The 261,441-nt window shown below is 47.5% G+C and overlaps 67 protein-coding genes across 67 annotated transcripts; 30 read left to right on the top strand and 37 right to left on the bottom strand.

Annotated features, from left to right (window-relative positions):
- Positions 1 to 863: 863 nt before the first annotated feature.
- Positions 864 to 1,566, top strand: LHYA1_G002368 (uncharacterized protein; the record flags this gene model as incomplete). The annotated part of the gene is made up of 3 exons (XM_031147345.1): positions 864 to 911; positions 942 to 1,391; positions 1,477 to 1,566. 3 exons carry the CDS (start codon positions 864 to 866, stop codon positions 1,564 to 1,566), a joined length of 588 nt encoding a protein of 195 aa, XP_031007437.1.
- Positions 1,567 to 2,482: 916 nt separating this feature from the next.
- On the top strand, positions 2,483 to 3,038 carry LHYA1_G002367 (uncharacterized protein; the record flags this gene model as incomplete). Its single annotated transcript, XM_031147344.1, has 2 exons — positions 2,483 to 2,674; positions 2,727 to 3,038. The coding sequence occupies 2 exons, from the start codon at positions 2,483 to 2,485 to the stop codon at positions 3,036 to 3,038; spliced, it is 504 nt and encodes a 167-aa protein (XP_031007442.1).
- Positions 3,039 to 4,405: 1,367 nt separating this feature from the next.
- LHYA1_G002366 (uncharacterized protein) lies at positions 4,406 to 4,919 on the bottom strand (the record flags this gene model as incomplete). The annotated part of the gene is made up of 2 exons (XM_031147343.1): positions 4,406 to 4,746; positions 4,856 to 4,919. The coding sequence occupies 2 exons, from the start codon at positions 4,917 to 4,919 to the stop codon at positions 4,406 to 4,408; spliced, it is 405 nt and encodes a 134-aa protein (XP_031007443.1).
- Positions 4,920 to 44,447: 39,528 nt separating this feature from the next.
- Positions 44,448 to 45,484, bottom strand: LHYA1_G002365 (uncharacterized protein; the record flags this gene model as incomplete). Its single annotated transcript, XM_031147342.1, has 5 exons — positions 44,448 to 44,713; positions 44,772 to 44,863; positions 44,914 to 45,034; positions 45,083 to 45,354; positions 45,408 to 45,484. 5 exons carry the CDS (start codon positions 45,482 to 45,484, stop codon positions 44,448 to 44,450), a joined length of 828 nt encoding a protein of 275 aa, XP_031007444.1.
- Positions 45,485 to 45,489: 5 nt separating this feature from the next.
- On the bottom strand, positions 45,490 to 47,956 carry Nuggc_1 (Nuclear GTPase SLIP-GC; the record flags this gene model as incomplete). Its single annotated transcript, XM_031147341.1, has 7 exons — positions 45,490 to 45,597; positions 45,647 to 45,979; positions 46,161 to 46,367; positions 46,429 to 46,610; positions 46,663 to 47,218; positions 47,273 to 47,325; positions 47,380 to 47,956. The coding sequence occupies 7 exons, from the start codon at positions 47,954 to 47,956 to the stop codon at positions 45,490 to 45,492; spliced, it is 2,016 nt and encodes a 671-aa protein (XP_031007445.1).
- A 1,217-nt stretch (positions 47,957 to 49,173) lies between these two features.
- On the top strand, positions 49,174 to 50,310 carry GET4 (Golgi to ER traffic protein; the record flags this gene model as incomplete). The annotated part of the gene is made up of 3 exons (XM_031147340.1): positions 49,174 to 49,217; positions 49,275 to 49,568; positions 49,653 to 50,310. 3 exons carry the CDS (start codon positions 49,174 to 49,176, stop codon positions 50,308 to 50,310), a joined length of 996 nt encoding a protein of 331 aa, XP_031007438.1.
- Positions 50,311 to 50,414: 104 nt separating this feature from the next.
- On the bottom strand, positions 50,415 to 51,008 carry LHYA1_G002362 (uncharacterized protein; the record flags this gene model as incomplete). The annotated part of the gene is made up of 3 exons (XM_031147339.1): positions 50,415 to 50,515; positions 50,564 to 50,638; positions 50,738 to 51,008. 3 exons carry the CDS (start codon positions 51,006 to 51,008, stop codon positions 50,415 to 50,417), a joined length of 447 nt encoding a protein of 148 aa, XP_031007439.1.
- A 311-nt stretch (positions 51,009 to 51,319) lies between these two features.
- RAI1 (Decapping nuclease) lies at positions 51,320 to 53,169 on the top strand (the record flags this gene model as incomplete). The annotated part of the gene is made up of 7 exons (XM_031147338.1): positions 51,320 to 51,391; positions 51,665 to 51,907; positions 51,957 to 51,988; positions 52,069 to 52,283; positions 52,333 to 52,467; positions 52,676 to 52,948; positions 52,997 to 53,169. 7 exons carry the CDS (start codon positions 51,320 to 51,322, stop codon positions 53,167 to 53,169), a joined length of 1,143 nt encoding a protein of 380 aa, XP_031007440.1.
- Positions 53,170 to 53,732: 563 nt separating this feature from the next.
- malA_1 (NADP-dependent malic enzyme) lies at positions 53,733 to 55,994 on the top strand (the record flags this gene model as incomplete). The annotated part of the gene is made up of 9 exons (XM_031147337.1): positions 53,733 to 53,776; positions 53,839 to 53,939; positions 54,021 to 54,133; positions 54,187 to 54,265; positions 54,370 to 54,718; positions 54,766 to 55,054; positions 55,108 to 55,463; positions 55,536 to 55,608; positions 55,680 to 55,994. The coding sequence occupies 9 exons, from the start codon at positions 53,733 to 53,735 to the stop codon at positions 55,992 to 55,994; spliced, it is 1,719 nt and encodes a 572-aa protein (XP_031007441.1).
- A 1,408-nt stretch (positions 55,995 to 57,402) lies between these two features.
- On the bottom strand, positions 57,403 to 59,521 carry mek1 (Meiosis-specific serine/threonine-protein kinase; the record flags this gene model as incomplete). Its single annotated transcript, XM_031147336.1, has 5 exons — positions 57,403 to 58,420; positions 58,467 to 58,760; positions 58,808 to 58,854; positions 58,900 to 59,169; positions 59,219 to 59,521. 5 exons carry the CDS (start codon positions 59,519 to 59,521, stop codon positions 57,403 to 57,405), a joined length of 1,932 nt encoding a protein of 643 aa, XP_031007406.1.
- Positions 59,522 to 61,265: 1,744 nt separating this feature from the next.
- Positions 61,266 to 62,718, top strand: rpa49 (DNA-directed RNA polymerase I subunit; the record flags this gene model as incomplete). The annotated part of the gene is made up of 3 exons (XM_031147335.1): positions 61,266 to 61,407; positions 61,461 to 61,774; positions 61,825 to 62,718. The coding sequence occupies 3 exons, from the start codon at positions 61,266 to 61,268 to the stop codon at positions 62,716 to 62,718; spliced, it is 1,350 nt and encodes a 449-aa protein (XP_031007405.1).
- Positions 62,719 to 62,929: 211 nt separating this feature from the next.
- pet127 (mRNA degradation protein, mitochondrial) lies at positions 62,930 to 68,903 on the top strand (the record flags this gene model as incomplete). Its single annotated transcript, XM_031147334.1, has 3 exons — positions 62,930 to 63,052; positions 63,111 to 64,955; positions 65,511 to 68,903. 3 exons carry the CDS (start codon positions 62,930 to 62,932, stop codon positions 68,901 to 68,903), a joined length of 5,361 nt encoding a protein of 1,786 aa, XP_031007408.1.
- An 800-nt stretch (positions 68,904 to 69,703) lies between these two features.
- Positions 69,704 to 71,026, top strand: LHYA1_G002356 (uncharacterized protein; the record flags this gene model as incomplete). Its single annotated transcript, XM_031147333.1, has 3 exons — positions 69,704 to 69,885; positions 70,276 to 70,333; positions 70,445 to 71,026. The coding sequence occupies 3 exons, from the start codon at positions 69,704 to 69,706 to the stop codon at positions 71,024 to 71,026; spliced, it is 822 nt and encodes a 273-aa protein (XP_031007407.1).
- A 1,780-nt stretch (positions 71,027 to 72,806) lies between these two features.
- On the bottom strand, positions 72,807 to 78,740 carry gdh-1 (NAD-specific glutamate dehydrogenase; the record flags this gene model as incomplete). The annotated part of the gene is made up of 7 exons (XM_031147332.1): positions 72,807 to 73,578; positions 73,641 to 73,668; positions 73,788 to 74,080; positions 75,236 to 77,207; positions 77,256 to 77,525; positions 77,584 to 78,261; positions 78,311 to 78,740. 7 exons carry the CDS (start codon positions 78,738 to 78,740, stop codon positions 72,807 to 72,809), a joined length of 4,443 nt encoding a protein of 1,480 aa, XP_031007410.1.
- Positions 78,741 to 80,435: 1,695 nt separating this feature from the next.
- Positions 80,436 to 82,055, top strand: kyn-2 (Kynureninase; the record flags this gene model as incomplete). Its single annotated transcript, XM_031147331.1, has 3 exons — positions 80,436 to 80,670; positions 80,722 to 81,071; positions 81,120 to 82,055. Coding segments are annotated over 3 exons (1,521 nt in total), but the record flags the coding sequence as incomplete, so codon positions are not given.
- A 469-nt stretch (positions 82,056 to 82,524) lies between these two features.
- pi071 (Uncharacterized protein) lies at positions 82,525 to 86,321 on the top strand (the record flags this gene model as incomplete). Its single annotated transcript, XM_031147330.1, has 3 exons — positions 82,525 to 84,826; positions 84,951 to 85,996; positions 86,058 to 86,321. The coding sequence occupies 3 exons, from the start codon at positions 82,525 to 82,527 to the stop codon at positions 86,319 to 86,321; spliced, it is 3,612 nt and encodes a 1,203-aa protein (XP_031007412.1).
- Positions 86,322 to 93,715: 7,394 nt separating this feature from the next.
- On the bottom strand, positions 93,716 to 96,527 carry LHYA1_G002352 (uncharacterized protein; the record flags this gene model as incomplete). Its single annotated transcript, XM_031147329.1, has 5 exons — positions 93,716 to 94,968; positions 95,053 to 95,674; positions 95,727 to 96,101; positions 96,148 to 96,369; positions 96,426 to 96,527. The coding sequence occupies 5 exons, from the start codon at positions 96,525 to 96,527 to the stop codon at positions 93,716 to 93,718; spliced, it is 2,574 nt and encodes an 857-aa protein (XP_031007411.1).
- Positions 96,528 to 97,050: 523 nt separating this feature from the next.
- On the top strand, positions 97,051 to 98,226 carry mrpl7 (putative 54S ribosomal protein L7, mitochondrial; the record flags this gene model as incomplete). The annotated part of the gene is made up of 3 exons (XM_031147328.1): positions 97,051 to 97,307; positions 97,362 to 98,049; positions 98,101 to 98,226. 3 exons carry the CDS (start codon positions 97,051 to 97,053, stop codon positions 98,224 to 98,226), a joined length of 1,071 nt encoding a protein of 356 aa, XP_031007414.1.
- Positions 98,227 to 98,709: 483 nt separating this feature from the next.
- Positions 98,710 to 99,479, bottom strand: SPAC323.08 (Ribonuclease MRP protein subunit rmp1; the record flags this gene model as incomplete). Its single annotated transcript, XM_031147327.1, has 2 exons — positions 98,710 to 99,151; positions 99,211 to 99,479. The coding sequence occupies 2 exons, from the start codon at positions 99,477 to 99,479 to the stop codon at positions 98,710 to 98,712; spliced, it is 711 nt and encodes a 236-aa protein (XP_031007413.1).
- A 467-nt stretch (positions 99,480 to 99,946) lies between these two features.
- LHYA1_G002349 (putative ABC transporter ATP-binding protein) lies at positions 99,947 to 100,795 on the top strand (the record flags this gene model as incomplete). Its single annotated transcript, XM_031147326.1, has 1 exon — positions 99,947 to 100,795. One exon carries the CDS (start codon positions 99,947 to 99,949, stop codon positions 100,793 to 100,795), a length of 849 nt encoding a protein of 282 aa, XP_031007435.1.
- A 288-nt stretch (positions 100,796 to 101,083) lies between these two features.
- On the bottom strand, positions 101,084 to 103,527 carry ELP2 (Elongator complex protein; the record flags this gene model as incomplete). Its single annotated transcript, XM_031147325.1, has 2 exons — positions 101,084 to 103,300; positions 103,402 to 103,527. 2 exons carry the CDS (start codon positions 103,525 to 103,527, stop codon positions 101,084 to 101,086), a joined length of 2,343 nt encoding a protein of 780 aa, XP_031007436.1.
- Positions 103,528 to 103,858: 331 nt separating this feature from the next.
- On the top strand, positions 103,859 to 104,635 carry urm1 (Ubiquitin-related modifier; the record flags this gene model as incomplete). Its single annotated transcript, XM_031147324.1, has 4 exons — positions 103,859 to 103,929; positions 103,974 to 104,091; positions 104,138 to 104,307; positions 104,518 to 104,635. 4 exons carry the CDS (start codon positions 103,859 to 103,861, stop codon positions 104,633 to 104,635), a joined length of 477 nt encoding a protein of 158 aa, XP_031007430.1.
- A 2,022-nt stretch (positions 104,636 to 106,657) lies between these two features.
- On the bottom strand, positions 106,658 to 108,652 carry AZF1 (Asparagine-rich zinc finger protein; the record flags this gene model as incomplete). Its single annotated transcript, XM_031147323.1, has 4 exons — positions 106,658 to 107,158; positions 107,356 to 107,529; positions 107,587 to 107,640; positions 107,693 to 108,652. Coding segments are annotated over 4 exons (1,689 nt in total), but the record flags the coding sequence as incomplete, so codon positions are not given.
- Positions 108,653 to 116,444: 7,792 nt separating this feature from the next.
- Positions 116,445 to 119,416, bottom strand: las21 (GPI ethanolamine phosphate transferase; the record flags this gene model as incomplete). Its single annotated transcript, XM_031147322.1, has 9 exons — positions 116,445 to 117,028; positions 117,084 to 117,544; positions 117,592 to 117,866; positions 117,914 to 118,134; positions 118,184 to 118,557; positions 118,600 to 118,727; positions 118,783 to 119,074; positions 119,128 to 119,172; positions 119,217 to 119,416. The coding sequence occupies 9 exons, from the start codon at positions 119,414 to 119,416 to the stop codon at positions 116,445 to 116,447; spliced, it is 2,580 nt and encodes an 859-aa protein (XP_031007428.1).
- A 506-nt stretch (positions 119,417 to 119,922) lies between these two features.
- On the bottom strand, positions 119,923 to 120,409 carry LHYA1_G002344 (uncharacterized protein; the record flags this gene model as incomplete). The annotated part of the gene is made up of 2 exons (XM_031147321.1): positions 119,923 to 120,068; positions 120,130 to 120,409. 2 exons carry the CDS (start codon positions 120,407 to 120,409, stop codon positions 119,923 to 119,925), a joined length of 426 nt encoding a protein of 141 aa, XP_031007429.1.
- A 444-nt stretch (positions 120,410 to 120,853) lies between these two features.
- Positions 120,854 to 122,818, top strand: pli1 (E3 SUMO-protein ligase; the record flags this gene model as incomplete). Its single annotated transcript, XM_031147320.1, has 6 exons — positions 120,854 to 121,004; positions 121,141 to 121,485; positions 121,534 to 121,862; positions 121,958 to 122,063; positions 122,111 to 122,336; positions 122,389 to 122,818. 6 exons carry the CDS (start codon positions 120,854 to 120,856, stop codon positions 122,816 to 122,818), a joined length of 1,587 nt encoding a protein of 528 aa, XP_031007434.1.
- Positions 122,819 to 125,363: 2,545 nt separating this feature from the next.
- vps18 (Vacuolar protein sorting-associated protein 18-like protein) lies at positions 125,364 to 128,374 on the bottom strand (the record flags this gene model as incomplete). Its single annotated transcript, XM_031147319.1, has 4 exons — positions 125,364 to 125,448; positions 125,506 to 125,672; positions 125,724 to 128,107; positions 128,158 to 128,374. The coding sequence occupies 4 exons, from the start codon at positions 128,372 to 128,374 to the stop codon at positions 125,364 to 125,366; spliced, it is 2,853 nt and encodes a 950-aa protein (XP_031007425.1).
- Positions 128,375 to 130,970: 2,596 nt separating this feature from the next.
- On the top strand, positions 130,971 to 133,853 carry STE11_0 (Serine/threonine-protein kinase; the record flags this gene model as incomplete). Its single annotated transcript, XM_031147318.1, has 2 exons — positions 130,971 to 131,381; positions 131,430 to 133,853. The coding sequence occupies 2 exons, from the start codon at positions 130,971 to 130,973 to the stop codon at positions 133,851 to 133,853; spliced, it is 2,835 nt and encodes a 944-aa protein (XP_031007432.1).
- Positions 133,854 to 134,499: 646 nt separating this feature from the next.
- On the bottom strand, positions 134,500 to 135,185 carry LHYA1_G002340 (uncharacterized protein; the record flags this gene model as incomplete). Its single annotated transcript, XM_031147317.1, has 2 exons — positions 134,500 to 134,546; positions 134,624 to 135,185. The coding sequence occupies 2 exons, from the start codon at positions 135,183 to 135,185 to the stop codon at positions 134,500 to 134,502; spliced, it is 609 nt and encodes a 202-aa protein (XP_031007433.1).
- Positions 135,186 to 136,251: 1,066 nt separating this feature from the next.
- On the bottom strand, positions 136,252 to 140,201 carry CARMIL1 (F-actin-uncapping protein; the record flags this gene model as incomplete). Its single annotated transcript, XM_031147316.1, has 6 exons — positions 136,252 to 137,634; positions 137,679 to 137,989; positions 138,044 to 138,334; positions 138,380 to 138,617; positions 138,669 to 138,894; positions 138,982 to 140,201. The coding sequence occupies 6 exons, from the start codon at positions 140,199 to 140,201 to the stop codon at positions 136,252 to 136,254; spliced, it is 3,669 nt and encodes a 1,222-aa protein (XP_031007427.1).
- A 1,152-nt stretch (positions 140,202 to 141,353) lies between these two features.
- On the bottom strand, positions 141,354 to 143,918 carry pheA (P-protein; the record flags this gene model as incomplete). Its single annotated transcript, XM_031147315.1, has 5 exons — positions 141,354 to 141,748; positions 141,800 to 142,359; positions 142,792 to 143,644; positions 143,697 to 143,757; positions 143,820 to 143,918. The coding sequence occupies 5 exons, from the start codon at positions 143,916 to 143,918 to the stop codon at positions 141,354 to 141,356; spliced, it is 1,968 nt and encodes a 655-aa protein (XP_031007426.1).
- Positions 143,919 to 144,476: 558 nt separating this feature from the next.
- On the bottom strand, positions 144,477 to 149,748 carry GCN2 (eIF-2-alpha kinase; the record flags this gene model as incomplete). Its single annotated transcript, XM_031147314.1, has 5 exons — positions 144,477 to 145,199; positions 145,254 to 145,672; positions 145,723 to 147,447; positions 147,735 to 149,479; positions 149,546 to 149,748. 5 exons carry the CDS (start codon positions 149,746 to 149,748, stop codon positions 144,477 to 144,479), a joined length of 4,815 nt encoding a protein of 1,604 aa, XP_031007399.1.
- Positions 149,749 to 150,220: 472 nt separating this feature from the next.
- Positions 150,221 to 151,757, top strand: LHYA1_G002336 (Arginine biosynthesis bifunctional protein, mitochondrial; the record flags this gene model as incomplete). The annotated part of the gene is made up of 3 exons (XM_031147313.1): positions 150,221 to 150,732; positions 150,793 to 151,668; positions 151,718 to 151,757. 3 exons carry the CDS (start codon positions 150,221 to 150,223, stop codon positions 151,755 to 151,757), a joined length of 1,428 nt encoding a protein of 475 aa, XP_031007398.1.
- A 245-nt stretch (positions 151,758 to 152,002) lies between these two features.
- On the bottom strand, positions 152,003 to 153,392 carry phzS (5-methylphenazine-1-carboxylate 1-monooxygenase; the record flags this gene model as incomplete). The annotated part of the gene is made up of 2 exons (XM_031147312.1): positions 152,003 to 152,364; positions 152,411 to 153,392. 2 exons carry the CDS (start codon positions 153,390 to 153,392, stop codon positions 152,003 to 152,005), a joined length of 1,344 nt encoding a protein of 447 aa, XP_031007397.1.
- A 1,093-nt stretch (positions 153,393 to 154,485) lies between these two features.
- Positions 154,486 to 155,233, bottom strand: N7BM (NADH dehydrogenase [ubiquinone] alpha subcomplex subunit; the record flags this gene model as incomplete). The annotated part of the gene is made up of 7 exons (XM_031147311.1): positions 154,486 to 154,537; positions 154,592 to 154,750; positions 154,807 to 154,849; positions 154,902 to 154,982; positions 155,036 to 155,042; positions 155,108 to 155,128; positions 155,183 to 155,233. The coding sequence occupies 7 exons, from the start codon at positions 155,231 to 155,233 to the stop codon at positions 154,486 to 154,488; spliced, it is 414 nt and encodes a 137-aa protein (XP_031007396.1).
- A 186-nt stretch (positions 155,234 to 155,419) lies between these two features.
- Positions 155,420 to 157,152, top strand: PGS1 (CDP-diacylglycerol--glycerol-3-phosphate 3-phosphatidyltransferase; the record flags this gene model as incomplete). Its single annotated transcript, XM_031147310.1, has 5 exons — positions 155,420 to 155,668; positions 155,723 to 155,794; positions 155,844 to 156,124; positions 156,173 to 156,272; positions 156,334 to 157,152. 5 exons carry the CDS (start codon positions 155,420 to 155,422, stop codon positions 157,150 to 157,152), a joined length of 1,521 nt encoding a protein of 506 aa, XP_031007395.1.
- A 402-nt stretch (positions 157,153 to 157,554) lies between these two features.
- Dnajb13 (DnaJ subfamily B member 13-like protein) lies at positions 157,555 to 158,819 on the bottom strand (the record flags this gene model as incomplete). Its single annotated transcript, XM_031147309.1, has 3 exons — positions 157,555 to 157,848; positions 157,914 to 158,676; positions 158,740 to 158,819. The coding sequence occupies 3 exons, from the start codon at positions 158,817 to 158,819 to the stop codon at positions 157,555 to 157,557; spliced, it is 1,137 nt and encodes a 378-aa protein (XP_031007394.1).
- A 1,186-nt stretch (positions 158,820 to 160,005) lies between these two features.
- Positions 160,006 to 162,996, bottom strand: LHYA1_G002331 (uncharacterized protein; the record flags this gene model as incomplete). The annotated part of the gene is made up of 9 exons (XM_031147308.1): positions 160,006 to 160,440; positions 160,492 to 160,611; positions 160,687 to 160,961; positions 161,010 to 161,607; positions 161,744 to 162,396; positions 162,450 to 162,596; positions 162,651 to 162,729; positions 162,783 to 162,845; positions 162,904 to 162,996. 9 exons carry the CDS (start codon positions 162,994 to 162,996, stop codon positions 160,006 to 160,008), a joined length of 2,463 nt encoding a protein of 820 aa, XP_031007393.1.
- Positions 162,997 to 163,840: 844 nt separating this feature from the next.
- On the bottom strand, positions 163,841 to 164,651 carry CDC34 (Ubiquitin-conjugating enzyme E2; the record flags this gene model as incomplete). Its single annotated transcript, XM_031147307.1, has 3 exons — positions 163,841 to 164,380; positions 164,433 to 164,519; positions 164,577 to 164,651. 3 exons carry the CDS (start codon positions 164,649 to 164,651, stop codon positions 163,841 to 163,843), a joined length of 702 nt encoding a protein of 233 aa, XP_031007392.1.
- Positions 164,652 to 165,856: 1,205 nt separating this feature from the next.
- LHYA1_G002329 (uncharacterized protein) lies at positions 165,857 to 168,165 on the bottom strand (the record flags this gene model as incomplete). The annotated part of the gene is made up of 2 exons (XM_031147306.1): positions 165,857 to 168,063; positions 168,117 to 168,165. The coding sequence occupies 2 exons, from the start codon at positions 168,163 to 168,165 to the stop codon at positions 165,857 to 165,859; spliced, it is 2,256 nt and encodes a 751-aa protein (XP_031007454.1).
- A 414-nt stretch (positions 168,166 to 168,579) lies between these two features.
- orc2 (Origin recognition complex subunit) lies at positions 168,580 to 170,439 on the top strand (the record flags this gene model as incomplete). The annotated part of the gene is made up of 2 exons (XM_031147305.1): positions 168,580 to 170,276; positions 170,325 to 170,439. The coding sequence occupies 2 exons, from the start codon at positions 168,580 to 168,582 to the stop codon at positions 170,437 to 170,439; spliced, it is 1,812 nt and encodes a 603-aa protein (XP_031007455.1).
- A 254-nt stretch (positions 170,440 to 170,693) lies between these two features.
- On the top strand, positions 170,694 to 172,169 carry tit1 (tRNA dimethylallyltransferase; the record flags this gene model as incomplete). The annotated part of the gene is made up of 2 exons (XM_031147304.1): positions 170,694 to 170,804; positions 170,856 to 172,169. The coding sequence occupies 2 exons, from the start codon at positions 170,694 to 170,696 to the stop codon at positions 172,167 to 172,169; spliced, it is 1,425 nt and encodes a 474-aa protein (XP_031007456.1).
- A 1,022-nt stretch (positions 172,170 to 173,191) lies between these two features.
- On the top strand, positions 173,192 to 174,778 carry sec-61 (Protein transport protein subunit alpha; the record flags this gene model as incomplete). Its single annotated transcript, XM_031147303.1, has 3 exons — positions 173,192 to 173,201; positions 173,307 to 174,651; positions 174,703 to 174,778. The coding sequence occupies 3 exons, from the start codon at positions 173,192 to 173,194 to the stop codon at positions 174,776 to 174,778; spliced, it is 1,431 nt and encodes a 476-aa protein (XP_031007400.1).
- Positions 174,779 to 176,516: 1,738 nt separating this feature from the next.
- YBT1_2 (ATP-dependent bile acid permease) lies at positions 176,517 to 181,866 on the top strand (the record flags this gene model as incomplete). The annotated part of the gene is made up of 3 exons (XM_031147302.1): positions 176,517 to 178,226; positions 178,338 to 179,737; positions 179,883 to 181,866. 3 exons carry the CDS (start codon positions 176,517 to 176,519, stop codon positions 181,864 to 181,866), a joined length of 5,094 nt encoding a protein of 1,697 aa, XP_031007401.1.
- A 616-nt stretch (positions 181,867 to 182,482) lies between these two features.
- Positions 182,483 to 183,515, bottom strand: LHYA1_G002324 (uncharacterized protein; the record flags this gene model as incomplete). Its single annotated transcript, XM_031147301.1, has 3 exons — positions 182,483 to 182,527; positions 182,726 to 183,034; positions 183,099 to 183,515. The coding sequence occupies 3 exons, from the start codon at positions 183,513 to 183,515 to the stop codon at positions 182,483 to 182,485; spliced, it is 771 nt and encodes a 256-aa protein (XP_031007402.1).
- A 3,417-nt stretch (positions 183,516 to 186,932) lies between these two features.
- On the bottom strand, positions 186,933 to 188,742 carry MEL (Alpha-galactosidase; the record flags this gene model as incomplete). The annotated part of the gene is made up of 5 exons (XM_031147300.1): positions 186,933 to 187,585; positions 187,648 to 187,829; positions 187,900 to 188,064; positions 188,175 to 188,577; positions 188,643 to 188,742. The coding sequence occupies 5 exons, from the start codon at positions 188,740 to 188,742 to the stop codon at positions 186,933 to 186,935; spliced, it is 1,503 nt and encodes a 500-aa protein (XP_031007403.1).
- Positions 188,743 to 189,665: 923 nt separating this feature from the next.
- LHYA1_G002322 (uncharacterized protein) lies at positions 189,666 to 191,646 on the bottom strand (the record flags this gene model as incomplete). The annotated part of the gene is made up of 2 exons (XM_031147299.1): positions 189,666 to 191,441; positions 191,509 to 191,646. The coding sequence occupies 2 exons, from the start codon at positions 191,644 to 191,646 to the stop codon at positions 189,666 to 189,668; spliced, it is 1,914 nt and encodes a 637-aa protein (XP_031007404.1).
- Positions 191,647 to 192,460: 814 nt separating this feature from the next.
- On the bottom strand, positions 192,461 to 195,413 carry CLA4 (Serine/threonine-protein kinase; the record flags this gene model as incomplete). Its single annotated transcript, XM_031147298.1, has 4 exons — positions 192,461 to 192,870; positions 192,921 to 193,020; positions 193,068 to 195,195; positions 195,397 to 195,413. 4 exons carry the CDS (start codon positions 195,411 to 195,413, stop codon positions 192,461 to 192,463), a joined length of 2,655 nt encoding a protein of 884 aa, XP_031007390.1.
- Positions 195,414 to 196,791: 1,378 nt separating this feature from the next.
- Positions 196,792 to 199,047, bottom strand: GRS1 (Glycine--tRNA ligase, mitochondrial; the record flags this gene model as incomplete). The annotated part of the gene is made up of 4 exons (XM_031147297.1): positions 196,792 to 197,187; positions 197,236 to 198,333; positions 198,383 to 198,748; positions 198,919 to 199,047. 4 exons carry the CDS (start codon positions 199,045 to 199,047, stop codon positions 196,792 to 196,794), a joined length of 1,989 nt encoding a protein of 662 aa, XP_031007391.1.
- A 423-nt stretch (positions 199,048 to 199,470) lies between these two features.
- RPF1 (Ribosome production factor) lies at positions 199,471 to 200,721 on the top strand (the record flags this gene model as incomplete). The annotated part of the gene is made up of 1 exon (XM_031147296.1): positions 199,471 to 200,721. The coding sequence occupies one exon, from the start codon at positions 199,471 to 199,473 to the stop codon at positions 200,719 to 200,721; it is 1,251 nt and encodes a 416-aa protein (XP_031007424.1).
- A 204-nt stretch (positions 200,722 to 200,925) lies between these two features.
- LHYA1_G002318 (uncharacterized protein) lies at positions 200,926 to 202,441 on the bottom strand (the record flags this gene model as incomplete). The annotated part of the gene is made up of 3 exons (XM_031147295.1): positions 200,926 to 201,462; positions 201,607 to 202,158; positions 202,382 to 202,441. The coding sequence occupies 3 exons, from the start codon at positions 202,439 to 202,441 to the stop codon at positions 200,926 to 200,928; spliced, it is 1,149 nt and encodes a 382-aa protein (XP_031007423.1).
- A 907-nt stretch (positions 202,442 to 203,348) lies between these two features.
- Positions 203,349 to 205,198, bottom strand: ARG1 (Argininosuccinate synthase; the record flags this gene model as incomplete). The annotated part of the gene is made up of 9 exons (XM_031147294.1): positions 203,349 to 203,411; positions 203,512 to 203,726; positions 203,783 to 203,932; positions 203,988 to 204,174; positions 204,321 to 204,370; positions 204,424 to 204,876; positions 204,942 to 204,974; positions 205,030 to 205,102; positions 205,184 to 205,198. 9 exons carry the CDS (start codon positions 205,196 to 205,198, stop codon positions 203,349 to 203,351), a joined length of 1,239 nt encoding a protein of 412 aa, XP_031007420.1.
- Positions 205,199 to 207,757: 2,559 nt separating this feature from the next.
- LAE1_0 (Secondary metabolism regulator LAE1) lies at positions 207,758 to 208,979 on the top strand (the record flags this gene model as incomplete). Its single annotated transcript, XM_031147293.1, has 2 exons — positions 207,758 to 207,948; positions 208,004 to 208,979. 2 exons carry the CDS (start codon positions 207,758 to 207,760, stop codon positions 208,977 to 208,979), a joined length of 1,167 nt encoding a protein of 388 aa, XP_031007419.1.
- A 980-nt stretch (positions 208,980 to 209,959) lies between these two features.
- Positions 209,960 to 213,072, top strand: chfr (E3 ubiquitin-protein ligase; the record flags this gene model as incomplete). The annotated part of the gene is made up of 2 exons (XM_031147292.1): positions 209,960 to 210,010; positions 210,184 to 213,072. 2 exons carry the CDS (start codon positions 209,960 to 209,962, stop codon positions 213,070 to 213,072), a joined length of 2,940 nt encoding a protein of 979 aa, XP_031007422.1.
- A 450-nt stretch (positions 213,073 to 213,522) lies between these two features.
- Positions 213,523 to 215,418, bottom strand: prlG_0 (MFS transporter; the record flags this gene model as incomplete). Its single annotated transcript, XM_031147291.1, has 5 exons — positions 213,523 to 213,771; positions 213,843 to 213,899; positions 213,957 to 214,475; positions 214,526 to 215,001; positions 215,052 to 215,418. 5 exons carry the CDS (start codon positions 215,416 to 215,418, stop codon positions 213,523 to 213,525), a joined length of 1,668 nt encoding a protein of 555 aa, XP_031007421.1.
- A 4,929-nt stretch (positions 215,419 to 220,347) lies between these two features.
- RHM2 (Rhamnose biosynthetic enzyme 1) lies at positions 220,348 to 221,844 on the bottom strand (the record flags this gene model as incomplete). Its single annotated transcript, XM_031147290.1, has 4 exons — positions 220,348 to 220,934; positions 220,988 to 221,523; positions 221,588 to 221,732; positions 221,808 to 221,844. 4 exons carry the CDS (start codon positions 221,842 to 221,844, stop codon positions 220,348 to 220,350), a joined length of 1,305 nt encoding a protein of 434 aa, XP_031007416.1.
- A 1,575-nt stretch (positions 221,845 to 223,419) lies between these two features.
- slc35e3_2 (Solute carrier family 35 member E3) lies at positions 223,420 to 224,955 on the top strand (the record flags this gene model as incomplete). The annotated part of the gene is made up of 4 exons (XM_031147289.1): positions 223,420 to 223,794; positions 223,858 to 224,487; positions 224,552 to 224,742; positions 224,907 to 224,955. Coding segments are annotated over 4 exons (1,245 nt in total), but the record flags the coding sequence as incomplete, so codon positions are not given.
- A 3,013-nt stretch (positions 224,956 to 227,968) lies between these two features.
- On the top strand, positions 227,969 to 229,039 carry LHYA1_G002311 (uncharacterized protein; the record flags this gene model as incomplete). The annotated part of the gene is made up of 1 exon (XM_031147288.1): positions 227,969 to 229,039. One exon carries the CDS (start codon positions 227,969 to 227,971, stop codon positions 229,037 to 229,039), a length of 1,071 nt encoding a protein of 356 aa, XP_031007418.1.
- Positions 229,040 to 229,824: 785 nt separating this feature from the next.
- Positions 229,825 to 231,004, top strand: LHYA1_G002310 (uncharacterized protein; the record flags this gene model as incomplete). Its single annotated transcript, XM_031147287.1, has 4 exons — positions 229,825 to 229,931; positions 229,995 to 230,516; positions 230,581 to 230,951; positions 231,000 to 231,004. The coding sequence occupies 4 exons, from the start codon at positions 229,825 to 229,827 to the stop codon at positions 231,002 to 231,004; spliced, it is 1,005 nt and encodes a 334-aa protein (XP_031007417.1).
- A 2,433-nt stretch (positions 231,005 to 233,437) lies between these two features.
- LHYA1_G002309 (uncharacterized protein) lies at positions 233,438 to 234,559 on the top strand (the record flags this gene model as incomplete). Its single annotated transcript, XM_031147286.1, has 2 exons — positions 233,438 to 234,479; positions 234,531 to 234,559. 2 exons carry the CDS (start codon positions 233,438 to 233,440, stop codon positions 234,557 to 234,559), a joined length of 1,071 nt encoding a protein of 356 aa, XP_031007452.1.
- A 575-nt stretch (positions 234,560 to 235,134) lies between these two features.
- Positions 235,135 to 236,134, bottom strand: tae1 (Alpha N-terminal protein methyltransferase; the record flags this gene model as incomplete). Its single annotated transcript, XM_031147285.1, has 3 exons — positions 235,135 to 235,267; positions 235,329 to 235,655; positions 235,935 to 236,134. 3 exons carry the CDS (start codon positions 236,132 to 236,134, stop codon positions 235,135 to 235,137), a joined length of 660 nt encoding a protein of 219 aa, XP_031007453.1.
- Positions 236,135 to 236,435: 301 nt separating this feature from the next.
- TOF1 (Topoisomerase 1-associated factor) lies at positions 236,436 to 240,093 on the bottom strand (the record flags this gene model as incomplete). Its single annotated transcript, XM_031147284.1, has 3 exons — positions 236,436 to 237,517; positions 237,569 to 239,957; positions 240,019 to 240,093. 3 exons carry the CDS (start codon positions 240,091 to 240,093, stop codon positions 236,436 to 236,438), a joined length of 3,546 nt encoding a protein of 1,181 aa, XP_031007450.1.
- Positions 240,094 to 240,407: 314 nt separating this feature from the next.
- Positions 240,408 to 241,538, top strand: mmgB (putative 3-hydroxybutyryl-CoA dehydrogenase; the record flags this gene model as incomplete). The annotated part of the gene is made up of 4 exons (XM_031147283.1): positions 240,408 to 240,533; positions 240,597 to 240,696; positions 240,755 to 241,469; positions 241,523 to 241,538. The coding sequence occupies 4 exons, from the start codon at positions 240,408 to 240,410 to the stop codon at positions 241,536 to 241,538; spliced, it is 957 nt and encodes a 318-aa protein (XP_031007451.1).
- Positions 241,539 to 242,187: 649 nt separating this feature from the next.
- HD-10 (Homeobox protein) lies at positions 242,188 to 244,460 on the bottom strand (the record flags this gene model as incomplete). The annotated part of the gene is made up of 4 exons (XM_031147282.1): positions 242,188 to 242,789; positions 242,861 to 243,549; positions 243,612 to 243,749; positions 243,826 to 244,460. The coding sequence occupies 4 exons, from the start codon at positions 244,458 to 244,460 to the stop codon at positions 242,188 to 242,190; spliced, it is 2,064 nt and encodes a 687-aa protein (XP_031007448.1).
- An 8,557-nt stretch (positions 244,461 to 253,017) lies between these two features.
- Positions 253,018 to 257,567, bottom strand: AQR (Intron-binding protein aquarius; the record flags this gene model as incomplete). The annotated part of the gene is made up of 7 exons (XM_031147281.1): positions 253,018 to 253,478; positions 253,533 to 255,802; positions 255,858 to 256,036; positions 256,097 to 256,677; positions 256,729 to 257,112; positions 257,162 to 257,262; positions 257,314 to 257,567. 7 exons carry the CDS (start codon positions 257,565 to 257,567, stop codon positions 253,018 to 253,020), a joined length of 4,230 nt encoding a protein of 1,409 aa, XP_031007449.1.
- A 274-nt stretch (positions 257,568 to 257,841) lies between these two features.
- LHYA1_G002303 (Uncharacterized protein) lies at positions 257,842 to 259,969 on the top strand (the record flags this gene model as incomplete). Its single annotated transcript, XM_031147280.1, has 4 exons — positions 257,842 to 258,096; positions 258,153 to 258,986; positions 259,039 to 259,206; positions 259,256 to 259,969. 4 exons carry the CDS (start codon positions 257,842 to 257,844, stop codon positions 259,967 to 259,969), a joined length of 1,971 nt encoding a protein of 656 aa, XP_031007446.1.
- Positions 259,970 to 260,114: 145 nt separating this feature from the next.
- On the bottom strand, positions 260,115 to 261,441 carry OPR4 (putative 12-oxophytodienoate reductase; the record flags this gene model as incomplete). The annotated part of the gene is made up of 3 exons (XM_031147279.1): positions 260,115 to 260,241; positions 260,296 to 260,479; positions 260,545 to 261,441. Coding segments are annotated over 3 exons (1,208 nt in total), but the record flags the coding sequence as incomplete, so codon positions are not given.

Genomic DNA, 261,441 nt, shown 5'->3' with positions numbered 1-261,441 from the left:
GGCGTCTTCTTACGCTAAAATCACGGAAGATCTGCAAACCCCCTACTGAGGTGGCGTCTTATTGCGCTTAAAATTGCGGAGAATTTGCAAACCCCTATAGAGGAGCGCCGTGTCGCTAGGAGAGCAACTAGGAATAAACAGTTCACGGGTGCGGGATCCGACAGTTCTCAATTTCTCTAGCCATTCAACTCACTCTATATACAATAATTGCTCCTTATATTTCTTCTCTTTCACTACAGAGCTGCATTATTTGCCATCTTGGCCATTTCGAGTTGAGGAGTATTTGAGATGTCTGCATTGGACACCGAATCACTAAACTCAGGACTCGAAGCAGCTAACCCTAGCTACGATGGAATCTTAGTTACGTTTGAGATCGTGATAAGGCTCTCTATGGTATCTCTGAAACCCATGACTTACTATTACTTGATACTACCTTGGAGTGTATTCGATTTGATATCGATGAGCTTAATCGAATACCTATAATCAACCAGTGGTGGCAGTCTTGTTTCGTGCCGAAGGACGCCATCGAGCGACACAATTCCGACTGGGTCCAAATTTCTTCAGTTCCCGGAGTATTCATCGTTCGGAAGTGCTGTAACGGGCAATTCTATGAAATCGCTGTTTGTAGATCCTACATCCCCTGGCTTCGCGATCACAAATTTGAGTTCCAACCCGAACTTGATTTCGACCGGACGAAGATAGCAGACGCGGAAGTACAGGTGTATGGCAAGTTGAGAGCGACAGAGAGATCAGAAGCTTCCTTTCTTAAAAATGCCACCGAGGCAATATCGTCTACGCGTGGCCAGGAACTTGGGGTTATACTATCGCCACATCGCCCCATCAAAGCTGGAGATACCGCTTGAATGGGCTATCTTGAACCACGACGTACTGGTAAGCTCACTGCTCCTTTAGTGACGTATAGTAATGCTCATCTTGATTAGGATTCTGATCCTCAGGTCCGAAAGCGATTTGCCAAATCGCTTCAGTTCATCAGCCTCAATTTGGTTAGTGACTACAGCACCCCCCCTATCCTCGAACTTCTTGGAAAGGACGAGTATGAATCACTCCAAGAATTTCGGAGAGACTATACAGATCTCCTCAGATCTGTCCAGGCATATCCTCAACAGATCGCAGAACTCCACGTTATTTCAGTTTTCCGATGCTTGCTCGTATTTTCCGGCGGGAGGGATGATTTACGGCAACGGAAACTTGACCCTACGATCTCAGCTAATACTAATGCCAACCTATATTCTTCTCTTGTTGGCATTTCCGGGTCGGATAGTTTTGGATCTGTCAACATGCAAGCAATGCTAGACGTTCTGTCACAATCCAAGGTCTTCGCCGATGACGATATTTGCTCGTTGAACATTACGCGCTTGACTAGTCAAATGGTAGCCTCCCTTCCTATCGGCTCCACATAAGGATACTCGGTATAGAATCTAAGTACCAGATCTAGCCAATGCTAACTCATCCCAGGATCTTCCAACTGACGTACTCTGCGACTTTGGCAAAGCGCTGGTTGATAAAATCCACGGAGATGCGTCTATACCTTTGAACTACCTTTGAACTACACAGAGTTGGAACTACTACCCTATGGTAATACTTATGGGCTGCTTTCTCAGGAGTTGTAATTTCCTTGAGGTACGATCAGACTCGTCTAGTTATTCTCTCGTAGCTGAAACTGTTGCTAGTGCTCTTCGAGCTCTTGAGCCGTCCTTGGCTTTGAAGGCACTCCTTCTTTCGACCTGTGGGGAGTTCTGCGCCCTATCCAACGAATATATGCGTCTACGTCGCTCTACCCAGTTGTTAAACCTATGGGCGCTCTTGGCTCATGCTCTGTGTTTTCTGAAGTTCAGTATCATCTGTATCGTCCTTATGGGTTGGTCGATCGAGATTAGTGATTTTCCGGACTCATCCGCCTTGGTTAGTCAGAAGGTCTATTCTCTTGCTAGATTGGGCTAAAATTGAATACAGCTCTCCATACCAAGTCTTTGTGCCACTCAGGCTATCTCTCAGACTCTTGCTCTAATGGGGTGCAGGACTTGGAAAAGGCAATTGACCTCGACATAGGCCGTTGGCTTTGACTCTTGGGATGGGGATTCGCCTATGGAGGCCTGATATCCAGGGCAGCTTTTCTTCGCTTTCCGGCATTGCATACAGTCCGGTTTCCCTTCATCGCAGCCAAGGAAGTACCTTGCCTTGGAAACGGAAAAATTAGTTAATTCTCACGTGATATCAAAACTTTATTTCCACGATCCCCCTATTGCGTGAAATCTGGTGAGAGCGAGAAGAACGACGGCAGAGCGCGAAGAACACATGACTGCAGCTAGCACGGCTTTCATACTTTGCCTCAGGGACCGGCCAAGCTTGCGCTGACTCGTTCGCTGTACGACAGCCTGGAGACGTCCATTGGTACTCACCAAGGAATAAGAAGGAAAGGTGAAAAGAAAGCCAAGACGGGTCTGAAACAACCACTAGCGCAATGTCTGTTGTCAAGGATGGATGCGTAGTGAGAGCGCGGCCCACGGCAGAGCTCTCACGCTTGGTTGAGCTAGCTGCAAGTGATATTCGGAACGAGATGTCCAATTCACAAGGGGAGCTTATATCCAAGCTGCGGTATACGCAAAGCTGCAGAGATGTCCAAAGGGAATTCACGGATTCTTACCAGAACACGGTATGCGTCCTAAGCTCTGTGGGCGAAGAGAAACTGATTTCACGTCCTATAGATCCGACCCGAGTCTGTCACAGCAACGATCTTCCACCCACATAATATACAGACTCGGTGGATCCCTGAAGTCTTCCTCCTAAAAGACGGCGCGTTCGAAATTCCTAGACATTCTGTCGCTGTTGCCATACCTCTAATCAACGATGGACATCCGACCATAGAGTACCACGACTACAAAGATGGGAGTATATCTCAAATCGAGTGGACGGTAGGGTCTGTGATATTCCTAGTTGGAGATGCATCAGTGGCGTTGGATGGACCTGGAGCAACAGGATTCATTCTTTTATTATTCGGTCTACGCCAAAATGCATGATAGCTCGTGACCCTGGATTCACTATTAATTTGTTTGCCCATCGCGGAATCCGCATGAGGGACACTCACCCAGCTAGGAGCCCGTTTCTCAATTTGCATTATATTTAGCAATGGAACTCTGACGAGTCTTTTGTGGGAGAAAGCCATTCTCATCCCGATTGTGCATCTTCGCAGGAAGCGATGGATAGAAATCCCTTGTTTAAGAAGACGCTTTGGTAATAGGCAGTAGTCGGGTCTAAATCTAGGCCATTTGCAAGCATCGAGCATTTCCAGGATGAGTTGGCGGGCGAGATGTCGAGATTGTGGTATGAAGCTCTTCGATTGTAAATGCTCGATGAGCAAGTCTGTGTCTTTGGATGATAATTTCGCTCTGCTCTGTCATTTAGTTACTGAGGGTGCGCTGGAGTGGTAGGGAGGGTAGCTTACATCAAATCGATATTGCAAAGGTATAGAATGGCTTCAGGTAATGCCTCGTATACTTGCCATAATCTCGACCTCTTAATGGTATCAGCACCTTGTTCGCTAGCCGAAAGCCCAGAAGCTCGTGCGATAGTGCTGCGGGCTTCATCCAAACGACTTCTCCCGCGAGAGAGCTTCTCATGCGGGCCGTTTAGCGTGATGTCTTTTTCGATCCATGAGACTGTTAAATGCACGGCGATCTCGTCATGCTTTCGTGGGCCGTTGCGCAAGACTGAGTATAGCCTTTCAACTGATTGGGTTGTTATTTCCTTCGCGGTTGTAGTCGCGAGGCTCAAATGATAGAGCAGTGGGTTGAAATCGTGTGATCGCACCTCTGAGAATCCTTTGCGGGCTGCATCCAGACTTCTTTGTCGATAGGCAGCTTTTCTTATTCGAGCGGCAGCTTTGGGCCCATCAACGTTGAACTGAGTCTGGGCACAGGGAGAAGGGAGCTTCATCGGCACGAGGGACATGTTGCTTGTTGGAGGGGGACTCTCATGCCTGGCTGGAGTCATAACTGATGTGCCTAAGTGTAAACGAGATGCGGACATGGAAGGCGGAGGAGATCTGCGTCGCTCGCCATTCTATCCATGGCAAGTATAAATGAGATGCAATATTTGAAATCCTGCTGCATGAAACCAGGGATCTGGATATTGACGGAGGTAAGCCACTTCCCCGACAGGACGCTACTCGATTTAATCCCTGATTTCAGTAAGAACAGTACATTATTGGTTGCGTGAGGCTCTAGTGGCGTCTGCCAAAACCCTTGTGCAACCAATGTGACTATCCAGGAGGACCACACAATCCTTGCTGACGTGTCATGCCGCTTCCCTAGGGTTATCTCGAGCGCATTTATGCAGCACAACAGTCTCGGCTGAGGTCGACTCAGCCTGCGGCATAAGTACGGTTCTAATATTCATTCTCTCCTTGTTGGTCGCTTCGGATGGGCGATCCTGTAGGAGCCTCACTTGGAGTACGCCCAAGAGGAAGGCAACTCATTTTGCGAACTACTTTGACATTGTAATAAGTGTATAAAGTCCCCATCTTGTCCTGGCCAAAGAAACTTTGAAAATTCCGCACACTTCCGTTGAACCACCTCCCAGTACTGCAATCGTAGCCTGTGCCGGCTTTCTCCTCGCGCCACATCTCTTCCTGGTCTAGCCCAACTCCCTTTACCCCTTTACCGAAGCTTCTTATACCATTCCGGGACAATGGTGGGTGCGCGACAATATCCGCATTGCTCGTCCAATCTAAATCACATCAGATAGTATAAAATGTAGACACAAATTTACGTTTACTTGAACTCAATGGCCACAACTGAGGGGGGGCATCGTATGTGGGTATTCTCGTAATTCGTACACCATGCTCTGACAGTGTAACGGACGTGTCCACACCGATACTCGACTCGTGTGTAGTTGCACATTTTCTGGGAAGTGAGAGCGTTCGTCTTGGTTAAGGAAGTACTGTGTTACCCTGTGCGGGTCTAGGGAGAATCCTACGAGATCTTATGTTGCTTTCGGGCATGCTGCTGTTGCAACTGAAATTCGGCAGTAATCAGCTGAGGGGTGCTCAGCATTCCCTACCGGTATGAACGTTCTTGATAGCGTGTCTCCCGCAATGCAACCCAGACACATGGGCACAGTGCTGGGACATAGTGAATAGTTAAAGAACATCGAATCGGATCTTTCCCATGTGAGAGCCTATGACAAAGTCGAGGTGCGACCCCCGGCGGCCAACTGCTTCAGCGCTAAGGCCTTTCCCCTTCTTGCACCCTTTCTCCCTCTTACCTGCCCCTTCTCTTCCACCTCACCTTTCTTTCCTCAAACTACTCGACACAAACTAAAACGACGATGGGTATTAAACGCCAGGCACATATCACTGCCCGTGATATATCGCTCACCATGGACTCCCTGAAGCAGAGTCGTTCGATTCCCCAGAAATACCATTTAAAGCTTCAAATGCGCATGCGCCTATCTTTTAAAGGCCCCGAATCCAATGCCAAATCGTATGTATGTGGACATAACGCGTATACGACTGTTCGAGAAGCATCATCTTTCCTTTTCCTTGCGTTTGCGATCCGAATGTCACCCCGAGGTTGTTACGATTCTCCAGCGAAGGCACCCGAGTTTGCCCGCGACAATCTTAAAAAGAAAACATTTGTTCTCAACGAAGATAGTATCAACATACTAGAACAATGGGCTTCTGTTGATCAGTATAAGTCGGAGAGAGAGTTTATCGAATTCATCACAGACATCCGCGGTTATAAGCCAAACATCTGGAGTCTGGAGATGCCTTTCACTGCAGATTGTAAGTTATATCACTTTCGATCATGCCAAGCGAATCTTAACAGTCTCAACTTTCAGTGGAAAAACTAGTACAAAAATACGTATTCACAGATTCCAAAGCTAGCGACCTCGCAGGGCTCATGCATTCAGTTCCTGACCTGTTGATTCCAGCCGTCGAGGGCAGCATACTGTGGCAAGAAGAAAGGAAACTCAAACGCGAAACGACTGGCTGTATAGGTATAACTATGACCGAAGGCCCGCGCGATGGCAGCCTAACATTTTGGGTGGCGAAGGAAAAACTACATGGCCTTCGACAGCACTTCAACCTCAAGCAGCCTCAAACATGACATGTGCAGCCCCAATCACTTCAACTTTGTGGCCCGCAGGCACAATATGAGAGAAGTTCTCTTCTTTGCGCCATTCTTGATACTCCTGCGGCCCATACACTCGAATATATTGGACGGCGGAAGCAGTGATCTTTCGAGCGGAAATAGTCGCCGGGAAAATATTGCTGATAATGTCCTCAGGGGTCCCGCTGATTGCATCGTCTCCCTGGTTTTCAAAAGTTACATCTTGTGCGGGTTGGGAAACGGGGATGCTTACTTCCGCCATGATTCGGGGGATATTGGTGATCTGTTTTGATGCGTATCGGCGCTTGGGGCTATACGCTATGTCAAAATTAATCTCTCATCAATATAAAGTGACAGACATTTCGTACTGGGAATAAATGCTTTTGTGATGCAGATAGTTGCGCTCTTTTGACGCAGCAGAAAAGAATCACCCAAGAGTGGGGCGAAGATGCGGGGCAATTACCATGTGACAATACCATCGCTGGCCTTGAGTTTTCGTGGGCGGCAACGGGTTTTTATACACCCTATCGGTTTGTCAATATTGTGAGGCTCATTTGGAAATGAAAACTTTTGCCTTGTAGGTGTCGTGGATCCAATAGTCAAAGGTTATTCAATGAAGGGGGGCGAGGCTAGGCGAAACAACCGGGGTGCCAAGTAGTACGGCTTCAAGCATATCACCACAGTAGCATTAAGATTCTAATCAAAGACAGGTATAGTAAAATCACCGATCAATATGTAGAGAAATAAATTCCAGCATCTCGCCAACGTTGTTGCGTTATGTCCCCCCACACAATAGCCTCTGCTTTGACAACTTCCGGCTCCTTACCATAGAAGAATCCTACTACCATGACGAAAAGCTTCGAAAAACTGAAAGCCCACATTTCAATCTAAGGGCTAACGTCAACTATATGTCACAGATCAGATAAGGGCAAGAAGACTTACTTCATTGATATCGAGGACATAATGCACCCGATGCTTTACACTTATAGCAATCATCGCCGCAACTCCACCTGCTATGGGTGGGATGGTTGCTTTTGCAACCGAATAATGTGATTTATGTGGATTCCAGAAGCGGATGCGAACATATGGTGCGGCAAGCGCAAACCAAAATAGACCGAGAGTTCTCTGACCATAAAACCCCCAATTGAAGGAGCCGGGTTTGTCATGAAGGACACTAAAAAGATGTTAGCATCCAATAGATGCAGCGAATCCCAAAGCAAGTTACCCTGAGATTTGAAGTATGAAGAAAATAACAGAGAGAGTAAGCCAGGAAATGATCAATGGGACAACATGGAGTGTGGATATAAGTTTTTTTCTATCATCCAAGCGAACTCTGAAAGTCTAGAAGCCATCAGTAAGTCAAAAGCACATATGAAGTGGCTGTCACCTCTCGGAGCATCACTAAAAGCTGAGGAAGCCACTGAGATGCCAACAAAGCACAGGTCATGCTTCTGTCTACCATGAATTAGTATATTGACCTGACCAGAATATATGAGACATACCTGGGTATTGGACTTTCAAAAAGAAAAATATAGGAAGAAGAAAAGTCGCAAGCACAGGAAGCGCAAGAAGTATTCGAACTGTTTGAGTGTCTTCCCAAAGTTGTGAAGGATAAATTCGAGATGGTGTTACTGTCAAGAGGGATTCCACTACAACCAAAAGGCCAAATATAAACTGAAGTGCTGTGTCGCCGACCCTCGAGCCAAATTCGATAGGTGCCATAATGCGATTAGTATGATTATTGAAAAGGCATAAGGAGTAAATCAGTGTTGAAAGGAATGGTACTTGGTCTTTCATATACACAACTCTCAAATGAGCGTCCGATAGGTCCCGATCCATAGGCTGCTGGGTTCCCTCCAAAATAGTGACCCTATGCCCCCAGAAGTGACCCTGCTAGCGCCACTGGGTTCTTTCCAAAAGAGTGACCCTATGCCCCCAGAAGTGACCCTGCTAGCGCCACTGGGTACCCTCAAACATGCATCAGAGCTAGGCGGGTCTCTTCAACACGCTAGAGACGCTGGAAAGGTAATCCTTAAAAATGATAAGGATTGGGAAAGCTGTTAATCACATCTCAAGTATCATCCGTTTCATTAATTTTCCTGCGACAATCGCCAAGGATCAAAGTCAAATCGAACTTCCCGATTTGGTATCCTTCTATTATTGGCCTATAGCTCGGTTTCTTTTTCAGTTCGTGGCCTTCTTTTAACTCAAACTCCATAAACAAACATGCATACACATATAATAAAAATATGTCACGTCTCTTTCTTTACATGTCCCATCTCCCGTGGACTGTCTTGCTACAAGAAAAGTCGCAACGAGGCCATTTTTTTTGGTCTGCTTTCTCTCTGCAGGTTGGAATTCGAGCCTTCTACAGAGTGACGATGTCCCTCATGGTTACTCCTAATATATACGCTCCGAGTCAGGAGAGTCGATGGGCACTTACTAGTCAAGAGCTGACAACCTTCCCGGAGCCCAATTCCATGTATGTTTGACATCCCTTTGAACCTTATGCTGGAAGTCCCATAAGCCCACTCTCCTGCCTCCTTTTGGCTCATAGAGTAGCCCTATAGGACTGTTGCCAAACTGAAGGAAAGATCACATGAGCTTCACACTAACCCGAAAGCTAGATCTAACGGACTTCATCACTGCCGCAATTGGAATGCCGATGCCCACGTAAAGGCGCTGCATGAAGATCTGATCTTCCATCCAAGGGGAATGACAACGACGAGCGAAAGCCCACCTGGTTCCTCATTGGTAGGATACCCGTACCAGTCCCAGCAACCCAAGGAATATTGGATGCCATTCCAGCTAGGGCCCGAAGTTGGCGTTCTATCACAGAATTCTGAACTGGAAGTTAATAACGAACCTTATAATAACGTTCCAGGTCCTCTTAATACTCAGACATGGTTTTCAACTATAACCCCACCAAATCATTGGGATGCTCGCCCTGTGCCTTTTTCCACTCCCACTCCTTATCAAAACATCCAACCGGAACTGCATCTCAATATTATAGAGGCTGAGATACCACCTGCCACACAGGTGCAATCCACCTTGGCACCCATCAATATCGTCTCGACGGCATCAAGCTGTGTTCCTATAAGCTATTCATCTCCTCAGGCAGCTGCTACTTACATGCCAAACAACAATAATGCCTGCTACTCGAACGAATTAGAGAGTCAAGTATATAGTGCAGCCGGTGTAACAATGGATAGAGACTCTGAAAACATCCCGAGAAACAGTGTTCCTTTCATGGGGCGATGTGAAGATCTAATGCTCAGCGGCGGGCTGATGAGTAGTGAGTGTCAAACCTGGAGTGACTGGAACCAACCCTGCTCAAACCTTGCATCTTTTACTCCGCATGGAGAGCACAACGTTAACAAATACAGGAAAGCTTCCTTGGGTGAAATCGGATCAGAGAGTTTCGCGCAAAGCGAAAAATACTCAAACCCAGAAAGTAGTAAGTGGGCCATTTATAAGTCGGGAATCCACTCTCAGGAGTTCAAACTGCCCCGGTCTTTTTCCTATCGGACAAATGAGGCATACAATGGGAAGAGGGGGAAAGATGGAAATTTTAATTGCCCCTGGATGATAACCGGATACTGCCACCACACACCAAGTCCCAATCGTGGTGAATTACAGTAAGGAGCCCACTTTTCACCCCAACCCTGCTAAACTTCTATGCAGCAAAGCGGTTGACGATCACCTGTCTCCTTACTTCTGTTGTTCGCAGAGATGGCAACGGTACGATAAACTGTGGGATCACTACCAAGTTAGTCATAGGCTATACGAGTCGTGGGAGTGTGTTCATCGAGGCTGCTCTCAACATCCACAGACGAAAGATCATACGCATGGCACCGATTTCATTGAGTTTGATAGGGGGGTCTCCACCCAGTTTTCAAATCGGCCAAGTTATTATAGGACAGACGAGATATACCAAAACCCAACGCCAGGGGAAAATGGGTTGTACTACTGCCCATTCAAGTGGAAAACATTTTGCAACCATTCTCCGGCCCAGTTGGATGTATATCTGTAAGACACACCAGTGGAGTTTAGTGCGTATTCTAACATAAAATAGCGCACAACTTGACTATCACATGAAACCATATTTTTGTTGCGGAGAAGAAGAATTCGGATCAATAAGGCGTTTAATTTGGCACGAAAGACGTCAACATCCTAAAAACAGTCTAATGAAGTGCCAGTACGTCGACTGCGACAGACATCCCCAGATCCGGCACACGCATGAAAACTATGAGTTTCAATGTCCTAAATGTCCCCATAAGTCAAAAGGCAAACGCTCACATGCAACACACATTTCAGCCCGTAAGCCCATCGAATAATCTATATCCTCTCTCAACTAATGCTTAGCTCGTCATAGATGAAGGGGCAGACCGGAATCCTGTCAAGAAAGCATCCTTGACTACTTGCCGGGAAATAATGCGCAAAAAAAGGAAATTGGATGCGGCATCATCCTAAAGGATGTTAGGCGTGCAAGAGTGGTGTCGGGACTAGGGGGAGTGGTTGGGGTCATGTGACTTAGCGCAGCTGTAGTCCAAATCAACATCGAGCAGAGCCGCCAAGCACGTCACATAATATCTGATGCTGAAAAGATGGCCATTGATAGTGAAAAAACGTTTGCAGAACTACTTTTGCCTTTTGCAGTTCATGCTTCCTCTCTCCTCCAACTGAAACCTGAAAAATCAAACTACTGACTGCCGCTCCAAGTACATATAGGAAGTAGAAGACGTGGCAAACCGGACTATATCGAGCATTCCGAAGACCAGGAGAGGAACTCTGAAGCGAGAAGAATGAACTTCAAGTGCTGTTTGTGTTGTTGGCCATTGGTGAAGATGGAACCTCAGGGCGTAGCAACCTATCCGAGATGTCTTCTGGCTCCCTCTTCACTGTGGCTGCCTGAGTAGATGAATAGCTCATAGGATTATGGTTCGAGGCTATCGAGATCCCACTATTGATAGGTGTAAGGGTAGAGTGTCTGGCGCGTGATATCTCAGACTCTCTAATATTGAGATACTGTTCCGGTCGGCTGTTTTGATGATCAGGATTTGGAGAACGAAGAAAGAAATCATCCCAATTCACAAATGGACTCCATGTCTGTGGGACAACAGGACCCTGAACGTTGTGATAAGGTTGGTTCTCAGCTTTCTGCTGGAATTGCGTCAAATAATCTTTTCGTTTGAGTTGAGACTGGGAAATGTAAGTAATGAATGGAACTGCGAAGTCACTAGTGCTTACTTGTGTTCTCAAAAATGAACACGATTGTCCCTTGTGATTACAATTTGAACAGGGACCATCTTTTATGGCACCACTACAGCGAGCCTTGCCCTTTCGGCATCGGAGGCACTTCTTAGCATTAGCTCAAAGCCTTAAAAGTGTCGAGGGAAATACAGCAACTGGAACTCTAGCTTTGGCGTGTCTACGATCTCCATTAGATAATAGGGTATGAGAGAAGTGAGTGTTCTTGTCGACCCAAGGGGACATCTTGGTGAGCAGTGCCTGGGAGATAAATTAATAGGCTGGATATAAAACAAGTGCTCCGAAAAGAATATGAGTGAATTGCGGGGACCAGGTCAGCATTTTGAGTAAGGAATTGAAGTGAAATATAGAGGACGGTGGAAATTTCGCTGCAGATGCACAAGCTGTTGATTGGAACGCTCGAAATATAATTGTAATCTTATCAGGTTGGTACAAGCCCCCACGCGGCTGGGAAGGCTCAGCGTGAATGCAGACCCCGGCGAGGCTATGGAGGCCTTTAAGACTAGGGATGTAGGAGAGCTCGCAAGACTGCGTGGTCAGCCAGCAGAACGAAGAGGACGGGGGCAGAGGACGGGTGGCAGAGGACGGTCTAAGAGAGCTCGCAAACTTGCGCATACAATGCAGGGGGGCTGGTGAGGTCCAACAAACCCTGGGTGTGTGACCTGACCAAAGCACGGATTATGGAACCGGGTAGCGGGAGGGGGAGTTGTGCAGAAGACTGGGGTGCATCGAGGCAAATGCAAGCCACAGAAAAACAAACTTCCGCTCTTGATACTCTGTGCGTCCGGATAGCCAGGTTCGCATCGCCTATGCCGCGATTACATTCTGATACCTTTCCGGTTAGAAGCGGGGAAGCGTCAAAGTTATTTTATTTGAAAATGCCCCAAAGGTAGTATAATGTGTTTCATTATAATGGCAGAGATCATTAGCCGCTTGCTTGTATTTTTCCAAGGACACCATGATTCCCGTCTTTTATTTATGGCCATAGACACCCATTCCAAACGATACGACTTTTAAACTTGTCAAAATGGCTCCTTTGCAATCTTCACTCATTTTGGGGGTCAGCGGAACCATTGCAGTCTTTTGCCTGTTTAGTTGCATGTAAGAATATCATGTTCAGTTGTCAAAGGGGGTTTCTCTAACACACTGCTCTTAAAAGAGCGATCAGACCAAGACCTCTAAAAGAGTGGGCTCGAGAGAAAAGGCTTCTTGTAATTCTCGCATGTCTTGCAGGAGTACGTCTAGATCTGCTTCCTCTTTCGGCGTATATCAACTGAGGAAACTAGTTAGTTTCTCATGTAGTTGATGGGATGATATGCTGGGCACTTTACATGCACTCTCCATCTTCACGCGAATGGCGAATGGTAAATTTTGAACCTACCCAGATGAAATTTCGGAGCTGAATTTGATTATAGATTGCGCAAGTTGCTGTTGCTACGTCAAATATCAGTATTGCACTTAGCTGCGGCAGTCTCGTGGCCTTCTGGTACTTGACTTTTTCTGATATGGATATGACTTGGACACCCAAGGTCTTCGGAAAGAAAGTCGGCATATCTTTTAACTGGATATGCACAATCCTAGCGGTCCTGGTTGCCACGTATGGAGCTCTTTGGTTTATCGTAGGTCTCCCTTAGAATATCTTGACCATGGACTTACTCGCATCTTAGGTGACATTGCCAAACAAGGCATTAACGGCAAGACAGCCTCTTCTCCATCAAATTGGCGGATCAATCCGGATAGCCTTCTATATACTCATTTGGGGGTTTCCCTTGATTGCAGGTTTCAAGATTCCCAAAGAAAACCGCGCTAGACTCTGGATTCCTCTTAAGTTCAGCTTAGGACTTCTGCCAATCATCACTGCGGGATTTCGGATTCGGCGTGCTGGAAAAATTCTATATCCTACTACTATGTTTATCACAAGTTTGGAGGCAGACTTTCTCCTCGGGTTTGTGTGGATTGTAATTCTTATGAGACCACTCAAGGGACCACTCAAATCACTCAAGAATTGGGTTGAGAAACGCCTCCCTTGGTTTCGGCGCGATGCGAATCGTATTTTCGGTGGCGAGATTCCTCCGGGTTGGGGAAACGAGACCAGTGGACAAACAAGTTCCCAAGCTCAGGGGCTTGTACTTGAGGAACGTTCATCACTTACTAGTTCTGTGACTTCCCCAGGCTTACTGGACAAGTGAACTACACGCCTTACGCGTCCAAAATCAGCCATAGCATGGCATTAACAAAAGGATCAGGGTGATTGGAAGGCTCATTGCAGAAGATTGATTGCGAAAGCTGTCAGCCTCAAATGAAGAGAGTGTTGCGGGTCCGGCTTTGAAGTACTTGGAATGATCTGGTTTGGGATCGAAGATGCTTGGGGATGAGAACTATCAGGATGAGGGCTGCATTCATTTCACGGTGATGGGCGTTTGTTCTTGTTTGGCTTGCTGTTAGTCTTGAATATTACATGTCTTTTTTCCAGCTTAGACATCACACCGTTCCACATATTTGACGATCAAGCTGTTAGAGCCTGAGTTTTATATGTGGCTAGATCGTTCTAGAAGCTACTTGGCTGTGCAGAGTACATGTACAAATGCCATTAAGATAATTGTTAAAAGGGCATTGCCGAAAAAGGATGTACTAATGGTTTCGAGACTCAAGATGCCCAAACTTTGAGCTGCGTGAAGAGACAAGCCCCTGTGTGAAGCTGCCCGAAGAGCTTACGACACTGTGTTAAACTGACCAGTCGTAAGCTCTATACTCTCGGGGAAACGTTGCGAAACTTGAGGCGTATAAACTGTACTGGTATTGCAGCTCGGTTGGTCCAAGGGTGGATGGCAGCCCGCCTAAGGATGAATTGCATGGGTGGCGTCTTGACAAATTGAAAGTGGACAACCCTCGCAAACATGGAGCTTAAAACAGCAACCTCCTCGCAATATCGTGGCATGCAGCCTTCAATAACAGGGCCGTCCGGCTGATCAAGCCGTGTCCTGACTGGAGCCCTAGTAGCTAGCAAATTATGCAAGATTCAAGCCGACTCACATTCCGGGCTACACTTCCCATGAAAAGAATGGATCGAGATCGATCGCATAGCACAAGCTGACCCACTGGCGACAAGTGGCTGGGGGATCGCTGGTCAGTCAGTGAATCGGATGGACGCAATCCGAGACGGGGAGTAACCACGCTCGACATTAGCGGTTCATGAGAACTAGGGCGCTAGACTGATTCCAGCGGCAACTTTGGTCTCCAAACAGAGTCGAGAGAAAGCGGTTAAGCGTGGTAGAAATCCTGGCTTTGCAGGAGGCTCTCAACCGCCGGCCTCCATATTCTTCAACAAGAGCATTTCGCTACCCACGATGGGGGCTACCTTCAGTCGCGATTTCTTTATCGGATTGAACGAGTCCGATAGGAACGCTCTCATAAATAGAACAACATGGGTAGAAGAGATCAGGAAGCTGGTAAGTTGGTTGCAGAGAGGGGGAGTTCGTGCTGTCCAGCAGATTCACTGTGAAATTAGGCCGGACCATTCTGGAGTAAGCATCAAGTGCAAAGATCCCTCGCAAAACTCATCGATTACTTCGAGTCGGAAGACGACCTTATTCTTTCCGACACAGACCCTTTTGCACAATGGGCTAAGGATCCATCCATACTCTTTGGTATCCGCAACATTGATCTCCCCTAAGGTGGTCTCCAGAAGTTCTGGACTCTTGCGAGCGACCCGAACAAAACTGCTCGTAGCAAAGCCTGCAGAACCTTTTTCGTTGAGTGGTGGAAGGAGTGCAAGTACAATCGAGATTTCGTCGCACGTCTTTCTAAATTCGTGTTGGTGCCGCCTGACGAAATGTCCAGGGAATTGAGATCTTGGAAGCCGAGAGTACGAGAATGCACTTCCTAGTAAGTTCATTGTCTATATTAGCTGCGAAACAGAATCCTAATATGACAAGGTTGGAAAAATGCCGAAGACAGAGAGCGGCTAGACACACAACTAGGGCAGGTGCGGATATTGGGCGAGAAGAAGCATTATGCATCATCTGGGATTATATGACAACTGCTAAGCCATCACCAATGGACTTTCAGTTGGTGGACATCTTCACACCGAGGGCCGAACTTGACTCTGTGATTTTCTTAGGTTCTCCAGGGTTGGGGCGTCAAGGTGCTGAGAGCATTTTGAAAGACGGAGCCCCTTCGCACTATTCACAACATAGTTTCGCACTTCACAATTCACTCGGTATGTGGCACGAGCAGCAGGGAGACCTATGACTAATTAGAACAGGCACTGAGCTAGCCACATAAGTCGCCAGACGATTTATAATATGGACACCGCTGCCTGCTTTTCTCTTGGAGGTATCTTAAACCTCGACTCAGCAGAAGCATTCACAGTGCATACGCCTCTGTCCTCAGGACCGAAGAAAAAGGAGGTCCAGCACCGCGCCGTCCCTGATTTCAGATCAACCCAACTCGAGATATGTATAAGCGAGCCGGGGGAGAGCGGCAGCCCGTGGATAGACGGAGCGTCTCCCTAGACTTTGATCGGTTCAAGGTCGGCTGATCGCGATATGAGAGGGACAATGGCAGGTCCGCGGATTCTCAACACATTATAGTGGCGTCGCTACTCTACCTGGTTAGCACAGAAACCTGGGATAGCGGATAGCTTGCCTCTCTAAGGAACCACGGAGCAGTCAGTAAGGGCAGAGCTGCATCACGAAGTGCGTCATCGATACATTGTTCCATGCCTAGATCGGTCTTGCCAAAGCTCGCTCGCTGCAAAAAGATGCTCAGATCCTCGAGGATAGCACTGATCCTTCGATCTCCGCCAGCAGAAGCCGCCGCGAGAGGTGCGGCTCCTGCGTCGATGCTGTCGATGCCATTGTACTGCCTGCAGAAGTTTCCGTTCGTCTGAGATGCTGTTGGTGGCTTCGGCTCGTGAGCTCAGCGTTGCGGCTCACGTCGTAGCATACTATACCTAAGTATTGCTGCATCATGTGACGCCCCGAGGACTTGAGAAGTACAGAGCCGCCCTGCTCTAGGATTTTTATATTTTTATGTTCGCAACCGTATGGCCACGAGCATCCATATGTTTTCTTTGCGATTGCAACTCGCAATTCCCAAAATACATGGGGCCCTTCGCGCTGGCAATGGCGCATTGCCAGCCTTGTAAGCGCACGGCCGTCATGCCAATGACAAGGTTTGCCGAGCCCCGCCTTTTACGACGACGTCGATGTCCTGGCAAGGCTGCCTTTATGCTTCGTGCGAGTAGCACAGACTTCTGCGGGTCGCCCTGATTTTTCTACACAGAAATGGGTGGGGTTGGATTGGGTTGGGTAGGGGGAACAGGGCCACGTTTAACGTGGATCATACGATGGGAATTGGGTAAGCAGCAAGAGCTACAGGAGAGAGGTGTAATGAAGTGCTTCTGGTGGCCGTCTCAAACTGTTTCTAACATCCCAAGACTTTTTATCAAGCCCAACTCTTCTGCTGACTTCTTCCAAGTGAGAGCCTCTATGCAACCATCTACCCAGCTTCCTATGGTGGTTGACGGGCTCGTAACTCTCACGCATCTGTTTCCGTGTCCCTGCTCCGTTTCATACGGCCACAACCTGGGAGATAGCTTTGCCTACATTATGGAAGTTATACGGGTTCGCGCTTGGAGGCATGTCATTCTTTTTTAACACGGATCCATTCTCTGAAGGTTCGCCTTCCTTTTGCTTGCCTCGACTCTGGTGCGTCTGGAGTGCCGCTCTGCGAGAGAAGTTTCCCCCGCAAACGCCACAGGGAAAGGGTTTTGATTGCAAATGCGCTTCTTTATCGTGTCTCTGTTGATGACAGTTGGTTTTGAATACCCTGTTGCAGCCTAGCTCACTCCGCACACCGTGATACCTTCTTCAAGGACCCAAGTTCCTGCCCGGGACTGCTGTCAATCCCGTTCGGAACTCTTGAGGAGCAGGAGTTTCCAATGCGATTTCGGGCGCTAAAAACAAATATCAAAATTGATATGGATACACTTGACTTGGTGCCTTGGGAGCAAGCCCTTGACGAGGAATACGAAGTTGCTGGAATAGGTGAGCCTGGTCACATTAACAAGACGCTCTCCCAGACAAACCATCAATCCGATTCGCAATGTAATCAAGAGAATCCCTCGGATAGCTACCATTGTTAACTTCACTGAGGAGTTTATACGGTCGCCAAGTATGCTGTTCCTCCCTTGCAGTTCCCCTACTAATGCACTCGATAGAAGCTGTTATCCCTAGTCCACCACCACCCACTCCCCCCCCTAAGTCACCGAACCTCGGGAGCGAAAGAAAGGTTCCTAAAGTGATAGGTATGCTTAACATATTTGGCTGCGGCTAATTTTGAACACAAAAGTGCACCCAATTTCAGCTCGTCCCAGCTTATGCAAGAGTGGAACGATCGTTCCCGAGCATCATTACGATCTCCCAATAAAGCTGCTCTCGCAGTACAGCGTCAAGTATCGCCCAACACAACAACTGTCCTGTTACCGACATCACCACAACCTTCGATGGCACCACAGGCAAGCAACACGAACCGATACGTGGAACTCCGCCGATGAATTTTGGAACTAGTACAAGGTCGGCCTCAGTTGCGAATAAGGGGTTAGGAAGGGTTAGGATTTGTATATTCAGAGGAAGAGTTTACATAGCGTCGGCCTCCGTCGTGAAGGGAGGTTCAGGACAAGAGCGGGAGCATGTCTAAAGAAGCCCTTCTTTGAAAAAGGCAGCGACGGTTATTCTCGATTGACGATAACTACTACCGTATAAATCTGCATCTATATTGTACCCTCATTCTCCACTAAGTGCCCTTCTTCCCATTTCTTCACATCCTCTCCGCCAGTCAATATATCTTCAATCAGAAAAACGAGGCATTTCGCAGTCGTCAAAGTCACATCTCTTGCGCTTCCTTCAGTTTATCAATAAGTCGTAGGATCCTAGTTCTGGAGTAAGACTCTGTTAGGCAAGGAGGACGAGTAAAGAAGATATAAACAATGGGTTGAGTACCGTGCTCTATTCACATCTATAGAGGGGGAGGCTGATACTATCAGTATATAGGCCGCGAAGTCTTTCCTTGTCCTCGTCAACCTGGCAAACAGGTGTGCGCATGAACGTCGCGGCCCAGTCGATGCCTCGGTGATAAGGGAAGGTAGAGATACATTCAAAGAAGAGTAGTAAGTCCTCTCCAAAAACAAGTCGTGAATGATCCCTGAAGGATACTCAACGCTTAAACAAGAATACACTGCAGGAGTGAAAATGTGCATATAGAGGGGCCGGCTGTGCTCTTTCTACCTTAACAAGTAAAAGCCCTGTCTTGTATAGTTTTCTATTTGATTAATTCTTTCCTCCAATCCTATATTCTTGCTATATCTCACGATCTATGTCTGCTACCCAGCTCTCATCAAGGCTACAATGTTCCGAACGTACAATTCTATCTGTTTTCAGGACAGGAGCGCCCATTAAATTCAGCATAACGGCAGTCCTCTGTGCCCCTTTGAAAACATTTACAAAGTGCTTGGAAGGTCCATCGTTAAAAAGCCTGGCTTCAACAGTCTCGTGAGGCAGAATGCTTGGTACGTTTGGCGTTGAAAATGACACCGCGGCAAGCATGGAAGGATACCAGCGCATTGCCCTATCTCGTTTAAGGTCACAGACATTACTCATACGCTCCAAGAACACGTCCTCCTCCAGTATGTTTTCAAGCGGCCCCTCTTGTACGATTTCAATGAAACTATAAGATGTTAGCTTATTGCAACCTCGAGATCAAACTAGCGCACAATACGCGATGTTTGCATAGGCCACCAATCCCCCTATAAGCATGTAATTAGCAAAGTATGCTTATAGTAGACAGAAATGAATTACCTGAAAATATACTTTTGGCCTTCATACTTCTCCTGCCCATTCGCAGTAAACCAGTCCCACCAACCCATGTAATCGAGTTTACTGATGATAGGATCTGTGCCGTACGGGGTGCTTGGAGGCCTAGGGTTGTCTCCGGACTCTTTTTTACTGTATATCAGGTAGTGGAAACGCAACGTGTCGTTGGATAAGATCTTCTTCGCAGATGCATTGGGCTGCTCTTGAAATAAGCAAACAACCGATAAGGCTAACTGATGTGACATGATTGATCGTATATTGATGGCGATGGGGAAAGAGAGAGAGAGATATATGTAAATCTGTGCCCCTGTTTATGCGTAGTCATCCTCGACCCCCTTTTGATGGTGGCAGAGACGTGGAGGGCCAATTCTTCGGACGGCACTCGAAGGAACTCTAACCCTGGCTCCAGCTCATGCAGTCAGCAAGCCAGTTCTTGGTGCGGGGAAGATTAAGATACCAGCCGTCCCTCTTATGCATGGATTGGGTGGTTGGAATAACACAAGAGATGCAGTCCATCTGAACGGGATTTCCGGCCCGTTGTGGCTCCCTGGATAAGGAAGGTCGTTATTTGTTGTAATTATTAAATGTGTTAATTGAAAACAAAGGTGCACTTTATAAAAGCTACAGACATTTTCAAAAGGGTTTATTTTGCGCTCATCTCAATATGGGAGTAGAAGCAGAAAGAACTAATGATTATTCTAGGTACACAGGGATGCAGTGCAAGCAATTAAAGTTACCCATATATATCATACCTCCTGTATTGCATATACGACCGGCATAACCACTAAGGAAACGGAAGAGTCTTGTCGAGTGATTTGACTGCTCATAGTGCCGCTTGGTGGCTTATGCGGCCCCTCAATCCTCCAGCGTAAGATATTGCTGCCTGCCAATTCAAGTAAGTGAGGCTTGCAAAAAAAGATATTCTGACGCTCATACGGGTCTCAAGTGGTAAGCCCGCAAAATTTGGACCCACTTTCAAGCTTGCAAGCCCCCCTATTAATCTCAACGCAATACCATTAGCCTTCGCGGTGCTGTTCGGTCCAAGGTAAACTCTATCCATGGACTTTTGAAGCGGTATCTAACCACCTTGCAGCTCTAAATCCAGACCCCATCCAGACTACCAGTCTTATTTCCCTCAATCAATATCTAAGTTGAACTCAAAATCCTCCTGATCTAGAGGGTACTTTGCTGCCATCTTTGCATTTTCCAGATTTTCATGGTTATACCGTTGACTATTCGGAGTCTGGAACTCAATCGCCTCAAGAACACACTTGTCGGCTCACGTCGATATCTTCGATCTCTCTTCCAATTCTAAAGCGACACATCACACCACGAAAATCAGACTAGGAGCAAAACTTCTAGATTATGGCTAATAACATGTAATTTACTATTGACTTTGCTTTCCCTTGCTCGGCTCCTTTCTAATCAAGGCTATCATAGGTTATCTGCCTGGGCAAACGAAGCTGTGAACGAGGCAGACATGGACTGGGGTGACAACGAAGACGACGAGGACGGTAATTACGACGAGGCGAATTACGACGAGGACGACGAAGATTACGATGAAGCCGAATTGGTGGACGAGGCCGACGAGGATGGGGATCATGATGTAGTGAACATTCGCGACTGGGCAAACGGACATGTCAAGAATCCAGATATCTACAAACTTTCAGCGAGTTACATGTGGACAGTGTCTATGGTGCGACAGCTACTCGAGCAGAAGGAGTCTGGCATACCCATAACGAAAGTTGCTGTTCGAGGTGCCACAGCCGACACAATACGGAAAGTATGGAAAAGATTTGTTTCCCTACGACGAAAGTGGACAACACAACAGATAGCTCAATTAAGAAGGATGAGATCCCTGGTCGCCCTGAGCGAGTTGGCCATTCATGGTCAAGACAATATCCAATGTCGGATAAAGCTTCTTGAGCCTTTACGTGATTCTTGGACTGACTTGGAAGAAGATGCTCTATTAACTGAAGTCGAACGGAGTGGAGAAGTTAGCGCACTTCCTTCGCGCACGTTGAAAACATGTAGCGGTCATTTCCAACATCTATGTACTGTCAATAAAAGGCTGTGGAGGAACATCAATGTGGATGAAATCAAAAAGATTATCGAAATTACATCTGCTACGGAAATCAAACAGCGGTTCCCAACTCAGAGTTCCAAGGATTGTCGCCTACTGCGTCTTCGACTACTTTCAAACAAAAGACTATGGTCAAATGACCATAACATCGTGATCTTGCAGAATATCGCGCTGAAAATCCCGGACACATTTACCGGAAATCTGCTTGACAGACACAACACGGCTGTGAGAAAACAAAGGGCGAATCTCAGAATCAATCCGCATCTTGTCAGCAGTATCAGTCCAGCTACTATTGCAAACTATCTAGTATCTGCAGGACTCTGGGAAGACGCGAAGAACGAGAAGTTCGCGAATCTCATGTCCAGCCCGATCATTAACTGGAAAGAAATTGGACAGAAATTACAGCTGGGCTCAGAAGCGTGTATAGATCATTGGTGGGAAGCACTTTTGGCCGCAGTTTATGCTACAACTCTAGCGAAAGAAAGGCCATGGTCGAAGGAAGACAGCTGTACACTCTTCAATTTGAGAGTATTAAATGAGCCTTGGAAAGAGGTGTCAATTAAACTTGGAAGATATTTAGGGTCCTGTTGGAGTCAAGCCGACCAACTTGCTCAAGCTCTGAGAGGGGGCATTTCCACTATTCCAAAGCAACAAGGGCGCGTAGCAGGAATACTGGATTTAGTCAATGACTTGTCCAAAACTGCGCAGGAGATAAGAAACCTGGGAGGAGAGGAATGTGATGATCTACTTTCAAAGACGGTTCAAGCGGATTCAACAGCTCAAGCTAATTTGGTCCTGAAACTCTCATCTGATGACCCGCGCCGTCAACTTCGTGAGTCCATATCGATCGAGGAGTATTTCTGTGTGTATATCAACTGTCACAAAAGGTTCAATGATTTGGATCGCTTGATAGATCACTATCGTGGCCACGGACTTGATTTTCCGGAATCCTTCGACAAAGCTCAAGTTGCATCTATTCTTTTCTCAAACCTCGATCTTCATAATGGGTATGGCCTGCACCTGACAGCGAGATCACCAGTTGGGATGGAAGCGTGTACAGAAATCCGCCATTTATGGAGAGATTTCGGTATTTCGCCAACGGCATTTGAAGGCGCAAAGAAGAGAGAGTTGCTCGACCGTTATGGTCGCGCTTTCCAGCAGCTTTTCGATACCCGGCCAGTCCGTTTTCATGCGCACACTAGCGATATAACTCCAGAGTCTCTTCACTCCCTTCTTCATACAATATGCAAACAAGCTCCACCTACTCGGTTTATCAAACACCAGAAAGCCCCTTGTTTTGCGTATACTCCAGGGATATACGGTGCATCCTACGGTCCTGGTGCCTACGTATCTCCAATATCCAGATATCACGACACAGCTGCCGGTAGACCGCTTGTTTCTATTGATACGGCGCAATTATCCAGGCCCCAAATCAGAGAACAACTCCTCGCCTCTAATTGTTTTGCCCTGATAACAGAGGTGGTCCGTTGGCAAGATGGACGAGTTATGCCTCTTAAAGAATGGGCTAGTATCTGCAGGGTGTGTGAAGAACTTGGTATAGTGTTAATTGTTGACGAAACGTTATCGCTACTTCGGTGCGGGAAACCGTTTGCCTATCAGCAAGACAAATACATCCGAAATGGCTCGCCAGATGTGGTTCTCTTTGGTAAGGCGCTTCATGTGTCCGGCGTTGCTCTAGATGAGAGAGGTTCTTGGATTTCTTCCCTCGGACTTTCAAAAGAAGCTATGGAGGTTGCATGCGAGGATCTGCGATTCGTCTCAAGTGTTGCAGAGCCTAGCACACTTATTCTTTCATACGGTATTATTGACTTTGCTCTGAAAGAGAATTGGGCTTCGCGGTCACTTCGAATCGGAAATCAAATTCGCGCTATGGGTATAAAAATTTTCCCTGGCGCATTCAACACCACAGGCACAGGGGCTTTGTTATACTTGAGCACAGACGCAGCTTCCAAATGCGGTGTTCAGGGTGCTGGAGCGGGGTCTGGAATGGTCAGATGGCTGCCACGGTTAGACCAAGAGATGGAGAACCCCACTTGGCTCAGGAAAAACATCTTTGGACCTTTATCTATCCCATACAGGGCAAAGCTTGCTAAGCAGATGATAAATCATGGTCAAAAACCTGACATTTGCACGGTATGTGGTGATGGTTCTACTGATGACGACGCTTTCTGTGTTGGGTGCTGTACCGTTACCTGTGGGCCATGTAAGGAAAGAGCGTCTCACTATTGTGTAGCGCAGAGGGGCCAGCCAAGCAAAGCAAACAAGGCCATTGGAGAACAGCTTAAACTGCACTCAGTTGCCGACAGCCACGACCGGACAACGATACAAGATGAAGTTTCGAAGAGCAAGACTCTACAGTCTGGCAGCATAGTTTCGGTAATCGTAACGGACGACGAAAACAAAAGAGTCAAGGATCTTGGTCGGGTCATGATGGTGGATCGAGTCTCTAACACTGTCGACCTCGCTTGGCTGTACTCTGAGAAATCGATTCAAAAGAACCCTAAGCTCAAAATTGGATATGGAAAATGGGGTTGGGTACAGAGCAATGATTTCCGTTTTGGTTTAGATACACACTGGGTGGAAAGTATTATGCCAGAAGAGAAGATGGGGGACTCAGTTCATCCAACCATTCTTTACTGCCCTGCTACGTCCGAGCTTATTACTACAAAAGAGACACTTCACCAGCATCTTGGTGCCCTTTACAAATCGACGAAAGAGCAAAGCTCGAGACCGAACCGAGCTTCGAAACGCAAAGCTGCTATTGTTGACTTTGTCCCTAAGAAGCATAAATACTCTACACGAAGCAAACCCATACTGCCCAACACGGAAAAGCAGACGAAGAGCTCAAACTAGAATTTCAGAAAGCTTGCGACCTAGATCTGGAACGACTTCACGAGGATCAAGATTCCGACTTTTTCATTGGCAAAGGTGTTAATGGGGGCATTGCCCGACGATTTGTACGTCACATCGATCGATGGGTCAAGAAACACAAACGCTCTGGGGTCGAGGGAATCTGTATATACATTGTTTGAACTTGTGGCTTCATTTAATCTTGCGTTAGATCACTCTAATTTATTGTCCAAAACTTCACTGAAACTCATGATGATACTGAAACTACTAGAGGCCATTTATAGCTCTTCGACAGCACTCCTGCATGCCTAAAGTGACCCTTCGCACCTTTCTCCCTCGCTCTAACAATGTTAACATACCACTCGAGGAAGACCTCGAAGCCTTGCTCTGGGTCTTGCTCAAAGTTCTGCCAGTTCCGGATGAAAGCTTTCAGCTCGGCGAAAAATTCCTCGATGGGATTGAGCTTTGGTGAATATGGCAGCAGAATCAGTTTCACCCCCGCTTCATCACACATCAGCTCAATCCGCTCACTGTGATGGAAAGACGCATTGTCCAGAACCAGAATCGACTTTGGTTCCGGCCACTTCCCACACAGAGGAAGAAGCTCCTCCATGGAATCCTCAAAGACGAGACTGTCTGTTGAGCCCTGAAACACACGAGCGAGGATGATACCATCCTGTGAGTATGTTGGCAATATCTGATATCGCTTCCCGCGCTGGAACTGGGCGATCTGGACCGGTGCCACACTGACAGGTGACCAGCCCGTCTGGTCGAAACCTGCTGCGTTTTGTCACATCCAGATTCGTCCATACATGAGATGGCAGGATCGGAACGCCGACAGGTTGTGGAGATACGAGTCTTGCAGATCAGCATTCCGCTGCCTCCCCACTCTGTGAATGGACTTCCTGGACCAGCCCATCGAAGTCAGTGCCCGGCTGATGCTGACTGTTGTGACCTGGACATCAAAGTCATCCTGGAGAAGGGCCGCCAACTCGTCGAGGTACGATCAGGCTTGTCTAGGAGGTATTCACAGAGCTTGTCGCATAGGAAGAGCCAGGGATCAAGGCCGTCCGACTCCATTCGAGGGGGCTTTCGTGGTGCCAAAGCAACGAAGTTTGGAGCGAATGGCTCTGGATCGAGCGCGTGCCACAGCCCGCAACATATAAAAGCGATCCAAATGTCTGCTGCCGACTCGCCATCCCTATAGTCATCCCCAAAATGCTTGTCAAAAGCACGCGTCAAAGTTTCGACGATGCGATCACTGCCTGACACCAAGGCCGTGGGCTCTCGATTCCATTTGTTGGCATGATTTCGGAACTCTTCAATAAGGGCTATGTCGGATAATTGATCGCCTTTCGGCCCCTTCGCGGAGACGAACTGCCCAGCACTGCTCTTGGAGTATGCTCGAGTATAGATGGTGCGATTAGCCATGGCTCGGCTATCAGGCGCAGCACAACAAGCATCCAAGCTCTTGTGCTCCAGGTTCTTGCGGGCGTTCGACACAACCTGCTCTCCATACATGCGGCCAAATATTTCGCATATACAGGCAGGATCTACTGCCGATGCTGCTTTCGCTAAGGATGCCACTGAGAACCATAAGTGATCCCACCCATCTTGAGTATCCGACCTAGTCTTTTCTCGTGTTAAAAGGGCGCGTTTTCTCTCTGCCCGCAATGTTGCTAGCTCGAATGTAACAATAGGGTTCCCAGCCGCTGCAAAAATTTCCTAAACAAAACCATTATCAGCACTAGAAAGACCTGCAGCGCAAAATCGTACCTTCAAACACTCCAGATACATGTCTCAGCATCTGCCTTATATCACCCTTCTGAATGTGGATCGTTCTCGGAGTTTATAGGGCTTTTTAATACCGGCTGGCCCACCTCGTTGTTTCCGTGGCTTCCTGTTGCTTTGCTGACTTGACTCGTTTTGCGTGGATCGTTCTCGGAGGTTATAGACCTTCGTGATATCGGTTGATGCATCTCGTCGTTTCCGGGGTTTCCTTTTGGTTTGCTGACTTGAGTTTTGTTGCGAGGATACACAACTCTCTATCTTTGATAACTCCGCTAGCAAGCAAGCATGCTCGGCCTCCCAGTACAATGTTGAGGCGATATTGAGACGAGGTTTTAAGCAGCCAGACTCTTTGCAAAATTGCTCCCAATATTTCGCGCGGTGATATTGATATGTAATATCAAACACCAACTTGTGAATCTCGGTTATTGTTCTTATAGAGTCAAGTTTTGTAAACGTTGATAGCCAGTCGAAATTCGCCGCAGATCCAAAGAAATGAGCATCGTACGCTCTTCGATAAGCCTCAACGGCACCTTGTTCCACCGCACATGATTCCCAATAGGAAGCCTCGATCTCCCAATATCGCGGATTCATGATGTTGTCTTGTCGCCAGTCCTCACGGATAAATGTAGAGCATAAAGCCTTGATCGATTTGAATACAACTTCGATGTCATTGACATAATCAAGTGCCTCGCGCACCACGATTGGTGTGGACTCGCGCGATGTATAAGTAGTAGGCGTATTTTGTGAAAGAATTAAGGAAGATAGCGCCTGGGGGTCAGGCATGGCAGTAGAAATCGTCCAGCTCTCAACGCTGCGTGGCGATAGGGGGCACGATTGATCTTCATGGCGTGAATGCATATTTGTTGTTGCAGGTGGCTGCTCTGCTGTCACTGTCTTTTGGTTCCGGTATAAATCGCGGGCCGAAGTTTATTCCGGTATGCCAGCCAACACTAATTGTCAGCACTCTCTAAGCGAGTCAGATTCCGCTTTACTTTATACTTAACCGCTGTACCTGTTGTACCACTACTGCGTAATTTCCTGTATAGGTCAGAAGTTGTCTTACCAGGGTTTATTGTAGGGATGTATTTGGGGAGTGCGTTTAGGGTTGACGAGACTGCAACCAACCAAGCCCTTACAAGTCCCTAACTGCTGACACAACTTTTGGCATGTACTCCTCATATAAGATCCTCGAGGGTCTTTACCTTTTTTGCGCGCAACTTTACATTTTACCGATGATAACTCAACTCCCAAACCTCTCAATCACGGTGCTCTCACTTGTACCACGCAATGCACCTGCCTTCGATAGCCTTAAGATTCCCTATAATAAAGCCTGCCTTATTCGGGAGCCCAATGACAGCCCACAACCGAAGCCCAAGCGCACTAGACGCGATGGCACTCCTGTTGTCGAACAAGTCAAAGTCAAAATTTCCGTGCAAATCGACAAAATTCCCCGGGCCAACACAGATCAGTGGTCATTTGGCTGCAACCCTAAGCTATGTGACTATGTTCTGGATACTGACAAGGAGCGTGGAGTCGGTGGACAGCACTTCCTTGTGTATCATAACTGGGAAAGCCGGGTTCTAATTATCAAAAACCTCTCGAACCCTCTTAGTCTCTATGACCAGGATAACAACAAAACTTCTATTCGCAAAGGAGAGACACAAGCCCTACCTTTCCCTGTGTGCCATCTTGAGGTGGGACTCTTGACCTTTTCAATGGAGATCCCGCATCGAGGCGCAGAACAAGGATCATACGACCAGAAGCTCGAAGAATTTCGTAAAAGGACTAAAGATGCGATACCAGCCCTACAAAATCTCAATTTCAACACAGGGGGCAAGACTACGCCGGCCGTCGGGAAATATCTCTCAGGCCAGATAGCTACTTCTCGGAAATATCTCCGGCAGAACCCGCGACTGGGTCGTGGCAATACTGGTTCTGTGTTCAAGGGAATACACCTCGAGTCAGGCGATAAGGTTGCTTTGAAAGACTTCCACGACCGCACAACGGCTGAGAGAATCTCCAACGAGATCAGAGTATTAAAAAGCATTAAACATGTAAGAAACGTTCTTGTTTGTCTTAACACTAGTGAATTCTTACTTACCTCACCCTTTAGGTATTCATTGCCAGTTATATCGAAGTAATCACCGAGTCGCCTAGTGGGCCGCCTATTCTTGTCATGGAGTTCGTTGCTGGAGGAAGCCTAGATGAGTTGCATGAACTCCTACGGCCGGAGACTTTAGCAATGGCTATACAGATGTGCAGTGCTCTTACATACCTCCACGACCAAAAAATTATCCACCGAGATGTAAAGCCTGGAAATATTCTTATTGCTAGCCGACCCCGGCCCTTTTCAAAAGTTGGCTTTATATGCAAGCTATGTGATTTTGGAGAAGCGACCACAAATACGCAACCAAGAACCAACCATGGCACAGACCGCTACCAGGCCCCAGAGGTCAGAAGTTCATTGCCGTATTCGAGTAATGTTGACATTTTTTCACTTGGCGTTGTTATTGCAGAATATTGGTTTGATTGGCACGAAACCTCAGCCGACTTGGCCACCAATATCTCCGGTTCGTCGCTCCCAGACACTCTAAGGATGGGCTCAATCACGTCAAATAGGCCCTCGACATTAGGAACGCGGGAGAGATTAGTATTTGAAGCTATCACGACAAGCCAGAGGAGGTTTAAGGATAGTGACTGGACACTTGATAGAATCAGCAAATGGCTCCAGGCACTTAGTGGGCTTCAATGTGCTTTGTGCTCAATAGCGCCAATATTGCTTTCAATGATAGAGGTCGATCCAGCTCAGCGTTGGACGGCGACAGAGTGCAGGTATCACTTCGTTGGGTTAGGGTCAGAGTATCCGTACGTGATGTCACTATTTATTCGACTTTTGCTTACTTTAAAACAGCGATCTGGTAGCCGATAAGGAGCACGGTGTTGGCCAGAAACGCGGTGCTGATGAGGCAGGAATCTCTTTTACGTCTTCAGAGCATTCCACTTCAACTCGAATTGACGAAGGACAACCTAAAGAGGTATTTTCTGAAGATGATTCTATCCCAAAGCCGAGCCAGTCAACTGTGATTCGAGAGCCCGCCCATGAGAACGCTTCGGAGCCCAATGTCTATGTCAAGGGTAATACTTTACGTGTCAGCCTCGACCCCAAGAAGCACGAGATCGATGCAACCGCAATACACAAATTTGCTACCGGAAACCGCCGATTGCCACGTGCATTCAAAGACAAGTACAAGACACGCGGTGTTCGGATGGTGGGAACATTTATATCTAATAGAGACGCGAAAGATTTCATCCGCGATTTGAAAATTCCAAGCCCTCCTGCTGATATGTTGCTTGACGCGATGGCCAGCAGTGCAAAGTTTGTGCTGCTGCCAAAAGTTCAATGGCCTGAATCCTCTAAAAGAGAAATTAAAGATGGCATCCAGAACAACAAACCTTGCGTATATATAAAGACCGTCGATTCAGAGCAGCAGCAGGATCTGCAAATATCAGAAGAGAATAGTAATAATGTTCAACTACCGATATTGGAGGAGAAATTGGAATCGGCTGCGGACAGAGGCGCTAGATTACACCAGGTAAGGATGCCATTACTTTTTTGATTGAGTAGGTAGCTGACTTTCTTAACAAAGGAGCTAGACATGTCGCAATTCGATCTTAAGCAGCTTGATCCAAATTGGGCGCGAAGTCCTCCCTCTTTTGCGCCCTTTGATTTGCCTGAAGACTGTTTTAATGATCTGATTAGGTAACAGGGACTATTGCGAATGGGATAAATTTAGCATTGCTTAATAATACTTATATCTTCCGGTTTCATTTTTGTATTGTTACACTTCTAATTGCAAAGTGTTCTAGGTGATCGCTATTCTTGATGGATGTCTACGCATCAGCTGCCGCTGCCTTATTGACCACTCTCATATAATGCCACGTCCAGACCAAGGGTAGCTCAGTAGAACTATGTTTGGGTGTGCTTCTTCGAGAGATAACTGGTCTTTACTGAGGGATAACGCACCACCAGCACTGTCTTGATAAGAGCATGTCACTTCTAGAGCGCTGGCACTGCGTATACCAGCGGAGAACAAGTTCATAGACTTTGATCTTAGATACAATAGATTGCTTTCGGTAATGACAGGTAAACCGAACGATAAGATCATAGAAAGAGTGCAATTGATGAAATCCAAAACAGTGAAATTCGACCTAAACAATACAACTAGGCGGTTGAAGTGGCACCCGCTTCCAGCAGCTCCTACTCCGCCGCCCTAAACTTCATTGCGGTACGTTTCAACTTCCTCTCTTGTCCAATAGTGTCGACGAGCTTTTGCACCAGCTCCAGCGATTCCCCATCCTCATCAAACTGCTGGGAGAGACGTTTATCGAATTCTTTCGGATCTGAAGTGAGTTCTCCAGACGGGTTGCGGCCTGTCATTTGAGAATGTAGAACTGAAAGCGCTTTCAATGATTCCTCATACCGACGTTCCTGCACGGCGATAAACAAAGCGGGAGAAAGAGCAGTGCGGCGCCGAATTACTCGCATATCGGTATCAGCCTCTTGATCGTCGTCGTCAGATCCAGTAAGGTCGATCACTCGCTTGGCAGCTAATTAAAAGTGAGATGCTATAGAGAAATGACCGTGGGGCGTCGCAATTTACCTGAATTTCCACTTATTGCGACATTGCCTTTAAATGAGCTATCTTGTTCCGCGGCAGAGGCCTTATGGTTGTGTGAGACGAACTCTTCCTTATCAGACTTCGGCATTTCTTGCGCGGCAGCGAACTCCTTGACCGGTGCTACACCAAGACCATCATCGTTTGCCTGCAGTCGTTGCGAGGAAGCGGCTCCTGTATAAAGGGTGACAGGTGACAAGGCAGGATTCGCAGGCACTAATAGAGCAGGATCAGCTGAGAGGGAATGTCGACCCGGATCAGGCGCGGGGCTTTCAATTGGATCTGCAGCCATGGCTTTGAGGAGCAGCTCGCCAGTTATACATAGCGATTCCGCTGGCGCATGGGTGATGGCCTGTCCCTCAACATCGGAATTGGCCTCCTGTGACTCCACGATTGGAGATTTGAGACCAGTTCCCAAAGCAGGGGTCTCAGGGGCTCCATGCGAATGGTCACCAGATACCGGGTTATGGCTCGAAGCAACTGCAGCTGATGTTCCATCGACTACATTGATCGTAGCTGTTGGTGCAGACATGAGATCGCCGATTGGGCCGGGAGAAGACGCCTGGTCCACGTCCGTTGCAGGTGGATTTCCCATGTGCGTTCCACTTGCACTCATCGCTTCTGCCATGGGCGTGCTGTCGAGCGGAAGTGAAGATGGAGCTGAGTTCATCTGACTATCGTGATGTGGCTCGATGGTTCCATCCACTGGCCCATTTCTGTCAACAGAGGACCGCGCGACAGATTGAACACATCTGCGAGAAGCCACTTTCGATCTCTTCTTGTACGATCCCGGCCGACCCATATTGGTTGATTGACGAGTCTTCATGGAGTCACTTTGGAAAGTCCCAGTAGTGTGAGAGGTGAGGTTAAAAGTAAGAAAGGAAAATGAACAGTTGAGGACTTTATGGGGGGGGGGGGGGGTCTGTGGGTTAAATAGCCCTCGGTGTTCGGATCAGACAAGAGCCTGTCTCACATTGTTAGTCGATCCTGTAGGTCTCATAGGTCGAGACTCCTACTACTAGAGCAGAACAAATAAACGGACTGGTCGCGGATAGAAGGAGCCTATCTGGCTCATACCGCCGCCTGCGCATGTCTATTGGTAAAGACCTGTGATAAGACCTCTAAAGCACGTGGCTGTTATTGCCAGCTAGCTTCCCACCAACAAACAACTTAATGTGCTCGAATAGCAAAATAACAGAGGTATCCAATACAGCAAGCTACTATTCTAACTTTAGTACCCTCTTATGCGTTCAAATAGTGATTGGGATCCGCCGTTGGACTGAATACTGGTATGAGCCTGTGTCGATTCTCTACGACGGCGACTCATCGATGAAAAGTGGCACAAGGAAAACACTGGGATTACCTGACATCTATACAAAGACATTTATAAAGCGATCGTCTACCTGTCTGTGATGAAACAATGCTAAGTGATGAGTTAATAATCTATTCAGGGTGTTGTTCACAGTTAAAGCAGGACGTTGCACTTCACCACGTGAGGTCAGGTGCGGCGCGGCTTAATACGATATCGTCGCCGAATATCGCAAAGAATCTTCCCGATGTAGAAGACACTAGGAAATCACTTTGCATTATACGTCACTCTCAATATAGACTATACTTCAACCAAGTTATTCGAACAATATAGAGATTCGCTAGCTCAATTGACACACAAATCTAGCCGCAACATTAAAGAATTTGTCCCTGCACTGACTTCTCCTGCCCACGCCCACCTTTGAAATGTCAAGTATCCCTGTGCCCTTCTTTGAGAATATTTATTACATGTGATATGGGGGCGGTGCTTCAACAGCTGTCAAGTCTTTAGATCTCAAGCAGCTATCACAGAAAGCTACCCTGTCAGCAAATGTAACTTTAATTGGTGGCTTATGTTTGACTGAATCAAATGGCAAGGCGTAGAATTGACTTCCTGGTTCATAGGAGTATCGCGGAGACTCTCTAAGAGTGAAATGTGGATCCTGGTAGAGGAATCGGCAGTTGCGCCGTACTTCTAGCCCGTTTTCGAGAATCATAACGTTGGCCGCAGGAATTGCTATATCAAAAATTTCCGTCTGATCTCGAATTCTTGATAGTTGTTTTACTCTCAGCGACGTAATTGAAAAGTGTCTAGCTTCGGAAATCTTTGGGCTACAAGCTAATATTTGAACTAAGGAATCGATAATGTCCAAGTAGCGTTTAGAGTCGATATACTTTGGTATAAGTGCTGCTAGAGGATGGTGTACACCCTGGATTGTTACACATACTGCGCAAGTTATAAAAAGAATATCCAAAAGCTCCAGCTGTGGTTGAGGAGGTTTGAAAGCTAAGCAGCGCTGTGGTAGCCTCACAAGTGCTGTCCTGCGGCACTTGTAGCATATCATAGCCGTATTGATATAAGGAACGGAAGAAATGAGAGTATTCATTGTGATTGCAGAATATTTTTTTTTACAGATTTCTCCTAGTAATATATGAAAGGTATGTCTAATGAATAGTATTCCCTAAAAATGCTTTCGTAGTTCTTGGAACTGCGAATTTAGAACTAAGAACCTTACATCTATTCGTAGAACCCCGCCCTTAATATTGACTCCAACCTTAGGTGGGTTTTAGGAGGTGTGGTATAGTGATGGGTTTGGCTTGATGCGATATTGTGGTGGTAAAAGTAGTAGTGGACGTAATCTTAGGAAAGTTCTTCTGTATTATTATAGTTGCTGCAGCAATATACCACATGTGATTATACGCATAATACTGTCTGTGACTAAGCTATAAAAAAATACATGTTAATAACAGCTGCTGCAACAAGCTATTTATTCACTCTACTTGTAAATTTCCGCGCGTGCGCAATCAACCTAACTTAGAGGCGATTCTAAGAGACGTTATAACGTCTATCCCTGCGTGCCGGAAAACGCCTTCAGCCTTATTGCGGCTGTGGCGTGCAAATTCATATAAGATCGCCACGCTGACAGACACTTCGCGCGGCGGGACTAACGATATTTGGGCTAGAATTAAATGACATCGCACGGCCCATAATTTACGCTGTAGTATTATTTATAAGCCTTAGGCATCAAGGCCAAAAAGAGCTGGTGGTGCCTGGCCTGGTGCGCCACTTCTTATAACCTCAGCAACTTCAACCTTTGTCCATCGTTGAACAATATTGTGTAGCAATGGATTCTACTGAGAGTAGCACTGCATCAACAATCTCGAGCGTGAACGACGATTTCAACTCCTCTAGGAGTACACACGATGATCCTATCCTTCCCACGACCGAGCAAGTTGAGCACGTCCTTGCGAGAAGCAGACACGTCTGGCAAGGCCATCTCGAAAGGGCAAAATTAATCAAACGTATACCTCAAGAGAGCTTGAGACTCTCAAACTGGCTACATCGACTTCCAGCACTACCAGATGATCTGAAGGGAGTGTCTTTTCTACAAGGGCAATCGACATGGAGGCGGACCAGTCCTGTCACTTGTTCGTTGCTTCTGAGGACCGGGGCACCGCAGCGATGGAATCCTATCCTTTCAAGAAGCCGTCCAACAAAATGCGAATTCTCTCCATTGGCACCCTTTTCCAATTGGCAGGACGAGACGGATAGGACAAAACAACCAAATGAGCATAACAACGGCATCTTCATCATGCTTGCTGGCTGGGCATATATCCTGTCCAAAAAGCTCCTAGAGAAGCAGGATCTCCCGATGCAATTTTCAACAAACCTGGCACCGGTCACAGATTACGACGAGCAAAGTGATACAGATAAGCATTGCATTACTATTGATATAGGCGATGCCACATCAAATGAACTCTTGTGGTGGAGGGCGCTTCTGGCACCAGGTCAGGGGTGGCAGGCGCCTAGAGCTCAACAACCGCCATGGGCAATCACATACGAGGGAGACTTGATTTTTAAAGTAGCTACTACTGCTCGAAGTCTCAAAAATTCCCAGTCTGAGCCACCTCCTTCGAGCAGCCAAGCTGTGCAATTTCTCTCCAGATTTTCAGCCAGGTACTGTTTAGGAACCCAGTCGTCCGCTGCCCTCGCCATGGCATTAACACTCCCACTTTTCAACCTGGCTGCGTCAAGTGTCCAATTACCGGAACCAAGACTTGGCAAGCCGCGTTTCTTATCGTCAATCGCTCCCGCAATTCCTTGCCAGCTTCTGGAAGACTTTTGCAGTATTTCCAAGTATATGACTTTAAGTTCAAATCCACAATTTCTATCATCTGCACTTTGGAGTACATTCTGGGAACCAGATGTGGATTGCAACCTGGTCAGTCCCTGGTGCGATGGGATAATCGAGATTCTCGCGCCTCTCATTACGAATGATCTTGAGCTACTAGCTCATACCTTGGCAGTTCGCCGACCTAATCTTGCCCCATTCTGGTACGGTGCTTTATTATTTGGCCGGACAAAGCTTACTGAACATCTCATTCCTTTCTTAAAGACCCAGCAAGCCCCTACACCGGCAAGACCGATTCCTGAAGTTGCTCTGTGGACAGGATTTCCACAATCATATATGGACATCTGTGGTTCTGGGCCCTACTTACGAGAAGACAACACTATATCCCGGGCAGATGTATGGCGTCTTCGTCATGACTGTTGTGAAGTTGCGTCTGGAGGTTATCTGTTTAGAAACACACCACTTTCAGGATGGCCTCCCTTTGGAGTCATGTGCCCTGACGAGCTGGAGCTTGAGGTTCATCGACATGTTAGTTGCGGAAGACACAGGTGGCAGTATGATCATTGGACGTGGCAGTTCGAAAATGGACGATACATCCATGACGAAGGGTGCAAGGCACAGAATAAGGATTTTGAATGCGGATCATCGTATTCTGAATGCGGATCATCGTGTACAAATTTTCATACTCATCATAACATCAGTTATGTGCCTGATAATGTTGCTACAGAAATTGCGGTCGGAGCTGCATTTCAGTGGGCTGCTACAGAAATGGATGTTTCTAGTCACAGCATCTTTACCCATCCATGGGTAGGAGTGGAAGCGTTTCCAGAGCAGGGCGAGTCACTTGTAGACGTTCCTCCACCCTTCTCCAAAGAGTCAATTGAGCGTGTGAACATATGGCGACAGGAGTGTGCGGGTGGGACAAATATACTCGGTAATATTGGTGAAGTTCTTTAAAAGGCTTGTCGATTTTGGATCTATGATTCAAGCAGAATGTAATAGTTATATCCCTGAACATACTCCTTGCGGAAGTGAATATTATCCGTTCGATTCCATCGACAAACCCGAAATTTTACCCAGCAATACCCCCTCCCCCCCCAACCTCTTCAACTTGCCCATTGAGATTTTCCCCCAGAATCAATGTAATAGTATCGGTTTGACGAGGGATCCAGTAACCACTCAATTTGCTGCTGTTTACCTGACCCACCAGAACCACCGGCCCCGCCCGAACCTCCCGAGGGCGTAAAGTACTCCCCGTCTGGACCTGTCCCGTCAGGGCCGCCACCAGGATGAGCCGAGCAACTGTGACACACCATATAGGCGTTTGAACGGTCACCTGCAAAGTCGTGGCTACCTTGCTGACAGATATACCACCAGGTGGTACACTTCTCGTACTTGTATTTTCCTTTGCTGACTCTCTTTTTCTCACTGCCTGCGCATCTAAATCGATTGTGTTCGTTGTAGTAGTGTGCGTAAACACTGCATTGACCTGTCAGGCCAGAGCTTGCCGACATAGTTGGTTTGGGTTATCACTTTGTGATAAATAGCTTCTGATGTTTATGACGGACGCTTGATACTGTATATCAATGTCGCAGGTCTGATGATAGCAGAAGGAGGTTGATGATAAGGGTATTGCGGAGCACGATCGTAGTGCCATGGCGATGACAGCAAACACGCATGTGATCGGCATTTAGGCAGAATGCGATGTCCTGAATGTGTCAGCCTCACCACTACCACGAAAGCTGAATAGATTGCGATTTAAACATTATATTGTATCATTAATTGTCCTCACCGGACAGCCGCTGGCGTGACAACTTCGCACTGCTAAACAAGATGATCATTCTCGACTGAGAGTGCCTTGAATCAGCATGAAAAGCAAGCTCATAGCCGTGAATACTATTGCATAGTGAACGGCTGCCCATTTCGAATGAAGCATCTCTTATTTGCCACCTTGAGCAGATTTATAGCTTATCTTCTGATTTATTCATCGATCTAGCGCTTCTAATAACGGCAGACCAGTTAAAGAAGCGCAAAGCCATAGAGAGCAACGCTCCGTCTAAGCACTAACGCCTGGAGCAGGGAGACAGTTTAGAATATACTAACGTGGAGGCATGATAGATATAATAGATAAGGTGGAAAGGATTTTCAGACTTTAGCTTATAAGCAATATATATCAAATTGATCATCTGGAAAAACAACTGTGCTACATAAATCACAAACTTATGCCTATTATGCCCCGCCAAGGTGACGCCTAGAATACACTTAGAATAACCCAATATTCCGATTAATAGAATGTAACCCTTTAGCTAGCAAGATCCTCTTACGCCCATGTGAATCGATCAAAAGCAAGAAAGGCCGGATCATCTCTGTGCCTATCGCCCCATACCACGTTAAGAAAACATTCATCACATATGTAGACTATCATGCCGCGGTGCTCACAGCCTAATAGCTTAGGTTCAGTTGAACTATCCGATACTCGAAATAACATATTTGGAGAAGTACCATTTCCCAGTCTCTTCCAGACCCTTGCTATACTGTCGATACGATCTTCGAGGTGCTCTTTCGGAGATGATCCCCAGTGACGTATATCCAGTTCCGTGAAAAGTTCGCCAACACAAGTAATAGTTTTGAGTTCTTTCAAGTCTCGAAGCATTCGGTACACTCCATGAAGATTTACCCCTCCATAAGGATTGTGACTCCAATAGCGGCTGACAACCGGTAGAAACAATTCGACATATTGCAAACGTGCAAATTCGGGCAATTGAAATGAGAACCGATTAAAATCAAGAACCAAATCATCTGGGATAAGGTCGAGATGCTTTCGATCTTGGTACCCAAGACTGGGAAATACATCAGGTGGTATAAAGACGGTATCAAGTTCAAAGTAGAAGTAACCACTGAACCTTCCACCAAGAATGAGTGTCTCGTACTTGCGAAGAGCAAATTGACGGGAATTTTGACAAATGCTAAGAGCTATTGGTATTGACGTTTTTTTCGCAATAATAAATGGCAAAGGTTGATAGCGTTGGAGCTCAAGTTTTAGGGTACGAGGTTCAAATGTAAGTTCCCATATCTGGAACTGGATTTCCAAAGCGAGGTTTGAGAATGACATCTTTGATGCTTGCTATGCTTTTGTTTGTATTAAGCATAACACCTAGAAGTAGATAATATGGTTACGCCTCTTCGCTTACTAAGCTACACTAAGTCACGTAGTGCACGTGATATATATATCGCAACAATCTCTGTTCCCTCCTTTTTAATCGCGACTATTAAAATCTGTCGGAAGTAGGCGGTGTCAAGGGACAGAAGCCGTACGTAGTCAAATAAATGAAACGAAGTGGTGGCTAGAAGCTCTATTGTTGTGTTGTTCTTATAAAAGCTATTATATAAAGTGGTCTTTACTAAGTGACCGATACTAATTCACACGTTTTGTGATGACTAAGCAGTCCCTCACGTGACTCACGTGACGAGTCCTACCAAGATGCCATATTGCGACAAAATCTTTCCAAAATTCCGAGCACTTAGAGGAAAGGTCTATCACCAAATAATATAGCTCCAAATTTTAAAGGCACTTAGAGAGGAAAAGAATACAGTCCGCCAATCTTACTTTCACAGGTATACATACATTAAAGCTTCCACGAATCCATTAGTCCTCGATAATACAAATATCTTCATCGCGCAGTTTCAAGTTGCTTGCTGATCCCAGCGCCCATGACAGAACTGTCTCCTTGCTCCAGGGTAATTTGCTTCATTGATAAATATAAATCTAAAACTAAACTTGGTTTGCAGAGATCAGGGATATACTAATCTATACTATAGTGCAGTGTAAAAGCACACGCAACCTGAAAACATCCACAGCTAAAGCTCACCCCTGCGCCGCCTAGGATAGAGAAAAGCCATATAAGAAAGTCAAAATCAAAGTTATAAGCAAAAGCTAAATTTCAAAAACGAGAAAAGGAAAATGGGTTTAGTTTATACTTATTCTCAATTAGCTGGAAATTTCTGCCTTCTTGCCAATTCGATTGCTCCTTCGTAGTGCCTTTGGGCTAGATGGCTCATATTCCATGCCCATAGGACTCCCAACATCTTCGGACACTGCGCTTTGGGTTCCAGCGCTAGGTTGCTCTACTATTGGTGGGATTTCAACAACAATTGTTGTTTCCTTGAAGTCTGTACAAGGAGATGCTGTATCATTTGTATTGCTATCCGAAATTTCTCTGTGAAGAAGAGACTTTGGCTGCCGAGATTGACTCCGAGTTCTCTCCCGTTTAAACCAGTGATTAGTCTCATCAATAGTAAAATCAAGATCATTCGCCAGCTGTTTTTCTGTGTTTGGAGCTTGGTCCTCGCTATAGTGTTCCGTAAGTGCCATGTTCTGGGCATTTGAGAGTTTGTGCCAAATGCGGTTTTTGGGATTAATGTTCAGGATGGGACGAGGAGTGTGCTGTGAACTTTGAGAGTATTTACGGGGTCCATGGTGGTAGATTCGGGGGCTGGTAGTCCGCAGGGTATGTTGTAGAGCAGGGCTTAAGATACGCGGCTCGGTAGCTCGCGGAGCATGTAGAATCCGCTGATCTGCTAGTTCAGATTTACGCCTTTCGACATTCCATGTATGTTGCTTGTTGTCATATCGTGGTACCTGTGGTGTCGGCTGTCGTGAACCTAGTATGGAGTCCCGGCGTTTAGAGATTATCACTTGCTTGTATTCGGCAGACTTTGGGGCTTCCTCTCTATGATAAGGAGAAACTTGAGGACTCTGAGGATAATGAATGGAGGAAGACTCCGAAGCTTGTCGCTGGTGATTATCTTGGTACAGAATCGGGGGTGGAGTTGGCGTTGGTGAAGTAATTGATCTGGGGTCTTGCTGGGGTACTTGGTGCTGGTGGTGTGAAAGATATTGCTGGCTAAGCTCCTCTTGGGGCCTAAAGTGAACGCTGTAGCAGCGGGCATCAACGATGAGAGTAACGTGAGATTGCATCCCCCGATGTAGGACAAAGTTTGCGTCAATGATATTATAGCTTGGTTTAACATGCTTGTAATACTGCGACGTAATGAAACAAATTTGCCATGCGGTCTCCTGCTCGCCACCTTTTGCAGAAAGATACTGCAATAGAGAGCCGGCAGCTGCCTTACAGCTCTCCCAATCATGTATATAGCCGTTTTCATCGGTTTGTCCTTGAAAGACGCCATTCCAGTTATCGTCGGAAAGCGGCACCGCTCGAAGATATGCTGGCATTCCCACGACTGGTTTATTTGTTTGCTGATCAATTGCCTTGCAGCTAATAATAGATGTTTGGGACATTTTGAGTCGTGGTTGAGTTGAAGCGGCGATGCTAGTTTGAAGATGGGTAGAAAGAGGGATCTCGAGATGTTATAATGTTGGCCTGCAAAAGAGATTGAAGTTATTGCTGGGATGGAAAGAGCTCTTCAGAGATGTTAGAATGATTAAATCTCGAAAAGAGATAATAGGAGCCTTTGAGTATACTTATAACAAATAGTGCAAACTTCTGACCATTTTCTCACAACCCCTCGCCGCTATTTTCTACTACAGACTAGTGTTCCGATCATAAGCTGTAAGGGCATAAAGTGAACAGCGTAACTGTGAGTATCAACGATCACAGTAACATGAAATTGTGTGATCATAATTGGCACTCCAAGTTTCAAGCGTCACGCCCTTCCATCTTGTCGAGGGTGAGGTGAGATGTAGACTAGGATCTACGTTCTCAGAACAGGTCGTTATCGCCAACAATTCTGTGAGTAGGGGGGTGATGTCCTTGAAAGGCCAAGGTGATCAATAACTGGCCCTTGGCAGGGTGGCAATTGCTACCAAAGACTGATCTCTTAATCGGCAGACTGGGTATCACTACACACTCAGTTCTACTTCGTATTTATCAACATCGGATCGGCTAGTCAGCGGTCAATCAGGGTCTAGCGATACAGCCACCAACACTTTAGTACCATGCGGTTTTGAAGAACCCGGTGTTGCGGAATGTTGCCCACCCCTTGCTCACACCAGTTCATGTTATTTTTGAGCAGGGTTGTCACGAACATGTTCTTTCGGCGACAGTGCCACCGAGACGCATGATAGTGATCACGGTAGCTGTAGACTGGCACTACGCCCTTAGTTCTAATTGCTCTTTGTACTATTATGTGTCGCTATATCAGGTTCACCACAGCACGGCTACTATGCCGTCACAGCACATTACATTGTTTGCGCGCTTACGCTTGCAGCAGTCACACGCGGGGCCGCCACCCTTGGCTAACTGAGTTCTCAAGTCTGGGAAATCAACGGGATCAGGCTACGGGGGCTTCGAGGAAGTGTTTCGGACTAAATTGGCAGGGCGTTCTTCTATAGGCGGAGCATCGAAGGGCTCGACATTGGCGCAGCAGTAGGTACGTAGCCCAGGGCTCTCGAGCTGCCTTTTTTCGCTAGGTGCACAGCGCCAATGAATTCATGATTCGTGCGCTGGATATTAAAATCGAGGTAAGAAGGTACGATCTTCGTCGACGAAGAAATAGCTGTCGGGATGAAATCACGTGTCATCAGAGAAAGAGGTACGACTGAAATGGCGACTGTTGCTTTTAAACGGATTCACGCATCACTTATCAGAATTCCCTTAATCCCCCATATAGCCGTTACATACTCCGTCTCCTATAAGTCATGATATAAGGTGGACCAATCATGGCTGTACTCCGTCTCCTAAAAGTCCTGCCAGGTGGTGATTGGAAAGCTTCCTAGATACTTGAGGTTAATTTCTTATATTGTATACTATGAAGTTTTGTTAAACATACCTTCAACTTCTGTCCAGCCCATGCAGTCTCTTGACTTCGCTTTACAACTGCACAGTCTATGTCTGGGTTCCAACCTGGGATATTCTTCTTACCCCGACTGATAAAACCCATAAAACTTCCCCATACTTCTTCCTTCTCTGCACGTTGTAGACTGGTTTCTAGTGCAGCTAGTTGCTCGTCTCCGGTATGCTGATCGTTTCCCATTGTACAAAGGATGATAGTAATTGTCTCAACCGTAGACAACTCAGCTAAAGTGCGTAAAAAGCCAATATCATTATCCTCCATTGCATCTTCAAGCCCATAGCTATCAATTTCTAGGTAACGAAGGTTCAATCCAACAAAGTCCTTGATATCATACGACTCTTTATTCCACGGAATAAACAAAGTATCAATTGTCGGGTTTATGAGAATGGCCTGGTTTTTGTTTGCAATTGTTGCATACTGTTTGAAGACTTCCTTGCGTGAATGTGTGCAGGCTTCAAGAACAGAAGGCGGAGGACAGCAAGAATAATAGTCGCGATTGTTGTAGGTCTTGATTTGGACTACCCGCGGCAAGAGTGGAGCATAACGCCAGATTTTGAGTTGTAATTCGATCGGCAGTTTAGGGAATAAGGTGAACACTTGGTCTGCCATCTTTGAGATGATCGAGATGACTGAGATGACTAAAGGTTCGTGTTTTGAAGAGCCGTAGGTAGTGTTGGTGAGACTCGAAGAAGCGTTAGAGCAAAGCTAGGAGCTGAAGGTAAGCTAAATTCTCTTATAATAAGGACGAGATATCATAAATCTGGGGTATATGTAGTAAGTAACCGTTACCTTTGAAAGTAAAAGCGGATCTTTGATAATGCATTATGGATTATTGATTGAAGCACAGAGCGTAACTCGTGGGCAAATTTTGGAATTCGGTTGTGAGAAGTGCTGACTAAACCAATGCAGACACGTGCTAAATAGCCTGCTACTTATATTATTTCACAAAGATTTATTCTCGCTCCTAATGCTTTACCTAAAACCTTTAGGTTGAAGGGTTTTGGAATGCAATAGAGAGTGATCGAAATTCTTGAAATTTCACTAAGTCGATGGAAACGTAACATTTTGCCTCGAGATATAACCTCTCGCACTTGTAACACCACAATGAATGCTAAGCATTATCAACCAGAATACCAGATTAGAAGAGCAACTGGAATACCGCCAGGATCACCCCTCTCCCCTATAATGTACCTGTCTCGCTCCTAACTTATAGCCGTCGATCAAGATGCGTGCGCGTCTATTCTCGGTGACCGTCTTTTTATCGATTCTGCGCTTGCGTAGGTTGCCTCTCGTGCGATACGTTAGCGAACGCTCCTAACACGTCGAGTAGCAGGAGGATAAGCCTTACGACCTGCTCGTCTGCTCTGTTCCACGTCTTGTAAATCCTCTCGATCAGGAGGGGGATCTCGCGTTCTATTGGTCTGGCCTTGCGTCCTCTACAGTAATATGCTTCGGTGGAAGCAGCTGGTGGGTCTCTACTACATAGCTGAGTCGTCTTGCTATAACAGCGTCTATAATCGCAAACGTAAGATATATTACAGATAGCTGAAAACCGATTTCTTTTTGGGCGCTTCGTATTATGCGAGGGGCATTTTCGGTCCAGGATCTACATCTCAGGACTGCGATTCACGTGCGAGAGCCCAGATTTAGGCAGCAGCTTAACCTGGACCCACGTGCTGGAGTCCGCGTTCCTAGTTGGTGGATCTTTACGAAAAGCGGCAACGAGAAATTCAAGTTCCGCGAGCCCGAAAACCAATCACCGGGCCCCGATCAAATGCTGCAGTGCCCACAGACGGAGGAGAATTGGGCATCCCGTCCGCTCTGCCATACACAAGCCTCAGATCGGCAGATTAGTAGTTGGGTGGGTGACCACCAGCGAATACCTGCTGTTGTATGTATTTTTTCCCTCTTTCTTTTTTGGTGATATGTGAGGTGGGCATAGTTGCCACTTTTTGGCGCTGAGGGCAGGGATATTTCGATTGAAGGTATTAGGTCAGGAAATACGCTTCGTTTGATATCAAGAATGAAAGCTGAGTGGACCATTGCTCGTCTGGTAGACGAAAAATAAGAGGCTACTACCTATATTCGTCCGCCTTGACATCAAAGTATTTAGCGAGTTATTATCAGAGGCTTTGTTTTAGCCGACTCTACTCACCGCCAACGAGTACCTGCCTAGTTCAGGCAGAGGCGCTATTGGAATTTATACAGGGGATATCATCCACGCTCTTTCAATCTCTCATCACCCTCCTCCTCTTTGCCTTGAAAGAAAGGCGTTTGTTTTTCTTGACTCCCGATTCCCCCTTTCAGCAAGCGAGAAGTAACCACACGTGACCCCTCCCCGCTTTATTTTTGGATTCGTCCATTCGACATTTGAAAGGTATGAAAACTATCAAAAAACTGAAATAACTATGATCATTACATTGGTCTCGTATGCTCTTCTCGAAAAAATGCTGCCGCGTCAGTTGGATTAAAAACTTCCTTGATTTTGATTCGTTTCCTTCAGGAAAAGTATAAAGTCCAAAATTGAAAATGAAAGTGATGAGAAATAGAAGAACATGGTGAAATTAGGGTCTTGGAAAAAGAATCGTACTCCATTCAATTCTCTCCGAAGTATAGCTCTAGATACCAAAGCTATACCACTGGAACAATATCAACTTTCCTTTCCTCAACCATATAAAACAAATTCACCAAACACTCAACAACTCCTACCCATTCCACACTCCTTCCCAACACCTCAGAGGCTAATCGCTTCCTGAATCCTCCTAATTTCCCCCCTAACCACCTCCTACCATCCTCTCCACCCTTGCCCTAAACTCAGGCTCTTTCTCACTCTCCAAAGCAATATTATCATTCCGGACAATATCTAGTGTATTTTTAATGACGGCGAGATGTCCTGCAACAGTAGTCTGGATATCATCTTGAAAGCTGTCTACAATAGCCTTGAAGCTAGTTCTCAGCCTCGTTTGTAGCGATTCGAAGGTCGCCTCGTCGTTTAGTTTTCTATTTATAATGGCTTTGCGTCGGGCGTCGCTTCCACGGCCTATGAGTTGTTGTTAATTGGGTTAACTCATTGATTGAGAGATAGATGCCATGCGTACCTCCTTCATTGATGCATGCTAGGTAGCTGGCCTCCATGAGTTTGCCGATTAGGGAGGTACGGAGACCGGAGAATGCGAGGGTCCTTAGCATGCTAGACTGGGTTAGCGTTTGCCGCTTTGGGTAGGCTATATTGACAGTTACCTGAGATCTGTATTGAATTTCTCAAAAGTTTGTTCCACATCTGCGAGAAGGAGACGTTGACGAGATGCCATGGCTCGTTTCAGTGTACTTGCCGATTCAGAGGATTCTGGAAGCTCGGTGTCTAGGAGGACGGTTAGTTAATGGATGCGAGTGTATTAGGTCGACTGACCGAGATATTCGATGACCCAATCCATGAGCTGTTGTATCTGATCTCCTCTTCCCTCGAGATCCCTACAAAATGTAGACTTCAGGGTCTCCCAAGGTATACCTAAGTCCCTAGCCATCTGATCTATTGCTTCTTCGTTCCAATTGTGGCTACCCACCTTATCGGTAAAAGCGTCTCCATAACCCCTACAGAAAGCGGAGTATGTTGCTACGAGACTATTAGACTTACAGTAAACGATGGGAAATCCCAATTGGGAAAGATATACCGTGATGCCACTAAACACATATAAGCATTATCCGTCAATGATGGAAATATGTTAAACTCACACCTGTCCATATCCCACTTGCATCCCTTGCTGCTCGAGTCCATTCCGCTACCCTCTGTGCTAAAATCTATGGTCAACATACTATCTAATTTTTAGAACGATTCAGACACGTGCCTTCGAGAATCCGCGCTCTGAAAGCCTGGTTGAAAGATCTAGCAATGGTGCTAATATGGGAAGAATTTCCCATTAGTTCCTAAAAGTATCAGAATATGCTTGCTTGACATTCCTGAGCGATTTCCTACACGATTCAGTCGAGCCTCCAACATATTAAGTGTTTCGCGGATCGCTGCCTTTTGTTCTGCATCTACACTTCCTGCGCCGGACTGGACCCACAACTCGACGTCTTCCAGAAGCGCCGGGATATCATCCTGAATGTATTTCGTCGCAACACGAAGCTGGCGGTCTGCTACCATGGATATACAGTGCTTGCGAATAGTAAGGATGCCGCTTAGACTAAGGTGAGGAAACGCTGCGTCTTTTGGTGAGTATCGATGCTTCCAATACTCTGTATTGCTAGCGCAGAAAACCTGGAAGAGATTTCCAAGGACCCTGTTGCGGTAGAGACTGTCCAGGGTCTGTCGAATGGTAGCATTGCGAGTATCTATAAGGTACCTTTTAAGTCTGCCAGGATTGTCAGCTCAGCAACTTATTTCGTCTACTCGGAATGAGACACATACTCAAATTGATGGAGCCCCAAGCGTTTTCTAGCAAGAAAATTTAAAATCAGTGGACGAATTCAGGTGGATTTCAAGGTACTTGCTTTGCTTGTTCAGATCGTCGGTTGAGTGCGAATAGTTCCCTGGCTTCTTCCTCGGATATATCGTCGTCAGCAGCATAATCCGCTAGATCTTCCTGAATGCTTTCCACGTCTCGCTGATCTGTCGCTATGGTATCCATGAAATGTTTAATTCTTCTTGCTTTCTCTCCTCGCCAATCTCTTATAGCTTCCTCCGCTTGGATATCCTGAATAGCAAGGAATTAGTTCCAAAAGTTTGCCTTCGGTGTAGTAGTTGTCACAACTCACATCGGACTTCGTGCAGATTATTCCAACGTTAGACAATCTAGCTTGTCTCGCCAAATCGAAGATACTCACGACGCTTGCATCTGTCATTGCTCTTCCAATGTTGCATATCGCGAAGATCTCGTCACATTGAAGCATGTATCGTTCAGTGATGTTTCGTCTGGCCGAATTCAAATCACGAAGTCCTGTTAAGCAATGATATCAGAAGCCAGCCGTACCTATAAAACCTTAACCTACCTGGCAGATCTACAAGGACAAGCCCCTTGCTGAGAATATGAGCTTTCAAAAAAACCCTGCTCATGTTAACAAAATCAAAGGGCAACCACACTAGGATGACCAACTTGATTTTCTGTATGAAAGGCCATTTCGCGGGCTGTTGATTCGAACTTTCATCAGAAGTAAGTCGCATTAGATGCGTAGAGCATTCGTTAATGGAGTGCTGTTCTTCTCTATCGCTGGCCGAAGAGAACCTAGACTCTGCTACCCACGATTTCAAAGTTTCCATCACCGCTGATTCTGAAGAGAGCGTGAGGAATTGCTCATCTCCAAGTCGACCTCGGAACATTGCTCGGAAGGTATCTCTGGCAAGGTTCGCTCGATCTTCTAAGTCTTCTCGTTCTTGTCGATCCAGATCTGGTCCATGAAGATGGAAATGCCGATAGGATTGGAGAAGCTCAGATAATTGTGCAGCTATATCATCCTCACTAAACCATTCCACATCAATCGCAAAGTTATCACTGTTGTGGTAGTGGTATTCAGTGGCAACGCAAGTACAAGCCTCCCCGCTATTGCTCTGTAGAGATGGAATTTAGTAAAGCGAAGTCAAATATTGAAGGTGAGGACTCACGGTTCGGGCGAGACCTTTGAAATCTAGAAGAGAATTCAGGAGACTACTTTTACCTACGGACTGTGAGCTCGAAAACGCATATCATAATCGACACTGAGACTACTTACCCACACCCGAGTCGCCAACGAACCCAATTGTTCGCGTAGATTGGCATCGGAATTGAGCCAACCTTTTCGCTTCAACATACAGCGATCTCATAGTCGAGTCAGGAGCGTTGCTCAAAGAGCTGCTGGAAAGCACATCAGCCAACTCAGACACGACTCGATGTGCATCAGAAAACGCCGATTGGAAATTCGGCTCATGAAAGCGGTCATGCGGAAGCTCTTCATCAGCCACATCGTGGGGAACTAGATTGATGCGCGAACTAGATCGCCTTCGTCTTTGGGGGGTATCATCGCGAGCATGAGGTCGTTCCGGGAGAAGCAAAACACTAGGATTCTCGGAGCCTGTGGCAATGTCCTCGATGCTATCGGCTACTTGTGACATGCCTAGACGGCCGTCAATGCTAGCAGGATATCCAGTGTCAGAATCTCCAAGCGGTGGCGAGAGTGACACAGAAGGTGTCCGGGAATTTCTTCTCCCTCCTGATAAATTGACCCCTCCAGCGGTGTCAGGGGAGCCTCCTTCGATGGAAGGTAGCGGTATATCTTCACTGAGGCGCATGTTAGCCACCTTCTCGGTCATGCCCTGGGATTCAGTTTCGGAGAATAGTATCGAGTCGTCATCGTTCTGGGAAATGAGTACACCACTGGATATGGATCCGGAAGAAGTTCCAGTGGTGAAGGAGGCTGTTGGAGACTGTAATTTGTCAGCTTTTGTCGATTCATGAACCAGAATTCTTCAGATTTGAAATTACCATCACGAGTTCTTGCCTGATTTATCGTATCAGAGGTTTTTAATAATAAAAATCTAGATACGAATGTGTTTGGACGGCGCAAATCCTTAAGTATGTGAATTTGGGATGAACACACTTGACAAGGCGCCCCTGAGAGATGCATTGGTCCGTTGTCGCTATGAATGTGTATCATGTATTGAAACCCAAAACCAACAAAATATCTCCGTGTGCCAATCACATCATGTCGCGCTGTGCGTCCACTTGCAGGAGAGCATGTTACAGAGGGGCCAGCTTCCGGATTGAACAATATCTGACGGCTCAACCCGATTGTTGGGTCGGTTCATTGCCTTATTACGTCCTAACAGGCATTCGAAGGATTCGAGCTGGAAAGAAGTGAAGATCATGAATGAATCCGAAGCAAGTGCTTCACAATCATGACACCCTAGCTTTCATCAGCTCCATAGAGGTGCTGGGACTAGGATGGTCGAACGCATCGTGTCATCAAGTTCCTCGCACCCATCTAAAGGGGGCGCACTGCCACTGTAGGAGGTTGCAGCCAAATGCTCGTCTCTCTACTTCGCGGATGAAAGGAAATAGCGATTGACTATATGCAAGGCAATTTTTGTCGACTGGTATATACTCCATATTTGCAAAATAACTCGTATTATTATAATCCTCTAACATCAGGAAAAATATCTTCTATCGAGGATTTCCTTAGGAGTGTGGCATCATTCTGTAGGCCATTTGACCATCGTACGGAACGGTCACTTTCAAATCACGTGGCCCTCGCCATATAGCCACGCTTTTGGTATATAGTACTGTACGATCCTCTAGATTTAGGGATCAACGCAATAACCACAATCTAGAGTATACAAATCTCGAATGCGGCCTTGTCTCACATGACATACGCGTATCACGTACTTACGGAAGTATACTATTCACAAACCCCCCTTTACCGGGCCGAGCTTGACCCACTTTAACCCGACTTTACTTCTGCCAGCCAGCCTTGTTTAACACCACCTTGTCGAAACATCTGGGCCTCGCAAATCACCATCCAACCAACAAAATGAGTGCCAAAATAGAAAAGATCATAGTCCGCCTACAAGGAAAGTAAGTCTAGCACCTCTCACCCCTTCTTCCTCCATTCGCTAACCCCCATTACCCCAGAATCACCGAAGGCCAATTCTACGAAGCGCAACAACAGACCCGTGTCGTCGCCGCCCGTTACATCAAAGCCAAGGACTGGCCCGCAGCCACAGATATCCTCTTCAACGTCTGCTCGTCGCTGCTTAAAGCCGGCCAGGGCGGCAGCGGTGGCGACCTAGCGCTCTTCCTCATCGATGTGTATAAACAGGCGGAGCTGAAGCCTGATGCGGGGAACAAGGGGAAGCTGTTGACGCTGCTGCGAACGTTTGATAGCGAAGAGCCTACGAGGAAGAGGTTTGTTACTGAGATGATTGGGTATGTGCTTTCCTTTCAGCTGTCGCCCTTTTTTTTGTTTTCGGTGCAAGAACAATTAGAAGAGGGGATTAAATGCTAATTCAGGCTGGCGATTGGTAGATGGTCTGCGAAATGCGGCGAGTACCCAGCGGGCGAACCGGAATTACACCATGTAGCGGGATCGCTGTATGCGGACGAACACGATGTGTATGAGGCGGAACGACACCTTGCGCTGGGAACGAAGGATTCGCCGGATGTGTTTGCCAGTTTGGAGTACGAGTGGTACACACAGGACGACTCACATACGGCTGCGCTCTATGCTGCGCGGGCGGTTTTCCCGTATCTGCTTACGGGCAATGTGCGCGATGCGAACAAGTCACTACGGTTGTTTACAAGCAGGCTGACAGAGGCAAATAAGAATCTGGGGGTGCAGGATGTGAGCAGCAGTAGTGCGGAGCTGCGAATATATCCCAGTTTGCCGCTGCTGAATTTCTTGGGCTTGCTGTTACTGGCTGTGCAGAAGGGGAGTGCAGATCTGTTCAGGCAGCTGAAGACGAAGTACGCGGCGCATATCAAGGAAGTGGGGATTTGGGATGAGGCTTTGACTTCAGTGGGGGAAATGTATTTTGGAATTCAGAGACCACGGCAGGGTAATCCGCTGTTCGATATGATGGGAAGCATGTTTGGAGGTGGAGGTGCACCAGCGAAACCACAGCCAAAACGTGTGGGATCGTCAGCACCGGTAGCAGAAGGTTTAGACTGAATATAACGCCGTGCGCATTGATGAAGCAGATTGATTGTTTTCCAAAACGCCAGGGTATCGTAACGCCATTGAGAAACTCGCAACCAACACTCGCGCAGTGTCTGCTATCTCATCACAGTGTCTTCCTCTGCCTCGTACATCCAATTATCTTCTGCTAACGCCGCGACTTTCGCGCGTAGGCTGGTCTTTACAGCTTCGAGGAGTTCTGCCAGCCGTTAGCAAACAAGATATATCAATACAAAGACCTACTTACCCGCCGGCTCACTGGGAGGACGGTTTCTATCCCTTGTATGATGCTTCACAGCATCCGCCAACCTCCGTCGTTCCCCTACTCAAATTAAATCAGCATCATATCATATCATATCAAATCATATCCCAACTATCCTCTCCCTTCCCTTCCCCATCCTAAGCAATAAGTAATACATACTCTCATCCTCAAGCGCATCACCATTTCCATCCTCCTGCTCATCAATAGAGCCCATGGGCGGATCCCCGACCTCAAACTCCCCGTTCTTATCCCTAATAACGATATCCGAGGTGTCCGACTCGGGCTCGATGTCTAGTCTGAGGGTCTCGGCGGAGGTCGACGTCGAGGAGGTGGTGGGACGGCGGGAGAGGTGCTGGTGGAAGAGGTTACGGCGTACGTTTGTGGCACGGGGATTTGTGCTGCTCGAGGCTGCGGTCCGGCGCTCGGGCATGGCGTGGTGTAGGTTAGGTAAGGAGATGAGTATAGGTAGTTATGTATCTAAGGAGTGGAAGGGCCTTGCAGGAATGGAGGGAATGGAATAGATATTATATTGTATTGTGGTTGTAGGATAGGCTTTGTTTGTTGGGGTCAGGGTTATGTTTGTGGATGCGACGAGGCTTTAAGACAAGGCTCGCTTGATTGTGGGGAAACTTCTTGCTGGCTTCCCCTCCGCTCCCCTCCCTTCATCATCCTCCTGCTCGGATCACTTTTTGAGAGATATATCATCATGATTTTGACTGAGCTGGACATAACTAATAAACGATGAGTAGCAGTTTCGATATCCAGCCTGTCGGGCGATTCCACGGCCAGAGCGCTGTAATCAAACGTCCAAAGGTTAGACATGCCCTGTTCTCTAAGCTCCCTCAAGACCCTGTTGCTTCAAAGGTCTAGTACACCTTAGAGTTCTACTACGCACTCAAAGTTGAACTCATTTAGTTTATTTTACTCTCAATATAACGCTCCTCTCAATTCTACAGCATGCGACCCCCATTCTGATAGCACCTTTCTCTTTGTTCAATTGACCATGTTTTACAAGCCCGTTTGCCACGTGAAATATACAATACTGTGGCGGACACATTTTAGAACATTTACTCACCATTTACATAGGAAATTGCATGCTTCTCATACGATGATGAACATAAATTTCGTCTTGATGATTCATCCATCAGATACTATTATCCACCTACCCTGGGCGCCGATCTATCCAAGGGTTTCGATACCTTTGAGAAGCTCGATGACACCGCGGATGATCATCTCGACAGTCTACTCAAGACGATTATGGCTCTTGAGCAGAAGGATGGGAAACGGGTAGAGGCAGATGTAATTACATGGCGAGGCATGATGACCAAAGTAGGTTTGATCATTGATCTCTATCTGCTGAAATTATAACATTCTCTAGTTTCTGGCAGCCATTTTCACGGACAGAGATGGGTACGCATGTCTATTCTATATATACACAATCTTCAGCCGCTGATCTCTACAGCTTCGAAATGAACGCCACGCTTTTCCAGGTGGGCATACCTGGCCAGAAATACTTTACAGGCTGGAACTGACAAAACTTGTCCAGGGGACTATGTAGGAATTCGATCAATATCTTCAAACGACATTACTAAGGGATATAGATTTATCGAAGAGAATCATGGCTACAAATTGGACTCGCAAAGACGGCAAAGCCAGCAGAGACCGCAACCTGGCAGACCGTCACAAGACATGATGAGCTTTTGGGGTGACTTCATACTATACAACAGAAGCGGACAAGTGCTGACATCGTCAAGGTTATAAATTCGAGACTCTTTGCTTATTGCCTAATACCTGGGATGAGACACCAAGAGATTTCATTGAGAATCGGGAAAATGAGATTGTGAATAATCATGCGCAGTATTGTTCTGTGGTCAAGACTGGAATTGGCAGTACCGTGATGATTCTTGGTGGTGAGGTAGATGCAGGTACGGACTCCCCATGGTGGGCATGAAAGCGGCACTAAGGTTGTGTCTTCTCGATATCCTGCTTGGCTTGGAACATTGAGATTAGTGCCGCTCTTCCTGTCGAAAAGAAAAGATTCCTTCTTATACCAACAACAGCTAACTTTATGAAAAGTCTGGGACAGAAAGGTAGAAGGAGGGGTGAATGATTGGGTTGAACTGAAAACAAGCGCTGAGATTCGAGGCGAGAGAGATATGGTAAATTTCGAGAGAAAACTGATGAAGTTCTGGATACAATCTTTTCTACTTGGAGTTCCCAAGATCATTGTTGGGTTTCGGAGCCCTGACGGCATTCTCAAACGTCTCGAAAATATCAGCACCGCATCAATACCCAGCACCGTGCAGCGAAAGGGAAATGGAACTTGGGATGGGAACATGTGTATAAATTTTGCGGCACAATTGTTGGATTGTAAGCATATGCACGTGGTGGTTGAGGAGACCGGCTGACGTTGGATAGTCTTAAAAGCTACGATAACAGAGGATGGTGTATGGAGGATTCGGAGGAAGGAACGTTCTTCTGCCATTGAAGTATTTAGGGTTGAAGAGGCAGGCCATGGGGATATTATACCAGACGACTTCCTCAATTGGAGGATCAAACTCGCGGTACAGAGCCAGACATCGTCGGAGTAAGACTTACTGGGCAGGAGACAGGAGACGGACTACTTCGTACGTGCCTTTGGGATTCTGGGTCAATCTGGAAAAGTGTATAATTATTTCGAGGCCTCCAAGGTCCACGCTGTGTTACGCGTCTGGAGATGCGAGATTGCTGGTTAATCTGACTACCTGCCTCGAGTAGAGTAAAGTAAGTGGGGGTAGTACGAACCACGTGATCAATAAGCTCAACATATCGTATGCGATGTCAGAAAGTCTCAACAAGTCGAGAAGTGATATAAACGTCGTCCTCATCTTCAATCAATGGAGTAGATGCTTGCAATAATCCCAATTAATCGAATTGCGCAGCTACGAAAACGCAGCGATTCCACTCATCCATCCATCCCGTACCGTCCCGTCCATACATACCTCAGGCCTCGGCCCCAACAGCCACAGCTTCTTTCTATACATAGACTTCCTCTTCTGCAAATCCAGTCCATTCAATGCTGTCCCTGAAAGCCCAACGCATTTTGAACAATGCGATAAGAGTACTGCAAATTCTCTCCTTCTCACGACCAGTTCTCCATCAAACTTCCGTCAAGATGTCTTCCTCGCCGCGATTGTTCCATTCCCAGACCAAAGTCTCGTGAGTCACATGTATAACCCCAGACTTTATACCTGCCCCTGTGACTGACCCATAGCAACCAGACATCCAGATACATCGCACTCGATCGAGGCTCGCAAAGCACTACGAAATTATGGCCTCGCGCCTCCTAATGTCGAGAGCCATTCTCTGCAGGCTCAACGATGTGTGTTCCGATATCGCTGCCCTTTTTTTTTTTCTTTTTTTTTTTTGGAACTTTCCTCGACCAAATGCTGACTGACTGCAGGCATGAGACAGCTGGAATCCAAGACGACGCCTATTGAGCGGTATATCTACCTAAGTAATCTGCGCAATTCCAATGTCCATCTCTTCTACCGCCTTGTCCTGGACAATTTCACGGTACGGTCACCAGTTTCACGTGCGCACGCGACAGTTTTGCTGATGTCATGCAGACGATTGCGCCTCTGATTTATACTCCTGTGGTTGGAGAGGCATGCCAGAAATGGTCTGAGATATATAGACAGCCAGAAGGTATGTTGGAGATATCAATTCCGCAGAGTTACATGCTTCATACTCCATGTACCCTCCAGAACAATGTCTTGAAAGACTCACAACACTTTAACTAACGTAACTAGGGCTATATCTTTCTTACAAAGACCGGGGCAACCTGATTGACATGCTCCGTAACTGGCCTCAACCTAATGTTGAAATGACTGTTGTCACAGACGGGTCTCGTATCTTGGGACTCGGAGACCTAGGAATCAACGGCATGGGTATTCCCGTTGGAAAGCTGGCGCTGTATACAGGCTGTGCGGGAATCCGACCAGATCTTACGTTACCTCTCACCTTAGATCTCGGCACGAATAATGAGGCTTTGTTGGCGGACCCATTGTATATGGGAAGCCGGATGAAGAGGGTTTCTGAGCAGGAGGAGGCAGAGTTCTTGGACGAGCTGATGGTTGCGTTGAATGAGGTCTGGCCTGGGTGAGTTCTCCGGATGCTTTTAGTGGATTCAGACTGATGAGTGATAGGATTGTGGTACAGTTTGAGGACTTCAAGAACCCCTTCCCGGCATTAGAGAGATATCAGAACAAGTACTCTTGCTTCAACGACGATATCCAAGGGACCGGAGCAGTCATCTTGGCTGGTATTATTAGTGCCATGCGAAAGACCGGCGCCGCTGTGAAGGACCAACGGGCAGTATTCATGGGTGCAGGAAGTGCCGGCGTTGGTGTAGCCAAGCAGATTGTAGAATACTTCATCAAGGAAGGCCTCACAGAAGAGGAAGCCAGAAAATGCTTCTGGTTCGTAGATACCAAGGTCTGTCCTCATTCACCCATGTCCGCCTAGAGTTAATCTACTAACAGTCCCAGGGTCTCATCACAAACGACAGAGGTGACAAGCTCGCCGCCCACAAAATCTACTTCTCCCGCGATGATAATGAAGGCAAGCAATTCAAAACCCTGCCCGAAGTCGTCGATTTCGTCAAGCCTACTATCCTAATGGGTCTCTCCACCATCCGCGGCATATTCGACGAGTGCATCCTCAATAAAATGGCTGTCTGGAACGAGAACCCCATTATCTTCCCGCTGTCAAATCCTTCGGATAACGCCGAGTGCACGTATGAAGAGGCGATGAAGGGTACGAACGGAAAGGCTATATTTGCAAGTGGGAGCCCGTTCCCGGATTACGTGCATAATGGGAAGACCATGCATCCGAGTCAGGGAAAGTAAGTCTCACATAATCCCCTCCCCTCCCTAATATATCTATACCTTAAACTCTATTCTAACCCATTCATCAGCAACATGTATGTGTTCCCCGGCATCGGCCTCGGTTCCATCCTCTGCAAAGCAAAACACATATCCCAAGAAATGGTACTTCCCCCTTCCCCTCTTTTCCCATCCTCACCCCTCACTCCACACTCCTCTAACCCACCACTCTACAGATCTACACCTCAGCCGTAGCTCTCTCCTCGACCCTCCAAACGACCGAATTCGACTCCGGCATGCTCTACCCCTCCCTCCCGCGCATCCGCTCCGTCTCTGTCGTCGTAGCCCGCCAAGTGATCCGCCAAGCCCAGTCCGAGGACCTGGATACCGTGCCCTCGCTACGAGCCATGGATGACGAGGCGCTGGATCGCTGGATCGAGAGCCGTATGTATGATCCGCGCGCCGAGAACGGGTTCGTGGAGTTGGAGCGCGAGAAGGCGGCGGGTGGTAGCGGGGGCGTGTTGGAGGTGCTGGGGGCGGCTAAGTTGTGATGTGATGTGATATACGATATAATATGATGCGGTGGGTGGTGTAGATGGCGTGAATGAAGCGATAAATTCTAGAATGGGGTGGGGGAGACGATTCGAAGGAAGAGGACAAAACTCGTACTTGGTTTAGACTGGATGGCCAAAAGCACACGCACACGCACATGCATTAATTTATTTTCTTTGCCTGCCTGTCTGCCTGCCTCCCTGCCTACTCTTAGTTCAATCAAGAAACTAGAGCAGGGAGGTTATAAACTTGTAAGATATTGAAATACAGACAGGGCGAGCGGGCGGGCGTTCAATTCATTCATTTCGTTCAGCGTATACATATCAACCCTACCTACCTACCTACACTTACCATCCAAACAAAAAACGTATGTGTATAAAATCCTCACTCTTTTATCTGTATGTATATAATCAGCAACGCTCTACCCCAATACAATCCCGCACTGCACTTCCCACTCCCCACTCCTTACCCCCCCAATGCTCCAGCACACGCCCTCCCCATCACAGCATCTCGATCCATCCAACCGAATCCAATACAATCCAATCCTTGTTCATAAACACTAAAGATACACCATACTATACACTCTATCCTATGCAATCCTTATAAGCCATAAAGATACACCCCCATAACCAAAGCATCAAGCATACAGCACTTTTCCTTCCTTCCTTTCTTACTTACTCTATTTATTGCTCTCCATACTCCATAGATTTTTCATTTCTTTTCTTTTTCCTAGTTGGTAGGATATGATGGATGGGGTGAGGCAAAAGAACGTTATATGAAATGAAAGTAGATTTATAGTTAATTATAGCATGTGAGATTCCTGGGACTCTTAAGGTACTTAGTTGTTCTAGTGTGTAAGGGGGGAGGTTGATTTCCTGGTTTCTCGTTTCTTTGTTATGGATAGATGGATAGATGGGTAGACGGATGGATGGCCGGATAGATGACCGGATGGATGGGTAGATGGGTGGGTGCATGCATGCATGCCCGGGTGAACGAGGAAGGATGTCAGACTCGTGATTCGGACTGGTGGTGAGAATGCATGTTGGATCAAGATCTTTTGTTCTTAGATCGGTGGTATTGATTCTAAAGAGTGTGTTAATGCTGTGAGAAAAGTATCCTTAGACATGGCCTAGGTATATTTAAAATTGAGGGGATCGGACATCATGGTTCTAAACATTTCACATTGTCGAAAGAGAAAGCGAACATCTGAAAATCTTATAATTATCTTTGAATCTGGACAAATGCATTACCCCTCAAGCCCAGCCAGCTCCAAGCCAGTTCCTCAGGCAGTTTCTAACAAGGTTTAGCAACACATAGCAACATAACAACCTGCTGTCTAGCAAAATCTTGCAAATGGGTATCTCAAGATGCAAATCGTAACTCCATCGCTCAAACAAACACTCACGTTCACATCGCATACAGCGATGGCCTCATATTCTCCAGTCGTTCGGCTTCCTTTCTCTGTTGAATTGTATCCCTGAACACCCTCGCCGAAGCATATCTTGGGATCACAAGCGAAGCATCTTCGTGAATCCTGCGGTCCTCTGGATCCCAAGACTCCTTTCTTGCTCGCTTGATCATTCGGCCTTGGTCTTCTTCATCATCCACGGTCTCCTGTGAATCAGGAACTTCTGTAGACTTCGCTTGGCTCTGGAGATTCAGATTCTCGAGGGGTGGCATAGATTCTGTCGGGACCAATACCATTTCGTTATAATCGTCGATTGGATTCAAAGCTTCCGTCTCGCGTGACGTTCCGAACATATCTTTTCCATCAACCACGATAACATCCATATCTCGGTGTTTGCGAGTCGCCAACTGTGCAGCAGGCTTGTGTCGAAATTCTTTGGTGGGTACGAATGATGATCCCGATTCAAGCAAGCTCACCAAGACATCTCCTCTCGTGGCAGGTCTCTTCTGCGTGAGGTGCCTGTCTAGGTTGAAATATGGTGATAACGTGGCATCAGGGAACTTTCTGCGAAACCTGGGTCCCTTCTCCTGCTCAGCTTCAGGCGTTTGGTTCCAACTTGGTAGATACTCAATAACCTGGTCATCGCTATCGCGTTTCTTCCAGAATCTGATGATTTTATGATAACGTTCTTCCAACAATGTAGCTTCGGAATGTGGCTTCTTGAACCATGAATGGTTGAGCGCGTCTTTCACGGTCATTCGATTCGCCGGGTCCGCTGTCAAAAGTCTTCGAAGAAATCGCTGAGCTCTAGGGCCCATACTGAGCCATTGATCTCTTATGTAGTCGTCGGAGATTTCGAGAAAACGATTTGCAATCTCCGTTTGACTTAGTTGAGAAAGCTCCTTATAAGGAATCAAGGAGTTCCCTGTCAGTACGCATGCAGTCAAGACACCCAGTGACCATAAATCTGCAGCTAGTGTGTATCCGCCCTTTCGGTGCTCATTCGCTTCCACCTCCCTAATCACGTCAGGACAAGTCAATGTGAAGAAGCGGGAATTCCTACGGCGCAGCAAAACCCGGAGTTCCTACAACGGATTGTAGCCTGCCAGTCCTAGCATCCGCGACATTTGCAAATCCAAAGTCTGTCAAGATAACTCGTCCTCCAAAGTCCGTGTGAGAGACAAGGACATTTTCTGGCTTTATATCTCGGTGAGCGATTCCTTGGGAATGGAGATAGTCGATCGCGAGAGCCAGTTGGCGAGCAACAACACGGCCATGCCAATCATCAAGGTGGCCATGGTAGGCTTCGAGGTAAGAGAACAAATCTCCGCCTGGGGCAAGCTCTGTGATCATGTACCTAAGATTGTCAGTGGTGCCTTCTAGGTTAGTTTTCTGGGTACTTACAAAGACGTGGTAGTGCAAAAGGCCTTTTTAAGGTTGATGATATGCGGCTATAGTTTGTGAGAATGAGATCAAAGGGGAGAAAGTCTTCTTACGTGACTGAGTTTAGACAGTATTTTGATTTCGCGCAGTGCAATATTCCTCCCCTCATTGGCACGACGAAGTTGATTATGCCACATGTCGCCAGCTTTGAGATCGGGTCGCTGTTCCATGTGTTTCTCTCCGGAAGCTGTCAGGTTGATAATTTTGCAAGCTACCTGTTTCTTGCTAGCTAAATCTTGAGACAGATCCAGGGCTAAATACACCGCTCCATAAGAACCTTGGCCAAGAATTCGATCTGACACGGAAAATCTGTCTTGGAAGCACTAAAGGAGAATAAGTGGAGTCCCTTAAAGAAACGACATTCTGCAGTACCTGAAGATCACTGAGCTCTGTATAGTCACGAGTAACGATACCATGCACAGATTGATGGAACTGAAAGTTCCAACCAGGACGAATTTGGATAATGTCGCCATCATTCAAGAGAAACCCTTTCCTCTCTTGGCCAATGATACCGATGAGACTGTCATTGACATAGGTTCCATTTGAAGATTCGAGGTCCTCGCAATACACCAATGGGGGTAGATCTGTCCGTCCTGCTTCGTAGATAATTGAGTATATGCGGAAATGTCGCTTGGAAATGCGGTTATCTGGTATCAGATGATTGCTGCGCTTCATTATTACCCACCCTTGAGGATGAAAAGAGAACCCACCATGCGCTGTCTCTGCCAACTTGGACTTCTCGTCCAGGATATATGGATATCTCTGGAAAAAGAGTTCAGGCTAATGAAAAGAGGAAGGGGTGGATATGTTGTCACTCACGGTGATTGTCGCGGCCTTCCTTGTCTTTACATTGAAGGTATGCGATGCAGTTGTCAAGATCACTGTCTTCATCAAAAGTGTCAGATTGGGGGAAGCCTTGGAAAGACGAAGAATACTCCTCCGCCATGTTTGAGAATGTTGTGTATCTTCAATAGAATGTTAGTGGAAGAGTGTTAGTGAAGTTGCAAAATGTTGTAGCATTGAGTTATGAGATACGATATACGATATATCCCTTGTGTCCTGGGGAAGGAAGGTGCAGTGAAGCTTGAACATAAAGTCTCACAAGTGATCACAAGTGAGTGGGTGAATTCCGGAAGGAGGGATGATGGACATCAACTGCTTTACGTAAGCCAAGGTAAAGTAGGTCAGGTCATGTGATAGGTCGCTCGTTAGCGGCTCGTCAATTTCACACAAACAAAACCGAAGCTTCAATCGCAAAAAGCTCTCGTCTTTAACTTTTCATCAACTCAATTTTCGACAGTAAGTTGCTCCCACACCCATCTCAATTGATGCTCATTGCTGCTCTCGACATGGCAATGCCTTCGAGACCACTCTGAGCAGCTTTCCCTACCATATTCTCCACTCCCTGTAACTCGCGCTGACCTTCTACAGCTCACAAGTCTCGAAAATGAGAGCGAAATGGAGAAAGAAGCGGGTTCGCCGCCTCAAGCGTAAGCGCCGCAAGACTCGTGCCAGATCGTAAGTATTCTCCTCTTGATCCCCTCATCTTCGACCTTGTCGCGATCATCCTGGTGATCTTCGTCAATGCGGGGCAATCACTGACCTCCTCATAGCAAATAGACACCTCGCCCACAACCCGATCTCGGTCTCTCTTGCCTTGCGAAACACCACCATGACAACATAACCTCCGAGTCTACGCCATCTCCCGCATCAACGTCTACGCCTTTTTCAGCATTTCAGAGCACAAGCACTGTATGGGACTACCATGCAGTACAATGGCCGCTGGGTGTTCAAGGATAGAGCAGTCTGATGATGCGTAGTCTTTGGCTTTTGGAGGATGAATTGGAAGGAAGCAGAACCGGTCAAAGCTTTGTCGGATTGTTCAGTCAGGGTTTATGAACAGAAGTTAGATGGAGGAATGCTGCCGTAGATGCAAAACACCATGGGAACTTCAATTACCTGAATATGAAAAAGAAGCTTGCTTCATCAACCAAATCATTATCGTTTCCGTGAATGTGAATAAATTAAATTAAATGATGAATTGTGTGCCCTCATGTGATGTGATACGCCAAGCTTTTCTCCAAGGGAAGGAACGTGTTGACGGAGCCTCATGCCATGTCATACGTACATGGTCACGCCGTCGCAACCCCTTTCTCGAATAGCAAAGTTATTCTTATACTTACATAAGGCAAGTCTCCTTGTGTAGCTAATCAACTCAACTCAATACTTCAATAATCCTCCAGTTTTGCTCTTCTTGGAGGTTTCGGCTCGCAAATTCTACTCCTCTTGGCGTGTGGTGGTTCCCCGCCCCGCACCCGTTTTTGGTGAGCAGGGATCTGCAAAAAAAAGTTTAGGTGACAGCATTTCCTGACAAGAAATATTCAACCACACCTCAAAGCTCCTCGCCAGCCCCTCCAAGATGTCGGAAAAAGTAGATAAGGTAAAGAAGCGGAAAAGAAACACAGATGGCTCTTCGAAGCCCAGCAAAAGAGTCGCAATTGAAGGGGATAAAGAGATCCGAATCTCGCTCCCAGAAGCAGATCAATGGGCTCCTGTCATAGGTATGTTGCTGGAACTGTACTTTCTATCTGTCTAGTAGGCTGATGATTTATAGCTTCAACTCCTGGGCTTGCTATGCCTACCTCTATTCCTCTCCAACCCTATACCAAGCCCCGCAAAAACCCCCCAACAGGCCCAGGCCGTACAGCGATATCCAAGAGCGAACTTCTACTACACTCCTCCGCACACCAAAAGCTCGACTACACAGCGCGAGAAGAAGAGGCAGGAGGTGCGGATACGCTTCTGAAGCACTATGTGGGAGTCTACGATCCTGAGACAGGCAAGATGGAGGTTATGGAGGCGCGAAGAATGGTTGTACGAGGGGTGGTGAGGGCACACAAAGCTACAGCCGACGATGAACATTCTACAGTAAAACCTGCTAAAACTTACTCCCCGTTTTCAATACTAATGATGTCTAGGATATGAGAGAGCTCCGAAACACCCTTGGCCAAACATTCGGTACCAAGAAGGCCAGGAAAGCAATTGCCTCCTTCACCGAAAACGCCATCTCCCCCGAAAAATCGGCAAGAGAAGCCAATGGCAAACCCCGTAAACTCGACTCAGCAGCCCAAGCCATGATCTCGAACATCGCCGACGCTACATCAGGCATGGCATCCCGAGACGAGCTTGCAGCCGCTGCAGATGCAGCGAAACCGCGACCCAAGCCTAATGTTTCAGCCGAGGATATTAAGGACGTCTATACTACCGATAGTCTCATCGGAGATAGCATCATGGCTCATATTCCTGTTCGCGAATGGGCTACTACGCTAAAGGCAAAGAAGGAGGTGGTCACGAATTCCAGATTTGTGTCGCATCGCGTTGCAAAGGTTGCTACGAATGTTGAGAAGCTAAAGATTCTCCGATACATGCTCTTGGCCTTGGAAATCCTTCGAGTCTCGAAACCAGGAAAGGGAAGGGACAATAGAAGCTTCCTCCTTCCGCGTCGAGACGAACTGAAGACACTTATCGGCGATATGCCCGAAGCAGTGCTTCAGAGCTTCACGCGGAAGTTCTCAGACTCAGGAGCCATTGGCAAGTTCAAGTTCGATCTGCTGGTTACCCATTTGTGTGCCATGGCATGTTTGGTGGATAACTACGAAGTCGATGTCTGGGATTTGAAGGAGGATTTGAGGTTGGAGATTAAGCCGATGGCACAGTATTTCAACGAGATCGGTTGTAAGATCGCAAATTTCCCCGAGGCGGAGAGGAAAAAGTTGGGGATGGACAAAGCGGCTGCTGCTCAGAGACGGATTGCCAAGCTGAAGCTTCCTCTCAGTTTTCCCAAAGCGGCGTTTGCAAGAGCTAGGAAGTAGAGTCTGTCGATGTCAAGAACAGAATGAATTCTCTTTGTCCCACATATGCATCATTCTTTTGTCCCCCGTTTTCGGTTTAGTGGGGTTGAATGAATCGTTTCCTTTGTCTTGTACTTATTCATTTTCTTTACCTTTACAGAATCCCTCTCTCCCCTCTCAAACAAAACAATCCTAACTCGGATAAATTATACTCACAATCGAAGTTTACAAAATGTCGACAGAGGGGCTAACAAGCGATGAAATGCAGGCCATCGAGAGACAACAATTTGACCCTCTACCCCCGGAACAGCAGCAATGGATCGATCAGCTCATGATAGATATAGGGTGTCCCAAGGTAAGTGTTCATTATCGATCCTACATATATCTGTCGTCTGGCTGTAACTGTTAAATAGGAGACTAGCAAGACTCAGAAGGGAGCCGGCGCCAAGGCGAAATCTGGACCAGCGCCAAAGAAAGAGTCTCCAAAGAAGAAGACAAAGAAGAAGAATAATAATCATAGAACACGTTCTTCGGACTCGTCCTCGTCACTATCTTCAACACTATCTTCAACACTATCTTCACCACCACTTTCAGAGGAAGACGAAGAGGAAGAAAAAGAGGAGGAGAAGGAGGAAGACAGTGACGAAGATCGTGAAGAAACGCGCCGTGACGAAGAACCCCTTTTCAAAATCCGCACCGCCCGTGACGGTGAACCCTACCGCCTAGGCGAACACGTCCAACTGACCCTCGGAGACTTCAGTTCCTTCTTCTGGCGGACATCCGAAAAGTACATAAGCATTGAGGAAAACATCGTCGACGCATATTTCGAATGCGTAATCCGCTACAAGAACGAGGTTTATGCGAATAGTATCCAACTAAAGTACGACGCGGATCTGAAGCTATATAACGAGGCCAAGAGCCTACGACTACGCCCGCAAAGGACGCAACTGAAATCTCGAGCTCGCAGCGCAAGTCCAAGGACGTTGTCTTCCCGGCAGAGTAGAATCCGAGACAAGCCAACGTCCGATGACTCTGAGCCCGAACCCCCAATATTGCCCACCGGCCCGTACCTCAAAGTCGCATATATACGGAACCAAGTCTTCAAGCAAACCTTCCTCCCCGACGACGAAGACATCCCCACATTCAACACAGCAATCCACACCCTCCTCTCCGACGCGCATCTCACCGTCGCTCAAATTCTAACCCTAGACTACATATTCTTCCCGCAATTCGACTCAACGCACCACGTGCTGCTCGGGCTTGCCCCGCAACAGGGCTTCGTATTCATCATCGATTCCATACAAGACACGCACGAGCGCGACCAATTCCCCGCCGACGCCCTTCTCGCACTAGCCCTTTACATCTGTCCACCCAGTTCCTCCTGGCCGCTGTATGGGAAATGGACAGCGAAGCCGGAAAGGGAGATAGGGAAGTTGGATAACAGTCCGCCGGCCGTGAAGCAGGGGGATTTCTATAATTGTGGCGTGTTTACGTGTACGAATATGATGTGTTTGGTGTTTGGGTACCGCTTGATGTGTTATAGACAGAGGGATTTGAATGGGGGGAAGAGGCCGCGCATGGCGGCTGAGTTGATGGCGCAAGGGTTTGGGGAGGAGCCGTTTAAGTATCGACTGTTCGATGTGCCGCGGGGGATTGAGGATTATAAGACGGGATATGCGTATGCGCCGCCTGGAGATGATGAGGATGGTGTGGTTGGGACGGGAGATGAAGCTGAAGCTGAGCATGTGGATGATGATGATGGGGATGTGGAGATGGAGATGGCTGATGTTGCAGGTATCCCACCACCCTCTCGCCGTCGCTATCGCTCTCGACGCATCCCCTTGCACCTCTCACCAGCAGCAGAGCCTCCATCTGTACCTTCACCTTCTTCTCCACCAGCACCATCCCCTTCCCCTCATACCAAAGAGCCCAAACCCGAACCCAAATTCAAACAAGAACAAGCACAAGAAACCTGGCCCCCTCAATTCAACTCCCTCCACTACTCCAAAGCCGGTTTCATCTATGCCGACCCCACCAACCTTGTCGCTCCTTACCACACGCTCTCCCACACCTCTATCGTGCGTGCTTGCCTCCTCTACGGCATCCAGCAGAAGGACTATGAGGTCTGGTATCGCGAGCCGTTGTGGTTTTTCCGGAGATGGTTTTTGAATGAGGTGGCAGCAAGGTTGAGTGCGTTGAGTGGAGGGTTGAAGATTATGGGACATGTGGAGGTCGGGGTTGAGAAGGAAGAGGGGAGGGTGAGAGAGGAGGGGAAGAAGAAAGTGGGGAAGGGAAAAGCGAGAGGGAGAGGAAGAGGGAGAGGAAGGGTTGGGACACATGGCATGGTTAGGAGGAGTTTTTCTGGGGGGAAAGGATTAGGTGGTGGGCAGCAGAAGAAGAATGTTTAGAAGGGTATAGTTTGGAGTTTGGATTTTGGATTCACGAAAGCGCATTGTTGATTTACTTCTATAATTCTAGTATAGAAATCAAGTAAAATTCGAACTTCTCAGGGACGCGTCGTCCTTCTATCTTTCGCATTCCTTGTTTGCTAGATAGAAGAAAGGGCTTTATCAAGGATGCGGCGGGCCGTACGCTATGCTCTCTATCTTACTGCGTAAATAAGAACGAGTCGGCGTTGGGTTGGTTGAGTTAAAAAGAAAGTATGGTTGGTTAGGGTGGTTTACCACCTTTTATATCGAGACTGAACTGTACTTTACGTGTAAGTGGGAAGCATGTGTCAAAACGGTTGTTGAAAGGAATACGAAGTTGTACCATCACTACCTATACCTCTATCTGAAATATGCGGACGCTAGCGGAAAGCCCCTGTCCGCAGAGATGAGCCAAAACGCGAAGCCCCAAAAAAGTTTAAGAGCTTCAACACGACAAGCCGAATTTGTTCCTCGACTTCGTCCATCACTCTCTCCATGTTCGCATCACTGTCTCGCGGGAGCACACGAATTGGCAAGCCATACATATGTTCCTCTTGCCTATCAAACCTCCTCGCCCCCTCAGATCCCCAATTCGCACACCTCACTGCGACCTGTGTCATTCAAACCGCATCATTCTCTTCGACAAGGCACCATGGCAAGTCGAAAAAGAAAGAACAGTTGGGTGAGGCATCCAAGGAGCCTGCGGTGGTGAAAAGGGACAAAAAGTTAGAGTTGGCTGCGCAGAACCTTTCTAAGAAGCAGTCCAAGTTGATGAGCTCGGAATCCACTCCGAAAGATGAGGCTCCTGATACTACGGAAGGATCGAAAACGGAGGGTACCAGTAAAGCTTCTGCAAAGAAGGCTACCAAGCCTCCCAAATCCTTGGGCGAGAGATTGAAGAAGAAGAGATCAAAGCAAGCAGAGGATATCGAATTAGCCAAAGCTATCATGGCTGCGAAAGTGCTCGAACCGACGAAATCAACAAAATCAACGGAACCAGCGAAACCAGCGAAACCAACGAAACCAGCGAAACCAACGAAACCAGCGAAACCAACAAAACCAGCGAAACCAACAAAACCAGAAAAACCAACAAACCCAAAACCAACAAAACCAGAAAACCCAGTTGCAAACCGGAAGAAAGGGTCAGTCGGGAAGGTCCAAAAACCGAAAGTAAAGGCAGCACCAGCGAAAACAACGACAGTTGATACCGCTGCACAGATCAAAACTCATATCGGCGCACATGGAGGAGGCGCGGCCAGAAACGCACTGGTCCAAGCTATCCAGGGTAAAGTGCAGACGGTACGTAAAAGCGACCAAGCCGAGCTCTTGAAAATTCGAAAGTTGGTGACATCTGGACTGCCTCAAAATCGTCAAGCACTATCCATTGGTCAAGCTATGGCGAAAATATCGGGGCGGAAAAATAGTAGACGACCACTAGGACAACCAACAATAAGAAAGGTCGGCAGTGTGAACAAAGTTACTCAAATTGGAAAATTGTTGACAGACCCTGAAATCGAGACTATAAACGCTTCAAGTCTGGAGCTTGTACCTATTCAGCAAGAGCAATTGCAAGTTCCCAGTCTTTCCTACGGATTGGAAAGAGTGTTGTTCAACCCAGGCGTATACCAACTACAAGACCCTCGGTCCCGTGTCTTCAATTTTGATCCTTACTTGGAGACGATTATGCCAGTCACTGAATTCGATTTCACTTTGCTAAAAAAGTTTATCACATCTTCACGGGATAAAACTCTATTATCAACGGCGGCGGCGGAAAAGAAAAAGTACACTGGTTCGACATCCAGTATGACCTCCACGCTTTCACATTTCCATTACCTGCTGTCGCAGTGGCGGCCAATTCATACCGGGGTTCTTTCCAAGAGCTTTCCGGTTCCATATGACACGTTCACAGGGTTGCATCGTGCACCGACCTCTATGTTTCTGCGATACAGGGACGGTGTCTACGCCATCGACGCTGACAAACAGTACGACACCGCAAATGTTCTCAGTATGCTCGGACAGTCGATGGAGAAGCTTCTTACTTTGTCGACCGAAGAGTTCGAGCAATACAGGAAGCACAGCATTGATCCTCCATCCGAAGAGGAGCGCAGCAAATCCGAAGCTTATCATTATACCACATTGGGTGACTTCCTGATGAGATCCCAGCTGGACGCCCATGATCCCAGGGTTCCCGGTACTGGCATGTTTGATCTCAAAACCAGAGCAGTAGTCTCAATTCGGATGGACGTCCAACAATATGAGCATGGCAGTGGGTACGAGATTCGCGGCCGTCACGGCGAATATGAGTCCTACGAGCGAGAATACTACGACATGATCAGATCTGCTTTCTTGAAATATTCATTGCAGGTTAGAATGGGTCGCATGGACGGCATTTTCGTTGCTTTCCATAACATACAGCGAATCTTTGGATTCCAATACATCAGTCTTCCCGAAATGGATTACGCATTACATGGCGCCGATGACGTGACAACCGGAGATGCAGAATTTAAGCTCAGCTTGTCGTTGCTGAACCGCGTTCTTGATCGTGCCACGGCTCGCTTCCCTGAAAAATCAATACGGCTTTTCTTTGAAACGAGGCCTAAGACGCTTGCGGAAGAATCGGTCCCTTACATGTACATCTTTGCAGAACCTATAGAAGAGGAGAAGATTGAGAAAATCCAATCTACAAACAAGGAAAAGATTGAAGAATTCGAGAAGACGGTTCTGGGGTTGCATCGGGAAGAGAGCGAAGAGGAGAAGAAGGAACAATGGGAAAGTCTTCAAGCTAAGGTGCAAGCGAGTATAGAGAATGACGAGATCAACCCAGGAGAAGTGAATGGTGAGAGTAATGGGAGTGAACAAGATGGTGTAGATCCATTGGCGTCCGATCTCGAATCTAATGATGTTGATGAAGTTGAAGAGCTTGACGAGGAGACCCAGCACGATGACTTGGAAGAAAGGGAATCCGAGCTTGAAGGAGTTGAGTCGGACGAGATCATTGACGAGGACGTAACAAGTCAAGAGCAGGGGAGTGATGTGGAAGAAGAGTTCAGTGTCATCAAAGGCCAAGAAGAAGAAACGTTGCTGGATGAGGAGAGCGGCAAGGAAGATAATATTATTGACGAGGACGTAACAAGTCAAGACCAGGAGAGTAAGGTGGAAGAAGAGTTCAGTGTCATTAAAGGCCAAAAAGAAGAAACGTCAAAGGATGAGAGCGGCAAGGAAGATGATATCATCGACGAGGACGCCTCTAGTGAATCAGAAGAATTAGTCTCCACCGAGACTCTCGAGCCGGAACTCGTCGAAAATGAAGATCTCATTATGCCTGAGCCCACACAGGAGGACATCACCACAGCTACCAAATCCCCATCCCCAAATACCGAAGAAGATGCCTTAGTCGAAGACATGATGGCTGTCACCAACGGCGGTGACGGCAAGCCACTTCTAGCCATGTACCTTACGATTCGCAACAAAGTAAACGGCGAATTCGTTACACGCCCCAACAACCTCAAGCCAGAAGATGAATGGAAAGTCGAATACGCGCTTGCCGAAATATCCGATTCAGAAAAGGCGCGCAAATTGCTAGAAGCATCGCAGAGGAGACAAGCGGTAGCGTTGACGAAGCAGAAGGATGATGGTAGTGAGAAGGCATGGAACAATGCGTATATTGACAATATCAGAAAGTTGAGTGACCAGGGGAGGCTGTATCGGAAAGCGGTTGATAAGAAGGAGAAGATGATGCCGAAGAAGGTGTTGGACGAGCGTGATGATGTTGAATAAGGGTAATGCGGAGCTTTGGGGGGAAGATGAGAAGAAGCAAAAGTGTTAGAAAGCGTTTATTTGTTTGTGGATGATATGTAAGAATATTTGTATTATATAACGGGTATTTGGATTGGGTGTACAAAGCATGTAGATAGGATAGGGAAATGTGTCTAACACGCCACTTCAGACGAAGTCCTTGGGATGCTGATAAAGCAACGGCATCGCCCAAGATATTGTGATATTTAACTCCCCAAAATTCATATGCGTTACTTCCGGTGCTGGATGTTGAATTTACCCTAGTGGGAACCTATCATGCAGTTTATAGCTTTCAACTGGCGTTCTCGAGGCATCTTTCAAACCTTGCAGGTATTATGAATGTAGCGCAAATTTGGTGTAAGGCTCTACTTGAAAACATTTCAGTCTGCTCATTTTGGAGCTGCGAACCTCGTCTGGGGTGTCACATAATGATGAACTCCTATCAAAGGCACTGATTGCAGTGTTCCGGTGAGAACAAGCGGAGTATTTACACTTGATACAATAACCCTTTTCCTATCGTACTATATGCCTTTCTCAAGTTCTCAAGAAACTCCTCTAAACACCGCAGATCTAAGGACATTTTCTTCGCAGTTTCCCTGGTCCCAATAAGGAAGGCGCGATGGTGCTGAATTAGCAGCAACGCCTCATCGGTTGTGGGATATAGGCACCATATGGAAGGCGCGACAGACTCCCCTTATTCAAGCGTGCTTGTTGTTCGCTCCAGGACAGAATGTTTCTCATCCGTCCATCACCCCAAGAATATTTATCTCCACATCGCCAACATGGAACCAATCCCTTTGCGAACGCTGACTCTTCTTCTCAACTACGAGAGAGCCGTCTCAGACCCGCGCTTCGTAGGCATGAGATTGCTCGAGAGCACAGAAGCAGATCCCAGCCTGCCGCGACGTCTCGTCAAGAGTGACGGAATCCATGAGCATTTTAAAGGTGGCCCCGATACTATTGAGTACGTGGAAAGCTTCCTGATATTCTTGTCAATCTATGAAGTTGCAATTGGCTTTCCTGTGCTAACTTGGTGGGTATCTAGGGAGCTACACTGTAATATCTTTGAACGCCATGATGAGATTTCAACCTCCAGCTCACCGTCTCCGATATGTCTGATTCACCCAAACGCAAGTCAAGAAGTCCAAGCACTCACCTTGGCCAAGTGTGAGCTCAGTAACTAGCCCTTTTTTTTGTTTGCCCTGCTTGGTTTTGCGGTGTTAGGATTTCGGAGGAGAGTTTCATCTTTTACGCTCTTGATTTATGGAACAATCGAAACAGAGTACTAATACGCTGTAGTCTTCTATCAGACACGTGCGCATGATCAGTGGTTCAAAGCTATTGGACTTTATAGGGTCTTTTTTGAATTGTGTCCCCCGGATCAGAGACTCAGCGTCCAAATGACAAGTGAGGTAGGTCATTTCCTTCTTAGAACGGCTCTTCGATAACAGTCTTGCATCCTGCTCGCCTCCCCTTCTCAGCCTTCCGAATGAGTAGTATAATACTGACGCCTCGAATATCAGAGACCGATTTTGATTGACATGTCGCCACGTAGCGTCATCAAATTCTCAATTAATGGTCCTTTCCTCCATGTCGTAACCTCAACCCCGAAGGTTACAGGTGGCGCAGGAGATTCCCACATAATGACAACCGGCTCCAAAGACAGCGAAGACCATGGTGTGCTCGCGTTTCCATGCCCAGGAAGAAAAGACAAACAGCAATTTGTCGTTGACATGACTCGGATGGAGTATGGGGAAGTCGGACGCGGCACGTACGGCGAAAACTACTTTCTGGGAACACTGGAAGGTTACATGAATTCGATGAGGGGGGTATGTGTGGATCCCGAACGGGTAAACACCTGGGATGCATGCTGCACAGCATTGGGGGGTGAGACTGAAACGAGGATGAAGACATGCGCTAAGAGGGTTTGGGAGAGGTGGCAGAATAGGGATTCCGAGGGTTGGTGTGAGCATTGTGGAAAGGGAGGGAAGGAGTTGAAGAGATGCAGGGGTTGCAGGATGGCTAAGATTTGGTGGTGCTGCAGAGAACATCAACTTGCGGGATGGAGTTTACACAAACACACGTGTGAGAGGAGAACTGACTAATGCATAAAAGTATGGGCAGGCGGTATAACATAGGTGTGACACTGCAGAATATAGCATGGTCTGCTCTACCTTTGAGCTTGGAAAGTAATTATTTTATAAAGAGCCTCTGTAATTGAAAATCAAAGTAAAATTCCAAAAGTTGCCTACTCATCATGATGTCAAACGAGCATGTATGATTGAAGTACCTTTCTTTTCCCTAGACTGCCATTCCTACGGATTTCCACAAAACAGTTGTTGCAGACCTAGTATTGAGAAAGCATCCAATACCACCTGTATATTTGCTTATCATATTATTCTTTCCAGTAGAATAGAACTAGATGACTCGATGACTTGGGACATTGTTACTTGTAGGTCTTTTATCCGCTATTGACCACCGAGTAAAGAATCTCGCTTAGAGAAAAGAAAGGGGCGAATGTTTGTTTACTTTGAGAATAAAATCTTTCGAGACTCGGTCTGCTTATGATTGAGTTAAGCCACGTCTAAGTGTTTCGAGATCAGCAGCGTGCTTAATAAATGGCACATTGCACAAAGTCGAGAAGGTAACACGTCTGTCCGGACTCCGGGATGGTCCCATGTTACAGTGCTTTGCACTTATCTACCTTAGGTAGCCTCTGTTTTTTCCACATAATACGATAGTCGGAGTCCTTTGAGTAATAATTTTTTGATGCACACACCTACCTAGTCTTAAACCCATTCCTCGACTCATTCGACGCAGTTATTGAGTATGCCTTGTTATACTAGGACCAGAACGGATTTTGTATTCGGTTGATTATCCGTTTGTGACGATTCAGCAGGGAGCTGAGTGGGTGGATTCTCTGCCTTGGTCTGCGGAAGAGAAGTTAGGGCTTGTGAGGGGGAATGCGATTCGGTTGCTTGGTTTGGATAGATGAGATGAGATGAGGGCTGGGGAGGTTGTATGGCCTTCACCTTCAAGCAGATAAACTATATATTGACAGGTGACTAAACATATAGCATTCATCACCACCGAAGTAGCGTACCAGGAGAATAAGTACCAAGACGGGTGCTCGGAAGTGGCTAGAATGTCAACATTAGAAACGCGGCGCGATCAACTTACATGCTATCCCTGGAGGAGGTCTAGCAGAATGAAAATACACGCTCATTATCACACCGTGCTGTCAATCCTTTCACTGCAGTCAACAACCCCACTGCTGTCAAATTATAATTCACCAAACCTACTTTTATAAAAATGAAAGCGAAGCGTAACCCAGAAGTTGCAGTGAAGTACTTATCAACATAATATTCATCATCTTCTCAAGCCTTGACGACCATAATAGAACTCCATCTGCAAACATATATCCTGTTATAGTATGTGGATTTGTATACCATACCTTGATAGATCAAGTGTAAACCCTTTTAAATACCCAACTTCATCAATCACCTATTCATTTCCCAACATCTAATTCCCCATATCTCAAAAACAAAAACAAAATAAGCATACTGCTAGCAGTACAACTCTCTTTTGCTTACCGCCCCCAAAAAAACCATTTGTCTAGAAACAAAAGAGGCAAAAATGTAAAAATGTAGAAAAGAAAATATCAAAACCCCAGAACCGCCCAACAACCCACAATTTCTCACGGGTCTCGAAACGGGCCCTCTCCGTTCTCGGGAAGGGATGTCTTATCCGAAGCTGGGAAGTATAGAGGAGATGTGCTTGTGGAACTACTAGCAAGCATTTCGTCGCTGTTGATCACGTTCGCTGGGGTTTCTTGTATCTGAGAGGCGTTGTTCTCTGTGATAGGGTATCATTGAGAACCAACAATCATAACTCATCCTTCGTCCTTCCATCCCCGTTCCCATTCCCATCTTTCAACTCTCTATACCCCCTAGTCAGCGCCTGCAACCTCTCCCACCTCGGCCCATCCTCGCCCAGTCCCCACGCAAAAACACCACCCAAGTTCTTCTCCCTCAGCACCCCCGGAACTTTCTTCCCAATCACACCCTCCGTATCCCACGTCCACCACAACCGCTCCCCCGCATCCCAATAATACCAGCCTCCTCCCTCTTCATCCCACCGTCCCTCCTTCAATGCCCTGGTAAAAGAATCCTCCACGTCCCCCGGAACTTCATCATCCCAGCTAAACGCCCCTGCACCCCCCAGATCCGCACCCGTCTCCGGATCCTCAAGCAGCACCGTCTCGCACCCCACCTCCTCTGTCCCACAATCACGCGTCCGGAACCACTTGACGTAAAACGCAAACCCCAAGTTCGCTTTTGGGGCCGGCACGCCCCGAGCTAGATACGCATCTATGCCCACCAGCGAAGCGGCGATGCCCGTATGGTGTTTCGTGACGTTGTCGCGCCGGTTCATGAGGTCGTAGGTCATGATGTTCCAGAAATCAAGCGAGGCGTCGATGAGCGGGACGGTGGTGGAAGTAAAGGCTAGCATGTCGCGAGGGAGGCCCGGCACGGCTGCTGAGATGAGGATGTGGGGACCGAGGGATGCTCTGAGTGCTGAGAGGAGGAGAGGGTAGGCGTCGATTTCCCAGGCGCGCGAGGAGTTGGGGATGTGTTTGTAGTCTTCGCCGTTGCCGCTGCGTGGGATGGGATGTTAGTTTGATGGGGGTGGATAAGGTAAAAAGGGGGGGGAACATACCCTGGGTATTCCCAGTCTATGTCTACGCCTATTTCTTCATCGTCAGCTATCTACATACCTAACGTAGTTATCCAAGTCTTTCTTTCCCCAAGGATGACTTCCGAACAAACAGAGGAATGGACAAGCGCAAAACACAACATGACATACCATCCGCACCACTCTCCTCAACCATCACCCTCACATTCTCCGCCCACCTCACCCTCCCCTCCTCGCTCGTCGCCGCCTCCTCGAACCCCACCGTATCCCCCCACCCGCCAATCGCAACCATAACCTTCGTGCCCTCCCTAAACTTCCTCCTCACCTCATCCACACTAGTCCAGAGGGGGAATCCCGTATCCTTCTGGTCTGGCCCTCGGTTGAAAAACGACGACGGCATAAACGCAATAGCCACATGTGTGATTTCCTCGACCAAGTCTGGTGATGGGATTGTTTGATGTTGTCTGTAATCAACCAATTAATAAATCAACCAATCAACCAATCAATCAAAACATAAGCAAAATAAGCAATTAATCAAATCAGTAAACTCTTTAACATAACATTCAAAAGAGGGGGATAAATACCCAGTTAAATACATAACATAACGTGCATCGACCACCAGAGAGAAGCATAAAGATAGAAACGAAAAGATGAGGTTTGCGAGATGCATTTTCAGGATCCTGTCCGTATGTCTGTCTGTACCAAAGGAAAGAGAAGTCAGGTCAACAGATACAACGTGACCACCAATATCCGTACCTAGGTAATTATAGAAAGAAGCCCCTGCTCGCTCGAGGTGAGGTGAAGTTAGAGCGGGGAAACGTCGGGTCGGTCCCCCACACCCTGCCAAGATCCGGGTCCGGGGCATCTACAGTACGATACGAGTATTTGCGTCTCGTCTCGCTAAACTTTTATCCCTATCCCATCCTACTATACCTCACCTCCTTTATCCTATCCTATCCTATCCTATCCTATCCTATCCTGTCCTGCTAGCTCTTGTGATTTCACGGAATTTAACTAGAATGTCCTATTTGTCAAAAAGATGATTGATTGTTTTACAAGATAAGGAACTAACACATGCTATTAAAGCTATGGAACGCCACGCCTCCAAATTCAACAGTATAGCGCTCTATTATTAGTAAGTTTTAATGAAGACTAAAGAACCTGCAGGATGGCTTCTCGTGATGAATCAATCCAGGTGCAACCCGAGGGTTCCCGTACCCGACACCCGAGACCAAGATCCTATTACATAAATGTCTCACGTACAATCATACCAATGTCTCACTTCCAACGACATTATCCAGATATGCAGAGATTCCCATCATTTATTGTGAAATAAAGTCTCTATGAACCAGCGATCCATGCAAACCAAGCCACATCTCCAAGACGTGTACTGTGGATGACTTTTATCTATCGTTCCGTTTCAAAATCAATAAGCCATTCTTGATATCAACGCCAACTATGCACTAAAAAGCGCTTGTTTCCCAAAAAAGCCACCCCAAAGTAAAGCAAAATGTACTCCATCCATCCAATACCATCTATTGCATCTTTTCCATTCGTTTCGACATGCTAGATGAATTATTAGCGAAAGGTCACTTGGAAAGGAAGAGAGGAAAACTTACAAGTCAAAGAACGCAAACTGGCTTGGCGAAGGTCCGAATTCATATACGAAACGACTGGCGAGATAACTACCAAAGATAGCACGGAGGTAGTTTTCTGGTACCCTCTCAATAATCAAATCCAGACCAATCTTCTCCAACAACAATTGAGGAAGCGCATCTTTCAAAACCGATCGGCGGAGTTTCTCGTCGTGCCAAAGAGCTGTATTTTGCAACTCTTCGTCAAGCTTGGTGATGGCGATACTGAGTGTGTCACTAAGGGTGCTGCGGGCAATCTTAGTCGCCTTGTGCTCTCTCCAGATAGCCTCGAATTCCAGACGAGCGTTCAGCTTGATGACCTCTTGGACGGACTTGACGTATGCTTTGTAGAACTCGGGGGTTTGGCCATTGCTGCCAACACACATGTTCTCAATAAATCCGTTGTCGTCAAAGCTCAAACTAGCCAGGACCTCAAGCGATGAGGATGTAACTCCACCCTTATTCGCACTGGCATCCTTGTAAAGAATACATCCGGCAGCTTCAAGGCGAAGTTTGGCATCTTGGGTGATAAAGAGGTTGGCTCCTTCGACGATATACGGAATGATCGATTTGCCATTCTTAATGAGTTTGCCAACAGTGGATAAATCGATAGATTCTGGTCGTCCACCACATGGAATGAACGTGTCTGTGAATCCGTTGTTGCGGAGATGGAAGGTGTTGCGGAAGGTTGTGCCATTAGGAATGACTTCTCCGGTAGAAAGTTTGACATTGACATCTTCGCACAAGACACGGTACCCATCTTTTGAGAGAAGCTTGATGTCGAACTCCGAAATCATGGCGCGCTTTTTCGCAAGACGGATCAATTCCGCATGGTTAAGACCATTTGGATCGGCCAGTACACCAGAACCGTCAACGAGGGAGGTATAAGTTTCGTTGCTGAGCAAGATTTCATTGCTTCCCAAATCTCCATCGGGACCACCCGTTTGCATTTTGCGAATCTTGCGGGGATCCAGCTCCTTCTTGCGATAGATGCCCTCGATATATTCTCGGACTGATAGAGTAGTCATACCATATGCATCGTGAGGAATACCACCTAATTTAGGGGATTTGCCAGTGAAGAACGATTTCCACCATGGAGCAGACCGCTTCCGAGCGTGCTCAGTAGCCCAGTCAACAAGGTCGGCAGTGTTCTCGTCCGGTCCCATGAACAGAATTTCTTGCTTGCCATAAAGATCCACGATTGGGTTTTTGATACCGGGTGAAGCGGGCGGTAGGAGGAGATCCATGATACTGTCAATGTACTTCTCAAACGCCACGCTACCCTTGTCTTGATGCTGTGCATCAAGAAGGACGACGCCCTTGGAACCTCCCTCCGGAATATCTTTGTTCTTGCGCTGTTGCGTATTGGCAAGTCCATAATTTTCATCAAACATTGATCGTGCATTAATGGAATAAGCCTCCCGATTTCGTGATTTGACAATTCGAATACCGCCTCTGGCAATATCACGGAAACGAAGATGGAAACCTCGCGACTCTGAGCTGATTACCATAAACATACCATATAACGTCTGAGGATATTCAAGTGCCGGAAGGAATGAGGGGTCAAGACGGAAACTGAGAGCAATCTTTGTTGGTGTGTAGAAGTTGGTTTTGAGGACAGAGTTGTTGAAAATGCGAAAAGATTGCATAACCAAACGCTCATTTTCGTCGATGATCGATTTTGTGATCAGGTCTTGTAACTGGACGTCGGATAAGACCTCCTTTGAAGGAGTTGGTGCGACAAGCTCTTCATCAGAGTCCAGTCCTATCGCAAGATGAGTGCTGGCAAATGATGCATAAAGTGATCGAATGAGATCGGGACGAGAGTTGATGATCTCAGCGATATAGCTGGCTGTAAACGTCTCAGCTCTCAATCGGCGCTTGATCCTCGAAAGAATTTCTGCGTGTCCGCTGTTGTTTGAGTCTAATGCAGAGACGAGCGAAGAGTATTCAGAGCCTATGGGATGTTAGAGAGAGCTTCGGATCAATGCAGAAGTTTACAAACCTAAGCGATTGAGGAAATGCTGAACGAAAACACAAACGGAATGTCCATAAATTGTCTCCTGCAAGCTCAAGCGTCCACTAGCAAACAAAGCCTGGAACTTGTTCTGGGGAATGCAGTACAACAAAGATATTTCCTTGGTGAGTTGATGCTTGGACTGGGCTAGGGGAGGGAATTTGCTAGTGTCTAAGTTCGCGGCCTGCTTAAGATAAAGACAGATGACAGTGATGCCATTGGAGAATTGTTCAACATATTTTCTTGAGCTCGTCACTCCTGAATTGCTGTTAGTCTTGGCATTTCAAAAGTACAGCAGGCCGCAGAGATATCTTACCGTAGTAATGGTATAGGTCAGACAACGCACTAAACATGCCCAATGCAGTTCGTCGGCGGAAGGCCACCACGAGTCGGATCTCTTTTGAACCTTCGACATTAAAAGTCTCAATCACGGGGCCGGTTCTCTGGACCGCAAGTTCAATGATCTCTTGGTACAGCTGTTTGGTGTTCTTGGTCGCCTTGGCGAGAAACATGCGGTCGCCAATCACTTCAAGGCGCGTCTCCTGCGGGGAAGGATTTGGGTCCACAAATTGGCATTGGTACACAAAGTAACAACGCATTGTTGACTTTGACGGGGAAGCTCCGGCCAAGTTGCTTGGAGACCGGAAAGTCTCCACTCGGTAAATGGACTTTCCACCAGACGCATCGAGGTACTTTGACTCGAGTCTGTGTTCGTAACGCGGCCCATCAATTTTGCTGACACCAGGCTCACTCGTGTCAATGTAGATGGCGTGATCCGATGCTTCCATATCCAATCTGATTTCTTGTCTCTTATCAGCTCGTGCAAATGCCGCAATCTTGGCAGCATAGAGTGATGTGATATGCGACGCGATAGCATCAACATTCTCGAGTTGAAAGTAGACATCATCGATACCAAGTTCATGGTAGAACCAAGCTATTTGCTGGTCAACGACAGTGGTTGGTATCCACCCCTCTTGCTCAATTTTTGTCTTGACTGCATTTAAATTAGATTTACACCATAACCTCCATAATAGAAGACAAACCCTGTAGCATTTGGTCCTTCTTGCCCTTGAATTCAGGAGCAATATACCCCACGGTACCAGAGCGTAAGATCCTATGAGGATTGCCATTGCCGTTGCCATTGCCGTTCCTATAGGGTATACTGAAATGTGTTGGCTGCGGGGATGGTTGCCGACCAGGTGTCCTCACGACCTGCTCGATCAATTTGTTGGTAGGATTCGTGGTAGGATCCGTGGGAGTGGCAGGTGAGACGTCGTCTTCGAGATTCGCCATGATGTCGAGGGGTTCTGGCTCGCAGTATTGGGGGGACTGGAAAGTTGATGCTACAAACTCAGGAGGTTCGCAGTATTCAGGGAATTGGGTGGGCGATGGGGGTACAAAGATTCCGGGTTCGTGGTATTCGGGAAACTGTTTGGGAGAGCCCAGGAGGTCAGCGGTGTTTAGGGTTAACATTTTGGCTGTAACCATGGATAATGGAATGCTTGTGACAAAGACTGGTATGTAAGAAGGTAGGTAGAAAGAAAGAAGGTAGAGAGAAAGGTGAATGGTTTCTGGCAGGAGCAAAGAAGTAAAGAAGCAGGAACAAAGACTGGGGAAATCAGGGAATCCGTGCTTGCTTAAGAGGTCCGGCCTCATGCCAGGAGCATGACCATGACTCCCACAATGCTATCTATCACACTACAGGATCCAAGATAAAAGTACAGTACTCACCGGTAAGTCTAGCCTATGTTGCTTTTGCTACTATCTCGGCAACCATGAGCGATGGGCGTCGGTGGGCGTATCGGATTCGGGCAACAGACAACGTCAATTGAACACAAGGCGGTATTCAATGCTACCCTATACTATCTCGCGGATAACGGACTGACACGAGGTCTCTGCCCAGCCAGGATCGTTGGTCCTGGAGACGGTGAGCGTTGGTCCTTGCTCTAGATATCTGATAGGAGCGATAAGCAATCTTGGTGGAATGACGGGAGATGCACCAGGGAAACTTACGGAGGACTGTGCTACACCGGAAGATTGTTCCTGCTCTGTAAGCGTGACCGTATGTGCTGCCAGATGCTGCCGGTTCCTGTCAAACAATCGTCTTTACAAGTCAATTGGGAAAAAGTTGGTGTTGTGCAGCAGTTATAGACGATCCGGGTACCTGCCTGCGGGCTGGTGATACTACTACGTACAGATCTTGCGGCACAAGATCAGCAACTAGGTATAAGTAGGGTAGGCTTGGGGGACAGGGCCGTTGGGACTTGAGACTCGTCTCCCAACTGACAGGAGCGGCGCGGTCAGGCTGGTGCACAGGGGTACGGAGTACGAGAGTACGAGTACGGTAAGGTACGTATTGTAGTGTCGAGAGATAAGGAAAGGGGGAAGAAATGCAATTGAGACTCGTATACTTGTATCAAACAAACAAGAATGGACGGGACTCTTTAATATAGAATCAATGGGAAATCTCTTCAATTAAGTTGGCCGGCGTGCCCGCCATAGTTTGTTGGGTTGACGCAACTATAATCCTCGCGTTATTTTATTTTATACCTTAGCTGGTGATGCTTCGTGTCAGGGCCCTATGAGGGCATAATTCAACGGTGGCACCGGCTATTCCAGGCTCATCCCCTCGATTAGATGAAAGCCGGTGGGAAGCTATTCCAGAAAAGTACTAGCTGTGTCAGAGTATTCTTCTTCCCTGGATAGGATCATACCCTTTTGGGACTAAACCTCTGTTCTATTTTAAGGTGTAACAGTAAACCCTGCTGCGCTGGTACTGTGGCACTGCAGATAAGCGTCATGTGATGGTGGCATTTGATTGCCCTGGAAGGCTATGACTAAGGTACCCCTCATGCTATGCCAGATGAGGTTTTGAAGGGGTAATCAAAACCATCACCGACTCCCGCACACCTTCAGATGAAAGCTCATCATCACGGCCCAGAAGCTGAAATTCGAAATTTCCTCACCATTTGCACCATCGCATGACACAGCACTGCATTTCTCATTACACATCGTTCCATGCACTATAACCCCTCATCCGCTTCCGAAAGTCTGGAGAACGGGAAGATGGGCATCTAGCTACCCCGGATTTGAGCAGGCGACCCAGAGATTCGTCCCAAACACGTATTACGCCTTCTACTTTGGCTAGAAACGCAATTCCCGTCCAGAATTAATCACTTCTTCACCGCTACGACAAGGGCATCTTACCAAAGAGAAACCAAACAGCTGCCTCTTTTGACACATTGTCATTTACGGAGTAGGGCCATGGACGATGAAAGTCAACACGTGGGTAGCAGAGAACGTGCCGTTACACTAGACACTCAGGACCCCCTTTCCAGGATCCGGCAAGAGTTCCTCATTCCGTCCAAAGCTCAGCTCAAAGCGAAAAGCTTGACGGAAGCAGGTATAACTATCTCTTGCTTACATGTCCTCATGACGTATTAAATAATCTCAGAATCTCATGACCCATCTTATGATGCCTCCGTCTACCTTTGCGGGAATTCCCTAGGCTTGCCACCGCGATTGGTATCGACACGTCTCCAACAGCATTTTGCAACGTGGTCTTCTCAGGGCGTGTTTGGACACTTCAAACCTCTCACCGGGTCCCCATTGCCGACATGGTTAGATGCGGACTCCAAGGCATCAGAAATGATGGCTCCTATTGTGGGTGCTCAGCCTGCAGAGGTGGCAGTCATGGAGACCTTGACTGCCAACTTGCATCTCCTCATGGGTGCCTTTTACAAACCGGATATAACTGGTCGTCATAAGATCATCTTAGAAAGCAAAGCATTTCCTTCTGATCATGTGAGACCCCTTTCCATCTTGTTCCATTCTGAGCTAATAATGTAACAGTTTGTTGTAGAGACTCAAATAAAACATCACAATCTAGATCCGAGTGTATCAATGATAGAAATATCCCCGCCATCTCAAACCTCATCACTTTTGACCACAGACCACATCCTCTCAGTTATAGACAAGCACGCTAGCGACACAGCACTCCTCCTCCTCCCAGGAATCCAATTCTACACCGGCCAACTCTTCGATATCCCCACCATCACAGCTCACGCCCGCTCCTTAGGGATCTTCGTCATCTGGGATCTCGCCCACGCAGTCGGAAACGTCCTGCTTCAACTCCACGACTGGGATGTCGACGCAGCAGCCTGGTGTTCCTACAAATACATCAACGCAGGCCCAGGTGCCATCGGTGGGCTCTTCGTCCACGAACGGCATGCCCAGGCAGAATTCCCTGGGCGATTAGCAGGATGGTGGGGTAGTAGCAAAGAGACACGTTTTGCAATGGATAACCATTTCAGCCCAATACCTGGCGCGAAAGGGTTCCAGCTTTCAAATCCATCGATTTTGGATATCACGGCGCTGAATGCTTCGCTTGAGGTGTTTGCTCTGGCTGGTGGCATGAAGTCGATCCGTGAGAAGAGTGTGAAAATCACTGCCTATCTTGAGAAACTTCTTCGCGGATCCGAGAGTTTTAATAGGAATCTGTTTGAGATCATCACGCCTGTTCAATCCTCGGAACGCGGTGCGCAATTGAGTTTGAAATTGCGAGACGGCTTACTGGATGTGGTCATGAAGGAGCTAGAAGAGAGGAGTGTCGTTGTGGATGAGAGGAAGCCAAATGTGATACGTGTAGCGCCAGCTCCTTTATATAACACGTATGAGGATTGTTGGGCTTTTGTGAGAGCGTTGGGAGAGGCGCTAGATGTTGCGGTAAAGGCGAAGAAGGGGGAAGTGAAAGCGGAGGGAACTAAGGAATTGGAGGCAACGACATAATAAATAAACTGATATCACGAAGTACCATGGCTGAAAGATGAATCATGATTACATGTTTTGTTAGTGGATAGTCTCCCAACATTCCCAAAAAGTGCTCTACCACTTCGTAGTAACAATAGACTTGGACTAAATTTCGAAAAATATTCCACTTTGGCGTATTTGACTATTATGGGTCAAAATTCATCCTTTATCGCCACACATACCCGAGTATCAGTGATTGATTTACTTCAGACAATGGGTCTAAAACAAATACAAAAGTAAAATTCATCAGCCTCGCCAGCAAGGCTCGCACGGGCCCCAAATTTATCAGTCTTTAAACCACATCTCACCATCCTCTCGTCCCTCCAATTACCACCCCCGCTCTCCAAAAAAGCATGCCTTCATAACACATCCCAATTGCAGCGCCTCCTCTCTTCTAATTCGGTAACTGATACCACCAAACCTCATATCCCCACACCCACCACACAACATGGCATCTACCATCCTCTCCCCAACGCACACGCTCACCCCCTCGGAAGCATTCACGCACCCCCTGCCCCAAGTCCGCACCTTCCACCGCAGCCTAACAACCTCCCTCGACGAAAAGTCCTCGCATCTACGAACCCTAGTCGGCGGATCCTACCGCGAGCTCCTCGGGACCGCCGAGACGATCTTGCGCATGCGTGAAGACATCGAGGTGGTCGAGGAGAAACTGGGGCGCGTGGGGAAGGGATGCGGGCGGAATGTTGTGGGGCATATGGTTGGCGGCCTGGGGAAGTTACAGGATGAGGGCGGTGCGGGGAGGGATATGCAGTTGGGGAGGGCGGCGAGGGGGAAGTGTTTGGGCATGTGTGGTGTGCTTGCCAGTCGATTGTTGAAGAGGAATACGCCGGCTGAAAACAAAGCGCTGAATCTGGTGTTAGCGGCTAAAGTCTTGGTTCTCGGCAGACTGCTTTTGAAAAGCGTTGGGGGAGAGGGGGAGGTGGAGGAGATGAAGAGGAAACTTGGGGGGTTGAGAAGGCGGTTGTTGAGGGGCGTGGAGAAGATTGTGCAGAAGAGTGGAGGCGGCGATAGGGAGGATTTGTTGGGTGCGTTGAAGGCGTATGCGATTGCTACGAGCTCGGGGGCTAAGGATGTGCTGAGGCATTTCTTGCAGATCAGAGCTGAAGCTCTTACTCTTGCGTTTGAGGATGATGAGGACGAGGTGCCTGGGGTTGTGAGGGCGTTGGAGTTGTATACAAGGACGCTGCTTGATGTACAGGCGCTTGTACCGAGACGTCTTTCGGGAGCGTTGGCTGGGCTGAAGGCAAAACCGTTATTAAACGATGAGGCGATTAGGGAGTTGGAGGGCTTGAGATTGGATATTTGTGAGAGGTGGTTTGGAGACGAGATCTTGTTTTTTACTCCATATATTCGGCATGATGATCTTGAGGGCGCATTGGCTGTTGACACATTGAAAGGTTGGGCGAAGAAGGCTTCTGAAGTTTTGCTGGAAGGACTCTCTAAATCGCTGCAGACGATGAATGAGTTTAAAGCTGTTGTTGCGCTGAGAACGAGGATTCTTGAGATTTGGATCAAGGATGGAGGGAAGGCTAGAGGTTTTGATCCGTCGATTCTTCTTGATGGTTTACGGAAAGTGATCAACGACCGCCTAGTTCAGCTTCTCGAGACCAGAGTAAAAAAGCTGCATCTTGTCGCTACGGATGTCGAGGGTACATTGGCATCTTGGAGAGGGGGCATCACAGACAAGCAAGAGAGTCTCTGGGATGCCACTATGCTAGATATGGAGCTCACTCACGGCGCCACACTTTTCAAGCAAGAAGTTCTCGCTCGGACACACGGCCGGAACGATGCTATTTCCAGACCTCTCAAAGGATACCAGGCATGGCGGCAGCTTGTGGATGAGATTATGACGTTTATTGAGCAGCTGAAGAAGCAGAGATGGGATGATGATCTGGAAGATATCGAAGACGATATTACTCTGGAATCTAGGAATACCTTGTTGAGCAAAGATGATCCGAATATGCTGCAAGACCATCTAGATACCAGCTTGGAGAAAGCGTACAAGGATCTCCATGAGAAAATTGCTTCGATGCTGGCTTCCTACGAAGGTGAAGAAATAGGCTCTGTATCTATCTACATCCTTCGAATTATTCGCGACTTCCGCACAGAACTGCCGAAGAACAAGTCTTTACAACCCTTCGGTCTTGCACTGGTACCTCAACTATACGACAGACTAGCATCTACGACTTCGGAAGAGTTGATTAAATCATATTCAAAGAGCTTCGCTAGAAAGAAGGTTGTAGGGAGATCTCTGTGGGAAGGCAACCCCCAAATACCGGTCCAACCATCACCTGCGACTTTCAAGCTGCTTAACGGCTTAACCTTAGCTATGGCAAAGGCAGGTAATGACCTATGGAGGCCAACTGCTGTTGCTGTTCTGAAAAAGCACCTGCGAACAGAGCTTGGTAGATCATGGTTTAGGGCATTGAAAGATCAAGAAGAAAAGGCTGCAAGCCAGACCAATGGAGCCACAACTGATGGCGAAGCGGATTCCCATGAGGCCAAGGAGGAAAGCAATGGTGTTGAGGTCGTTGACCCAGTCCACCGGAAAGAAGTCTTGATACAGTCTCTATTCGATGTTCTACTTCTTCAGAGCTCTTTTGAGCTGCCAGTGGCTGTGGATGATGAGCTACAAAAGCTGGGAGGAAAGCTAGAGGAGCAAGTGGATCTTGAATCTGCATCTCGTAAGAGAATTCAGCAGGCTGCAAAGGATTATTGGAAGAGGACGGGTCTGTTATTTGGGCTTTTAGCATAGACTAGATATCAAGAATTTAATGAACCAAAATAATCCCCGATCTATTTAGTCTACGTAGTAGCTCACCTATACTTCCCAAATAGGCTAGCTGATAAAAGGAGGGGCCGTACCTAGGTACCGATTCGAAAGCGGGACTTCCCAGCTTTTTTTCAGCTGTAGCTTCAACAACATCAGCGCAATGTCAACAACACGACTTACTTTTCTATATCCTCATCTATTCCGCTCAATTCGAGTTGGCGACCCTGCGACAAAATCTATACGTACCAGACAACAAACGCCAACGCCACCCCGACAATGCTCGAATTCACGCAGAGGATTTGCAACGCCGAGCAGGAGGGCTCAGAGATTCATACCACGACATGGCAAAGCCGTGGAGCCTTTTCTACACGAGGATGAAACTGAAGAAGATACCAAAGTCTTCACCCCAGAAGAAAACTCAAAAGAAGGCGAGAAAACGAAGGATGTGAAGCAAGAAGCGTCCGAGAAGGAAGCCAAGCCCCCGAAAACCGAAAACCCCTCATCCACAGCGCCGTTATCAGAAGAAACACAAGCAGCTTTGAGGCTACCAGGTGACGAGGATGTACAGGCTACCGGAAGTGAAAAAGAAGGAGGGTCAACCCCACTTCAACAAGCAGCAGCGAATACAGAAGACAAGACAGCGCCTCCTCTGGAAACAGTGCTGCATATGCCACCTCCTGAGACGGCAGAGCAACGGAATGCCGCGAAGCCGCCACACCTACAAACCCCGCCTTACGTGCACCATTTTGATACCTACACACTAGTGCAGCGGGTAGAAAGCGGAGGGTTTACAAACAACCAGAGTATCACGGCCATGAAAGCCGTTCGCGGTCTGCTCACTACAAATCTCGATGTGGCGAAAGAAGGACTGGTCAGCAAGAGCGATGTAGAGAACGAGTCGTATCTGTTCAGGGCCGCTTGCTCGGAGCTGAAGACGGAGATTCAGAATACGCGGAAGGCGAATGAGGAGACGATGCGCAGGGAGCGCAGCCTGTTGCAGCATGAGGTTGATATTTTAAATCAGAAGCTTACGCAGGAGGTGTTAAGGCTTAAGGATGAGTTAAAGGGCATGTTTGATGATCGGAAGATGGCGGTTAGGACGGAGCAGAGGGCTATGGAGAGTGCTGTATGTTTTCACATCCCCATCCTTAATTACCACCAAGACCTGATGCTGACTAAAGCTTTAGATACAAGAGCTAAATTACAAAATCACCGTTGGCCTCAACAGCGACAGTAAATCCGAGGTCGAGGGTCTCCGCTGGGTCCTGACCAGACGATCGGTCACGGGAATCCTCTTCATGGCATTCATGGTGCTGAGTTCGCTGCGGTATGCCAGTTATAAGTCACACGAAGAGGAGGTTAGGAAGAAGAAAGAGGCAGGCTTAAAACTCGACGAGAGTACTGAGGATTTGCCTCCTCGAGGCGCGGCTGAGATATTGACCGCTAATTAGACTTCACGATGCCAGACTGGCGTCTAGATAGAAAGTGCAATGGCACAAATATACATATCAAGAATAACCTGCTTCATGCGCAGAGTCATTCTCCAGTTTGAGTTTTCAATGGCACTGATTTTCAAGTCGTTCAAGTCAAGTCCAGAAGCGTTTTTGTTTGCCTCCTGTCTAGTCAGGCGTAGCACATGTTTCCTTCCTATTCTTCTCTTTTCCATCCTATGTCTTTCCACCATTCCTTACTCGCCTCCCATTCTACCTCCCAAGAGCATTAAGCAATCCATCGTATTATCCGACTCAGCTTAAAGTGACAATCAAGCTTGCATCCAGCCCATCAATCCATTGACCAAAGTATCAAAACAAACCAGTTTATAGCTTATCCTTGCACCAACCACATTTGCGTTGCGATGATTTTGGAATAGGGAGGGCTTGTTTCATAGAGGTAGGTAGGGAAATGGATCGTTAATTCAATTATTCTTTTGTTTTCTTTGCGTATATAAGTATATATTTTAAGCTCGCGCATCTATCCTTTTCGCTACTATAGGCTCTAGCTTTTGATTAAGTTCCATTTCCATCGTCATGTTAATGAATGCATTATATCTCGAATTTCATTGTGCGAAACATTAATTGGTTGGTTCTAAGAATAAATTAAAGCATGCAATATACGACCAACGTACATACATTTTCCTCACACTATTACTTAGTTGCAATTCAATCCAATCCAGTCCAGTCTAGTTCAGTTCAGTTCTGTTCTGTTCAATCTGTTCTCAATCGATGTAAAGCACTGCTTGATCAAGTTAAGATACAACAGCAACGATATCCAACTCTGCCTCAGTACTGGTCGTCGTCTCCGTCTTATACACCTCGCCGTTAGTGGCTGTCCAATCTGGGTTTATATCCGAGGAGGACGTTGTGGTGAATGATGCGGTGCCGGTTCCTGATGCTCCGCTGTTCGGATGTCAATTAGTTACTGTATCACTGATGCCCTTTCCTTTTTTTCCCCTTTTTTTTTCATTCTCTGGTTTATGATGACCGGAAATATGATGCGATGGGGAGTTTTGAGAAGGTAAGGGAAGGGGAACGGGGGCAATACTTACGTATCGTCGTTTACGGTAAACACGCTTCCATCATCCGTGAAACGGAAGGAGGATACGCCGCCGTCGCAGATGTATGCTGTCTCGCCGTTGAAAACTATATCGGCTGGGCCACCGGTGACGGTCACTGTTTGGCCAAGGTTGATTGATTAGTATAAGTAGATATGGATATCTCAAGGACGTGGGGCTAGAAGTAGAGATGGAGGGCTTTAAGAGAGAAAAAAGGGAAAGAAATTGAACGTACCATGACAAGCTGTGGTACGGGAAATAGCCGTGTTCGTCAGGGTGAAAGAAACGCTGTTGGAGTACCCGGAGATGTGGGGTGGTGCGGAATAAGTGTCTGTCTCGGTGAAGACGATATCGGTCAGCGTGAACAGCGTATCGCGGGGGTTGAGGGGCGCTGCGACTGTGGTTGAGGCGGCGGCGGTGAGAGCGAGGAGGGAGAGGAGGAATTTTGAGATGGGAGACATTGTTGGTGAGTGTTTTGGGTTGGTTGTAATTATAGAATGTTGTTGTGTTGTGTTGTTATTGTACTGATAGATGTGATTCTCAACGGGGTTCCAACTTACTTATATATGCAACCTGAGCAGCGTATTAACAGTATGAGACTATATGCAGCACCTCGTATTCGAACATATAACTTCATATATCAGGTGTTCAATATAATAATCTTCAAATACGATGAGGCGTAGCAGAATATCTCCTGTCGTTGTTCAACCCACCTTGCAACTTCCAGAATTCAGATCTCCTTCGGATTAACTTCCAAATCTGGCAGTATCCAGATCTAGCAAAAATCTAGATGTAGCGATATTCACACATTAATCACTTGTTGTAAAGTTTCTCGTGTACTGTACAATGCGGTGCAGGAATAACAACGTTTCCTGCCTGTCTACCGCGATAATGACTCATAATGAGAGCTCTGAGAATCAATCTAGTGACTTTAGAGCTGGGGTCAGAGTACCGTGATGAGGAAAGTACGGGGTAGTATTTGCTCGTGTACGGCGTAATAGCACAGAAAGTGGCTAGCGCATACGAGGAACCCCAGCTTGCGTACCTAGGCACGGAGTAAGTAACCTGAACCTTTCGCCGCAATAGAGCTTATTTAGAACTTCGCACATCTGACCTATGCCAGGCCAGGTAAGCAGTACTTATTGGTGCTCAATCGGCCTAGAGAACATATAAGCTCCGTCTGAGTAAGAACTTGCCTACTACATGTACTATCAATACCACCCTGAAAACGTAAACATGTATCAGTCGTCGCTATTCGCTCACACGGAGCACGTTTTCCGCTGGGGAAGAGAAGTCCACAGAATCCCGCAGTCTACTTCGAATGCTGTCACGCCACCGTGTGAATAACCTCATTCTTGCGCCACTTCGGGTAAATCTGGCCTAGTGATGCGGCGAAGCAATGTCCCCTGTCTATAGCGGTACAAATGACCATAAAGAGAAGGCGAGATAAAAATAGGATGGGGTAGAGTTAGCGAGCGAGAGGAATAATTGGCTAAGCCAGCATCCATTTGAATGGTGAATACGAAGGGCTTTTGTGGACTTTCGCAAGATGCTGGAACCTGGCCGCGCTTCTGTAATGTGAATAGGTCCACCAAGTTTGTATCTGACTTAAGGACGAAGAGGTGACTGAAGTTTTATAGTAGAGAACTTTCCGTGAAGCTCTCAGGTACACCGGTACTAAGTTTAGGTACGGTAGGGCTGCAGTACGTAGAAGGTTTAATATCAAACGCGGGGTTGTTGGAGGGGTTGTTGGTGGTGAGGTTGAATTTGAGTTTGAGTTGCCTGTTACTGATTAGCTTAAACCATGGCCACGGTAAGATATGTCTATCTTTTACTCAACTAGGAATCAAGAGTAATGAGGGGATTATTTCGAGATCTCTTATTCGTCTATCGTGAACGGTAAGGTTTTCTCATCCTGCAGCTTCGAGGACTTAACAGCTGATCTAGACATATCACGGGTAGACTTTAGATTATAAAGCATCGTTGAATATATCATTCGGCTTAAAAGAAGAAGCATTGGCTGTTAAAACTGACTTATGTTTTATAGATAATCTATATGAATTAGCGCGTAATTATCCTCGGTCGAGATTTAGGCGCACGGTACTAAAGCTGCCGCCTCTACTTGTAAAAGTCGCTCCTTCTTTCTTCACTCGCTTTGTACGAGTACTGTAAACGATCAGCGACAATGGTGACACACTCTCTCCTTCACACCAGACAGTGTGAGTCTGCGCCATGTCTGCGATGGACACACAACAGATGCCTCGTGATACCCGAATAGTAGCACTATCACTACCGCAGCCCCAACATCTAGTACAACTAGTCAACCTCCTCGAAAACTACCCCGTATTCAATAATCTTTGCTCTCACCTGGAAATCGTTGAAATCAACACCCTCAGGAAAGTAACAAAACGTTGGTCCAACAACCTATCTGCACATCTAACAGAGCGATGGAACATCAATAAAAAGCTACGCCGCTTCGTCACGGACCCGAAAACGTTCCGCTCCGTATTGGGATCCTGTGACGCTCTGATTTCCGGAAGCTTTGCAATCCAGTTCTTTGATGGTGTTGTCTGGGAGGAATCCGACTTGATATATTTGTCGAGTGCAGTGAGAATGCAGCAAGATTGATTGAGTATTTGGAAACGGAAGAAAGATACAAATTCGTCCAAGCCGTGGACTACGAGAAGTATTGCATGCATGATCTGGTGACGGTAAAATCTCCAGCTCTTTTCCTCGCGGGGTGCTCATTAACACTCGTGGGGATTAGACTGAGACATATATACGCACCTACCATGATGGCATCCAAGAGAAGCAGAGCAAAATCCAACTCGTGTGGACTAGAACCCTACCCGTACAATCAATTCTCCGAGGCTTTTACACAACTGCTGTGGTAAACATCATTACCTGGAATAAAGCTTACTCCGTGTTTCCGGATTGCACGTTCTTGGAGCGCAAGACATATATGTTACAGGAGCTCGACGACTGGTTTGAAGTTCAGTTGGTCAAATACAGCGAGCGAGGCTGGATGACACTGGCGACCCAATGGAAAGAGGACAAGAAGCCGTCACACTCCCTGCAAGATAGAACACAGCGGAGAGTCGGCGATTCTCATACCTGGACGATTGCGTTGAATACCGATGGTGTTGAGACATCTCCGACCCCAGACTACGTTATCGAGTACGCCTGTTTCAGTCTTAGAAACACTGCGCCCGATCAAAACGTCCGCACCAATCTTCTGGGTGGACCGTGCTACTCCATTCTTGCTGGCGATTTCACAGCTTGCGTATTACAGCACCGTTATACTTACGCGCCTTGTTCAAACAACTTCTGGGAAGACTTGGGAGATAGACTTGATGCTTTGACCATACTAGAGTTGCGCAAAATCTCGGTGGATAGACGACCTGCTATGTTGTTTCCGGCTTATGGAACGGGAATTATGGCAGGAGTTTATCGCAACAATGGCCAGGTTGACAAGCCCTCGACTTTCGTACATTATGATGAGCAGATTCCTCAATAGTATGAGGCATGGAAGCGCAAGCTTGGTTACTACAATGGACCATCGGTGCTTGAATTTTTCCGTCTAAGCATATAAAAATACAGGGGTGGTCTTTTCCTGTCTTTTGGACAGGCACATGACTAGCGATTATCAAAGCGTGGTCGATGAGATGGTTACATAGATAAAATCCATTACTTTTTTTCACATAATGTCGCTTTAAACCTCCTCACGCTATGCCCAGACTTAGGTATGCCTAACTCCATCCCAAACATACCTCAAATCCATCTCGCGCCGCCTTCCGTCTCTCCATCAACCTTCACACCCACAACCACTTCCCCATCCCCATCCGCATCCCCCAAAACCCCCTCAATAACCTCCCTAAACGCCCCCTCCTCCATAACAGCCCCAAACTCAAAACACCTAACCAACGCCCCCAACCCCCTCTTCAACCCCTCCACCACGCCCCCCTCGGCCACCAGCCTCCGCGCCCCGTACCTCTCAGCCAGCAGGAACCAAGCCTGCACCGGCGTAATCTCGAAATCGCCTTTCGGTAGACTCTGGCTCAACGCGTGCAGGTGCTCTAGGGTTATTGGGGTGGAGCTTTCCCAGGCCGTGGAGCCGGACGTAGTGGTGGAGGTGGAGGTGGGATCGAAGTTCGAGAAGATGGACGGGGGGGCTGAGGAGTAGAGAAGGGTGGAAGCCATTAGCTCGTGTCCGCTGGGTGAGCCGGTGGGGTTGAATGGCGCGGGGGCGTGGAAGTGCGTGCGGCAGGGGTGTTCGAGTCTGGGGGGGTGTTAGTGGAATTCCGTGGATGAGGGGAAAGGGACGGGGAGTGTGCGTACGCGAGGATGAAGTTTATGGCTATTGTGGAGAGGAGTTGGTACTCATCTCTTACAGGGGTTTTGGTTTTTGTTCTTGTTTGCGACAGATTGGCCAGAGGGGCGTGGGGCGCGAATGGGCCAAACATATCTGGTGAGTTGAGGATTTCTGGGGAGGGGTCGTAGGTGTTTAGCGGGTCCATGTGTAGACAGCTTGCGTTGATATCTTCGTCGAAATTTATACTGATGAGCGACGTAGGAGAAGAATCTGATAGCCATGCCAAGTCTTGCATTGGATCTAGCAAGCTGTCGGTGAGATCCTGATACTGCTCTTGCCGGGGTTGAAAGTTGGTCGCAAGCATATCTTGTTGCTGACCAGGACCTGGGATGGTAATATTGGTTTTTGATAGTGCTTTTTTGATGGCGTCGTTCTCGTGCTTCACCTGACCGGCTTGGCTTTCTGTGCTTGCTATCGACTCCCGCAGGTCTATTACGTCCTGCTCTAGATGCTTGACGTAGTTGGCTTTTCTTTGACGATGTTCTCTGGTCTGGTTGTTAGTATATGAGAGAGAGAGAAAGAAGAAGAGGGGGGGTGGGGGGCTAACAATTGAGCTCTTCGGACTTGAGCCCTTCGGTGTTTCTTTGCTGCCGCCTGAGCGGCTGCCGGATCTTCGACTGGTGTATCTGTTACACATTTATCAGCTATTGTAGTAAAGAATATCGGGGCAAAGGCGTGGGGTAAAGTTCCAAACAGTGTGTGTGTTCTGAAACGGGCAATCATTGCGTCCTACCGCAATGCTAGTGCCACTTTATTAAGTAGAAAAAGATTGGTTTGCAAGATCTTCAATTCATGAAAACAGTAAGACAAAAGAGGAAATATTAATTACCATTCTGAGGATTCGTTACATTGGGCATAAACTTGACTTTTGTTGACGAGCCCTGATCTTTTGATCTGTGCCAGAAAGAGCTGAAAGGGTTGGAACTTGACCCTTCTCCCGCCATCTTGAGAAAAGGCTATCTTAAGCCTTGGTGGTTCCACAGATATGTATTTGTTTTTAAAGCTTGAAGAATAGCCGGGGTCATGTGGAAAGGTTTATCGGTGGTCTTAAGGAAGCTGTCGATGAAGGACGAGCCACTGTGCCGCTCGGTGTCCTGTCATCCGCCCGGAAAGTGTGTTTGCAGTTGTCGGGCGTAGAATAGCGTCCGTTGCTATATTGAGTGTGTTAGATATTTGTATTTATTGACTTTGAAAGTAAAGGAATCTGTATGAGATTTTTACGAGACGTTAACGTTCATCTTCACTCGTGAGGCTCCCGTGTCGGGATTTGGAATCATATGTCTCGATCGGGATATTTGCGGGGATTCCCGCATAGTTCTAGTCAGCACTGTAATCAAGCTTTTTGAAGCTGGATGAAAGAACGTATTTAACCCTAGCAAATCTTTATATAAATTCGCAATTCGCAATGATGAAGAGGAGAAGGAAAATGTCGAAATATTATTGTACTTAAATTCTCAGTATGGGTTTTGGCGGAGATTTTTAGCCGGGTTCCATGTTTGTTCTCAACTGACCACTTGGTAAAACTACAGCATTATAGATCACTTGACAATAGCATCTTTAAGAATACACGAGAGAGAAAAGAAACAGAATGTGTGACAGATCTAAGCCTTCAATTTTCCATGTTATATGAGACAAGCCACAGTCCTTGTTGCGACCACAGGTAGACGCGTTTCGAATCCGCTGTACATCTTCTATTCTTCTAGCATACTGTACTGATTGCTACGATATAATGCTTCTTATAGCCCTCTAGTTTTGCAGTTCCTATCAATAGCTTGTCTCCCGTGGGATCAATTCTGGAATCCAACTCCAAAATAACGCCACGCCCAATGATGTCTATCCGGCCATCAAGTATTCCTCTATACTCCTGCCTATGCAATTCCCAATACCGCCCTCCCATATGATACATGAACGCCTATGCATATTTACATCGTAATACATTCCCTTTCGGGACCCTCGTTCCCCTTGCCCTTCGTCTTGTGCAAGTGACTGTGATGCTTCTCGGAAGAATCCGTCGGCTCTTTACTCTTGTCCCGCTTTCTACCCATCTTGCTCTTCGACCGCTCGGGTGTTCTCTCGCCTGGTTTCAGAGCATGCTCATCTATCGCTACCGAGTTTCGAGAAGACCCCATCGACCCATCAAGCTGATCTGACATCTCAGCGCCTCGTTCCGCTTCGACCGCCGCTCCGTTCTTCGTCAAGAGTTCCCGGCTATTTTTCCAGTTCAACCGTTGGAGTGTCAAGCTTAGTCTGCCCTCTCCCGATGCACTTGTAGGTCGACTCTTAGTTCCTGTCTTTTTGAACCGTGCCGCAGCTCGAGACATTCTCTGCGCAGTCGAATCTTCGTTCGGAGTGACTGGGCCTGAAAACGCAGCGCTGCTTGCGGTACTCGCCATACTGATTTCCGTCATTGCGGTACTTCCTCGGCGATCATCTGATCTCTCATCTATATTCAAACTTCTTCTGGATGGATCTGGCCTTTCGAGTTCGCTCGAAAAACGAATGGAAGGGCCGGGCCCATGTGGTGTGCTCTCGATTGGTACGGAGTCGTTTGTTGCTGACCCGTTTGCCGCTCCTTCAAAATAGCTTTCCTCTGTCTTGTCGACTGGGCTGTAGACCTTCAATCCGATCCCAGAATCGACGTACGAGGGAGGATCAACTTCACAAGGCGGTAAAGAATATTCTACTGTCGGTTGAACTTGGTAGAAAAGAAGATATGGGGTTTCATCTCGCAAGGCCTGCTCGATATCAACATAGGAAACTCGTGGGTTTGCGAGATCGTCAAATTTGATCCATCGATCTGATGAGTAGTGAGGTGGGTGGTCAATGTTGCTGAGTCTGCGGTTTGATCGAATATCGCCGTCGGGTGCTTCTGTCGTCCCACGAACAAGCGAGATATAGTGTCCCGAGTTGACCGACTCGCCCTGATGGCATATGACAGACTGTAGCGAAAGCTTGAAATTCCCCATTATTGGATCATTTTCTGGTCTCATGTCTTCTTCGATGAAATGTGGCAGTCTAATGTCTAGGGGGATATCGACGAAAGTTTTGTTCTTCTTTGCCTCGCCGTTCTCCGTCATTGAGTATCTCTTCAGACAGATGCCCAGGACCGGGCGCACCATCTCGAAGTGTGTAGCAACATCTTCGTCGGTTCTGGCGGAGTGTTGCGTATTCCAAGCTATTTTACCAATTAGCACATGTCTAGGGAGGGGCTCGCAACTGTAAGGATGTGGCATAATATATTTAGAAAATGGTAACGGACGTAATAAATTGTAGAATTGCCAAGCTGGCATCATGACCGCTTTCGACGCTTTACGCATGGAGCCAGGTGTATTAGCCCTTTCCCGCGGGGTTACAGGTTCCCCAGCCTCATCTTTATTTACAATTTGTTGGAAAACACTAGCACCACGTTTTCTACCACTAGGAGAAACTGGCGTTATTGGGGACTCCGTCGTCGGGGTTTCGGACCATGATGCGGTAGTCTGCGACCAAGAAATCTCCCGGGTTTCAAGACGTGGTGATGACCCTGCTCCGGTGGAATGAGACCGAGCTGAACGGACAGACGATATCGTGTTGGAACGATGAAGGTTACGTGTAACCTCGATGTTATTGTTGAAATAGCCTTCGAGACAATCCTCAAATTTTATGGGAGTATTAGAATCATGGTGCTCGGGAATACCAACCTCAAGTAGCCGCTCGTGGACGACTTTGTGGTCATCAGGGTCATCATCCGCACCGGTGTGATAAATATCCATTTTCAGGGTAAGCAGTGGTAGTAGGAGCTGTTCCGTAATGAAACTGAAAGCTTCCGAGGTGTCTTGTTGTTCAAGTCTGGCAGCGTCTGGCCAACCACATGCTGCCAATGCTTCTTGAAGATAGCGGGTCTGTATTACTTAATTAGCAACGCACAGAACAAATGGTTAGGTCTCGACACACAATATCAGTTGTGATCAGCTTGCCAGATCTCAGCATGTTCACCCATAATCGAATCAGAGTAGCCAGTCGTCGCCTGGGTTCATCCTCGAAAGTGTTGTGCAAAATTGGCTCGAAACTGCCTAATCTTGCAAACATGGCAAAGAGCAGCGAGTCCAGATAGCATGTAACATACTCGCGATTTACTGCTCCCACCATATGTATTTTAGGGTCGTATACTTTGATCTGCCCTTCCACGGATTCTTGGAACAACAACACCATTCCAAATGCTTTGTCCACATCCCCATTTGCCTGTTCAGATGAGAGCGCATAGTTGACTTGCTCGTCTTCTATGCCTGTAAATCCATGCTGTTGCAGTCGGTCTTTAATCTTGGAGATCTAGGATTTCTTAGCCAAGTTCACCAAGTGAAGTATTGGATCTCACCTTGGCACTCAGCTCCTTGTCGGCTTTTTTTTGAGGATCCGTCTTGAATATTGAGCGAAGGCCATCGCTGGAAACGGCAGTCTGTAGAAACAAACCAGGTCGAGAATTAGCACTTGAGGTATATATGGTAGATTGCGTGGTTTGAAGGATTGGCGAGCTCTTGCCATGGGGATTGGAAAAGGCTGCCGAGATTGAGCTCATAGATTTGGAGAAGGGTTTCCTCTTCCTCAGCATGAGCGGGGACAGGTAATAAAGGTATTTGCATGCAAGCACTTTACCTTTGCTGGTACTGTTCTTTCCCCGGATTTGTCTCTCGACTTGTCCCGCTTATGAGCCCCGGGGCCACCAGGCTTCTCCTTCTTGCTGAGGAAACGGTTCATAGTTGTTATCGGTGCATTCGAGGGAGGAAAGTCGAAGGTATGTATGTTCGACAGTTGGAATGGTGGCGTTCAATGCCGGCGTGGTTTGCTTGCAATCGTGGGCAAAAGGTTGCTTTGGTGGGGGTTTGCCCAGATGCTCCCAGCGCCTTTTTCCCTTCAGCGTTGCCTAGAAAGTATCATTGTCTCGCGCCCTTCGTTTCGTATGCCGATGTAGATTTGAGTGCTACGTAAGGGCTATATAGCTCAAGAAGTAAAGCGGTTGCCAGTGAAGTTGTACGAAGTGAAGAGAAGTGAAGTGTTGGTTCCTAGCATTGATGGATTGAGCCCGCCTGTGGCAGGCGAGGGCAGGGCAGGGCAGGGTTGGTGTCATACGCGGTCCCCGGCGAAAAGATTCACGGTGCATAGTATAACATGATTGGTTCATATTGGACAGACCCATTTATTTACCTTCTGCCTTACATTTTATCTGATGCCTCACAAGTAAAACATCCCGAAATTCTTAGTCGACGTTTATATCCTCACCATGGCGTTACGAGAGCTGCCATCTGCTTTGCGGCAGCTGGTTACAAGGGACTTACGGCCCACGTCGATATCGGCAGCATTTATCGCGCGGCGATATGCTTCTGGGCAAGCTGCTGCAATCCAGGAGGCATCGGAGGATCTCAAGGATCTCGAATCGCAATCAGCATTGACTTCGACTGAAATCTCCCATGAGACAATAGATGCATACGACCCTATAAAGAGATCTCAGGGCCGCAAAAGAGAGCTTCCAGCCAGTCGGTATGATGCCAATGCCACTTGAAAGATGGGGCTACATGCTAAACAGCCTCACAGATACCAATATCGATCACCAAGATACTACAGAGGACCTCTACATCCTCATCAACCTCCTCCAACCTCTGACCCTGCCTCGCGACAATTCGTACCCGGTCCCTTCGCCCGCACCCGTCTCGAACAAACATGGCAATCCACCATCGCTCCTGATCTAATGACCTTGGGATACGTTCACAAACCCCCCGGAACCATTGACGCCCCCAAATCAGACCGATTGAGAAGCTGGGATGACTCCTCTCCATACCACAAGAACAGGCCCAAGCGTGGGCCTCGAGGTCCAGAAGGTGTGCTCAGACTGATTGAGAAAGACATCAACTTCCGCAACATCCCTAAGATCGAAGGAGTGACAATACACTCTATGGTCAAAGGTGCGATGGAAGACTCAACCCATCTGCATGTAGCTGGGATGGTGCTGCAATCGGTGAGTGGGGTACGTCCAAAGGTTCATAGGGCAAAGCATAGTGTTGCGCAGTTTGGGATTCGGGAGAGGACGCCTATTTCTTTGACTTGTGGGCTGCGTGGGAATCAGGCAATTGAGTTTGTGGATAAGTGCATCAATATCGTCTTCCCGAGATTGAAGGATTGGGAGGGTATCGAGGGTACGACTGGTGATAGCAGTGGGAATATCGCTTTTGGTTTCAGCAGAGAGGGTGCGATTCTATTTCCAGAGGTGGAAATCAATTACGATGTAAGCCTTATTCATGTCCTTTCAGTTGGGCGGGTACTAATGTGCAAATAGATGTACCCACCAAGGTTGATTCCCGGTTTCCACGTTATAATCCATACCACCGCCACTTCAGACAGGCACGCGAGGCTACTCTTGAGCGCAATGGGTGTTCCCTTCAAGGGAAAGTTGGTGGATTAAGAAATGCATATATGTCGGAGTTGAGAGAACCATAGATCATGTACATCATTTGTATACTAGCTGTAATTTGATCTCCTGTACAGCATTCTCAGCTCGATCGTCCTTTGAAACCATACTTCTTTCTCTGGGGGGTCCTTTGCTCCGCGAATGTGGTATTACAATCCATTACAATCACAGTTCTACCTAACAAAATCCACTAGGTTTGTATATTATCCGGAGTGTCTTTCCTAACGTATGTGTGGTCTACTAGGTAACTGCTCAATTTCACGGCGAAGGTTTCTGGCCTTTCCACATTATTGCAGCCTAATAGATACTCTTTCGGTTGGATCTATAATTCTAGCCTCTTGTGAATCATGTCTACGGCCTTGGATATAAATTGTGGAAAGAGATGTTTTGTTTCCTTTTTTTTTGGACAGACGGTCTCAGGAAGAAGCACCAAGTAGACGAGCGAGGAGATAATGGTCGCAAAATGGGTATCTGAAATCAAACTAAACTAGAAAATAAATCATCAAATGCATCACCCTTTTTCCTCTTCTTCTTAGGACGTTTACTGGATGTCGAATCGACCACCTCGTTACCTACTTTCACTTCCTCCACCTGCTTCCGCCGTTTCTTTTCCTTCTTCGACATCCGTAATGCAGGTTCTTCGACTTGGTCCTCATCCAATGCCTCAACGACATTTCCACCCACACCCACTTCAATTGCACCCCTCGAAATCACTTCCCCAAAATCATCTCCCCCTTCCTTCATCTCGAGAACCTCTTCTATCCCTTCTGAAACCGATTTCTCAATCTCCCCCATCTCAATCTCAACCCCTAGCTCCTTCCCAAGCATTTTCACCACCGTCCGTAACCGCGCCAAAACCCCAACCAACAAAAGTCCTAACGCCGCATACTGGTTATCAGCAACCAATGTGGAAAAAGCCCTATATAATCCCAGATTAGCCCATTGCTCCTTCTCCTACCCATCACCAAATATACTTACAAATAACATCTCCCTAGCACCCACCTCCCCATAAACTCCACTCGCTCCACCAGCTTCTCACGTGCCTCCGTCGTGTATTTACTCTTTTCCTTTAATTCTCTCGCTGCGTGGTATGTTTCTAGAGAAGAGAGGAGTTTGGGGATTTGCCGATGTAGGATGCTAAGGGATTTGTACCATTTTGCCAGGCGGTGTTGGTTTTTGTTGCGGTGGTGGAAGAGGGTTAGGATTGTGGAAAGGTTGGTGAGTTCGGTTTTGGCATTGATGGGCATTTTGGCGACTTCGCTTTTTGTCTTTATATGATTAGGCTGTGATTAAGGTCATTTTGCAAATCGTTGCCTGTTCATCGGGACGATGCAAGTGATGAAAGTTGGAGTTGAGGTATAAAAGGTTTTTGTGGGTCTAGCGCGTGACGATAAGGACCCCTAATTTTTATCAAAGTCGGGATCTTAGACTCGGAATCTTTTCTAAATGAATAAACATTATGGCATTGGTGACTTTACAGAGAGCAGGATAGACAATTGACCTAAGAACCTTCTACAAAAGAGGTTGAGTTGGTTCCTTCTCTGGATCTGCATACCCAAAGGCTTGATACAGACTCCTTATTCATGATAAGATGCCGTCATTGACTGACTCCACAAATATATCGTATAAATATCATCCCACCACCCCCACTTCACTTCACTTCACTTCACTTCACCTTCAATCCCTCACTTCCTCACCCCCACCATTCCTCACGATGGCCCCCTTCATCGACCAAACCAAAGCCCCCAGCATCTCCGTAACAGACCTCTCCTACACCTTCCAGGATCGCACAACTGGCCTCTACAATATCCACCTCTCTCTCCCCCCACGCTCCCGCACCCTCCTGATAGGCGCGAATGGCGCCGGCAAGACCACCCTCCTCCGCCTCCTCTCTGGCAAGCGTCTCGCGCCCTCCAACACGATCTCCGTCGGCGGCCTGGACCCCTTCAAAGATGGCCTCGAAGGCGTAACATACCTCGGCCTAGAATGGGTGCTGAACCCTATCGTGCGGACTGATATCGGGGTGCGGGAGCTGCTGAAATCCGTCGGGGGAGAATTCTACGTCGAGCGGAAAGAGGAGCTGGTGCAGGTGCTGGATATCGATCTGGATTGGCGCATGCATGCTGTTTCGGATGGCGAGCGGAGACGCGTGCAGCTTGCTATGGGGCTTATACGGCCGTGGAGGATTCTGTTGCTGGACGAGATCACGGTTGATTTGGATCTTTTGAGCAGGTCTAATTTTCTGGCGTTCTTGAAGAAGGAGACGGAGACGAGGGAGTGTACCATTGTCTATGCGACGCATATTTTGGATAATTTGGCCGATTGGCCCAGTCATCTTGTGCATATGGGCTTGGGGAAGGTGAAGCAGTGGGGGAAGGTTGAAGAGCTGCAGTTGGAGGGTGATAGTAAGACTGGCAATTCAAAACTGGGTGAATTGGTGTTGGGCTGGTTGAAAGAGGATTTGGAGGAACGCGGGCCGAGGAATAGGACGGAAGGGAGTGAGGGCAAGGCGTATACTAGTCCTGGTGTTGGTGGGTATGGGTTGGAGAAGAGAACCTTTTGATGACATGGAGATGGAGATAGAGTCAAGGTCATGATTTGGCTGGAACTGTTCTTTTTCATTTTAGATTTGATTTGCACAAGGCCTCAACGCCTCGGTTTAGGATTGCATTGTCGGCGCTGCATTTAACATACCCCGGGCTGTTTTTCAAGATACTTATAAGAATAGACACGCAAAGAGCTGTCCTCACTCGCGATTGCGAGCTGCATATCTGGTCCCTCTTCTTCGTTTTGTGATTTTGCAGGCTTCCAAGCTAATTGTGTGATGGCCTTTGAACTGGTTGGATATGTGCTAGGAAGGATCAGATGGGACTTCATATAGGGGAAGGAAGATGGGTGCTAACCTTGGGAATTTCACAGCAAGCATCTGAATGGAAAATCCGTTCTTGAAGTCCACGGAGTGGATAGCAAAGAAACCAGTCTCGCTCCCCACAGCAAGATAGGCTACATCACCCACCATAGAATCCAGGAAATCTATGGCAGTGACCGGATGAGTCTCAGAAATCGTTGACCGACAAATGAAGGCTTTGGAGCTCTCATCTTTCGCCCATATATTGACCTTCTTATCTCTTCCAGCCGTGGCAAAAACGCTCGTGGTCGCAGGTGCCCATGCAGCGTCCAGTATCATCCGAGTATGGCCCTTGGGATTTGAATCTGCAAGCTTGTATGTGGCTTTCTCATCTGCATCGCGCTCGAAAACGGCCCATTGTCGATCTCGACCAACACTGAGCAGGAATTTGTCGTCTGCGGAAAATCTCAACCTCGTTACGGTCAGGGAGTGTGCTGTAAGAGGTGGCCTTATTTCAAGCCAGCCCTTGGTCTCGAATAGCCTGATAACCGCGTGATCGATGGAGCTGGCTTTACATGCCGTGGCTATAAGTGTGCCGTCATGACTGGCAGCTAGACAAGATATTTCATAACCGTGTCCGTACAGCTTCTCGATTTCGGGCCAGAGGGTATGTCGAGAAAGATGCTCTTCTGAAGGGGGATGGTCAAGGTTCAGTGTAGACTTGTGCACGATAGATGCTGGGTCCACAGCATCCCTTCCATGGCTATTTCCATTCACCACCTCTACGTCGTCGGCGACAGCTTCGATGGCTTTGTTCGAAAGACCCAATACTGGCATATTCGCAGCATCTGGCATCTCTTCGATATTTGATCCTCCAATTCCACATAGCTTGCTCAGGAGATTTGCAACCGCCTTGGGCTCACTGAATACCCGGAGTAACTTCTCGTCCGCTCCAGATACAAATTGTGATGTTCCTAGCGAGTCTATACAGTTGAGATCGTAGCCATGGATTTGAGGTCTCGCCATCTCGTGCCAGGATTCTTGATTCCCCCGCTTCCATTTTGCGTGCAGTCTCGTCGTTTGATCAGAGCTAGTCGAGAGTAGGTAATCCCCATCCTTTGACCACGCGATGCCCGTAATCGACTGCGTATGTCCGCTGATTCCAACTCCTTGGATCCATCTATCCTGTTGACTTTCAAAATTCCATAGCCTCCAGCTACCTGTCCGTCCAAGACAGGTAACTGTCTCTCCTGATGGTGACCAGAGACCTGTCCAGAATCCTCCCGTGCTTCCTGTAGCTGACGTAGAGCCTTTCTCTGCACTGATTTCGCCTAGTCTCGTAGTCGTTACCCAGACGCCGGTCGCAGCATCTGACTCCCATATTGCTAGGGAGTTGTCTGCTGATGCAGAGAGCAACTGTAATTTGTTGTCGCCATACCTCCATTTCGTGCTGTAGATCCAATCGTCATGGCCAAGCAACAGTGCTTCAAAGGTCGCCGAGAAATCGAGATCTTGAGCTTTGAAGCGATGAGCTTTGTTAGAAAGAGACTTTCCAGGCATGAAAGCACCTAGAGATGGATCCGGAGTTGCTGCCGCCGCCGGTAGCTCTTTTCCTTGATGGATTCGCCATAATCGAATGTACTTGTCCTGACTAGCAGATGACAAAAGTAGGTCACTATCCGGCTTATCATTTTCTCGAATAAATTCTAGAGATCTAATCCAGCCCTCATGGCCTGCGAGAGTAGCTTGAATTTTGAAATCCGATCCCTTCTGCCCATCCAATACGTACAATTGAATGATGTCTTTCGTCCCAGCCACTGCCAGCACATAAGAATCAGGAGCACCCGCCAAAGGGCTCAGCGCCAAAGCTAGAGGGAAGAACCTTGGAGCAATAGTGATTGTTTGCTGCAGCGACGCCACATTCTGCTCGTCCAGAGACCATATCTTGACGATGGCATCCGCGGAACCCGATGCGAAGATCTTAGAGCCTGCAGCTACAGCTATGCAGTTGATGGAACTCTGGTGATTTCTGTTCTCTTGGTGATGAAGAGTCTGTATGCAGTGATAATGCCTAGTCGATGCATTTTGTCTCCAAATACTCAAATTCTTGTCTACGGATCCGCTGAGCAAGATGCCCTGGGATCCGGGGAGGAACTTGACGGCATTCACGACATCTTCATGGCCCTTAAGAATCTCAAAGATGCCTCGCGAGTCGGAGCCCTGTACATTGTTAGTATAAGACTCGATATGAAGATTCCAAATTCCAACGCCGGAGTCCCAGAGTCATTGCTGGTCTCGTGACTGAAAACTGAGAGACCTACTTGTGGCTGCCATAATGCAATGTTTCTATCAGCACCAAAAGCCAAAATGCCAGACTTGTCCCAATCAGCAGCAGATGGGTGTCTGTTGGCACCTGCTGCTTGGTAATCGGCGGTGATCTGGAGCATTGTCAAGGCATCGGGTGAGGCAGAAGCATCGACGAACGAATATTTCAGGGCGTAAAGATACTATCAAAGTAACAAGAACCAGTACTCGTAAACTCAGGGGTAAATACAGCTACGGTTGTTCCGTGCTTGAAATGAATCGTGGAGTGAGTGACTGGGTATCTAGAGTCGATGGTTTTGGTTTTTTTTCGGGAATTTTGCGCTAAACTGTCACGATGTTTCTTGATATTTCTGCGAATCTTGGACAGCAAATACATTTTGGCTTTCAAAGTTCTCATTCATTAAGCTAAGTCATTAGGGAGTCTCTTTAATTTCGATTCTTCTAAAGAAAAGAATGGCCCGCGACGTCTTTTGCGATATAAATGCTGCTCCAGAAGCAATGCAATCCCTTAGTGGTGCCACCTCGTAAGCGAGGCTTCACCCAAAATTCTCAAACGAAGATTCTCCAGGTCTTTCTTTCCACAATATTCCCCCACCAACCTCAACAACTCTTCGGGTCCTGATAACATCACACAAATAGCTCGCTATGGCATCCGAGGAGAACATTTTGATTCTGGTGGAGTTCACGTAAGTCTCTGGAGTCTCGGACGCCCTCGGAGGAAGTGCTAACAAGGCTAGTGGTGGATTGGAGATGCTCTTCTCAGATGAACGCAAGCACAAGCTATCCGTGCCGCCCAGAGACAATCAGGGCAAGGCTGTCACAGTTGGCTGGCTCGTTGACTATCTTTGTGAAGAAGTGATGAAGGACTCAAGAAAGGAGATGTTTGTTCTAGATGGGCACGTGTAAGCCATCATCTCCATTCGCTACTTCTTTATCACTTTCGTTGCCAAATCAATCCATCCTACATATCAATATTACTGCTTGGACGCCTTCGGTTCTATGCCATCGCATTATCAGCTTCAGCTTGCCACGGATGTTTAAGCACTCATCACCGTTTACTCGTACAAATACAAACAGCTACATTTTACTAACGGCGTTAATGTACATTGCAGCCGTCCAGGAATACTAGTACTGATCAACGATGCCGATTGGGAACTTGAGGGAGAGTCCTCCTACGCGCTGCAACCTAACGACAACATCTTGTTCGTATCAACTCTGCACGGGGGGTGATCATGAGGACCTGTCGATCAGAACTCGCTTCAATGCAATACTTTACTGCAGCCCAATTGTTTCTCAAGTACTCGAGTAGTACGGATCTATTTTTCGATTCCAAATACGAAGCCACGACGCCCTCATCAGAACTCGCAATTCTCGCTCTGGCCTCGTGCGACAACAGTTGGTATAGCATGGCGTGACATGGCATATCTTTACCAACCGCGTCTACGGACTTAATTTACAACACTTATACGATGCAGCGGGATGGCTATGGTGGTGAGCAGGGAGATGCCCTGTAATGATCTGCCACAGGGATGTCGCCCCGCACGCTTGCCTCACCCATTTCCCTGGCTCAAGAATCTCGCCGAGCCCTCTCCACCCTGGCGCCAACACCACCACCACCCGCACGTCCACCATCTGATTTCGCATCCTCTTTAGAACCAAGTTCTAATCAAAGCTCTCAATATGTATACTGATCCCGCTATGGTGAGTGGGCTTCATGTCGCTACGGAAGTCTGCTCTTTTTACAGACTGATAGTCATGACGAACACACTATATATCATCACTCAATTCAATACGGAGGTACCGTATCTAGCATCATAGGTTACACGGCATTCTACATCACGCCTGAGTCAAATCAATAGAACTACTGCAACAGAATGCATTACTGGAAGTCAATCTTTCTCTGCGATTGCAACGGCGCCCAAGCGGTGTAGCCCGAGTAGTGTGGTGAGGTCACGCCCGGAGACGCCGTCCCTTGCTTCGGTAAGTCAACCGCTGGTTACACGAGGCCTTTCTTCAGCAGAGGCACCGACAACGAACGAACTGTTAAGTCGTACTGGGTGGGAGGGGCAAGAACCTACACCAAGGAAACTTCCGTGAAGGCGTGGGATACCGCATGGGTTGATAAGTGCATTGAGGCCAGACCCCGTTACGTGTCCTAATCATGAGTGAAGATAAACTCGTCATCCTCCGCGGCTTTAGGCCTTTCGAAGCTGAATGTATTATTGTAATGGTTGCATTGACAAGTCCTCTGGCCTGGTCTTAGAACTGTGCCAGGTTTTCTGCAAGGGCGAATCGAAGCCCGATGGGTCGTATTTGTCGCGCGCATTTACAGAGGTACGCCTCCATACTGTACCTACCATTGCAGACCTAGAACTCAATAAGCGAGAAGATTCAAGACCTGCCATCTTTATTGAGTGGGTACGGTACCTACCTAGGCTGAGGGGCCCACGGCGGTTAGCGAAACTCTTGAAATCACTTGATTGAACATCCATGATAAACTGAAATGCACACTTCGAACCCTATGTAAATCCCTTTGAATAACAATATCTATAAACTATGTAACCGATGTGTCCAGACATATGTATGATTTTCGATAATTATATAAGATGCCGTTATAAGGAATCCATAGCCCCTCTCCCTCTCCTTCCCCCTCCTCTCTCCCCACAACTCAGACAAGCAAGGTACCTGCGATGCAACATCTTTCCAGACAGTAGCCAGAATTCTTGGACAAAATTCCCTCCCATCTTTAGTACAAAATATTTATCCTCCCTTTTCGGTTGGTGTGTAAAAGAAAATGACAATGACAATGACGAGAAGGAATATATAATGCGAGCCCCCTATGCCGGCTTGATCTCATCTCCAAAGGAATGACAGTAGAACGTGCAACAGGGAAACAGGGGAATAAAAAACGATGGCAGTAACAATGATAACAGATAGACAGCCCCTCCATGCAACCACAAAATGCATCGACTTACTCCCAACAAGCTCGCCCATAAATCAGATTCCCAGTCCCATACAGATATATCCACATCCAATTCCCAGACTAAGTCTATATATACTCTCCCCTTTTTCGCGCTCCTCCTCTTCTTTTCTGGCCGGGTTGGGAGATTATCTAGTAATAATACAACTCCGGACTTGAACACCATCGTAGTCTCATGTGTCGTCAACCATCGTAAATCGCGGGCGTCTGCGTGCTGTTTGTTCTTCCACATCCCCCCACCTCATGCACACTCGTCGCTCCCACACATCCGATCAGTAGAGCCTGTCGCCGAAAACGAGCTGGTGGCTTCGACTATGGTCTTGGAAACCGTCGGGGTGGGCATCTTCGTAGCAGGTTCCCACAGAACTGCCACCACTGCCGCTGCCACTGTGGCTCGACTGGCTCCCATCATCGGTATCGAACATTTCGTACGGACTGCCATGCATATGTCCCCTGCCCGAACTGGTCATGCTATCATTCGGCACACTCATGGTAATGTTACCGCGTCCGGCACCGGTGTAGCTGCTGGCATCGACACCCAAGTTCCGCATCCCAGAGTTCAGCTTCGTGACCTTGCTGTTGGAGTGGGAGATCGTGCCGACCTTGCGGTTCTTGCCGCGGCCCTTGATGCCCTTGTTGCTGTTCTTGTACAGATTGGCAAAGTACTCCCAGAGCTCCTTGTCCGCTGAATGGACGATGTCGCCATCTTTGATTGATGCAAACTTGTTGGTCAGAGCCCGGATGGTGGCGATGTGGAATCTATTCTGGTGTGTCTAAGTATGCACTCTTGTTAGTTTTGAAATATTACTTGATGGTGTAGTCTTGTATCATGTGTAGATCATTGAAAGCAAGAGGAAGAAGAGCGGCAGTTGGAAATATACAGAAAAAGCAAAAACCGATATCTGGAAACCCATGGGCCTCGGCTGAGTTGAAACATTGGCCAAGACTCAAGATGAGAAATAGGACATACCTTGAGGTTTCCAAGCTGGGTGAACTGCTTGCCACACTCGTCCAGTCGGCAGAGGAAAGGTCTCTTTTGATTATGGACGAGTATATGAGTTCGGACGTTGCTTCTTTGAGGGAATCGTTTTCCACAAACGGGGCATGGGTATGGTCTTTCGCCGGTGTGTCTTCTCTCATGGGTCTGAGCAAAGAATTAGCTTTATATAATACTTGAATGCGTAAACGCTGGTTGGTTTACCTTCAAATTTCCAACTTGCGAGAAGAATTGTCCACAATTTGGCCTTTTGCACGCCTAGTTAAGAAATGTCAGCTCTATAAATTGTAGATTGGGCCATGTTACTTACATATGGCCTCTCGCCAGTGTGTTTTCGCTCATGGATATCGAGATGCGTTTTCTGGGGGAAGCTTTTGCCACAATTATCAATGGTACAGTGATAGCGTTTCTTACTACCCTGTGGGTGATTCATGATCGATTCTTCTTCCTGGGGTTCCCCATGCATGAGCTTGTTGATCTTACTTGTCTCTCGTGAATGGGAGTGTCCTCCACTTGGCTGGGGACCTCGCACGAGGGGAGGGGTCATAGAAGCACCTACCACAGGTCTTGTCTGTTCGAGAGAAGGAGTCTGTGGCATTGTCGCCTGAGATTTAGCTTGAATGGCTTTCATTAGCGTGTCGACTTCAGTACCGAAAACGACTTCATCTGCACTATCAATGGGACTCGTTGGAGTAATGGTCTTGGTGATGGTGGAAACAAATGCTGCAGTGTCGGATGGCTTGGCTGGGACTGGCACGTTCCACTGAGGCTCCGTCTTAATCTGTGGACTTTGGCTATGATGCTCCTCAACATAGCTCTGTGGGCTTTGACCGTGGCGCTCCTCAACATAGCCTTGACGGGGGTTGCGGGTATAGAGATTTCCTTGACCATCGTTGGTAGGGGGCTGGGCTAGATGGGGCCGTTGGCGTATGTAGTTTACACCAAATGGTGGAACTGATCCCGTTGAATGCCCTCCCGTAAAAGTACCAAATATGAATGGATTGTGTTGCTGGGGGTGCTGGTTGCAAGTCGCCATTTGACTGGCAGTTGCTCCGCTATAAGAGAAGGCGGGAACGTATTGAGATGCCACATTGGAACGCGTGAGCACAGTAGAAGAAGTTGTTCGAGGATTATATGTCTGAATTAGTCCAGAATTGTCCATCGTATAATATGTGTCGAGAGAATGCTGTGTCTGCTGTTCAGGCCAACGTCCCCAGGCCTGGCCTGGCGCTAGAGCGGTCACTGCCAGTGTTGCGGTAGTGCCTTGCTCGCTGCAAGACCTCGATCTTTATGTTATTTACAGTATTTTCGCAAGAGACTGTATGGCTCAACCAACTGAGAACAGCCGGGAAGGAGTTGATGCAGAAATGAAAGTAAGTGTCCGCCGAAATCAAAGGGAAGAGACTGATGAGGTGTGATAGAACCTGTGAAGGAAAGCCGGGTTGCGTAAATGCAAGAGCGAGTTGGGAAGGCTGTTTGTTGTGTAACTTGGATGAATGCAGCAGTTGAATGGACCAGATGTGCAACCAAGATAGAAGGAAGTAGGAGGGTTTGCCAATCGTTCGCTATGTCAGTCCGAGATCTCACAAGCTTAAGATGGAGAGACGATGGATTCATATACAGATTGGCGATACTACTCCCCCACCTCCGCTAGGAGCAATATTCGCCGCGGAGAGCCAGCCCATGATCCCACGTTGAGAGAAATGACACTACACCAATAGGAAGTCTCCCGCTGCCCGCCTGGCTTTGAAACAGGGCAAGGCTGCTCGATGAGCTGTAATATCCTCATTGTGACACTGTTGAATGTAGACTCTCCCACACAAAATCATATAGCAAAAGCTTTCAACGAAGTTGAGAAAGGAGACTAAAACTGGAGTGCCATATTTTCTTAAAGGTGACAAGGGGGTCTCGACGGGGGTATGCATGGATTTGAAGACAAGTGGAAAAGATGAGAAGACCAAACCAAAAATGGACGGCGCCAGTCAGCAGGCGAATCTGTTCGGCACGTCAGAATCGAGACCTCACCATCGTAGGGGGGGGGGGATGTGGCTTTGTTGCAGCCTACTAGTATCGATCGAACCTGCAACGCACTGGACCTACTGAGCCCATTGAGCTACTTACAAGTACAAGGAAGAGGCGCTGCGGCTGGTGACGGGAGGGATGGCGAATCTAGCAAATCTAGGTCCAATTAGGGGCAAGTGATGCGACACAGGGATGTGCGTCTAGCATCTGTACTGTAAAAAGAGGGAAAAGAGGCCATAGAGAGAGAGGCAAGCTGCTTTTCCAACGGGGGTCAGGGATGTTTAGATGCACCAGACGCACCAGACGCACGATCTGAGATGGGGAACAAGTGAAAACTGGTACTCGTAACTCTGAGGCTGCAGCACCCCTACCTACGGAGTAGCTTTCGTAAACTCGACTTCAAGTCTACCAATGGTGGGCGCGTGTGTTGCAGGTGTGCATTGCAACCCATGCCATGCTACTGCCAGCTGGGCGCGGGAAAAGATTAAGCTTGCAAACTATGCGTGGGGGTGGACACGGCCCGATGCGGTCGCGGGCTGCACCAAGCCTCCCTTGGCAAGAGGTTAGTAATATACGACTATGGCAGCGATCATGATTAGTAGCGCTGGGAATCGGTGGATGGGATGGGATGGGGATGGGGATGGGGATGAGGATGGGAGAAGGAAGGGAAGGGAAGGGAAGGGTCCCATGGGCCATGGCTGCGGGCGGCGCAGAGCCTGGACCTAAAACTAGTATTGCCTGTCCATCGAGGCCCAACCGTTCGTCGTCCAATAAGACCGGTGGCTGACATGAATAACTAGCACTAGACCTAATTCTTATTCGGACCGCTCTACTGTACGGATCGCGCGCGAGATGTCAATATACAGTCATTAAGGTACGGAGTAGACAGACACTCCCACTCCCGTTCTTAGGTTACTTCAGTACTTGGTACAATGGGTATGATGGTACTTACTGTACTCCGCACACGCGAAAATGGCATATAACGGAGGCTTCTCGACCAATGTGTTTTCGTGTATGGAGGTAGCAGCCATGCTGCTGCAACAACTCATCATGATCCGCGGAAACACCTACGTATGTTTTGCAGCACGCGCAAAGCTCTACCGGTAGGCGTGTCTAGCTTCCAAAAGAGGAAGGTATCTGCAAGCGTCTCCCAACTCCAGGACGCCAGATCGCCGACATGTTGACAGATTTCTCGAATGTGTAACAACCAAAATGGGAATGGAATCGGGAAGTTTGCTGGATTGATGTTCAGCTTGCGGGTTGCGGCTTGATCCCAAGGCAATGGTTCATGGGTTCGTGATACGGCGTACTGGACGACTACCCAGGTACACAGCGTATGTACTTAGTCCTACAGGAGCGCGCGGCGGGTTTGGGAGCAGAAAGTTTCCTTGGAGATCTTCTCCAACAACCATATATTGCAACGCCTAGCGCTTGAGATGACCTAGGCGCTTATTTCGCCTTCAAATTGGCGGGGATTAATAGCTCCCGCGATTAGGAGTAAGACATGCTGCAGGAACAGAACGCATACGATTTCGGACCGAGAGCTTCTCTACAGTACGGACCATTATTGGGTCCCGACTGAGGGGTAGAATCTGGTCATGATCCATCGTTCGGGCCGCGTGAACTTTCTCATAAGACAGTCTTGAACGATGCTGGGGGGCCTTGTACTGGTTGCATCCCCGGGCCATTATTCCGGTTCATGGGCCCCCTGCAGATGCACCCAGAGCCGTGGTTGACGATCAGACCCCAGACTGTCTTTGGTGTAAAGTAGCGGAAAGGCGAAAAGGGCAAGGGCTTCATCCTGACACTTGGACAAGAATAGACGCTGATGACCCTAGATATTCTCGTTGGCACGTTGCGGTGGTAGACAGTCCAAATATAAAGGGAACGAGAGGTTTACCTGTTATTGAAATCGAATCAAGATAGAAATCGATTCAAACACCCTCAACCATTTTCTTTGACACTGGGCAGTACCAGTGGGCTAATAAGATATGCATGCACTACTCATAGATGCATATATGTGCGTGTTCTGCGCATAACGAATAAAGAGAAATATGGTTAACCAGCGTCATGTGACATGATCTAAAAATCTATAGTAGACACAGCCCCTCATCCTATCCCCGAGTTTCAATCTAGATGTGTTATTGCATTACAAAACTCTGACAATAGATCAGAACAATGAGAAGGGACTTGCCGTTAAATCCACCTTTTGATATTACGCTACGAACACACTAGTTTATCACCTTACCTTCGTATGTTAAAGGGTGTTATCATAAATACTGCAACTTTCCACAACATGAGTATGCCTTTACAGGGCTTATATGGATTCTAGCAGCCGGGAACAACCTTATTCTAGTAGAAAGTGGGTTTTTTTTAGCAGTTTGATCACTAAATAAGGCATACATGATCGATCCATGGGGCCTTTTTAACCAATTTAAACCGTCTATTACCCTAGTCACATCCTGGGTTCAAGTGGACAAGTGCAGTATTTATGACAATACTCTGTAACATTGCATAGGTACATACAGTAACCACCTGCATGTCAGGATCTGGGATTAACGGCCACTACAAGGTTCCGAATAGCATCAGCGCACTGACCATACGGATAACCCGGTTACCTGGATTAAAGGCGGGATGCTGCAGTGTGCCGTCCGGGGTCCTGGGGTCTTCAGATCATCCAAGTTTGACAGCTCCAAACCAACGAGTAGGATCTGCCGCATCGGTTTACACTGCAGGCTGCGCACATCGAGAACTTTGTTTATTCTCTAAAAGGAATCTTCTGTACGAACGCTGCAATCTATTCACGACTAGCAATCAGTAAGGGGAGAGACAGCGTGCGGTTCTTCCCGCCAGAAGGCTGCATTTAGGGCTGCCGGACCGGTAGTCATCTGCATGCACCTTGCTTGAGGAAATGACCGCAGATATGAGAGAATCAGATGAACTGGATAAGAGGGGACATGTCGGTGGACCTTGCATCAAGTGTGTTGGGAGTATGGCGCTTCGCGCTCAAACGGCGGCTCCATGGACGAGCAATTCATCGCGCCTGCCTTTTTTTTTTTTTTTTTTTCATCAGATCAGTAACGTTGCTGCTGAATCAGTCTCGCAAGATTTTCCAGATTCGGGACCTTTTTCCTGGTGCGCAGGCGCGACCACCCCAACAATGCATTGCGTTGCGCAATGCAATTGACACTGTTGATGCATTTGAATCGGGAATAACTTCAACTGACCTACGTCTCCAAGTCACCATATTCAAGAACAATGCATCAAATTTTCGCTTGCTTTAGCAGTAGACATAAGATGTCCTTGTTAATACTCGGAGTTTTCAGAGTTCCAATCATAGAGCAGTCTTCGCGTACTCATTAGCTAGTCGTCTACATGTATATATTTCTATTCCTTTTCATTGGTTCTAAAGCGTATAATAAAGCCGCTTCTTAGTCTCATATCAAGTAGACTGCCAAGATGCGTAAGGATTTCTCTTCCTGCTCTCAAAATCTCCCTGGTACTACTCCTATGGCCAACCCCCCACGAACGGAGATGGCTCCTTGAAAGCCTCGAGATCTAGAATTCATTCCTAGGATATGTCACATTGTTCTCTGCAAGCAATCCGGGCGGACATGGGTTATCTCTTGATATGAGAATATTATGCAGCTGGGGTTTAGAAATCGAAGACCACACAGCCCGCCCTTATTTTTCCTTGCAAAATTCATTTCAATATTTCGCTTTCCTCCGAGAACTTGAAGGGTTTCATTGAATGTGCGGCCCTACAGGGGTTTGTTCGCGATCCGAAGAAATGTGGCCGGGGTCTACAGATCGAAGGGGTTTCTAGATCGGATCGGATCGGATTGCAAGGCCATTTATTATGTCAAACTCTATCCAACCTCCCCCCCCAGCGGCTGATCTTGATTCAATGCATCTTTGAAGTGGACGCAGCCCTTTTTTCCTTCGTATGTGATGAGTCTAGATTCTAGAATTCCAAGATATTCAGAGTCCCGACATAGGGCTGCGGGGTCAATTCGTGAGGTCGCCGACTATTCTCATATTCGGCTGTACATGAAACTCGGGCCCACCTTGTTGTCGAAACCCTACGATCACTATATGACAATAGACGTAGCTCTCCGTCATGTCGGTCATTGGTTATTCGATAGCCTCAGATCTTCATGTCGGGCTTTCCTTACCTCCCTCTTTGTATATAAGGCAAGGCCCTGAATATCATTAGCTGGGGTCGTACATTCTTACGTCTTTTACTACATTTTCTCTGATACTGTATATATGCGAGCCTGTACTTCCCTTTCCCCATCCTCAATGCATAACCGCGGTAGTCCAGATATTTCCCTCACTACCTACCTTGAGTACGTACGCGTAATACCGCTCAATAGGAAACATAGGCGCATTTGATAGAACGGCCAGCGGATACCAGATACTCAAGAGTTTCAAGGCTGTGTCTTATTCCCGCTTGCCTCCCGTTGGGCAGCAACACTGCCTACCGCAGTGTGGGGGGCTCCTATCCAGTCTTTGCTAATCAAAACTCAAGGCCTGTTCTCTGAACAATCTTTCAAGGCCTGTCCACGCGCAGGCTCTTTTCTTTCCCCCCTGGAAACCAGACCAGCCGAGAGATGAAGTTGGAGAATAGCCAGATATGTAAGGTACAAGGTACTTCCCAACTACCTCTGGATATGTGCTTTACCGCGATTAACCGCCTGTGATTTGGCATCTTAGTGACTAATGTCGACAAAGAACGTGATTGTTCCCAAAGGGCTATTGTAAGTCAATTGTTGAAGGATTTCTACCTAGTACTTTATGTTCCACACCTGAATTCCGCTTTTGGTTTAAAGAGTGCGTATGTTGAATTACGGAGTTTGGGAATGAAAATCTCAAGTGAGATGTAACTCTATGAATCGTTTCAGAAGAGGGAGTATGCTTAGAGGAGTCAAGTCAACTAAACTTCCACACTGGTTTTATATTGATATGCTCGTATTGTTTCCTTTACAAACTCTATTCCCACCTTTCCGTGAAGGCTTAAAGCATTATTGGAACTACGGAGGGAAGTATTCCGTATACACACCGCAACTCCTCGCACTTTTTCGAATCTGATACTCTCCGTATGAGCATATCCTGCCCTGTAAATAAATATTCCGCGCCTCTTATACCGCTTAAGTTTAATATAATGCGGAGCTTTCCAGGTTCCAGTTAAGAAGTTTTACTGCAAAATTCCCTTGGCTCGACGGTATACTAGGGTCAAGAGCCAATTATATACGCGGGGTCGTCAAGCCACGCTCACGCTAAGTAGTGGGGAGTGGGAGGGAGTGACAGACTTAGTAAATAGAGGCGAGTACCGACTACACCGCTTACTTAGTAAGTTCCTGACATTTACCTTGGTGCTAAGAGTCGGAGATCTTTTCCTATATGGGCTATACTTTCCTCATTCAGAAGTTATAAGCTCTATGATCCACAATCTTTTCATGTCGTCTACTTCGTACACCGTAAGATCAGTATAGGTGGGTGCACTAGTAGACGAACTAGCGCAAGAGGCATGATGTATCAACTTTCGATTCGATCAAAATTTAAACTTTTGAGTTACTACTTTCAAAGCATTCTATTTCTTAGTTATAAGTATTCTTACTCCTCTACTAGCCCTCCTGGTATTCCAACTATGGTTTCAACGAGACCTGTATGGAGGAGTTGGAATACCTACCTAGGTATGTAGAATTTTCGGAAGCTAGCCGCTAGATCGCACTAAAATGCACCGATCACTTAGTGTCCAGCGCCAGCGCCCCCGAATGTCGGGCGGGTAAGTTCGGTAAAGGCTTAGCGAGGACCCCTAAAAGCACGGACTTAGGGAAGGGCAGGGCAGGGGAAAAGGGGGGGATGTGATGTGATGGTCGTGACTTCACGGTATCCTTATGTCGAATTCCTTAGCTTCTTGCACAAGATATTAGATTAACGGCTATACGCACTTCCGGAAGCCTTCCAAAGGAATATTGTAGTAAAGTCATGATATGATTGATGATGTTGAGATTATCATTTTCTAAATATTTGCATAAACAAACACTTTACATTCAGAAACTAGTGAACAACACTTAATAAAAGCATCATATGATCCCAAGGATAACCGCATCATCCAGCGTGATGAAAAATAATCAAACTAATTAAATATCATCTGATTTAATCTGATTAGGTTTGATTTGATTTGATTTGATTCGGTTCTCTCTACTCTGATTTGATTTGATTAGATAGCTCTAATCAAATCAAATCAAATCAGATCATTTCTCACGCTGCCATGGCATCATCCTACACGTTCCCGCAAAACCCTCCGAATTCCCTCCGGATTCTCCCACCCTTGTATGCTTAGATATCTACCTAGTTACTATAGCCATGCACCACCTGTATCTTAATAAACGGCAAAGAACCCCTTCCCCTTGCACCGGACCAAGAAGGCATGGCAATGAAACGAGAGATCCATCTGCTGATTTCAGAACTTTGGAAATGGCAGTAGACAGGAGTCATAAGAACTCAGAAACTCGCGCGGCGCTTCATTCATTTACCTCGTTCCTTGGAATCATTGGTATTCATTCATTCCTATGCTAAGCTGACGCTAGATTGTTTGCTTACTTTATGGGGAGAGATGAGAAGGAAGAATGCGACAGCTGCTTTCTTTGTTGGTGGTCAAGCCTTGGTAGCTACGCAAGCAAAATCCCGTAAACGACACGAAGCATCTCTGCCTATGGAGTGGGAAAGTCTCGTTACGATGGCTTGGATATTTCTTTTCTTCAAGTTTAAGGACTCTTGGATCTCGTCATGAATTTTGTGATCTCCATCACTATGTAAAACAAAACTCAGAGATTTGTGTTCATTGAAAATTGAGCAAAAATGATAACCCCGGTATATAGATAGGTACGCGTTGCTCCCAACGGCTAGGAGGACCTGGGTTTATCTCACAGATCCTGACTTCGTCCCTCTGAGTTACTATCTGCTCACAACCCATACGCCCCTCTTTCCTCCTTTCCTCTCTTCCCTTCACCCCTTCCTACCACCCTATTCACCTATAAATACAACCCCCCCAACCAAAACAGCATACTTCCCAGCCCAACATTGACCACCAAATGCTGTCCCAGACTCCACGCCATGCTATACAAATACTTCGGACTGAACACCGTCCAGATAAAAAGATGCGTCCTCAGCACCGTACAAGCAGCCATCACCCCAAACAAGGCACAAGTAACAAACATCGTCAATAATGCTAAATGCTGGACAAATATGCCCTTCTCTTTCCCCCCTGTCTTATTCTTCAACTTCAAAAGCAGCAAATTGGTAGCAGATGTCCAAAAAATCGGACCCGTCCAATTTGATACAAACGTCAAAACTCCCACGGCGACAACGTTATATCCCGAGACGCCATTATAGGCAGATGATAGATCGACGGATGAAATAGCGTTCGAGCCGCCAAAGGCAAAAAATGAGCTGTACTGGAGGAGCAGGGAGGTGGTGCTTATCTCGATGAGCGATAGGTCCAGGTCGGCTATGAGGAAGAACTGGATTTCGAAGAGTAGGAGGAGCGGGATGTTTGTGGCGCGGGATTGGGTTATCAAAAGGAGCGTTAGGAGGTCATGGATGGTACGCATTGTTGCTGCAACAAGTTGTTAGAGAGGTATTAGAGGGCAAAGGGAGGGGGGTATATATACGGTTTGGTCGTTTATGGCTGAAGCTTGAGGCAACTGTATATGTTAGGGCAAGACCCAGAGCAATGAAAACAATTCGCGCGCGAGTAACAAGGGATACGCCCATTTCTTCGCCGATCATTAGTTTCGCGATGCCGGCCATGAGCTCGGGGGAGTCTTCGTTGGTGAAGGCGAGCTTGAATGTTACTGCTGCTGTTGCTAGCAGTGTTGCGATTGCGGTTGATGCTGTTTGGTTGAAGCGCTGGAAGCCTTTGGTGGCGAGTGATTGCAGGTTCCATAAGTAGGTGAGTGTTACCATTGTCCAGAGGAATGTTTTGTGCTCGAAGAAAAAGGTTCGAGCTATGTCGGGCTCGCCGGCGAATTTTTGGCCAGTTTGGTTCCAACGTCTTGCAAACCGCATTACGATAAGAATAGTAATGGAGCTTAGAGCAAGTAGTCGAGAGCTTAGAGCCTGTTTGCGGTTACTGAAGATGCGTAAGTAATGAGTTTGAATTGTGAAATGTTCAGTTACCATTTGATCCAAAGGAGCATTAGCCACGCTGTAGTGGCCCAATACCAGAAGTGTTGCTCTTCTTCGACGTAACTGCTGGCGAACATCATGATTCCGTATGAAAGAGATATCGCAATGAAAGGAGAGCTAGTTCGCAAGGCATTGAAAACAGTTGGACCTGCTGCAATACTGGTAGAAAAAAGAGCAACAGCAGCAACAGCTTGTCCAATTACGAGTTTCGACACATCATAGTTACTAGCCGTACTGCTCATTAATTCTTGGATCTGCTTCAGCCACTGAGGAGATTTAGTTCTCTGCGAACAATTTCTAGAGTGTATCTGACCTTGGTAATTGCCCCAATCCACCTCTCAAAGTCCGGGTCTTCTCCAGACGCTGGGACGCTTCTGACAATGCCTCTCCAATCACAAGCAAGTTCATCAATACTATTTGATAGTTCCCCGCAGTTCTGTGACGGTCCATCGCCTTCAAATGATGAAAAGGTGGCAGTGACAACACTTAAGATCTGCCTTGCATTTCGTAACAGAATCTGTGTTCTGTCATTCTCTAGTTCAAGTCAGCGTTTTCATTCCCAATTGAATGAAACCCATCTTACTGTTCGGCCAGAACGAAAGGAATTCCGAAATAAAAACCCCAAGATTATTTCGGGGGACAGGAAATCCAAGAAGTGCACCTAGCGTAGGAGCAATATCTGACTGCTCAACTGTGGAGTAGTACTGAAAGTTCTCTTCGAAGAGAGCAGGGGACATGAAGCCTCGGCTGATCTCCGTAAGCTTTGGAGATATGAAGACAAGAGCCGGCGAAGTTTCTCCTGGAGCAGAACCACCATGATTACCAGCATCATTCATGCCGTGGTCTCCACATAGTACCAAGAGAGTTGATTGGAGAGACTTTTTGGTGGCCATGGCTTCATAAATTTGGCTGACAATTCCATCCATTTCACGTTGCTTCGGAATCATATTTGGACTTCTTTGGTCAGCTAAACTCCTTGTAGACCAAGAAAACTGTTACCTTCGAGGACCAGCCTTATGTCCAATATGATCAAGTCCCAGGTAATGAAGCACCATAGTATTCCAATCATCATTCCCAAGTTCACCTGGGACATGCCTCGTAACATTATTGTCCACTTCGGTGAAATCCTAATAGAATATATTCAGCTACATGTCTATGTACACCTGCAACATCTTGACTGACCGAAACAAAAAAGCTTGATGTCCCATCCACCCGATCAAAGAAGTCCGGGAAGAGCTTGAGCCAGGTATCATCTCCGTACATGACCATTTTCCCGGCTTGTTTTGCCTTCATTTGTGCAAGCCATGTATCTTGTGTTGCTAGACTTGAGCTAGTGTCTGATTCAGCGAAGTTGAGGATCACATCGAGGAAAGATGGTATTGATCCTGTGGTGATGGCTTTGATTCTGGGCATGGTAATGGTTGGAGAGGTTGCATGGGCAGTAAAGGGAATGGCGGCTCCGGATGCAATCAAGCTGCGAGCTTATATTAGCTGTCTGGAATACGATTATGTAAGGGTCAATCATACCTTTGAGTAGAAGTGAACCCCGAAAGTCCTGAATAGACGAAGTCACTGCCAATGTTAGCCCGTTCCCTGAGCATTATTGGCATTGGTACCTTCGCAGAGCATCAACCACCATGAATACCACCTTGTCGAACGGGGCTTCTGGTGGAGAGCCATAGTCCAGGATTTCATATTGTGCTAAACCAGAAAGAAATGGTTTATAAGGAAAGAATCCGCTTGCAAAGGTTAGTATGGCGATGGGGATAAGCACGTTCGCAGCAACGAGGAAAAGGGTCCGGATTCCAGGCGCCATTTTCTAGATTTTATCTCAATTAAAACCTCAAGGCCCAGAGAATATCAGAGTCGATAGCACTGAGTCTTGGAGCTGGAACGATGAAGGGATAGCCATTTCTGCCCCGACAGATTGTTTAAAGGACGGACGTCAAGGTCGCGCGTCAGCAAATCTGGCTTGGCGAACGCGTTTACTGTACTGTTCGTCCGTAGTGCTACATGTACGGAGTACGATAAGAAAAGCTTATCGGAAGTAATTCATGATTTTTTTGGCTGTTTTTTTCTGGGGGGGGGGGGAGGGGGGGTTTGTATGGAAAACGTCTATTGAAAACTGTGTGGTATTTCAATATTTGCAGTTACTGACTATCATGTTTACACGCCAGAACTGTCTTCATTCTTCGAGGGAACCGCTGCATACAAGCCGCTTAAATGACTTTCCAGACCAAAACTCCACCCAAATTCCAAATATTCCCACAACAAACGCCTGTTTATAAGCTCATTGACCTCGTCGACAGTATCCTGTAAAATCTATTTCTTCCCTTTAGACTTCCCAACTCTTGCGCCGTTCTTGTACTTTGGGAAGACGATCGATGCTGTGCGACTGGACTTGTGCCTGACCTTCTTGGCTATCCGGCCTTTGGAGGGCCTTGAGGTGCCTTGATCGATTTCCATGTCTGACAGTATGTTAGATTTTAATCGAATAAGCATCGCACAGTGTAAAATAAAAAGACATACCCTCGGTCTGCTTTGCCGTAGCGGGGTCGGTATTGGCGTTTTTCGCAGTGGCTGTGAGAATATTAGATCTATGTAAGGAGCAAAAAATCAAGAATCGATTATTACCTTCTACATCCATATCTATCTCTGCTTTGGCAGGCTTTGGTTTTGGCTGGGAGGCCAATTCAAGAAGCTTTGCTGACAGTCGCTCGGTCCTGGCATTCTCGACGGGTCCAAACACATTGGCCTTGAGCTTTACATTGTTCGCCTTGTTGGTGCTCGCTCGTGCTCCTTTCGCCATCTTGAGTAATTCGGAGGGGCTGGGTGTTATAGCAGATGCGCAAATATTGGAGTTTTCGTAATTGAGTTGCAGTTGCAGATGTGGTTGTACTGTAGTAAAATATCAAATTTCAGTGGGGCGGGGCAGCTTACAGCAATATTGCCGCAATCCAGCCGCCGGTCACCGTATTCATGTTTTCTGTTTGAGGCAAGACGCAGCCTCGATTCACAATGACTGTGATAGAGCCGCCGGCAACTTGTTCTATACATTCGCCTCTCATTTGCATTTGATGCTACGCAAATACGAACCTGAACAAAGGTCGTACCGCGCTATTATATGTCTGCTAAACTTCCATTTCCTTTCCTTTCCATACCAGAAAGCATTCGAATATCCTTCATGCATTCACCCCACCTGCGATCTCTCCACGCTTCCTAACGCCTGCCGCAGCCAGTCCAACATCTGGCAATGGCCTCTGGGGGATATCTGGACGCAGACGCCCTCATCCGATATGTGAAAGACGGGGGACATCTTAATAAAACCCTCTCGGCAATCTGTGCAGCAGAGGGAGTGGGCAAGAACGGCGTCAAAAGCGAACTTCAGGCCCGTATCATCGAGAGTAAGTCATGTCAGTTTGGTTCTATAACATATGTTATACTTAAGCCAAATCAACATCACCATTCCCCCTTCTGTTTCACTCCCTGTTCACTTAGCTACTGCAGCCTATTGATGCTAACACTGCTCTCCCCCACCAGAGATCCGTCATTACTTCACGCACAAGGACGCCCAAAAATTCGACCGCCTCAAAAACATGATTTACAACCCTCAATCGATCGGTCAAATGGGTACCAACTACGGGGGGATGGCAAGCTCGTCTTCACCTGCTGCGCGAAGTACTCCAACCGCCGCTCCAGGCGCGTATCTCAACAACGGATACAACATGGGAGGGGCTGTTGCTTATCGGGGCTTTGTCTCGCAGAGTAGGAGCGCATCTGACTTCACTCTTTCAACTGCTAATCTAACGATGGCAGAACTTGGGTTCAAGACAAGTCCGTTCTACAAGATAGAGCAGCAGTTGGGCGACACGCTTCAATGTGAAGGTGAGGGGAATACGTTCTGGTTGCGCCGGATTCACTAACAGTCCCCAGTTATGCCCCACCATAGACATACAGTCAAGACGACCATCAAAGTTCAGGACCATGCCATTTTACATCGAGTTAGTAAGGAGCCCAATCTACGGGTTATGGTATTTTGCGCGGCGGAGGACAAGCCTGGACAAAATATTGCCTTTCCTCACCAATCGGAAGTAAAAGTCAATGGAGGAGACATCAAGGCCAATTTAAGGGGTCTCAAAAGCAAACCAGGCTCCACAAGACCTGTAGACATTACTAAGGAGCTGCGTCTCAATTTACCTGCTTATGGCAATCTTGTTGAGATGACATATGCCCTGACATCTAAGGCAGGTGGAACTTCATCAGTTAGATTCTCATCCCCAGCTCCTTGCCTATTTTTCCCACTTGCTTTACCCTTTGGCGCCGCAGTTGATAAAGTCGGATACTAATTGTACTTTAGAAATTCCATCTTGCGATATACGTCGTCAAGGTGGTGCCAGTAACGGAGCTAGTAGAAGTACTCAAAAACGGAAAGAGGATAACAGAAAAGTCTGTTTTGGATGATAGTATGTTCCCCTCTCTGGAGCTGGGGCTCGAACTAAAGCAAACACAGTGGTCAGCAAGGCACGTGATGCGGATATCGTAGCAACGGCCTCTGTTCTGTCGTTGAAATGCCCATTGTCGACATTGAAGATTGATTTGCCATGTCGATCTATTTCTTGCAGGCACAACCAGTGTTTCGATGCAACGTCATATTTGCAGCTTCAAGAACAAGGTCCAACTTGGCTCTGCCCTATTTGTAACAACTCCGCTCCGTTTGACACCTTAGCCGTTGACGAGTAAGTGTGACCCGATACTAGCGCATTTGAACTACACTGACCATTCCGACAGATATGTCAAGAGCATCCTGAAAAGCACATCCAGATCAGTTGATCAAGTAACCATTCAGCCAGATGGCAAGTGGGAGCTGAACACGAGAAAGGAACCCAACTCAAGGAACAGCGGCGTAGCGAGCGCGAGCGACGATGATGACGACCTTGTGGAGATCACCAAATCTGGCGACAGTGTGAAGATGGGAACACCTCGTGCATATGGAACCCCATTAGGATCAGTCACGAATGGATCTGCCCCTCCATCTGGGCCGCCGAAAACTACATCATCTAGCAGTAGTACAAAGCGATCAATCTCAGCAGTCATTGACTTGACCTCAAGCGGCGATGAAGACGATGAACCATTAGCACGACCACAACCAAAACGACAACAAACCAGCGGTCATACCCCGATGCCACCAGTCTACCGACCGCCAACCAATGGATACTAAGGTACAGACATACCTTTTATGTTATATTATACCATCTGGTATTCTTGTAAGATATATTAATAATTCCCATGGCTTCACGTTAGCATGAGGCGTTTGGGAAAAGGATGAAGGAGTAACATGGCGTTTGGGAGGAACCAGTTAGTGGAAATACCTTTGCTATCCCATTTAGCTACATGTCTCTGTAGCAAGCATTTCAAAAGTAGTGCCATTACTCCGGCCAAGTTGAACATTCGAACTTGAGTCACACAACGAAAATGAACTTCTCCACCATCTTGTGCAGCCGCTTCCTGAACATGTACCCGCTACTCCCCATTGTAGTCATATGAATTGCTCTGCGTAGCAATACGAAACCTAAGATGAACTTCCAAACGGAGCACCTGTGGAGTGTTCTGGATCAAATCTCCGTTTGGCAAGTGTCACAAGCTTTGCAAATCAATCCTGAGTAGCGCACGATGCGAAAGCGTAAGTGTTCCGCGACGCAAACAAGTGTTGGATCACAAGCAAGCCAGTCTGATCTGAGTTCTTCATTCGTGTATGCTAGGGGGCTTCATCACTTGAACGGAGCCGTTGTAAGTTGCGGAACTACGCGGAACGTGTTTATTGAGATAGAATGGAATGAGGGGTGACCGCTGTATTAGATCAGATTGTTGTGAACTGCGTTGTCAAACCAGGCGTCCCCCAACCGTGAAATAGCACTTGTCCGTCCACCCCACTCACTCAGTCACTCACTCAGAACAAGCCCCCCAATTCCGAGCTCTTAATAACCTTAGCCTGTTTCGGAAACACCTTCTCACAAAGCATCTTATGCACCTCAACATCATAATCCGCACAGCAATCCTCCAACAGCACCAGCCTGAAATCCAAATCCGCAAGCTGCCTCACCGCACTCAGCACCGCTCCCGAAGTAATAACTCCCCCGATAACAATAGTATCAATGCCCTTGGCCCTGAACTCATCCAGCAGGGCCTTCGAAGGATCTCTCATAAAGGTGCCGAATCTGATTTTCCGGTAAAACATATCGCCGTCCCTGGGAGCGACCTTGGCGTGGATTTGGGTGGTTGCTGCATCGGGGTGAATTGCGGCGCCAACTTCTTCGCTGGATTTGAAGGCCGAGAAGGCGGGCGCATGGTCGGGGATAGCGGCCACTTCGGCGGCGTCGAGTGCGGCTCTGATGTAGGCTACTTGGGCTCCATTCTGGCGGGCAGTGGAGATGGCTGATGCTGCGTTATCCAAAACCGAGGCACTAGTCTCTGAGGGAAGGTGGGATAGGAAGCCGACTTGGAGGTCGAGCAGAAGAAGTGCTGTCTTCTTAGGCTCGAATGGTGTGGCGGCCATTGTGATTATTATGACTTTTAGAGGGGTTTGAAATCTTGGGAAGTGGTTGGAAAAGTTTTGGATAATTAGAATTGTTTTGATGACTGGAAGTCAAAGTTTTATATGGTCTTTGATGTATCGTTTGCATGATCCATTGAACTTCTTGTCGCCGTTAACTCCATGGGCTGTTGAAGAACCCTATTTTTATGCCGCACGGATCATCAAGCAGCTCGTGAAGTGGAGATGGAGTTTGAGGAAGCCGATTAAGGCCCTATCTCCTGCTTACGTCCGGTCTAGAAAGAGCAGTGACTACTTTGCAATTATTCTCCCAGCCTTCGACGATTACAGATACCAAAATGGTAAGCCGTGCGAGAATAATATGAATTCAGTACCACGTAAGTATATTTGCGTTAGAAGTGGAAATGGAGGCATTGTAAGTAATGACACATTAGAACGGCGCATTATCCACAGGAATTAATGCCTGGAAATGAACGACTTATACCCAGAAACTAAAGGTGAAGAAGTGGTTTGTGTTGGTGATGTCTGCCAGCTATGTACGAAGCGAGAGCCACGAAGTGAAAGAAAAGGGGAAGAGGAAAAAGGGCAAGGAGAACTCGGTTGGCTTTCTACGAGAAATTTACGACTGTCTGATGGACGAATCTTATGATGGGAAACTCAAAATGCCGCCTGTTGATCTCCAAAACCTCAAAACACTTGAAGTGCCAGTCAAAATCAATCAACAAGTAACTCGCTTATTGCGAAAGAAATATTGACAACGAAGTTCCGAAAGCGCTATCGAAGGACTGTCTCCGTTCTTTAGAAAACTTGAGCAAACCAGATCGTTACAAATATCAATCCACAAGGAATGGGCTCACCATATCCCTGTAGTAGGCGGTCCATTGGCGACCACGTGCTTCAATTGAAACTTCAATAAATATGTAATTCGTAGAACGTGCAAGGCAAAGGAAGTAGGTCCGGAACTACCGGGATGTTCTCGTCGAAACAATGCTAGAAGCTGTCGCGTGACGTGAATACTAAAGATGATACGAAGATTTATGATATGGATGGAGTGAAACCAACGATAGACGGATAATTCTCTTTTCCAACACGTTGTGTCGATTTCATAGACACCCCATCGCCAGCAGGTCAATCTCGGTAATGAGGCTGCAGCTTTTTGAATGATTACTTCGCATGAATATCTCATCCTATGTTTATATTACACGCACATTCTCTATAACGCCCACTCACTCACATCGTCCGCCGGCAGTACGAATGGATCATCAATGTGATTGATCGCGAAGTCGCTGCACAAAATACTATCCGGAAGCATTAGCTTACGTTCCCATGAAATGCAAGAACAGGAAAATACTTACCAAGCAGAAGCCACTAAGGCATCTAACTCCGCAATAGCAGAATCTCTCTTCGCACCCGTGACCATGCCCTTACTAACCAGCATCTGTACCTCCCTAATCCTCCTTCCTTTCGTAACACCTACTTGTTCCATAACTTTCCTACCTAAGCAATCGCTGTGAAACGCATGCTGGCACGGGAACACAAAAAATTGTCTACTGAGCAGTGGCAGGCTACAAACATAGCACTTCTCCCCGGGTTCAACAATAGCATATCTATGATCCAGAGCCGCGATATCAATCTTGATATTCGTCGCCGTCTGCGCGGATTCATCCATTTCCTTCTTCAAGGCATCAATGTTGTGACTGTAATCTTCGAGCGCAGAGCAAATCTCTTCTTTGAAATCATCGATCACGACGAAGTCCGGGAAGAAAGGTATAAGGTCTTCTATCTTGAGGAGATCGCAGCGCTTCAGGAATTCGATTGCTGTTTTGATGCCGTTGGATTGGGAAATTACCTTTTTGGCTACTGCAAGCCAGAGCTTCTTTCGCAGGGCGGGGTTGGAGACTGGGCGGTCGGCGATGAGGGAGGCGAGATCGATTTCGGAATGAGCAAGGGCTAGCTCGACGGCTTGGAGGTACTGGCCCATAGTACTGTAGATATGTACACATGACTGGACTCGGGAATGTTGTATACAGAGTCGAAGGGCGAAGTCTGCATCGAAGCTTGGCTCATCACCTTGGGATTCAAGGTAACTAAGAAGGGCTGATTCGTCTTTGGAAGGATGAGCTGCATAGATAGATATTAAGGTGTTATGAACGGCGGCATCGGTCGAACTTAGGTGATTGATGACGTAGAGAAGGTATCGAACAGCCTGATTTTGTGATAATGGCCCCCGGAAGGTTTGATCATATGTAAGTAAAGCTGGAATCAGGTTGCGTGGTTTCAGGTCTGCTTGTCTCATCAGAATATCCACAAGATCTGTCGCGACATGTGTAATGAGCCCACTGCTATAGCGGTAAAAAACTTCGGCCGCAGTCTGTCTCTTAAGAACATCTAGCACTTCGTTCCACCGTTCTCTCTGCATCCAATAGCCCAAGACAAAATTGTGGTCGCCCACCGCACTGGCAAAGTAGAGGAGCTCCTCCTCTCGCCCGTGACTGCTGATGATATCATATGCAGTCTTCCTGTCGAGGTCTGACTTGTGCTTCTTCACAAATTCGTGGAATTCTGAGCGGATGGCTTGAAGTTGATCTTTGGTCTTTGCTGGAGTGAGAGACTCGGATAATTCAGCCTTGGTAATAATGGTATCATCGAGCGAATTCAATTTTGACATGAATATCTCCACAAGCCAGCTTGCAATCATGATCCGCTGCATGATATATGACTTTTTATATGTGGTGACCTTTGTCAAGAGATACTTTCTTAAAGCATCTTGTTGGTCATTGTCCACAAATATCAGTGCGACTTGCTCGAAGGGTTTGCTGCTCTTTCCATAGACGCCGGCAGCTTCAATGAATGAACCTTTAGTTATTAGATAGTCACCAGATGCTGTTGCTACAGCATCCTTTTGGGCCGGGTTTCGGGCATATCTCAAAGCTGCATCGAAATGCTCTGTTGCCAACATTACTTTCCATACGTCCCTATCCTCGTCCTTGACCACGATTTCAAAGATCTCTTGCGTGGTAAAGAGCCAGAAAGTATTCTTCTGCTGATCCGCATATAAGCCGAGAGCTTTCTGGCCTGGGTCTAGGACAACCTGGTCAAATATCACTCTGTCGTCTAGTCGATTGACAGCGATAACGCGTCCACCTATTAAGTGCAAGATGTGCCATTGTGTCAAAGCAATGGAGTCAATAGGTTCTTGTACAGCTTTCTTTCGGCCGTTAGGTGTTTCGGAAGCTGGTAATTGTGATCTAGGCAGCAGTTTTGATTCCGCAAAAACCTTACTTCCAAGATCATTTGATGATGGTGCGGTCACTAGTCGGCCATAATAAACACCTTGAGATGAAAGCCAGGCAAAGATTCGGTCAGGGCTCAAGCTTTCGAATGAGTTGGAGTCTGGAGGATCTGGTGATACGACTAGTGATGAGGATGATGTCGTAGAAACTCTCGAAATTTCATGAGCTGTGGGCTGCTCGGTCTCAAAAAGACGCGTAAAGATAGATGCTCCTCCCTCGTGAGCCACCTTTCCTATTTTCCCAACCAGGTGTAAGATCCTGCTTTGTGTAGTTATCATGACCCTGCGCACATCCGGCTTCCCAGCCACCAGGTCAACCCATAATCCAGTAATTGGACCATCTTGAAGTCTCTGTAGAGTTTTCAGATATTTGTCTTCCTTCCTGTAGAACTCGGTCGAAGTTTCGATATATCCCTCGTAGATATGCCCGTCTGATGCCCCTATAAGAATCTCTCTTGTTGAGGCGGTTGGTAATGACGGATTCCAGGCTATTGACTCAATCGAGACACCTCGAAGCCGTGATAGAGGTCTCGGTTGCCGCGATTGTGTATGAAGGTAATAGTTCTCTCCCAGGGCGGTGCATATAATCAGATGGGAGGCGGTGGGGTCGAGGAACATGCGCCGTATGACACCAACTTCGGATGTTCTCTTGGGCAGGTCGATATCTGTGACCTTTCAGCAATGGACCAAAATCTATACAACCCAAGCTTATTACCATCTATATCCGCAGGATTATCCAGATCTATCCGAAGAATCCTGCCATTTGCGAGAGCTAGGACAAGCACGTTGTTTGCGACTTGCGAGGCAACAAAGTCGGAGGCTATGGAGAACTGAAGCTGGACTGGTTCGACATTGAAGATTGGGAGGGCATTCTCATTGAGGTCTTGAAGGTCTCGAGCGGCTACATAGCCGTTTGACGGGTCGAGAGCCATCCGTCAAAGTGAGGGAGGTTCGCTCATGTTCCTCGCCTTCCTCGAGGCTGCGACGTTTGAGGTCCAAGGCTGCAGCAGGTAGCTTATTGGGCGGACGATAGTGATACCGAGGCGCCAGAGTTTTGATCACCTGATCATTTCACAAATATATCACAGGCACCATTGGGAATGGAAGGCTTCATTCAGGGTTCAGGTGCACAAGGGCTTTCAATGTTTCATGTTTCATACACCGATGAATGATAAGAAGTTCTATTTTTGGGTTTTGGCGGGGACGAGTCTCGAAATACCCGTGAGCACTTGCAGCCGCCGCCCAATTTCAGGAGTACAGCACTGTATAGGATGCAGTTCATGCATAGCTGCCTCATCAGAGGAACATTCGCCGAATGATAGCAGCATGAGGGCTGAAGCTCATTTTGACGTTTCTGCAGTCAAGCGTGAATCTGATATTTGGTGGACCGATAGATATACTGTACTAGTACTGTACCTAGAAAGGATGGATGCATCTCAGACCTACTACTATACTGGACAACCTTATATCAGACTCGCCCCTAGAAGGGCGCTGGTGTCCCGAAATGGAAATGCAGTCTTCAGAAGAAGCGATGCAAATGTGTCCCACCCCACCGCCACTTTCGCCCCCAGGCCGTGCGAAGCGTGCGAGGCTGACGCTGATATGGCGTCCGGGTGACATTTTTTACGGCATTTGTAATCAATATCGGCGTCATCGGTATGCCGCAAAGCTCAGTTACACTCATATTGACGTTGTTTTGTTTCACCAGTTGACCGCTTGCCCTTCCATCAGTCCTGATAGGTTGCCCGGCGTGCTTCGCCATGGGTTGATAACGAAGGTAAATACCAAGTAAATACGAAGTATTTGCCAAGGACTTAGCTGATTCTTGCTTTAATGGAGTCATCACGAGTTGAAGCATATTGAGTAGGTGCCGTTTCACTGAAGCTATTTAGCCTTACGACTTCAAGACACACAAGTGTTGTTAAGCGGAATGCTGGCCCTGGGAATGTCTCAATTGATAGACATCTCCCGGCCTTCCATGACGCCGCTGATGAAAGGGAGCGACTTTCAGACGAAGATAGACAGGTCCCAGTCTTTAGGTTGAGTACAACAATGAAGATCATACGTCCGTATTTGGCATTTCTGGGCTTAGTATTGCATGAATCCAGATTACTGGGAAGCTTAGATAGGACCGCGCGGTTCGCGATGGCCATCGATGTGTGGATGTCCTGTGAGCGGTTGATCTGGAGTTCGGATTCGAGAGATGTGGTTGTCGATGTCAGATTCCAAAACGCTGGATGTGCCACATCTACGGGCGCTAACCTAATTTAGGTATCATATGAGCCCTGATGTTGTTTCGAGTTGAACGGGCGCCGAAATGGGGGGGGGGGGGGGGCCGAGGAGCGAATACAGCAGCCTTTAACGACTGAGGAGTGAGCTGGAAAAGAGGCAAGGATTCATTGGCTGCATTGTTTGTCAGCCCTGCCTATCCTGACTGACCATCCTCCAGACTCCCGCGAAGGATGATGATTATTGGAAGGCTAGCAAGTGCTCGTAACGAAACCACACTTCACTGGCGAGTACAGTTGTTTATAGATTTACAGGCTGACAGGACTCCTGGACTTTCTGCGGTGTGCTGAGGACGTACCTAGTATACGGACTCCGTACCACTCACACACTACACTGTAGCTGAGGTTCCGTCCAGTAAACATACCTGGCTTCCTTTCCTAATCCAAATCTTCCAAGGCAGGCCAGCCAGGCCCAGGCTGACTTCTTCCATACGAGACGACTGGGGGGTAGGGAAGGGGACTGGTGCAAAGCATCCGCACGCAGAGATCTAACTTTAACTCTGACTGCATTGTTTGTAAAACATTGCAAAGCGAAGAGTTCATATCTAAGTCCGAACATAAAGTCTTAATTCGGGTCTTATCATATTATCGTCTCATCTCCCCCCAGACGACCAACGACAGGGGAAGGGAAGGGGCACGCCGCCTTTTTAGCGAATTTTTAGAGCATCTCTACGCACGGGCACGGCCACCAGCTTGTTTCAAGTGCGAAGCGCCCCGTCCAGCACCACCACAGCATACGCTTGTTGATTATCCAACCCCATCCATCGTCCATAATTCCGATTCTTAGAATTCCCTCCTCTCTCTAGATCTCTCCTCTCAACTCCTCTCCAACGCCCTCCTCCTCCTTCCGCCTCTGCCTTTGTTCCTTGTTGGCCTGGATCCCGGAGATTCATTGTTCTCAGCTACTTCACTTAAGACTCCCGCGACTGTCGCTCTTTGAGATCCACTCACGAACCACGCCAAACCATCCGAAACACCGCGTCGCCGGTTGTCTCGAAAAGAAATACTCTCGCAGCGATCACTCCACAAAACCCAGGAAAAGCATCATCGACGACGCGAATCTTGGCAGATCTCTCACGTCAGCCGATCGTGCTGCAAGACAATTAATCTGCCCGTCCAGTACTTGTACATGTACATCAGATCTTCCTACACACTACGGGCTCTCATCAACACGGCAAAACTAATAAAACTTCAGTCGTCTACCGCAAAGCAGCTCTATGCATAGCTAGCATTCTTCACGATGGCCATGTTAGCTTCCAAGACGCCCTTCCCAGCGGCCCTGCTCTCGACTTCCAACCTCTCTTCCGCGCAGAGCTCTGCCATCCAATCAAGTCGAAGGGCCCCGGCCATGATGACTTCACATCAATCGTTTGCTAGCCCGACAGAGTCCGAATTTTCCGATGTCGAAGGGCCAGAATCCGCGAAGAATTGGGATGAAGAAAGAGTCTGTGATTGGCTAAGGAGTATCAACTGCGGAGACTATGAGAAGTTGTTCAAGAAGAATAATATTAATGGGGAGAATCTCTTGGAAATGGACAAAGCAGTGCTCCAAGAGATGGGGATCGAAAAGATTGGGGATCGCGTCCGTCTATTTCTGGGAATTAAGAAGCTTAGAACAAAGGCGTACGCCAACCAGAAGAAAAGGAATAGGGTAGGTCTCTACATACCAAATGTTGTGATTCAGGGCTGATTCTTTTAGGATTCTTTTGCCGGCCTCGATGCCTATACACCATCATCATCTGGGTCTCCACGACCTCCCAATTCCGGAAGTCGAGCTATGCCAACACCCCCGGCTAATAAAAGGTATTCGAGACAATTCGAAAGCTTTAACCCGGCAACTGCCATACCTGAAAATGTCACCAAGGCTCCTTCAAGACCCAATTCTCCCCTCACCGGATCAGAGGTTAGAGTAGTCAGACAGCAGCGGTATGGAGTGATGAGCCCAGCCGAAACGGCAAGGCGAGAGAATGCACAAGGCTACTTCAATGGCTCAAGTATTCCTTCGAGTGCAGCGACTATCAGTGGTAGAAGACCTACTACACCCGCGGATGGACAACCACAGACAGCACGTATCGTCCACCATAGGGGCAACGGTAGTGTCGACACAAATCTGGTGGCCCTGTTACCACCAGATCAAGGATTGGTCAGAGTCATTTCAGCGGGAGACCGGACAAAGGTTTTCAAGGTTACGGATTGCCAGTCGGTTGACGAAGTTATGCGATTGACATTGAGGAAACACGAGTTCCGTGAGGATCGTATTCGAAGCTACTGTTTCTATGTGCTGTCCGGGCTGGAAGCTGACCCCACTCAATGTCGACGCCTATCTGAAACGGAACTCTGGCGTATTATCAAGGATCCAAAAAGAAATGAAAGAAACCGTCTGATGCTTCGAAAGATTCACGAAGGACCCCCGGGTGATGCCGAGATTAAACGGGCAGCTGCTATCGCGATGGAAGAGGTCACTGTTAATCACACTCGGGCTCTTGAGAGCGCCGACAACAAACGAAGTGTACCAAAATTACAACAGGTTCTTGGTGAGAGCTGGAATAGTGGTCTGCAACATCCCCTCTCACCTGCATCATTTCAGTCAACTGGCTCAGCTGTTTCCGCTGGGGAGCGAGAGCACAACATATGGAACACTGTCAAAGATCTAGAACGCCCCCCTTCCATGGAGCAGCCACGGGATACTACCAGACACAGGCCAACTGCTGGAAAGAAAGTCCTCCGTCAATTCTTTGGTCAAAGGCCCCCCAGTGAGCTGATTACTTCCGACTTGACAACCTACTTCCCGGACCATCCTCGAGAAGAGATTGACCGTACTGCCCGGCTTTCGTTGCGGAGATCAACGCGTCTAAGCAAGGTCAACAGCCGACTTAGTGTTGCAAGCAACTTGAGCTTTGCATCAAGTGTCGCAGATGCCCCACCAATGCCGACCATTGCCGACACCTGGTTAAATGGTAATGGCCACCTTGCAAAGGTCAAACCCTTGGACTTATCTCGGGGCAATAGCAACCGCTATAGAGATTCGACAGCATCATCGTTACTTGAGCGCGTACAGGAAGAGTCTCCTATCGAGCCCAATCGGAAGTCATATGTCTCCTTCGACAGCGGGTCTGATACTACAAATGTGAATGTCACAGATCCAGACGGCAACACTCAGAGCTATTTTGATGAAGCCAGTACTGAAGCCAGTGGCTCATTGCGAGACATAAGCCAGGCTCTGACTGAAGACGGAGAAGATGCTGATGAAGAGTTACAAAGCTTCCTGGCTGGAGATTCTTGGGACGATAGCAAGTGGATGAAAGGTGCTCTTATTGGACAAGGTTCATTCGGTAGTGTGTACCTGGCTCTACATGCTGTCACTGGAGAGCTTCTAGCCGTCAAACAGGTGGAGGCACTCTCACCTGGCTCAAACAGCGCCAACGATGCGAGAAAGAAGAGTATGATTGATGCCCTAAAGCGTGAGATCAGTCTTTTGCGGGACCTTCAGCACCCAAATATTGTACAATATCTCGGTGCTAGCTCTTCCTCAGAGACCCTCAACATTTTCCTCGAGTACGTTCCTGGTGGATCAGTCCAGACTATGCTCAACTCCTATGGAGCTCTTCGGGAACCCCTTATTCGCAACTTTGTCCGTCAAATCGTCACTGGGCTCGCCTATCTACACGGACGGGATATTATCCATCGAGACATCAAGGGCGCCAACATTTTGGTCGACAACAAAGGTGGCATTAAAATTTCTGATTTTGGTATCTCGAAGAAGATGGAGGCCTCCAACATCCTTACTGGTGCTTCTCAAAACAAGAATCGACCATCCCTTCAAGGATCTGTCTTCTGGATGGCTCCCGAGGTGGTAAAGCAGACATCTTATACCAGGAAAGCCGATATCTGGTCACTTGGATGCCTCGTGGTTGAGATGATGACTGGAACGCATCCATTCCCCGACTGCTCGCAACTGCAAGCAATCTTCAAGATCGGTGGTGCTAAGATCAGCCCCACCATTCCAGATCATGCCAGTTCTGACGCGAAGACTTTCTTGCAACAAGCCTTTGAGGTCGAGCATGTGAAGCGGCCAAGTGCTGAAGAGTTGCTCTTCAGTCCCTTCCTCAATGCCATTACATGAACATATCAGCTGCCATATAGCAACGCATTTTGCATTTCTTCCTTCATATATATATATCAACATTGCAAAAGCTGGTCATTGCATAGCATGGAGGATATCACTTTCAGTTCACGAACTTTATAGTTGTACAAATACTTCGCTTCTGACGTTACCACGAAAATGATTCTCACTTTTTACCTTGTCATGGGGCTTTTGGGGAGATAGACGCATGAATTGGCTGTAGGGATGGTTCGGATTTTAGGGGCATGGTAAAAGGGGGGAGGGCTCTCGGAGCTGGGGTTCTTCCGGTAATAATTGGACGGATGGGTGGATAGACATATATCAATTATATAGACCGACACGAACGAGTATATGAAGCCAATTTTCACATTATACTTGGCCTTGTTTTACACGCAAAAGTGATTGCTTGGCCGAATTGTGTATGTAGCACATTCACTTGTTTCCGCTTGCGAGCTAAAATATAGATTATACCTTGCCCCTTTTTTAAGCTGCCGTGTTCTTTTTTGTCTTGGAATTAAAAATGCTTTGACTTATAGAAGAGACTGTAATTGTCCAGTTCTATCCAATACACTTAGAGCGCCAAAGAATTCAGCTTTCCACCACAGAAGCTCACCCATTCTTCTCCGGGTGAAACGGATGCACCACCTCACCCTAAGACCTCCTTCCTCACAAAAGGCCTCAAATACTTCTCCACTACAAAAATAATCAGCCTCTCTCTCTCTCTCTCCACCTTTGTTCAAAATCAAACCGAAACAAAGTAGCTTACTCACCATACCTCGCACTCATCCCCTTCGCTTCCGCATCTCGAACGCCTCGGTTCATCCTACCCACATACTCCTCCCTACACACTCCCGTCCCGGTCCTCGCCACATCAACATAAACCAAAGCCTGGACCCGCTGTCCCGTCTCCTGCCCTCGCGCGTCAAGTACAGAAACCTCAAGCTTTTGCTTCTCGTATGCATAGGGTACGCCCTCTGCCTGATCCAGGACCGTCTCATCCGCCGCTCCTAGATGGTAAAGCATGCCTATCACATAATCCGCGCCCTTTTCCTCCTCTTCCTCTTCCTCGTCAGCAGGCGGCAACGACTTGCCCCTCAACCCAAAAACAGATCTCGCAGTCGAGGCCGCCTTCGCAGTCGCAGTCGCAGTCGCGGGTTCGGCAGGCGAAACAACAATGTTCGCGTAACCCCTCTCCCCGATAATCCATTTCCAGCCGCGCAGTGCGCCCAGGGCGTGGTACGTGGATGTTGGACAGCGGGATGCCATTTGGGTTAAGGAGAGGTTGGAGCCGTAGGCGAAATAGAGTATCTTTGCTGGTGCTGGGCCTGTCATTTTTGCGGCGCTCGTTAAGAAGTGTGTTATTATGGTGGGTGCGAATGGTGAAAGAAGGGGGGAGGGGGTTGATGCGAAGAGGACTGGCGAGACCCAACTAAGTACAGAGCTCTTCACATGAATGAGCAGCCACGCACATCGCGGCAGCTATTCTATGATACAGTATCTACCGAAAAGTGAATTACTTATAGCAAAATATCCCTAAATAGGAAACCCAAGCGTTTTGTTGTACGGTATCTGTTCACATTTACCAAGTCACCGGGCCGAAGGTACGGTAGTGGGTATATATCATTGAATAAACGTTATACAAAATACATCAAATGTGTAATGGTGTACTGGTCTCGGTCTCTGTAAAAATGAATCGTCGAACTTGTTCGGGGGTGTCCTGACCAACTTTTTTCTTTTATCTTTTTTATATATTTGCATTTGCTTTACCATTCCATTCCTCTCGCATTTCTTTTTGGACCTTATGTTCTACCCCAGTCGAAACATTTTATTATTTTTTATTACTATCGTTAGTAACCTGTGGTTAAAGGCTGTGGTTGTTGAGGTACATGCCAACTTTAACATGGGATTATTTATCATCTATAACACGGAAGGGAACTGTTATGATGCGACATGGGGAGCGGCAGAGAGAGCGGCATTCCTTGTTGAGGTGAATGTGGAAGGGAGGGTAATTTTAGAGGCAGCTACCCGTGTGAGATCAAAGTGAGCAGACAGTTCTCAGCAAGTCGGTCCAGTTATAAACTTATGGGGGATCAAAACGTCACTAGACTCGGAGGATAAGCAAAGGCTATCTCTATAGCTGTTTTTAAACGCTGGGCATTAATCTAAACATGCTGGTATCCTATACATCAACTAGCAACCAAGTTCACTCATGTATGATCCTTTCATCACCGCTATTGACCTATCCATCAACCATTGATCGCCTGTTAGAAAGCAGACCATCTGGAACGCCGTCCATGCCATGCAATACTCCAATGGGAGTCAAAAGATTCCCAAATGCACAATCCAACTCCACATTCCTCCACGCTACGCGATCCGTGCTCCATATAAAATGCATCACTCAGTCCTCCATATTAAAGAGGTCCGGCCCGTCTAGCTCAAACATCCTACCCCCGAGAGTGATACTGGGCAAAGGCGGGAGATTTCCGGCCTCGATCGACTTCCTATAAGCCTCCTTGTCCGACTCACTTCTATTCTCGCCTAGTTCGGTTCCAAGAGATCGCATAGGATCATTCTCCGACTCGATCGATCGAATCGAATCCAGCTCGCCTTTCGTCACTTCGGCGTCTGTAACGCTCAAGCCACCCATTTTACTGATGACATGCTCGTCCACAGGATTTGGCAGGTCTGCTTTCGGCGTTGTGTTGTTCATAACTTGCTCCAAGATCCCCCCATCACTCAGAGCTGTTGTAGGCCGCAAGTGATACTCGTCCAGAGATTTTTGATCATCGATGCTGTCTTCCCCAGACGCTATCCGGTTGTTTCGATTTAGGAACATCAACATTCGTTGTATCTCGGTGACCCATCGCTCTCCGAGGACTCGAACGACGGATTCGAGATCCTGAGGTGTCATATCTGGCCGTGGCGGCTTAGTCTTCGATGACACCCCGAGTTTAGTCAATGTGCGGCCCATAGAATTCTTTACTTGTTTCTCGCGCGTCAAGGAATGGGGGGTATTTCGAGTTTCCCTCAAGCTGACACTCAATCGCTTCATGGACGCAGATTGATCATCTTGCATGGATGGTAGCTCTAGAACAGTGTAGTTCTTGGCAAGAGCATTTACCAGAGTAGTGAAGCCTTGAAGGTTGATATCGTTGTGCTCGCAATGAATGTTGACCAGACCCGTATTTGTTTCTAGCACCGAAGCAAGGGTATTCGCTCCTTCCAAGCCCAGGTTTTGATATTCGATCCGTAATACTTTCAAAGTTGTGTTCTCTTTGAGACCTGTGAGAGCAAGATTCAAACCAATTCCAAACCGAGTTACTTCCAAGTGCGCCTGTTCGCCTGAGATATCCAGATCTTGCAACGTCGTGTTTTCGGCAAACACTAACCTAAGAGCGTCACACGTCTCAGGATTAGCGTCATATGGGAGCGATGCTTTCGAGATATCCAGATTCCGGATAGTTTTGTTTGTCCGAAGAGCCACTAGTAGCTCCCTGAAATGATCCTCTTTCTCGAATTCAATCATACGTGCAACAAAAGTCGACGGGGTACAATTATCCTTAATAGCTGCGGCAATATCGCCTACACCCCTCTCAAACCTGTTAGCGCTTACGTGAAGCTGTAATTCACGGGCTTCTCCAGGAACTCTTGTCATTGCTCTCATTAGAATAGCGACTTGCGAACCATTCAAATTGCATTGATCCATCTGCAAAATCCGCAGTCCATCTGACATGGGACTTTTCAGATAGGATGCGATTGCATCGAGGGTTTCATCATTGACCTATTGCTGTTAGTACACAATTTTCATGGGATCTAAATACTTACAGGTACCCCATTCATGGTTAGCTCTTCCAGCTTCCAGGACAGCAAGACTTCGGCCGCAATAAGAGGTTTATCTCCGGATGTTCGAGTGATCCTTGAGATATCCAGTCTCCGGATCCTTGAAAAACGGGTCATAGATGCTGAGAACCGATCAAGGTCGATCCGACCAGAATTATCAGATATGTTGACACACTCAATTGTGGCATTTTGTTTTTCCATGTGACTCAACAACTGCACAATTCCTCGGTCAGTGAGACCACATCGTGAGCATTCTATAGCTCTGACGGCCGATCTTCTCCTGTTGAGAGCGGGAACTACCTGAGGTTAACACAACCCGTATGAATCAAAGGACATGATTGAGAACTTACGCATTTCTTCCAAATCAGTCTCTCCCAACTCTATACCATTCAGCACAATCCAAGTAACGTTGGTAAGCTGTTCTTTGCATAGAGCCAAAATTGCACCTATAACCTCACACCCTGGATCTTTGTCCGAATCGCCAGTTTCTAGATCGTAGGTATCTTTGGGTCTTCGTTGAGGTAAGGTGTTTCCAAAATCCATCCTCCGTAGAGTTTTGGACTTCAGTGCTAAAGCCTGGACCTCTCGATACAGCAGGGATCGTGGATAGGGATTGATGGAGAATTTAGAGATATCACGTCCTACTCTGTTAGTGTCCTTCTAACGAATGTCGACACATTACTTACCATCCCATGTCTTGTGACACATGTGATCTGTTTTAAGGTCATGAACACCATGTAGGCTATGCAAGTTAACATCTCTAAAGGATATTGACCGGAACTCTTCATTGTATCGTAAAGCTCGCATAATCGCCAACAGTTCGTAGACAGAATACGCGGCTGCAGATGCCGGCGGATACAGCTTGAATTGAGGGGCGTCTTCGCATTCCAAGTCAATTGCGTATATGATGTTGCTCGCATTACACTTTATATTTAGTTAGTTGGGAGGCAATACAGAGCTTGAAGGGCTACATACACCATAGGCTATACAGTAAGCCACGAGAGTTCGTTCAAACCAATCATCACCCTCATAATCCATAATGTCTTCACCATTGCTTAAATGGGCTTCTAGTCCGTTATATAAGAAGGTATGGTCAGCCCATAATGGTTTTAAATACTGCCAAGCTCTATACAGCGCAAGGACAATATCTGGGTTTGCGAATGCGGCGAGTTCTACTTTTGCAACTTCTTGAAGTGGTATACTATATATGGGATTAGCAGTCTATATGACGTTGCATCAAGTAGCTAAGAGAAATACGGGCTTGCGCTTGTCAAGACGTGATACATACCGGAAAGCTAATTCAAATCTATCATCCTCCCCCTTAGTGTTGATCGTCATCGAGAAGAGCGTCACAATCCCATATGCCTTTTTTCTTGCCTTAGGAACAAGAAGCCGCCCAGATGAATCACTGAAATCCGGTACTGGTATCATATGGAGAGAGTGAAGACCGATGACCATGTAGTAAACCGAAGATCCTACTTTATGGAAATCATCGGAAGAGGACCGAGTTGATTTAGTAGCAGTCTGCCTCCGAACGACTCGAAAAACTTGAAAGTGGTTTACATCGTAATCATTAAGTGAGCTCACGATGTTGACTAGATACTGAATAACTCGATGCGAATATGGCTCCTTCTGGAGAAGCCTTGCTTTCTGAGCAGCTCCTCGGATGGACGAAAGCCAAAGATCTGCTTCTTCTGGGTCATGGAGCATAAGCTGAATGGATCCCGCTCCAGCGTACTTTTCATCTAGATAGACCACCTCAGCCGTGAAAAAAGGTCGTCCATCTTCAACCCGATATGCCGACACGATTTGTTCCAGAGGTATTCGACTCTCACTCTCGGCGGACGTATGTGAATGCCCAGATTGACCTTCATGCAAAGAGCCAAGAGACGCTGTAGAAGGATGTCGAGTCTGGTTTGCACGTCCGAAAACAGGGGGAATTTTAGGAAAGATTTCGGCGGCTCGAGACTGGCTTTTATACCGTATTAAGTGCGTATCTGTCAATACCAAGTATTCTTTTTTCTTTCTGAATAATCCAATAGTTGTCTGAACCTCGCCATGGTGCCGCACTGTGTTGTTGTTGGGCGAGACACCCGGCTCCAATGCAGGACCTTCCCAAAGCACATCGATGGGGGAATCGGGTACAGAGGTAGCCAAGTCCTCCACCAGCCCCTCATCTACGTTGTTCATCGATCGTCTGCCCAAGGAGCCAAATATCGAGACGGGTCGGTTCTTCTGGAGGGTTCGAGGTCGGAACTTGGGGGAATTCGATCTCTCGCTGCCTATGGGGCTCATCGTCCCATCAAGACCGAGATCCGAACTCGAAGACGGTCCTAAACCAAACAAAGATGCCCTCTTTCCATTCTTCTTCTTATCATGTTTCCCTCCATCGTCGTTTGCGACATCCGTGTTGATCGGCGTTAGACTCCCGAGTGACGACCTTGAGAACAGATTCATACTTTTGCGCCGACCACCACTTCCCCCGCTCTCCTTCATCAAGGGCGCCATTGTCCTTGTGTATTCGAGGCCTCCTGTATATTTACGATTTGCAAGTACAATCTGTAAGACCAAACAGAAGGTCTCAATCGCAGAGAGAGATCATGCGGAAACTGCTCCGCGTGGCCTGATAGCGATCGCAGCAGCTCTGTCGCCCACCAGACCCAGAACTAACGCCGCAGAATTCACTTCGTATGTATGGGTGTGTCCAGAAGGCCAGGACGTAGACAAAGCTCAGCGAGACACGAAACGGCTTGTTGCTGTCCAGAGAACTGACTGGTCGTAGGTCGGTGGACCGAAAAGACTATGGACGCCAGAAGGGAAGGGAAGGGAAGGAAAGGGAAGAGGAGAAGACAACAGGACAGAACAGAAGAGAATACGTTCAACGGAATGGAGGCGATTGATAAAAGTCGGAAAGGAAGCAATGCAATTATTCCATGAAACAAGCTACCACATGTTTTCGAGATCCAGGTGAAGGTCTAGCCTAGGTTTAGGTCTAGGTCTAGTAAGCTAAATGGTTAGTCAAGGGTTATGACGCCGTTGGAGGAGCGTACCTACTCTAACTACTGTAGGCGGGATCGGCGACTAGTCGGGCTGGTGTCGATGGGGCTGAGTGGCTGTAATCATGAATCGAAATTGCAAGGAACAGCTCCAATACTCTTCCACAGATCCGAGAAAATGAATTGAAGCAATTCACAACATTAAACGAGTGCCGAAATGGCAGAAGTGAAAAATGTGAGTGGATTGGATGAAGCTAAGAAAGCCGCGCGGAAGCACCTACAAAGGTAGGCGTTAGTTGTAAATGCTTGTTAGTCACTACCTACTGCCGCCACTAGAAGCCATTCTTCTTTTGTTACTTGGTTCATTACATTAATTCGAGTTGCTAGAAGAAGGTGGGCTAATCGTAGTTTTCAAAATAGCATCCTTGTCCTGCTGACCTCCTCAGAGTACTGAAATGATCTACAGTAGATAAAGTATGCTGTACGAGCCGAACCCCCACAGATACGAACTGTCTAACATCAAATAGAGACTAGGAATTTCGCTGCTCGTATATCCTTATCCTCAAGACCTGTTTCGTATCAACCATCCTAGACTATAAACAACTGCAATATTAATATCGGGTCTTTTGATAGAGCCAAAAAGAGTTAACTTACATAGCTATATTCAACCTTTCCCCACTTCCCCCTGATCTATTACGACGGCAGAACCTTTGACGGCATACCCCCCACCACATCCCTCAATCCAGACATTCAACCTGCTTTTCTTTTCCCGATCCCTTCGAACACAGATCCTCATTTCTTCATTCGCATAGAGCGGAGCCAAATTCCTGTAATCAAAACTACTAATACGTTCATGCTCTTTCAACTGAGAATTGAGCACTGAGAGCATCATGATCAATGAGAGAGGTCCATGTACTAGAAGGTCCCGATGCCCTTCTACCTCGCGAGCATACTGAGGATCAAGGTGTATGAAGTGAGCGTTGAAGCTGAGACCAGAAAATCGGGCAAGAAGGGTTTTTGTAGGAGTCATTGATACACTGAAATCTGGCTCTTGAGCAGCTATGCAGTTGGTTAGTTTGCATTTAATAGATGTGACAAGGGAAACTATACGTTTTACGACTCTGTCTGGCCTATTAGCAGCTTCTTTGGCGGCGGCTGCACTTTTCTTTTTCATAAACACCAGATCCCTCGTTTCTATCACTGCATCGTGTGAGGGAACTCCGTCCTTCTTACTATTGTCTTCTCTGATCCGCCTCACAATAGTCACAAATGCCTTCTCATTGTCTCCCTCCCCCTTCATTGCAACATTTGTCACTTGTTCCTCGCACCAATACCCTTCGGAGTGGGAATCGGAACCGAAATCGAAACTCATCCCACCGCCACATGAAAACTTAAGGGAGCCCCCAGCCCACATGCGGCGAACAAATGGTTCCCCCGGTGACTGAACCGAGTCAGTGCCATCTGGAAGAAGCTCACTGTCAGGAACCTGAGTTGGAAAGTAGACTAGGTGGTGCCCGGGGGGTAGAGTCCTGTACCGCGCGTGTCTACGCTCAATGCTAGGGTTGGGGTCGTTTCTGTCAAACCCAGGAGGGTAACAGGATGGCGGTAAGAAATTAGCGAGTGTTACATTGAGACGATGAGAGAGCATGGGCGACAGGTCGTCAAAGATCCTGTTGGGAGGGCGGCTTGTGAGCTTTTTGTAAAGAAAAGCTTGTGTTGATGAACAACGAGTGAGGCTCTTTAGACTTAGATTCGAGGAGGATATGCGGAGGCTGCGCTGCAGGCTCTTCACTCGGAAGGATCTCATATCGAATTATAAAGCAAGCATTGAGTGGGGAAAGAGGAAAGAAGAATGGTTTTACAGAGGACGATTTCACATCTCAGAGGGGGTTTTGAGCTGTCATTTGATCCCATAATAACATGTCTGTTGCATAGGTAAAGCTCTTGTATCCCTGTTACTCGGCTAAATACGGAGTATTCGTAGCTTTTATCGATAAGACGCGACGCGACGCCTACGGAGTCAAACCCTCTTTCCTTTTTCATGAATGAGGGTATTCTCAATAACTCTAATAATGGATCAACCATATCCTATCCCATCCTACCTCAAGAGTTTATCATCCCAGCTCCCAAGCCATCTCCAACTCTGCACAAATTTGGCCACAGATTCCAAAGCCCCCTCAACCCTCCCATCCGGGTCATTCAACTTACTTCCCTCAAACTCCACAAAGAAGATATACTGAAAAGGTACATCGTTGGTCGGCCTACTATTTATGCTCGTCAAATTAAGTGTATACGCACGGAAGCAATCCAAGACCTGTGCCAGTGCTCCCGGTGACCGATGATCAACTGTGAATGAAATCAGACTCTTAGTTTTCGCCGTGCTGGCGTTTGACTTCTCATCCACCCCCTTCCGCAGTATGAAGAATCTCGTCTTGTTGTCCTCGCGGTCCTCAATTCCCCGGGCGAGAACGTCTAGGCCGTGTATTTCTGCTGCGAGGCTACTGGCAATCGCTGCGCTTCTGCCACTTGTGTCTTCTTTCACCATCTCTGCTGCTCGGCTTGTGGAACTGAGATCGATCCGCTCAATGCCCTTTAGGTATGCACCGAGGAACGTCTCGCACTGTCCCCATGCTTGTGGGTGCGTGTATATTCGATCGATGTGCTTGAGACTGCTTAGAGGTTTTGTTCGTGGCTTGAGAGGACTGGGGATCGAGGTCGTTGGTGTGCAATTGCCGGAGACATCGGGAGAGTCCGTCGGAGCGTTTCGAGGAGCTTTGTGGCCGAGCAGGTAGTGACTGACATCCAGATATGCCTCCCCGCAGACATTGATATCTGGGTATATATTGTGCCGATCCGCCAGGAGCTCGAGGGTAAAGATAACGGCTCCGTTGGTTGAGTTCTCGAAGGGTACAACGCCAAAGGCCGCTTCTCCAGATTGGACCCTCTCGAAGACTTCTAAATTGCCACAATCAGATAGAACCGAAGCAGATTATCATAGCTCTGTTACCAGTGATTGCTGCTGCGGGGTTATAACTGTACTTGGCGGCTTCGAAGCATGAAAGCGCAGCCTGAGACCATAATCTGTTAGTTCAATAGACCAGGGGAGACTGGAACTTTAATGGGCCCTCACCTGATGGGTATAAGAAGAAACCGGGCCCAAGAAAGACACAATGGGAGTGGCAGTAGCTGTCTCGGGGTCTTTAGTGCCCAGCTCGGGTTGAGAAGCCATGAGGTAAGTCGATGCTCAGCCGGGTACCTACAAGTGGTAAAGAGGGGAGGAAGGAGAGGGGTAGACACAAGATCGGGGGAGATGATGATATCAATAATGTATAGAATCAAGCCATATCAATTGAATATCTAGGATTCGAGCGTCATATCTACAGTCAATCAATGAAGTACATGGATGTCCTAACAACAAATTATTTTCCACTGTTCCGACTATCGGCGGATGACCCCGCCATTCAAGCCCCGCCCCGCATTCCAGGTAAAAAGAAAACGAAACATATACATATTTTCCTGATATTTCTCGCGGGTACCTGCACAAAACTTACGGGGTTTAATCATTTCCTGGTTCCTCTTGACCTAAATATCCATAAGTTCATTCATCTTTGAACTATGAAGATACTCAGTTCTGTGGAAGATGCGGGAGCGGAGTTATATTCCAAGTAGTACTGGTGGTATCTTATTTATAATTTCTATGTACTACCCACTTACTGAAAAGTCCTGACTCCCAAAACAATTCCTCAAAGCCGAACCATAAAACGCTTGACACCACTACCTCGTAAACTCATGTTCCAAGGTCATAATATATACACATACCAGTCCTGAAGTTATAGACAAACGCATTCCGAGTAACCTCCTTGTTCTGGTGCGCCATCGTACTCATCATATCATGAATCTCTCCGATATACCTCCTCTCAGCTGACGGGACCGCATGCGTGACCCTCCTCCAGCTTTCTGGATCAGAGAGCCTAGTCTCTCGAATGAGGTCCATAACATGGTCGGTCGTCTCAACGGCCGCAATTGGTCCATCTAAGAAGGAATGAACCAGGTTTGCCGAGCGAGATTGGGCCTGCTCGACAATATTACGTCTGTTCGATTTCTTGCTCTTTTGCGCTGCTGTAAGCACCCGGACTTCCTGCTCACGATCGACGCCACCGGACGAATCTTGATGGCTGCTATGGCGTTGTAGCTTGGACCGATGCTGTGTCCCGTCTCTCTGGTCTCGTTCACGGATTTCTCCCTTCAGCCATGCTAGAAGCTGAGTAGTGGGAATATCGATATCGGGTGTTTCTTTTCTCGCCATGCTCTTCACCTTGAGGATGGAATCCTGCTTTATAATGACAATCCATGAATGCTGTTCGTCGCGGTATTTGGACAAGAGGTCTTCTGAAGACCGAGAATCTTGAGCAAGCTCTGCAGATATCTCATTCGTCCACAAGTTTTGCAGAATATCAACACCTGCCGTTCGTAGAATAGCCGCATCATGGCTAGCAACGAGCACGTCACACTATAAAGTTATTAGTCGATGCAAAGAAACTTAGTATAGTGGGGCTCTACGTACCCTCTTTGTAGTCCAAATACCATGGATCTCCTCCTCTGCCTTTCTCAAAAAACCCTTCGGTCCGGGCTTAGGAAGCCTAGCAAGCTTTTCCCATGCTAGATTGAACCCAACAGCATGGTAATCTGTAAGATTTGTACCTGCACGATGTGTATTCTCTTGGATCAGAGAGTCGTAACGGCCTCCAGCTGCAAAGACATCCTTTATTTTCTTGTCGTATAGACAAGAGAATGTGACGCCGCCTTTGCAAAACTTTTCTTTCAGACTTCCGAGAGGGCTAATGTAGATCTTGCTACCGACTTGAAAACGTTTCGTATAATCGATGACGTCTCGTAAGTGAGCAATAGCTGAGGATGCCTTCTCGAATGTACTTGTACCCTCAAATATTGTCTTCAGTTTCTGAAAAGCTTTATTGGGCGTGTCTAGGGTAATTAGCAAAGACTAACAATGAGCAAAATAGAGCAACTCCTACCTCGAAAATCAAAATTCTGCAAATCATCAACACTTGTCACGGATGCCCCAATAAGAGGAGACCTTAGCTCGGCCCCGATCTTTTGCCAGGTCCACTCCCGAATGTTAAGCTTGCTAAGAGTATCCGCAACGGCATCCCGAATGCTAGACTCTATGCGACAATAGTCAAAGATGAGGTTGAGGAGATCCGAGTGATTGATATGAAAGCACATATGCGTCGAAGCTAGAGCTGGAAAACCTGTCACTATCTCATCCAGAACTTTGATCACTTCGGCCTCTTTCAATGCCAGGTCTAGAGTGTCGGGGGAAACGATATCAAAATCTACTTCGCCAAAGGTCTGAGGCTGGCCACCAGATTGTCTATCTCGAAATACAGGGCCGAAAGCAAATGACCGGTGTACAGGTGGCTCATGTTTTGCGATGGACCGGGCATGCGGGAGAGTAAGATCGTAGGGCAATTGCAACAATGTTCCATTTGCATCAAGCAACTGAACGGCATTTGTCCCATAATGACGCGAACGAGGAAAGAGAACGCTTCGCGGGGTTTCGATAGCTCCGTGATTGCGAAATATGGAAATGAGCTTTTGTTTCACGAGACCCTGAAGCAAAAGATCGCTGGCAGTATGGTTGACAGTGCTCATGTCCCAAGCAAAGTCCTTGGCTTGTTTGTTCGGCATTGAAAACAATGTACTCATCATCTTGTGGTAATAAGGAGATCCCGAGTCCGAAAGGCCTTCCAAAGCCCGCCGAATGGTTTCAGACTCCATTTGCATTGGTAGCTTGCCACCATGGAGAAGCTCCGAACCGGAAGGTCGTTCTTTCGGGTTATGGTTCAGGAGTGATAGTATAATGTCCGTTTGCACGGTATTTTGCGCGGGGTCAAAATCTTTTGGCAAAAGAGGCTGCTTCATCTTCAATTCTGCACCAACCTTGGTTCGATCCATTCCCGGAATCAATGGCCTATAACACATCTCAAAGAAGATGATACCAAGCGAGTACATGTCTACCTTACTGGTATATGAACCGCCCCCAACACTGGATGAGATTTCCGGGGCGACATAGAAAGCAGTTCCAATACTCCTTGTCATATCCCCTCCACTCATTGTTTGCAATGCTGTAGAGTTCCTGTCTATCGTCGCATGCTGACCACTTGTGGCAAGCCCAAAGTCACCTATTTTGACGCTGGAAGTACTGTCGATGAAGATGTTCTCCGGCTTTAAGTCCCGGTGCACAACATTGATGCCGTGGATATGAACAAGACCCTCTAAAATTTGTCGGAAGAGGCGCCATATCTCGTCGCTGTCCTTATGCAGTCCTCTTTTGATTAAATCTCTGAGTGTACGCTTCTCACAGTATTCCATGGAGATATACAAGATCGTTTTGAAAGGCCGCTGATAGCGCGAATTAGATCTTGTTTTCCTCAAATTGTTGTGATGCTTCGCGCCATTTTGGATATCTTGGTTAGACGGATTTGTGGAATCGTCGTCCTCTTCTTCAGAATCCTCGACGGCGTCCGAGCCATCGTCGTATCCAAATTCGATTTGTGGATATCCGCTCGATGACATAAAGTCAAGGCCTCCAGTGCTCACCCCAAATTCAATGTTAGGACCAGTACCGGGGGACATCGCGCTAACAGAATCTTCTGTCGTCGCAGCCTCGGTCGTTGTAGTATCCTCATCGGCCTCGGAAGTATCTACGACTTCTTCAGTCCACGTATTGTAGTAACCTATCGCAAGAAGTGATTAGTCTTGATTGTTACGTGGAATTACACTAGAGTATGCCTTGCAACAGCCAATTTGTATGAAATCCTCGTGGTTTCATCCTGAGAGGCCTGATAACCTCGAGAATTCCTGAGAGTTGGAGATAATAACATGGTCACCAAAGGAAATCTAATGGAAGTAGAGACGCAGCTCGATATCGGCCGCTTCTGTCTACGGTAAATGCAAAAGTAATAAAAGCTTGCATTCCAGAGAACCAGACAGCACGAGATTCGGAAGTAAAATGCTGACTTACGGACTACTGACGGATGGCTCAATTGGGAAAGGAGGCGAACTTCTTTCAATACCTCAGTCAGAGACGCGGATGACTTTTGAATTATCTTTTTGATCGCGTAGATCTGGCCATCGAGCTTTTTTCGTGCTTTCACTACCTCCCCGAACCCACCTTTGCCAAGACGACCCTCTTCAACAAAGTCCTCCCTGTATCTAGAGAATGGGCCCGAATAAGCGTTTGCAGAGTCGTGTCGCTGCCGTCGAGGAGTTACAGGTAGCAGTGAGGATACTGAGCCAAGTCTTGATGTAGAAGCAGACATGTCTTGGTGGTCTAGTAGCTCCGCATCCGTTGCAAGAAATTCCGATGAGCCTAACTCGAAAGCTCGAGGCCGCTTCCTGGGATCTGCTTTGAATAATTTGACGATGAATTCATTGAATGAATCCGACAAAGCTAAGGAATTGGCTAATGCTGTGGGCGAAGAATACGTCTTGATGACTGATAAACCGAACGCCATCTGAAGGAATATAATTCCAAAATCCCAGATATCAGTTTTCTGCGTATATTGAGGATGGTTTATGTTTGCTATCTCAGGCGGGAACCAATAAGCTGATTTTGCAACAGCAAGCATATTTTTTGATTGCGTCTTTCCACTAAGATTTTGCAACTTCTTCTGAAACGCTGCATCTGCAAGCTTTGGTCTGACCTCTCCGCCTGGTTCTCGGACCAGCAATACATTGCCGGTATGTATGTCCTCGTGGACGATTCCATGATCATGTAAGAAGCGAAGGGCATCGAGAAGCTCGATGGTCCAGGCGCGAACTTTGCCAACGCCTAGACAACCTGCAATGTCGAGGAATTCCTCTAAAGACCCCTTTTCGGCATACTCGATGAGAACACTCACTGTCCAAGGTGAGTCGAAATCTGGGTCCTCGTCGGTTGTTCTATGGACTTTGAACTCATAAAGATCCAGAATGTTTTGATGTCTGATCTCTTTTAGTGACTTTAACTCTGTCTCGAGAGCTTGTAATTGTCGCTTGAATGTATTTTGGTCTTTTGCGCCCGAGTCTACATCAATTTGTTTCAATACAAGAGTTGGAGCATCAGCTAGATCAGCCACTGGTCTTACGGTAAAGCATTTAGATGCAGGACCCTGTCTGATGCAGACCTTGCCTGTAACAACTTGAAAGCGGAACGGGTTGCCACTAGCATCGACAAGGTTGACCGGCTGATCGAATGCAAGACTATCGTCCTTTCCTACGAAACTTCCATTATCCAGTGAGGAGTGAGGAAGTACCGTTGGAGGTGGACGGCTCTTCCGTTTAGTCTCCTGAGTTTTTGCTTTTTGACGCTTGAGTTCGTCTTCCACCAGGGATCCAAGCATTCGCTCCTCTTCCAAATGTTCCAATTGCTTCTTCTTTTCATCCTCCCCCTTTTGCCATTCGGCAAGCCTTGCTGCTGCGGCTTCATGCGCAGCTCGTTCTTCTACCAAGCTTGGTAAGTCCAATCCCGCGGCTTTAGCTTCAGCAGCTTCATCAAGGGTTTCCTGACAAGCGTTGACAATTTCCATGATCATAGCTTGCTCTTCTGCAACCAATTCTTTTGGCTTAGTTTCAATGATTTTCTGAATCTTGAAACGTGTCCCTTCTCGGAGGTTGAAATCGCCCTTGATGCTCAACAAGGGGGCAGTTTTTGGGTAGGTGGCGGTGAGGACCACGCATAGAACGACAGCTATATCGTCGTCCGAGGTTTTGATACGGATCTCAAAGCTAGGCTCGGCTTTCTAGAACATCAAATGAGAATGGTACCTCGTAGATCTCAGGGGCAACCTTTACCTTCCAAGCTCCAGTCTTGTTTCGATTCTGTGGAAATCGTCACCGTAGATGGACGCCAACGCAATGAGCTCGTCCTCTTGGATTTCCTCATATTGAGATCTGGTTACAGGATCATCTGGTTTATTTGGCTTCAGTCCGGGAAAGCCAGACGAGGATGTATTGACTTGTTGTGGCTTCTTTCCCCATGGACTAGTTGGCGGCATATTGCTATGGAGGTATGGTCTCAGAGAAGAGAAAGGAAAACTGGTCGACGTTTCTCGCAGCCGTAGCTACAAGACCTCTACGCGCTGGGGTTGGACATATTCTTTGTGAGGGTTGAGTAAGAATCTATGTTTATTATTGATATTAACACCGTATCGATATCGATCACTTGAGAGTTGGAGAGAGCCGATTACGGTAAGAGTCAGCTCAGCCTCTCTATGACACCGCACCAGAACCCCACCCGTACCCCACAATAAAACGAGGCTGAAGCGGCCGCATTGCCTTGCGCTACTGTAATCCTTGAAAAAACACCGAAAGAAAACACTGGAAGCACGAGGTGACTCAGTCTTTCAAATCTATAAGAAACCTTTGGGATGGAAGTAGGATATTTTTGAATTTGTTGAGTGACATCCGGAATACCTTTCATACCCTATTGAATTCTTTGAGAGCGTTCTGCCTTTTCAATCGCCCTCAATGGCTCCCAAACCCACCCCATCGTCTGCTTTGACAAAACTGATACTAGGACGGTCACCTTCTCAATCGCCTGCAACCAGTGTTCGTCATTACAGCGCACCTATTGATGGCACAATCCCAGCCGCAAAGCAAAAATATGTCCCTACAGGTGGTAGATATCCCAAAGGCTTCCTAGTGTCCGGAACACATGTGGGAGTCAAACCTACCAACAAAAGCACCCCCGATCTCGCCTTCATAGCTTCGGAAACACCATGTGCTGCTGCCGCCGTCTTCACAAAGAACAAGTTCCAGGCCGCTCCTGTTACAGTCAGCAGAGAAATGCTGAAAAGAAGGAACAATGCTGGGGTCCGAGCTGTTATCATCAACTCGGGATGCGCCAATGCTGTCACTGGAAAGGGTGGCATGGAGGATGCGGAAAAGATGGGCTTGGAGGCCGATAGGTGTTTTGAAGAGCCAAGTGATGGCAAGGGATCAAGTACCATAGTCATGAGTACGGGGGTCATTGGCCAGAGGTTGGTATTCTACTCCATGCTTACTTGCCTTGGGCCTTGACTAACCAATCAATTTTATAGACTGCCAATCCAAAAGATCTTGCACAGGATCCCGTCTGCCTATGATGCCCTGGGAACATCGCACGATCACTGGTTGGCTACGGCTCAAGCAATCTGCACAACTGACACGTTCCCTAAGCTTATCTCCCGAACTTTCTCCTTGCCATCCTCCCCTTCAAGCGAATATCGGATAGCAGGTATGACCAAGGGAGCTGGCATGATTCACCCAAATATGGCAACTTTGCTAGGCATAATCGCTACCGACGCTCCAATCGCACCGGCACTTCTACCATCTCTCCTTACCAACGCTGTCAATAAATCCTTCAACAGCATCTCCATTGATGGAGACACTTCAACAAATGATACAGTAGCAGTCCTAGCTAATGGTGCTGCGGGAGGCAAAGAGATCACCTCGGAATCTTCAGAAGATTATGCCGCTTTTCAGACGACATTGACCGAATTTGCTACAGACCTTGCTAAGCTTGTAGTCCGAGATGGTGAAGGAGCAACCAAATTTGTCACAATTCGTGTGACAGAAGCTCCATCCGAGGTTGGTGCTCGAAAAATTGCAAGCACTATTGCAAGGTCGCCTTTGGTCAAAACTGCACTATATGGGAAAGATGCAAACTGGGGCCGTATACTCTGTGCAACCGGTTACTCACAGATTTCGGAGCCTGGCATGCCAATTAATGATGTTCCGGAGATTGTCCCTGAAAAGACAAGCGTTTCGTTTATCCCTACAGATGGGTCTCCAGAGCTGAAGCTGCTTGTCAATGGTGAGCCTGAATCTGTGGATGAGGCTCGGGCGGCAGAGATTCTAGAACATGAAGATCTAGAGATTCTAGTCAGGCTAGGGGGTGGAAAAGAGGAGGCAGTATACTGGACCTGTGATTACAGGTAAGTCCAAACATTTCACTATCTATGTGATTTAGCTAAAAGTCTTTAGTCACGAGTATATCACGATCAACGGCGATTACAGAACTTAGCTTGATCAATACAGGCTATTTCAAAGGAAGATATAGACTTGGCCAGCAACTGAACCTTGCAGCCTCGCACAAGTCCATACATGTGACAAACGCCATTAGATACGAGCCTAAGGAACGATAATAATTATGTGGAGTGATCAGAACACTGGCAAATAGAAGATGTAGGTCCATAACGCAGACACAAGAGCCTTGAACAGGAGCCTGGAGGGGTTATGGAGCCATTGCTTATTCCGGAAATTCTTAAATTAATTCTTCGTCCCTTTTCCTTTGCTTTTTGTGTCCCACAAGCCCTCCGTCTCTTCTGCCTTTCTGTTGACAGATTCCATATCAAACCCAGCCAAGAGCTTGTACGCCCGACCAACGTCTTCGAGCTCCAAACTTCCAATAATATCATCGATGTTCTCAAATCCGTCCGGAGCACGCTCATGTGCCAATTGAAGTACATGATCCGGCCCGTTTGCTCTATTGGCAAGGCAGATCTTCGCAGTTGGCGGTAAACGTACATCTTGATAATTCGCCAGAGCCTTTGGTACATCTTGCTCGTTTTGCAGAGCAGAAGACAGAGCCACGGCGTCAAGGACGGCTTGACTCGCGCCATTTGATCCAACTAGGCCAGTCAGTACATTCTCAGTTTCCTTTTCTGGTTTCCTCACTTGGATATAGCGGATGAGCAGCATCGCCCAAAAGTGTTATTCTCCCAAAGCTCCACCTATCCACCGGCGTCCTATCACACATAGGAAATTCGGACACTTCAGCTGTCTCAGCAATAAGTTCCGGTATACTTAAGAATCCAAAAGTCCAACTGTCAAACTTGCTCGCAAACCTCGATTTCGGGACTACCTTGCCCCAATCAGCCACTGGTGGCGTCAGGTCAGGATCGTCCTTGTCTCTAACTCTCAGCTCAGCAATCCAATTCACCAGAGACTTCCCTTCCCGTTCTGCTTCTCGTCCCACAGGATATGCGATGAACTTCTGGTCCGCGTGACCAGCCCATACCATACTGCGTCCCGTGAGGAAGGGCTCTCTGAGCGAGACGCCACGCCATAGCATACGTCCGGAGAAATTCGGCGGGCCTTCATCCGGATACAGGAGGCGGCGTGCAGTGGAGTTGATGCCATCGGCAGCTACAAGTATATCCGTGGTTTTCGACTGGATTTCAGCAGGTCGAGATGGATCTGACCTTCTCGTGAAGTGGGCAGTAATGCCTCCCTCATCTTGCGAGTAGGAAGTAAACACATGATCGGATTGCACGCAATTCTCGCCCAACCTTTCCCGAACCGTTTTAAATAGCAACTCATGCAACATGCCTCTATGCACCGAGAACTGTGGCACTAAATACCCAGCTTCCTCCCCCCTCTTTTCAGAAACAACATAGTGCCCATGCCGATTGTAATACCTCAATTCAGCAGTTTTAATCCCCGTATCTTCAAGCGCTGCTAACAGCCCCAAGTTGCGCAGAACCAGCACGGCTGAGGGCTGCAAGTTGATCCCGGAGCCAATGGCTTTCAGTGAGCGGGAGGCTTCGAAGATGGTAATGTTGCGGAATCCGTCAGCTTCGAGTTGTAGAGCAAGAACCAGCCCACCAATGCCTCCGCCAATGATGGCAATGGAGAGCTCAGAATTTATAGAAACCATTTCAATTAAAGTTGCCGAGTGAATGAAAAACCAATACGGAGGAAAACAGGGTCAATTTTTTGCCGTTCTCGGAACTGGTAGGCTACTACTGTAGTGTGTGGGGTGGGGTGGGTACCGTACCTTAGGTCTCTTGTGGGGGGAATGGCCATTTGGCCGAACCGAGCTTGAGTAAAAGATATGGATAAATGGGTGTTGAAAGATCTGAGGCGTGTTGTTGGGTTTCTTCGGTCAAAGGAATAAGGGTGGACGTTGTGCGAGTTAACCACTGGATTTGAGACTCACAATACACACGTTACGTCACTGCCATGAGCTCTTCAGGTACGCATATTAAAGTGATATCTTAGACAAATAACGAAAGAACTCTGAGAGTTTCTTCCATTTCCATAATTAGGGCAAGCTTTGTATAACGAACCCATCCCTTTCCAACCTTACCCATTTAATCTCACGGGGGTGCCATGCCTCGTCCTCCTCCTTGATCCCCTTAAAACACAGCAAGCACACCCCTCGCTACCTGATTAGAAAACGAAGGCTGCTTCTTCTCCCTATTAACTTCTTTCACTTGGCATCTCTCCTTCGGCTCCCCCTCCGCCTCATTATTAACTTGGAATTCCACGTCCCCCCTCTCCAGCCTATCCCACTCATGACAACACCCATACCCGTACGCATCCAGCTCCTTCACAACATCTCCACGGTACAAGGTACTTGGGCTGCGAATTCCCATACCTTGAGCCGCAACCGCAGTTATTTAGGGAGGCGTGGAAATGGCTTGAATTGAGAGCCTTCGGACTCCCCCTTAGTTATTCTGTTCGCCATGGCTCCTAATCTTCCTGATTAGAGAAGCGTTTTGGGAGTTTCAAGTCTTAGAAACGGTCGGTAGCTTCTTTATTAGCCTCATTTAAACTGGACAGGGGTGAAATGCTACAACGAGTCTAATGACCAGAGCCCAGTAACTCTTCTCACCTGTATTTCGCACATCCAATAAGTGTTTAATGTAGAATCATTTGGTAACAAGGTTCTGATACACAATTCAACTAATTCCATTTCTCATAGGCTATGTACAACTCGCCGAAAAGCACTAGGACTAGCAACCATTCTATGTTCTTGAAGCCACCGTAGGTGTCCAGGCGGTAAGCTTCGGCTTAGTACTGGAATGAAATTAGAACTAGATAATCATGAGGAGACGGGATCTTGAGGCTCACGTAGAGTAGGTCTTGAAAGCAGCACGGCTGAACGTCAAATTTGGCCTGTGAGTGGGCAATTCCCAAGGCCGTACTTGGGTTTTAAGGATCGGATCTTGGGTCGGCGGCTTGTCTACCATGTATGAAATCCAGGCATGCCATCCAGGCTCGATGTGTGATCTGTAAAAGCAATACCATCAGAATAGGGCCCCGATACAAATATCTGGGGTCCTTACGCATCGGTCTCATAGTCCTTGTAGTCTACCCATCTCGTTCGCACTGTGCTTCTATAAGCTTCTGGATGTTGGATTTTGGTTCGAGAAGGGCTCACATGGCAACTCCTCCTCCAGATTCTCAAAGAACTTGTTTCCATATCGGTCCGTCCCAATCAACGCGCCCGCTTTGGTATCACCTGCGCCATTGATCAGTTTTCAATGCTGCGCTGAGAAATATATCCGTTCATACCTATGTGCTAGAAGAGAATATCGTCGTTCAGTATTCGCATTATCGTGTGCAAGAGGGGGGCGTTCAACATACTTGCATTTGATGGAGGGCATCCTGCACGAACAACAATTAGCAAATTCCTGCAATGCATCGGATTCATTTCCATACCTTGATACCAACTCTACGCAGGTTGCGCAACGTTCTCGTGGTCGTAGACATCTTGGCTGATGTTCAATGGCTTCTGGAGTTGAGAAGAGGTCTGATGTCGAGTTGAAGGCGGGCTTCGGTTGGTCCAATTCCGGTCTAGCCTGAGCCGACCTTCAAAAGCTCTCCGGAAATCCAAGATCCCCAACCAAGCTTCCAATTTCGGCGGTCTACAGATATCAGATATCTCGAGAACTGGCTATGATAGCTAGGAGCGTCCTAAGATGCTCTGCCACCCGAAGGCTTCATTTAGGCCGGCCGCGAATGGTCCTGGCTAAGCCGCGCAAATTCTCGACATCTACGCCCGTTGCGAATGCCAATAGCTCCTCGACAGCTTCAATGCTAGGCGCCTTTACGAATGAGTTGGACAGGATAGCACCAAAGTTCGAGATTCAAGGGTCACAGATTCAGATATTGCGTACGCCGTCGGATTTCTACGAGACACTGAAGGTCCGCCCAAGCATTACCCAGTACAAGGCAAGGTCTATGGCTGATGGAAGGTAGTCCAAGATTCTTGGTGCAGAGAAGCAGATCTTTCTGTCTACATTGTACATAGGCAAAACAGAACATGAGCTTGTAATTTGTTCCTGGTTACTGGCAATGAATATTTGTTGATTTCTATTAGATTTTCACCCTCCATCAAGCTCTTAAAAGCAAACCCAATTTGAAGCTCAGTATTCTTACTGATGCACTGAGAGGTACTCGGGAGTCTCCGGAACCATCATGTGCTTCCCTACTTGCTCCATTGGTAGACGAGTTTGGCTCGGACAGGGTTGAGATTCGAATGTACCATACGCCAAATTTGACAGGCTTGCGGAAGAAGTATATCCCAAAACGAATCAATGAGGGCTGGGGATTGCAACATATGAAACTTTACGGAGTGGATGACGAGATAATCATTTCAGGGTAAGCACACTCCTAGAACTTGGGATATTCAAAAGCTAATTGAAAAAGGGCAAATCTTTCCAATAATTACTTCACTGACAGACAAGACCGGTATCACATATTCTCTTCAAAAGAGATCACCTCTTACTTCTACAAGATACATAGCGCGGTATCGAAACTCAGCTTCCTAGTCACCCCGGATCAGCAATACCCCGCGGGTTACACTCTAGACTGGCCTTCCTCCAACCTCGCCCCCCTCACCACTCATCGATCCCAAGAAGTACATTTCAGCATCAACCAGCATCCTCCATCCCCTGATCAAGCCCTCCACCACCACCGCCGCCCCATCTTCCCCTTCCACAAAAACAAACACAACAGTCTACCCACTTTCCCAACTCACCCAACTCCTAGACCCGGACACCTCCACCGAGTTACCTTCAATAACCCACATCCTCCGCACCCTCTCATCCCCCTCCTTCGGCACCTCCTCCTGGACCTTCACCGCCGGTTACTTCAACCCCGACCCGTCCCTGACCTCCCTCCTCCTCTCCGCCGCCTCCACCAACAACACCGTCATAACCGCCTCTCCCTACGCCAACGGCTTCTACGGTAGTAAAGGCGTCTCCGGCCTGCTCCCGGCAGCCTACACATTGCTCTCGCGGCGCTTCCTCGAAAGCGCGCAGAAATCCGGCCGCGAACACGACATTGCGCTTAAGGAATGGCGGAGGGGGACCGTCGGGGAGAACGGCGGCTGGACGTACCACGCCAAAGGCCTCTGGATCTCGCTTAATGGGGAGAAGGAGCCGAGTCTGACGATTGTGGGTAGTAGCAATTATACGAAGCGCAGCTATGGGCTGGATTTGGAGGCCGGGACGTGTATTGTTACGAGTGATGAGGGGTTGAAGGGCAGGTTGAGGGAGGAGAGGGACGGGTTGCAGGAGTTTGCCGGGAAGGTGGGGATAGATGATTTTTTGGGGGTGGAGAGGAGGGTTGGGATAAGGGTTAGAGTTGCGATGTGGATTGTTAAGATGGTTGGGGGAGCTTTGTAAAGAAAAAAGATTCAAAAAAAGGAGTAGAGCGGATAAGGGGTAACGAGTACCGTATTCACTTGTAGGATTATTAATGTTCACTAGATATAGTAATGAGATAGTAAGAAGAGGCGCGCTTTATGCCTGGCTGAATAGCTGAATAAGTCCTACAACACCATGACAAAAGCTACTATGATATGTACCATGAAAAAGAAGCCGGAAAAGTCGACGATCATAATCCCCATCTTGTCGTACCATCATTCATCAAGTCGTCCACCTACCCTTCGCCGTAACACCGTTTGCCCAAATGGGTTCCTCGCAATGATACCTTTCCAATGCATTCATTCACACAAATCCTTGCATGCATGTTACACCACCTGCGCTCGCTTTCATCTCGAACGTATACTATACTCCCAGCTCTAATCACAAAATCTCCTTCAACTTCTTCTTCTGCTCCTGACTCAGGAAGGTAGGGAACTTGACATTATACGTGACAACAAAGTTACCCCTCTGATCTGGCTTCTTGCTGAGCGGCATACCCAGGTTAGGATACGTGTCACTACTTCCCGGTTGCGTCGGGCCGCCCTTTTCGATGTTGATTTGCCGGCCGTCAATAGTGGTGACTGTTCGCTTCCAGCCGGTCAGAGCTTCCTTTAGGTCTAAATCGACCTTGAAGTGCAAGTCGTCGCCTTCACGTGTGTAGAGAGGATGTTTTTTCTGTAGTGATATTAGTAAAATTTCAAAGACGAGACGCCGTGAAAGAGGATTGATGGCTGGCTTACCTCTTCAATCAGGAAATGCAAATCCTGCTGCCCGCCTTCTTCTTGATCACCCACACCTTTAAACTTAATCTTGCTGCCTTTCTTCAATCCAGGCTTGATATCCATCTCCAACACCTTATCCTGCGTAGTTCGCTTCCCCGTTACCTCGTCAAACGCCTTCCGCTTAATCTTCATCTTCTTATGCGCCCCCTTATACAACTCCTCGAGCGTCAACGGCAGCGGCCTCTCCACCGTCGTGACCTCCATAGTCGGTGTTCTGGGTCTCGCCGACGCAGCCTCCGCCGCACCAAAGTTAGAAGCCCGTGACCGTCCACCCGAAGCGCGGGATCTGGGTATATCCGAAAAAATATCCTCGAAGCCCGACGATCCCCCCATCCCCCCTTGGCCCCGCAAGAACTCCGAGAATATCGAGTCCGGGTTGCTGAAGCTGAATCCACCTCCGCTGCCGCCGCCGCTCGGGCTGAACTCATAGTGGAAGCCTTGTGGTCCGCCGCCCGATGGCATACCGCCTGCTGATCCGAAGTTGAATCCCGCTGGCATTCCACCCCCTCCACCCGTAGCACCTGCGTATGGGTTACCCCCCGCACCCGGCTCGGGCGGTGGTGGGCCGCCCCGGAGCAGGTATTCTAGGCCGTATTGATCGTATATTTTCCGCTTCGAGGGGTCTTGGAGAACTTCGTAGGCTTGACTGACTTCCTTGAACTTCTCGCTAGCATCTGGTTTGTCTGCGTTTTTATCGGGGTGGTATTTAAGGGCCGATTTACTGTGAGAATAATTAGCAAGCATTGCGCGGAGCCAGGGAGTGGAAGTGATTGAGCGAGCTTACTGGTACGCCTTCTTGATCTGGTCCTGGGTGGCATCCGCCTTAATGCCCAGGACATCGTAGAGTTTCGTTTCTGCTACCATGGTTGTGGTGGTACGAGAGTAAGTATTGTGTGTTCTATGTGTTTGAGTGCGGATTCGTAAAATGTAGCAGCGAAGCAAGCGCCTTTAGGAGAGAATTTTGTACTCCGTAGAGAGAGAAGTGAAGTCGCGAAAGACAGGAGCGGGATTATGGGAGGAAGAATGAACGAGGCTATCACGGAGGATGTTGGAAGGCACTCGAATGTTGTACCCTGCCCTGCCCTACCCTGCCCTGTATCTGCGGGGCGAACAGCTGATTGTTTGCGGACTGACTGAGTGACTGACGTGAACGTTCAATGTTTGGATGTTGGTCACCCCTTTCTTTACCCCCCAAGGGATACGATGTAGAATCAATTGACCAATAACAAAGAGTCTTTGGAATGTTTTGCTTTCTGAACTGATGTTTAATGCAATTGAGAGTCGCGGTGCGGTGCGGCCGGTATTTCAACTTCTCGAGGCGGTGACGTTGAAATGGCCGGGGTGCGTTGTGGGTGGGGGTGGTCGTGGTTCTTCTAGCCAGGCCCAGGATAAAAAGTTGCGATTGGCGATGCGGGCTGGCGGGGATCCTTCCAAAACAGAGAGGGAGAAAAGAAGCTTCGAGAACCTTCCTTGCAAGACTGAATCCTGAATCATGAATCCACCCCCCCCAAAAATGATAACCATGTGTTAGACCGACCTAGTATTGTAAAAGAACACTTGAATGCAATCAATGACTTGTATTAATGGTACGAGTAGAAGTTACTTTACTCTTGGCTGGGCTTTAGCTGGAACCACAACCTCTCCCACCCAAGTGCAACGAGACATTCCATTGCAAGAAACAGCTAAAAGGGCATATGTTATGGCAGCTTCATTCCTCGGACATATTATATTCTCAAGAGCTATGTTAATCTAATTCCCACGGTTCAGCTAGTCATTACCTCCATAAGTAAACATCCCAAAGAAGTAATTGTTGAGGCAGAGGTAGTATAGGTCCTGAATGAAGGGTTAGCGAGCCCCTTAATTACATACGCATTCATCTCTTCACATCCACCACCAACGACACACAACTATTTCAACTCTGTTGGTTTGGTATTTTGCTGCTGGGCGCTATCATACACATACACATCCTCGCGCTGGACATTGAAAGCGGCCTGTGACATTGTAGGTTTCCATGTTCAGACCTGGCCTGAAACATTCTTCTATTCGCCATTCATTCCGAAAATCCAACACGTTTCACAGCTGCACTCTCTCCCGCCGGGTGCTCATCCTCAATAACCTCATCCAGATCCATACTGTCGATCGTAGACTTTTCCTGGCTCATGCCCGCCATCATCATCATGCTGCTGCGCTCCTGCATTTCCTGACCCACGGGCTGTTCATTGCTCTCAATGCCGTTTGGGTCAACGCCGATAATGATTTCAGGGTCTTGTAGATAATCAACGTGATTGCTCATCTCGCCACTCATCGCACTCTGATTTCCCTTTGGACTTGCACCACTATCCCATCGTGACGGAGTTGCTTCTGACGATACCTCTGCTTCGCTTTGGTCAAATTTGCGCTTCCCTGGAGATGAAACTTGAGTTTGTGAACTACCACCCTCGATCAGCTCAGCCTTGAATGCTCGGTTGTCCATGTGAACGAAGGCCTAATAGAATATCAGTCACGAGACATACGAATCAGACAGCGCACCACAAACCTCAAGATTAGCAGGAAGGGGCTTCGCTTCAAAGTTCATAGCCTCTTCACTGGCATAAACTAGCATCATGGTCTTGCTCTCGCTCTTTGTAGCTTCGAGAACCTTTTCTTCCGTAGTTTTCTATCTGGGGGTTTAGCATTCGGACTATGAGATCTGGCAGAATATGCACAGAATAAACAAAAAGGATTAGTTTACCTCTATGGTTACTGGATTGGAGCCAAAAGACGCATAATGAATCCGCCACCACTGGTCACCATTCGACTTTGGCTCTTCACCGTCAAGATCTATATCTATTAGATCAGGCTCGGCGCGCCTACAGACGTACATCGTGCTCTTCGTTGTGCTGACACCTCTGAGTGTGTACTTGTGGAGTTTGGGCGCAGCTGGATCTACCTCCGAGGAAGGATCGGTATACAACGTTGATAGCTTGCGTAATGCATCGATAGACTTCTCCTTTTCTTCATTCAGAGCTAGTGAATATTAGCGATGGTACGAAGAAGTGGGATAGATTGCAGTACATTTTAGTTTGTTGTCGATATTTGTCACCAGGTTTCGAAGCTGCGCTGAAAGATAAGCAGTTTTCTTAGCAGACTCCCGAGCAGCAAGATCCCCTTCTTCATCCTCTACAACTTGGATTTGCGCCTCGATTTCACCATCAGAGTTCTCAACCTGCTCGTGCTGAAGAGCTGCATTAAGGAGATCTTTCACTTTGATAGTTTTCCCGTTGGACCCGTGATGATTCGTAAGAGACTCTTGCAGACGCAAGTTCTGCTCTAGTCTTTCGGCCATCTCCTTCTTCTCCAATCGCATATCCAGTGCAGCCTGTCTTGCTGGTTTCAGATAACGATCTGGGTACCATGTGATAGGAACCTCGATGTTCTTTTTGGTTTCGTCTCCCTCGATTTGAAATGCAATGACGTCAGCCACATGAGAGAGGTAAGGGCTTTTATCCAAGTTCAATGGTTCAAGAGAATGCCACAAGGCCTCATCTGCAATATCGTAGAGCGTCTCCTGATAGGAGTCTGTATCTGGCAAGGCTAGCTCCAAAATGCCGAACTCCTGTGGGTTGCTCTCTTCTGCCTCAGAAAGTACACCCACGCTGAAAAGTTTGCTAACCTGTAGAATTTTGAGTTAGCATTCAACAGTAGACCAGAGAAGCGGTATGGGAATGTTGCGCGATACTCAAGAACAAAAGCTCAACCATTGGGGGCATTTTCGGAGTAGAGTTTGGGCAGGAACCAACATTACGCACCTTTTCATCTTTGTACTGACCATCTGGCATACCATTTTTCCAGGCCCTCAGCACCGCTGCCTTTGGCTTATTTGGGTCCTTCCGCAGTTCCTTTTTCACATCCTTCAGGTTTGCAAGGGCTTCTGTGGAGCCGTAACTTCGGTCTGTCTTGTTCAAAAAAGCCATAAGACGTTGGAGCTCCATATTCACCTCACTGGGTGGTGTTATGCCTTCTTCAAAGACCGAACGAATATCGATTGCCTTGCCAGCCCACCACTCTTTATCGTAACCATAATTTGGAGCCTGGTCGTGACCATCGTGGGGTAGGAAAATTTGTCGGATGAGGGGAATCTCATGGTAGATTGTCAAGAGGGCATTCAGACGATGGTCTTCGACGCTTGGCTTGAGGAAGGCTGGGACGTCGAGATCGCGTTTTCGCTCCGCTGGCTCAGGGTCTGCCACTATTTCAGTAACAGAGGTTTTGCCTGCGATCACCATGTCCCATTTGCCAGTTTCATATTGGCTGCGAGTGGCAGGACCGAAAATAGGTTCGCTGGCATTGGCAATTCCGCTTTCTTGTGGTTCCAGGCCGGCTTCCGCTCTGGAGGCACGGAGAGCCTGCTCCAAATCACTATCCTCATGTTGGGCAAAGGGCAAGGAGTTTCGCGGATCGGCTAGGCAGAGCAAGTCAGTCTGTTGTACTGCGCCTCGCATATGTTATACAAACCAAGTGCGTGCTCGGCAGTTAGGTCTATTATCTTACCCAGTGGTGATTTATTATGGCTCGTTCGAGAAGGCGGCCTGGAAGCCAGGCCATTGCCATCGTAATGATTGTAGGAGGGAGCGGTGACATCGGGGCCTTGAATATCAAACGCTGCAAATTATCAGTCATAGTTGCACAGCATTATAAGCCGCAAAGGTGACCGACCGACACCGTGAGTGTTTTGCTCTCTCGGTCCACCATCCCGATCACTGTTGAACTGGTCTTCGTCCCACCTGTATGTGTACTAGATGGCCCTTTAGCACATGTATTTTGTGTGGTCTCTGGTCGAAGGGATACCTTTTGGCTAGTAGGATCATCGAACCACTCTGCGACAGCTTGTGAGATGTCGCTGTTGTTGCCCTATTTCAGTAATAAGCTGCCATCCAAGGTCGACTTGAGAAGGAATCGGCAGACGCACCTGATACCGCGCAATCACCTCCTTCTTGGGAATATTAGAGCCTGTAAAGTCATAAAAATTCCTGATTTCATCATCAGACGGCTGCGCTGCCATGTTGACGGTAGTTTTGAAGTGCGCGAGGCGGTGCGCGGCGATAGTCAGGAATCAACGGTCGGAGTTTTGCGGTACATTTAGGAAGGTGGCAAAGCTCATGAGAAATATTCACTGAAGAGCGAAGCTGTTGAAAGAATTTTGAGTGCTGATGCTGGAAGTAGCTTGAAGCTTGTGCTTCTGCTTGTGCTTGTGCTTGCAACAGTTGCTTACTTGTGACGAGAGAGAGCTTCTTAGCGGCTCTCATCCGGATCCCTGTTCGTTGGGTTAGGTGTTGAAACAGTAGAGATTAGCACGTGAGATACTATCAACGCACGAATTTCGGATAGACCCGTGTCACAGTGAAAGTTCCTATATGAGATCATTGGTGGTGTACTCAGAGTCTTTGTCTAATCATTTTAAGATGTTTACAAAATCCCAATTAGTTTTACTAAATACTTCCCCCTTGACTTAGCGCAGTGCCATCGAGGTCTGGAAAAGGTATTACTAAGATCGGGGAATTTCAACCGGTACTTTGACGACGCCATAGCATTTGAAGGAATACAAGATTTGTATTCGTCTAAGAAAAATAAGTGACAAGTGGTGTGTGTGCAGTGCCTGTTCTATGTACTCCTTTATTCCTACTCCATGAACTTCTTATGATTCAGCCATGTGCGCCCAATGTAAAAGCAGAAAAAAAGCCCTCCGAAGTAGAACTAGAATACGCCGCAGATGAATGCTATGCCTGCCTTATCCGTACGCCGCTGAGAAACCAGAGTCCCCGCTATGCTATGCTAGTAAATATTGCCTAAACACGAGTGCTGCCCGAGAAGTCTTTCTCTAGACCTTCGACGCCAAGATATGCGATTTATTCTTCCATTTCCTGTCCCTCCTCGCTCTCCTCTTCTTCCTCCCCCTCTTCATCCTCGTCCATTTCGTCGAAATCGTCCCCTGAACTATCACTAGCCCCAAAGTCATCCTCTTCCGCCTCGGACTCGTTCCAGAAGGTGTCGTCATCAGGGATGTCCTTCGGAGGAGCCGACTCGAGAGTGGTTGGCATAATGAAACCTTCCGGGATATCCTTCCTAGAGGACTCAACCGCCTCCTTCGCTTTCTGGTTGTAGTTGGCCCGGCTATCCCGGTACATGACTCCTGCGTCGACGTTGGCTGGGGAGGAAATTTCGGGATCGTCGAGAAGTAGGAGGACAGAACGTAGAACAGACTCCACCCCTTGGAGAGGGGACCAACGCTCACTAGCCAGCTCTCCGGATTGTTCATCTTCACCCGGTGGGTGCAGAATGGAGATGCACAGCTTCCCATCGGAGTAGATATTTGGGTGGTATATTGGGTTCACAAATTTGAAGGTCGGTGGCAAGAAGGGGTATTTGTCGGTGAAGGTCATCTCGGCCTGAAATAGATTATTAGCACAATAGAATGAGGATGCATAGAAGGATGTTCACCTTGAAGTAACCACCATTGAATGCACTTTCAGAATTGACGACGATCAACCCAATGTTCCATCTGAAGAGGGAACCACCATCGCAGAGCTGTCGATCGTTAGCATACTGGAAGAACAAAAAGCAACGTTAGGGAGAGTTATTTACCTCAATTTTAAGCCACTTCTCTCTCTCAAGGGCCTTGTACTCGCTCATGAGCCTCTGTTTCGCTCCTGCAGACATCTTAAAGTTCGTACGACAGGCTGAGGGATTAGTTTAATGTCGAATCTGTATTCAAAGTCGAAGGTTGAGTGATGAACGCACGCGGACAATTCTGATCTTGCGACGTGGAGTGGTGAGAAGAAAATGACTCGTGCGTGCGGCGTGTTCTCGATGATGGGGGGGACGTGGCCAGCTCAGGCAAAGTCGGAGTTTATTTAAAGGTCCGGAGGGGGCGTATGAATGGTGAATGCGGGATTCCGATTTGATTCCTCTTGTGATCGAGTATTGGCGAATATTCCTTGGTGAGTCAGCGGAAGGAGAAGAGGAAGAGGCTGCGGATTATATATAATGGTCGGAAGCAGTCAGTTGACAAGAGAAGGGGTGATCGTGAAAGGGTGACGGTGACTGAAGCAAGGCTGATAAGATGGATGTAAAGCGGCGGATTTAAGATAACAGGGCCCACTACTTTTACTTTCACTTCAAAAATATATTATTCCATCTGATTTCAATATTGTTCACTCTTGCCACATTAAGAAAAGAATTGTTAATGCGCTGGAGCATAGCATTATTTTGAAACATAGCACTAGTCCTAGGAATGCCGCTGCGGCCGTCGATATTTCATGCGACTTGTAAGCAAAATGAAACTCGTCAGCTCATTCCTGCATAAACGATTAAATAGTCAAGCCGTATATCAGTAATAATCAGGTTCATTCCTTATATTATTAGGTGCTGCTTTAGCAAGCATTTTAAGAACGATGCCGTGGCACCGTGTAGAAAGTCGGTGTAGCGTCAAGTGATGAGCGAGGCTGACATTATAAGTGAGAACCTCTTTGGACAAGATTTATGTGAGAGTATGATTTCCCCTAAATATTCCAGTAAGTGTACCTCACAAAATTCATACTACTCGAGGAAAGAGAATGACAGGGGATCTAAAGGAGCATTGCGGGCTTGCAAACATCTATTTTCAATGAGGCCGATCAGGCCGTGTATGGAACCAAGAATAAATGGATGAACGATTCATACCACAATGCTCATGGCACTTCTATCATTAAGGAATGATACTCCAAATGACACCCAAACTCCCCCAACAGGGTGCAACTAATGATAATGGTATCTTCGTACAACTGATGCGCCACTTCCCTTGGGAATGCACCACAAATAACAAACGCCAAACCATTCTTAAACTCCATAATACTCATATAATGCAAAACGCTTCCATGTAGCTCTCACACTTGGATGTTCTCTTTTTCTCCTTCTGACTTCACCTTCTTCTTCTCTGCATTCTTCTGTTCAAGTCTGGCTCTTGCGGCTGCAGCTCTTTCAGGTGGAAGATTGCCTCTCATCCTTGAGCCCTCAACAGCGGACAAACGGCTCGAATTCGCATTCCCTTGTCGTCGGCTTTGGAGATTATTACTTGATCTCTTGCGCGCAAGCTCTTCGGTAGCATGAGACCGCGTCATGACTGGCTTTGGAGGAGATGATGGAATATTGAACATTGACGGCATAGGACTTGGCTTTGGCTTACAGTACCGCTCGTGGAATTCTCGGCTTGTCGATGGCTCTTCTGATGGCAGCTTTGGTCTTGTAGAATGAAGGGAGAGATCTGAGAATCGTCTCGCTAAAGGGGTATATTGGACCGGTCCATGTGTTCTCGGAGGCACCGAATCAACATTTGCTTGGTTGACAATTTCGGACAGCGCAGGATGGGCAGATCGTGACAAAGGAGATTCAGCAGGTGTGTCAGAGCGCAATTGCCTTGCTGAAGCAACAGTCTTGAGAGGCCGAGAAATTGGCTGGTTCGACACTGCAAAATGGTTCTCACGAGCGTGAGAAGCATCGCCGTAAACAGCTACTCTCTGGAGTGGTGGCGGCATGCTATCTGTCTTCGAGCCCGCGATAGCCTCTCGTTCTCGGGCTTTGGCTCTTAGACTCGCGATTTCCGTCTGTAAACTTCTCACAATTTTGTCATGGTCCTGAGTTTTCTTTTGCAGGGCCTGCTGGAAATCCTGGACTGTTGAATTTGCACCTCGCAGAGAAGCAATCTCCTTCTTTAGCTCCACAACTTGATCATGTCGCTTCTTTAACTGATATTCGGCTTCACGGCGTTGCGCTTTCGCATTCTCTTTCAAAGTGTTATAATCCATTTGGAGTGTTCTCATAGCCTCCTCCTTTCTCTGGCGTTGCTCTTCTGAAGATTGTCGACGCCTCTCGCCTTTGTCAACATGCTTTTCAAGTCGCAAATCCGCGTGAAGCAGTTCTTGCGTTAACTTTGTGTTCTCATCCTGGAGCTTCCGACTGGTCTTCTCTGCAGTAGACAACGTCTGCCGAACGTTGTCCAGCTCATTGCGAAGTAAGGACATCTCACGTAGTTGCTCCCTTGCTTCCTTGAGCTCGCGAGTCGTTTCCAGAAAAGTCTGTTTCGTTCCTGGCAGTGTGAGGATCCTCCCATCCTGACTATTTTGCTTTAGGGGACTGCCTCTGTTTTCTTCCAGGGCTGCTCGAAACTCTTCCACTTGAGATTTGTATTGCAAGGACAACGCAGTCTGTCTAGCAAGTTCTTTTATCAACTCAGGAGACTCATCATCAAGCCCTTCGAAGCCTGCCGAGGCAATTCGTGCCGACAATTGCGATATTTTGTCCTCCATTCGGATAACCTTCCGTTGTTCCTCCTTTAATTTCTCATGAAGATCCAGAGCATCGCTATCCCTCGCCTTAGCATAAGTTCTCGCCATGTGCTTATATTTCAGGAGGTTCTGCAGCTCAGCCTTTGCCTCATCATGATAGGTCTGAAATTGCTCCTTCCAGTATCTGCCCGACTGTGAACGGGGTTCACTCAAGTCTACCGTCACATCAGCGTTGTGTCCAACCCCTGTAGCCATTTCCTGGAGCAGTTCCTGGTTGCTCCTTTCTGAATTATAACCCCTAACAGGTGCGGATCGTATCTTCTCTGGTGCAGCATTGGACCCGTGCGTCTCAACATTAACTTGAGGATTCGATTCATTCGAGGTTTTGCTGTTTGCTGTCTTGGAGGATTTGCTCTCCCGAGCCTCTTCCAATTGTTTTGTGAGCGACGTCTTCCTCGATGTGCGGCGTTTCGAAGACCACTGATTTTGGAGGGTTTCCCCACCTTCCTCTGGGTTGATTCCCTTGTCTACGACCTCGTTGCCAAATGATACGGTTTTTCTTCTCGTAGTTGCCGTACCCGGTGTTAACAGAATGCCTGGTGGTTTTGTAGGAGATATATTGTCGGACCGTGATGCGGTGATATCCTTCCCTGCCTGCTTCCCTTCACCCTGCATCCCCTCATCGTGCTCGATTTTGTAGATAGTGTCATCTGATACGAAGGCTGGAGTTCCAAAAATTGCACTTTTCAATGCACGAGCTGCGAAGACTGGCGCAGGGGTCTCTGGCGCATCCTGCTCGTGGTATTCGTCTAGTGATATCAGTACGTTGAAGTAGGCACCCGGTTTGCGCTATTTTACTCACCTTGACCATAATTCTCTTCCGCACTCCGACCTAGCCACCAATTCAGCATCTTCGCGAAGAGCGCTCTCCAAAACTGACAATTTGCCCACCGAATGGCGACTTTGGGGCGTATCCTGTGTTGTGTGGAAGGAACTCTCGAGCTTTTTCTCAGGTCTTGAAATCCCAAGTAAAGTAAACAAAAGAGACGCGGACGCGGTAACAGCAACCCTGTAGTCTTGGCTGGGCAGCCACGAGCAAGCAGGGGCGGAGCGGGGATCATTCCGATCTTAGCGCTATGCGGAATTAACCTTAAATTGGACCGCGACTGGCTTGCAGACGCGCGCATGCTTGTCAATTGCAACAGAGAAAGTTGAAGTCATAATGAGGATGACAATATTTGGCTGTCTTTAATCTGTAGGTCTGTGTACAATGCGTTGCTTCTTCTATTCAACAAATCTAACATATTCTGCTTAGTTCTGAAAAGATGAAGCGTAAGAAACAAGCAGACGAAACACCAGACACGCAAGAGCACCAACCTGACCAGAAAAAGTCCCGCCTGCGAAGTACAGTGGATTTGGCTGCCCCAGAAGACATACTTCCAAGCGAATTGAAAAAGGGTACCACGAACAGAAGGGCGTCTCGTAAGGGGGAAGAAAGTATTGCAGGACACGATCAATCTGCGCATTTAAGAGACCAACCAGTCGGCGAAGCTCCAGAAGATGAGCCCGCGAAAAGTGTAGGAGAAGACGCATCCATGGATGGAAAACCTATTGTCACTCCCAGAAAAAGGTCTCGGGTATCTCCGAACCATACTTTCCCGGAGGATGAGACGATTGGCACGACACCCAACAAGACGTTACATGGGAAGAAGCTCTTCTCAACACCTGTCAAGGTCAATGGCACCTCTGAAGCCAACGGGACGCCGATATTGGCAAGAAATGCAGATCGATCGGCCAGAAGAAAGAGTACTAGGACTCTCATAGAGCGTACCGTACTAGGCAATACCAGTGATAATGACGAGGAAGAAGAGGATATTGCGCAGCATATTTACGAGTCTGAAGAAGAGGGTGGAATAGAGGTTGCAGAGGCTGTCAATGCCCCGGAGACACCTTCCAAACGAGGGCGGCCGAAAGGCGCGAAGACTCGACGACGATCCCCAACTCCACCTCCTCAAGACCTACCACCTCACGAGAAGTATTTTTTCCAGAATCGTGGTGGCCGGCCCAAAACATCAGATAATAATCTCTCTTCTCTTGCATTGCTCGACCACGAAGAATATTTCAGTCTTGTCCGAAACTTCAAAGATCCACAGACGGATGATATAAAAGCATTGCAGGATTTGCATGCCAAATCATTCAACCAGTGGGGATTTGAGCTTAGCCAGGACTTCAATTTATGCATTTACGGTTGGGGATCTAAGCGATCACTTCTCATGAGTTTTGCCGACCACATTTATAATTCGCAGACTGTTGCAAACCCCAAAATAGTAGTGATCAATGGCTATGTCCATAACCTCACCATTAGAGATGTTTTGAACACAATAGCAACAGCTATTTCATTATCTAGTCAGAAAATGGGATCCCAGCCAGCCGAGATGCTTGAGAACCTGGTGGCTTTACTAGAAGAAGACAAGTCGCAAAATATAACCGTCATTGTTCACTCCATTGATCGGGCGCCTCTTCGTCGGCCTACCACCCAAGCCATACTCTCACGTCTCAGTGCTCACCCACAAATCCGTCTTGTGGCGTCCGCCGACCATCCATCGTTTCCACTTCTCTGGGACAGCTCTCTCCGTTCAACCTACAACTTCTTATTTCATGACTGTACCACCTTCCAGCCGTATGTTGCTGAGGTGGATGTCGTTGATGAAGTGCATGAGCTCCTGGGAAGAAGTGGAAGGCGGGTGGGTGGGAAGGAAGGCATCAGTTTTGTGCTGAAAAGTCTTCCTGAAAATGCGAAAAATCTATTCCGGGTTTTGATAGGGGAGCAACTCGTGGCAATGGATGGAGGTTACGGGGATACACTTGGAGGGGAGGATGATGATGACCATGAAGATAACGAACGACGATCCGGAAACTCAAGGAAGACGGAGCCTGGGGTCGAATATCGAACTCTATATCAAAAAGCCGTAGAGGAATTCATCTGCAGCAACGAAATGAATTTCAGAACGTTGCTGAAAGAGTAAGTCTAAATATAATTTTGAGAAACGATTGGTCTAATTTGCTGCAGATTCCACGACCATCAAATGATTCAGAGCCGAAAAGATGGAATGGGCACTGAGATGCTCTCGGTCCCGTTCCGGAAAGAAGAACTGGAAACTATATTAGAAGATATCATGTCTTAAGCGTTGCATCTTGGACATCTTTGTCTCAAAACGGGACAGGCATCTGTAAAAAACAGCATAAGCTCGGCGCTGGGGTTGTATATTAGGATTAGAGACATAGCAAATGACAGAAATGAATTAAACATCTCAATTCGACGATTGTGAAATTAGTCTAAGATTATCCACGTGCCCTCGGTATGTGAAGCCTTAAAAATGTTTCACACCTCTTTTAAAAGATAATTCTCCAAAATCTTCCACAACCACCCAATGGCCGAATGTTGCGCCAAAATTTGAGGTTCTTTAATAAACATTCTACCATGGCCAAAAAACCGCCCAAGGATCCACTGGTTGTAATTTTGGGCGCTACTGGTACTGGGAAATCGCAGGTAGTCAGCTCCATCTCTCTTTAATGCCCCCGCCCAACTAACAAGTTGCAGCTCGCAGTGGACCTAGCGACACGATTAAATGGCGAAATCATTAATGGTGATGCGATGCAAATGTACGATGGGCTTCCTATCGTCACAAACAGGATTACGCACGAAGAGCAAAAGGGCGTACCGCATCATCTGCTTGGATTCGTCGCACTCGACGAGGAACCATGGAGAGTAGGCATTTTCAAAACGAAGGCTAGCCAGATCATACGGGAGATCCGCTCAAGAGGACGACTGCCGATTCTTGTAGGAGGCACGCATTATTACACCCAGTCGCTTCTATTCGCAGATTCGTTGGTTTCCAGTCAGGACGGAGAAGAACAGGCGCAACCAGATCGCGAGGGACAAGACGCTTTGGAGAAATTCCCTATACTTGCTGGAACTACAGAAGCAATGGTTGAGCGTTTGAGGGAGGTGGACCCAGTCATGGCCAAACGATGGCATCAAAACGATAGAAGGAAGATTCAACGATCCCTCGAAATATTCCTCACAACAGGCAAGAGAGCATCCGAAATCTATGCCGAACAGAAACAACGCAAGGTTTTGAATAAGGAATGTACTTTGGAAGATCATGGCCTCCCAATTTCTCCAGTCGCAAGTGGCTCAACGCTACTCTTCTGGGTTCACTCTGAGTCCCAAGTACTCAAACAGCGATTAGATTCACGTATCGACAAAATGCTTAAAGCAGGTCTACTGGACGAAGTAAAATCGATGAACGATTTTCTCGACAGCCAGGCCGAAGCTGGCACCAACGTTGACCTTACCAGGGGCATCTGGGTTTCCATCGGCTGGAAGGAATTCGTACCATATCTAAATGCACTGAAATCTGGGACTACATCTATCGAAGACCTAAACAAGCTCTATGAGCTATCAGTCGAGCAAATGAAAGCTGCTCATCGCCAGTATGCAAAGCGACAGGTTCGCTGGATACGTATAAAGTTGGCCTCGGCTCTATCAGATGAGGATGCCCTCGATAAACTCTACATTCTCGATAGCAGTGACGTCTCACAATTTGATTCTGCTGTATCTGGTTCTGCGATTGATGCCACTGCAAGTTTCTTGAAAGGCGACGTTCTGCCTCCCCCACCAGAACTTTCAGAATCAAATAGACAGTTTCTTACTCCTGTTGGGGATTCAAAAGATCTCGACTTCCGTCGCGAATGCGAGATATGCAATGTTACAGCAGTCATCGAGGAGCAGTGGATCCGTCATCTCCAAAGCCGCCGCCATCGCGCCCAGGAGAAGAGGCAGCTTAGGAACGCTGGGAGCGGTAGGTTTCACCGAAAGACTGAGGACGTACCAGTAACAGAAATTACCTGAGTGCCGTCTAATTTATATGACGATCTACCCAAAGTTACCTCGCGTTACTACAGCCTTCCCAGATCGAACTGCAAACCAATACCAATGGCAATGGACTCAATGGAAGCAACCAGAGCCTTCAAGTACTACCACATGACACAGCTTAACAGTACTGAAGCTGCTAACGGAGTGCGACAATTCCAGAGCCATTTCATAATCTACATGAAGATCCAAGTAGACCAGGCAGACGTTCGCCCCATGGAACTAGCCACAAAGTCAAGTTCATCAACGATCTGGCAACTTGTGGACCAATTAGCAGGTGTATACATCTCAGCTAGCAATATTACTCGAAGATGGGATTTTCATGAACAATCAATTTACACAGAGTTTCCAAAGACTTCAATGCCATAGTGAATAGTTCAAGTCAGTGAGTGTTTAGGGTATTTCACTGGATGAACTGGCATATAGTATTCTTCAATATCCTACTTAGAGCAGGCAATAAGTACTAGTATATCGTATTATTACCAGATTACCAGACAAAACAAGCCACTTTGCCGCACATTCAGGCCAGGCGAGCCAGTTTATGACAACCAAGAGTTCCCCCCTTTGTCTCTGATTGACAAACTCTTAGATATTTACCCTACATTTTACAGTCGAACAATACAATATTATATACGCTAAATACTACGATACTTTGAATGAATCTTTCAATATTTTGTGTAGTTACAGCGCAAATCAATCAGCATCGTATACAACTACGACACCTTTCCGCAGACGCTTGGCATCCCCTAGCGCCTGCTTTGACTGCAATTAAAGTTTGTCCACGTGATCATTAGATATGTGTCTTCAAACTACTGCAAGCGAGTATCCCCAGCTTAAGTTTTGAGATCTGTTCGATATTTCCTTTCGAACACATCACCACGCCCACGCGCATTCTGCCTACAAAAGCAGAAGAGTCGTGCCTGCCTTTCATCGTCGCTCCTTAAGCTGCTTCCTTTCTTCTTTTCCACGTCTGTGAGGTTGTTAGAGACAACACCGCCAAGATGAGTGGCCGTGAGTCCTCCCTCTCTCCCTCTCCTATTCAAACCCCCCTAAACTCAAGCAATTGCGCATCTCGAGAATGTAATGGCTGACTCCGCGCTTGGTCGCTTTTCACAGTCCGATTCCTCGATCTCATCAAGCCCTTTTCGCCGATCCTCCCTGAGGTTCAGCAGCCCGAAACGAAGGTCCCATTCAACCAAAAGCTGATGTGGACCGGTCTGACGCTTGTAATATTTTTGATCATGAGCCAGATGCCATTATATGGTATTGTGTCTTCAGACACCTCGGATCCTTTATACTGGCTGCGAATGATGCTGGCGAGTAACAGAGGAACGCTGATGGAGTTGGGTATTTCACCAATTATCTCATCTGGAATGGTCTTCCAGCTTCTCGCTGGTACACACTTGATCGATGTCAACCTTGACCTGAAGTCGGATCGCGAGTTGTACCAGACTGCGCAAAAACTATTCGCCATCATCTTGTCAATGGGTCAGGCTACTGTTTACGTTTTCACTGGCCTATACGGTCAACCATCTGACCTCGGCGCCGGTGTTGTCTTCCTCCTGATCCTCCAATTGGTAGTTGCTGGTCTGATTGTCATTCTCCTTGACGAACTCCTCCAGAAGGGATACGGTCTTGGAAGCGGTATCTCCCTTTTCATTGCCACCAACATCTGCGAGTCCATTGTCTGGAAGGCTTTCTCCCCCACAACCATCAACACTGGTCGTGGCCCAGAATTCGAGGGCGCCGTCATTGCGCTCTTCCACCTTCTCTTGACATGGCCAAACAAGCAGCGCGCTCTGCAGGAGGCTTTCTATAGACAAAACCTCCCCAACATCATGAACTTGCTTGCGACTCTCATCGTCTTCGGCGCCGTCATCTACCTTCAAGGATTCCGCGTCGAGATCCCAGTCAAGTCTTCTCGCCAGCGTGGCGCTCGCGGTTCCTACCCGATCCGCCTGTTCTACACCTCCAACATGCCCATCATGCTGCAATCCGCCCTGTCGTCCAACGTCTTCTTGATTAGTCAAATGCTCTACTCCCGCTTCTCAGAGAACCTGCTCGTCCAGCTCTTCGGTATCTGGGAACCCAAAGAAGGCTCCGCCCAACTCTTTGCTGTCTCTGGTCTCGCATACTACATGTCTCCACCATTGAACTTCACCGAGGCTCTCCTGGATCCCATTCACACCGCTATCTACATCGTCTACATGCTCGTTGCGTGTGCCATCTTCTCTAAGACCTGGATTGAAGTTTCCGGCTCCAGCCCAAGAGATGTCGCCAAACAGCTCAAGGACCAGGGACTTGTTATGGCTGGTCATCGAGAGCAGAGCATGTACAAGGAACTGAAGCGTATCATTCCTACTGCTGCTGCTTTTGGAGGGGCTTGCATTGGTGGGCTCTCTGTTGCCAGCGACTTATTAGGCGCTCTTGGATCTGGAACTGGTATTTTGATGGCCGTCACGTAAGCAATTCCTTCTCACTATTCCGTGTTTGGGCACTAACCTCTCTTCAGTATCATCTACAGCTACTTCGAAATCGCTGCTAAAGAAGGAGACATGGCAGCTGTTAAGGGTATGGTGCTGGGCTAACACCTCACAAGCTCCATATGATCTTTTCACTGCTTCATGTTTGGTCTAGGCTACATACAAAAGTCGTGAAAAGGGGTGGAAGGTAATATTTTCCCAGAGGTCGAAGAGGCGACCTTGTGTAAATCAATAGGGCGAGCGGGTGGGAGAATGGAAAATGTTAAAAAATGCATTGCGTGGGTGGTATTTGGAAGTCTATCTATGGTATCATACACAGGTAGACAAAACGTTTTCGCTTGTTTGTATCTATCGCCTTTGTAAACAATACTGTGTGAGGATTAGAACAAGGATTGGAAACTCCTTGTGCATGTTTTAGCGAGGGAAATGCATATGATTCGTAATCTATATCATGTGTATCAGTGAGGTGGGGTGGGACATTCATGAAGCAGTACTCCAGAGAGAAATAGAATTTCCAAATGTCTGACTAGATCAGTTTCTAGATCAGTTTCTTATGAGAAACTAGTTTAGTTATGTAGGGTGCGAATGCTCTAAGCCTGGTCTTATTGTATTGGTATTGGGTCTTCTGGCTTTGATATGTTTCCAAGAAGTTCCGTATGAACCTTGGTATCGAAAGTGCGTCAAGTTCATATTGGAGGTTTTTATTTTAGCTTTTTCATCAGACCAAAGGTATCCGGCAGATTGAAAATAGTAATTTGAAGCTTGCGGGGGACCTAGATGCGAATTTGGATATGCAGCTTGACCATTACTCCGTGCTCCTCTCCTCTACAGTTCTTCTACCAACCGGAAAGCATGGTGAATCATCCGGCGTGCAAAGGGAATTGTCCAATCAGCATCAGGGGTTCATTCAGGGTTCAAACTGAAGCGCTCGGAGGAGAGGAGGGGCCAAAAGATTATCGCAGAGCGGTGTGCAATGCAAACGAGAGATATCGTGATGAATCATGCAAGCAGGAGCTCCTGCTGTATTCAGGTTGAATCGATATCAAAGATACTCGTACTCAGTCCGATGCCGGCGGATCTTTCTTTCCTTCTTCTGCCTGGCTGGTGTTTGTGTCAGTAGATAGGTAGGTATAAGTGAGGTTCTAGAGGATGGATGGATGGATGGATCTGGATATTCAATGAGGGATTGTCCTTGAATAATAGCATATTGATTTGCATATGCAAACGTCCAGAACTTGAACAGCTATTCGTGATAGATAGTAAACTCTAAGCAGTCTTCATGCAGACAATTTCAGACAAGCGGACGACATAAAAGATCGGCTTACGATACACACTCTGGAGAGACAATGTACGATGAAACAAGCATAAAAGTCTGCAAGCAAGAAAATGAAATACAAGAAACGACTCGCTTTACTAGCTGTATGGATTTACATGAAGCTGTCGTGACTTATACCTTGCACAAGCCAGCGGACAGTCAATTGGCTGGCTGTCTGTTCTACATGTGGAAGCTGCACCCCGTTGGATTTGTGATGGCGATGGTCTTGGCATCAATCTACCCCACCCCACTTTCCACAATACCTACGGTTGGGTTGCTTGCACGCCGGGTTGTGGCTTCGAGCTTTTTCACTTAGTTCATTCATACTGTACTAAAAAATCATGAGGCTTTACTTTTACACCAGCAATCACCGGCCTGACCTATTCTTGACATTCTACTAGGGCCGAGCATATCAATCAATGTTCCGTTCATTCAGTTGGCCAGAGCATCTTTTATCCCTCGACGCCTCCATCCTCTTCTCTTCTCCCTGCCGGTATCGCATATCACCAGCATCATATGGGCAACAGCATGCTAGGCCAATGTCCCGGCCCGCTGTGGCAGATTGATGATTTAACAAACTGCTTTCAGCGCGATTATCTAAAGGTTCTTCTCCCAATAGTATCCATCGCCATATCTTTATTGTTCCTCCTCTCACAAAATATCCATCGATACGCCAAATCATCATCTTCGAAGTACAAACTTGTTCCAAACGGCTCAGGCGTTCACGGGAGTTCCGGGGGTCACAATGGGCACACAAATGGAAATGGACATGTGCCAGACACAAGAACCGCCGCAGACGGATCAGAAGATGAGGACGAAGTCTTGACTATGGGTGGAGGTCGACTAGCACTGGCGAAAACAACCACCAAAGGATCCATTGCTGCTGTTGATAAGCCCCGAGGGCAATACACTCTGTTGACCGTGGAGCTTCTATCGGTAGTTGCCGTGCTGGTCATTAACGTCGTGGCATTGGTTCTCCATGCGTACGGTTCGAAAGGGACAGTGGCGACAGTGGCGGGAATCACAACATGGACCTATATCCTCATACTGGTCATCCTGAGACTGGCATTGTCCAACACGCGGTATAGGATACCGAGGTTATGGAATCATACAGCGGCTTTATACTCCCTCCTGTGGCTCTTTTCGATTATCATTTTCCGATCAGCTATCATCCATCCCCGCTCCGATGTCGCCCAAGCCCTGGTCATCTCCGAGTTTGCATTGACAACACTTCTGTTTGGGATTGCAATTACTACCCGGAAGGGCAACAAAACAGTCGTGTTAGAATGGGAGGGAGACATTGAACCATCTAGAGAGCCTCTGGCGAGTTTATTCTCCATTGCTACTTTTGGATGGGTGGACGCAATCGTGTGGCAAGGTTACATGAAGACATTTGAGATGACTGACGTATGGAACCTCTTGCCCAAAGACAAAGCAGCTGCAGTTCTAGCGGATTATCGACAACTCAGAAAGACGACCGCTCTCACATGGCACCTGATGCACTACTTTCGCTGGAGTCTTATCATCCAATGCTCTTATGCCATATTCTCGAGCCTTTTCACATTTGCTCCGACCTTGTTGTTAAAGGTCATCCTGGAATACATCGAGGACCCTGATATTGCGCCGCGGAACGTGGTCTGGCTTTATGTTATCTTGATATCCCTCACGGATGTACTGCAATCACTAGCGAACGGCCAAGCACTATGGATTGGTCGAAAGATCTGCATTCAGCTCCGAGCAATTATCATTGGAGAAATCTACGCCAAGGCTCTGCGTAGAAAAGCAGCAGCCGGAAGTGATACAGTGCTCGGAGACAAGAAAGACAAAGAAGACGCTACGAAAGTGAGCAAGCTGAAGAGTCTGGTTGGACTTGGCAGCAAGAAAAAGGACGACAAGAAACCCGACTCGGATTCAAGCACTGTGGAAACTACAGATCCTACTGCGGCAAAGGGATCGGATGAGCAGGTTAATGTTGGGACTATCATCAATCTTATGTCGGTTGATTCTTTCAAAGTCAGTGAGATAACTGCATATCTTCACTTTCTTTTTGCCGCGGCACCCACCCAATTAATAGTTGCCGTCTATCTTCTCTACCGGATACTGGGTCTGAGTAGTATTCCTGGTCTAATCGTAATGGTTATCCTTTTGCCACTTAATATTGGACTTGCGCGAGGATTTGGACGTTTACAGAAGAAGATCATGGCAGCCACAGACAAGCGAATTCATACAACTAACGAGGTAAGAAACTCCCTTGATATTGACAAGTCCGGGGTTTTCATAGCCCGGGAGTTCTGAGACATTAATATCCCAACTACTCATCAACCAAGAAATACTGACTCCGATTTGCAGGTACTCCAAAATATCCGTATTGTCAAGTTCTTTGCTTGGGAGCATCGTTTCAGCAATATTGTCAATGAAAAGCGGTCTGCTGAGTTGAAAGCCTTGCGATCAAAATACATCCTCTGGGCCTGCGCGGTAGCGGTCTGGAATACGGTCCCAGTTATTATAACTTTCTTCTCCTTCCTCGTCTACACGGTCATAGAGAAAAAGCCACTGTATCCTTCTATTGCCTTCACAGCCATCTCCCTCTTTAGTATTCTCCGAGTTCCTCTTGATCAACTGGGCGACATGATCGCACACGTTCAAGAGTCCAAGGTCTCTGTCGATCGTGTAGAGGAATTTTTAAATGAAGATGAAACGGAGAAGTACGAGCAGCTAGGTCATGATAGCCTGGATGAAGATGGCAACCAAATGATAGGTTTCAAATCTGCTACTTTCTCATGGGGTGGTAAAGAAACATCCACAGAGGAAGTTTCAAGCGCGTTTCGGCTCATGAAGTTAAATATCAACTTCGAGATTGGCGAATTAAACATTATTGCCGGTCCCACCGGATCAGGCAAGACTTCTCTCCTGATGGCCCTCCTGGGTGAGATGACGCTTATTGAAGGCAAAGTCTTTCTCCCAGGTGGTGGATGCAGCCGCGAGGATGTAAGGCCGGACCCCGAAACAGGTCTCACTGATAGCGTTGCCTATTGTGCTCAGCAGGCGTGGCTCGTCAACGCTGACATCAAAGAGAACATCATCTTCGCTGCACCTTTAGACGAGAAGAGGTACAATCAAGTTATTGTAGCATGTGCTCTGGAGCGGGACCTAGAGATTCTAGATAATGGAGACGAAACACTCGTGGGGGAGAAAGGCATCACACTCTCTGGAGGCCAAAAACAACGCATCTCGCTTGCAAGAGCATTGTATTCCAACTCTAAACACGTACTCCTGGACGACTGCCTTAGTGCTGTGGATTCGCATACAGCAAAGTGGATATTTAATAATTGCATTCGAGGGCCACTAATGCAAGGTCGGACTTGCATACTCGTTACCCACAATTTGGCTCTTTGTGTACCTCAATCTAGCTATGTGGTTTATCTTGACAACGGCGTCGTTGATATCCAGGGCTCGGCGGCCAAAGTAATTGCTTCTGGAAAACTCGGTGATGATGTCAATATGTCAAGACCTGGATCGGCTATAGCATCTCAGATGCCTTCACGAGTACCTTCCAGCCTTGGTAACGAAAGTGAAGATACTACTCTCGTTGATGATGGAGGCCATTCCAATGGAAATGGCAGTAGTAAAACTGCAAAGTCGAAGAACGCCGACAAAGGAGCAAAGCAAGATGCCATGAAAGAAACCAAGGCCGAAGGCGGGGTCAAATGGAATGTTGTAGTCCTGTATCTGAATTCGATGGGACCTTGGTATGTCATCCTCTGCCACTTTCTTTTCACCCAAGCCAAATTTTTTCAACATGTTGTAGACCAGGCCCATGGAAGTCATATTCTAACCTGGAAATCTTCATTTATTTTTGATTCACCATCATAGCAGTTACTAATAGAAGTGCAGGTGGTTCTGGGTTTTGGCAGTGCTGGTCTTCGGTGTTCAGCAGATTGGCAGTCTTGCTGCAAACGTCTGGATTCGACAATGGGCGAACCAGTACGACACGGAATCTATCAACAAATATCACAGCTTGTCGCCAAACAACTACGTTGGAAATTCGATATCTACTATCCAGGTAGCAAGCTCTCGAATATCCCAAGTCCAACCATACTTTGACCCCAACAAGACATCACTCATAGCGCAGCTTGCCCCGAACGTCGATGTTTCTTATTATCTTGGAGTCTATGCGTTGATCGGAATTGCTGGTATGCTAATAGCACTTTTCAGAGATTTCTGGTTATTCTTCGGCTCCTTGACTGCAAGCTGGGCAATCCATAGACGCTTGATGGAGTCAGTAACTCGAGCAAAATTCAAGTTTTTCGATGTGACACCTTTGGGTCAATTGATGAATCGCTTCAGCAAAGATCTAGAGGCTGTTGACCAAGAAGTGGCTCCAATCGCCATTGGCGTCATGTCTTGCGCTCTTGCTATCCTTGTCACAGTCATATTAATCACTGTCATTACCCCAGGCTTCCTGATTGCTGGTATATTCATTAGTGCTTTGTATTTCTTCGTTGGGAAGTTTTACCTCAGATCTTCGAGAGATCTGAAGAGACTTGAGTCTGTGCAAAGGAGCCCCCTGTTCCAGCAATTTGGAGAGACTTTGAGCGGAATCACGACGATTCGTGCATATGGGGAAGAGAGACGCTTTATTCGCGATAACATGTCGAGGATTAACACACACTCGCGGCCATTCATCTATCTCTGGGCTGCCAACAGATGGCTCGCCTTTCGAATGGACGCCATCGGTGACCTTGTTGCTTTCTTCGCTGGCGCATTCGTCGTCCTTAGCATCGGGAAAATTGATGCCGGTTCTGCTGGTCTATCCTTGAGTTATGCACTCGCATTCACCGAGAACGTACTCTGGCTCGTCCGACTTTACGCTGTGAACGAGCAAAACATGAACTCGGTCGAACGTATCAAGGAATATTTAGACGTCGAACAGGAAGCAGAGGCAGTAATAGAGAAGACTAGACCTGCTGCAAATTGGCCTAGCAATGGCTCGGTCGAGTTCATTAATTATACAACTAGATATCGGGATGATTTAGATCCGGTATTGAAAGATGTCACATTCAAGATCAATCCACTTGAGAAGGTTGGAATAGTGGGCCGAACCGGCGCTGGCAAGAGCTCATTGGCCCTTGCTCTTTTCCGTGGACTTGAAGCAGACGCAGGCAAAATATTGATTGACGACGTTGATATTGGACTCATCGGCCTCCAAGATCTTCGAGAATCTATCACAATCGTCCCCCAGGACCCGACACTTTTCACAGGCACCATTCGAAGCAATCTGGACCCATTCAACCTCTTCACTGACGAAGATATCTTCGCAGCTTTGCGAAGAGTTCACCTGATAGGCGCCCCACTGTCAACCACTAACCCCTCTACCCCAATTACAACATCTCGACCAGGTTCATCCGATCTCGATAGCCCCGATACCCCCACTGGTGCATCAACGCCAGCAAACAAGAACATATTCTTAAACCTCTCCTCCACCGTCACAGAATCCGGCAACAACCTTTCCCAAGGCCAACGCCAGCTCCTGTGCCTAGCCCGCGCGCTGCTCAAAAATCCCAAGGTTTTGATGATGGACGAGGCTACCGCCTCCATCGACTACAGCACAGACTCCAAGATCCAAGAAACGATCCACGAGCTCAAGAGTACCATCATCACCATTGCACATCGCTTGCAAACAATCGTCGACTACGACAAAGTCCTTGTATTAGATAAGGGTCAAGTAATGGAATACGGTCATCCATACGAGCTACTGAAGAAAGAGGGTAAGGAGGCCATCTTCAGGGGCATGTGCGAGACAAGCGGTGATTTTGAAGGACTGCAAAAGACCGCGAAGAAAGCTTGGGATGCAGGGCGGCTGGTTGACGATGAATAGACAGGGCCGGTCTTGTGTGCTTGGTATCATGTATTTACAGCATTTGGCGTAAAGGTCGGCGCTTTTTTGATTATAAAGTCAGTCCCCTTTCAGAAATTGATATGTAACTATACGCCAGGTTCGTTCTGAGTGAGTGAGTCAGTACCGTCGCTGCTATGGCCGCTGACATATAAGACTTACTATACTGACGTTGATTCCCTGGCACTGATGTAGCCTGAGTCAGCTGACTGAATATGTAAGTTACGAGTGTACAAGCAGGAAACTAGACCCTTTCAGGGCGACGGCAAATACCCAATTAGTAAGCAAAAAATCTGATTATATTGGTTGCTTATGCTGACTGACTGGCAGCTGTGAACAACCCCGGCGTAAATCTACACTAATTATACTCGTACAGCTTCGTTCGTTACTCTACATCGTATTTTTAACATTTTGCGCATCCTCAGTCATTCTCAGCCATTACTGATTACTAATTACTGATTATTAGGTATATTGGATTTTGAGTTTTTGATTTTTGATTCTTGATTTTTGATTCCTGATTTTTGATTCCTGATTTTTGATTCCTGATTTTGATTTCGTAGTCCATAATTTCGTGGTCCATTTAGGCAAAGTGTAGTTGTCATGTTCTTTCACCTGCCGCTCTTCTAAGCATGTTTACCGTCCACTGAAGATTGTTAGTATTCCCTTGTTGGAAGATGATGCATTCCATCGAGCTGTGGTTTGGGGTGGTGATTCCCTCCATTCAGCAAGCAGTGTGTGTGGATGGAGCCTTGCTCTGGCCCTCGAGGCAAAAGCAGTATTGATCAGTGATGCAATCAATGGCACCAAAAATAACAAACGGGGGAAAGAGCCGTCTACATACCGAAACCTGACTCAGAAATACCGTATGTCCAGCCTCGTCGCACCGCTCCACAGAGTCAATCATGTTAGGTTTCGACTCCTGCGCGTCTTTTAATATCATCTCGCCGTATGCAAGGCTCATGCAGTTATCCCTCCCGCACAGCACGTATGTTGAAGGGATGTAGCGCCACGCCGCGAATGTGGTCTGGCTCCAGAATACGCCGATGCTCTGGGGGAGGATCTGGGATGCCCAGTATTCTGCTTCGCGGGCTGACATGTCGTTGTAGAAGACTGAGGCGGCTTCTTTGGGGTTTATGGTGATGGTCCCGGTCTATTTTACGGTTAGGAGGTGCGGGTTGTATGGGGGAGGGGACTCCAAGGATGCAATTGCTCACGTGGAGATTCGGTCGCATGTATGGAAATAATGCCGAGACGTCTCCTCTGGGACTCGATTGGAAGCCTTCTTTTGCCATCCAAGACATGATGAATACCAGCCTCACAATACCACCTCTCTGACCTCTTTGCTCCCGCTCCCTCTTCCCCAGGCCTTGAAGTGCTTCCCCTCCCGGTAGCCCGCCATAACCATGCATCACTACGATGACATCGTTTCCTGATTCGACTAGATGTGTAGCCATGTGCCTAATAGCTACAACATCTTCCGTAAAGTCATAAGTAGGCGGATTTCCTCCCACAGACGGGAGTGCTAGAGGTACAATCGTATAGCCATAGCATACAAGAGCTGCTTTGAGGGGTTCATAAATTCGAGGAGAGTGAGAGGCCCCCGGAATACAGAGAAAGATTGGCTTTGACATGATCTCGGCAGTACTGGAAGTATATTCTTGTTCTTGACATCAACATTTGACAGCAGAAAATTAAGTGACTGTCTCTCACATATATCATTATAAAGTAAAGTATTTCTCGCAACACCCATCACCGCTGGCTGATGCATCCCGATCCCACCCACCTCAGACCCAGCAAGTACAAGTCCAGCTCGGACAAAACAGCTAATTGCCCCTAGTTCCCCGTGCGTGCGGCGCCGTGTCAGGCGCGTGGCACTATAACGATAACTTGAGTCTTTTTCAGGGGTTCGTAAAACGCGCCAATCAGAACATCTTCCTCGCAGAAAGACCCCATTATGGAAGCACATCTTGTAAGATTCAAACGAAAGATTGCCACAAAACCGTGTTTGCCCGCAGGATTTAGGAAGGGGGAAATATTAATGTTCCGAATGCAGACGCCCGATATGCGGGAATTTTTATTTGGATTCTCTTTTCCTAGATTTGAGAATTTGCCATGCTTATGGCATTATGCGGTATAAATTTGGTGATTACTTAACTCACGTAGTTATCTCGTAACTAGCTCGTACCTTACGGCCAGTGAGGGTTTGTGAAAAGCAGCTAGTGGAAAGAGCACTTACGGATCAGGGAAGGAACAGGAACACCTGCCGGTAGTAGCGCGAGCTCGTAAAATCCTTCGATGCCGGCACTAGCGTATTTGGATCTTGGTAGTGGGGTCTATTGTTTTGGAGTTTTGGTGATCACCTCACGGGCTATCCGCTTTGTCGGGACGCTGGGACCCCATGATCTAAAAGGGCACTTACTCGCGAATAAGTGCATTGAGAAAGATGATAAAGTGGCATAGAATGCTAAGATATCCCGAAGCATAGGAACCCGTAGAAGCCCGACTGTCGCCACGAGAAAATGGTTGTACAGAAGAGAATAATGAAGGTAACGTCAATGCAAAGCAGGCAAGGTAGCATTTCCTTTCAATATAAAAGTATTCGTACGGCGGAGAAATAGAGAGATATAGATAGGGAGAAGAGCACAGAAGGAAATAATAATTCATGCTGTTCCAAATGTAGACATCTGATTATGCATGGACATTGGACTTCCATGTTAAGTCAAGGAGAATTGAGATCGTCGAGAGAAGTTCATGAGGTTGAAAAAAGGAGGTTCAGTAGCAGCAAATCAAATCATGCTGGTGGCATATTGCGGTAACCTCAAAGCAGCAGGTCTGCTGAGCCTGTGCTAAGCTTAGTACAGTATACACGGACATCATACGATGACTGCAGGGTGTAACCAAGTAGAAGTTTTGGAATTTGAGTATAGGAAGCTAAGACCTCGAACTCCTCAAGCAGTACGACGCATCTCCCCAATGCGGCCTCTCCGGTGTGTACTGAAGGATCTACCCAGCAGTTGAAAAGGCGGTATTGCGTCGGTGGAAAGACTCTCCGCAAGCATAGACGCAATATGAAGTACCGGTATAAGCTAGTCACTACTCGTATAGAGAGAGACCGATGACTTGGGCAGAGAAGTTCCAAACCACAGCAATCTACCACAAGATGCATGCTGCTCTTCAATAAATTAAGAGAAAGGCTGTACAAGATTCCTTCCGAAGTACATATTATACTGTGAATGTGGGAGCGTCACGATTGTAGCGAGAACGGAAAGGGGGTGAGGTGAGGTGGGTAGAGTGGTTCAGCTAGCTGCTTTAGGACTAACCTCAAACCTCTCAAACAACTCTAAAGTTTGCAAAAGGTACTTACTACTCCTATTGAAACCTAGACTCAAAGCGAGAGCTTGACTTCAACAGTTCCCTATGAATCAATTTCTTTTCTGGTAGTGGCACTGCAAATTCGTCATAGACCACCAAAGCAGTAAACCAAGATCCCGGATTGCGGTATATATCCCCAGGATTTGACCACTTCCACCACGTCAGAATTGGCATTTCCCTCCTAGCATGATATCGATCCTCGGAAAGATTCTTTTTGATCCTACTTGATGTCAGTCATACGGCATTACCGACTTCCTACCGTCCCAAGAAATGGGAAGCGGCGCTTCGGTCCTCCCGAGATGCGTTGCGCTTTTCTTTGCGCTGGCTCGCTCGCTCATTCGCTTACAGCCCCTGAATGCAAGAAGGAGCGAACGAAGGAGCAAGGTGCAGGTACGTGATTCTAAAGCGTCGTAAAGCATCCCTGTGGTCTAGACATACGCCAATAACCCAGGGAGGGCGAAACTTTGCATTGAAAATTCATGGATGGCTGACGGCAATAATCCACTTGGGGGCGTGTTGAGTGATTTGAAACTACAGTACTTCGTACTCGTACACCATTATGGTATACCGGGGCTAGTCGCCCAGAATAGAATAGAAAACTGGCATTGATGCGCTGGGATTAATTTTTTCGCACCCTGTGAAACCAAAAGAAGAAGAAACTCGAGCGAGAAAGCATATTTAGTTCTGACATGAAGAGTCCAGAAATCGAGATGGCAGAGATACACGTAATGGTGGAGACTCATTGATCTATCTTTGTGACACGCATTTCCCTTCTTTCCTTCAACCAGCAAATTGCTCAGGTAAGACTTGCACTCGTTTACCTAGAGTGAGGGAATAACGTCCTCGTTTCCCTTGTTCTGATTCTTGTCTTCGTCTTTCCCAACCCCCTTTCCCAGGTCCGTAAGCTATCGAACACATTAGTTCAATCATCCAAAAGTCCACACTACATTTCCCTACTCATACCACTCTCTCCAACTGCGCTGTTCCCCTCACCGGCTAGATACTCATCCTCCAGCCTGATCCAGATTATTCGCCGCGTCTTTCGCAAGCTCTTCCTCTCGATGTTGCAAGCTTCGAAAAATGTCGAGATCTTCTGCACCAGGACCAGATATATGGTTCCGATAGTAGGTTTCGTGGTTGATCTCGCAGACTTCCTTTTCTGTTCCTTTGTGGTCTTCGCAGTATGGGCGATCGCATAGTAGGCAGTACTAAGACATTCCTGTTTAATTCCACGAGGGTTTATTTTTTCGCATCCGTTTGCACACGAAGCAAGGATGGAACTCGCTAGGAAAAGACTCCGATGACTATAACGAATTTATCAGCATGCTGTCCGGGAGCAGGATGAAGGAGCACCTGCCATTCTGTTGTTTACTGTAGCTGTATGCTTTTTCTGCTCGAGCGGTGTCTCGGGATGGGGAGATGGATGTATGAATAAGGCTTCAAATACAGACGCTCTGGTGTTGGGATGTGGGGTATTTATTCGTACTGAAAGCTGTGTATGCACCTCGACGAAACAGGACTTTCTTATATATGTTCCGGTTGATTCGTGAATCTAAGCATTCGACCGGAACACGTGTGCCCTCGCAGAGTTGCATACCATTCATTTGAAGCTTTTCACTGAGATGATTCTAAGTCTATCTATTTTCCAATTCTTTCTTGGTAAACACCATCAATAACTACAGCTCGTCTCTCTTCCGCACCGCTGTGGGAAGAGCTCTGATTCTAAACAACGCAGCCCCGTGTGGGTCCACCGTCGCGACAATAGTGCCTGAAGGCTGAACCGTCGTCGTCAGATTCCCCAACAACAGCGAGCTATTCTGCGCCAAGCCCTCCGCGTAACTGGTTCTCGTAGCATTATATCTCCCTGCACCGACAGTCGTAGCGTTATACCCGGTCGTTGCATTGCCTGTAGCCGAAGAAGAGGAGATTATGGCAGAAGCCTCGTCATCCGACATGCGGTTTGCCCATAAGTCATACACCTCCCAGGACATCTTCACTTGCTTGGCTGTACCGGAAGGTCCGCTGTCGATGAATATATCTGCTAGTGATGCGTTCATTACTGTTGGGGCGTTGGCGCCGTTTACGAGCAGAACTACCATGTCTGAATAGTCTCCACCGGTTGTGGACTTTAGACTCCCAGACCACATTTGCAGAGCGGCTTTGCCGTTGCTGTCATCGTTCGTTTCGTACATCCAGCGTCTGGCTGCACTGCTACCGCTGGGGTCTTGGTTGATGGCTATCACGGCGGCGTTGGACAGGATTGAGAGGTCTTTGGGCGCGATGCTTCGGATGTCGTTTCCCATGATCAGAGGACTCTTTGCCACGGCCCCTGTAATTCAAGTAAGCTACGAGAAGCTGTGGTTAATTGGCAACATGAAAAGCGATACATACACATGCTGAAATGAGCAACGTATTCTGCATCAGTCATTGCTCCGTTCCCGACCTCTAGCATATCGAGGTCGTTCCACGCGCCAGGTTGAGCTTTGGACACAATGAAAGATGCCTTGTTCATGATATTCGTAATCGAGCAATGAAAGCCCGGAAGTTCGCAGTTCCAAGCATCAGGTCCATCACTAAGGTACCCCATGTTAGTTCAGCGTTTCAAGAAACTGAGCTGCCAGAAAAGAAAGTCAGAAATCTCACCAAGGACATCTCGCATCATATGTATCCCAATTATCATACACATCCCCCGAGATCCTCCAGCTATTCGCAACAGTAGAGCCCCAATTCCAAGGATAATCCTCGCCCCAATTGCATAGCGAGTACAGGATCGGACGTCCAGTAGCATTGAGCGCATCGCCCATAGTCCTATATCTGTATTGAACAAGTTCAGGTCAGCCACATACACACACACACACACTTCATCTGACGCTCCAAAAAGAAAAGTTCCGTGAAGTCCATCACGCACACACACATACCTCGCTGAACTAAGCTGCTGATTCCCCGCGTATCCCTCATTATAACAATTATCATACTTCAAATAATCCACTCCCCAATCCGCCCACGTCTGCGCATCCACCGTCTCATACCCCAGACTCCCTGCATACATCCCACACGTATACTTGCCGGCATCAGAATACATACCGAAGCCCAGACCCAGGCTATGCAGATGGTCCGCCACAGCCGCCATGCCGTTGGGGAATTTCTCCGGGTCGGCGACGAGGGAATTGTTGGCACTGGCGTTGCGGCCGACGGACCAGCAGTCGTCGAGGATCACGTAGTGGTATCCTAGATCCTTGAGGCCGTAATCGACGATGAGTGATGCGGTTTGGAGAAGCAGGTCTTCCGAGACGGAGCACCCGAAGGCGTTCCAATTGTCCCCTAAGACGCACGTCAGTTTAGATGATCTATATGTATGTATGTATGTTGGAGAAGAGTGAGCTTACAGCCCATCTGAGGCGTAATGGCCAATCCATTATCCACAGCATGGACAGCCAAGGCAAACAAGGCACTCGCCGCCAAGATGGAAGTTCTGAATACCCTCATTTTGAGGCTCAGTTTTCGTCTTTACTTCTGATGGTTGTTTGGAATTGTTATATCACAATCCGTAGAATTCGGGGGGAGCTGCTTGATGTAACCCTTTAATATATAAAAATATAGTACCCCGCTATTAATTGACATCATGCACTCACTCTATTATACTTCCTGTGCAAATTTCCATCCTAACAAGGCACAGTAGCCCGTACCAAGACTTCAACGGGGGGGGGGGGTTCCGGACTTGCCTTGCCCTGCCCTGGCTTGCATGCTAGGAAGAAGGTTGTACTCCGGAGTATTTGCGGTGAGGAGAGCTTGGCCTGCCCCGCATTCTGCAAGGTAGCTGCGCTGCTACCCTTGGTATATATCTCGGGCCTACCTACCCTACCCTACCGATATCTTACTCAAGTAAATGGATAGATTGATTGATTGATCGATTACTTATTCTTGAAGCCAATGGCAAGAAATGGTACCAATTAAGTGATGCGATGATATTCTAGAATATATTCAAGGATATAAGGGATGAATAAATGTTGATCTGGGGAAGAGGAGAGAGGAGAGAGGAATCCAGGGGTTACGGCAGACCCCGCTTCTTGTAAGATTACCTTCCCTTCCCCTCTTGCCTACCCCGTACGACTAATGGTCAGGCGAACGTCGAGTCAGGTCACTTTTTGCTGTCTTTTTGACTTGGATGTCTATGCTAGGTACATACATAGGTAGGTAGGTACCAAGTAAGAGCTCATGTATCGGCTGGTGTGACTTCTGACTCGGATAGATACTTGGCCCCGTATTTACCTTGATGACTGCATTATGTGACTCGAGTTTCACGGTGGAGTGAAGCTCAATTGTACAAATGGTATTGCTATTTGCTTATTTGAGTTACTCATAGTATACAGTCATTCATTCTCCATATCATTCATTAACGAAGCCCTCCCTCATCCACCAACAGCCTGCCCAACCACCCCAGCCAACTCCCCAAACACAACGCCTTTCAAGATAGTCTCTCCCATATCCTCCGCCCAATATCCCGCGTCTTTGAGTTTCTGCTTCCAGCCTTCTCTCTGTTCATGCTGCAGGTCATCCCATGTCTTCCCGCCGTGAGGTCCATGCATTTCCTCGTCGTGTACATGTGCCTTTACGCCGTTGTCTTGGCCATCAGGACTATCGTAATGCGTGACAACGTAGACGTCTTCTGGGGCACCGCTTTTCATCTGCTCGAAGAATTCGGGGAGTCGCAAAGCAGATCCGCTCTCAGATGAATCGGTGGGGACACCGAGATGGTGATTGTACCCTGATGATACTGATGTAGGTTTGCTGTTATAGCCTGACGGAAACTCGTACGGTCTTCCGACTAGTTCTTGTAGACTGAGAGGGACGTGGTTCCTGGCATTCATCCAGATAGGTACCCCGCCTCTAACCTCGAGGAGTCCTTGGATGAAGACGGCACCGAGGAGGATAGCAAGTGTTGATACTACGATGGCCATTCCCCAAGCTGCCGCGGTGGAGGGAAGAGCAACAACATAGCGTGGAGTCCTCGATTGGCCAAGTTTCATGGATAGAGGTACGGGGAACAGCGGGAGTGTATGAACAACGACCGTATTGTTGACACTCACACTTGCTAATTTCAGGTATTGAGGTGGTGTGCTTGCTGTAATGGGATGTGTTGGTGGGGTAAAATTGGAAAAGTTAAGGCTGGTGATCGTAAAGGGATGAACAGCGCTCAAAGTTCGGAAAGGCTTGATCGCCGAGGGCAAAGAGAGGCCACCTTCAACTTGGAGGTCAACCTTGAAGAGCGAGACGGAGAAGTCTTGCCCTGCGACCGCAATAACAAACTGTGTGTAATCTTGCGGCGCAGAAGGTTCAACAGGAGGCGTCAGGTTTGCAACCGCTAGGCCGGTAGCTTTCGACAGATGCGATGGCAGCTTGACAGACTGTGCTATTCTAGATTGGCCTGTGCCGTCTGGAGGTATTCGAAGGATTTGAAGAACCACCCCAGCGTTGCCGTGAATATTCGTGAGCATGAGAAGGAGATCTTTTGTCAACCATCTCATTGCCCGGAAAGCAGGTACAGTCACCTTTTCCGTGCTTCTTGAGCCTGGTGTAATATAGACAATGCTCGGCTCCGCATTATCGCTTTTGCTGATTCTCTTGACGTATACGTCATGAGCATCGCAATAGGCAAACAGTAGTTCGCCCTGCCCAGAATGTATGAAATCCACATCTACAGCTTCCTTACGGGGTAAGATGCTCCCTATTTTAGTTGGTGGTGACTTTGTCGAAGTACTGAATAGAACTATTTCCCATTCTTTTTCTAGCCCAGTCGCAACAGCTCCCACCTGGGGTTGATTCGGGAATGGTTTCGATAGTCGCAATAATCTTTGGTATGCGTTCTTATCCTTCCCTTGAAATAGCGATGACCTTGAAATCTCCGTGATATTGTTCGCAGCAGGCTTCTCCGACTCTGTCCCAGCCTTCTTCGCTTTGCCCTTTCCTTTCGCTTTCGGCGCGGTATCCTCTATCCCGAAGACGCGGAAATGTAGATTCTTCCCCGCTGCCACATCTTGTGGACTGGAATTTACTCCAGCAAACACCAGAGTCGTTTTGCCCTGCTGCTGGCCAACAGCAAGACTGGTAACATTGTCCTCGTCTCTGCTCAGGTCGATTTCGGCAGCCTCTTCGATTTCGCTGGCTTTTGAGGTGTCTAGTAGCGTCTATAGATTGACCATTGATTAGCATGCGACCAAGTCTGACAAGACCCAAAAACTTAGCATTACTCACGATCTTGTTCCCCACACCACTTCTTCCTGCCCCTCCTCCACCTCCTACCAGTAGTCGCGTGGAGTCGAGAGGGTCGAAATCGCAAGCGTAAAGCGGATAAGAGAGCGTCGCTTTCGCTGAAGGAATTAGGGGCGCCATTGTTTCCTTGCTTGCAGAGACCTTGTGCAGAGTCTGCAGGTTTGCACCTCGAATAATCGCAAGTTGTGGGCGCAAAATGGTGTTGACAGATATCAAGTCAAGCTACTGTATAGTAGTACCAGGAGGGCAGGAAGCCTGATTGGGATCTAGACTTCGTCAACGAACATAGTTCTAGACCAATGGGAGCCTCCTATTAGGAGGTCATAGCATAGACAGCAGAAGAAAGAAACGCCGACATCCGACGCTAAACTGGAAACATCACACAATTATAATTAGTATCATGTTACACCAAGACCAAGACCAAGACCGCTTCTGAAGCTATTCAACTATGTAAATACATTAGAATGCTTGCACTGTATATGATAGAGCTAACGTGAATTTATCTCATCAAACATATAATTCATTGTCTATACTAACAAGTCTTTACTTGAACTGATAAATAAATCACCCACCAATGTAATATCATAAGAAGCGAGAAGTTCTGTTCTATATTCTTTCCATTCTTCTACCTACTGGCGCCATTTTCGTCCTCAATTCATTATCCCATATCCTCATTTATTTGGCACAGAGACAAAGTCTGTGGAACAAACGATTATGCAAAAGATGCGTTGTTATGTAGCATAAAAGTATAGCCAAGCCAACCTGAACGCCGGGAATTCATGCTGATCAGATCTTATGACCACCTTAAATAATGCCTTTAGCCTGTAAGGAGCGAAAAGAATTATAAATCGGGTCTCTCCGTTCTCCCGCTGCCAGGCTATAGCAAAACTTCAATATCGTCATTCGCAGCTCTTAAAATTGTATCTTGTCTCATTTACTTTCCCTGTTTTCGGAAAGCAAGCAGGTCCGCTAAACTGGATAGAGTACATCCGTGCTTCAAGAAGTCATGCTGAAGAAGTTCTGCTGCCGAAGCTCTGCTTCGAATGTCGACACAGAGACAAACCGACAAGAATGCCTTGAGCTCCTTGCTAAGTTTCTCTGGCTTCTTTAGGCGTGGTGTACCGTTGGTTGCAATGAGATACAACGCTTTCAGTGGTTCTTCGTTGAGATATGGTGGCTCAGATTCGATCATTTCGATCGCCATGATTCCCAATGACCAGATGTCGACCTTGGGACCGTATTCTTTCTGTTTGACAACCTCGGGAGCCATCCAGTACGGTGTGCCAACCATGGTAGCACGCTTTGACTTGGATTCCGTAAGCTTGGCGCAGAAACCAAAATCGGCTGAACTATATTAGTAATATATACAAGGAGCAGGAATTGAGGTTACTCACTGATTTTGACATTGCCACGTGCATCAAGAAGGACATTGTCACTCTTGATATCACGATGGATAATGCTCTGTTGATGCAAGTGTTCAAGACCTTGGCAAGTCTGTGATTGGGTCAGCTTATGTTCTACTTGGACATTCAGTAGCTTACCTCAAGACAGATAGTGGCGATTTGGTCCTCGGTGATAGTTGGGTTGTTGTCAATGACATCAGTTAGAGCACCTCCCTCCATATACTCCATAACAACCCACAATTCGGAGAAGTTGTTGCGCAAGAAAGCATCGAGGAAGTTGACAATGTTTTTGTGCTTGCTGTCTTTCATGACCATGATTTCGTTGACAATCAACTCCTTCCTTGGTTGGTGCGCTAAGTCCATCTGCTTAATAGCAACTTGAGCTTTGCTACCCTGCTGTTTAATGACCATCTGGGCGACCGGTGACAACGGATTTTCCTTGACCTTTGCAACATACACCGAACCAGATGCACCCTGCCCAATCTTCTTTTGCTTAGAGTAAGACATATTAGGATCGTCCTTAGACACGGCCTCCTTCAATTTAACCATTACTTCATTTTCACTCATCGTAGACATGCGAACATCCTGCTTCCGCTCAGTCACTGCTGGCTTAGATGTAAGGGCAGCTTCAGCAGCCTTCACGGCGTCCGTCTGCTGAATACCATTGGCACCAGCTCCAGGTTGCTGCTTATTACCAACATTGAGGGGTTTGACTTGATTAACGGGCGCAGGTAGGCGAGACGGAGGAGGGTTTTGATTACTGGGAGGCGCACGAGCTTGAGTCTGCTGCGTATTGCCATTTTGGTAGCGGGGGTCTTGAGCGCGCTGTGCGCCTTGCTCGGCTCTCGCAGGTGAGCCATTTGGATCACGAGAAGAGGAATTTTGCTGGCTCCCCAATGGAGGTCGGTTCTGGCTACTAGGTGTCGGGGCACTCGGAGCTTGTCTCTGCGTCCGAAGTGATTGCGGTGCTTGTGCTTGTGCTTGCTGGGGTTGGCGAGTACCTGGTGCAGGGGGTGCAGCCCGGGATGGGTTGTATCGTTCAGAAGCAGAGCTGCCACTGCCATATCCGCCACCGATCTCCTGTTTAGCCAATGGCACACGAGTCTTTGGAAGAGATGCGTTGTACGCTTCCATATCCCGTCTATTCTGCTCCTCCATTTCTCGATCACGCTGGCGCTGAGCCTCCAGTTGCTTCTGACGCTGGTCGTCACGTGTTTGAGGATCAACATAGTTTGATGCCATTTGCTGCATTTGCTGACGCTGCTGTTGAGTCTCAGGTGGCGTTGGTCGCCGAGGCGCATTCACAGATTGTTGCTGGGGAGTGCCATAGCTATTGTTGCGCTGTGCGGGAGCGGGCCGTGGTGGAGCAACATTAGTTCCACTCATTCCGTAACCAAGTTGCTTATTTTGACCCGAAGTAATTGGGGGGGTCGGGGTCAAGCTGGGGAACTGGCCCGGGTTTTGGTTTCGCTTGGTGATATCTGAGTAGAACTCCAATACCTCGAAGACCGCCTGTGGGTTGCGCTCATAATCCTCCTTCGTGATGGCCGACGAGTTGAGTAGCTTCGACCACTCTGGGGGAAGGCCAACGAATTCACCTGTCTGAGGATCGAAGCCTACATGCACGGAGTGGTTGAAATTAGTTGGGTTGCTGACACCACCCATGCCAGGACAACGCGCATATATGAAATCAATCCATTCGTACAAGTCTTCGTCGCCCTTGACCTTGATCTGAAGAGTCCGTGAATATCCGTCATCGTCGCCTGGATTATTGGATGAGCCATTCAAGGCTCGCTTGATCTCGAAAATAGTACCAGCGGCCTCTACGCGGGAAACACCTAATACGTCCTTCAAAATAATCTGATATGACAGTTTGCCGCCCTCAGTCTTATGGAAATCGAGCGCCTCTTTTCGCAATATGAGCCACTTCTGCTTCCAAGGGCTGATGAAGTTTTTGCCTTCTTTGACAGTCGCCCACCCTTCCTTGATAATAGCCACCCCGCCTTGGCCGGTCATATTGGTCTGTTGTCTCATAAGAGGTAGGGAAACCGTGGATCCTGAGTAGGTTGAGGTTGCCCCTCCAGGCAGGGACACTGTTGATCCGTTGTATGTAGATGATCCGCTTCTTGATATGGGAGAGGCCATGCTCATCTGAGACATATTGCCCGGAAGATTCGCTGTAGAGGGAGTGAGGTTAAGTTTGGGGCGATCAGTAGGAGGTCGTGGTGCGGGTCCGGGGTTCATGAACTGGCCCGGAGTGTAGATGCTGTAGGTACTTGTTAGCCACCATTAATACTGAACGACAACAAAAAGCAGATGACTATTGGTGGACCGAGTATCAGGTGGCATTGAATAAAAGTGACTTCAGCCCGGACATGCAATATCGATACTGGCCCACTCTAGACCCCTCGCATTTCCACTGGCTGAGACATATCAAAGTGAATGCAAAGCTGACAAATGAACGCACCTGTTTTGTGAAGCCATTTTTATAGATGTACTAAATTATGCTAGAATCGTGATCCTAGTATTCGGGACTCGAGGAGTAAAGGTCGTGGCGGGGTATCGTAAAAGAAATCGTTGCTCGTCCTGCATAAGATGACCCAATTAGCTTCTGGCGCAAGGCGGCATGCACAATTGGTAGATAGCGGATGTTGAGGACATACAGGTCGCCCTCAGGCTCGTTATGGGTAGATGGTCTGTTGTATCGTGAGGCTCGATCCGTCGCGGGAGGGGCCTCTCTCTCGCCGTGCCTCGACCGAAGGCGCAGGTCCTGAGTCGCACTGCGTCCAGCGTCCAACGTCGTCGGGGAAACTCTCGGCGGGCTAGGAGATTGTGCACTGCATCGGCCCCGTGTACGGTAGTGGAGGCGGGCGTGGAAAGTATCGTGGTGTTGATGGATCGTGTCGTGTCGAGGAGCTGGAAAGATTGCACGGAGTCGAGGCGCCTGCAGTTGAATCGGCTCGCTTGTCTGAAGCACCCAAGCGCTAGAGACAAGGAGGACAAGAAAGGCCTAAGGTCCGGCACGGGCAATATAGACTCCAGGGGAAATGATGGGGCAAGAGGGGCAAATGGCCTTCTCTAACAGGAGCATGCACGCACTCGATAAGATGAATATCGAGGGGATGTTTTTGGTTTTGGGTATATCTTCAATGCGTGATGGCTAACTTATTATGATTACCTTGCGAGAAACAACTATGGTACCTAAAGAACCCTTTTGTCCTCTAGGCTTCCCCTCATCTATTCGTGGCAGCAATTTCATGTCCAAGCAAGCACAGTTTCAGGAACCAACCCCTATTTTTCCATGTACACCGAGGCTTAGAACCAACGAATCCTTCATCGGCCTCTTACTGCTACGATCACCACTCGGATTCCAGTCCCACAGCCTGACATGCGCCGATGGAAGACTCGATTTCTGGAAAGAAACATATCCGATGATACTTTGTAAACGTCACTGACTCATGCAGAAGACTTTGAAACAGAGCTGTAGGAGCATTCCGATGTTTCTAATGAGCGGAATTGTCGCAGAAATGCATAACCCCCTGAATGTTTCTTGTTCAATGACTTTCGATTGCACATGGACATCATGTGAGTTGCTCTTGTTGCACGGCTAATCGTTCACAATGCTCCATGTTGTCATCGTGCGAGATCCATGCATTTTGTGCGATACTGAACTTCTTCCTTTATTTAGATGCTAGGTATTACCAAGTAAAGACTTCTCTAATTGTTTATCCACGTGGAATCCAGCAGAGGTGTCAACAATAAAAAGGGAAGTCAAAACCTATCTGCAAATCGCTGTTCTACCCTTTAGGCTGATCTACAGATCCTTCAAATCCTGACACATTTAAAACATGCATACAATACCTCAGCGGACTGGAAGATCGGCCTCTTGACCCTCAAATGCGGGTAATTCTTTCTCGATATCCGCCCAGACCTTCGCACCCTCGACTAATGACTTGATAGCTGCAAGAATAGTCTCCTCGTCTGCTCGGACCTGTTTCGTCGAATCTCGGTCTCTGAGGGTGTAGGTTTTGTCGTTCACACTCTGGAAGTCAATAGTGATACCAAGGGGTGTACCCAACTCGTCGTTCCGACTATATCGCTTGCCAATAGACGCCGAAGAGTCGTCGATTCGACTTGAAACGCCCAAAGAGCGGAGCTTAAGTGACATGTACTTCAGAAGAGGCTTGAAGCTCTCATGGCTAGACAGAGGAACGAGTAAAACCTTCGTAGGTGCTATTGTAGGAGGGAATGAGAGTACCTGGTTATATTAGTGATTATTCGTTTAAGTTGGATAGTAGAAACCTACACAGCGTGCTTCATCACCGCCATCACTTGCTCGAGTCCAGTAATTGTGCTCGAAAAGACAGTAAAGAATCCTACCGATACCGAACGATGGCTCGATGACATTTGGCGTATACTCGCGAGTGTTCTCAACCCGAGTTCGCTTCTCAATGACAAGCAGGTCTTTGCTAACCTCAACTTTGCCGTTACTAACACCTTCAACCTCAACAGTAATCTTACCGTCCTGACTTAGGATGGGGGCTAGGGTCTCGCGCTGTTCTTGCGATAATGCCTCAATAGCAGCTTCAACCGCCTTGCCATCCTTTTTGAATTGCGGGCCGAACAGCTTTTTGTTCAGCTCAGCTACCCATTCTGTAATACTGATAGGCGTCTCTAGTTTTTGGCGGACCATTAAGGGTGCACCAGTCTTCTGCGCGTGCACTGTCAGATCGTAGGCGCTTCTGTCTGCGCAGCCAACACACTCAATCCAGCCATAGCTGGTTTGCAGTTCAGCATCCCAGCAGTCAGCAGCATAATGTGCCATCTCATTCGCCATGTGCTGTCTGAATCTGATCTTCGACTGGTCCACACCAATCTTTTTCAAGAACAATTGGATACGGGCTAAAAAGTAGCCAAGAGTCTCGTTGTCGACAATGCCATCAGCCACAGCCTTGCCAATTGCAACCTTTTCGACGTTTGTTTGACCGGCCAGTTGAGTGTGACGATTCAAAAGAACAAGCTCAACGTCCTGTACTTCGTGGAAGCGCGAGTGTTTCTTACCACCCTCGGGGTCCACATAGTGCTCAATCTCCGCCATTAAAAATTCGCGGACACGCAAAAGACCAGCGCGGGGCGAAATCTCGTTCCTGAAAGACTTGCCAATGGAGGCAGAGGCGAAGGGCATTTGTTGCTGATTGAACTCAAGAAGCTTTGCAAAATTGAGAAATTGGCCTTGTGCAGTCTCCGGTCGAAGGTAACCAAGGGCCTTGCTGCTCGGACCAATGCTAGTCTGGAACATCAGGTTGAATGCTACAGGAGGAAGAGGCTCAACACCCGTGGTGGGGTTCTTGAGCTCAAATTTCTTAATGAGTTGACCCAGCTCCTCACCATTGTAGTTGTCAATCTACAATTGTCAGTTGTGTGTCGCTTAACATCTCTGAATATAACCCTACCTTTGCCAATATTTCCTCGTACTCCTTCACCACAGCATCATCCAGCTTGAGTGCCTCTGCAGCCTTGCCCTTCTTCTTCTTCTTCTTTGGGTCTGCCTCTTTCTCCTCAACAACCACACCTCTAGCCTCCTTATCGCCCTTCAGCCTAGCCTCAAGGACCTCCTCGACGAAATGATCCGCTCTAATGATCTCGCCGTTCTTTGGATCTTTGCACATCCAGTCGGCAAACTTGTCCACGTGGCCACTCGTTTTGAGGATCTCAGCAGGAGTCAAAGATGTGCAATCAACCTCCAGCATATCCTCCTCCAAGACGAAGTGCTTGCGCCATAAATCGACGATGTTTGCTTGCAGAGCGCAGCCCGGTGGCTAAATAAAGGGGGGTGTTAGTTGTTCTTTCAAGACGGTTTGGGGAATAAAGGAGCCTATATTTCCAAATATATTTCCAATTTAAAAAGTTCATGAGGGAATAAGAGTGCATGAGACGAAACATATAAGAGAAGTGGGCAGGGTGGAATCAAAGAGCCAGTTATCCTTACGCCGTAATCGTAAAGGCCGGCAGTGCCACCATAAATTTCAAAGGAGGGAGTATAGAACATGCGCCGCCTAAGCATGGAGTCGAGAATTGGCCGGTCAAAGGGCTGGCCCTTCAGAGTAGTTGTTGCCATGATGGGCTCCTGTTTGTTCTTAAAATTCGGCGGTACGTATTTATTGTGCGGGCTTGTTGTAGTAAATTGTCGACCTGCGAATCGTGGTAAAAGTTTTTGTAATGTAGAAGTAGAAGTAGAAAGACTGAAACTGCGAAGGTAGCGCATACACAACAAGGGGAGCCAATTGAAGCCCGAGTGACTCAATTGAAAGTGGTTTGGGGCAGCGTTGTGCCTTTCTTTTGTTGCTTTGAAGATGACTCTTTCGCTCGCCTTTTCAGCCTTGGGTGGGACGTGCTTCGTACGCACCCAATTCAACCACGGAAAAACGGAAAAACAAATTGATCCGGCAAGGATCTCCAGCCAGCTCCAGGAATTTTTTGGAAAAAAAGTCACGCGAGGTTTAAACAACCCCACATCCAATACACAACAACTCAATGCAACATGGGATCCAAAAGAGTCAAACCTTTGTCTTCAAAGGCTTCATTGCCTTTCAAAACAGGCAATAAATTCAAGAGACAAGATTTACACGTTAAGCAAAAGAAAGCCCGCGACAGCCTTCGACGAGATGAGCGCTTCAAGAGGAAACGAGAAGAGGATAAAGATCCGGAACTGAGGAGGGAACGACTGGCAAGGAACATTCCACACACGATCGATGCCAAGCGTGTTTGGGATGAGGTGGATGATGACGGACTTGGTGTCAGTGTCGATGTGGCGCAATTGAAGCGCAGGCGCATTGAGGCAGCAGAAGCTGCTGAGCAAGAACCTTTGGAAGATGTAGAAGAAGATGATGTGGATAGTATGCTGGATTCGGAATCAGAAGACGACGACGACGACGACGAAGGAAACACAAAATCATCCCGGCAGAGGCAACGAGCATCCTCAAATGCCCCCTCCAATGCTCCATCTACAACCAGCACCAACCTCGACCTTACACCCGACTCTTTAGCTCTCAAATTCCCTACCTTGTTCTCCGACGAACCCCCTCCAATCCCCAAGATACTCCTTACGACATCCCTTAACACGACTCTCCATCATGAAGCCGAACTCCTCTGCACTCTCTTTCCACACAGCACCTACGTACCCCGCTCCTCCCACAGATATGGACATAAATTCTCCCTGCGAGAAATATCAAAGTTCGCTACAAATCGCAACTACACCTCTGTAATTCTTCTCAAAGAAGATTCCAAAAAGCCCACAGGCCTAACAATCGTCCACCTACCCTCCGGACCTACCTGCCATTTCTCCATTGCCAATTGGGTTGAAGGAAAGAAATTGCCGGGACACGGAAATCCCACAAACCACTATCCAGAGCTGATACTGAATAACTTCAAGACTCCACTGGGTCTGTTGACTGCCAAGTTATTCCTCAATCTCTTCCCGCCCCAGCCAGAGTTGCAGGGAAGACAAGTCGTCACGTTACACAACCAGCGAGATTATATCTTTGTTAGAAGACACAGGTATGTGTTCAGAGACAAGCGAGAGACGGAGAAGAGTGTCGTTGGACCTGATGGCAAGAAGGTGGAGGGTGTCGAGGAGATCCGGGCTGGGTTACAGGAGCTAGGCCCAAGATTTACGCTCAAGCTGAGGAGAGTCGATAAAGGAATTGGCAGAGCAGGAAGTGAAGGTGAAGATGCTGTTCAATGGCAATGGAAGGCGCATATGGAGAAGGAGAGAACAAGGTTCAATCTCTAGTCTTGTTTATACCCAAGCAAAATACGAACAAAAGATTATTGTACAGAGGTCTGTAAGCCTGCCAGTGTCTTCGCTATCCTCTCTACTATGCCCTTGGTATCATGTTATGTACACACTAAAACCAGATTTCCAAACGCCTGTCTTTTCCGAAAGATATTTCCAAAAGACCTCTCTTTGTACAACTCCACCAAGCACTTTTGAAGTTCATAGTTTCTCCGGCACCTTACAAAAATCATAACTGCTATACCCCGCTCCAAATTCCACCCACTCCGAATGTCTCGCCAAGCCCACCGGATCAATATCCCGATTACTCTTCATAAACAGCGTCTCAAACGGATGCACATTCGTTCCGAAATACTTTTTATCATACAACACATCCCCCTTCTTCTTCTCTTTCTTCTCCTCCCCCTTACACATCTCCACATACCTCTCCATATCACCATACGCACTCATCATGGCATCCACCTTGTACCCCGCTGCCCTAATCAGCGTGGAGGCCCCGATCTCCGCTGTGACGGCCGACGTCATGTCGGGGAAGCAGTAGTTCATACCGGGTCTTTGCGGCTGGGTCTCTTCGAGTAAGGCTTTGGCTGCGTTGAAGGGTTTAGGCGGGTTGACCGCGTACTCGTTTAGGGTCGCTTCGCTGGGGAAGAGGAGCGTTGATAGGCCGAGGATGTCGGTGGCCCAGATCATGGATTGGATGTGGAAGCTTGGTACGCAGTTTGCTGTCATACCAACAAGCTAGATGAAAATCACAATGTTAGATCCTGTCGTTCTTTGTTTCTGCAGCTGCATCTTCTACGGGATATGGTGATCATTTTTGGACCTCCGAGTGTGGTGTCCCGACTCGATTTGAAAGAAAGAAACGGACTAGATGGGTCTTACCTTGACTTCGTCTGTAAGTCTCCCCAAATATATATCACTCCAACATCCCCAAGCCCAACGTGGAAGAAACGGACCGCGGATACTGGCGTTAAGAAAAATGAAGCGTTTATATCCCTTATACAAATCATCCTGCGTGAGCACCTCCGCATACGCCCCAATATCATAGCACTTATTCTCTCTCTGCACAACCCGAATATTCCCCTCCTCTGGAATTATAGCTGAAACATTAGTCTCCCCGTTTAAGATGAAGACGAAGTCGGCAGCGGCGTGTAGCCCGTGCCGGATGAAGAACTTCATGTTGACTCGTGCTGTATCTGATTCAGAGTAGGCGTATAGGATAAGAGGAGTGTCGGAGACGAGGTGAGAGTTTGCGGAACTTCCGGAAGGAGTTGTGACTGGAACTTCAACCGCCGCACTAGAGACGGCTTGAGGAGCGCTCGAGATTGATGGTGTATCTTGAGGTAGAGAAGGGTCTGCTTCTACAGCAATTCCGCTGTCCGTACCTGCGCCATGGCTTTGGGGTTTCGCCACGTCGTCGTAGAAAGTCTTCTTCTATAGTACGTAACTATAATCAGCTTTGATTCTCTCGAGGTCAGGAACGAAGGTTTGTTATAAACTCACAGCTACAGATGCCACAGCAAATATATCCATAGAATAAAGTGAGTATATGATTAAGAGAGCGAAAACGACTTCAAAACATCGCAACGGGGTCAACACCAGAATTGCCATTGTCGTCAGAGATAATGAGCAACATTTAGAAAGAATCGATACTTACGATGATGATACAACTTCCAAACTGGAATCCAGGTAAAGGGTAGGGGGCCACGCCACGCATGGCCCACTTTAGCGAGAAGGCCGATACGCGTCGATTTTTCACACTAACCACTTATTCTTTTGCCTTATAATTCAAGATATCAGACGGTCTTATCTTCAGTTCTCCTCCCTAGAAAGATAAAGGCGAATGGCCTACGCCTATACGGTAAATAATACGCTATCTAAAATAAGAAGGAAAATCGCAGCAGATGGTTAACTCTAATACAGTACCCCTATCCTATTTTAACAGTAAGGTAAGGGTTAGAATGATGGTTCTCGCTTACGTGCAGTACGGAGTGAGTGGATCCCACGCCACATAAAGAAGCTTCGCGTCCTTCCCCACCAGTGAAACCCATAGTTTCCGTACATCCACGTTATGGCTTTCTAAATTTAGAAGTACAAAGTACTTTTGTCTAACTAACGAGATGTTGGAGATTTCGTTGAAGATTTGGAAGGAGAAGCTCAACTTGGACATTACAGTATTGGAACTGTCTTCGGTGATACCGATATCAGCCATCAGTAAATTACGAAGTAGATTCAAGGGATGCTTGTCCTATAGGTACAGTACTTCGTACAGTAGGATTCGATTCGTCACCTGTTTTTTATGGGGCCATTGAAGGCTTACTTCGTACCGAGCAAGACTAACTACGCTACGTAACTACTTACTACTTCGTACGAGCACAGACGCGGCTCTTTATCGGTGCCTCAAATCAGAGGCTTTGAGTGGAGACGGCCGTTAAACATATAGCAGATAAGGGTATAACGACTAGCCTTCATAGTGCTCATTACTTTTTGCATTCTATAGAAAACCCCGACAATAACTAGATACGCCGCCTCCAAAAATGTCCCCTTTTGGTAACTGAAGTCTTCTTGAAATGCTCCGACATGAACTCCGGAAGATCTAACCATGACCATTTTTAGTCTACTTTCTATAGACGTTCACCAGCGTCAGCCTTAGCCTGGCCATACTTCTTGAGTCGGATCGCTTGGACCTATTTGAATTGTCAGTACAGCTACAGTTGAATGTATTCCCTCCACAAGATCGGAGAGGGGGGTTCGAACGAAAAATAATACTGCGAGGGCATAACTTACGGTAATGAATCCGCCGGTCTCCGAAGGGGCAAAGTCGCCAATCTCATCCATAGAGCTCTCGGAAGCATCATAGAGCTTCGAGGTCTCTGAGCTACGGCCGAGAGCGGAGAAAGATCCTTTGTAGACACGGCATCGAACTTGGCCGTTGACGTCCTTCTGAGAGGCAACGATGCTTTGTTCAAGGAACTCACGCTCTGGGGAGAAGTAGAGACCGTCTGAGGACCAATGTTAGTAAAGTCATTCTACTAGATTGGTAGATTGGCAAACTTACTGTACAAGATCTTGGCGTAGTTGAAGGTCAAGAATTGATCACGGAGAGCACGGACCTCACGGTCTAGGACAAGACCCTCGAGATCAATGTGCGCGCTGCGGAGACAGGTGAGACCTGGGGTCTCGTAGCATCCGCGGGATTTGAGACCGACTGTCGTTGCGTCAGCGAGTATTCAGACCGATTAGCAGAGCAAGGAAGGACTTACTGAATCGGTTCTCAACGATATCGATACGTCCAACACCGTGTCGGCGTGCGATAGCGTTAACCTCCAAGAACAGCTCAACGGAGCCGGTGACGGTCTTGCCTTGCGTGATCAACTTAACTGGAAGTCCCTTCTCGAAGAAGAGGGTGAAGTCTTCTGGCTTATCTGGGGCGTTCAATGGATCTACGGTCTGTTCAACGCTACATCAGCTTTATTCTTTCGAATATGTGGGCGCTAGGTCTGTCGTGGGTGCTAGTGGGTGGCATAACACCTGAATCGCATCTGCACTCCACAACAGATCGCGAAAAATGGGGGGTATTGTGTGGGGTTGCTTACGAGCTTCCACATATCAGCTGGTGGGGTGGTGTCGGGGTCTTCGAGAATGCCTGGAAGTTTATATTTTAGCATTGTCCCCCGGAGACAGACGGTTGCAACGTACCAGCCTCGTAAGAGCAATGGGCCAAGTTCTCGTCCATGGACCATGGCTTGCTCTTGGTGCTGCTGACTGGGATGCCAGTTGCGGCGGCGTAGTCCAGAAGGGCATCACGGCCAGGGAAACGCTCGTAGAATTCTGGCATTCTCCATGGTGCAATGACCTTAATCTTGGGTTGCAGAGCATAGAATGCGAGCTCGAAACGCACTTGGTCGTTTCCCTTTCCAGTGCAGCCGTGAGATACCGCAAAGCAGCCCTCCTTCTGGGCAACAGCAATCTGAGATCTCGCAATGACTGGGCGAGCCAGAGAGGTACCCAGGAGGTAGACATTCTCGTAGATAGCGTTGCACTGAACAGCGGGGTAGCAGAGCTCCTCGATAAACTCCTTCCTCAAGTCTTCGATGTAGCATGCGACGGCACCAATCTTCAATGCCTTTGCCTTGGCAGCCTCGAAGTCCTCTATATTATTCCAACGTCAGTCTGAAGCTATGTTTCGTGGTTCGTCAATGGGTCGATTCGCGTACCTTCTTGGCCGACATCGGCCATATAGCAGACAACTAGAAATCAATTAGCTCTCAAAACTTGGGGATGATGTGCGAAAGAGGTACATACCATCATATCCAGCTTCAATCAACCACTGAAGGATACAGGATGTGTCGAGACCACCCGAGTATGCGAGACAGACCTGGATTCCCTATCAGCTAGAGCTCTGACTCAACACGAGCGAACTCGCACAATCGATTGCCCAGCTCTGTCTGGAACTCACCTTGTCTTTGGCCATGATGTCTGATTTGCTGATTGAGAGATTGAGATTGGGTCAATATTATTGTGAAGGAAGAAGTGGTGGGAAATTATCTGCTGATTTGGTGATGTAGGTAGGGTAGGGCCAGTCAGCTAGAAGTATGGTGGTGAAGGTAGTAGTGTAGGTGGATGCGGGCGAGGCGGGGTCACAATTTTCTAAAAATCGGTTTTTTTTTTTGTCATTTCTCACCGCTAATGCAGCTTGATAAAGCGATAAGGAATTATCCTGGCCTCATCTTCATCTCATGCAGCTGTTGAACTTTTCGGCTTGCATGAATAATATTTTCACTCTTCCCAGGCTCCATAGCAATAATATCCAAGATGACGTTTCTCTTCTTCGTTCTGCCAACACCACTTCCTCATTTCTCTGTTCCCTTTCCATTCTGCTATTAGCTCTCCATGTCCTTTGCCATGAAAATGAAGCCTTGACATACTGTAAAAACATTTCTTTGGTGCTATGCGACTCTATACATAGAGACCTGATCACAGCGATGAAGAGGATAGTCATGTCTGAAAGAAGAGATATTTGGCAGAAGTCGATCAAACTAGTTCGTTTTAAGGGATTGACAACCAAGCTTGCTAAATTACTTCTTCAGATATCTCTTTCCCATCAAGCCAATTAGCTTATTCTTACCATGACAAAAATCCGAGATAGATTGATGGTTTTGGCTGTTATTTTCACTTGACTGATAGCACGGCATCAATCTCCGACTCATTATGAGTCCATTGGCGGTAGATCTTTCGTTTTCGGCTTTATAAAGCCTACCCATTACCACGGCACGGAATGCAGCATGCAGCTCGGTGAGCTATGCGGCGAGGAAGAATGAAGGATTTGGTTCAGAACAGCAAAACAGACTTAACAGAAAGACGCACATAGGTATGGCCTTTGATACGGAACTGCCGGATTGGAAACAGCCACGCAACTAGTAATCATGTGTCTTGGGGAACCATTCTGCGGAAGCTTGCTTCGAATTAATCCTTGTGTCGAATCGATTGCCATATCAGAGACCGCAATACTTCGTATTAAGTGCCGAGCAAGAGCATGGTGTTTGGAACAACTTGGAGGGTTATGGCAGAAAACAATATCTCGTAAATGCTTTCGGCAGCCATGTGTAGTGTAGTATACCGCCCAAATTCAGTTAATGCAGACAGTCCTTTTTGCATTGGAAATAGTCTAATTAATCATCAGGTCGTTGCTTATATACCAAAAGTCGGTCTTCGCCTGACAATGACAGGGAAATTCATCCTCCTCTCCATCCACTAGGATGAAAAGGAGTACATCCGTGCCTGATCAAATTCTTCCGTAGTGAGATGTGTTTGTTCCCCATTGGGACATTTGACCGCTCGGAGAGGATAAAGACAGGGCATAAGCACTAGCCTTACATTCCTTTGGTACCGAATACTCGAGCCACCTGATAATGAGGCCTGTCCTGTCTCTCCACACATCCAGTATTATTAAGCTAAGATCTCCCGTAATCTGACCCAGCGCCGTGGAAATGAAACCCGAGGGGATTTGTCGGGTCAGCAGGATAAGACAAGCATTGCAGCCATGATTGATGCGTTGTCATCGGCCTCATTTCTGTGCCACTTTTGCTCTTGGGAGTTGCTTTGTATGTAGGCTGCAAGCCAATTCGCTGACCGAACAGGCGAGGCTTCACCGCATTGCAGCTTGTGGGTTGCAAGCTGCAGGTCTGATTCGAAGATGGATGCGTTCAACGGGCCCCCTATATTTCCGAGAATAGGGGTGCTGGATTTCGCGGAGAGCGCTTTTGCGCGCTGCGAAAGGAAAGAAACGTTCTCGAAGGTTGGGATGGGTGTTGATTCGCTGCCTCGCCAATGATCATGAACTCCAGTTCCACTACAGTACAGTACAGTATTTCCTTCCTTTTCCTCGTCTGTTCTTTTCTCTCTAGTACCGTATCGTACTTCCAGCGCCCGCATTCAGGACTCTGGATGCATTCATCCCTGCCAAAATACCGAAGTACCGTACGTAGGTACACTTCGAAGCTTCGATGTACTGGTACCTACCCTACCTACCTACCAGTACTGTCTCGGTGCACCTGCCCTACTCCGGCTCCTGCTCCTGATCTCTCCAGCATCCGCCTGCTAATCTATTCCTCCGCTCCCTGCAGTGGAGTGCCGTGCCATTCTTTAAATCTCCACGGTGGAGCCTCCGTTAGCCTTTCCCAGGCGCATGGACTCGGTCGTCTGCCGCCCTCCCTTTCTATCTCCTCTAAGTATGGCGTCGATTTCTGTCGCGCATTGGGTCAAACTTGTTTTCTTTCTTTTACCTCTTATCCAGCGCACCTCCAGCAAGGTCTGAATGCTCCAAATCCTTGCAGTTCGATACGAGTTAATACTCGTCGTTCACTGTGTTCTTTGCAAGACGCTCTCGTTTTACCCTTTCTTGTCATGATAATCCCCGCTCTAGCCCACTAAATACAGGTGGACAATCGAGGCCGAGGCCAGTCTCGGTGATACCGATATAGCAATTTCATCATCTGCCCCAAGGAACTTGTTAACTGCAGTCGGGCCTGTCATGGTTGGAGACCGACTCAGAGAATACCTTTTGGAGGAAGACTCGCTGCCTGGAGACATTGCTCTTACTGTTGACGACGACGTTCCAATGGAGGATGCCAGAGAGGAGTACGAGTCAAACTATGAACGCCCATTCCTGGACAGTGCCTCCAGGACACTTTTCCATACCCCGCGGGATGATAGCGATACATTGTATGTTTTCCTGAATTTATGTGAGGAACCAATAACTAATTGGTTGTTATTACAGGAACTCCACACGCTCCCTTTACGATTCTGATATTTCTTACACCACGCTTTATCACCGACGATACGTCAAGGATTATTACATGCCAAACGACGAAGAAGAGCAGACACGCACACAAATCTTGCACAATGTTTTCCTCTTTATGCTGGATCAAAAACTTACAACTGTTCCTCTCGACAACCCTCAAAAGATCCTCGATATCGGTACGGGCACAGGCGAATGGGCAATGGCAATGGGGGATGAATATCCTGATACAGAAATCATAGGAACGGATATAGCCAAGATACAACCTACTGCCGCACCACTGAATGTCTTCTTTGAAATCGATGACGCAGAAGAAGAAGGCGGCTGGATGTGGGACGAGGATGAGTTCGACTTTATACATTGTCGTTCTATGCAAGGTGCTTTCAAGGATTGGAAACACATATATACGGAAGCTTTTCATCATCTAAAACCGGGAGGTTGGCTCGAAATCATTGATTTTGACGACCATGAAGCTCTTTTATCGTACTTCAAAGATGACCCAGTGGTCATTGAATGGTTACACACGGTACTCGAAGCTTCGATATTGTCAGGAAGGCCGAGGACAGCGTTGCATCTAGAGCCGGAGCGCTTGACCGAACTCGGGTTCGTGGATGCCAAAAGCACAAGCAAGATCATACCTATAGGAATATGGCCGGATGATCCACTTGCTCAGCAAATTGGGAAGCAATTCTTGGTGACACAGCTCAGTGGAATTGAGGCAGTTTCTTTGAGACTTCTTGTGGAGACTATGGGGTGGGATCTGGACGATGCGGTGAAATTAGTTGAAGAAGCGGTCAACGCTACAAGACGTGTCGCTTTAGATTCGGAGAATAGTCGAGGGATTGGGTTCAAGGCCAAGATACTGGTGGGGAGAAAACCTGACGGCACGGAAGCAGATGACTCCTCCACAAAGACTGTGACGAACATGAATGATGAGACTGTATCTGGTACCTAATGGTTCCTGCATAGCATTGTTTTGGAAGCTACTAACGATCTAAGCTTGGCGTTTGGAATTCAGGCGGCATACTAATGGCGAAAATCTATCTGCTGTTGCTATATGATGATGACCAGCTATGAAAAGACTTGTACAGTAGATACCATACCCTACTCAACTGAGAAGGTCTTGACTTGTGTGGAGGTGCAAGGCGGCACCAGTAATTATCCGAATCACTAATATTCTGGTATATAACGAATCTCAAATTTTCTGAACTTCAATGGAATCTACTCACGAAAGAAGGGAAAGGGCCGCCCTCCCCTTTTCTCGCTCGCTTGCCCACAAATGGAACGGCGTACACATCTCGCTACCCTAAAGTAGTCCACATAACAAGCATTCAGATGACACTCGAAGAAGTAGGGTAATTAGGACAATGGCTGGCTATACGCGTGAAATGGAGACTTCAATAATGGAAGAAGTCTTTGGAACACATTGGCATACACTGAATAATACGCTACCTCCGTAAGTTCATAGCCGCGGCACTTCATCTGTTCTTCAGCTGGCTTTGACAAATAGTGAAACAGTATACTTTATAGTGTTTGGACATCCGGATATCCATCTTATAACACTTTGAGGATGAAGTACCTGGAGTAGTCAAGTATTATCCATTTAGATGCTTATCTGTATAAGTCAGCCAATCCGAAATATTAATAAGGTGTTATCTTGTGAACTCACATCTATTTCTGGACGTGAATACGAGAGGAACTTGTTGAACGAAGAACTTTTTGCGCCTTCGTATTATTTGCCCCATTCATGAATCTACTACTGTGTTGTCAGCCAGCCTCACTTAGCCCCAATCACCTGCAGAAAGATCTACAAAGCGCCACAGCCAACTTGCCTGTCCTGTGTACAAGAATATGAAAAGCCCAAACCTGGGGATACCCCGCCTCAAAGGTTGATATTCTCTATTCAAAACCATCTCACGTTTAAGGTTCAACGCTATGGAACCGGAGAATCAAGGGCTGGATCTGGAGAGAGAGTTGACATGTTCTGTAAGCTGGCCCCCAATCTAACCTTTTCCCCGAGAACCTTCGCGGCCGAGACAATACATGCCAACGCATGTTGCGATGAAGTATGCCTTGCGCAACATGATAGGTCTTAATGAGGAGTTTGGCGCCAGTCATTGCCAGTATGGGATTATACTAACACAAGTTTCCACGTCTAGATCTGCACGGAAGTTCTCTACCAACCCCTCACTCTCCTCGACTGCCTCCATACCTTCTGCGGCTCTTGTCTGAAAGAGTGGTTCAGCTGGCAGCTCACTGCGAAGCGCAACTCTCCAACCCCCCTGCCTGCTGGCACATCTCCATATACCTGTCCATCATGTCGTGCGCCGGTGCGAAATTCGCGGCACGATGCGAAAGTTACTACCCTATTAGAGATGTTCCTGGCCGCGAACCCAACGAAAAGCAGAACGGCCGAGGAGAAGGAGGATGTGAAGAAGAAATATAACCCGGGAGATGAAATTCTGCCGAAAGTGGAAGCCAGAGAAAAAACACGCAGGGAGAGGAGAGAGGAAGATGAGGACCAGAGGTTGCTGAACGAGGTCAGGGATCTCAGCCTCAGAGAAGTCGGTGTAGAAACACCAGAAGCAAGACGTGAGCGTAGGAGGAGAGACGATAGCAGGGTGCGTTCTTCGAGGCCACACTCAAGTCGGGATGTCAGCAGAGATGGTAGGAGTGGGGATGAGCGGGAGAGAAGGCGCCGGCGGGAAGCAGATTCTGAGCGTAGACGGGCTAGGGATGATGTTTCTCTACGGCCTGGAACAGAAAGTGGGGACGAGCGGAGACGACGGCGTAGTAATGAGGAGGGCAGGAGAAGGCACGAGGAGACCAGTCGGACGGCAGTACGCCAAATTGAACATCAGTCTTCTTTACGGTCTTTAATCAGTTCTTCCGATGTTGATTCTCACGAAATGGAAGAGGAGATCCTGCGTCAAATTAGAGAAGAAGGACTTCTAGATGGTATAGACTTGGAAAACATTGATGTGAGCCAGGAGGATCAAATCAGTGAGAGGATAGCTGAGGCATTCCGAAGGCGACAGAGCGAAAAGGCGAGGCAAGAAAGAGAGAGGAGGCACGACGAGAGTGGCCGAAGGAGGGAGGAGCGAGTCTCTGCCCCTCAGTCAAGGGAAGCGTCTGCTGATGATGGTGGCCGGTCTTCTAGAAGGCGAAGAACTCACTCTCGGACTACCAGTGCTGTTAGCCAGAGCGATGAGCCAAGCAGGCCGCCCACATCTTTAAGTGCGGCTCATGCTGCCCATCTAGAAGTCAATTCTGGCGACGAGGGCAGGCGCAGAAGGAGAACTACCAGCGGGAGTCGAAGTTCGACCACTCCTGTACCTTTAGCAGCAGCTGAAGCAAGACCAGCGGCCCGATCCCAGATTGATCTGAGTGATAGACCTCAATCACTCCACCTAGCTTCCGCCCGTCCTTTAGTCACAGCAAACTCCAGAAGTTCAACAGATCCTACTGTCCAACGACCCTCCGAGTTGCCCGCTGAACAACTAGCTCGAGAATCGCCAAAACTACCCAGTTCTAGCCCCAGAATGCGAACATTTGCTCGATCAGATGGGTTCTCAGGATCTGCGGCAACAACAGAACCGCGAACCCGCGCAGAACCTCCTACTGAGATATTCGTGCCATCTTCGACCCCCTCCGCTACAGCAAACTCCGGTAGCGACCGAGCAATGTTGCCTGCACCGTTGTCTCCGAGAGATCATGGACTGGCCACTCTTTCGGACAGAGCCAATGCTCTATCGAGTGGCACAAGACCAACGTCCTCATCATCCCATAGCTCTAGGACCCGCACACAGCTCTTTCCCGAGCCTTCTCTTACCTGTGCTAAATGTGCAAAACCTCACATTGAGTATGATCTCCACTACAATTGTGCTTTCTGTTATGGTGGAAATTATAACCTCTGTCTTTCATGCTACCGATCTGGGCAAGGATGTCTACATTGGTTTGGGTTTGGCTATGCAGCATGGGCGAAATGGGACAGATTGACCCAGTCTGGAGAGTTGCCTGCGGATTCAGAAAGGCCGCATATGCTTACAGCAAACCGCTATGTCCCGCCAAGGATAGCTCCCGGAGGAGCAGATGGTCGAAGGACACTTACTACTGATGATCCTCAGAAGAGGCTGCAGAGTGGTACGTTTTGTGCAAGTTGCCTGGCCTGGGCAAATGAATGTTACTGGCGTTGTGACTTCTGCAATGAGGCTGACTGGGGTTTCTGCAATCTCTGTGTAAACCAAGGTCGCTCTTGCACGCACGCTCTACTGCCTCTGACATTTAAAGCGTCGGAATCTGACGCTCAACCACTGACGCCAACACATGAACAGCAACTGCCGCCATCAGCAACCATTCTTACGGGGCCCGGCGTTATGGATATTGGGCGTTTCAAACCGCTTACCTTCTCCACCAAATGCGACGTCTGCCATTATCCAATTCAGCCATTTTCAACACGATATCACTGCTTCTCTTGTACCAGTAAAGTGCCTAATACTCAACCTGGGGACTATGATATCTGTACGATTTGCTATCCGAAACTAGTCGCATCTCGCCGTATCAGTGCCGAAAATGGCAATAGTGGCTGGCGCCGATGCCTAAAAGGGCATCGTATGATTATCGCCGGCTTCGAAGACAACCGAGGCGGGCAGCGCAGAGTGGTTGTGCAGGATCTCGTAGGTGGACACGGATTACATGAGGAGCCCTTTACGTCCACGGATCTTTTAGATCTTCAGCTGTGGAGTTGGGCAGACGGAGCACGCGTCAAGCTCGTCACTTTGGATGTGATGCAAATTCCACCAATCAATGCGCCAGGCATTAGCATTGCGAGTGGGTTTCCACCAGATGGAGGCATCGGCATGACTGGTATTGCACTCTGGAGCTGGTACCCTTCAGAAACTGCCAACGATGAGTTGCTGTTTCCAAAAGGTGCCGAGATCAGAGAAGTCAAGGATGTGAATGGAGACTGGTTCCATGGCACATATATGGGAAAGAGGGGTCTCTTCCCAGCTCCATACATTAGGATATTGGATAAGGGAACGAGTTGATGAGTTCAAATGATTTTTCTTCGATTGCAATGGTTACGGATGATTAACATCGTTTTCAAGATGTACTGGCGATACGATGACATGGATGGATGATTAGACAAGAATAATGAGACCCACGTTGTGTGGTCTTGGGTGTATTAGCGTCGTGTTTATTGTTTGTAATCCTTCTAGTTGAAGAGCTTTTTTTCTCTCTCAGAACCGTGGAATAGCCTTTCATATGTCCAGTCTCATTTCATTTCATTTCATGGTATCTTTTGAATTTGTGGAGAGGAAAGACCTCGATTGCCCAACTTTGAGGATAGATGCGAGGTCTGAATATAATCTATAATTATTGCTATATAAAACCTTCCAGCCAGTCTATTCTATGGTCTCTTCTCAAATTAAGATAGTATAACAATGTTCAGCTCCGAAACACTATGCAAAGCCTTTTACTCTACCTCTTTTCACTACTCACAATTTTACGACCCATCTCTTCCTCATTTGTTCTCCGTACTTCCAGAAGAATATTGGCACGACTGCAAATCCGAGCGATAGAAACCCAAGCAAGCTGTTCCCCCAACCCAGCCCAAGTGCCTTGTACATTGGTGGCCCCGCCAGAGGTAAAAAGGTTCCAGCAAGGGAGCGTAACATTGTATTGGCTGCAAGTGCGCTGGCAGCATACTCGCCGAATGCATCGACCAGGTAGATTTGAATTGGCATCTGAGAAATGCCCTGTTAGCCGCCTGTTTTACAATTTTGGTTTGATGGATTAGAAGAGTCCTTCGACTTACAATGACAAATAGAGAACCGATTCCTATGAAGGATGTACCGATGATCGGGACGATCCACTGTATTCGGTAAGTCTTTGCAAACCTTTAATGATTCTTGAATTCGTGAGTACTTACATGAACTTGGGCATGCGCACTCCATCCATACCAGAAGAATCCTATAGGCATTACTGGCGTCAAATACACCATCAATGGTAGTCTGTACTCGGGCTTCATTGTTCCATCACCGTCGAGGGCAGCCTTTTTCAGGATCTTGTCACTCAAGAGCCGGAAAGTTATGATTCCTAAGATCATTCCAATTCCCATGCCGAGGTACGACAGACCCGAAGTGCCGGTTGTGAAGCCATATTGCTCTTCAAAGACAGTGGGAAATGTTGTGAAAAGAAGGAACGTCTGACCGAAGACGACAGCTGCGAAAAGCGAAAGAAGCAAGACTATTGGCGAAAACAGGAGAAGCTTTAATGGGCGTACTATCGAGTGTAGGAAAAGCGCTCTCGGCGAAAGTCCCAAATCGCCTATGGATATTAGGTCAAGGTTTCCTGTTTGTTTGCGAAGCCGAGCTGCCTTTCTCCTCAAGAGGACACTTCCATAAGTCTCGCGCATAAAGATCAGAGCCCCTATAGCAATGCTGCCGCCCTAATAAGGTTTAGTAGCCGATCAATGGGTGAAGAGAGGACAGCACTTACAGCGATAGACAGGATCCAAAAAGTCCATCGCCAACCAATACTCTGAGCAACAAAACCCCCAGCCACTGGACCTATCACCGGCCCTAATAGCGGGCCCATTGCATACAATGCCATGGCCGCGCCTCTCTTCTCTTGCGGAATAACATCTGCAATCGTACCGCCTCCTATTGTGAGTGGCGCGGAGCCACCACAACCAGCGATGAATCGAAAGGCCAGAAACATACCGATGTCTGTACTCACAGCCGCGGCAATGCAGAAAACAATGAAGATGGCGTTGCATGTATGGTAGAGAGGCAATCTGCCGTACAATTCGGACAGTGGAGCCACAAATAGAGGGCCAATTGCGAAGCCAAGAAGGAACAACGACACGGACAAAGTGCCGATTGTTGAGTCCGTTACGTGGAAATCTTTCGTCAGTTCACCCACTCCGGGGGCGTACATCGTGCTACGGAGAATGGAGAAGTTAGCTTTACTCTCTTGGAAGATACCTGAGCAGAGTAGGTAATAAGGGGAAATCACTGCCTACGCTGCAAGGTTTCTACAGAAAGTCCGTTAGTTGGGCCAGTAGCAACGTAGATGGTTGATACTAACACGACGAGGGTGAAGATACTGATGAAGGCTACATGGCCTAGTCCTTTGAATTTCGACCAGTTCATCGGGTTCGCTGGATCATCTGGGCCATCCCAATCAACTATATTTGGATCCAAGGGTTTTTGACCGCTTCCATTGTCCTTTTCTGAGTGCAAACGGGTTATGCTCCTCATGGCCTTTTGAAGACCTTCTTCTTCTTCTTCAGGATGATTTGCTATATCAACGCAATGCTCTTCCTTGTCTATTGTTGAGATTATCGATTCTGGAGTCTGGTGAGAAGCCTCTGCACGGCCTTGTGACATTTTGTTCGAGACTATGAGCAACAAAAGCTAGGCTTATTGTATCTCAAAATGCAACCAAAACTACTCTTACACCTAAAAGTAAACAGACCCAGGGAAGTTCACAAGAATTGTAATGTTAGTACCGGTAGTCGAAGCACTGGAAGTGGGGAGAATTGAAACAGGGGAGAGTCTTCTTCTTAAAGGTTAGAGATATTTCCTTACAAACCCACTTCCCCTCCCTCCCCTGAGAGTCACTCTACTATGCAACTTTTCATACGACTTATACCCGTAGGTTACCATTTTCTGGCGATCCCGTGTTACTACCAACATACGACAATCCTATTGGTGGGCATTCGGGAATACATTTGGACCGGGGTTCGGCCCGCATTGCATTGCTCCTTTTCCCCAGAAGCGGCTGCCAATGATGAGTGCATCGTTTCGTTTCGTCCGATAAAGACGGAGGAGCGAGCTTAAGCCCGTGGGAAGGAGTCATCACGTGACTGTCCACCCATCAAATGCTCCTGCAGTCCAGTCGACACTTGCGCCTTACGCCCGTCCTCCCTTCGGTATTCGAATTATCAACTTTGTGGCTTTCTCCTCCATCCTTGCAAAATGTCTGATCTGTTGTCCGTCTCTGCCCAAGTAAATACCCCTGAGTGGCATCCACCCTCTTCGAAGCTAGTGCCCAAGCCCGTTCGACGAAGAGAAAAGATTCAGCTCTCCTGTACTCTATGCCGACAAAAGAAGTTATTTGTCCCTCCCTAAGTACTCAACCTCGTTCTGATTGATTGTTCAGGTTGAAATGTGATCGTAATCAGCCATGCCGCTCGTGTTCTGGTCGTGGCTTAGCAAGCTCGTGCACTTATGTTCTACCATCGACACATGCACAACGGAACATGCCAAACTCTGATGCTGGCATTTCAACCAAGATTAATCAGTTGGAGCAACTGGTTGTCTCACTCATGAAGACCTTGGAGACTAAGCAAGCTGGTCAACAGCGAGCAGCTTCTGTTGTGACAACATCGTCAGGGAACACCTCCCCTTTCGAAACCCAAGAGCCCATCTCATGTTCTAAATCGGATGCTGACGATGAGAGCAATCTTTCAGAGACATTTGGAAGGATAGCTCTGGAGAATGCTGAGACCAACTTTGTTAATAGCGCTCACTGGACAGCCATCCTCGACGGTGTGGGTATACTTCTATGCTCTTGATGTGGGACTGCTGGTTAATGGATTTAGATTTCTGAGCTCAAGGACCATTTCGACGATGATAAAAGCCAAATACAATGTGCCTTTACTGATACAAACGTCACGGGCCCTGACGGACCGGAATTGCTTTTCGGGGCCAAGAACCATGCAAGTAGAGAGGAAATACTTGCTGCTATTCCTCCAAGGACTGTTGTAGATCGACTGATATCCAAATACTTCAATGCAATGGATATGGCGCCTGGTAAGCATACTTGTCAACAAATATGATGGATCAATGGTCTGAATCAATCTTTAGCTATTATCCATAGTCCAACGTTCCTGAAAGAGGTAAGCGCTTCTTTGGATTACCATGTTCAACGACGGGGAACTGATTAAGATAGTACGAGAGATTCTGGGAAAGTCCCTCTACAGCACCAGTGATATGGCTGGGTATTCTGGTAGGTTGATTGCGGCACCCCGAGCTCTTGAAGCGTCCTCTGGGACTATATCTCTATACTTTCTTTCACTCTTCCTTTTCTAAATATTCCATACTAATCCGAGACTGTTTACTAGTTTAGCATGATGTGTCTAGCAATCCAGTTTCAATATCTATCTCAAAAGGACCCAGGAGTCATGTATCAATCACTGGCTTGGCCACAAGATCCTCAATACCTGATGAATATTTATCGAGAGAAAGTAGTACAATGTCTTGTTCTCGGGAAGTATACCAAGTCGGTACCTTATAGCGTCGAGGCCCTTCTCCTTTATTTCACTATCGAGCATTTCCAAAACAAGGACATGCAAGCCGGGTGTGTATGTAAAATGCCCAACTTTATCGTTCCCTTGCGTGAACAGATGCGGGAGTTCAAAGGTCCTACAGGGGTCTGAGATACTAAATACTCCCGAACTGCAAAAGTTTATTGATTAGGCAATTCTGACTTTAACAATTTGCAGTGGGTTCTAATGGGTATCATTACTCGCATAGCAATGCGTATGGGTACGTCATATTTTCTCCTTGAGCTCGCCTTTATGTAAAAGCCGGGCTGTCAAATTTCTCTTGAGTATCCAAGAGCTCTTCTTCAACTACGGGAACTTTTCTCAAAGCCTATATTGACTCTGCCAGGCTACCACCGCGATGCAACAAATTTCCCTAGAATTTCACCTTTCCATGGAGAAATGCGACGCAGAGCATGGACATTGATTGCTCAGCTTGATATGGCTACATCATTAGCAGTGTAAGGAGAAATAGCTCTTTGATTTTACCTTGTCCCCTTCTGTTCTGTTCCGTCTCATGTGCTCTAACTCCTACAAATTTCCTGAACTGGAAACAGAGGCTCCCTCTACCCCTAAAACCGTCTTGAATAGGAAATAGCTAACTCCCAGTGATCTAGTGGTTTACCGCGCATGATTCGCGATGGGGAAGCAGACACCATGGAAGCCCGCAGCTTGTTCGACGAAGACCTCGACAAGTACATGGTAGAACTACCTCCCTCTCGACCTGAAACAGAAACAACGCCAATACTGTATATGAACATCAAAGGTAGACTACTCTTTGCTCAATCCCAGATCGGAGACCAAAGCAACTCCACTAGAACAGTATCATACGTGGAAGTCATGCGCCTTGACAAACTTTTACACGACACACAGGCTAGCATACCAACAGCGTTACAAATGCGGCCATTAAAAAACTCAATCAACGTCTCAACCGACGTAATAATGCAGCGCATGTATCTAGCAATCATCGGCGACAGTGCTCACTGCACCCTACATCGGAAGTACCTCATACCTGCAAGAACGGACTCTCGATACAAAGATTCCCGCCAGGCATGTATAGACTCCGCCGTTGAGCTTTTGAACTACCAGCTTCTGCTCCATGAAGAGACGCAGCCTGGTGGGTATCTAAGTGCGGACCGATGGAAAATTTCTGCAATCCTCAATCACGACTTCCTACTTGCTTCAACTATCCTGTGTTTGGATCTTGACTATGGCATAGAAACCAAGAACGTAGAAAGTAACGAAGAAAAGATTACCAGACAATCTGTAGAGAGAGCGTTGCTCGGATCCTACAATGTTTGGTTGACGAAGTGCGACGAGTCGCGCGAGGCTCAAAAGGCGTGTGAAGCCATCAGGATAGTAATGGGAAATCGGAACGAGATAATACGACTGCATCGGAAGCAGTAGCTGGAAATACCGAAGAGGTCCCTTCTAAAGGATCTTCCAGTTCTCAAACGGGCACGTACATCTTGTCGCTCAATGTTATTGGCATCAACTAACCGTCAACGCAGCATCTGCTCCTTCCAGCTTCGCACTACTACCTCAAGCAAGCTACCCGGATGACTTTGGCACTTTTCCAGCCATATATAACCAAGTCCCAGAGTACACTGCACCGCTTGTCGAAAACTTCAACAATGCCACAGATGATGTGATCTGGGTGCGTTTCCCCCTCCTAGCTGATTATGAGATGATACTAACTAACACCTCTTACAGGAGAACTGGGATACCCAATATCAAGGGCAGGAAGATTTAGACAATCTACTGAATGCGGATTACGGCCTTGGAGGGTTTGATGATGCAAGTCTTTGGACGGATGTAAAGTTGTAAGAGTCTGGGAAATAAATTGTTCCCTGGTTTTAATTTGTGGGTGGGTGGTATTACTAGGAACATCATAGCTTGTAGCTCTAAAAGGGGCGCGAGAAACTTGCAACCTTGGGGAATACTGTATGTTCTTTTATGGGGCCGCCAGGCAGTGCAGTATTCCAACTCGGAAATGAATAAGTATGAGTATTGGAAGAGTAAATCTACCATGGAGAATTGCATGCATGCATGCAATATTGTCACACCTCCCCGACCATATTCCTTGCCATCTTGACCAAGCGACATAGTCCAATCACTCTTCTCTTCCAATCAGTACAATTACTACACACACGCTTGCGTAATGACAAAGCGTTGGGAAAGAACATGACACTGACTTCGCCTAGGATCCTACCTTCACAAGCTCACATTCTAACGTACCTAGCCTAGCTAGCATCTACAGTATCGCATCCAACCTTTCAGGATAGACGGATCCGGACGGTTTTGCATAAGTGTGAGACGGTACGTACTGATTAACTGACTAGATTTCTACTGTAGGTACTAGGAGGATGAATGAATGAATGATGTGACGTATGTGGATAGAAAGTATACTATGCTATGGTCATGATATGATATGACATGACAGCAAGTGTAGTCTTCGGGTCCGAATCTGAGATGTTTTTTTTTCCTGGCGCGAGGTAAGGGCAAGGGCAAGGGCAAGGAGAAGATGGGATGGGATGAAAGGTGTACATATGTTGTAGATGGGGGGTTTCGAGCAGCTGGCTGGCTGAACGGCTGGTTTATCTATGGACTTGCTTGCTACTTTAATGTCTATGAGCTTTATGGTTTCGCATGACCTTCAACCTCGCAGGCTTGGATAATATGGTAACCGTCGGGCGGAGGATGGCAGAATAAATGAGGGAGGTACCTACCTAGGTAGCTGCAGATATTGAGCCTCGCAGTATCTTTTTATGAACGAAAATGGCACTTGATGGTAGAAAAAGTATGTATGAAAACTTTCTCTTAATATCCAAGATGCTTAACAAAAAATGGTAAATCTCCTTTTTGAGCTCTCTATTTGTCTGAAAAACTCCCCACAAATAAATGATGCCGACAAATCTCTAGCCAAACCCTCCTTATCCAAAATGCACACTATCCAAATTCCCGAGTTCCCATGTATACAGAATATGACTTAGGCTTGCACAGCTTGAGCGTTTTCATTGCCATCAATCTTCCGCTTCTTACCCAAGGTCATCTTGTCGTCCGAATCGACAACCATGGCCTCGCTGATATCCTCGACGGGTTCCGTGCTGGCGACAACTTCGGTACCAGTGACGGTAGGGAAGGGCGTGAGGACCTTGGTGATATCACCCCACCACTTCTCGCCGAAGCGCTTGTACCAGTCTACGGTGATGGCCATGCCGTCGGAGAAGCTGGTCTTCTGCTCCCACCCGAGCTGGCGCAGCTTGGTGCCGTCGACGGCGTAGCGGTGGTCGTTGAAGGGACGGTCAACGGTGTGCTTGACCCATTTGTGGAGCTCCTCTTGCGTCTCGTGGGGGAGGTCGAGGTAGGTGAGGAGTTTTGAGCAGAGGGTCAAGTTGGAGATTTCGTCATAGGAACCGACATTGTAGATTTGGTCCATTTGGCCCTTGTGCAGAATTGTGTCAAAGGCATCTGCGGCATCTCCAGCAAAGAGGTAGCGTCTGGTGGGTGTTCCATCTCCGTGGAGAACGACTGGCTGGCGTCTGTGGAGCAGCAAGCTGAATTTAGGAATAATCTCTGAACTTTGGTTAGCAATTGCTTTTCCTCCAGTCACAGTATTCACTACATACTCTCTGGATATTGATGAGGTCCGTAGACATTGTTGCTTCGCACAATGATCACTGGCAGCTTGAAAGACTTTTGGTACGAGTGTACCAACATCTCTGCGGCGGCCTTACTGGCGGCGTAAGGGTTCGTAGGAGCCAAAATGCTGGTCTCTAGCAGATCATCGGCATCATCTCTGACCTCTCCGTAGACCTCGTCGGTGGAGATGTGGATGAACTTCTTGATTCCGACTTTCTTGGCACTCTCCAAAAGTACGTGAGTACCGTACACATTGGTGTGGGTGAAAGCGTACGAGTTACCAAAACTCAGATCGACGTGGGATTGTGCGGCGAAATGGAAGACAGTATCAATGTTGTGGCGCTCCAAGCAGTCCATGACCTCGGAGGGGTTTGTAATGTCGCCATGGTAGAAGGTGAAATTGCGCTTGTCCTGGAGGACGCGCGTGTTGTTTAAGGACGCGCAATAGTCGAGCTTGTCGAAAGAGACGATATTGTATGCGTTGGGGTAGGTCAAGGTGAGATGTCGTACCAGCCAGCATGCGCTGTGATTGTTAGAAAAATGCCGTGTAGGGAGTACCGACCGAGCTGTTGGGTACGGATCCTTACATAAATCCCGCGCCTCCTGTGATCATAATGTTCTTGACATCTGGCAATGGCTCGTACTTGGTGCTTCCCGTCAAGACAGGCGCATCTTTCCACACCCCAAAGTCCTCGAAGAATTTGTTTGCCCCGGTATTTGAGTCTGCTGGAGCTGCAAAGAAGATATCGAGTCAGCAAGTGTGGAATAAATTAAAGTATGCGTGGGGTAATAAAAAATCCCACTTACTAGGAGGAGCTCCATTTGATGCGTGCTTGTTTGCCATTGCGATTGGGAGGGGAGGGGAGGATTAAAGAGTGGGATTAGGACTGGATTTGAGAAGTGAAGATTTTGGAGGATATATAGAGAGTCCAAGAATTGCAATTGAAATTGAGATTGTGTCCCCAGGAGGCCAGATGGTGTGAAGTGTGTGATAGGGAGTGAGAGTGATGGACCAGTGAGAGGAATGCGCAAACGCTAGAGGAGAGGGGCGGTGTGTAGCTAATTTAAGCGATAAGATAGTATGAGTAAGGTAAGGTAGTAGTAGCTGGTGGTAGGTACCTAGGTAAGATAGGGTGCAGTAGTCAGCTTTTTCTACTACCAGAAAAGGAGTCGGAAGATGGAAAGAAATATAGTATAGATATATATGTATGAAGATGAAGATAATGATAACGATGATAGATAATGGGTAACTAAATGCCAAAATCTAGTTTAATAAAAAGTCCCTATATCTACAGTATCTATAGGTTCCCGATTTAGAGAGGCTCAAGTAAAGATGCAAAACATAGGATTCAGGGGTTGGACTCAGCCTGGCGACCTGGAGGGGGCTGAATCACACATGAGATGAAATGGATGAAATGAGGGCATACGGTCAGGAGATTGCACTGTCAGCCACGGCCGGAGGAGTTGAGAGGAAGCACGTTTCTTGACTTCCTATTGGTGAGTATTGAGTTTTGACAGCTTGGGAAATGTAAAAATAACCGGTCAAATAAGGGCCCTTGAATTCGATATTACGGTAGGGTACTTCTTCTTGCTGCCTCGCCTCGATCCTTCTCGCAAAGTATACGAAATCAATGGATACAAGACGTTTTATTCCATTGGCCGTATGAACGATAGAATCCTACGGCGGTTTATGAAAATCCCTGCCATCTTCAGTAAACTCTTCGTTGTAAGGGTTACTAGTAGGTAAATACATACCCGAGATACCTTGTAGGTAAATTTATATACTACTGTATTTCACTACCCCCTTCCACTACCCTACCTAGGATTTCCACGTGCTCGGGTCAAACTACCCTACAGTACCATCGAAGATTCAACAGCGTTACACCAATGCGGTACACCAATACGGTACAGTCCTCGAGTAAATGTACTCGGTCGGTATCGATAAGGGATAAATAAATTAACTCGTAATACCTTACGTCCCCACCTGCGAACTTGAAACTTGAGGTTAATTATTCCTTCGAGTAGCGACTCACCAGACTCGACCAGTCAAGGATTACCTTAATAGACATCCCATCCCATCCCTTCCCTTCCCTTCCCTTCCCTTCTTACGCAGATCTGATCCACGACGCCATTTTTAGACTGCAAGGAAGGAATGCACGGGAATTAGAGCTAAGGCTGAAGGGCTACTAGTCTACTACGCCGTCGGCACGAGTACAGTAAGGTACGGTCCCCTTATTATTAGTTGGCATTCCGACGACGACGACGACGAGCACGCATCCAGACCGGGGACCTATTATTTCGATACCTCCGCACTACCCTTGCCCTACTACCCTACACCCTACCCTAACACCTAACTTCGGATGAGATAATAATATATTATTCGAAGCTGCTCTGCTCTGCTCTTCTCGTCCTCTCCTAGCACTTTTCGTTTGATCGCATCTCTATTCTGTCTCTACTATCGTATATATTCTCTTCTCTTCTCTTCTATCCTACCGGCATCCCTTTTTACTTCATCCCACCCACCTACCCTTACATACACAATGGCACAAGATCATCCGCCCTCTTCCAGCTCATCCGTCACGAACGTATCTTTCGACGACAACGAGAAGCATGCGGCCGATCCAAGCTTTGTCAAGGTGAAGACTGCGACGATGTTGAGCAGGGGGACGAGCTTGATGAGCGGGCTGAATTCCTGCCTGCGGACGAGGAGAAGCCCGCGCCTGCGAAGCCCGATAACTCGACGCGAACAGCAGTCTTATGGATGGTGGTCAACACATTAGCTACCATTGGAATTGTGAGTTCGACGACGCCAAGCCGGCTCTTTTTGGTTGCGTAGCTAATTCTCGCGATTCTTCAGGTCTTCACGAACAAAGCCATCTTCTCCGACCCTTCTCTGAAACTTGCCCAACTTACATTCGCGGCCTTCCATTTCTTCATAACATGGCTCACGCTTTTCACCCTCTCGCGACCTCGATTCGCCATGTTCGTACCAAGACGGGTCGCAATCACGGAGATTATTCCGTTGGCAGTTGCTATGGCTCTGAATGTCATCCTGCCCAACCTGTCACTCGCATTCTCGACTGTGACCTTCTACCAAGTTGCGCGAATTCTGCTCACGCCGACGGTCGCCCTCATGAACTACGTCCTGTACAAATCTACTCTGCCTAGAATGGCTATTTACGCATTGATTCCGGCTTGCGCCGGCGTAGGAATGGTTTCATATTATGATTCCAAGCCATCCGCAGATGCCAATGTCAAGACTACAAGCTCGCTGGGGGTCATTTTTGCCTTTGCGGGTATTTTTGCAAGCTCTTTGTACACGGTCTGGATTTCTAGCTACCACAAGAAGCTCCAAATGAACAGCATGCAATTGCTGTTCAACCAGGCTCCTCTAGCAGCTTTCATGCTTCTCTATGTTATCCCTTTTGTCGATACTTTCCCAGTCTGGACTGAATTGCCAGTAAATCGTTGGGTCATGATTGGAATGGTATGTTTTCAACTACTGATATTTCATTCCACAATTCGCAGACAGCAGCTGACATTTGATATAGTCCGGCTTCTTTGCCTGTATTATCAACATGTCACAATTCTTCATCATTGCACAGACCGGTCCAGTATCCAGCACAGTAGTTGGTCACGTCAAGACGTGCACCATCGTAGCGATAGGTTGGATTACATCCGGACGTGCAGTTGGAGACAAATCTGTTCTCGGAGTATTTGTTGCTATTGGCGGCATAATTGCGTAAGTTCTACTCTACATATGACTGTTTCTCCCCCGCCCTATCGCTATATCTCGATTATCCATGCTTTCAGGATGCTGGAGAAGTTTGATTCATATCTTCTCATCACTATCTAAAACCCAATTCGTAATCCCATCCGTCGTCATGGACTGATTTTTTGCTATAGATACTCAGTGGTAATGTTGAAACACAAGGCCCAGCAAGGAAAATCATGACCTTATCAAAGTCCCCCCACCTTGGTGCGAAGCGAGGATGGCGTACAAGTTTCGTAACCTCATTTGGGACACGTGTTACTTGTACGCCCAAGTTACAGCACCCCTCACATGCTCTATACTTTTCTCTTGCACATATACAGTATACTACATGGGAATTCTCTGGGAGTGCAAGGCGTTTCTTGGCTATCATTTTTCGATGGCGTGGCGGTGGTGATACGATATACTATGTGACCTTTGGGTATATCCATTTGAAATAAACAGAACGATATATACCTTATGAATGTTTCTTAGACGGGGAATTACCTTTGTGAGATGTGACTGTCTTCACTTTGCATGTGAGTTATCTGATCTGGCGGGATGCGAATTGATTGATCTACACCAGATGCCCTGCAACTCCTCAATGCTGAAAAAGAACTGGTATACAGAAAAATGCTGACCTATACTCCTTTCTCCAGTTGTTACACAAGCAAAACAGGTGTTTCGAAGACCCCTAGTAGAGGGGTCATCGCAAAATAGAAAAGCGCCGTCGGAATGGGCTTCAAACTACATGATCCTCTACCTTACCATGGGGATAGATCTGCTGGTAACATAGGGTACTCCTCTCCATCAATGACTTCCGTCTCCCCACCTCCATCTAGAATGCCATCCAAGGCCTCTTCACCCCGCTTCCACACACCACCGCAATCTCCAGGGATGAACTTGGCAGCGTCCATCTGGAGCATAATCTTGACTTCAGGGCAATATCCCCAGATATGCTTCCTCTGCTCCGGCGTGCCCCAAATGCCAGCATGCAGCATGTTTCCACTACCACCAGTATGATACCCCATCGGTTCATAAAACCCTTCCCTCCAATCATCAATGCCCTTGACCAACTCCCCCGCCTTACTCGGATCCTTCCCCTTCCCTTTGCCCTTCCCCTTCTTCTTCCTCGCAGCCGCAGCAACCTTCTCAAGCTCCCCACTCCACATCTCCCCCGAAAACGTCAAGCTCGCTGTCCCATTCGCCAGCTTCGCCCCCGGCCGATGGCCCAACCGATCCGTCAACCACACATCCTCTGGCTCCGAGCCAGGCCTTCTTTCTTGATTCCTCAGTACATCAACAATACTACTCACCCGCCTCAAACTCAGTCCCCCGTTCCCCCCAAACCGCCCATTCGGGTTCCACGGCGCGCCACCCAGTCGTAATCCAGCCAGTTGTCCAGACTCTGCCTACTGTTCGCGCATAACATGCTATCGGTCTGGAAAACCAACAGCCATTCCGCTGGCTGCAGTACTACTTCGTATAACCAGAGCGTGGTCAGGAAGGCGGAGATTTCTTCTTGCGAGCCCGTTGTCATGTTGGCCGGGATGTAGGTTAGGTCTAGTTTTCCGGCAGAGATGTGGTTGCGGATGCTGCGCGAGGCGTTGAGAGATGCGACGGATTCGAGGGAGCCCATGAACCGGAAGCGCCAGTCGGGAGGGACGACGGAAATGAAGTGCAGCATTAATGGCGCGAGGATGGGGATGGGCCGGTTTTCGATCAGGAGGGCTACTTTGGAGGCGTTGTAGGGGGACGTGGTTGGGGAGGGGTTCTGGGTGTTGTGGGTGTTGTATTCTAGGCTTATGCTGGGGGATTGTTGGGAGCGAAGGAGGGTCTGGGATGGAGGGTTGAAGGAAGAAGAAGGAGAGGACGCTGGAGGTTTTTCATTTAGTCATTTTCAATTGATTGAATGAATGAATGAAAGAGGGAGGGAGTTTACCATAATGTAAAAATGACTCCAGCAACGCGCATCCGTCGTGTAGTTTTATGCCATCCAGTTAGTCCGGTTGTTTTGAGATAATCCCATGCATCGCCAATAGTCATCTCGCTGCCTGCTGACGACGCCATTTTGAACAAGAGATTATCGATATATGGGATAAAAGTAGTTGAGAGTGGAAGAATCCTGATGTCCTAAAAATATTTGTAGTGGCATGTCAAGATAGTGTTGAAGTTGTCAAGTGTTCTGTTCAAAGTAGGTGGTTGACGCTTGGATGGTCTGGGTATGAGGGAGGGGCATGCAGTTTGAGGCTGGGCTGGCTACAGCGAGTGCAGCACCTGCAAGTCAGAGCCCGGCGGATTGTTACTGTAAGGTAGCTTACCGAATCGTATTTCAGGGATATGAATCTCCGATACTGTAGAAGCAAGCGCAGCGTCTTGTTACTAGTACTTGAATAGTGTGCAATTGGGGAATGATTTACGGAAAATTAAAACCCAAGTACTAAACTTGTTCTAGACTCTTAGTATATGTAATGTAAGAGGAAGGTTTATTAGGCACTAGTAGATTAAAGAGAGGGAAGAATGATAGGATGGAAAATCCGGAGGATGTTGAAGCAGATCTTTGCTTGTGTTCTACAAGCCTAACAGGTAAGGATGCCAGATCTTCAAAAATGCACGAGCGGATGCAGCCCTCGGATCTACCTTGCATATCCTAGGGGTGTGTTTATCGAACGGTTAACCGGTAATTCTCCATCAAGGGGTGTATTTTGTGACAGATCTCTAATTCGATCTGCAAGGGGAAGCGAAACGAAACCTCCTTGATTCGTGATACAAAGGTTTTCTTTTTCATTGATCTTACTTGAGCCTCCAGAACCCAGAGTCCAGAGCCCCCTCGGTGTTCATGAAGAACTTCTAGTGGACCTCTATGTCTAAGTAAACGTGTGTATAGGGAAGCTGGAGTGAGTGATGAACTGGCTAATGCTCTGTCTTAGAACATTCCAGCTTCGTGATGTTAGTTGTGACTTGCAATAATTTCCGCTTTCGGAAATCTCACAGTCATTTGTCGGGCCGGTCTTTTGAGACACAATCTGAAATGGTGCTTCCCTTGATTGGCAGGATTGACAGTTCTGTGCCTAACCATAATCGGTCATTCTGTTAAGATGAGAAAGACAACGATATTTGAAGGGATGTTCGGCAAACCCACATTCTTCACGGATTGCGGGCATCACAAAGATCGAGGAGCACCTCCATAACGACCCGAGGGTCGCAGACCATCGCAATGATCTCTGTCGAAGAGCGCCGTCGAAGATCCCACAACTTTCTCCTCACGGCCTTTTGTATTCTGATCATTCTCTGGATATGGAAACTTTTCTACCCACAAGCCTCATTAGTGAGGGCATATTCAGACCACTTCCCTTCCACACCTAGTCCTCTGGATCTCGAAGAATCTTCCAGTTCACCCATACCAGAAATCGCCATCGGAAAGCACCTCAAATCGTATGCTTCAGATATCTACGAAGGGACCTTCAATGGAACCATCACCGACAAAGTAGCAGTCATAATCGAGAGCCGCTTCCGCAGCAACCTCATTCCCCTTATCCTACATTTCGGTATCGTCCTCGGTGACAGCTGGCCCATCATCATCCTTACATCCGCCGAATCAGCATCGCAGTTCTCAACATCGTCCGCTCTGGCCCGGTACCTGCAGAACGGTATCATGCAAGTGCGGGTCCTGCCTCAAGATTCCATGCTCACAGACGCAGACGCGATGAACCGTTTCCTGACGCAGGATTGGCTGTGGGAGTTCTTGAGTCCGGCGGAGCATATATTGCTGTTTCAAAGCGACAGTATGCTATGCGGGAACGCGGCCAGGAGTGTGAATGATTATTTCGAGTATGATTTTGTGGGCGCGCCTACTGCGGCTGGTGGGAGTGATGCGTATAATGGCGGATTGAGTTTGCGGAAGAGGAGTAGTACGTTGAAGGTATTGGAGGAGTGGGATTACGAGGATACGAAGAAGAATGACAAGAATGATCGATATGAGGACCAGTGGTTTCACAATAGGTTTGTCCCTTTGAAGCTCCCACAAAAGCTGAAGAAACTAACGAGGTGTCTTAGACTCAAAATATTGCAAGAACGAGATGAGGCAGAGGGGATTCTACCAGAAGAAGATGATGCTATAAATCTCCCCAGCGTGGAAGTTGCAAGAACGTTTAGTGTGAAGACGGTAGATTATCCTCACCCCTTGGGGGTGCATCAGATTCACAAGTGGACAGAAGAATCGCTTATTCGCTTGACTGAGTGGTGTCCCGAATACAAGTTGTGTAGTGAAGATCACGTCCATGATTGATAGATGAGGATCTATACTCTGGATGAAACTGGAAAACTTTGGGCTGTTACATGGAATTGGGAGTTTTGGAAGAGGAATTCATATTGTATCTCACTGTTCAACATACAAACTCTCGTGCACAGTGATTTAGGGGTTGAAAATGTGTGTTGGTGGCGTGGCATGGCACGGGTATCGCTTATTACCCCTGAGTTCACTCAAGTCAATATGAAGAGACCAGACTCGAGTCCATTCTGTTTCTCTACAAACCTAGAGGCATATTCTGGGCTTCGTACTGCAATACCGGGATAGTTGGAATGCAACTAGGGTTAGAATTCTAAGGATGCATTGGAATGCAAGGGGTTGGGAGACTGTCTCAGAAAAGCCGAAAGGGGTTCACGGTTTGTTGCTTTTCTTATCGACCTTTGATAGAATTGCATATCGAAATTAAGACAAATTGTGGATTAGATATCCCCATAAAACAATTTGGCGTACATGTAAATTAACCCTGAATCTGCTTGATTTGCTTTTGTTACAGATGGGGGCTTGCGGGACTCAATAGTGAAATATAAAGCAAGTGGAGCTCTAGCATTCTCGAACCAACCCCGCGATTTACGAGACACAACTAGAGTCTCGTCATTACTGTAGATCTCTAGCGAAGGAAGCATCCATAGAACTGACTTCGTCTTACGCTTGGACGACATTATGCTTTTCCACCAACAGAGAGAAATCCAGATTCGCATCCCTAGCTAGAATTAATCTACTTCTCTGCAAAACTGCTCCGAGTATTGTAGTTTAACAAGGGCGCCATGACGGCGGCAATGGCCACACCACCAAACGGCTCAAAACCTCTGAGCAACGGCATGTTTGCCACAAACAGAACGAGGATAGTTCTGGCAATAACTCTTCTTGCAACGTATGTCCAATCCAAAATCCCGTACTGCTAAGATAGAAGCGAATGCTAACCCGCAAGTCACAGGTGGTTGTTTGCAAGCCTTATCCCTAGCTACAAGCAATCAGTCAAAGACCTGGCGCAGAAAAAATACAACGAAGCAATCGGGCATTTCCCAGCGTTGAAAGTCGACTGGCATCCAAAAGTTGATTCGGAAGTACAGTTCAATGCCTCAAAAGTGGCGCTTCTGATTGAGGGGCGCCCGATCCCGCATCTCGTGCCGCAACTCTTGCATATGATGTCGGTCGTGCCCCCGGACTGGAGGTTCAAGTTTATCGGGACGAATAAGAGTGTGATGAGCGTTTCTAGAAGCTTTGCTACGCAGTACCAGGCTTTGAATGGGAAGCTGGACTTGGTGGTTTTGCCGAAACCGTGGAAGGTTGATAGTAAGGAGGATATCTATAGGTTGCTTACTGATCTTCGCTTCTACAACGACCATTTGTCAGAGGTGGAATGGATGCTTAAGTTCGAGTCGGATAGCATCATGTGTGCCAATTCGGGGGATACGTTAGATGACTGGCTGCATTACGATTGGGCTGGAGCCCCGAGGTCAGTCTTATCCCATTACATCCCACCTAGTGCCTCGACACTGAAGTCTAACAGCTCATCGCAGATCCAAGGACGATACGTTTGCCGGTAACGGCGGACTATCCCTCCGCCGGATCTCGACCGTAAAGAGAATACTCGGCTTCCAGTCAAGATACAACGACACGGAGCCCGAAGACGAATGGTTCGGTAAGCGGATTACGGTCTTGCCGGGAGCGAAGGTAGCGAGTGGGGCGGAGGAGACCCATCTTTCGGTCGAGGATACCTGGTTCGAGAAACCCATGGGCTATCACGCCCGAGATATGGGCGAGAATCTTGCAGATGATGTATGGAAAGACCCAAAGAAGCGGAAGGCGAACTTAGATTACTGCCCGGAGCTGGCTATGATTATGCCGATGAAGCTCGAGCGGGAGAGGTGTCAGGGGGATGATAAGATGGGTAATATCCCACTGCCGGATCTGGATCTAGAACCCAATAAAAGGGTAGTGTAGTTGTTCACGATGACGACCACAGCTGTTGTTTTTCAAGAGGCAGAGAGCTATCCGTGAGAAGATTACTTGGGTTTTGGAGATACCTTAGATTTATGTTGTATTTTTAGCGTCTCTGTTATTGCATTGAGATTGGATAATATAGGCATGAAGGGGACCTTGGTTAGTTATTTGGCGTCAGAGGCGTTATGGAGATGCAGAGAACTAGATTGAATACATCAAGCAAAACTAATCTGATGACCAAATTTCTCCTTGTTGCTACTTGTCTTTTGAATCTGGAAATCCAGCAGTATCAGAACGGACACTTGTTCTGGCTTCAAGACAGTACTATGCACCTTTTCCTTCATTGTAATTGCAGTACCTTCCTATGGCATCTTTAGAAGAGCACAAGTCGAAAGATCGCGGGGTGATCTTCTCCAACTCCTTAGTCACGTACAAATTGTGAGTAAGAGGAACAGTAGAATAAGAGGCACTTCCTCTCTCAAACGGCAGGCAAGGTGGCATTTTGTCCATCTAGGCCACGTCTCACAATGTGTCCGGAAAGCGTTGGTGCAGCATATGAAGCAAGAAGACGGTAAATGTCTTTTCATTATCATTAAAATAGGTTCCCCAATACCAATGGTCATATATCATCACTGGCTGTGAGTTCGCCGGAGAAGGTGGGCACCTGCCATGAATCTTTAATATCCAATATTCTACTTACGGCAAGCTCATAAAGTATGCCACCATCTTTGGATAGTTTGGAGTTCCTGGTATGTCAGTACTCCTACTCTGAAGGTAGAAGCCCTCACCTAGCCCAGTGACAGGATCCCAACCAGGAACAGCCTGGAAGCCATCAGTACCACAGCCTGGGTTACTCCCGTTGGTAATATTGTTCAGCATCGAGGGGTTCGCGTAAGGAGCCAGAGTAATGAATCCGATAACGTTTTGCCTGCATTGAGCCTCTGCTCGTTGATGCGGTTGACGATACTTGCGAAGATGGGCGTGGAGGCGCTTGTTCCGCTGTCGCGCCCGGAAAAAACCACTGAAGAAGACGGCAATATTGTCACCCTTGAGTTCTAAAGTTAGCATTGTTTGTTGAGATGAGTGTAGAGATGAGTGGTGGCTTTATACATTTGCAGCGACATCGGGATATCTAGAGCGCAGTTTAGCATTCATACAAATTGAGGTTACAAAAGGTGCTTTTACCCTCTCCCACTACGATTGTAAAGTCCACCATCTTGACCCACGACGCCGGTTGTGTAGTATGGATGCTTTGGATTATGGTTCTTGTAGAAATGTGCCACAGTGTTCTTCTGATATTCGGGTATGGGATACAGGTTACTGAAACCTCCACCAGATGCGAACTCATTCCAATATGGCTGACCGGCAGGATCATATGCTGCACTCTCGCTGTCTTTGACTGTTTTTCCGGGGTATACCTCTGTGGCGCCAACATTGGTTACGTATGGGCAACTAGGAAGACTATTAGCCTGTGTTATGCTTGAGGATATCCCGGCTTACCTATTTGGCCACGCGGGACTGAAAGCTGTATAATTGGCACCTATACAGCTTTGAGCCGTATCCCTTTCACGTCCTGTGACTCCACTATCTCCAGAGGCATAGAATATGGACACGCCCTGGAGACCGTTTCATGAACCTACATGATTTAATTTCACGTGAAGAAGAGCCAAAGAAGGGGGAAAAAAGTACCTTTGACGACTGGAACTCAAAAGTTGTTTGAGAGAAAAGATCATCAAGCAGAAAGAGAGGGGAAGGCGTCGAGTATTTACTCTTTTTGTATACCAGCCGACTTGACTAGGCTGTTGCACTGGCCACAATTATACCCGCGCCTTCGATGAAATGTCATGTAACTGCCATGGGGATTGAAATTCTCAACGGTTCGGTGTTTCCTATGAACACCAGGCAGGTCGTGTAGGGGTTTGCGTGCTCCAAAGTCTGAAAGGCACGACTCGGATAAAGCAGGTGGCCTATTTCTTGTATATTCCACAGTAGTAGGATCTAATGAAAGATTTACCTCGAGTATCTATATTATATCACAGTGGAGTGCAATGTACTGCAAATGACTTACGATGATGTTGACTGATGCTAGTGTCGTTTCTCGGGGAGGAGGGAGGAAAGAGGAAAGGGGGAAAACATCGGAATAGGGCTAGGACTCACGTGCATCTTCGGGTCGGAGCTAAGGAATTCTACCCCCACTCCTCTTTCTAGACGTCAAGCCCTATTCTCTCTCAATAAAGCCATGACTCAAATGTATTACATATGCACACTTTGACCTCATTTCTGCTATGTAAGTAGATAAAATTTTAGATGCCTGTTCTAATCGTCTTTTTGTACTGTAAAAACTAGAACCTGAATTGCGTTGCCCAAGTAAACAGTCGTCAAACTGTTTCGAAAGGTTCCTAGACGTTTTTGTCTAACTATCAGTAGATCAAGATGGCGGCAAAAGAAATCGTCAAATTCTATCGACACCCCCAGGAGACGGCACTGTCATCTTTTCTTCCAATTCTCCAGCAACACCTTCCGCATAGCAATCCCATCTACAACCGGCTTCAGGCCCCTCATAATTTGCCTTCCCGTCACTGTCTATTCGCCGCTACATTTCCTCCTCCAGCTCCCGGTTCCTCTCTTTCAGTTCCCGAGGTCTACACAATTTTGTTTTCAGACCGCTCGCGCCATGCTGAATCACAAGTATGGATCTTTAATAATCTAATTACTCTCCCAACCCCTCTTCCGGCTTCCCAGCAAAACATACTCAACGCCCATGTCCACTCCGCAATTTTATATCTGAAGGCAATCGAAATCCCAGAAGCTCCAGGATGGCCCTTTGACCAACGTCTAAAATTCTCATGTCTACACGATAGTATTACCACCTCACTTACCCAACTCCTTGAAACCCGTGGCGGCATTCCATATATAACCAAATGGAATTTCTGGATCGTGCCGACTTCTACCGTCTCTTCCAAGACCAGGCGGCCGCTTCCTTCAGGATACTCAGTGAGCCGCGTTCCAGAAGACCAATTAGGCATCGTAGTCTCCACATCCTCTATACCACGGGAGCCATCAACGCTGAAGGGGCAAGCAAACGTGGGAATCATGGATGCAGAAGGGAAGCTAGCAGCGTGGGGGTATCTGGGAATTGACGGGAGTTTGGCGACACTGTATGTATTGCCTGAGCACAGAGGCAAGGGACTGGCTACTCAGGTTGCTGTTGAGTTGTTGAGTCGGTATGAGAGGGGTGAGTTTGCCGATCTGGGGTATGCGGGGAGGAGTGGGTACGTGCATTCCGATGTAAAGGTGGGGAATAAGGAGAGTGAGGGGGTAATGAAGTCCATTGGTGCAAAAGTGAACGGGACGAGTAGCTATCTACACGTGGATAGTGATAGGTTTAGTGGGTATGTGCATTCTATGGTCAAAGCTGGAAATGAGGGGAGCGAGGGTGTAATGAAATCACTTGGCGGAAGCATCGGAGGGCAGGGTAACAAAGTGTTTGTGGACAGTAATAAGTTCTGATGTGCTGATGCGGTAGACCGACCTTTAGATCTGCCCATCTATTAGATATATAGCCGCTGCGGCTAGCTGCACTTGCTTTCAATGACACGTCGTATTGTGTAACTTTATGCTTCACGGTAGTAACGAGTACTTTCTCTCTTTGCTTCTCACCGCCGGTCTGGAGGCAAGAGTAAAAAAACATCTAAGTAAAACGTTATCGTATAGAAGATGATGAAGAAGATGCGTGATTACCCAATATTCAAGGACGAAAAAAGTATGTCATGTGAACGACTCGAATTCAGTGCTTCCCTCAATGCCTTTCCCCTCTCCGCTCTACACTAGACTTCAACGAACCTTTCCTTCCTGGGCACTGCTGCGTAATATTGGCAACTCACAAAGAAGGAAATTCCATCTCTCGAAATCATGTGTCAATTTACAAGAAACCACCCAATGACTTTTCAAGTGATGGATCTTCGCCATACTTGCCCTCTTCCCGTGGCATATTCAGTTATACCATCATCTTCCATCATGTCCGCGCACGCAAAAGAGTTCTAGATCTATGCTGAACTTAACGCCCAAGATTCAAGAGGAAGTCTAACTCCATACGCTTCCAAATCTCAACAAAACGAAGATGTTCGAATCTAAGACTCCCCGGATGGCTGCAACGCATACATCCTCACAGGATACAACTCTGTGGGTAACCCATTCTGTATCTCCGTCTTCTTAATCTTCAACCCCGCTTTTTCAAAAAGCTCCCGAAACTTTTCATCCGTCCTACCCACGTTAACACTCTTCCCCTCAAACCACCACCTCACCTCGCATGGTAGGGACCTACCTCGTAACACTGCTGTCCACCTCATCAAACACATCCTCGCCCATACTACTCATGTTTTCCTTCACAACCACAAACCCCCCTTCCTTCAACACACGTCCGCACTTCTGCAAGTATGTAAGAAGCTGCTCGTCAGTCAGGTGACCCAGACACCATTGGTTCCATATTAGGTCGTATTCGACGGTCGGCTCCCAGGACTCGAGGCCCACGTTGTAGATTTCGCCGATACCGGGCTTGTTGGCTAGGGCGTTGGAGAATTTGGCAATGGGCTCTACGACGTCGACAGTGGTAGCTGTGGAGAGAAGGAGGCCTTCTGTGATGCGGCCAATCCTGTGGAAGGTATCAGGATGTGGTACGTAGATTTATATGATGGGAAAGTTGCGTGAAAGGTAGACATGTTGCGGATTAAACATGATTGCTTGCCTTGCAAGATATTCGCGCCATTGGCCACCACAAGTGCGCATGCTAGGCAGCTATCTCATGGACAAATCAAATCTCGGCTCCCCTATACAAAAGAGTTATGATTCAACCAACTTGGCCTGACTTAAGCAACACCGCCATACGAAACTCTAAACAACATAAAAAACAAAAGCTTCAACAGAAACTCACCCAGCACCACAATCAATCGCTCTCTCCACCTTCTCCTTCCCTTTCCCGCTAACCCCAATCTTAACCAGAAAGCTGCGACTCCCCTGCAAATCAACCTTGGAAATGTATGGGAAGCCGCCTAGCATTCCATTGACGTCCGCGTCGATGGACTGCCAATAATCACGTGCGTCTTGGTGGTTGATGTGTGAATCGGCCGCCATGATGCTTGCTCTATCTAGTTGACGCTATGATATTGAGGCCATTTCGTATTGGTAGGATGGGATGGGATAATAAAACCCGTGGTGAGGAAGTTGGGATTTATCGCTTAGAAGGGTTCTTAGCGCGAGGCTGGGGACGAGGCTGGAGAGGAGGGGTTATTTGACCCCTTTTCCAGCTCTCACTTTTCATACATTACAGTTGGGAAACTTCGTTTTTCGATACGGAAATTCAGTTGGTATTCAAACAGTAGCCTAATCCCAACGCCCCGAATCCTGTATCCAGTACTCCAGCAAAACACAATCATTATTCCTCATCACTGCTATCCACAATAAAACCTGCCCGGACTCTCTGCCTTACTTGTCGAACTACAGGCACTTCTTCATCCTCATCGTCCTCGTCTAATACCATTGCCGTGGACTTCGTTGAAGCAGAAGCAGCTGAATTTTCAGGTACCGAATTCTCTTTATCCTCCTCATCACGCACAACTTTTCGTTTCTTCATTTGAGATGACCGGATATGTGGACTCGACAACGGTGTATCCGTGGCATCATCCTCAGATCCCACATCTTTCGCCGTAGATGAAGATCGTCCACGGTTGGTAAGAAGATCATCATCGTCATCACTATCTACCGGAATAACACTCGACCGCCGCTTTTTGCTCGGGAGCGCAGCCGCACTCATCAGAATATCATCATCGTCGCTCTCCCCCGACATAGCACTTGAAAGCCTCTTCCTAGGCTTGTCTGGGCCAACACCTAGCAGCTCTTTCATGGTTTTGATCTTAACTGCCTGTCTCTCCTTCTCTTGAGCAAAGAACTCTGCATCGTTATCTCCATCAGATTCATCATCACTCGCCGTCACAAAGAGGGCGCTCTTGATTTTCCGGTTCTTCTCTAGCTCTTTTAGCCGTCGAGCTTCGGCGCGTGCCTGAATCTGTTCATCTGTTAAGCCGCGGCTTTCGGCGTCTTCTGTGCCCTCCTTTCTTCTACGCCGACGGTTCTTCTTGAGTTCTTTCAAAGCATCGGACTTATTCATTGGGGTTGGTCCTCCTGCAGGGAACAAGAGATCCTCATCGTCTTCATCATCGATTCCATCATCGTCGTCAAAAGTGGCCTTTTTCCTACCTGCTGTGCCTGCAGATTTGCGTCTAATGAAATCTCCTGCTTCTTGGCCATCGTCGAAAACAGGTGGGGAGAATTCAGATGTCTTAATCAAATCTAGCGATTGTTTCAACTGGTCCGCTGACTGGTCGGAGGGGATAATCCATGACGCATCGGGGTCATCAGCTACTCCAATGACTTGAAAACTGACCAGAGTCATGAGAAGTCGAAGATGCCCATTCTTGAACATGGCAAGCTTGCGAGCATCATCGCCAGGTTTTATCACTATTGCACATTAGCTAAATGTTGACCGAAGCACCAAAAAAAGGAACTTACGGATTGGAGGAGCCTTAAGCGGCTCTACCTGCACTGCTGGTGTCTCGTCAGGCTCTGCAAACGGGTCATCCTCAACTGATGGCAATGCAGCATTCGCTCCTTCCCAGCTTCTTCGCTCGCTTTCAGCCGAGGAAAGTTGTGATTTGACCCATTGTAAATGGTCGGCCTCATTTTTGTCTAGCAGGGCACCAACAACAATGGCAATTTGCTCTTCCCATTCTTTAGCTCCCTTAACTTCCAGCTCGGCCGCTGCGCGAGGTTTCGTCGTCACTGTTTGCTTCTCATATCCGTACTCAAGATAATGTGCAGTACTGTTGATTTTCGAAAAGAGCATTTCGACAACCAATTCAGGTCGCTCCTGAATCTTCCTCGTACACTTCTTCAAAATCTGCTTCACGAATTCATCCCATTCCTTGTAACTGCTGGATTGTGGGTCTAAGCCTTCGGGACCCTTGATCATCTTGTATAAAAGCGCAATGATGTCGACCCGGAACAGCATTACACTCATCTCCTGCTTGAACGCAACTCGGTAAAAGAATCGATGTGCCCTTTTCAGCTGTGAAGACTTCAAGTCGTTGTAGTAGGCTGTGAAGGTAACGAAAGTATCGACGCATCCCTGAGACAAAAAGCGCGCAGCAAAGCGCTTGAACTCGAATTTCCGCTCGTGTGAAGTGCGTTCAGCTCTGGTTGTATCCTCGCCCTCCGATTCATCCACAATATCGTCATCAGCTTCATCTTGTCCAGCAGCTCTAGCAGCCTTCTTCTTTCGCCGCACCCTGCGCCGTGATCTGACTTGAAGGTCCACATTTTGTTTTGAATATTGCTCAAGAATACGAAGGTAGTGGTGAGAGAGTTCGGTGCAAGAGTCCAGATATCCAAATCCCTGGTCTTTGTAGGTACGCGTGATGTTGGCTACTCTATCATGCGTCGTTTCTTCGTAGAATATTCGATTGAGAATGTTTTCGGCAATTTCTTGGTCGTCTTCAAGAGGTGATTCCAACATGTCTTGAACAGTGAGGAGAATTTGAGTGAAGCACTTCATAGCCGCGCTAAGATCCTGCCATGACTTGTGCTCAAATGTGTAGTCCATGGCTCTGTTCAACGTAACAAACATCTCCTGGTTCAAAACACTGGCGACGAGGGAGTAGCTGTCCACTTCTTCCGAGACAGCACTCTGTTGAACCTTGGAAGGTTTTTTGTTCCTTCTCCTGACTCGCTCAGCCTCAAGAAACCAGGAGATCAAGTAGAAAAACTGTCGCGGATGGTACTCAAGAACTCGCTCTGCTTCTCGGTCAATCGCTTTGCGTATGTGGTTGAAAAGAGGGTTGAAGCCCGAATCCAGAAATTCCTCAACAAATTCACGGAGATGCTTAGTCGCCTGCACACTGAGATGGACAGGGGTGTCAAAATCCATAGGCCCGTTGTCTCCTTTCAGGGCTCGGCGTGGAGGCTTGAACTTTTTGGTTGCATCCATTTTGGCCAAACCCCTCGAAGAGTCCGTTACAGCAGCCTGGCCTGAGATCGTCGTCATCTTTGCGTCCTCTCGCTGTAGCCAGGCCATAGCACCAAATCGATTGTGCCTCGTTGGGGCATTTGTCTGATAGCTTCGTAGCATTGCTGCCTCCTTCTTCCGTAGACGTACTAGTTCATCCATCTTGCTGTTGTCGGCTGCCTTTTCATCGAGAAAGAGTTTCTCAATGTCTACCCCTTTGATCAGGTGAAAAAGTATATCCAGTACCACAACATCCTGCATATTGTAGTCTTCCCCAATTGTGGATGACACGGTTAAGAGTAGGTGAAAAACATCCTGGTAGTCAAAGGCATCAATTGTGGCGGATCTCGAGATTTCTGCTTCGTCTCCTTCGTATTGGACATTTGGAGGCGGAGCAATCATAGCAATATTCCGTATGAAATAGAGTAGAAGCTTGATAATGCCTTCATCTCGTGTACTCCGGTCACCCATATCTACAGCCATCGAGGGCAGAGCACATCGTATCGCAGTATGAAGTATTCTGGCTCCGTCGAAATTGATGATTGAACGTTTGTATCCCAGCTGCGCGGTTTCGAGGTAGGGAACATGTCGGTGGTGATTGACGGTCATCTCCTTTGGATCCTTGCCGAGAGGCCATGTCAGAGGCACCAAAAGTTCCAGACACGCCAGGGCTATCTTCGACTTCAATCGATCATCCGTAGCATTTTCCGGCCAAGCTGCCAGAATCTGTAGCAAGTCTCCTCCCACGAGATTTGACTCTGCTAGACACCTTGCCACGTCCAATCGATTCGCTTTCTCGTCGTAAAGTTTCAGCCATCTCTTGAGATCTCGAAGACAAGCCAAAGCATCGTCTCCGAGTACATATCGACCATCTTCGTCGGCACCGCTTCCTCCAAGCTTGGACGCGTCAGAAGGGCACACATGGTTGGAGGCGCAAAGGGGCAATGTTTATACTTACTGCAGTAACAAGACTTGATACATACGCCCGCACCTCGGGGTCGACAACGTCTCTTTTGCCGTCTGCGAGTTCCATATTTGCTATTGATTTTGCGGTTCGGACATGAAATGCTCACTGTACGCGCTTGACAGTACCGTTGAAGTTTACGCGACGCGTTCCCTGACCCCTGTACTAGATAAGATAAGGTAGAGTCTACAGTAGAGTAGTACTAAAATTTAGCGCAATATTTCCAGCAGACAAAAGTCAAAGCCGAGGTACACAAGCAAATCCTGGGGAAGCTATGCTACCGCACTGTGTGCCGCGCCACGACGTCTGAGAAACCTCCAGATTTCTGTCTCCGCCGCTCTTCTCCCTGACATCTCCGTCGATATTCTCTATAAATTGGCAGTATGATCTCACCCATACTTCACAGGCAGCTCCTGAGACGTGCTACACAGTCCAGATGCTTCTGTTCAAGCCCAATTCTTGCTGCCCAAGAGGTAAAGCGCCTCGGCGTCATTGGAGCTGGACAGATGGTGAGCCTATACTCCCGCCCCCCCTTTTCTTCTTGTCAGATGCATGTTGCTAATGCGATTTAGGGCCTGGGGATAGCATTGGTAGCCGCGCAGAAGGCCGGCCTACCAGTAACTCTAGTTGATACGAACCAGGCTTCAATCGATAAAGGTCTTAAATTCGCCGGTATGACCCTACTTCCAGATATTTATGGATTAGCAGGGGCTGAGCATATCTTTTGCAGACAAATTGTTAGCCAAAGATGTCTCGAAAGAGCGTATCACACAAGAGCAGTCCGACAAGACACGATCCCTCCTCCGTCCCACCACATCCATGGATTCCCTTGCGGATGTAGACTTCGTAATTGAAGCTGTCCCCGAAATTCCCTCCCTTAAATTTTCTATATTCGAAGCCCTGGCGCAGATATGCCCTCCCCATGCCATCCTAGCTACAAACACCTCCTCTATTTCCATCACTAGAATAGCAGCATCGACGACAAAGGACCCAACGGACACATCAGCTTCATCACGTGTGATTTCAACGCACTTCATGAACCCGGTGCCAATTCAAAAGGGCGTTGAAATCATCACTGGTTTACAAACAAGTCAAGAGACAATTAATACCGCGATAGCTTTCTGCAAGGCTATAGGCAAAATTCCATCACAATCTGCGGATTCGCCAGGATTTCTTGCAAACCGAATCCTGATGCCATATATCAATGAGGCAATCATCTGTCTGGAAACTGGTGTTGGACGCAGGGATGACATTGATGCCATCATGAAGAACGGCACAAATGTACCTATGGGTCCTTTACAATTAGCGGACTTTATCGGAATCGACACTTGCCTGGCTATTATGAAGGTATTATACGAGGAAACTGGAGACTCAAAATACAGACCTAGCGTACTTCTGAGGAAAATGGTCGATGCAGGCTGGTTGGGGAAAAAGAGTGGAAAGGGGTCGGTCCAATTACGCGCCAATTTGAGAAGGTCAACAGCTAACACCGCCACAGATTCTACGACTATTAGAAGTTTGCTTCTACCTGAAATATATTATCAAAACTCATGTCTCTGTCCAATTCTTGCATTGCTTTATCTCTTACATCTCCCATCAGTACGAACCGCAAGTGTGGTTCATCAATCTCAAGTCGAGGGCTTGTTTAAAGACATCATGATTCAAAAATATCTACAGGCACGCCCTGAGCCAGCTCCTACCAAAAACGAACTAAATATACACAGATAACTGGCTCCCTGGCCTACATTCATAAGCAAAGCTGCGCACTGCACGCTGATGTGTATGTTTGGGCACAAAGTACAGGCGTCCCCATTGCACCTATTTTCTTGCGACGAATCCCATTTTCCTTTCCATTCCCATCCTCAGCCCATTTGCCCGCATATAGAGCACCCCACGCATTACTAAAACATTGATATCTGAAAATAAAGCTCATAGAGCGGAGAAACGAACATGGCACCAAGAAGGAAATGTTCAGGAGTATAGCATCCGATCTCCGCGCTTTCTTCTTCGCCTGGCTCTTCGCTGATATTTGGTGGGTCCTTTAGGAGAATTCTTCCTCAAAAAACAAATCATATACGTCATGGGTGGTGATTGATAATTATGTGCGATCTCTTCATGCCAAGCATTATGTCCCGTCGAGAATTCCCCCCCTCGAATGATTATTCATGGGCTTTCGAATGGACCAGATATCGCGAAACTTCTCTTTCGCTTGTGTCCGGCCAGGTAGGATGTCTCATCATTAACTTTAGACTGTTGTTGTTGTTGCTGCTGGTCCCCGGCCTGACCAGACCCTTGTCCTTGCCCCTGATTTCCCTGATCCTGGTTGTTTTGTCCCTGACTCCCGAAATTTCTGTCACCATGTTGCGCTCTCGCAGGACTTATGGTCGAATTATAAGCGCTCGTAAAATCCTGTGGGGGGTTCATCGGTGCAGTTTGAGGAATGTTAAAATTCCTGTTTCCATGGCTTCCATCAACAGGAGTCCGTGGCAACGAGAAGTCCACAGGCGCAGCCAAAGGCGCACTAGCATATCCGCCTGTGAAAGCGCTAGCAAATGAAGTGCTTCGTGGTGTCGTGCCATGCGGAGAGTTGTGTTGTGTTTGAAGTGGTCGATACTGATTTCGCAGATCTAGACTAGGAGGGAAAGCTGAGGATGACGCTCGGAGCCGCGATAATGTGGATGGTCCTGACTGCTGTACTGAAGACGAGGGGCCGCTATGGGACTGGGAGTACGTCATTTGAGTAGGTGAGCTCTGGATGTTTTGGTCTAAAAATAGTCAGCGCATAGATCACCATCAAAGGTATGAGACTAAAAGGGAAAGAAAGATTGGGACGAACTGGAAAATGCATTGGTCTCATATTGATGCGCATTGATGGAACTATTGCCAATTTGGTCTGGTTGGTACACAGACTGCTGGCGTCCGCTCAATTGGGGACTGCCCTGGCCAGTGTTGTAGCTATTGTAGTCGATATTTTCCCCTTTCCAAGACATGCTCGACCTCAGAGGAGACTGGATCGATTCAGACCGCGATCTCGACATTGTTTCGCGCAGTTGCAAGGGTTGCAAAGGACGAACGAGCTGTCTGGAATTAGAAAGCGCTTGGTAGCTATTTTGTCGATCGAACGGGTTTGAACTCCTTGGCCCTGCGCTCATCGGACTCGAGAGATGACTACTGCCTGGGAAATATCGGTCACCAGAGTTCAAAGATAATGGCGACAGCACATCGGGGGAACCCATCGATCCCGGAGGTGCGAATCCTACATGGCCAAAAGCTGGACTCAGACCAGTTTGGGAAATATGGTCTTCGTGATCGTTTCTCCTCATAGTATCGACCATCAAAGGCCGCATCATATGATCGCTGTATCCTGGGACGAAGTCGACTGACGACTGCATCGGTGTACCAATGCCTTGAGCGGCCCCATAAGGAGAGTGCAAAGCCTGCACATTGTCAAAGTCGTCCGGCACAGCCCTCATTTTCATCATGCGCTCTCGATCGTCCGCTGTCAACCGCTTTATCTTCGCACGCCTAGATTTTGTCAGTCCTTGTCCCACCCAAGCCCATCAATTTTTCTGGATCGTTTCACCTACCTGTTCTGAAACCAAACCTGTACCTGCCTAGGACTCAGCCCTGGGATCTCTCTCGAAAGTCGTTCTCGGTGGGCCGCGTCTGGATGCGCTTGTTTTGCGAATTCACTCATTAGAAACCGCGTTTGCTGATGTGTTAAACTATATCATTGTCAACTTGTGTGTTCGCCCCATTACTCGCGCTCGCCAATTATGCGCTTGAGAAAGAACGACTTACCGGAAGCGCTTCATTTTTCTTCGCTCTGCTCGCCGCTCTGCCGCAGTTTGCGGTGGAGCACCCTCCTCCGGGTCAAGCATCTCGTCATCATCGTCGTCGTCATCTTCTTCATCCTTGATTTCACTTTGAGGTCCACCACTGCCTTCTTCTTTGTTTGCCAAAGTCCCTTGTTGAGCTGGCGCGCTGGATGCTGAACTCAGTGGATTCGATCCCGAGGCAAGTGAAACAGCGGTTGATTCTGTGGAAAAAGAGTCGTCCCGGATAGGGTTTGCTTGATGACCACAATCTCCTGGCGGCGCAGAGTCCGGTCTTTCTATGGCCGGAGCTGGCTGAGGATCTGTCTGCAGTAAAGGTCCCAGGCTATGGCGGTGCCCTAATGTAGGCCTTGCGTTGTTTTGTTGCTGATTCTGGTTACTCTCTGATACATTTGATGTAGTGCTTTGATCGAATGATGGTTGAAGTAACCCGTTTTCTCCTGGGAGTGGAAATGTTGAGTACTGTTCCCGCCAGTCCGGCTGCGTTGGTAGTGGCTCAAAGTTCGACATGCGTGGAGACGCTGAGTTGCGATAGATCGCCTCGAGCTTACTAGAAGACCAAGTGTTCCTTCCTGTATCACATTGCCGTGTGACCAGCATTGAGAGATGTGTTTCCCTTTGATATAAAGGACTTGGAGATCGATCCGGTATGCTAGCTGGGGGAAACCCGAGCTCCTGTCGTGGCGAGAGGAGAGTTGTGAGCTTATGGTACGATGCCTTGGGATGAACGAAAGTAGGGGCCGCACTGAACAGTTGCTGATCACAGACCAGAGACGGACATGAGGCTTATTGAGAGGATGTGCCGGATGTGCGTTAGATCGCTGGAAATGCTGTCGATCGAGTTGTAGATGGGAACGCCCGAGTCCTTTCCTATGATGTCTGGAGAAATGTTGGAGATCAGCCAAAGAAAGCCACTCGAGACTTCACCTCCAACTATAAACAAATAGGCTGCCCGATCGAATCGTAATCTCGGCGGTAGATCAAACTGGATGGATCTGACGACTCTGGGCGTGCTTCAAAACACGAATTCCGGCTCAAAACAGATGATACTTTCAGAAGTTCAAATTGACGGTTAACAGACCACACGGTCAAGACCTGAGGTGAAGCGACCTGGATGTCAAGGATAGGTCCAGTCCTTAAACAGTTGTGGCGGGTATCCTGCGCCGTCCAAATGAAGGATAAATTACTTCTCTGTTTTATGACGTGCTGCTTCCTGTTTAGGAGATCTGAGGGCTCATATGAAGTTGGACGGGGTTTGCTGTCCTGCTTTCCACGTTCGATCGGCAGAGCCGCGGGTGATATACAGCAATGTTGAAGGGTTTCGATATGATGCTGGGAATATGATCACCATGACAAGGTCAATAGACCTCTATAACCCTGGATCTTCTTTGTAGGACCCTGCCGATGCACACGGTGCCGCTGAGGCAGGTTTAGTACCGCGCCGATAACAGGCGTGCCACACGCGGAGAATTGTCGATGCTGAGCAAGACGAACAGGGGCAGCACGGTTGTTTCCAGGGTCTACACTTGGTGGGACCAGAGAAGAGCAAGCTATAGTTTATTGTACGCACGACCAAAAGGTAGAAAGAAACCTTTTATCAAGTGGAAGGAAGCAACACAATGCAAGTGCATCAAGTGTGTAAACATGAGAGATGGACTTAGCCACAAGAAATAACAACAGAAAGGAAACCCGGTTCAAAGACTAGTGTCGTGTAGAGCTCCCGTGTGTGGCTTCTGTGGGGATTGGCAAATGGCAGTGATGCTGCAGCAAAGATGCTGGAGACCACTCTATCGAGAGCCCCGTGCAGGACGTTGGGTAAGATGAGGGTGTGACTAGGATGTTGGGGCCTGCTGCCGGCGCAATCATCCGATACTCAGATGAAGCAGGAATAATGGGCCAACAAGAATTGGTGAGTCTTTGGACAGGGCTGCTGCGAAGTTCGCGAGGTGCATCGATCTCAACTAGACCTGATGGAGAGATCAAAGGAGTATCACAGGGAGTAAGCGGAAAGATCGAGGCTGGGTCAGTGTCGCTCGAATAACTGCTAGGGCTATACATACATTTCTGCGGGTCAACGCATAACGGCTGTCAGGACTAGGGATGTTGGGTGGACAAGCCAATGAGACTCTGCAAAGGTCAAGGAGACCGGGGGCCAGGATATAAGTACCGTGGCCACTGGAAAACGTGACGACCCTGGCGACGAAACTCTACCAGCGAAGATCTCTTGAAGCATTCAAGATGGGGAGCGGTTTGGATTGTAGATCAGCTACTTGACCTATGTATGCCTCGAGCCTCATCCAGTATGTCGGATTTGCAAGAAACAGCCAACCATCATCCCAAGGGCCCTCATGTCCGAGCTCGGCTACAGCACTCACTCAAGGTTCCATGGACCATAGGGAAGAAATGCACGACGGTGCAGGCCGTTACTTGCAGCTCAAAGGACTGGGGTTGGTGGCACTAGAACGCGAAGTTATTTTTCAACCCCGGTTGGAGAAGGGCTAGAAGCCTAGAAGGTGTCTTCGACTCTTCGCAGCATAGTAGCGGCTTTGCGGGTAACTAGTGAGGCTTGCAGCCCCAAAAAGTCTACTCCCGCCGTCGGTGGTTTCAGGGAAGCCAGGATCCTTGTTCCTAACTTCCTAAGATAACCAAGGACTCCGCTACCAGTTGTGCGGCACACTGTTTGGAAATTTGCATACAGTATTACTCTCGGAGAGGAAGGCGAGCTACACAGCTTGGGCAAATAAGTCGAACACAATGTAACCCCCGACAACTACTAGGAGTCTGGGACATGGAGGCTGGCTGTTGGCATCAGATTAGATCTGAATAGTGCCGTGCCCCCCTCCCCTACAGAAATGTCCATCAGTTTAGACGAGATACAGTACTGTACTTGCAGGGATTTTCTCTGGCGCCAGAAGTCTGTGCGTATCGTCCCGCCCTATCAAGCATGGACTTGTCTGCGACATGACGATGAGACCCGAAAACGAAGAACGAAATTGCCATTGTTCTTAGCAGTCCTGGCGAATTTCGTATTTGCTATATTTTGCGGAAGAAGCTTTGGACCGCGAAATCTACTCTTCCCTTCCCCTTGCGGCCCGATCTGCCGCGGTGCGAGCTCGGATAGATATTAGTACCACTTAAAAGCCTCCTGGGAATGCGGAGGGACGAATCGCCGGGACTCTTTTCAACACTGGTATTATGGCATCTCAAACTCTAATTTGTATCGCTTAGGCTCATCTCTGGGTCATTTGTTCACATCTTGAAAACGTTAATGATCCATCCATCATACCGGAGTACCTACTGGTATATACGCCTGTGCTCGCACTGGGTCACTGACTCGGTCCCGGAATCCACGGGACCAGCCCGTGAGCATGTTGAGATTAGATTCTCGTACTCCGTACTTCGTACATCCCATCCTTCGAATGATCTGATACAAGGATTCTTCACGAAAGCAGATTGAGGGAAGAGGCTGCCACGATGAAACTCAGCCAAAGCTCATTTCCTTGTCGACATCTCATATCGGTAATTACACCAGCACCTGTGCTTAGTACGCCGTACCACAGTGGAATCGCGAACCGGCCTTCGTCTGGAACTCGGACGGACCGGAGTTGTATTTCTTCCGTAGGGCTGAGACGCCTCGAGACGAATATTGTAACAATTGTTGAAATAGGCGGACGGTGTTGATGGATGGCACGACATTTTCGTCACCTGCGGTAGCTGGCGATGAATTCGGGAGTATCAAGGTCACTTACTGGAACCTGAGAGATCCCCTTGAGATGGTACTGTAGGCTTCGGGGACACTTCCTGGCATTGTCATCGGGAGGTACTGTGCTGTTACTCTAGAATAGGCACGATGTCGGTAGCCGCGGCTCGGGATGGATCCTTTCATAATTTCTTTTTCTCGAGGTCCTGCATGTGCATTTCATACGTGGAATCAGAGCAATGGAGCTGGCAGGGTCCAGTGTTGTCTGTATGTTCGCTGGCAGAGGACTTGAGGATGCAGGTACAGGCAGACAGGTACAACCACACATGAAACCCGTTGTCGCGTCACTTGCTAGGCAGGAGAGCCAGGAGTGCCAGTTGGCTCCTCATTGATTCGTCTACGAGAGGAGCGGAGGAGGAGAGTGGAGCTGGGTGGTGGGTTGTGTTACCAAACCCACCGACCATACCGAAAGCGGCATAGTCCACCTGCACGTCAACAGCAACGAAAGCAGAACGGACCATACGTCCACACTCGGCAGACAGACGACACACAGCGTGATGACAGCCTTTACAATACAGTACAGTACAGTACACTGTTTTATCACCTGTGGTTTGCTGCTAATATTGTTATTGATGGGTATTATACGATGCTGACAATCATACTAGACGCAGAATTGATGGTTATAACGGCAATGGCAATACCTATTGCCATTACTAGTAATTAGGTTCTGGTGGTTTGAAAGTTACAAGGGATCGCAGAGGGTATACGAAGTACTGGTAGAGTAAGGACCTGCCAATTTATGTCGAGGATGACTAAGCAGCGTCAGAGGGGGTCGAACGTGCCTGAATAGGCTTAAACCCTGTCCACTTCGCAACGATACGATACCCACCGAGTACCTTCTGTACAGTAGATAGTTGTGCGTGCACGCCTCGCCTGCTCTTGCCGAGAAAGGGTTATCCAAGAGGCGCATCGGAGCGTTACGTACCACAAGTAGGCCCTGACCACAATGTACTCCGTGAGATATATTCTCCGCCCGCCGAGCCTTCCTAAAGGAACCTCCCAAGCACATGAAGAGTCCAACTTTGTTTGAATCTAGCGATGGTCAGACAGATTCAAAGCCTAATCAACCAAGTTGTTGGAAAGCACGGTAGGCTTTGGGCAATGGACTACGAAGTACTGCCGTGTAGTGCAATACTAGTCAATGGTAACGCTGTGGTTTCTGCTGTTGTCACCCCTCTTCGTACTGGTCTCCTGGCCTGACGGACCTGATTATCCGGAAGATCGAGGGGTGTTCTTGCTCTTAAGACAGACCCTGTACCTGCCTTCGTCTGTTGCGTCTGGAATGCCCACCTACCGAGTTGCATGAGCCCCATCCATCGGCTCCAGCCAGACGTACAGTGCTGCCTACACCCCTTATATGAGGCTATTTGGAATACACAATCGCTTCTCCGCTAGAACTGAAGCCAGAAGGAGGTTCTTTCCCCAGCCTTCTCGTATGTCTCTTAGTCCTCGAACGGAAGTGCTCCGTAGGTCAAATCTTCAAGCCTATCAGCATCATCCCAAAGTTGCCTTATCAGATTCTCTGGATTAGGACGGTCTGGAGTACATTTTCCATTCTGCGACGGCCTCCCGGGCTCTGCCAGAATCCGCAGGTCCTTATAACCGCCGGCACTTGGGGCTAATTTATTTATATGACACTGTGGCGAGATAAGGTTAAGTATAATATACTTTTGTGGCTTTCGAACCTTATGTGCCTGGTTGTATTAGCGATCGGCATCTAAACCCAAATTCTACTGGCAATTTCTCTCCGAAAACTACCCTTAAGATCTGCTTCGGATCATGGCTAGCCTTATCTCGGTCTTGAAACCTAGTAACAACGTCATATTATCATATTATTGCTGTTTCATTGCCCTGTTAGTCTCAAGTAACTGGGGTCAACTGAAAAATAATACAGCATAAGCCTACATTGTAACGACATCAGCTTCCTTTCCAATACTTAAATCTTCTGCAACAAGCTTTGATACTAGATAGTGAGGTATAATGCTGATAACAGACTCATATTCCTCCTCAACTCGCACGCGGCTGAGCTTCGAATCTTAATAGGCAGCCAGCACCTATTCGTCACGCCCAAGTACGGCAAGGCCGCTCACTCAGGTTGCGTATGTCTGTTATCATTCAAACAAACACTACTGGTTACGATTGGAAGGTCCCTTGCTCGACCAGCTCTAGCTATTCATCTTCGAAATCAGGGAAATGTCATCCGTGCCTGTGAGATATATTCTGTCATCCAAATCACTCTAGTTTGGCATCCGATTGTTATTGAGCGTATCGTAGTTTAGAGATCAACTTGACCTATTCTTTCATGTCTTGGAGTTTCGTCAACGGCGATATGTTTCATAGCTAGCGCGAGTACAACAGCACACAAAACTAAGACATAATTTCGTATAAAGTCTTAATGCCGTTTCAAGTATATTGCTACGCAATGAAAGCTTCATGCCTTGCACGTACTTCTCACATGTCCAAACATTCAGCAAATATCAAGATCTTTGAAACACTGAAATATCAACTGCTATTCGGAAACTTGAATCTTATTATTCGATTCTCTGAAAAGCAAGACCCTACTTGATGCAACTAAAAAGTAATATCTAAAACATGGTACTCCTTTTCAGCCAGATAATTCCACTAGTGAACTTCGACCTGCCATCCGCGTCAGACTCTTTAGTTCTCTAATCTGCTATCAATCGGGACGGTAGAGCTGAACTGTGGTACTCCTCGAAACCTGCCTCACAAGATTCCGTTCAGGGAAAGCCAGATCTATAGTCTTCGGAGAGAATTGCTGTTCCAATCAACTTCCCGACACAGAAGTGAGGCGAGACTCGCTAGATAGATGAACTTTATAGGAAGGACATGATCTGGCATATCACACTGAACTTGAGCATCGGCCTTCTCAATCTAATCTATTGGAGGACAATAATCTTAAGAATCGCGCGGCAGAGGGCGGCCAACAACACTACACCCACATTTGTTATGCCCCCTGATTCTTCTGTCCCACTCCAGCAGACGCATCTCTAGCACCCCCAACTTCAATCAATCGCGCACACCTTCGCAATCAAATACAGATTGAGAATCTCCCAGAATTGTATTAACCTTCTCCAGAGAATCGCTTCATAGCTTGTCTCTTAAGACCCATCCACTTGGTCCCCGCGTTCGATCGCGTAGTCCTTATATCCGTGCATCTTTGCAGCGTCAATCTTGCACCCTCTCCCGGTGTCAGCTTGGACGTCACATGGAGGAGATCTTCTCTAGCTCTGCCCCTTCCCCGCTCTGCATGAAGTGAAAGGAAGGTGCTGAATGGGCGCTCCCTTGACCCCTTGCTCGTCATGCCTCTTTGAGGAACCCCTTCTGACCAGTCGGTTGCAAAGTTGGGGGTCGGTACAGATAAGTCGGGGGTGCGTGAGACCTGTCAAAAGACCTAGGCCGTCGGGGTATAGTGACGGCGGATAGGTGCACGAAGAAAGCTTGTGAGGGGTATCGCTGTTGGTGCCGAGCCTTTCCTCCCATCAGGGGTCTTGACTGTTGAACGACCGAGACTTGATAGCCTTTCGGGCAGAAATGCCTCCATTATTGTGCAGAATGCATCATGTATTGAATAGCAAAGCACGAGGTAACGGGCTATATTTGCATGTGTGGTGTTATCATCCAAGTCCACTCGGGTGTATAATGGTGGATCAAAAGGGGGAGCTAGTCACTCAGCAACCCGAACCGGCTTTCAACTTCCTCTTTACAGACCCCAAGAACATACTTTACGAACACGATGCTCCCATTATTATCTTGTCCGTGGGCAATTCCCGCTCAAGTAGAGTAGAAGCTTTCGCCTCGCTAGCACCTGCCACACTCCTCCCCCTATATCGCTTAACAGCTTACATCCCCGACCCGTGTCACTAGTTACAGTACCTACACGCCTTTCTAACTTGAAATAAGCAGACGTCTACCCCAAAACTTCAATCTTCCTGGTGTAATGGTTGCATGTTCTTGGGGTATATTCGAGCAAGACGTAGGTCCGAATCCTACGGGAGGTCCGCGAGGCTAGCCTTACGAACATGGTCCCCTCGTGGGCCGTGTTGTAATGCAGCCTCAATCTGTTAATTCGCTTTTGTCTATGAATTTCTAGTGCTTGAATGTCTTTCTATTCCGTTTGAAAAAGTTGAGTTTTGCATCTCTGCGTTGCTCGTCAAGTGAATCACTGTTGTCAAGGTATGTACGTATTCCTTGCTGCCTTGCTGCCTAGTTATATATCACTCTCCCTTTTAGACTAGAATTAGTCATTAGTTCTATCAAAACAAAGCAACAACCTCCTTGGTGTAATGGTAGCATATGCTTCAACATTTTCGAGCAAGACGCAGGTTCGAATCCTGCTAGAGGTCTCAAGGGGTAACAATACACTTTGTTCCATGTGGGCGGGTGTGTTGTGTACCCCCAGATTTTTGCTTCCTTTGGTTCGTTGTGTGTGGCAATTACAATTTACTATCTAATCAGCATATAAACCTTTTTGCATCTTGAATACCTTCGTTTGATTCGCTTTTAAATGTTTTATGAGATTTGCGTCTTTCTGATGCTAAGCGAGGTTGAAAGGGGGGCAGGGTTGGACATAGCGCACCTCGTGCTAATGGAGTTGTCGATAAACTGCAATACTCTAGAGGGTTTATTCCGGATGATATCCAGAGGCTGGCCTTCCATAAGATGAAACTTCGCTGAAATGTCTATTTTTTGAGTTACTAGCCTGTTGTGGTCGTTTATTATTGTCGTTAAGAAATGATCTTTAGATCGATATAAATTACAAGCTACCCTAATTTACAGGCTCGATCTCCTTAGCAGACAGGTGTGAAATGTTTGGACAACGAAATGATAAGACAGTCGACCAGGCCCGCTCACCACACGGGTCGGCCTGCGCCCAAACCAGTTCCTTGCTGCAGATGTGCACCGCAAATTCAAGCAAAGAGTCGTATTTGGCACGGCCTCTTCTACACTAGTATGCAGATCACCACCCCCCCCCCCCCCCCCCCCTTAGAGAAATGGCAAGTCGAATAGGATGGCAGTCGCTACAAACACTACCTGTGGAATCTAAACCTCGCGGCTTTCCCGAGACATAGCGCAAGAACAAGAAGGCAGGGATAGCAGCATAGGTGAGCTCAATACATCTAATAGAACGAGTCACCCAACTCCGCAACTCGATGTCTGTGATGTACAGAGAATAAGAACTTCATTTCATTTTGGTGGTATGTTGATGTTTATCCTACAGACGCCATTGCAATGCAAATCATACAAATCGCTCCTTTTCTATTTAATGCTTCAGATGCCTTGAAACATTTTCCTAAGCCATCGCTGACCCGAACCGATAGTGTCTGGATGCTATCCGGGACCGCCGTCGATGTGCATCGATTTCTAATGTCTCATGAGCTATGAGACATTCTCTCGAGCTTCTTCAGCTTCTTCGGCCTCAAAACCCTCTGCCATCTCTACCTCCTCCACCTCCACCTCTTCCGCATCCCCAGTCTTTGGTATCGCTAACTCTGCCTCCGGCAATCCTCGTTCTGCTCTGAGCTGTTGAACTTTTGAGTTCGTCATCTCGTACACATATTGTCCTAGGTGCTCCACACCTTCCATCTGTGTCTCACCCGGCACATCATCTTCCTTCAGCATGCGGCTAGTAGGGAAGAGCTCGCCGGTAACAAGCTGCAACTTATCTGGTCTCTGCAACAGGATTTCGAAGGCCTGACGAAGTTCAAAGCAGGACTCGAAGACTTCCCGGCGGCCTAAGATGTAGAGTCCGAGACGTGCTCTGGAGAGGGCGACAGTTAGCCGACGGATGTCGCGGAGGTAGCCGACGCGGGAGGTACGAGTCAGGGAGAGAATGACATCTATTACACATTAGTATGATTATGATGCAGGAGAGGAAGAGGAACGGTTCTTACAGTCATTTTGCTCCCCCTGATATTTGTCGACTGTTGTAATGATTTTTGGGAGTCCGAAGAGGGGATTCTTGGCGCATCTATGATCCAAGACATCTTTTATAAGCGCACGTTGACCGGCATAGGTAGCTAGGATGCTGATACTGGATGCTGGGTATCCAAGTAGCCTCATATATTGGAAAATTGCTACAGCGTATTCTGCCTCTCCAAGATTCTGAATGAAATGTGGAGTCGGCTCCGATTCCCCTTTTCCCTTATAGTCATTGACCTGGATGAATTGATAGTCGTATCTGAAGCCAGCATTGGCGGTCTGGAATTCAGGTGAGGTAGAGACGAGAGGTAAATTGCCTAGGTTCTTATAACGCCACGAGTACAACTCCGCTATCGATGGCCGAGCGCGACCTTGTTGGTCTAGGTCGATTGTAGGAACACCGAGACGGACAAGCCGAGAGAAGAGGGATTGTTCGAGGTTTGCGTATTGATGGAAGGCGAGATTTTGGATGACAGGTGAATTCTGATAATGGTCACCGCAAAGAACCACTCTTTGCAGCGGCATGGCGCCGTTCTTGGGATTCTGAAGGGCAAGGGGAATGAAATTCTCAATCTCGGTGATCTGAGCAGCTTCCTCCATGATGACATTATCATAGTGGAAACCAAGTGATGCAATTTCCTGCCTCCTCATCGCTGCGTGGGTTGATGTCATGGCAATTATTCTGGCTTCGTTTGTGAGGAGAAAGTTCGATCTATCTCGATCGCGTCGCAGGATTTCAAAAGGTCTAATATCTGCAAGTTCTGTGAAGATCTTTGAGACGTGATGATAACAACCGCTAGCAATGTCTAGTATCGTTTCCTTGTCTGCATCGGCCGGGAATAGTGGTTGAGGAGCATTGGCGAAGTAATTGTGGAACGGGAAAGCTTCGATAATAGACTCCACCGTAGATTCTGGAGATTTAGATACCTCCTCAAATCTCGTCCAGGCGGGCTCCACATAGACAGAATTGAAGTAACCAGCAGTCTCAGCCGAGGCACCGTGAGCTCCAGGGGCACCAAAGTTCGCGGCCAGTCGATCAACCTCCATGAGATATCCTCCTGTGTTCTGTAGGAATGATTCCACTCGACCATGTTTACTGAAGTTGGCCTCGGTATCTAGATCTTCTTCACCGTGGCCAAGCCGGAGTAAGTGGCGCTCATCAATATCCAATGCGACTATCTTTTGGAAAAGTTGATTCAAGGCTTGGTTGCTATGCGCAATCAGGAGTGTCCGTTGATTCGGGAAATTGTGATATATGTTGTTAATGATTTGAGTGGCAACGTCAGTCTTTCCCGTTCCCGGAGGTCCCACAATCACCGTAAGCCCTGGCTGAGTTCCTGAGATGATAGCATCAACTTGGGCTGGAGTGAATCGAACATGATTGAGTTTTGGAGCATCTGTCGGATAAGGTCCGGTGTTCTCAGGTTTATACGTTGACACCTCGATGGATTGATGTTGAACTTGTGCTGCTGGCTCAGCATCTCGCCGCCTTTTCTTAGAAGGCTTTGCGGCTGGAATTTCTGCCAACTTAGTGACTGTTTGAAGAACATATGGAGGCCCGAAACTGCCATCTTCATCATCGCTCGGCTCCACCGTTTTCCCTGGTAAGCTTGCAATTAGATGTTGCCAGTCGAGGAAAGTATCCCGATAGTCGACCTTCTTGATTCGATTGGACAAGTGAGTGTAACTAGCTCCAGCGGGATCACCATAACCCAAGAACACTTCGTGAAGCCATGATGCCAGGGGTACATCTGACAGGGTCAGGCTGCGAATTGATTCCAGGATAGGTTTGAAGTTGTTCTCTCTGCCATTTCTCCGAACGACCACATTTATACTTTCATAGATGTCTGGTTTCCCATTGCTCGCTCGTTGCATGTCCTCCTTGAACATAGCAGCATCAAGCTTTACTTGTAACCTGCGGACCCGAGGCCGGCCATGGCCGTTGGCCTGATTGTTTTGATCTCTCAGTGAGCGTCCTTTATCGTCCAGCACTTGGGTGACCTCGGCTGCTCGAAGATATTTCACGCCTAGCTTTTGGGCGTCGGATATTGAACCACCATTAGTGATCATTTTGTTGTCATCTGAAGCTTGTACGGCTAATAGAAAGATCACGTCGTCCTGACGAAATGACTCCCATTCTCGCCGAACGTTGTCTGCTAAACGACTTACATCTAATGTGATCTCCGCGCGCACTATTGAAGGGTTATCATCACCAACTAGAGGTGGGACGACTTCCATTATGCTACAATATTTGTTAGGAACGAATGACAAGAAATTGAAGGGTTTGATAAGCTTACGCTGGCTTCGTAATCGGTAACGCCATTCTGGAGAACCCATCAAAAGTAGTCTGACTATTCCGGTTCATCGTAGGTCGCAGGCGTTTCAAGGTATCTTCAACATGCTTTCTAATTTCATAGAAAGATTCGCAACGATGAAGGATGAATGATCTCCATAGGAAATCCCCAACCGTAAGGTACTGTAAGTTAAGTTTAGGTATCGCAAGGGGTTGGGATCCATTGTAGTTATCATTTCTCACCAAAGTAGGCTCGAAAAGAGTGAGCTCCGTAGGAAGGATACTGAGATCACGTGCCGTCTCCTGAAAAGTCTTCCGTTTCTCATGTCCAGATAGCAGCACCTCAGTAAGAAATTGGCGATCTGCTGCTACTTTTGTCGAGGCAGGATATGATGTGCGGAAGTCGAGGAGCTCACAAAGTTCAGTGACTTCGGCATCTGTGAGGGGTTTGAGATGATCCTCAAGCTCCGTTCGCTTGTCTATTGAGCCATAATTTGACAGAGCGAGCACAGTCAATTTCTCCTTGAAATGCTTGAGAGCAACTCGTTGTAACGAAGCCAATGTGGCACAGTGTCGTTCATATGCTTCGGTACGGGTGTGCTGGATGCCAGTATAATCGTCGATTGAGAAGTATGTGTAATGCTTCAGCAGAGCATATAAATCCCTTAGAAGGCCATTGCCCTCGTCATTGAAGGCCGGTGACAGTCGTATCGCTGAGAGTGTATTCAGATCCTGGAGGAGTGTGTTGACATATCTTCTCGTAGGGAGTTGACTCTGTAGGTCTGATAGAAACTCCATGAATCGCTCGCAGTAAAGGACATTGTCTGAATAGTTTAGTATTGTGGTATGCGATTTTTGAGATACACAGCACATACCTGGTTTCATGTTACTGTAAAGCTGGTTGAAGAAATCCAGGATCAAGGTAAACAACCACGATCTCTCAAACCGTAACCGAGGCTTGGTCGCATCATCCGCCGCATCATACCGTTTGGCAGCTGCTCTCCAAGCCTTTCTCAACTGTACGCTCTGGTCGAGCTTGCGATCTCGCTTGTTCTCATTCGTGATGTTGTGCCATATCGAAATGGACACCAAAGGAGCGCACTCTTTCCTCACTATGCCACTGTCCAAAGACTGGAAAGCATTTATAATGAACGAAAGTAGGTGGGTACGGATATTTGCAGAGAGTGTGGTATCCAGCATCATAGATAGTATCCTTTTGAAGAGGGTTGAGAATCCGGGCGCATTGTCTGAGAATATGTCTAATAATTGTCAGCCTATATTCTCATATTCTAACGCAGAAGGACTCACCCCATATTGGCAGATGCTCGCGGGCTTTAACATTCGATATCAACACAATAAGGATGACTTGGTAATTGGACGAATCCTCGGAGTATCCTGGCCAAAGATAGCTGTATGAGCATTAGCATGAAATGAGAAGGCTTAGAGAGAACGCGCTTTACTTTTCTAGGATCTGCAGATTCTCCAAAGCCAGAAGTGACTTGAAAGCAAAGTCTTCCTTCTCCAGCACGTCCCATATCTCGGTCTTCAAGACGTCGTGCTTGACCTTGACTTTCGCCGATTTCTTCGAGGGCTTTAACCAGTGCTGCTGCGCCAACTGCGCAAAGGCACTTCCGCCATCCAATTCCGCCACGGTTGGCCTCCCATCGTCCACCTCACGGCGATCTTCCACCTGGACTTTCTTTCTCGGCGGCATGGTGGTGGTAGTTGATTGCACTCACGAAAGAGGCTCTGGTCGCGTCGCAAAGGCTATAAATTTTGGGTCGCGAATTTACATTGCTCGAAACGGACTAGCGGCGGGTAGATATTACCGTAATTCATGCACCGCTCGCGCTCGCGATACCTTGCATACAAAGAGGTACATACCTAGACAGCCACCACGAAGCAACTTCACCTCCTACTCTGCCAAGTCCCAACTCGCCGGATTCTCTCATTCAGAGAAGGGTATTCGCTGCGAATGACCCCCCAAAATGGCCGGTCATGCCGTTCAAGCGGTGGACGAGTTCCTGGCCCTCTTGGTAGAGATGCTCCAAAGGGCTGAGCAGCAAAAGCAAACGGATACCGTCGAGCCACCTTTGAACAAGTCAGATTTCACTGGTCTATTCGAACGAGTCGAGCCGATATTCGCCACTACCGCGACCCCAGGAGTTAAGCCAGAAGTGAAGAAGCGAAGCCAATGTGCTATTATTGAGACCGCTGTGCGAGATACCTTCAACGGCCTGCTGGTGAGCCGCGACTTAGCACGAACGAGCAAGGGAGCATACATCTGACGATTCCATAGGCCTATACATCCGTCAACGCACCTTCTTCTATTAAATTATGGAATCTACTGGATATCATATCTATTCTCTCCGATGATGAGCAATGCGATCCCGCACTACTATTCTGGTTGGTGGAAGAGCTTTTGGACAGTCAAACAATTGCTGGATGCCGAAAGATATTCGACTATTTAGACACACGGCGCGAACGGATTACGTCTAAGCATTTCCCCCAAAAGCAATTGGTTATTCTCAGAAGTTGCAATGAACTGTTACGACGGCTCTCCAGGGCGGAAGATACAGCATTCTGTGGGCGCGTATTCATATTTCTATTCCAGAGCTTTCCTTTGGGAGACAAAAGTTCAGTCAACCTTCGGGGCGAATATCATACGGAGAATGTCACCGCGTTTGACGAGTTACCAGCCAAGGAGCAGGAACCAGAGGGTATGGATGTCGATTTAGATACCGACAAGCCAACCGTACCGTCTCTGAAAGTACCTACGAATGGTGTCTCGCGCATGTCGAAAACGGCGGAAGAAGGAAAAGGAGTGGCATCTCCCAAGCCAGAGAAGCCTATGAGTATTGATGAGCTATATCCGATATTCTGGTCATTACAACAAAGCTTTAGTCAACCCAAAAAACTTTTTGACCAAGCCCACTTCACAAATTTCAAAAGGGGTCTTCAAGCTACCATGGTCATGTTCAAATCGGTCCAGAGTGAGAGCAACGGCCGTTCGACGAAGGCCACGGACGATAGCAAAAAGGGAACGAAACGAAAACGAGGTGAGGGGGATGAGGATCTCGCCAATACTTTCAACCCCAAGTATTTGACCAGCAGAGACTTATTCGAGCTCGAGGTATGTGCGATGTTGCCTGGGTTAGAACCTTCAGCTTACACTTACTCTCCAGATCAGCGATCTCTCATTTCGTAGGCACATCTTGGTACAAGTGCTTATTGTCATGGACTTTCTGCTCTCGCTGAGTGCCAAAGCGAAAGAAAAGCTTTCAAAATCAACTCTGCCTGAAAATCCGAACAAATCTGTCATGTATGCAGACCAAACCCTGAACGAAGAAGATGTAAGTCCCGTCAATTGAAGCATTTCCAAGCTTATACTAATATAATTAGACAATCTGGGCCTCTGATATGAAGAAGGAAATCGCAGAATATCTGAAGAAAGGGGTCGAGGGCCCTTTCTTCTACCGTGTGGTGGATACGGTGCTTTCAAGAGATAAGAATTGGGTTCGATGGAAGATTGAGAATTGTCCAACGATTGCTAGACCTGCTGTGTCTCCCGAGGAATATGTCGAAGCAAAGGCCGCCGCCCGGAAAGCTACGACCAACAAACGACTTCGCCCAAGTCCTATGGGATCACTTCGTCTTGACTTCCTTTCAGAAAAGGACGGACAGCTTGCGCTAGACCGATTAAAGGATCCGTCAAGATTTAAACTTCCGCCTCTAAAAGACTTCAAGAGCAAGATTGAGTTAGACGATATGGATATCGATATGGCAAGGGATGATGAAGCTAAAGTTTTGGCAATTGAACAAAAGGCGAGTAAAAGCTGGAGAGCTTTACGAATTGCCAGCACTTCCAAGCTTGTAGCGTTTGATAAGATCGAGCGCTCGGATAAGATTGATGAGATCTTTTTGGATGACGTTATGGTGGAGGAACCAATCAACGGCGAAGAGGAGAGAGATACCCCAACGGTGGACAATGAAGTGAAGATGCTAGACGAAAATGTCTCAGCATTGGAGGAATCAAAAGAAGACACGTTAGCAGTCACGGACGGGGCAGCGCCGACTGAAGCCGAGACAGTTCCTACCGAACAACCTGTAACATAACCGGGTGTGACAGTACTCTCAGATAGGCAATTTGGCCTTGCATGTACAACAGACCAGCATTCAGGTAATTTTACATTGATAATCCATAGAGGTAGGAATGCAATGACAGCGTCGAATCGATGCATTTGGTTTAGGCACTACGACTCTATGGCTTTCCCGAATTTTTTACTTCCTCATACGTTGGGTAATCAGTGTATCCTACTTCTCGGTCTGGGAAGGGCCCATAGAAGCGAGACCGATCGTACGCGTTCAGGGGCTGGCCTTGTTTTAATCTGTAAGATGGTTAGCAATACTGCTTGCTCCAAGTGGAGCTTGGGTGGCTCTACCTATCAATCATATCTGGCGTACCCAGAAACAATCGTCCAATAGCAAAAGCATCGTATGTTCCTTCCTCCAATACGCCCCAGCAGTTTGTATCGTTCCAACCTCCTGCCGAGAAAAATGGTGTATCCCCAAAAATCTCTCTGAATAGCTTTAGATTCACACTTGCCATTCCCCAAGATTCCAAAACTACCATGGGTAAGCAAGTCAGCTCGTTTCTTTCTCTTTCAAGTGAAATAGTAGGTAATCCATACCCTTTGTTTTCTCCTCTAGACTATGTACCTGCTCATACCGCGGCTCAACAAAATGCACATAACTCAAGCTCAACCTCTTCTTCAATTCCCTACACAAATACCCCCACGTTTCCAATCTCTGCATCCCCTTCGCTTGGTTGTACAGTCCAAACGGCGTCAAGCGGATAGCCAACTTATCTTCTCCTACAGCCTCAGCAAGCGCTTCCATTACTTCCAACACAAAACGACAGCGTTTCTCAGGCGTACCGCCATACTCATCTGTCCGCGTATTGATATTACTACTCAAAAATTGCTCTGGCAAATACCCATTCCCACCATGCAACTCCACGCCATCAAACCCGCACTCCTGTACCGCCAACTTAGCAGCATTGACATAATCTGCAATCTGCTTGGAAATCCCCGCATGACTCAGTTCCGTGGGCGGGAAATCCGCATACCGGACCTGCGCACTACTGCCCGGCGGCGGATACGGATATACCTCGTCGCCATCATAGGGTGTTGCTGCGGCAGAGATCGTAGGCATACCGGTATGCTGCGGTACAGACGCGCGGCCCGCATTCCACAGTTGTGCGTATATATATCCGCCCTTTGCATGGACAGCTTCCACGACGGCTTTCCAGCCCGCGACTTGTTCCGCACACCACAGACCGGGGACGCCAGGCATGCCGTTGCTTTCGAGGGAGGGAGGGAGGCCTTCTGTGATGAGGAGTCCGCCGGGTGTTGTACGCTGCGTGTAGTATTCCGTTACTAGGGAGTCTGGGTACCAGGTTCTGTTCGGGGCTGAGGACGGTGCGTTGGGATTTAAGGGGACGCCACGGTTGCGGGTTAGGGGCGCGAGCACGATGCGGTGGGAGAGGGTGAGAGTGCCATTGCCAATTTTGAGGGGCGTGAAGAGCT

This window comes from Lachnellula hyalina, assembly GCF_007821495.1.
Source record: "Lachnellula hyalina strain CBS 185.66 chromosome Unknown contig00028, whole genome shotgun sequence".
NCBI lineage: Eukaryota > Fungi > Ascomycota > Leotiomycetes > Helotiales > Lachnaceae > Lachnellula > Lachnellula hyalina.
Note: the sequence above shows the minus strand (reverse complement) of the source record. Positions and strands in the feature narration are given on the sequence as shown.